Below are 288,358 nucleotides of genomic sequence, written 5' to 3'. Positions count from 1 at the left end.
AGTTTTTAAGAGATTCCAAGAGATTTTTTCTTTATAAGGAAGCATTTATTTTCATTTGCCTTACACACACACACACACACACACACACACACACACACACACATTATATAATGCAAACTTTGCTTTACTATATTCAAAAGTACATTATTTCACTTATTCTATAACTTATAAATGAATAGTTTGGGTCCAACTGAACAACAGCCAGCTAGAAAACTTTCACCCAACCCCCCCCACACTTTACTTCCAAACAATGCTGGCACACTATTTCAAATACAGACACGTCCTGAGATCTCCAATACTACTCCTATAAATCCACCCTCCAACACGAATCTCATGAATATACTGAAATATACTACTATTGAAAACTTGAATATTGAGGTAAATTTATCTGTCAAAAAATATTAACTCATGGTTATAAAGTGTCTGTGAGATCGATTCCAACAAGCCTGGCTGAAGGTCAGTTGTGCAAGCTCATGCACTCCACGCCTAGAAGACTTTGATCTTTTACTTGCCTTAAATTATCAGGATCATTTTGAGTTTCAGTTAGTAAACCTGGTCATTACTGCTGGTTGTTGTAATGAAAGTTCTCTATCTATCTATCTATCTATCTACATATACATATAAATATATAAATATATATATATATATATATATATATATATATACATATATATACACACACACATATATATATATATATATATATATATATATATATATATATATATACAGTGTCTTGCCCCTTTAAAGTCATCAGAGTCATCAGATATTTTGTGCTGTTATATTTTATTTCAAAAGACAAAAACACAGGCCCAAGTGAAAGTCATATTGGTTTTATGAATAAAGTATTATGCTTACAAGGTGCACCAGTCAACAATATCAAAAGCTCTGCATACACTTGGCTTATATGGGAGGGTGGCTAAAACAAAGTCATTCCTGAAGAAAAACGCATCAATGTACATCTGGAGTTTGCCAACCTACCCCTACAGTCAATGTTACAAACCTAAAAATGCAAAGTGCAAAATCCTGAATAATTCTTCATTTTACTTTCAGAGTTCTACTTTACCTGTAGTTATGTCATGGTTTATGCCTGCTACAGAGATTTCTGCATTGCTGACTGGGTTGTTGTTCTCATCGTAGACCATTCCTTTAATGCCATGATGTACCTGGGGGCAATGAAACAACAGTTTTACATTCCTTTATAAGTGTGTTGTTTGTCTTCTATGCCTTCCAAGCAGGTGGCAAAATCTAAGAGTCTCCATCTATTTCTTGTTATGCACCAGAAAAGGCACTGAACAGTGTTACACTGACTTTGACCGAAGCACACAACTTCTATATCCATTCCACACTAAAAGCACCCAGGGACAGGTTGATTACACACTAATGCAACAGTATACTCCTTGGTCCTTTTTCTGCCCCTCTCTCCATCTTCACTAGAATACTGGGCCCTTTATTACCTCTTACATTATGAATACAATACACTTTCACCATGTGCATGCTTGGCTCAGAAGGAGAGCTTGAACTTTTAAGCATTTCAGTGGAGCCAGATGGGGCCCAGAGCTGAGCTGTGTGAGAAGGGAAGCTCACCTGTTCCAGGTAGGACACCAGAGCCTCCCTGTTGGCTAGCCACTCTCTGGCTAGAGCACTGGCTGGAGGGAACTTAGCACAGCTCAGCTCCAAAGTGATCTCAAAACAGTTAGTATAGAGGTAGTTAAAGTCCTGCATGCCTGCAAACACAGGTTATAAAAAGCTAATGTTAAAACACATAATACATAGCAACATAACAAACAGTGCAACACTATGTATACAGAAGATTGTGTCTATTAACAAACCATTATGCTGCTAGGTTGTGGTGATTTAAACATTTTAATGAGGATTGAAACAGAATAGTTTTAGCTATTGCACCATATAATCAGAGAAGTGCATCCACTGACCCTTTGATAGAGAGTACCAGTTGGCTCCATTAGTAATCCCCTCCTCAAAGTAGTCTCCGCAGTTCCAGCCTTTATGCATCCAACTGTGAGCATAGGAGTAGACCTTTGCCAACTATGTACACACAAAGACAGACCCAAATAATTTATTTATAATACATTTTATATTATGACATTACACATTATACATTATAATACATCATTTTGTCACTGATGAATATTTTGAAGAAAGCAAGGAGTCAAACCTTTTAAAAACTTTTTAAAGGCACCAAATTTTGTACCAGTACTACTTTTCCGAAAAGAGTCTGATGTACCACGTAAAGTCCATATATGGAATCTATATCTGTGCTTTTTTTTAATAATATAAGTTACTGGGTCTGGGCTTAATACAGACCAGAAATATCCATGCTATATTAAGATTAATACCACCTATATTAGAGAAATAAAAATGTGTTTTCCATTAACATCAATTGTTATTCTTTCCAAAAACTCGCTATATCAAAAACTGTTACAAATGAACATACAGCCTGTTGGAATAAAACTCTTCAATTCATCATAGTTACGATGTCACAACCATTAAGATATTTACATATGGCCGCCCAGGTTAGCCATCCATTAATTGTGAAGTGATAAGGAGTGTTGTTACTGTAGGGAGTCTGTATTGGGGGCTATTGGAGTGGAACATGTGGGTAAAAATGTCTCTGCGACCTTCCAAAGGATCCTGATGTCTGAATGGCTGAAGTATGTTTTTTACAACAATCCTGTGGATTTCAGTTCGAACCTAAAAGCTTGTTCTATACATTTCAGCCACGACTGCATTTTTGAATGAGGCAGTCAGAGCAGAGGTCATTTACATCAGTAACAAAAGCAGACTGTTTAATTTTAAGATATGAACAGAGACTGGTCTTGTAAAAATGAATTATGACTGGTTTGGGTGCATAAAACCACTCAAATATTCTAAGTAGATCAGGGGAAAAATACAAGAAAAACACTAGAAAAAATGGAGAACATGGCCTCATAACACATTTTCCTTTCATTTTAATCATTACTTACTTTTTTGAAAATCTTGTCGTCTGGGGTGGCTGAATATGTAGGCTTCCCTCTAATACGGGCCTCGCGGGATTTATCAAAGGGGTAGTTGGCCACCACTGCGCCTCCATGCAGGTTTGCTGATAGAACAAAGTTATAGTTCTGCATCCATTTAATGACTGCCAGAGTTTCTGGTTCAACCTATAGGAGCCAAGAACATTAGAGGTACAACGTGTCACAAAAAAATGAAGAACCAACACAAGACTTTACTTAACACATAACATTTTTGGAACCCTATAAGATAAACCATCTCACACATGCCGCCATGGACAGAAAGCATGAAGTATGTCAGTGGAATGTTCTCTCAGACGCTTTATCTGGGAGATCTAACATGGCGTGATACATCCCAGTGGAGCAGTAGGGAAAATAAATCCTGGGCTGTCTTTTTATTGCTTTGGTTCAGATCAGTCTGGCAGGCCAGCTTGTTGTCCTTGGAGACGGCTGCTGGGATGCTGACCCAGTCCGAGAGCTAATATTTATTATGTATGGATCTATATATATAGACATGCTCCTTTGTGACCTCGGCTGTCAGTAGAGAGTTGGGTTTCATTCTTCTGATATACACAGATGTTTTCCTGCCCAGAGGAGTGCAGAGCCCACAGAGGGGGGCTAGTCCCGCACCACGTGATGTGTGAGTGAAAGCTTTTGGAGCTATGCGGCAATGCTAGGAACGTGCCACTCTCCTCCAGCTGTGTTTCTCTCTGTCCCAAGAGACAACGGCCAGCCAATGGACATATTAGTGCTGGCGGGTATTAATAAAATCCAATATCACAATATTTTCCAAATATACCACGGTACCACAGTATCAGGTGATTTTTAATATTATTATTTTGCAAGTCCTTATAAAGGGCCAAGATTTCCCAGCAGGGACAGGCTTCCATTCCTCACTCCTGTACCTTGAAGAGAAATCCCAACGATTTTTAAAAATTTCTGCAAAATTAAACCATTAAGATGTTAATAAAGGTAACAAAGGTAAAGATGTTAATAAAGTCATTCAGAATGGTTTGATGTGAAATGCTCTATTCTAGAGAAATTTACAGTCAGAATCTTATCACAGTGTTGGTGACAAGAACCAGATGTCCAAAGGGTTTAATGCCTCTAAAAGCTTCAACAGCAAGAGGTAATACATGCTTACAAATACTGCCAGATGTCTAAAATATTGTTTTACTAAATCTTTATTTAGATTTAGATTAAAACTAAAACCTATTTATGTTCAATACATTCCTGGCTGAGAGGTACACAAAGGGTGTTGTAAGGCAAAATCATATCTAAAAAAGAATATTTTACTACTATCAACATTATGTATCAAAACTCAGAAGACACATATAGGATCACTGATGGTTTTGGATAATAAATAAAATGGCTATTTTTGTTTTAGCAACAACCCAAACCCTGCTTGCTATCAACATCACTGAGAAGAAATCTTAGAAGTTTCTCTACAATGAACCATTTCACTTCAAACCACACTAAATTACTTTGTTTATATCCTAATTATTTACTTATGCAGAAATGTTGAACAGTTGGTGGAATTCCTCTTTAAGAATAAATCATTGCATTGTTTTTCTGTAATGACTGTTTAATTACAGTATAATAACCATATAATAAGTCTTAGGGTTTAATAAGCCTGTCATTTAAGGGAGAAAGTTAATGGACCCATGCTTCTTGAGTGTTCTATACTACAAATAACAAATACTTACTAGCCTGACATGGTTTGTTTTGATTAGACGGTTTTGTTCTGACTTTCACCTCTTTAAATTACTTCTAAGGGAACCTTACACAGTACTGTAAATATTAACCAAACTAAATTTGTAGACAGGAAACATACAATTTATTTGGATGTATGCTTAACAGATTGCTTGAAAACGAGTGCCCTGTTTCTCTGATCATGAAGCTGAGCTGCTGCTGGCTTGAGTTTTACATGCTGCATAGATACATGGGATACCTTCTGGTTTCCAATCCCTCTGTGCTTCGATATTGACCTCAATGCCAAATGCCTTCATAGTGAGTACATCCACCCACTAGCCAGTGCATAAAGTTAAATGGAACAGCACCCCATTCTGAGAACTCTGAATGATCTCACTTAAAAAAGTCTCCTTTCACAGGCCAGTGTCTGCTTACTTAAACTAACGTGGTGAAAGGTGGATCTGTCAGTGCTTGACAGAGGCCAGACCAGCAGCGTGACACCAGGGATGCTTATCTAGTAACTGATGGAGGGCTTATACAGTTTGCTCTCTGACTTTGTAGTGGAAAAACAAAAATATTTTGAAGTATAATGCGGGGCCTAGTGCATGTTTTAGTTAAATTCATGCCAAATGTTGTGACTTACCTATAAGATCTATGGAAGCTTGGCACAGATATGAGAGAGAAATAAAAACAAAATGCCACACTGAGTTTTGCTAGCATGCTCTTGCGGTTTTGGAGTGAAAATTTGGAAAAGTTTTCTCTAAAACCATATTGGGTGACCCATAGCTTACATACTACTCTGATGTTATCCTGACATCCATAGCATAACAAGTCTGAAACACTGGTAAAAGGTCTTGCTTAGTTTTTTCCCCCCACAGACAAAGCTAAATGTATATTTTCCACAGTTCTGTCTACCCTTCATGTCACAGCTGTCCCTCTATACTGCCCACCTGTAGTTCCCATTTGTCTGGCAGAGGCAGGTGGTGGTTTTTGCCGTTGTTCTTCTCATAGTAGTACATGAGGCCATTCAGGTCTGGGAAATTGCGATTGAGGTCAACATCTCTGGAATTCCCACGGCCCACAAGGTAGCCATTGAATTCTGGACCCTGGAAGCACAACAATAAAGATGTTTAAACCATATATATATAATAATTGCACACTTATCTACTATTATCATCATATCCATCAGTATAATTTTGATTTTGCATTTGAGACCTAAACCTTGAGCCAGACCTTCTTTTTGAGTCTGTGTGTGTGGCATTAATATGTAAAGACATATGATGTGGACTGAAAAACTCCTGTGGAGTCTGATGCTATGCCTCTGACTTTTAAATTACTATTTCAGACTTCACAAGGTGACTCATAGCAGTGAACACACACCGTATTTAAGCATGTTTTTTTCTCTCCTGATTCAGTAATGCTACAAACAGAAAACAAAAAAATAAATCTTCCGTAGTGCAGCTTTAACTAAAGATTAGTAAGAGGGGTTGAGAGTCAGTCATGGCATTTCATTTGGACTCCTATCCTACTCTGCACTAATCACTTTAAACTGACACTTTAAATGGAACTTCTATCAAACACTTCTATCACATATTGCACATATTTTGTAGAGACTTTGGCACAGATGACTTCTACTCATCAGACACTCTCATAAAGCTGAAGGCTTGATAGATGGACAGTGATATCCAATGTGATGTATTAAGGAACACCTCAGTCTGTGAGATGTCAGCAGGTAAACATTCTTGCTGCCATGTCAAAACCATGTATCTCCATTTTTTCAATGTTTATTTTTTCCAATTTGAGCACAGCAGCTGCCCTTTACAGTGTGTGAACATTTCATGATGAATGTACCAAGAGATGCTCAAAAATGACTTATGTTAAAAGTTAAGAACATTTTTACCTTCTCCTGTAAAGTTACTATTTTGGAGGTACATGTTTTTTGATAGCGACAATGTGTGATATTACAGCTGTTTTGTTGCTGATGTGCTTTCCTAGGCTTTGATTCGGAGTGTGAAAGAAACTGAGCTGGAGGTCTGGTGCAGATGGAGTAGTTACTCTGGGGACGGCTCCAGCAGCCCAGCCAGACGGATGATAATAGAGTGTTAGGGGCCAGACTTTTGCACATACAGTATGATTAGTGTCAGAGAGGGTGTGAAAGTACGCCTTAGTGTGTGTAGTCTTGCACGGAATGGGTGGTGAGTGTCTGCACTGTATATATAAGCAGAAACATTGTGTTTGTGTATGACAGAGGGGAGGGATGTCTGAATGTTCATAAATGTTTTTCGTCTAGTGTTTTATATTTGGGTGTGTTATTTTTGGCTGTTATATTTAGTCCCAAAATAGAAAAATACAGTCTTGCTGGGACCTAACTGAGCTGATAATACAGGGGATATAACAGGGCAAATGGAAGGCTCGCAAAACACCTAGTAGAAAGCACTGTCTGTGTGTGTTTATATCCAAAAGCGATATGGGGTTGTGCTCAATTCATATTTCAGTATGAGTTCTTGCTTATAAACTTATATAAGCAGTTCAGTGAGCACAGTGGTGTTTCACAAAGCAGTATTTCTCATTTAGCCAGATAATTTACACCCTGTCCAATATTAGAAGAGGAAAGGGCCTTTCCTATTGAGGAACGCTTACTGTGTTGTCTTCCCTATTTAGTTGTGGCCAATTCTAGCCACTAGCTATGTCTTTCCCATCACATCAAACTACCAAGATGGAAAGTTGAAGGTTAGCATGTGCTTCCTCTGAGTCACGTGAAGCACTGCCACATCTTTTCCAACTGCTACTAATGCAACGTCATTTGTCAGCTCAGAGGGGAACACTAACTGTGAGTTCTGTCACATAAGCTAACAGGCTGGCACTGTTCTAAATGATGGCAGGAGATGGAGGGCCACCCTACCCACTCAGACTCCTGGCCATGGATGGCTGGGGGTGGTACTCGCAATTTCCTGACTATCTCTCCTGAAAAATGAGCCAGTAAGGCTGTAATACCTGCCTGGCTGCCACCTCATATCCATCTGGGTTCATTGAGGGCAGGATGTGGATGCGTGTGTTGTGGATGAGGCTGGTTATCCGCTGGTTGCCTGCAATGTACTCCTCACACAGGAACTTGCACAAGTAGATGAGAAGCTCTCGTCCCAGCACTTCATTACCGTGCATGTTCCCCACGTACTTGAACTCCGGTTCCACTGGAAAACACACATCAATTGAACAAGGTCAGGATGTCAGGAGGGCATATGGTCATGTCCGCCAAGAGCGCATAAAGTGCACAGGCAGCAGATTAAGCATTTCTTCACAGTGGAAACACTTAGGGAAGCTTTTGCTTTACTAATTGCAGTAAAAATGCTGTTTTTTCTGCTATTGCTGCAGGTTTTCAGTGATGCTGAGCCTTTTTCATCAGAGTTCCAGCAATATTTCACCATCAGAGTTTGTGGCGTGTGACTATGCATCATGATACTTGTGAATGGAAACACAACTCAAAGCTGACTTCTTTCTTGTACAAAACCCCTTCAGTGTAAAACACCTACTGTTTCCGCCTGACTATGACTTTAAGATGAGCCAATCTGACATGTGAGAGATTTCATTTCACTCCTTTAGTGAAATGATCAGGTCCAGTGAGAGGTAAATCTCATTAGCAGTGTGAATGAGCCAGGCGGCTGTAAAACACATAGTGATTGGATTACTGGAAGTGTGACAACACTTCAGAAGGTGACTGATGAAGTGCTGTGGTGGAGAGATGGAGCGATTTAACATATCTAAAGAGCCAATCTCTCTCTCTCTCTCTCTCTCACTCTCTCTCAAAAATGATGGAAGGAAAATATAATACTATGTTCTCATGATGAATTAAGTCACAATGCATATCATGAGCATCAGTACTTCTAAAACACTGAACAACTGTATGTATCATTAAAAGATGGTTCTAGGCCAATTACAGAGGGCCAGTAAACAATAATAAATAATAACAATACTACTGCATGGTAACAAGTAGCTGATTAAATGTAAACGATTAGATGCTATCATCTTATTTTATTCATTTATTTTTGCCAACTGACCTTTCCTCTTATTCCTTCATATATATTAAAACTAAAAATTAAAAATTTTCACAGGCATTTTTAAAAGTGTCACTACTGTTTTGCTGGTTCATTTCGCCTGTGCAAAACTCAGAAACATATTTTGTGTTATAAAATGTCTTCAAGGTCTGTGGTGTTCTATTTTTGCCATATTGTGCACCCTTCACCATCACCATCCACGCATACACAAACACACTCTTTAATATAAGCGACATACTGGTCGGAAACTAAAGAGTGGATGCATAGCTGCCCTTGCCCTGTTCCTGTTTTTGTGCTCTTTCACCTCTTTGTGGAACATGCATACATCCTCCAATTCTACTGAAGGAAGCCCCTACATCAGCAAAAAGCCCGCCCGGCTCAGGCCAGCACCACTCACACAATACTCGTGCCCAACGTGTCTTTTGTCAGCTGAAACTGCCGAGTCAAAAAGCATCTCCTGTGCTTATAGCCAAGCTGTCCTCAAAGTCAGACCACGTGAGAGAGACACTGCCGTCCACCCTTTGACAGTAGAGGAGTGATGGCTCTTTGGAGGTGTATTCAGCACGGATCATGTTTGATGAACATGATTCATGTGCTTTTCACAAACAGACTGTTTCTACGTAACATGTAGTCCGTTTACCTTTGCTGTTGACAGAACACTGATACTCTTTCCAGTAAATGGGAAACACAGGGTCAGTGTTCCTGAATCAGCAACCTGAATCTGCACTCACTGATACATCAGGGACTGACCGAATTAGATTACATGGCAGCTTCAAAAGTAATTAGGCAAGAAATGGCCTGCTTAGTGCGGTCATCTGTGCCCGCTTATTGCTAATCTTCATTAGAAGGAGATTATCTTGTAAAATGTAATCTTCAGTACATGATTACGTTATCTTAAACTATTAAAGTCAGACATTTCTTCATTATTTTTCTCCAGAGGTGGATAAAGATCAGTTACATATGCTCAGTTACATTAATTTGTTTTTTTTTTTAAATGATAGTCTTACTTCTGCTCCAGTATATTTGTGAGTTAATAATCTGCTCTTTACTTAGATGTATTTTAGTCTTTAACATTTAGTTAATAATTCCCTCTTTGTGTTTAATTTTATTATGTTACAGTATCTGTATCGCTTTGTGATGTGTTGCACACAGGGATGGGCAAAATATTTTGAAAAAGTAGTGATTGCAGTATATAAAAAAGTAACATATTCAGAATATATTTAGAATACACATTGATAATGTACATGGAAAAACCTATTTTTTATTTTATTTAATTCACACTGTTCCTCACTGCTGCTGGTTGGCAGTTTTCTTCATGTATTTTTTCTGCTTATATGTTTCTTGAACAATTTGGTTATTCAAATAAATACAAAAATGATTACAAAGTTCTCAAAATTAATTTGACTCTTATCGTCTGCTTCAGTCCACTGCTGCTTCCATAGTTCCACTACCCTTTCATGACCTTAGCCAAAACTTCACCATATCCCAAAAACAAAATCTTGCAAAACTGACTACAAAGTGAGTAGTTGTGTGATTTTCACTTAAAGGCATGTATGTAACTTGCCACAAAACACAAGTCCAGCACAGACCAAAGCTAAGCTTATCACTCATGAACATGTTTACTACTGAGAAGGCTGTTCATTTAGTCATCCCTCAAAAGAGTTTAGTAACACTTAATATCTCATCACATTGATTTATCCATCCACTCAGGCTTTAGCAGGAACTTCAGTGTTTGTAAAGAAGCCATTTTTGAGTTCTTTTTGAGACTAAGTCTATCTATGCTTATATAAGTTAATAAACAAGCAATAATAATGTTTCTTTTAAAGATGGAATATAAATATATGTTAAATTTAGCAGGTGAATATTTCCAGTTCCTAAATTTATTCCTAAATGTATGTAAAACTGCCCTTACAAAATGTAACTTGGACTGAATACAGATACCTAATTTATCTATTCTGAATACATAGTCCAAATACTTGTATTCCGTTACATCTCAACCCTGGTTACATTTCTAACTTTCGATGTGTTTCATTTTATTTAGAGAGAAATTGCATCAGAAAGAGAAAAATAGTACCTAATAGCACCTAACTTCACTTTCTATGCAGATAAATGCTGGATGTACTAAGACCTTCCAATGCAACTCAGTCATACATTTTAGGGAAAAGTACTTTCATTATTTAATTTAAGTAACAATATGTTTACTTCTCACTGCTTTCAATAAGTACAGTAAGTTGTTTGTAGAAGTAGACAGTTTCATCTTGATAACTTAAACCGTTGGGTTGCATCGTCTGGCCAGGACGTGTATGACCTGCCAACTCTCCATTAAAAATCGATGCTCTGCCAGAAGCATTCCCAAAAAAAGTGATGAAAGGTTTTTTTTTCTTAAAAAAAAAACTGGAATACCTGCAACCATGCAACTGAGATTACCAAAGCTCGCCCAAAGAATGCTCTGGCAACCGTACAGCGTCAGCAATAATTTCCCCTCAATATTCTTGGATCTTAAGAAGGACCATAAAGCTTGAATATGACATTTCAGCACTTTAGGACTTTAGCACAGCACCACTACAGCATGAAGGGACTGCGCTGAAGGTTTGCAAGTAGAGGAACTCACATGCTTCGTGGATGCCAGGGTTGTCGCTGAACTCCAGGACATAGAGGTGGCGTCCCTCCACGCTGCGGCCAATGCTGTAGATGCGGGTGATGTAGGGGCACTGGCTCTGCACGGAGAACAGAGCGCGCACCATCTCCTCGTAGCCGTGGTGCTGGAAGTCATCAGCAGCCCAGGCCTGCTGAGCCCAAAGCCCCAGGAGCAGAGCCCCAGACCAAAGCAGAGAGCTGCAGGACAGCATGCTTCACCTTCAGTTCCACAAACACACCACTGCTTCCCTCTCTCGCTCGCTCACTCACTCACTCTTTCAGGCTCAGTCCTGCTCGCTCTCTCACTGTGTTTGCCTCACTCTACTCTGTCTCCTCCCTCACACTCACACACAGGAGAAAGTAAAGGCAGGCCCTCCCTCTCTCTTTCCCTCCCTCCGTCCCTCCCTCTCTCTCTCTCCCTCTCTCTCTCTTCCGCTTCATCATGTATGTGACAGTTACTTTACTGGCATGGCAAATGTACCATAATGTGTGAGTAACAGAAGTAGCCTGTTGTGAGTACGTGCAATCAGTGGTCAGATTGTAAAAATGTTCAAGGAGGACAGTGGGTTCAAATGACATGAGCAGGGGAGGCAGAGTTACTATACATTTTTACTTTTGTTGCACTGGAAAACAAAAAAATCTCTTGTCGAACACTTTAGAATACCCTTTTTTAACCCCTTCTCACATTAGCCATAAAATGCCATTTCCACATGTTTTGAGGGCTTCTCATTTAAGCTAAACATTTTTTTCTTCAGCAACATTGATGGAAATGTGTGATTTACAAAACTGGAAGCAAAAGGGTTTTTTTTTCATAGGTGAGCAAGCAAGTCAATATTTACAAAAGTGTTCTTAGTTTGTTTAAATGTTATAGTTCTTTTTGTGACAATTGTACACAATTTTTTGATATCGAGGACTTCCACCCCTCCCCTTTCACCCCTCATTGCTAGCCAGCAGCTCAACACAAAGCTGACAATGTCCTCACTAATCTAGAAAAGCTATGATTATATTATTTAAAAATATCCAAGTTGATTTCTGAGGAATGGCCATGGGGAGTCTGCAGAAAGAGGGTACAGGACAAACTATGAACTTATTTTTTAATTCTTTGGTCATTACACATTACGTGTTTATAAGACTCCATAATCTGATATTGAAATGGGGGTGGAAATGAGAGAATGGCAGTTTTACAAAGGGTGATTTTATTGTTTTCTCTGTGCAACACCTCTCTCTCTCTCTCTCTCTCTCTCTCTCTCAAATTCACTGTGTGAAAATACTATGACAAAATGGAACAACAGACATGGACCATACATTTTTAACTATATACATTATATTGCAAACCCATGTAGGCCTAACACTAGAATGTGCCAACGCACTGTCCATGAATCTGAAGCAAATTTTCTGAGGCAGTACTTTAGTCAACACTCCTCATTACTGACCACTCTCACTCACTTTCCTCCACCGACACCAAACTCTTAGAAACCTGATGAACAGCTGAACTGAGAGGGGCAATAAGAAGCATGAGAGAGAGAGAGAGAAAGAGAGAAAGAGAGAGAGAGAAAGAGAGAGTGGGCACTTGTGTCACCCCCTCTTCCTATCTCCCCTTCAACACTGGTTCATTCATTAACTCTTGAGTAAACACACAGGGAGGCCCAGAGGTTAGGCTGTCTGCAGGGCCTTCTGGGAAAGCAGCCTGTGGAGGGACTCCGGGAGAGAGCGCTGAGATTTCTCCAGGACTGCCCCCCCCATCCATACACACACTGTCCTTCACCCCCAGAAGCTGCTGCCAATCACTCAGACAGTTTAAGAGCTGAAGCTGTCAGTCAGGATGAAAGTGTGTGTGTTTTCAGTACAGACTGCTTTACCTGGACCAGAGTATCGGCACTGGTTCTGAGTTAGCACTGTATGCAGTAGTAGGGCTGCCTAATCTAGACAGAATTTCAGATTGTGATTCTACTGCTTCGTACTGCGAATAATATATTTAATAATATGTTAAAACACACTAAACTCTTCATTGGAACCACTGATGTAACACCATTAACCTATTCATGTTCAGCCACTACATGTAGGACAACAAGGACAAATGATAAAGAACTTCTGATCTAAAGTGATTAAACTGGTTAAAATGTAGTATTGACTAAATAAGCAAATTTATTATCATAAATTAAGTGATAAAAACTCACTTTCGAGCTATATGGCTTGATCAATTCAAGAATTTTTTGTTGCATCATGCAGCAATGTGTTGGAGTGTTTTTACTGAATTTTAAGAAAGCTTATTTGTTTGCTGCAGCTTTCTTTATATCAGTATTTAAAAGGCCTATATTCTTAGAATGATTATTGTATACTTATTATAATAAATTGCACTAGCATTGTATTTGTAATAAGTATCTCTATTTTTCACTTATTATTTTTCAACATCATTTGAGCACAGCAATTCACCTTCATTATGTGGAAATGTTATGATAAATGGACCGATAGAAATGCTCGAAAATGGCTTGTGATAAAATGTCTTTACATTGACTTTCATTACAAGAAAATAATGTGTTTGTCTTCTCCTGTAAGGTTGCCATTTCAGAGATACTTGTAATTTTTTTTTTTTGGACAGTGATGATTCATTAATATATTAGACGTTAATACAGTATAGTAAAGTATAGTATAGTACTGCACTCTACTATATGCATGGTGAACAGTTCTTCAGATTGATACAGAATGGGTTGTATATGAACATTCTCCATCAATCTGAAGAACTATTTCACCATGCAAAGAGCCATTTATGCATGGTGCTATATAGAACTCATGTTTTTATACAGAACCATTACTTATACTAAAGAACCCTTGAAGAACCATCTTTTTTAAGTGTATACTGATACATACCAAAATATTGCGCAGCTCTGTCCAATAGTGGCGTCAGCCCAGTAAATGCCTTTCACACACTTTTCTTGTCCTATAACTGGGGTGGCCACTGACACCAAAGAGCGTCTTTGTAGCATTAAAACAATATTATTTTTACTGTAATGCAAGTTTTACCTTCATTTTTTGTGGGTCTAATTCACCCATCACTGCTAAGCATGATTTGCATGTGTACGCTTTCATGCCCAAATAGAGCATTAGTAATTCTGATAGAAGTGAGAAACTGCCAGAGGAGAAGGGTGTGAGTGAGGTGTGATGTGAGTGCCATGTGTTTCAGGGTGTGATCAGGCTGTTCTGAAGGCCAGTGTAACTCAGATGAAGCAGCATAAATCATGCTTGGAGTGAAAGACAACATTGGCATCAGACTTCCATTTCTATATGCTGCGTTTCTTTATGGTCTATAAATATTTTTACAATAATTTGGTCATAGTAATAGGTGATGTTTATCACAGTAATATGACATATGCAGTATGCTTTATTACTGTTTAAATATGGCTTTTAAAAATAATATGTTACAAAATATATCATATTAAACTACACTAAATGGGCTGGAGGGTGTGCTGAGAGGGAAACCAAAGAGACTGCCCCATTCTTAACTGAAATCAGTCACGTCCCATCTGAGAACACCTATTAGCACCCAGCTCTTCATTTGCCACACGTTTCCAATTATCTCAACTATTTAAACTTCAATCAAAGCAAACGTTCATCACAGCGTCTTGCCATTTCCATTGTGCACATTTCTGAGCGTTTTCCCGTTTATGTGTTTCCCTGGTGGGTTTTTTTATACTCTGCCTGTTTCACTGACTATAATTTTGAATTTGCGTGTGATTGTCTTATTTAAAAAAAAACCTCCCATCTCTTACATCTCACACCAAACACACCAAGTGCTACACAGGCCATGCAGTCACAAACTCCTCATTTCTTTAGACTATGACCATAGATTTTGGATGAAGTTCACATATTTGCTTTGGAACTTTCTAAAGAGGGTATGAGTAGCAGATTTCTATTACATGGGTCTCAGAACAAAATCAATGTAGTATTTAGCCTCAAATCTGAATGCCGTCCCTCTGTCAGCTTAGCAGTTTAGACAGTGCAAGGCTGCCATCTAGTGCAGGAATTGTGCTATGTCTCAGAATAGAAAAAGGAAAAAAGATTCAGTAAAAGAAAATAAGTGTTCTGTGCAGCACACTGGATAATAACACAAGTGTTATTTAAAACATACATTTATTTTTTTAAATGAAATAAAGCATATTGCCACTGCCAAAAAAAAAACAAACAAAAAAGAATCTCAATTTGCATTTTTGAAAAATAGTTGTTTTTTTTTTCAAAGGCTAAATTTGCCAGGACAGCACATAGTTAAAATCTACTCAATCTATTTTAAAAAGTCCAGTTAAAAATTCAGTTAAAAACTCTCTCAGCACCAACGAGAGGACGTTTCAGAGTAAGGAAGATGTTTCAGACAGTATGAAGCTCTGCAGTTTGCAATCTAGTTGATATTTATTTTCTCCAAAACTTTTGCCCTTTCCCAATTTCTTCTATTTTTGCATATTTGTCACATTTGAATGTTTCAGATCATCAAAGTACTTAATCTTACTTAAAATTAGACAAAATAACCCAAATAAACACAAAATGCCGTTTTTAAATGATGATTTCATTTACTGAAGGAAAAGTGCTGTTCAACCAGTTTACCAAATTCAGTTGACTATTGAATTTAATTTCACTAGCATGATTACTGCTAGATCTGTTAAATCTAAACATCACTTAAAGAGAACCTGTCTGGCAAAGTGAAGCAGGTTAGAAAGTCTCAAAAAGCAGCACATGATGCCACGTTCTGAAGAGATTCAAATACAGATGCGAAACAAAGTCTCTGGAAAGGGTTACAAAGCTATTGCTGAGGCTCTGGGACTCCAGCAAACCACAGTGAGAGCTATTATCCACAAATGGAGAAAATGTGGAACAGTGGTAAACCTTCCCAGGAGTGGCCAGCCTACCAAAATTTCACCAAAAGCGCATCAGTTACACAATAAGAAAGACACTGGGCCAAAATGGCATCCAAGGAAGAGTTGCAGGGCGCAAACCACTGCACAGGCTCGTCTCACATTTGCTGAAAACATCTAGATGACCCCCAAGACTTTTTGAATAATATTCTGTGGGCTGATGAGTCAAAAGTGGACCTTTTTGGAGGACATGGATCCCGTTACATCTGGTGTAAAGCTAACACCGCATTCCACCACAAAAAACATGGTGGACCTGAAAGACTTGTCATAATTGATGGAACCATGACTTTGTGCTTTCTATCAGAAAAACCTGAAGGAGAATGTCCTCCTGTCAGTTTGTGACCTAAAGCTCAAGCCAGTTGGGTTATGCAGCAGGACAATGATCTGAAGCACACAAGCAAGTCCACCTCTGAATGGCTCAAAAGAAACAAAATAAAGGTTTTGTAGTGGTCGAGTCAAAGTCCTGACTTGAACCCCATTGACATGCTGTGGCAAAACCCTATATGAGCAGTTCATGCTCGAAAACCCTCCAATGTTGCTGAATTAAAACATTTCTGCAAAGAAGCACGGGCAGAAATTTCTCCACAGCCAAGTAAAAGATTCTTTGCAAGTTATTGCAAATTTACTTGTTTAGGTTTCTGTGTGATTGTCTGTTTTTTTTAAATTAATAACTTTTACTTAATGGCCATTTTGATCGGAATTCATTAAATGAAGGCTCTCTGCATTTTCTACAGTACAGTGAAACAAAAAAAGTAACGGCCACTAAAAATTTATTATGTAACAAGTGTTTATTAATTAACATGTGGATGGAAATATATGTCAGTTACAATTTGTTCATAAGAATTTCTAGAAGTGCCAATGAGACTAAAAGTTTGCATGGAATGTAGAGTGAATGAATTGTTAGTGTCATCATTTTAACGTGATTAATGTAAACGCAGGTTATTTGCACATCCTGGGTTTTTGAAAGTACTGCCATACTGATGTTATTGCAGTACACCCCATCTCCACATGCTTAGCGCTTTGAGTGCAGTAACTTATTAGTAAGCGCTATAATTATTGTATGAAACTAGGTTTGAAACTAGGAATGAAAGTACAGACTGTACTTTCAGTAAAGACTGCTAGCTATATTAATATTCTCATTACGGAAGAGGTAGCCCCTGTTCCTTTGTAATATGAATTGTTTATCTATGACTACAACTAAATTTTGCAGCTTTCTATAAACGCACAGTTGGAGGGTGGATTTGTCACACTTCATGCTTCTTGGAGCAGAATGACACACTTAAAAAGGAACTGATACAGTTGTATTCGTAACGGAAACAGACAAACATCAGTAACAGAACAGTCAGCAAAAAAAATCAGCTTACAGAAGGTACTGTGGCGCTTATGAAAATATAAAAATATTAAAAAAAAACACTATGAAAATATGAAATTTAAGCAGACCTCTTCTCACTTAAGAGAATATGAATAGTACACAAATGTCAAGACACAGTGTGTTGACAATTAGACTGGTCTCTCTTGTTAATAGGTAATTTATTAGTGTTAATTACAATATGAAAAAAAAAAACAATCTGATGACACATTTCTTCTTTACCCTTCTCACTGCCAGGGGTGGAAAAATACTGAAAAACTATACTTAAGTGAAAGTATGAGGACTGTGTCAAAATAAAAGTAGAAGTATAGAAAAATTATAAAAAATATAAAAATAAAAAATATACGTGAATGTCAGCATGTGAAAAGCATCTGTATACATAATCAAGTACTAAGCAAATGGTTTGAAAGGAAAATACACCAATTTTTCAAAATTGCTGTATAATTAATCGTTAATATGTTAACAAAATCATTCAGAGTGGTTTGATGTGAAATGGTACACTTTAGAGAAACTTACAGACTCAGATTTCTTTACAGCGGTGATGACGGGAACCAGGGGTTGAGATGTCTACAGCGCACATATAACCATTTTATTTGCATCCAAAATGACCAGTGTCTTCTGGGTTTTTATATGTAATGTTGAAAATGCTAAAATAAAGGTAAATCTGAATAAAAAACAAGGTCTGTTCACCACTGAGTCGACATCAGGAGATCGCAGGTTCGATCCCCGGTGACGCTACAGGTGGGTAGGATGGCCCTTCCTCACCCCCATCACTCAGTGCGACGCTAGCCAGCACAGCCGTCTGTTAGCTGATGTAACATAACTGGTGGTTAGTCTTCTCCAAGCACATTCAGGCGTTCAATGAGGCTGCGTTAACGGCATTTCGAAAGGATGCGGTCACTGGCTTCACATGACTCGGAATAAACACACGCCCTAAATCTATTTGCCTCGAGAACCTATCGAATATCTACGTGAATGCGACAACAAAATGGCACAGATAGACCTTATTTAACCATTTAAGCTTTGTATGAAAACATAAGAAGATATTGGTGAATGAGGCCCATTTGTTTTGATCTCAAAAGCACAAAAGCTCAGCTTCTCTTTCAAGTTACCTTCCGCTACGTCTGTTCAGGAATTCACGCGTTGGTCGTGCGCGGAATGATACCACATATTGCGCTGAGGCAAAAAGTGGTTCCGGTTACTTACCGACTGTTCATTGTTGCTGATAGGCTTTTGTTTTTATAGAGTAAAGTAAGTACATACTGTGTTCTAAATCACTGCAGCGTATCTGTGCGGAACAAATTAAGACTTGTTTTTAGCCGGTTGAGAGACGTTTTTGGGCATGTATTTACGGAAATGGGTTTGGTGACAATCCAACATTAGTGTTTGTTAGCAGTGTTAGCCTAGCGTCTCCCGCTGTAATCTAACCGTTAGAGAAGCAGACCTCAGGTCAACTGTCTTGGCTGGTCGACTGCTTCTGATGTAAGTGATAAGTCGAGTGAATTTGACTTTTTTGCCAAATTATTCCTTTAACTGCATTATGTGTAAATTGTGTGGTTCCTGTCAGTACCAGTCTAGCGTCCGCGTAGAAGAAGAAGACGGGAGACTTGTAGCGCGTTTATCGATCGTTCTCTTGTTTACATCCAGGATTAGGACAGGTCAGCAACAGCCACACACGCCTCGTACATGGTACATGCTAAACCCCACCAACCAGCCCAACAGACCATTGCAAAGCAAATTATATATATATATATACACACACACACCCCAAACCCACAACAACAACAACTGTGTACGTGTTTAAGTCTCTCACTGCTGTTCCGTTAGAGGCGCTAGCCGGACGCTACATTAAATTTATCTAGAATGGAGCATTTTAAATCAAACCCATCTAAACTTCTCTGAATTGTTTACATCTTAATGACTCAATTATGCAGACATTTTGAAAAATCTGCGAATTCCTATTTAACACATGAAAAGTCAGTCATTTTTTATAACATGATTGTTATAATGATTGATTATAACGTAATTATTAATACTAATGCAAATTGACATGATTATCAATACTAATAATCACATGATTAATAATACTAATGCAAATTGATACAAAATGTATACTTTTGCTATACTATTGTTAAGTATAGTAAAACAAATGCAGTCACTGGGTGTTTCCACCTCTGCTTATTACCGTTCCCTCCTTGACAGGTCCTCCTCATTTGACTGTCATGTACAGTAGGTGAGAAGATGAGCATTCCTTCTTATTTTGCTTGAATTTTACTGCTGCACCATTTAAGGTGGAATGAAAAATTCAAATAAGAAGCTTTTGAATAAGTTTTGTGACATGCTCATCAAGGAGAAGGACATTCCTAATGCTGTGAAGTTGCGTCTGAAAAGATGGAGCTTGTACTTTGTAGCAGTCAAAGTTCTCTGTTTTCTTCACAGGCAAATCCAGTTTGTTGAAACATCTTCAAAAAAAAAAAGCATCTTCAAAAAAAAAAAAGAAGAGGAAGAAGCACCAGATGTAGACCTAAAAGAAACCACAGAGGAGTCATTCTTATGTCCTATAAAGGTAGGCTTAGCTTAGCCTAAAGGCATTCATATATTTACTGAACAGTGAACATCATACCTTCTAGGCATGTGGTCACATGTGCCGCATTATTCCGTGCATAACCTAAACACACAATACAAAAATGAAAAACGTGTTAAAAAGAAGAATGAAAATGCATCAAAAAGCCTGCTTTAAGAAGCCTTTAACATATGAGTGACAAGTGAAATGTTTGTGTGTGTAAACTTTACCGAGGTTTGTAAACTCTCTGATGCAGTCCAAACCTAGAACGGGATTAAATATTCGGCTGTTTTACTGAATTATTATGCATAGTATTAAGAAAAATGCAAGACCAGAACACTTGACTCACTTTCTTGATCTTGAGCGCATCTTCTATTCTCTGAAAAATGAAAATACGCAAATACACTTTTTCAGCAGTGTGTTGACAGAAGTGGTTTATTTTCTGTGTTTGAAGTCTTTGAGCACTTACATACTATGTAGACAATGTTTGTCACCTACCAAGAGAGACTTTTGAAAACTCTTGATCTGTTTTCATGCACGTCATATCAGCATCAGACCATTTGATGCAAGTCTGTCCGTTTTTTTTCTCGATGTTACAGTAGCTGGTTGAGTGACCGATCGCACATTCTTCTCCATGCATTTTGTTGAAGCATGAGATTTGGTCCTCCGTGTTATTCAGCATCTTCACTTTGAGTTTGCAGCTTTCTGACGAACCTACAGACAGCAGTTCACTATAGTAAATCAGTTTGCTGTATAATGAGGCCAAACATTTCAAATACTAAGACAGGGGTTCTCAAACATCTGTATGGCAACAAACTTTTGATAAGGTCATTGGAGAGGAAAAAAAAGAAAAGCAGTGCTTGCTTGCTTAATAATCTACAGACTGTCTGTAATGGAAGGCTCTATTATCCATATATGACAGTTGTCCAGTGGCATAACTAGGATATTATGCCCATCCCCCACCCCACCCCACTAACGAAAATGACTTCCAGTGAATAAAAAAAGTGCCAAAATAATTTGCTTGTTTATGCGCTCTTGTTGTTTTTCAAACCAGCTGATGCTCAAGACATGATGTTTCATCCACTAGCATTTCATGTTTACTTAAATGTTTACATTAGACTACCTATTTAAAATTTTAAAATGATAGATAATGTATCAAGTTGCAGGTTGTGAAGGACCAGCTTTAATTTGGTTACTATGGATGAGCTACATTATAAATAAGGAGATAAACAGACTGTCTATGTAGAGCTGATGGAAGCTAACTGGTGAAGTGTGTGGTTAAAAATGGAATCTTTCTGTGAGTAATGGGTGTATAATTGTGTTAGTATTCAAATGAGGGAGCTAGTTAAGATGTTAGGGGACTTGGTCGCTGGGTGACCCCCCCGCCCCCCTTCCGTGATTGCCCCTGATGTGCCCCCAGTATCTACGCTACTGCAGTTGTTATCTTACAATCCTAACAATGAAAGAGTTGTCACAGTTTCACAATCTTGGCTCCACCCCTTCCCAGTCTCGTCCCATGTCAACATTGTCTTCGTCTGCCCGACCTTGGATTAGTTTATTAGACTGACATCCGCAATACATTTTTAACTCGTTGTCTCAAATATGTGTCCAGGCGGCAAATTGTGCACGCAAGGAGAATATACATGGAAAAAAAGCAGCGGCCAGAAACCGCTGAGCTGACATCTGCCTGGAAAATCATAGACATGTGCACCTGGGTGGACTAAATGGATTAGACCACTGTTGAGTTTGATTAACAACAGAAGGTCATTCGACTTGTATCTTTTTTTAAGGTAAGGAGGGAGAAGCTGGGACTAAGGAGGAGACAGGTGAGGGCGGAGCCAGGAATGGGAAACTGTGACAGGTCTTTAAAGGGTTCTTTAGAGCAAGGTCATAGAAAAACAACTTTTGGTTCCCTAAAGTCCTAAAGGAATGCTCCAGCATTTTACAGCCTAACCTCTGCTGCACCTGTAGCCCATCTCTGTAGCACATAATGTTATCATGGACAATAATTTAAAGGTTTTTACTGTACTTAGGAAAAGAACTTAAGGAGCAGCATGTTTCATGTCAACAAGTATACTAAAAGTTCACAGACCTCAGTTTGAGAACAACTGCTTTAATAAAGCTTGAAGGTAAAAAGTACATTACCGATTTGGAAAACGCTGGTACAAAGCAGGAGAAAGGCTAACCCAAGGACAATCTCTGGCATCTGAAACAGCAACAGAAATTTGATGTCTTCTATTCATTTAGGCAAATACCATTGAAAATGTATTTTTCTTGAGCTCTAAATCTAGGGGGACAGTGGCCGTCTTGCAGTGTCTGTTATATGTTATTACTGATCAACATGGCTAACATTGACTGAGTTTGCTGACGCATAGTTCAATCTTACTAAGCCAAGCTCATCAGCTGGCAGCTCTGCCCTGGCCCTGTCTGGGATTTATGTCTGCATGCATGTTTCGAGTGGTTATCAAATCTTGTTCCTCATTTTGTAGTCGATATATTTCTGCAATGTCAGTTTCTTTGCTTACTTTGTTTCCAGGTTATCTGAGGAAAAGCCCTCAAGTTACAGACTTTGTAGTCTTTACATAAAACTAGCATATAGGCTTGAATCATTTGGACTATTTATGGCATACCATGTTTTTGCTGCCAAAGAAAAGCAGCTGCAGTAGAACAGGACACACTGGAGCATTATTCAGTGCTTCCTTTCCAACTGAATGAGATGGAAAGCACAGCAAGTACAGCAGCAAAGCCTCATGCTGAACAGCACTGTGGCATGCAGAAGCACCTGGTGTGGGAAAATTGTGTGGGCAAAAACAACCTCTAGCAAGTTCCTACCTCTGGAAGCAATGGCAGCTCAAGATCCGCTTGGGCAGAGTTGAGGATGTGTTTTCAATATCAGAGAGCTTCACACAAGCATGTGGACACCATGCACAACACAACATCGACTGCAGTGGTGTAAAGCTGCTATATGGGTCGTCAGAGTGGTCTCTAGAGACGAACTCCCTGCGGTCTAACAGACATTAAGACCTCTGCTTCCGCTGATATGATGACAGTGTCTAACCGCGAAAGGCCCTTGTCTCAGTCCCAAAACAGATGTGATAAAAAGTTGTTCTTATTGAAACACATTTGTGTGTGCACTTAAGGACAACATATTGTTACTAGTAACACAGCTAGCGTGTTATTAGGGCTGTCACGATCATAACATTCTGTCATTTTGTTCAGTACATTAATGTTTCATAATTTCAGAGCCTATATGTTTTGCCTATATATGTTTTGAGTCTTCCATCATCCCGAATTCTCATTTGCGCACATGTCCCTCGGTTTCATTTGTTACGAGTGGTTTAGTTATAATACACAACACAGATGCGTTGTGCATGCACACACATCAGGATTAGGTGGACATCGTTATTCTTTTCCTTACGTTTAGCTCGAAATCAAATGAGTTAACAATAACAAAGACTCATTATGTATTTAGCCAGCAAAATGAAGTACACTATATTGCCAAAAATATTCACTCACCCATCCAAATCACTTCCATGGCCATAGGTCTATAAAACCAAGCACCTAGGCATGCAGACTGCCTCTACAAACATTTGTAAAAGAATGGGTCGCTCTCAGGAGCTCAGTGAATTCCAGCGTGGTACCGTGATGCCAACTGTGCAACAAGTCCAGTCATGAAATTTTCTCGCTACTAAATATTCCACAGTCAACTGTCAGTGGTATTATGACAAAGTGGAAGTGATTGGGAACGACCGCAACTCAGCCATGAAGTGGTAGGCCACGTAAAATGACAGAGCAGGGTCAGCGGATGCTGAAGCACATAGTGCGCAGAGGTCGCCAACTTTCTGCAGAGTCAATCGCTACAGCCCTCCAAATTTCATTCCAATGGATGAGTCTGGGTTTGGCGGTTAACAGGAGAATGGTACTTGTCTGATTGCATTGTACGAAGTGTAAAGTTTGGTGGAGGGGGGATTATGGTGTGGGGTTGTTTTTCAGGAGTTGGGCTCGGCCCCTTAGTTCAGCTGAAAGGAACTCTCAATGCTTCAGCAGACCAAGAGATTTTGGACAATTTCATGCTCCCAACTTTGTGGGAACAGTTCAGGGATGGCCACTTCCTGTTCCAACATGACTGTGCACCAGTGCACAAAGCAAGGTCCATAAAGACACGGATGAGCGAGTTTGGTGTGGAAGAAATTGACTGGCCTGACCTCAACCCGATAGAAAACTTTTGGGATGAATTAGAGCGGAGACTGCGAGCCAGGCCTTCTCGTGCAACATCAGGGTTTGACCTCACAAATGCGCTTCTGGAAGAATGGTCAAAAATTCCCGTAAACACACTCCTAAACCTTGTGGAAAGCCTTCCCAGGAGAGTTGAAGCTGTTATAGCTGCAAAGGGTGGGCCGACATCATATTAAACCCTATGGATTAAGAATGGGATGTCACTCAAGTTCATATGCATGTGAACGCAGTCGAGCGAATACTTTTGGCAATATAGTAATATAGTGATTTGAATCCTGTCCAATTCACAATGTCAGTACCTTTTGACAGTTTTACAGTATTTAGGAGAGGGATGTAATGAGTCAGTTCTCAACTTTGAGTACCCAGTACAGAAAAGACTGTATAAAATGAAAATCAGTGAGTTTGTTTAGCAGACCAAGCGGTGACTCACAGTCAAGAAGTTTGAGGACTTTCTGGTGGGGCATTTCCGGGGACAGCTTCAGCCAGGGACAGGCCACCAAAAACGGGACTGTCCCTGGAAAACGGGGATGTTTCAAGAATCGAGCATAAAGTGTCCAAAAGGGCAGATTAGCCCCCTAACATTCTAGCTATGTTTGTGTACTTAGTAGCTAACACTGTTTTACGCATACAATATTTTTAGTTACACAGAATTATAGGTAGAGTTAAACAAAGCTCAATGTTCTTCACAAGAGTGAAAAAAATAAGCAAAAACACTAATTCTGCTAGCATGCATACAGCAAACGTTAGAATTAGCTACATAACTACCAAAGAAACAGGCATAACTCAGGGCTGTCCTCTGAACATGTTAGAGCACCAAGTTAGAAAATTTTTTTCATAAGCTCCATGATGTATCAATGAATGCATTTCCTGCTTTCTTTTTATTTACATTTATTAGCCTCAACCCAGCACACCCAATTCACATTTTATGCTGCAGTATAAAATCACAGTAGAAAATGACTGCAGTCAGCTTTAATAAATGGGATCATTTCAAATAACTTTGATTGGGTGATTATATAATTCTTGTGACAGGCCTACTTCTTATTGAAAGCAGCATGTTCAGATTTTTACCACAAGCATGTCACTTCACAATCTGTGACGCATGTACTTGTGGCCTGACACAAAGTGTTAACACAGAGTAGCTACAAAGAGTGTACTTTGTAGCTACTTTTCCAAAATTTGTAGCTAGCTACAATTTAGCTACTTTTCCAGAAAAAGTAGTTGCTACTTTTTAGCTACTTTTTGAAAAGTAGTGCACAACTTTTTAGCTACTTTCAAAAGTGTGATTGTAAGAATGTTTGTGAATCTGTGAATGAGTTTAAGTGTAACCAACAATCAGATTTACACAACCAAAGGCGTGATATCGAACAAAACTTTAGACTAAGTAAAGGCAAAGTCAATCATTCCAGGTTTTTCCTTACAAAAATCAACAAAAATAACCGAATACAAACCAAACAACTTTGTGCAAAGCATTGTCAACTGTTGAAATAAAACTGCTCCAATTTCAACATTTCAGCAAGATACAGACATGACATTCAGAGTCCTTTGATAAACTTCAGCAACACTTTAGCCTCAAAACTCTCATCAGTGACCCAGACTCTGTTTGGGATGAGAATCAGGCCTGAATAATCTCTCCACCGCTGCAGAGCTGTTGCGGCTCCACAGCAGAACTAGATTTTTAGGTAAAATAACAATACTGTAAAATCGTTATAACACAGTTCAAACACAGTTTTCACAATAAATGGTCTTAAACGCTGGAGTTAATGCATAACTGCTAATTCACCAACCTTTAACGCTAAAGACTGATGCGCAGACTGCTGGTCACACAGCAACGCAGATAACGAAATGGTAAAGAGAAAGATTTAAGATGAACATTGATAATTTGAAGATGAATGGATTTGCATTTATAATCACTCAGCTGGTTTCCTGATACGTTTAATCTGCAACAACTCACACCGCTGAAGTCTCTTTCGAATTGTCCTGTTCCACCTTAAATGGAACGCAGCAGTACAATCTGGTGCCTCAAGCACCATTTAATGTGGAATGGGACAATTCAAACTGGAAGCAGGAGAACGAGAAGCAACTTCAGCCTCGTAAAAAGTTGAACGTCGAGACATATTTTACAAGAAACCCGCGGAGAAGTTTCCTGAGATGTGAGAAAAGCGGCTACAGCTGAGCTAAAGGTTAAACCAGAGCAAAGTAAGTATTTAAGTTTTAGCCTGTACTAGCACATCAGCACATACTGAGACATACTTACCGCCATGATGGTAAAACGGACATAAAATGTTGTGGCTCCCAAGGTGGTTTGATTTTTGTTAAAAGGACAAAATGGCTCTTCTTAATATTTCGGTTGCTGAAATATTAGTCCCCTGAGCTAAGCGTACTAGTAAGGGGTGATCAGCGCGTGACCGTTAGCTTGAACTGTCCGTGGCTCAGTCATTACTGCACAGTCGCCACCAGCCCAGTTAACCACCACGCTCTATGGTTCAGATTTTGCGTGGATTGTCTGAAGCCTGCAGCAAAACTGTAGCTACATTTCATAAAACTGTAGCGGCTACAGCAATTAGCTACAAAAATTTGTAGCTAACTATAAAAAGTAACACGCTACTTAGCTACTCCCCCATCCCTGCCCAGGGGTCCTAATATCATCCACAGATCTTTTTAATAAGAGTTTCAGATTTTAATTTGATGGCAGGGTGAGCAATTCTGGTCCTGGAAGGTCAGTGACCTTTTTTTGCTCATTATTCTGCTTTAATTCAGAAACAGTAGGCGTGTTTGCACGCACTTAATAATCTGATCATTATCAGATGTCAGCAGTGATCAGATTATTCAAATGGTTATGTAATCGGCATTCTCTGATTTCTTAGATTGGTTTAAGGCATAGAAATCCACTAAAGAAATCCGATAAAGAGAGCTGGATTTTAGCTCAGTAATGAGTTTACTCATACTCTGTTTTCTTTCGTTTTTCTCAGTCTGTGCATGTGCGGAAATAGACTGCTGTCCTGGAAATAGATAACAGTGTAAAACACAGCACCCGCAAAACAGCAACAAAGCACTTCTGGAGCAACTCTGAACACAATTACATGCATGATGAATTTCAATATTCTGTTCTTCATCTTCTAGATTATATATATATATTTTAGCTAAAATGACCCAATATTTTTTTTAAAAAGGTGCAGCATGACGTTTGAGTTTTACATATCGTTTCAACCTCTAGATGAATATATGAAATTAAGAGGCGGCAGCTCCATCAGAGGCCAGACAGGTGAGAAGATTTTGCTGGTTCAAACAGAAAATTTGAATTAAATGATCTTTCATTAAGGCTTGAGATCTTGTTAAGCTGAATTTAACAACAAAAAAAAAACTGTTACACAGGCATTAAGAGAGGGAGAGTCAGAAGCTGAAGTAGACAGAGTCAGAAGACTGAGAAGACTGGAGAAGGTCTGATGGAGGTTAATGATCAAGAAGTGATTGGGAGTTGTTTAAGCTGTCAGTTAAAATGAATACTGAATTTGTATAAATGTTATTCCTTTAAAATATCCTCATTTGTGAGACTAAATAAAGTTTTAATTGAGAAATTTAATATTTGTGCTGTCACTGTGACCACGTGACTATTTTGTCACCTAGATTATTAAACCTATAAGCACGACTACAGAACAAAATCACACTCTTTCTGGTGGTTCCAGCTGACACTGTACTGACCTATAATCTGTCAATTTGAATGACGTATTTAGGACCTGATTATCTAAGAGAGAAGAGATACCATTGCTTGATTTCAGTACCTTTACTTGATCTGTGCCTGTTGTAAGTTGATGGATATAGTATTTAAATCATAGTATAACTGTGCCTAATACAAACTATGAATAGATAGATCTCCCAGTGCCAACTAGACCAAATGGTCAAGTCAAGTCAAATTCATTTATATAGCACCTTTTACAACAGATGTTGTCACAAAGCAGTTTTACAGAGAATAAGGGGGAAATAGTCATGATTTTAAATTACTTTTACACCTATTTGTTATTCTAAAAGTTCATGAGGAACAAATAAAGTGGTAGACAAAGAAAGACATAGCAGGAAAAGATGAAAAACCACAAGCCCAGCTTTAATTACACCTGCCGCAACTTGAAAAACAATGCATGCATATACAAAATTTAAATCGTTTTCTGCATTCATCACTAACCTTGCTGCGAGGGCCATGCCAATTTTTTTACTTCCGGGAGTCCTGTAAATATGCTCTGGAGAAACTTTTCCTAGCTTTAAGGTTCCGGATGTTTCAATGTTAACCATGAATTCCTTTTATGCAACTGATGATTAATAAAGATATGTAGGATATTACCAGCCTGAGTAGAACACGCACAAGACTTTGAATAAATATTTTTTGTAATTCCTTGGAATTACATATTCACAAATGTAAACTAACAGTTGTTTACTGATCATCTCTGAAAACCTCCCCTGTCAGCTTCTGACTTTCATTGACTCCTGACGTATTATCAGGTGACTTTGAGGAAATCTTGTGACAGAAAAACAACGCACCTAGCTGATAAACATCAAGGCAGCCGAAATGCATCAGTCATAGGTTTTTTTTTTCAGCCACCATTCTTTTTTTTCACAATCTAGCAGAACCACTGTTGCATCAGATCAAATCAACCACAAAACTAAGAGAGCATACATCGTAGCGTGACCCATTTCATTTTTCATTTTCCATCAATGCAGCAAAACTTCAAGGATGCCAAACACAGATAAAACACTGCTCTGTTAATCACATTCCAGAAAAGGAACATTACCAAGCCCAGAGAATACTTTAATGCCCGTGGGAACTGACTTCATCTCAGTTCCTTTAGTCCCTGAAGCAGCTAATCTGTGAACCAGTAGCAGCAGTTTCTGTTCCAATCGGTGCATTAATATGATTGCAACATTTATATATCCAAGTGCCATGCAAAGCTGTACCCTCAGGCAGCATTCAGTAACAAACTACACTCAAAAAGATTTTATCCTAGACTAAAATTACTCACCGTCAAATCGCTCACCGTGTTTGCTGGCTTTCGGCTGTGTCAGAGGAAGAGTGAGAAATGACTGCTAATAAAAGAATGAGACAAATGCCCTTCTTCGCTCCACCCATCCATCCACTCCCCACCCACTCTCAGAGAGGGGAAGAGGGTACAATGTTGCACGAGCAGCCTGAAAAAGTAGTGTATGTACAGGTCAGACATGGGTGGTAACAAGTTAAGTTTGCTCAGTTATGTGTACTTGAGTAAACTTTCCTGAGTATTTTCAGATATTTTTACCTTTACTCAAGTATATTTTATATTTTCTTTTTATTCTTTTATTCAGTCATTAACATTTAGTTACCAATTTTAATTCATTGTGTTGGCAACAACACCTGTACTGCTTTGTGATTGCTTTTGACTGAATTTTGAGGTTTTTTTATTTCATTTAATTGCATTTTACTTCATGCCAAAAGTACCTCAGAAAGTGAAGAATAGGGCCTAACAAACTTCATTTGCTCTGCTGATGGATGCTGGATGTGAGAGGTTCTACTACAGTTCTATGAGTTACTCAGTACTTAGTCAGCTATTAGGCCTGGTACTTCTAGTTTTTTTGGAAAATGTACTTTTATTTCTTCTTGAGTCATTACTTTCTGAAGTAACAATATTTTCACTTACATATAGGTTTGTGTTGCTCTGTCTGTACATCTGGTACTTGTTGCCTCTCTGTGCAGGGAAACAATATGTCACAGTTTAAAAAATATTGAAAAGTATAGAATTTTAAATGGTAAAATTCCCCTCAGTGGGGGCCTTTGGTCCTAGGGGGATTTACAAGTCATCCTCGTGCATTGGTAATAAATGAACAAATACACAATAAACAAAAAACAATAATAATAAACAAAACTACAGCCTAAGAGGCCCCATTTAAAGTGTGCATAAAGTCAGAGTGAAAAAACAGAGAATCAGTCTGGATACAAGAAATTTCCTGCAACGTAATCTGAAGAATCAAGGTCTGAAACTTACATTCAGTAAAAAATAATTACTAAATAAAAGTTGTTTTAACATCACTGTTGGACAGCGTGTAATAATCTGATAGTAACAAGTGAAAAAACATGTTTACAGTATGTTGGTAGAAGTAAGACGGACATGATGTGTGTGTTGATGTGTTTTTTGATGTGTAAAGGTAAAATTGGCTCTCATCTGGTCGTACTGGGGACGCATTTTAATGAAAAACTTTTGAATGTTTGCCATACTTTGTTTGGGATTCTTACAGGATGTCGACTGATTTTATATTTAGACTGACCTGTACATTTTTAGACATGCAATCAGGCATTTTGATCTAAAGCATGAACATGGCAGCATAAATCATCATAAGACTTACTTGTTGACTCAATTTTTCTTTTTCAGATGTTCCCATATTACCAACTACTCTGCCTTGCCTTTAAACAAACATGTTTTGTTTGCATTGTGCTGTCTAAAGATGAGTTAGAGCTGCCAGATTCATGGAGGTTTTCCCACCAGTTTGGGCTTGTTTGTAAATGCAGTCGCGGGTGAAAACTTGAAGGCGGGGGGGGGTTGCAGGTTGGGCTGGCTGAATGATTGCAGATAGTGGAACATGAAAATGAATCACTGAATGAGTGTATTATCTCGGTTTGATGAGCTGGAAACCTGAAGACAGACAAGCAAGAACAGTGGACTACAGCTGAGAGAGCGAGAGTGAGAGAGCGAGAGTGAGAGAGCGAGAGGGAAAACAAAGCTCAGTTGTAAAGGAGGTCTAAGGGTGTAATGACATCTAGCAGCAGAAGCTGTAAAGTAGCCTAAACCCATGCTCAAGAAAAGAGTTGTTACTTTGAAATAATGTCCTCAGTAAAGTGAGTTCTTTTTTTTTAAAAAATTAAGCTCAAAAAGGTACATACCTTTTCACATTAGTTTCCTTTTATAGTAAACTATTTCATACAACACTGTGCAAAGTTTTAGACAGCCATGAAAACTTGCATTAAGAGTATTTTGCCTGTTATGAACATGTTGGTTAAAAGAATAGTTAGAAGAACTTTGTTTCTGACTTCTCTCTGCACTCCACCTATTGCATGGATTTGTTAAACTGATTTGATAAACTAGGGCTGATTCTCAAGTGACTCCCTACTCACTATGTAGAGCACTATGTGAATTATAAGATTGTAGCTATTTCACATAAATAGTGTCATATATGTCCAGTAGGGAATTGTGTTCATATAGCTGAATCCCAAAAGGCTATTTGTTAGACGTATTATGCACTACACTACACTACATATTATGCACTTATTATTTTAAGACCTGCGTTGTGCATTATGTAGGGAGTAATGAGCCATTGGAGAATCATTCTAAGTATTAGATGGTAACTGTAAATACTGGCCTTCCTCAAGGACAGATTTGGAAGTGTATAACAAGCTGACACACAAAATCACAATGCATTATTTATTTTTGTTTTTGTGTTTATTGTGTGTTTTTTTTTTATAAATACTCACTGCCCATTTATATAGAGGTTTGCAGAGTACTATATATACGCATTATACCGCCTGTTTCCTTTGCAGTTGAATACTTAAAATTTTTGACTAGTTTTAGCTTCTGTTGGGCAAGGACTGGAGATTTTTGTTGGACATGGCAACCCCAATTTGAGGTTTACATCACCAGCGAATCCAAACCAAATAATTTTGTTTTTGGCATTTGAAATGGGTAGAAAACAACATCCAGTCTGTCGGGCTCTCGGGTGTCCCTCAGGAACATCTGACCACATGTGGAGCTACACATGCAAAATATACGCACACAGGAAAAAATGATTAAAGAGCTAAAACTTCAAGGTAAGGACAGATTGCTAAATTTGATAAGGTGATTTAAGGACTAAGAAAATAACATATGAGATTGGTCCATTAAAAAAAGAATGGTAGGTCAAGCTTACAGAATGAACTGTCCTTAGCTGGTGTAAAAAAATGAAGACTGGTTATTTCATCACCGTTCTTGCAGTAATACTGTCTGTATCCCCATCTTCAGTTTTCGCAGTGAGAAAAAATAATTTTGTCCCCATGTCAGATTACCATGGAAATCCATGGAAAAGCAAAGAGAACAGCCAATCAGAACAGAAGTCATTTATCATATATCAGTCTTAAAGGCACCGTGACAAAAAAACAGCCTGATTAATTCCAACAGAAAAAGAGATGTTGGAAAACTGTCATGAATTTTGGTACAGAAAGCCACACAAACATTATGAGCGGACATCAAAGAAAAATATAAAATACATAAAAAAAATGTAGGACATTGGCCCTTGAATTCAGTGAAACTTAAAAGTACAAAAGCAGACCTGGTCAGTTTCCTGACTATGGCAACAGTGGTAAGTCTTGTTTAATGCATTTAATCACATTCCTGACAGAGACTACTCTGGCGTACCACCACCTGCCAGTGTCTGGCAAACAAGTCACTTCTGGGAATGGGTTATGCTAATTGCTGACAACGGTGTTTCCCCGGAATGTGGAACTGTGCACGTGCTTCCTCTCGTGTTGATTTTCCCCCTCAGTGTGTGTTTCTAAGTGTCTCCATGGTAATAAGATGTTGTGCAGTATGGCAAACAATAGCCTAGATATGACGTACAACCTGCTCTCTAGTATAAAAACAAGTCTGCATTAAAAACTGAAGATCTGTCTGACCTTTTCTGACTACATTTGTGCTTTAATATAAAGTCCTGCTGAAATATCTTCACAAGTAAATGAAATACTGAAAAATAAGAATCTTGACAACTCACCTAGGCCAAAAATCAGTCAAGCAAACATTTCAAATTAAAATCAAACAACCTTACAAAATTTCAAAACTTATTGTACATTACATAATTGTAATATTACAATAAACTAAAATAATATACTGATAATATTAAATTAGCGTTAAACTAAACTAATATTTAAATTAACATAAATGCATTGTTTGCCATGTTAGATATAAAAAAAGCATATAACCTTACAGTAATAGTAATTTAACTTTAAAATTGCTAAGAAGTGATAAGTCCGAGATTGTGTTTTCAGATGGTGACCTCTGGTGTGTGGTGGTTTGTTAGGTGAGTGCTGCTATCTTCTGCAGGACAGCTGACTGACTGTGAAAGGTGAAGGTTTGCTGTACTATCCCAGTCCAGAGAAACGGTGCACGCTTTCCACTTTAAAACCTACACAGCGGGAGAAGCACTGAGTTAGCTCCAAAGGAAGGCTGGGAATGAAACAAGAAAAGCTTAACAAATGTCAGGTTAAATAACTAATAACAGATAAACAATGGATAGCATAGTAGCCAATAGTGTAAAGGTGTGAGCTGGGTGACTGAAATTTTACAGCATTATTATTCGGAGGCATCCACTGGCTTGGAAGTTACATAAAGTATGATTTCCTGTTTGAAACTCTTCCCTACCCTAGCTAGTCTCTCTTCTCTGTGAGCTTTTTTGCAATTAAATTTGTACATATATCCACCCGGCACTTCAGCACAGCCCATTCACACTGACATTACAAAGTGTTTTTCAGCCAGAGCTGCTTTTTGTATGGGGCACAATACATGACAGCCAATCAGAACAGAGTTCGCTTACATATCAGTCTTAACGACACAGTAATTAAAACAGACTGTTTAATTCTTAGTTATAAAGTGAGGCTGGACAATTGTCATGTAAAAATAAACCACAATTGTTAGTTAGCACGTAAAACACAAATATCATTAGTGCACCTCAGGGGAAAAATAAATAAAATACAAGAAAATGTATGGTAGAGACTCTTTAACATTTGGGAAAAAGCGGTTCTATTAAATAAGTATTTACAATTTGATGTCATTAAAGGTAATTAAAAACAACCACTTTGCACACATATGTCTTACTGAACACAGTCAACATTCATGCTACGTACTTGTTTCATTTCCATTGTGATATCTAGGGAAAGAAATCAGATTTTTTATGAAGCACATGCACACAATATCGTGTTTTTTTTCTTAAAACTATAATATATAAACTATATATAACTAAAGCTACTGTGCCAGGCTTTAATCTCTCACCAATCCACTGAGAAACAGGCATTAATGGACCATCTACAGACACTCCTTCCAGCAGCTCAGTCAAGCCTATGATCTCTTCAGGGTCATCAACAAACATCTCCTCCGGCTCATCGACACACAGCTCAGTCTCATCTGAGTTAGCCGAGGCTGCACCTGAGAGGAGAATGAGAACAGGGAAAAAATAATAGTTAAAACCATAGCAGCCCAGACACTGAGGTTTCGCTTTGAGTTTGGTTTCTCAAGAAAGGCAGTGACATTGTACCTAAATGTGTCATCCAGCATGGAATTACCACCTGACAGCTCAGAAATTTTGTCACTCACGAAACTCACGTTTATCACTGGCAGGAAATAAAGTTGCTCATTTCCAAATTCCTGTAGTACATAAAGCATAAACTGACTTAAGCTTCCTGCCCTCTGTAAACTGTGAATCATAACTCATTCTGGAGATTATTATAGTTATAGGATTTAGTAATGAAGTTGAACCCATCCTCTACAAGGAACAAACCCCAATATGGCATTTTTCTGCAATACCATAGCTTTTGCACAGGCCACATTTTGTGGTTAATTTTTTCCCAACATGTTAAATTCAGCAAATAAACAGTAATTGTGCCTTAAAATCTGCAGAAGCATGTTCTCTGTACTTTTTTGTATTGCATATCTGAGTTGTTTATATGGTCATTGAGATATTTTCTCTAATTAGTTTCTGTTTTTAGGCCAGAAGCGTGTTTGCAAGATGAGGGAAGAAAACCTGCACTACATATGCATATGTGTGTGTGTGGTTCAGCGACCTCCACCCTGAGGGTGAGGCAGGAACGGTTATACCACAGCGTACCTGTCACATGTTAAAATGTGAAACTGGTGGTGTTGGTGACTTACGTGTCATGTTTTTGCCCTGTTACTGAGTCATTAACTGAAAACGGCCAGGATGACATCCAGGACACGTCATTCCCAATAACTGATATGTTTTCTGTAGATCCATGACATTTCCAGTCATGTGAATGTGTGTACCTGCTTTCTTGCGGTTTCCTTTACTGGAAATACCCCACAGCTGGTTCTCACTGGTGCTTGAGACAGGCTCTGCAAGTTTAGCTTGGAGTTGCCTGGCTTTGTCCAGGTGGAATTTCATTGGCGGAAGCTCGTCCTCACTGTCCTCTGTGTCTAGATTAGTTTTGTCTCTGATATACACTTCTCTGTAGTGTCTTACCCCTGAACACAGAAAACCAGAGTGGCACAGTTATACATTATACATTGATATACAGTGTGAATCAAAAGTTGAATGTAAAGCCTGTATTTTTTAGAAGAACAAAAGATACAGCAGTTCCCAAGTCCAGTCCTAGAATTCCCCTGTGTTGCATATTTCTGTGTGGGATGGAGAAAGAATAAACATAAAAGGGAAAGAGAAAGAGAGCATGAGAAAGAAGGAAAGAGTGAAAGAAAGAAGTAACAGTGAGGGGAAAAAATAAGACTAAAAGAAGAAGAGCCAGAGCCAGAGGCTGAATTTTGATCATATGAATGGGAAGGGGCTGTGTGCGTGTGGCCCTTGACGCTCTGAGTGCTGATGTTGGCTGAGCGTGTGCAAATGTGTTGGCACTGACCTGCTTTGCTCTTGGACAGCTGCAGCTCTTTGACTGGGAGCTTTGTGTTGAGGTGTAAGCGATGACTGTTGCTCATGTGCTTTAGCAGGTGTTGAGAGTGAAGAGTAGAGCGAGTGTACAACACCAGCTTTGACCCAGCCAGAACATCTGACCTGATCTCAAACCTTCTTCCCTGTTAACACCGGAAAATGAGCTTCACTTTATATCATCACTGACCAAAAGTAACTGATTACATTCGCTTTAGTTACTACTTTCTGATTAGATTAGAATTATCAGTGGGAATACTACACCTGGAAGGTAATGTGATCTATGCTTGACCAGACAAATTCATATAAAAGCTGCTGTTCACCACTGACCATCTGGAGATAAAGTAAAACCAGCAATAAACACAAATAGTCTGAACACTTGACATCAACAAGATTTGAATGGAAATAAATAGAGATAACAACGTTTCTTATTTCTCAGAGCATAAAAATACAGGGAAAAGAACCCATATAAATAGTAATGATATTTGAAAGCTAACCTTCATAGGGATTTCATGACACAAACGTAAGGACTTGAAAAACAATTATAATATAATAACAATAATCATATTTAATAAGCAGTACTTCACTATTTATGAACAGCTTTTGTCAGTATTCACTTTTATGATGGAGTTAGCACTGTAGCGACATAAGGACCTTATACTGAAATGATGCATATTTGTTCCATTTATAACACTGTTATATAGGCTGTATGGGTCTTATAAAGGCAAATGCAATCAGCTTTATAATTATTGGACCCTTGGTAAACATTGAGCAAAAAATTGCTCAACCTGAAATCTGAAAATGTGACATAAATTTCACCTTAATCTAATAAGTTAAAAAATTGAATGAAATAAATAATCAAATAAAAATACTTATAATTAAAAATGATAGGGGCTCCCGAGATTGTGACATGAGGGTTTTTGTTATCTTGGAACAGAAGTTTATTTACATTAAAGGTGGATTTCTCTCATATCTTCAGTGTGAGATTCAGCTAATTAACCACGAAGACTTTCTGATCTTTTCTTTCTGTCTTTACCAAGGGTGCCAATAATTATGATGCTTACTATATAATTTCCACAATGTAAAATCCAATTTTTTGTGTTAAGTCTACCTGAGGGCACTGGTGAACTCCTTTTCCTTTCCCTTAAAGTGAATTTAGTAAGTAGACTTAAAATCTTAAGTCTGAGATTTTAACTGAAATGAAAGTCTTCATACATGTATTCACTTTTATACGACTTTAGTTTGAGGGCATCTTTCAAAGCCATTCTTAACTAGGCCTCTGCCTTATAAGTTCCATTGTTTGGGAATTATCTTTCATAACAGCGCTATAAATGAAACAACTGCCAGTCAAATAAGGTGTTACCAATGTTCATTCCTTATAGAGAGCAGATGTCACCTTACCTTATACACATGCAGACCACTCAAAGTTAGGCCCATTAACAGACTGGCTTTTTGTTCCTTTTTTCCCTGGAAAAGAGGAGGGAAGGATGAGGAGGAGGGGGGGGGGCATGTTTGTAAGATGGAAAGTAACAGACATAGTCACTCTTAAAAAAAAATTGTGCAGAGTAGAATCAGCATATGCAGGCTTGATTACCTCAACATAAAATGCAATTGCAATTAATCACTTAATGACAACATACAAAATGTTAAAAAGTACTTTTTGTCATCTGCTTGGCCTGACCTTGTTCATGGTGTAGAAGATAACAGGTACATCACTCATTTTACATGCTTCCTGGATGAAGAGCAGCACAGCATCACACACACACACTCCCCGCAGCTCTCTGTGCAGGGCAGGAATGTGTTGCACAACATAGTCATGTCCACGCTTTGTCAAAATCTGAGTGACAGAGGTGTATGTAGTTATCATCCATATAACACTCCTCATGTAGTATTACATAGTAAATATAGTATTACTCATATAGTATTATTATTATTAGTAGTAGCTATTATTGTTACTGTTGTTGACAGTGGTGCACTACAGCGTGAGATGAGTTTTGAGTTATTTTTGTTATCATACCTCTGCATTACTGACATTGCCTTCACATCATTTGCATTTACCCCACTTATCTACATTATTACTTTTATTTGCATTCTTATACGTATGTACTGCTGATATTGCGCTGGCAGTCTTGCTAATTTGTACATACATCATTTTATATACACACAAGGATCAATTTACCGAATTGGTTCAAAATCAGAATTGAAAACACATTTCAGATGTTTAGCTGACTTTAACTTTAGACTAAAATCTTTTTGCTTTGAGTGACTCTACATTTTAATTTATTTTATTAAAACAAATTAAACATTCCATTTTATCACTAACAAAACAATCATAACTACACTACTGAAACTTCACCAAATGTTTTGGTAGTAATAATGTTAACTCATTTTGAGCATAATTCAAAAATGCTACCCTGTTCATGACTAGCAAACACAGCTTTGCACAGCTGTACACATCATATTATCATCATATTATTTTACATTAAAACATGAAAAGTTTACTTAATTGCATATGTGTTTTGGTAGTGACAATTCTTAAGGTTACACACTGATTTTGAGACTTTGGGACAAATTTACTTTAAAACAGTAGGATTTAGGTGCTCACCATGTGGCCATGAGGGACAGGGATGCAGTCTCACTACCTGCTCTTAAATGCAGGGGTGTGGCTAGAATAAGGCTCCGTCCATGGAGTAAACCTCTGTGTTTTGGTAATGACATGAAAACGTGGGACAGCAAGTAACTCATGATAAATTTAAATCTAAAGAAATAAAAAAGTTCTTTAAAGGAAAAAACAAAGAAAAAATACAAAAGTTAAGTTTAAGTTTAATTGTGATTTAAGTGTAAATTTATGGGACACCTTCCAATAGAAAGTAATTAATGCCTTGAGTTTAAACAGATCATAACATTATCTTTGTAAATATTTAAGATCTAAATTTTATTTTTTATTTATTTATTTATTTTACTTTGGGGCTGCAGTTTGAACTAATTTGGTAGAATTGTCCAGATATTGTCACTGTTGTATCATTATTTTTGAGGAGGGTTCTTTTTTAAACACCATTTAAAGCTGTGTGAACATTTTATGATGAATAGTTCATCATATTCTTCAGTAAAGTCACTGTTTCAGCAAGGTTTTAAATACTATGTTGCAGTACAGTACTGTGCTCTGATGTCTGTATATGCATGTATATATGCTTAGTACATACTTATATAGTACTGTGCAAAAGTCAGAGACCACTCCGCATTCATTACATTTTTAATCTAAAGAGCCATTAAGTATGAATTATTTTTTCTTCAAATGCTTTCAGTTTTTTCGAGGAAATCTGCAGGGAAAATATTTCACATTGCCAAAGTTTAGTCTTAGAAGTTGGTTGCATTTTCTGCTTCTCACAATCCAAATAATCCAAACACATTCAGTGATGTTGAGGTCTGGACTCTGGGGTGGTCAGTCCATTGTTCTAAGAACACCAATAGTTTCTTTGTTTGATTTGCAAAAGTTCTTTTTTGTCTGTTTCCTGTATTCAGTTACAGCTTCTTGACAGCTACACATCCTTTCAGACTCATAGTGTTGTGTTGTCTTCTCACAGTGGAAGCATGGACAGAAACACCTGTGGATTTTATCATATCTGAAGCAAAAGTGGAGCTTGATTTTCTCCTCTCTCTCAAAGATGAAAGCTTTAAGTGCTTTTTATCTGATGGTGACAGTAACACCAGCTTTGGAAACTTCTGTTCTTTCACTTACTGTCCTTGGACTTTCCTCTTCCCTATTCAAGTGGATTACCTTATATCCAATTTCTATACAAATACATCTTTGAGAAATGAATAACTGGCCATTAGGACTAGAAATTAAATGATTGCAGGTTTATCTCTGAGTTTTGCTACATACTATGTGATATATTGTTATTTTTATACTATTCTTTTACTATTTGTTTGCTGTACACGTACGATGACAATAAAACTATCAATTTATTTATTCACACATGCAAACTACAGCCCACCCAAGGAGGAAAGTAGTCATGTGGACTGAAGTAAGATCCTTGCCCCTCTCTCCAGTCTCCCAGGTCAGCCTGTAATGCGTATGCAGCCAGCTGGAAATACAGGCCCTCCTGCCAGTAACACCGCGACCTTAAGACTTGCCCCTTCAGTTCAGCATAGTACAGACTGCGCACCTTCTCCTCTCTGAGCTCAGGAAGTAAGAGAAAGAAACAGGGCTTATGGAATGGAAAACTGATGTTGATAAACAAAAATAAAGAAAGTGATATTACCTACAAAATCTTTTTCGTAGGTAAAGATTTCTCTTAGAAGAACAAAAGTTCACCTACTCAATGAGTCGACCATTTCCTACGTAGTACTGTACTTTCAGATGTAGGACTGTTCTCTCCTGCCGATACAAGTAAAACTGTGCTTATTGCTGTGATGCAAAAATATGTGTTGTTATATTATAAAAGTGCTGAGCTTTTAGTCACCTTTGGCATTACCTCTAATGTGTTGTGCTTCCATGTTTTAGGAAAGTATGTGCTTAGTTTCGTCTCCAGGTCCAGGAACATGTGGTCATTATCTGAGCCAAAATCATTTACATGTACATCATGAGACAAGTCATTACCACATTTCTATTCATGAGTATTTATGCATTTAGAGTATATAAAAAAGCATCCAGACTGTGCTTTGATGAACTCTCAAGTATAGTGCCAGTTCTCTCTTTGGGAGGAGGACAGTCATTAAGTGGATGTTTTTTTTGGAGCACATCCCACTGTGATTAAACAGTGAGTGGCTTACTCAGCAGATACTCCTCACACTCACCGTTCTCTAGACACAGGCCAAAGAGATTGAGTTGTTTAATGCCAAGTTGCTGAGATAGCTGGTTGATTATGTCGTGCCCCCTGCTTTTCAACTGTAGAACACACACACACATTTTTTTATACAGTATACATATACATATTGCAAAAGGAGGAGGGAAGTAAAAGGAAAAGAAATGGAAAAAACTGGGTTTTCCAGAACTGGAAAGACCTGGCAAGCCACCAAAACGCTCACCATCAGATAAACAGTACTTTCAGATCTGAAAAAAAATCCACACCACACCCATCCTTCCACTGTGAGAAGACAACTTAAAGCTGGAGTTTAAAGAATGTGTGGCTGTCAAAAAGCTGCTACTGAGAAAAGAAAATAGACAAAATAGATGAAAGCATGCAAATCAAACAAATAAGCTGCTGATGTTCTTAGAACAATGAACTGACCACCTCCAGACCTTAACATTACTGAATGTGTTTGTGTTTACTTGGATCATGAGAAGCAGAAAATACAACCAACTTCTAACACTGAACTTTGCAGGTGCAGAAAAATATCCGTAATAATTCTGTAATAAAGCCAAAGGATGGACAGAGAATGTAGATGTTATATTTAGATGTTGAGGTATTTGTGTAATTTTCTGTTAAAGACCCAGAGCCTAAATCTGTGTTTCCTTTCTAATTAGGTAACATTAACATTCTCCTTGCAGGCAAACAGTAAACATGTACCAAGTTTACCCTTTGAATTATGTTCCAATGACCAATAAATGACCAGTATATTTCACCATATTTCTCTCCTCTTGATGTAAACTGGGCATCTTGGGTAACATTGCCATAAGTAAGTAAGTAATTCCTGACCAATCACAAGGCTGATGTCTCATGCCCTGCCCACACAAAACAGTTTGAGTCAGAGAAACTTAGCAAGCTAAAGCTAATCCAGCATAAACAAAAGCTTGAAAGCTAGACCACCTGTCTCTGACTACCTGTCGCTCAAGTGTTGGATAGAGAGCTGTCAATCAAGCTGCTCATTAGCCACTCCCACACAGTTCTCAGATAGGTCTGATCAGCAGTTTTTAAACTGTGTTTTATTATTTTTATATCTTGAATTCTATATTTAAGCTTTGCTGGATGCTTAATATAACACTTAAATTAAGTATCATACAAATAATACATTTTAATATTTTACTCTGTGTTTCCTGAGTCTTGCATCAAGCATCAAGAAAAAAAAGCAGCAAACATATATATATATATATATATATATATATATATATATGTATACACACACACACACACATATATATATATATATATATATATATACATATACATATGTTTACTGTTTTTTTTATGCTGAAAAATGAATAACCTGCAGTTACTGGTTACTTTTACAGTACATTAAATAAAAGCTGATATCTGCTTATGTATAGAACTGTGGATTTTAAAAAAGGCAAGAACATTTTGTTGGTCATAACATTGTAGGTTAGCCCTATATTTCTCTGGTTTTGTATGAAAACAAACACATGCACATGCAAAAAGAGATGCAAAACATTTTATCTACACTGTATCTTTATCTCCTGAGTAGCTGTAAAATACATACATACATACAAAAAAACATACATATATATAGCCCCGACGTAGGAGCCACAGGCTCTTTCCAAAAACATGAAGCTTTAAGTCCATTATTACATTATATGTGTTAACTCACCCCCACAGTGATGTCGAGTTGTTTCTTGTCAGGTAAAACCACATGGACCACTCTGGTCTGATCGGTCATGCTGGCCGTGGCAGTAACGTGTTGCGTTCCTCTGGAATTAGAATGCCTGTCTCTTCAGCTGTGTTGTTTTATAAGGTCTCTCACTCCCTGCATTTCTCATCTCTCTCTCCTTCTCCCTCTCCCTGCTCTTCACCATCCTCCCTAAAATAACACCCACTCACATGCAGATGACAGAATCTATGTAGGTAGGTCAGGATACAGAAACCTCTGTGTTACATTACTTATGCAAAATGTGGATATGCAAAAGAGAAACAAAAAATAGCTAGTCATTCGCATGTGTACGCTAAACAAACACTCCAGGTATTTATTTTACTGCACATTATAAATCTACCGCACTTACTTTGTGGCCTCCAGCACTCACAGGGCACCTTATTATTTCATGAGAAATGACAGTGAGGTTGATCTCTGTCCCTAAATAAACACGAATACTAAGGCGACTGCTAAAACCACTGAAACTATGACCAAATGCCAGGCTTTAACAGTACAACACACTGATATGTTAAGGGTATATCGATTTTTTATCGATTTACAGATTTTCGGGTTAAGAGTCAGTTAAATTTTTGAAATTGAATCTGTTAAAAATGTCTTGATTCTGCAGAGCTCTATTTATATATTACATAAATCGGTTTGGCTCAGAATATTGTACAATTTATTGTAAAGTAGCACATCCCGATGCAGAATAGTGATCTTGTGATAAATCGGTGCAACTGAGCTATAAACATTACAAAACTGCCTCATACAAAATCTCACATAACCTGTCTCCAACAGGTTTGGGGGTGACATGGTACAAAGTAACATGTTACATTGATGGGATTACTTTGTCCTGTAATAAATAATAGGTTATGAGTGACTGTGCTACCTGTTACTGCTGACTGAGCAGCTCCAATTCTGAATATTTCTGCTGGTTCCCAGGTTTTCAAATAGTATCAGCCGTTCAGTCATTTAATAAAGTATAATTAGCTGTCTTATTCAAAAGCAGGGAAAGGGACATGCCTTTTAAATGAGGTATCTTTTGATTGGCTGTTTCTTTCAATTGAGGATAAATAAAAGCGCTGAAAGGTATGTAGTGTTTTCTAGGCCTGTGTTGAGTCCTCTTAGGCTGCATAGGATCCGCCTGTGATGTTGTGCAAAGCGGAAAGGAGTGAAGAGGGTCTTTAAGGGGGGTGTTATAAGCAGGAAGTTTAACACTACACAGTAAATGTACAGATGGAAGAAAGTCTTTCAAGTTTTCTTACTCTGCTCATGTAAGCAACATAAACTGCACTGTGTAATAATCCAGCTGAAATTTGTACAGACCTAGCTTGTGCTTATGCCACATCCAATCAGTTATCAGAACTTTGACATGCATTTTAGTGACTGTTATTGAGAGGAGGCTGTTGTCCTGCCCATCTGTAGTTTGTCACTGACGTAATAGATGACCGTTTGGGCCTAACACAGAATATGTTGTCTACTGTACATGGCATCACTGACTGTACATAGTTCTGTGAGAGTAGAAAATTGAAATGGCATGTGATCTGTTCAGCATAGCATATGAGCAAGTTTTTAAAAGATGTGTATAACATTATACTTGCAATGAATTATTGCCATTCATTTGCCTTTCTGATTGCATTGGATCATGGATCCTATCATACACAACCCATTAAAAAGTTAATACTCTGACAACATTGATGTGTTTGTGCATGCTCTGTGAGTGATAGAAATAAGATACACATATAAATCAAATTATTTAATGAATTTTATTTAAAGTGAGGGCAGCACAGTGGTGCTGTCACCTCACAGCAAGAAGGGCCTGGGTTTGATTCCCCGGCCAGGCGACCAGGGTCCTTTCTGTGGAGTTTGCATGTTTTTCTTGTGTCTGTGTGGGTTTCCTCCCACAGTCCAAAGACATGCGGTCAGGCCAATTGGACATGCTAAATTACCCCTAGGTGTGTGTCTGCCTTGTGATGGACTAGCGACCTGTCCTGGGTGTATCCTGCCTTCTGCCCAAAGACTGCTGGGATAGACTCCAACTCCCCCCGCGACCCAGAAAGATAAGCTTTTTAGAAAGTGTGTGTGTGTATTTAAACTGAAGGTAGTTTCTTTGTCTATGAGTTTCATAGATGTTTGACATGGATACTAAAAATGTAAAAAGACGTAAAAAGACTTTGGTTTACCTTATCGGGGATAAAATTTACTTGTCTAGAAGCTTATTCTGGTATCGGTAAAAAGCTGTATTGTAGCGTTCTGCTACTGACTGCGCTGCTGCGCAAGCATGGGAGGTGGTCGGGAGACGCTGCGCTCAGGGTAGGAGAGACATATATTGTGTAGTTGTTGTTGTTAGCTTAATGATGTGCATGTGTTGTGTTATTCTGTACTGGGCTGTGGGTCAGTCAGTGTGCTGCCAGTATCTGCAGTGAAGGGGAAGCTCATGGCTAGAGGTGGCCTGCCTTTGTCTCAGCCATTTCAGCAGTGCTGAGTGACTGTTGTCCCTTGGTGGCTGTTCAATAAGAGTGTTTGCCTTCAAAGCACATGGTTTCCCGCATTTTACTTTGCGCCGACACCACAGTATTATTTTGTATTATGATTAAAAGAAAACAGAGAATTGCAAATGTTTCGCAAACTTACTGTCTGAGCGTTTGTGGCCGCTTCCCTTAGTCATTTGCCTTCTGCTCATGTCGTACCATAGAGGCGGGTTTTTGTACAGGCATGATACCCACCCGCAGCATAGAGCATGAACTCATATAGGTATAATTTACATGGTATTAACCCTTGTGTAGTGTTCGGGTCTGTGGGACGCATTTTCAATGTTTACCAAAATAAAAAATGATGTGATGAATTATTATTTTAACTCCAGATTCATTGGTCTTTGCTCATTTTCTGTGAAGAACATATAACACATACAGTGACTTCACACTGTATGTGAGGGTGGACAACATGGACAGGCTGCTGACTGGCTACAGCTGCTAAAGGAAAACCCTATGCTGACCACTTGTGATATTTTAAACATCTGGTATTTTTACATAAATTGTTACGGCTGTATTGATTAAAAAAATATATACATATACGGTGGGTCCACCAAACCACTGAGTAACAAAAACATGAACACCACACAAGAGTTAATGTAGTATATCACATCACCCGATGGTAACTTGTCACGAGGCGCAGGCCTATCGTTTTCCTTTGTAGCTACCTATTAGTTGGTAAAGATTTAAATGGACTTCAGAGAGTAAGCAGATTACTCACTACTTTCAAGAAAAAAGTGAATTCATCCCATTACAGTTCGAAAGAAGTAGCAATTTGTAATGATTACATTTTAGAATAACTACTCCAATCTCTGAACTCTCTCATCTGATCTCTAACCACCCAAAATTTAAATATCACCATGTCACCAAAGCACAATCATATGTGCAAAATGTGTGCTGAATCTGACAGTACATGTCAACTACGTTACTGTTATGTATTTTCATATTTCAGGGGAGAGACCTTTGGAGGAGACCAAGGAGAGTATCAGTCATACACTTTTAAAATTTAATTCACTGTTTTCAACATTCATATTTTTAAAACTATCAAAATTTTCATGCCTTCAGAATTTACAGAAGATAACACAACTCAAATATGCATATCTGTATAAAAAAGACAGATGTATCATCATTTGTTAATCTATGGTTAATTTATTTTACTAACAAAGTTACCAGTGCTTGAAAACATTGTTTTACAGACACATAAAACATGAAGACACAGCAAGTAACCAGAGCTGGTGAGGGTCTGTATTTAGAGCATGAGCTTATTTCCTTAATACCAGTTTGACTCAGAAAAGTAAAATGGGCATGAACTCCAGGGAGGACACTGCTGTATGTTACACAGAGAGTTCCTGATTAATAATGGTTGTGAAGAATATTCAAGTTTAAAAGCTGTTCTCTTCACCCCATATTCCAAGGTTACACAATGTTTACAAGCAGTATGCTATGGCATGTTCTTAAAGGGGCTGGAGTTATGTGAGCTTGTTTTTATCACAGTAAAGTAACTGCCATATTTAAAACAGCACTATACACATTTACAGTTTAACATATTGAATTGCTTGAATGCACAGACCTTGGATGTCTTGTGTGGTTACAGCACAGGGCTGACGCTTCTATCTGTTCTTAACCACCGCCCACACAGCATAAGCTGAGGGTGGGAACGGCATGTGATTGCAAGACGATTTGTGCTTATTCAGGAAACTTTTCACATCTATTATTTCCCCCCCTGGCTCAACAATGACCTTTTGGCAATGTATGATGACTGCTGTGCCAAGTCATACTGAAATTTATCTGTTTTACAAAAAAGACTTTGTATTGCCTTTAAGGACATCCATTTGATTCACAGTCATTTGAGAGTCAGCTTTAGAGCACTGCTGAACTCAGCAAGCAAGCAATGGACTAACAAACCTCACTGTTTACCTAAGCAGCATATAAAAAGCATGCCTAAACACTAGGAGCATAACAACCATGCACTAGCTGTGCTTCAGCAATACATTCTATTACAATAGACTTTCCCAGGTAACCAACAAGTTTACAGATGAAAACAGATCACGTGCATATGGTGCTTACATAAGCTTAAAGAGACATGCCCAGGGACATGTCCCTCCAGACACCTACTTTCTGTCAAGCCATTCTCAGTTACCAGTGCCAGGAATCACAATCAGTAAACAAAGAAAAAATAAACAGTAGTGCACTATCCAGTAAGTCATTTCTCTATAACAATAACAAAAGCGGGGGGAAAAAAAGACAAAAATAAATAAATAAATAAAAATAATAATTCACAGGACTCATTCAATTGTGCTATGTGCCAGCATCTTAATTTATTTAAGTGGTAGGCCTGTGCCAGCAGCAGCATATTCTCATTCGGGTAACGGTGGAAAATAACTACGTAAACAGAAAAACTCGGACTTAAGGGGGTCGGAAGCAGGGGGTAATTTGAGACAGGCCCCAACACTGAAGCAGGCACAGAAGCAAGCACAGCGATGGCGTCTGAGTTAAAGTATAATTGTCAAATTAAAGAGCATAATAAAAGCACAGCTCATGAACTGGGAGTCTGGCACGTTCAGTGTTCAAGCGTCATGCCCAAAAAAATCTAATATGCTAGTCTAAATAGGCCTAGAGCTTAATTTAAAGAAAATAATCACTTTTAAATCACATCAGAAAATCACAATTTGTTCATCCCTAGGTTTTGTAGTAAGCTGTCATCTTTAAATTGGACACGAAAACGCCATTAATCTAGTCCGAAAGAAAAGAACTGGCAGTAAAATGGTTTTTACCATCACTGGAGGCTGTTACTGCCATAACCCGGTTATCAGTCACCAGACACAGGCCTATTCTATTGTATGTGGAGGTCCAGAAAAAAGTCTATCATAGTAAATTAAAACCCAAATTACACAAGACAACAAAACTAAGCGTACTAAAATAGAACAAGCGGCAAAAACACATTTGCTATGTTTTAGCATTTTCATACACTTCAAGCTCCACTGTAAATACAATAAAAATGAATTATCACAGGAAAAGGCTTACACTAAGCAGATGGTGTGCAACATGCATTTAGCAGTTAGCTTAATTTAATTGTTTAATCAAGAAGACCATTTTCCTTTTGTACCATGATCAACTGGCTATTCAGTATTGGTGTTTTGTTTTTCTGTGGCGGGTAAAAAGCATAAATATCATACTCAGGGATTCTATACATTAATTGCACTGTAATGCACACGGAGAGCTCAAAAAAAAGAAAAAATGTAAAATGCAAAAAGGAGCCCAAGATATCATGTTTTTGCTCCCAGAAATATTTCCATATGGTAAAATCACCCCACTACAGTGGTCAATTACAGTAGTGTGTTCAAAAATCAGCCTGAGAACTAATAATTTCCTAAAAGAAAGGTTTGCTGAATTTTAAAGGACATGCATTTTTTACAGTAATGGCATGCTTTCAGTCACCACAGTCCAATGCCTGAGGTGTAAATTATTCCACAACACACAGCTTTATTTTAACAGAATTACTTTAAAAAATACCTGTAAAGAGAGATTCACTAAGGGATAATAAAAACGGACCTTTTTTTTTACCTATTCAACAAACATGCATCAATTCCTGAATTATAACCACTGTATTTCCTTTTACAAAAGACTAGCTTTTGTGACACAGAATGCAAAATTAGAATAAAAATGAGGAAATCCCCACAATTTCAGCAATGTCCATGATTAGGTGCAAACTGTGTCCTCTGGCCATTTCTCTGTACATTCTGCTACTGCTGTTATAGAACAAGGTAATAGTTGAGGCTCTTTTTTGAGTTAATATTTCTTTACATCTAGTACAATTACACAACAAAAGGTTTCAGATACACTTTTCTACACACATTCTCTCCAAAAGCGCTGGAGAATTAAATGCCCTTATAAATGCCACAATGTGATTTCCTACACTGGCTGACTTCCGTATAATATACTGGTTTAAACTGAAGGCAACCTGTATGCATAATTAGTCACATTCATGTACTCATCCATGCTTAAACAGAAACTAAGCAGAGCCATGAGAATGTAACAATTAAAAAGGCAAACTAAAACTTAAGGCAAAAGACAAACAAACCAGACAACATGAAGAATATATATCAGCTGTCTGAATGGAGGTCTCTTGCAATACAATTGGAATCAGTGTGCTAGCTGCATATCTGTACTCTAGCATGTGTGGGAAAGGATGAAGAAGGGCAAGGCGGGCTCAGTCCAGACCTAGTTGTTTTGCTGAAGGCACTTCTAGGTAAAGCTTTCCATAGAGTAGCACCTTTGACTGTTGTGAGTAGGCAGGAGAAGCCCTTGAGTGAGACAGAGGGGTTAGTATGATGGCCCTACCGCGGGCTCACAGCAGGCTGAAGCCTAGGATGTACTGCAAGAGCTTGTTCCTGTTGGCCTGAGGTTGGAACGTAGCACTCAGCTCAAGACGACACACCCCATCCTCATAGCGCTCCTTCAGCACCTGTTAACCACAAATATCAACACAGATTTCAGTCTCATCTTGTCTCCAGTGACATCATCAGACATGCTCATTTGGTAAATGAGGGTATACAGCATAAAAAGTGACTTACCCCCAGCTCTTTAAACGTTTTCACTGTATTTTTAACGAGGTAGTGTGTAGCACTTTCTCCTAAGCAATGGAAAAAAAAAGAAAGTTAGAAGAAAGTGATGAAAAAATTGAGAACAAATAGACACCTGCGAGACACTCAGCCATTTTATCAGGTACGTCTACCACATAGGTGCACTTTGTATGTGAACAATGACTGACTATAGCCCATCTGTTGCACAATTTGTCAGCCACCATCTACCCCACAGGTTTCAAGGCTCGTCCTGGAGTCTTCCCTGCTCCCAGCACACCCACTTCAAGTCATGAAAGGCTTGTTAATGAGCTCATCTGTTGGATCAGGTGTGCTGTGAGCCAGGAAAACAGGGTTGGGAACAACTGCTCTACCCCATCCATCAATAGAAGAGGACCACTGCTCATTATTTCCTCACTGGTAGTCTCAGCACAGCACTATGTACACCTACTGAAATACCCACACTGCTGGCACACCTTGTAGTTTGGGGTGTTAAATTCTTGGAGGGCATTACCGGAGGTGAACACCCTGCTGTATGTATGGAGTTACAGACTATAGCTCTTATAGCATCTTTGTCCATGCAGAATTTGTGTTCCAGGGCGTTCGGACACCTTAATTGTCCTAATTGTCAGACGCACTGCATCTTATGCTCAAAAAGAAGCAGAACACGCTTCTTAGGGGTGGGTTAACGCATTTTACTGAGAAGTAGGTAGATATAGACAACACTTTGAGAGAATGTGAAAGATAGATGATAAACAATTCAAAACTGACATACGTAACATAAAAAACTGACATACAGTACTGTGCAAAAGGCACCTAAGCACATTGTTTAAAACCATTTATCTGGGGAATAAGTGTTTTTGCTTGTAAACAACACCATGTATCATTAGAATATGCAAATAAACATAAATACAGTAAAAATTAACAAGAATTTCTTATATTTAAGAAAGTAGTTGATATCTTGTGAGGCAGTCTGAAGAACAAGGCTTGGTTCCAGATTTCTCCTAGTCCCCAATCACATATTTGATGATTAACATAATATGAAGATGTTACCCTAAATACTGATTGGTGTGGATGACGTACATCTGGATGGATTTTTCTTAAATGTTTTAAAAATGCAAAGTGCACAGCGCAGACTACAGGCATGCTTTTTAGTTAAGGTGCACGTGGCTCCATAGACAACAAAAAGAAGGGCACCTAAGAGTTTGAAAAGGTGCCATATAAAAGGCCACTTAGTCATCATCTAGCCCTTTCCATTGATCATCTCGTCTCTTTCCACTGGTGGATTGTGAAGAATGTGACTGATAATTTGTGCAGCAACAGAGGCTACAGTCACACAGCTAAAATGATTCAGATTATTAAGGTATTTAAAGGGAATACAACACCAAAGGAATGAATCCAAGGTGATGAAGACTGACCGTAGGCTGCCACTCCTTTTTCTGTGCGCGTGAGCAGGAATTTGAAGAGCTTCTGAGTGTACTCTCTTTCTGCCATGGGTGAGAGTAGGCTGTGCACAAAGATGGCCGCCCCGCTGTAAGCCTCCATCACAGGGCTGAGCACTCGCTGCAGAAAGGTGAAGAACTCCTGGTGCTCAGGTGATGAGCTCACCTGCATCATCATACATATTATTACTGAAATATGACAATGAATACTGTCAACAATCTCAAAAAGCATATTAACCTGATGTACAACGCCCATCAAAAGTATAAAAACACCTAGCTTTTCTAAATGTTCTTAATAAATAAAAAATATGAGAATAAAAATCTACAAATCAAGCGTCTCTGAAAAATTCAATAGACACTAAGATGTCTCCAAACTTTTGATAGGCAGTGCAGACTATGCAACACCTTTGCCTTAGTTTTAACGCTGTAAGAGATAATGACTGAAAGCACAGAGCAAAATCGAAACAATGAAAAAAATAAAAAATGTACCAAAAAAATCACCATGTTGCTATCGCAACAACACATACTACAAAACACCTCTATGCTTGCTTTGTAAGAACAAGAATGGCTCGGAGACTATGAGTAAGTGAGCCTACACAACACGTGACAGGACTACTTCCTATTCCTGCTGACAAACACCTGCAAAGCACTCTACTGAGTAATGGAAAATTACTTGAAATAGGGTATAGTGTTACAAAGCACAAAAGTCATAGGATTCACAGTGTGGTCATTCTTAAGGGGATGTTTTAAAGGGGAATTCCACAGATTTCTCTGAATATCTGCATAATTAAACTGTTGCAATGTAAATGCCATTCAGTGGTTTCATGTGAAATGCACTGTTCGAAAGAATCTTAGAGTGAGAATGTTCACAGTGGTGGTGATACAAACCAGATGTCTAAAAAGTTGAATGCTTTTAAAAGCCATCTCAAGAAAGTTATTACATGAACTGGTTATGAATAAGTTGTCTTACATCTGAGACATTGTTTTACAGTAGTTTTTAGAAGATTTGGGTCTAAAACATATTTATAAAATTCACTGATTGTGAAGAGGTACATACAGGGCATTGTAAAGGAAAATAGCACCCAAAGAAACTTCCTAAGATTTACAACTATCTTACCAACATTACATATAAAAACTTAAAAGACACATGTAGATTTACTGGTTGTTTTGGATAGTAAATAAAATGGTTACATTTGTGTTGTAAACATCACAGCCTCTGGTTCTTATCACCATCACTGTAAAGATTGGTTATTTTCTCGACAACGCACCATTTCACGTCAAACCACTCTGAATTAATTTAACATCACAGAAAAATTATTTGAGCTCAAATTTTGATCAATCAGTGGAGTTCTTTATGAAGGAATGTTAAACATTCAAATATTCAAGTTCTCTAACATAAGAGAGGCTTGCTATGGTTTACCTTCAGATAGCGGTCCCTCTGCTCCTCTCCAAAGTCACTGTCCTCGTCCTCTTCGTCGCTTCTCCAGGACAAGGGCTCGGGGAACTTCTTAGGCCATGGTTCCTCTGTGGGGCTCAGCTCCTCCTGGTCCTCCTGAACACAACACCATGCAGCTGGATGTGAAGAACTGCCCATATTTAGGCTTGTTGTTAATGTTTGCCATAAGTGGGCTACATATTACAGATATAAGGTATGGATAAATTCACTAAAACAGTTTTTCTATTACTCTGTCATTCACAAAATTCACATATATCGCCAGCACTGTGCCACTGTGCATGGAACATGCCCCCCCCGGTGGCCAAAACCAAATATTGCTGAGACTAAACTTCACATGCAAATACAATAAGTTACTTTTAAAATTCATATGATAACGCTAAATAATAATAACATTAGATATCTGTAGGTTTTTCATCAGCAATCCATGTTGGTAATGGTCCAATAATATTTGTGCACTGGGACTTCAGCAGCAAACTACAAAACCATGGATTTGAACCATTCTTTTTTTAACCTAAACATGAATCATTTTGCAAAAAGTGACTCCATTTCTCCTTTTATTATTCTGAATGGTTATTCTGAATGTAAACATATCACAAGCAAATTGGTGCAAAAAGTAAAAACAGTACCTAGGAGGAGTTGGGGCTGTGTGTGCTAGCTCACTGAAGAATCTAAAATATTTTATGGTTCTGATTCATTTAACACTTTCCTTGAATGATTCCCTAACTACTGGACAGAAATTATAAACTGCTGAGTCACAGTTAACATTATGATTTTTTCTTTGTTTACAGCTCAGTGTGCATGCTTATTACATAAGCCTCTAAAGAGCAAAAAATTACTTTTCACCAAAAAGTCAAGAAAGAGATTTAAATCCAGACACACAGCAAAGAAGACTCACTTCAGCCACAATCAGCACGCCATACTGTATCAGTCTGGTCACAGCATCTTGGAAAACCTGGTAGACTGTCTGACACGGCTTTAAACAGAAGAGATGAAGCGTTTATATCAGCAGGCCATGACTAGCAAATATATATGCATGTACAAAAAATGAAAGCTTGCACTAGCTTTACTACAGTCATGTCTAGCCGGTCATTAAATTTGATGCGTCCTTTAACCACTAGACAATCAGCTGATGCACCATAATTCTACTGTGTGCTAGCTCATAAACGTTCAAGTTTAGCCATGAAAGCAGTTGCATTAAAAGATTTGTCTATTAACAGTAAATCTACCATTAGATTTACAGTCTACTGTAAATGATTGGGCACACTTGACTGAATGCAAGCTTTTTACAATCTGAAAGATATTTTCTTCTTAATGCTTATATGCTTGCAATGTGTCTCTTATGTTCTATGTTGTCTATTAACTTATTTCCAAAGCAAACATTTAAAAAACAATTAATCCTCCCAAATAAGTATACAGTTGTATGCACAAGTTTGGGTGCCCCTGGTCAAAATACATGTTTTCTTGATTTACTAAGTGAAAATAAGTCAACATATCCTCTACAGGGATCACACTTCTGCACATTTTAGTGCGCAATTACTGTTTATTTGCAGAACATGTGGGGGAAAAAAATAAAACATAAAATGTGGTACAAAAATGACCAATACCAATTATTAAACAGCAAATAAATATATTTTGCACTAAAATATGCAGAAAAAAGTTTGATCCCCTTTGAGGATGTTATGACATATTTTCACATAGAAAATCAAAAAGATAAGGGTGTTCAAACTTTTGAACTTCTGTATTTTGAGCTTCAAGATAGTTCAAAAAGTCAATCCTCATGGAGCTGCTTGAGGGAATGCTACAAGTGTACACAGCTATTTCAAGGATGGCTATACTTAAAAATCTAAAATACTGAATAGTTCTGATTCATTTAACACTTTAAACAATGCACAATTCTCTAACTATTGTTCCATAGTTTTCATTCTTCACTATTATTCTAAAATGTGGAAAATAGTAAAAATAAGGAAACGCTTGTTTTGGAACATCCAAACTTTTGACTAGAGATGCAGATTTATGTCATTGCAAGGTATTTGAGGTTCACAGAAGCTTTACAAAGGGGGATGTATGTGGTGTGTGTATATAGTGTGTTATGCTGCACTTTTGCAGTGCAGGACTCACTATGGCAACAAGCACTTCATTGGAGAGGAAGTGGGAAAGGCCTGCTGCTCTGAGGATGAGTCTCTCCTGGCTGAGCAGATTGGAGGAGGAGCCAAGTTCACCCTCACATGTCTCTGCAGTCTGCTCCCTTAGCAAGGCCAGAGTGCTACACGCTAAAAACACAGACACAAACACCATTAACATCATTCGCTGTCTCTCAAACACACTGTCCATGTCTGGTTATGGTTAACTATGCTCTTACTACTATGACTATTCATTAGTTATGATGATAACAGCATGATTAATCATCACCACACAGTCATTTGTTCAGTTTGTGCTGCATATGACTATTAGAATTAGGGTATAAAATAGAGCTAGGGTTCAAAAATGCTTGCTATGTATCGATCTGAAAGCGATTCAACTGCGTCAATTTTGTAATTTTTTTATGTGGAAATTGATTTTCAAAGATGAACACAGATGAGCCAAAGCATCATGACCACTCAAAGACTCATCTAATAACAAGAGTGCATGTCAAAGTCTGGGATTTATTAGACAGTAAGCAAACTGCCAGTTCTCGTAGTCGATCTGTAGGATGTACGAGGAATGGGCAGGTGAGAAGACCTTTGACAAGGTCCAAATGGACTAAATCATTATGGCCAGATGACTTGGTTGAAGCATTGCCAAAACAGCAAGGCCTGAGGGGTGCCTCCGGTCAGCAGTGGTGAGTACCTACCAATAGCAGTCCGAAGAGGGACAAACCAAGAACTGTCGAAAGGGTTAACAAAGCCTATTCCATCTGATTCAAACTGACAGAAAGGCTACTGTGGCACGAGTCACAGACATGTTTAATGATGGTTACAAGAGTAATGTGTCACAACACTGTGCATCGCATCCTGCTGCGTGCGGGGGTGGGTCCGGGCATCAGTTTGACACGTTCCACAAGTTATTCCTCGATGGCAGTGGCCTCCTTCAGCAGGATTATGCACCCTGCCACAAAGCACACATTGTTCACAAATGGTTTGAGAAACATGACAAAGAGTTCAAGGTGTTGCCATGGCCTCCAAGCTCCCAAATCTGAATCCTATCAAGCATCTGTGGGATGTGCTGGAACAAGTCTGATCTGCAGCGGCTTCATCTCGCAACTTACAGGACCTAAAGGATCTGCTTCTAATGTCTTGGTGCCAGATACCACAGGGCACTTTTAGAGGTCTTGTAGAGACTATGCCTCGGTGGGTCCGAGCTGTTTTGGCATACCGACAGCATATTAGGTCATAATGTTGCGGCTCATCAGTGTATATGCTCACTACAATTTTTTGTTGTTTTCAAACGTAACAACTGGCTCCTAGAGCAAGGAAAAAGCTTGATGTATTGTTTTTATTGTCCATTTTTCGCTACCTTTTAAATAGTTCCTCCAATCAGGTTTGCATTCAATACATTTTTAATAAAATCAGAATAACAGCACAATAATCAAATGACTAATCATGGTACTGTGAACTGTCTTCTAAAGAATTGAGGTTAGAGGTTTACATCCTTTAACACAAAAACAGAATGACTAACTGAACAGACATCTGAACAAACAAGTTTAGGAGAGTACCTATGATGGCGTCAGCAATGAAGACATGGAAAAGGCCATTGCTGTAGAAGTTGAGCTCGAAGAGTGCGGGTACGGTGTTGTTGGGAGTGATGATGAACTCTGTGTTTCTGTTAGTGCTTGTCACATTCACACAGTTGCCCAGGAGGTTGAGTGCATGCATCACCACATCCTCGGAGTTCCCCGAGAAACCCAGGTCGAAGTCTCGTGACAGGATCTCCTCCTTCATGTTGAAGAAGTCCTCCACCAGCTTGGACAGCAGCACACCCTGTACGGCCAAGGAAGGTGCATTATTGGATTTGTACTACAGTCATCCAAACTATAAAAGTTGTACAATAGAAGAACATAAGAAGAGGCTGTGGTTTAGACACTTTTGGCAACTTAATGCTCACCTTTCTGTGTTTGTACAGCAGGAGGCAGGCCACAATGTGAGTAGACATGATTGCTGAGGACTTGCTCGCAGCTGTGACAGAGCAAAACAGAATGGTCAGCCTTTTCTTATTATATCAGAATGCTCCTAAAATGGATGCATCATTTTTATACACTTTTATAAATCATAGTGTCTTTGTGTTTAAAGATAATACATAAGGTGTTTTTCCACTGCAGAGGTTCTGGAACCTTTAGCACCAGAAAACTGAAATTTATATTTAAATCTGTAATACATTATTCAAAAAATTTTCAAATAATACCTTTGAATGTATAGGACTACAGGCTATCGTACACTGGATGCCACTAGAGAAAATGATGCCCCTCAGCATCTCACTGTTACCGTCAATATTAAACCCAGACTCCACATATTAAGGCTTGAAATTTAGATCGAGAAATGCAATCAATCTAAAGTCAGTCTAAACAGACAAATGCTAATCGTCTGTTTTTACTTCACTTAACGTTAATGTTACTAGCCTAGTCATATTTCACCTTTAAGCCTGGAAACAGTGAGTTTCTGAAGAGTTAGTTAGCAGACAACAAATTTAGTGAATTTAACAAGTTATGTTGAAAGTTTTTTCTATTAAACCTACTTGAGTGTGCTCTCTGCAGATGAAACCAAAAAGTTAGTACACTACTGTTCTAGGTGAAGATGAAGTCACCAAGCACTATTACAATGAGTTTGTTAAGGTACTGTTTTACGTCAGCCAATAAGTTTAGCTAGCAAGTAAGACGGCTAATTACCCAAATTAAATGTTTTTACATTGGTCACGGTTATTGTGATTGTTCCAGCTGTCTCAAGTAGAGAAGTAGGTAGCAAATGAACAAGCACTAGAACCTTAAGTTCCACTGGTTCCTGTTTGTGTCAGTTCCTGTGTTTAAATGTGCAATGGAAAAAGAACCTTTGTGTTACTTTTAAAATCATTAGTGTGTTATTTAAAGCGTTGTTCTAATTACAAAATCTGTGACTGAGATATGCTGTGCTATAGTAGCTTGATAGTAAATGTTTTAAAATTGTGAGCACAAATTTACAAAGTGTTGTAAATTGTAATCTTTGGAAGTGTACCCTTGTTTTTATTAAAGACACAATTAAGTTATCTGCATTAAGATGGTGAGGGTGAGGAACTAAAAGAACATCTTTAGAATTTCAACTAAAAGCGGCACAAAAGCCATCTCAGCATTTAGATACATGGCAGATATATGGCAAGTGCAGAGAAACCAGGTTCATGTCAAGTTTATAAGTCAAGTATATTAAACATTTACAAGCAAGCTGCAATTCCACTCCTCTCCATATCCATTGACCTGTTGTCCTTAAAAAAGCACCACCAACAGAGTGCATTCAACTTAGCGGAGCATGATTGGCTGAGAAAAACACGCCACCAGAGTGAGGACTGCATAACCAATAGTAACCTCTAAAGGCTGTCAGTCATTTAGCATTCAGGCAGGCTGATTCAGAAACAGAACACATTGCCTGACTGTAGCGTGATAAGGAATGCAGACTGCAGGAGAGGTGGCTTTAAATAAAGCTTTAAAGTATTATTGTGTTCTTACTGAAGAGAACATGCTTGGCCAGGTTAGAAATAACCTGTCTCCTCCAGGGCTCATCGGACATCTCTCTGGAATCTGGGTGCTCCTCTTCCTCTTCGTTAAACAGTGGCTGATCTGGCCTATTGCATGAAAAATACCTCTCACAATCAGGTAAAAGTACAACAAGCTAACTGTATCAGAGAAAGTATAGTACTGTTCAAAAGTTCATACACCTACTTAAAGAAGAATTTTCTCTAGATTACCATGCTTCACATAATAATGAACACAGTAAAACATCCAGAATGCCTTGTGCTTGATCAAATCTTATGTAAGATAACTTCTCAATAAATGACTACAAAAACATCATTTCAGTGTATTATTTTGTAGTATTTATAATTTAATAATTTCTCGGTGTTCCCACAAAACTTGGAATCTTGAACAAAATATCTTGAAATACCTTCTGGTGTCCAGCTTATAGTATTTTAATCCACAGCGTACAAGTTATTGTATACAATAGCAACAATCATTAATATGATAAGTGATTCCCGAACGTTTGAACAATACCATATATTTGTCAATCAAATTGACCGAAATCTCCAAGATTATGAAAAACATCCATTCAATCAGTGTGTTTAAAGTATTCACTGGTACTATAAGTGGCTGAAGTGTGTACCTTGCTGCGATGATGGTGGGGATGAGGATTTGCTCCAGAGTGAGAGGGGCTGGGAGATGCCGACAGCGCTGTGTGTCCAGGTACTCCTGAGACAGAGGGAAAGGACAGCTTGGTCTCAGTGAGGTACATTTTTGCAGCCCAGGAGGTCTGTTAAGGGCCTCTCAGCTGTGCCACAGGAGAGAGAAATTACGTGCTCCTGACCTTGAGGGAGAAAGGCTGAGTGAAGTCCACTCGCACACAGCCGTAATTCTTCCGCAGCATTCTGAACACACCACAGGCAACTCCCCAGAGGCTCTCATTCTTCTTAGGCTTACCCTGGACAGAGCAGAGAAAGCACAGACATTTTGTTGGTCACTTATCTAAAGCAATATATAAGGGAGAGGGGAGAGAAGGGGTAACAGGTTGCTAGGAGGGCTGTGACTATCAATTATATTAGTGAGCGAGTAATTTGTGTATATTATATTTTTTATGTTTTTTTTTTTTAAAAAGGCCAACTTCAACTTTAAAAAAAATCCAAAATAGTTAATTAAAAAAGACAAAAAAACCTACACAAAGGTTCTTTGAGTATTCATGCTCAATATTCAATATTCACTTTCTTGACTAAAGAACCCTTGAAGAACCATCTTTAAGAGTGTAGTCTCTAACAACACAAGATGCTCGTTCAATGGTTAATGGGCTAGTTCACTTGTTTCTTCTTGTGTTAAAGGAACACTCCAGACAGACTAGGAAAATCCCCTTCAGATGATACATCAAAGAAAGGAAGTGCTGAAAATGTTGTGTGCATGCACACATTCACGCTGCCTTTTGTGTGTTTACATGTGTTTTTTTCCTGTTAGCTGTCGAATGCAGAGAAAAGCCAGACAGCAAACATTACTGCTCAGAAGCTGGAAAACACATTTCAAACAGATTGCCCCAAAAAAGTCCCCCAAAGCAGCTGTAGTTGTTGGCCAGAGTATCCCTTTAAGTTAGAGCAGTTCTATGACTCTTACCAGCTGCTCACTGTTGTAATTGCCCTCAATGATGCGGTCATAGGAGATGCCTACAGGCACGATGAGCACATCTGGGATGCTGCCTGCACACATTGCATCCACCACGATGGAGAGCATGCCTGCCCTTGCTGGAGACGGTTTCCCACTGCGTGAACGTGTGCCCTCCAGATAAACCTCCAAAAACTGCTGCTGCCGCAACAACTCTTCTGTGTACTGGAAAATAAAGCAGCAGCAGCAGAAGGGTGACCACAAATTCACTGAGCTCAATCACTACTTAACTTACACAAAAGAGCCGTAACAAAAAAAACAAAAAAACATTGTTACCATATATATACGTACAGGAAAACCATCACCTCAGAGACAAATTTCAAGACTTGTGATTATCTGATACAAATAAATTAAAATTATAACTATTTAAAGAATGCATATCATGTAAAATGCAATTGTGCTCACATTTTTAAAATGAAAAAGTTATGTTGTATGCAAACATTGTTAAGTTTCAAAATATAATATTCACTCTGCAGTCCATACACTCCATATTTGGAAACTTAAAAAAAAACAGTACACAGTACAAGTGTAAAAACAGCTTGTTTTGAATTCACTGTCACTGCAAGGTAAAAAAAAAGCAACATTTTTACATATATAATGTTTAATTCTAAGGCATGAAGAGAGGTTGAAAAATAAAAATGAATTATGACTGCTTTTGGTACATAAAACCACACACGTTATAACCGGACCTCAGACGAAAAAACAACAAAAATGAAAAACGAAAAGGATATGGGCCCTTTAAAAATCATAACCTATGAATACCTAAGAATAACGACAACCTTCAAAAGTTTTTGCTTGTCCTTGCATAAGAAAGGCAATCGGATAAGGCTGGAACCTTTCTTACTGATGCTGAACAAACATAAGGTGTTGATCTCATCCTGCAAAGCATATGAATGTTTTAACTGCTTTATTTAGTAATTAAATTTCACTTTAATTTAAACACTACAGCATCATTAAAACATGCGTCTGTCATGTGTCATTTTTGCCTGCCTCTCTCTTTCTCAGTTTTAAAATTCTTTTCATCGTGTATTACAGTATCTCAAGATCCTTGTAGCTCTCTGCTCTTCACATAGTGCATGGTCCCAGGCATGAATAACTCCTATTTCAACTGTGCAATAGACTACAAATGCTCTAAAAGGAGAAAGGAACTGGACACCTGGTCAGTTCTCCTACACAAACAGTCACTGTGGGTGATTTGTGCTCAAAGGAGACACAGATTTTACATTCATCTGCCCACACAGTACTACATGGACAAAGTGCAAATGCAAAAAGAGACCATATTTTGGCACACCAGCAGCTGCGTGAGTCTATATTTAACTACTTATTTACTTTTTGACTAAAATTGCAACACCAAATGTAAATGCTTCTATTTGTAATTACCGAATGTAACAGAGATCTGTACAGGACATCTTTCTTTCCATCAGGGGCCTTGTCCAGCTTACGGCGAATGAAGAATCCTCCCAGTTTACGAATCAGTGTGCTAAAGGGCAACAGTTGGCAGAGTATAAAAAATGTACACAAACACAAAAGTACAATGAGGCACTGTTACGCGCATATGTTGTCAGAAATGATACAAAGCCCTTTACCTGAAGATGGGGATGTTGAGGTTGTTGCCAGCAGCGATGTGTGGGGCTTTGATGTTGTGACAGAAGAGGATGAAGGTGATGAGAAGGTAGTCGATGTGAGACTTATGGACAGGGAGGAAGACCAGTGGAGCATTGTGCTGAAACAAAGCAAATAATCCAAAATGTTTACCTGCACAAATTGATTTTATATATATATATATATATATATATATATATATATATACATACATACATACATACACATACACACACACAGTGCACTCTGGGGAAGATTTAATGTACTGCGCCTTCGCAATCCACATTTTGCCTTTAAAAACTGGCTGTTGCGATTTACTAAACAAATCGCAACACTGACTTTACAAAATGTACTAAACTGACTTTTGCTTCCCTGCATATGCACTTATAGGAGCTTCCTTTTCAATGCACAAAATACTGTGAGAAGATTATTATAATGAAGCACCTACTCCCATTCACCAAGACTTACATTACTGACTGAATTATTTAACGCCTGTGAAAAGCTTGTCTTCTTTATGATGCTAACATGGATGCCATTAGTTGTGCTTATAGAAAGTTTTTTAAATTCATTTTTAAAATTTTGATAGGAAAAAACACTTGTAAAGGACTGCCATGTCACATTAAGCATAATGTGATATAGGAAATAATAATAAAAAAACATATAGAAAAAGAATGTTTTAAACTAGTATTTCATAAAACTTTGGGTAGATTGTACAGCACTATCAAAGAGCAGCTTTTGCCTAAATGATGTGACAGTTTTGCCAATTTCAGGCCAGCTGAAAATGAATGTTTCAAAATAGAAAGTCAAAATCATTTATTTTCTCTAATTTCTGATTTTTTGTGTAAAATTAAAATCTTATTTTCTCAAAATAATTATTATGTTGAAATAATCACTTTCTCAATGAGTAATAACTCATGACATTGTCATTATTTTGAATTCCTAAGTCAAAATCTTGAGAAAGTAACTACTTATTTTGACCTAATGAGTCAAATAAAAAATTTTTTTTCCTAGCTAGCAGTAACAGCGTTCATACAAAAAGCATGTGAGCCAAAAACATGTTTATGTTGCGCTGGTCATATATTAATTACAAAGTTGTACCTGTCTTCATTTTCAGGGAAGTTTGTAGTACATAACCCGCTAAACTGGCCACCCATACCAGCGCAACGTGTCAGGTGACTGTTGATTATTAGTGCCTCTTAGTAAATCTACCCCTTTGTGTGTGAAAGTATGGCAAATAAGGATAGTAAGGAACCCAATGTGACATTCATGTCAGATCAGATATCATTTCTCAAACATTTTTGTGAAGGTCAGATTAGGATTAAATTTCCCATTTGGGTTTCTCATAATCTATTTCCTGCCTACAGTTTCTACCAACAGTCTGCGTTCACCCCTACTTTAGTTTGTCTCTCTACTTTATTCTTCCTGCCTACTTTTATGACCTTACTCTAGAGATATGGTAGTACAGTGTTTGGAAAGCTGCTAATTCTATTCTATAAGACTATTCTATTACAGTTTGTATATGGCTGATCTAACGACACTGATCACTACAAGGTAACAAGTCAGTCATGATCATTAGTAATGTGGAGTTTGATTTAATTTGGTTGGCAATGCTTGAGATTTAATTCTGTTGGGATACAGTTGGGTTCAAATTCAAAAGTGGGTGTGTTTCTCGAGTTGGCACGAACCTGGGCTATACGTTCAGGCTCTGTCCAATATTTCACGCCTGATTAAAGGTATAACTTGAAAGTAATAGCAAACTTCAGAGATAGAGATTTCACCTCAGTGGCAGCTTTCTTCACCATCTCCAACTGCCCTTTATGGATCTGAATGCTCCAGAAGAAACCATTAAACAGTTTCAACAACGTCCATCCTGTCAACCTATAACAGACAATACACGTGAAGTTTTTTATAGTAAGCCCACGAACCTGACAAAGAGCATGGAAGAGGGTTTAGAGCTTTTTATTACAAATAAAACACAAACCTGATGAGGCTAGGGGAGATATTGGCCACCATTTCCTGTAGCAAGCTTCTGGCCTTCCGTGTCACTTTACTGAGAGCCTTCTGGTGTGTTCCAGCCTCCTGGTCTTCAGCACGGGCCTCTGACACCACCTCCTCTATAGCACTCTGCACTCTGTGAGAAGAACACAACAAACCCACTAACTCTCACTCGCTCTTTCACACCTATGTGATTAAACTTATGTGATTTGACAATTTTAACACTGCAATGTTAAAAGCTCCATACAATGTTATTTTTGCACCAAAAAGGAGATCTGCAGTTTTGCCAGGTAAGGGTGAGGGTGGCATTAACTGTGCAAAAGAAGCCATCCATTAGTCAGACAGAGATAAAACTAAAACTAACCATTAATGGAGGGCTTCTGAACAGCACCAAATACAAATATGAGCTTGAGATGGAAAGAATACACAAACACAAATGCAAGTTTTCTTGCACAGGTTAGTTTTCAAACACAGAATTTTTTAATGTATTTTTTTGTTATTTTGTTATTTATTTCTTTATTTTCTCATATTTCTAATTGGCCCAATTTGAAAAAAATTACTTGTCTAATTAGTGGCCTAATTTATTAAATTCAAGAGTATGAATATGTCTCGTTTTAATCAGTGTTTTTTTTTTTTTTTAATAAAAAGACTGAACAATGATTCAGAAAAATTAATACTGTCCGACCCTAAACTTTTTAAATAAATAAATGTGCCAAAAGAAGTTCTTTGAGCGATGCCATTAAAAAAAAAACAGCTTCTATGAAGAACTTAATATAAATGTTCTATACCAATTTAAGGGCTCTTCCTAGAACCTTTACAGTAAGTGGAGGTTCTTTAAACTTTAAAATGTTCTTCTCAGTTCTCCGCAGCTGATTAGTGGCTGTATGTGGGTGTGTATACAGGTGAATGTTTTTTTTTTGTCTTCCTTTTTATGTTTCTGAATGAGCTCCACACTTAAATTCCAATGTATGTTTTTTAATACTTACAAATGGCAATCAGGTAGAATTGAACTGAAGCATCCACTGAAAGGTACTTTAGGCATCTCAATTCTTCTATGGCATCACGCAAATAACCCTTTTTGGCGGCTTTATTATTTTTTTTTCTAGGTTGTACACATCATATGTGAACCCTATGTATGTTCCTACTTGCTGCTGTTGAGGACATTGTCCACCACGTTTCGAGCGAACATGTCCTTGCGGACATCTCTCTCCAGGACAAAGAGAACGTAACTGAGCCTCCGTGCCAGCCAGCCTCTATGTCTGCAAGCAAACACAAACACATGCATTCATTATAGTATATGTACTTCAGAGAAAAACAAACACCAGAATTTAACATGCAGGCATGTTTCTCCACAAGCCACAGGTCTAGGAGCTTTAATATAGACATATTTGTAACCTATAATAAAGCCAACTGTGCCCACATCTCAATAGCCCCTGGTGCAGATAATCAAATTTACCCTTTATAATTTCTTTAAGCATGAAAGGCAGGAAGAACCAGCTTAGTCCACTTCTGTCATTGGTCACCGGATCTGAGCTTGTGGTATCCGCTGACAAACAACCTTAAAAATTCATGCCACTGGTTTCCACTCCTTCACCTCACTGATTTCAACCTGACTCCCATGCATAGCCCCAGAGTGGGGCAGTCACTATTCTATTAAAGGTTAGATGTCATTGTGTGCATACTTGTAAGGAGCTTGGGTAATAAGCCTGCAAGAAGGATTAAGGAGTTTACTACAGGTGTATGCCTGACAAGCAGAGCTGGACAATATGACAATGTTTATCGTTATTGTGACAAATTCCATTAAACTGTCACAGTATGCTTTTCTGGGCATATTGTGAATATCGTCAGTACTTACAAACAGTTTCCAACTGCGTGTTTGATTTAAAGAGAGCATAATTAACCCTGCAATTAATCCTGGAATTATCACAACACAGTGTGTGAAATGTTGAATACAGATAGAATGGATTGACAGTTTTTGGTATTTTAAATGCGTCACTTCTTCGTCTGTTACAGCTTATCAGATGTCAGAAAAACTGTCATATCGACCACCTTTACTGACAAGGACTCTTGGAATGAGAATTACAGGTCTGTGTTTACCTTGTGTGTGTCTCATTGATGTAAATCACATTGCGGAGTCCTAACGAGGGGATGCTAGAGTTGAAAAGCCGCTCCTGAAAGATAATAAACAAGACAAGGAAACAAAACATAACTAGTTGTCAGCTAGCACAGAAAAAACTTCCTTATATTCATCTTATTTTTAAAAAAAGTTGTCAAAAGGTACAACAAGCAATATTTTGCAAGTCCCTGGATGATACCTAATCACATGGCAGACAATTAAGTGTTCTTTTAATTGTATATAAAGTATACTGCCATTTGTGATTAGTTCTTAATATTGCTCAAAGTAATAAAAACTCTTGGCACTGAACATATATAGCGTGTGTACTTTTACCTGCATTAAGTGATCCTCTACACTGTCAAAGCGGTATTGGCGTCACTCAACAATACTGTTTTCTGAGTTCTAGAGATATCGATAGATGACAAAATCTCAATCTTAATCTTACTTAACTGTAATACAGATCATTTGCTGGGTGCAACAGACTGTTTTCAAAGAACAGTTTAAATTACATAAAAACTAAATAAATGTTTCCTTTTTTGAAATGTGTTTTTTTTTTATCTGGATCAAAACCTTTGGTCTAATTTGCTGAGAAGCAGAGCAAAACAACAGACAAACTGCTGCAAGCTATATCAGATTTATAAGACATTCTTTTTACCAGTACTCAGGAAGAATGGTTTCACTGACTTTACCAATGCAAACGCAAATAACATCTGACACCATGATTTTGCAAGATATTTGAAACATATCATGATACGGAATCACTCAGTTCTACTTTTCCCAAGCACACAAAAGGCCTAAGTTAACCGACCTGACTCTGTGGTGTGCATGAGTGACAGCACCTCCCGACAAACGGCCGTTTCCTGTTCAGCAGACCATCCTTCCATGTGTTTGTCACGGAGCGTAGGACAGAAGGGCTAAAGCTTCGATCCTGACAGAGCAGACACAGAAATATTAATCTGTAGTGTATTTATCAATATCCAAAAAATCTACGTTTTATAAGGTAAATGCACACAGACAAAATTCACACAGCATTTTTACCCCCTAATCTAACTCAGCCTGTTCTACTTTCTCAGGCAATTTAACTTGCTTAGACCTTTTTAAGAAGCATCTCCTACCTGCATCCCATGTGTTTGTTTACATTAACTTACTCTATCCTGATGTAAAGTTTTACTTTCAACCTATAGTACTAATTTCTTAATGTCAAGCCTGTTATGAGGGCAATTACTGCACAAATCGTTATGTCTGTGCAGATGATCTTCTGTAAACAGTAATATAAACTAGACAAAACTCCATCTGCTTTGAAATTAAATGCTAAAGAAATGCTAACGTAGTACAATTAGTAAGTTTTTAAAGGAAGAGCTTGGTAGACAATTTACAGAGTTTTTCCCCCTTACCCCAAGCACAGTCAATCATTCACAACATGTTTGATGTCTGAAGTTTGCTTCTTTAATTTTGCACTGGAGCTAATGTAAGTCTAAGGCTAATGTAACAAACAAGTAATGTTAGCATCGATATCATAACACACTTCGTCGAAACCTCATTGTGTTGATAAATAAAAATCTCATATAGACGTTATGTGGTTTCTGCCAGTGTATGAGAGGCTGTTAAGATGGACAAGTACAATCCATAGCTCACAGCAGTAGTAGGCATAATTTTGTCTGTACTGTAATTTATTTTTATGGATTACACATACAGCGTTAGAACCACAAGCAAGTCTGCGATTACTTGGAGCAACACTATATAAGGTTTTGAAGACCTCTCTGGAGGAAATGTTCTTCTGCACATTGCGTGCAATTACATATTTTGTAACACTGGTGGTGCTTCGGACCCCCTCCCCAAGCGGATGAATGAGTGTGTTGAAAGAGTACATCATATCTTAGGAAGATGTAAGGGAATTATCCACTACTGTCATTATTTCTGAATCAGTATAATGCTGATTTTGCATTTCAGGCCTAAACATTGAGTCAGACTTGCTTTTTGAGCTTGTGTGGATGACGTTAATATGTCAAAATTACCTTTTAAATTAGTATTTTAAGCTTTACAAGATGACAGCAGTGCCAGGACAACATATTTTAGCATTTTTTTTTCTTCTGACTCAGTAATGATACTACTGTCAACTTTAACAAAAACATCTTACACAGAACAGCTTTAACTCAACCTGGTTTGAGATGAAAATATGATGATTAAGGCATGTAGTTTGCACAGTACTACTTGGCAAGATAAATATTTTAATTTCTTGTTAACTACATTAGCATTGTGGCTCCAGTACAAAATTAAAGAAGCAAACTTTGGACCCCAAACATGACTTGGTTATCAACCACACTTGGGGAGAAGGGAAAATTTTGTTTTTTTAATGGTTAAAATGGTTAAAAGCAGGAAACATACATTTAACAAAAAAACTACATGTAGCCTCAATAACTAAATATAATATCATTTTTTCCGTATTTACTGTGTCTACACTTTAGCTTTATTACAGCTTCCATTCTTTTCAAGAGCCTTACATCAGCAGGGATATATTTCTACACATTCATTTATATTTGCCATCCTGGCTATAGTTCTCACTTACCTGCTCCTCACAGGGATGCTTCAGGCGATCCACACTGTTGGCTAGCAGCACACCGTCCTGGCCCCAGAGTGCCATGCTGACATCCATCCCCTCTCCTTCAGACCCCACAAACACTATAAACCTGCAAGATAAACACACACAAAAGGACGAGTCAAAGCTGCTCAAGGCCCCGACAGCACTCCCTGCTGCAGGTCATATATATGAGCCGTGTGATATAGGACCCCGACAGAGCAGCATTTCTCTCTGCTAGAGGAATATGCTGAACATTGCAGAAGAGTGAAGAATGCTCTGCTTAATCAGCCTAATTCTATCAGCTTAACTGTCAATGAAGAACAAAAATGCTGCCTTTCCTGTTACCACTGGTCTCTCCAGATTATTCACCAGACCTGCGCAGGTGCTTTAAGGCAAGTTATCTGTGGCAACAGAAATATCAGAAGATTATTATAAGATAACAGACAGGAAATAGATGGTCTAAAACGATATCACAAAATATTCTAATATCACCGTTAATTTTATTACAATATATCCTGTTGCGCGCATTACACTGAGAAACTACAGTACTGTGCAAGTTAAAGACCACACTTCATTTATTTAATTTGCATTCAGAATGGCCACTGGCATCAGGAAAAGAGCAGGAAATGTACAATTAACAGAAAATTACACAGTAGCCTCAATAACTGAACACTATATACATTTTTCTGTATTTAGTGTGTGTTCTCTTTACTTTTATTACAGTTTCCATTCTTTTCAAGAGCCTTAGTTCAGCAAGGATATTGTTCCACAGCTCCAAACTTCAAGTTTTAAGTACTGTTTTGGTGGCCTACCAGGTCTCGCATGGTTTTTAGGACTCCCATTTCTCTATATCTTCTATTAATTTTTTGATCAGTTTTGGAAAATCTTGTTTTTTCCACATTTTTCCTTTGACTTTCCCCTTCCTCATGCAACTGGATTATCTTTTATGTAATCTCTCCAAGAATATCTTGTTCTTGATGTTCGTTTTGATTGGAAATTAAATAAATACAGAGTGGCCTCTGACTTTTGTGCAGTACTTTTGTGCAGTGTGTATAATACTGTTTACACTGATTAAAAGTGATATAAGAAAAATGGTTTTAACCAGTAACTTTGAACTTAACCTGCCAATAAGTGTTCAAGCAGGTTAGTAACAGACTTACATGAGTTGTGGAACTGGGGGTAATTCAACACTGAAAAACTAACCTACATTTAAGCTACAAGCCTACGTTTACAACAGAATACTCCAGATCGCGTGAATTTGATTTGTGATCATTTTCATTTGAGAAGTCCCAAAAAAAGAAAACATGAAAATTTTAGATAGAGTACTACAAAAATTACCTGAAGTCCACTAATAGAGTTGTCACCTCTCGGCTAGGTCAAGAAAACAGTGAGCCAAGTTGAGAGCATAATGGATTTGGAACATGACCCTGGCTGAGAGACAGCCTCACTACAGTCCAGCTGCAAATGATTCAGGCAGTACACGTGCAGTAGAGGTAATGCCTTCTCCTCTTACCTCTCTGCCACTATCATAACGTCCTGGATGACCCTCAGCTACACGATCCCCTATGCTGATTCGCTAACCTATGGGTGAGAGTCTCCACTCCCTGGTGTTGGGTTATAGGGCTAAAACCTTTAGCCTACACCAGATCACACCAGACCCTGAATAAACCAGCTGCCCAATGAAAGTGGTGGGAGTGGAACCAAAGGGGACGGGGGCAGAAACAGAGAGTACACTCATGTCCACTCAAATGGATATTTATAGAAGTCATGTGGGAGAGAAAAGATTCAGCAAATGCAGGACTACGCAGGATAGCCTGTGCCCAATTTTTTTTTTTTTTTAATTATTTGTATTTACCTACCAGCTCATTAGTCGGTACAGGTTAATATAGCAAATTCAGTTTTGATACAAAGTACCCCAAATTACCTAAAAAAAAATACAAAAATGTATGTATGTGAATGTATGGCAAAATAATAAGGGATATTATATGTGATGTAAAGTACACATTGACATATTTGACAGAAAAGACCCTGTCAACTATCAAATTACCATTTTACATTCCTTTTTATCACTGATACTTTGGCCAATAATTCACAGCACAGGTGCAGCCTGGTCTTCAAGAGAGAGGACACTAACAGAGCCATAGAGCAGGACCTGCTCTAATGCACCATAATGATATGATGAGACCAGTATGTTTAGTATTCTTCAATTACAAAAATACAGATATATAAAGTATATTGATTCAAATGATACAGATTTTGGCAACTACACAGTAGTAGTTGTAAGTATGTATTTGACTTGCATTAGAAATACTGACTACAAGGACTTTCTTTTATTCAGTACCACTGACCATGAAAGGATAACTTTAAAATTGACAAATGTTTAGGAATAACTTGTGTTACCTGTTTTTGTGTTGATCTGTTTTCATTTTATTTAGAAAGAACACAGTGGAAAGATTCCGCATCTGTGACAAGACCTCAGCTTGGTTAGAGTACAAATTTCGGTTCCTACTTTCAGAACACATTCTGCACAAGCATAACATGTGGTGATGTCTTTCAACTTCTCTCTGGGGTTATGCTAGTGTAGCCTCTTCATACCCACACAAAAGAACTGCCAAATCATAAGGAGAGGAACGTCCACAGTAAGAACAGTGACCGGCTGTTTGTTCACAATATGAGCTGCACTAGGTGAGGAAGACACAGATTATGAGCTCTAATCTTCATGACACAGTGAGTCATTCGCTGCTATATAGACTCTAAAACATGAAGGGCTGAACAGTCTGGCATCAGGCCTGAATATGCTAATAAACACACAATTACAATCAATGACAAGATATACTTACAGATATTTCCCATGAGTGAACTCTCAAAAGTGAGGGAGGACTTCAATATGCAATTACTGGAAAAAAAAAGTAATCACATGCATCTGACAGCTCCTGGGTGACTATGATATAATTAAGACCAGACTACTGCATATCCTAATTAAAGTGGAACTAGGTCACAGAAAATGTAATAATCTCTTCCACGATTGAACAACGACTTGGACCAAGATGCAGAGCAAATGCTGAGTGAGGCTGGAGAGAGTTGCACACTCTGTCACATCACAGAGCCTGAACCAAAGTTCAATGAACTCCTGAAGCGCGCCTACATTGTCTGATGTGTTTTCTGCCAATGGCTGACCAGCACACTGATGAGATGAAAAGAGGGGGGGGGCAAAAATGTTTTTGGGATCTGGCTCAGTGTCAGTGGCTGCAGTAAAGAAGACTGAGAGGACAGCCAGCATGATTAATGGCCAGAATGTACTCGGACAGCAACTTTAATCAGGTTGACCAACAGGAACACAGGGCTTGAGCTCTGGTGACATGAAAACATCATTCTGCATCTACCTAGTTAACCTGAGACAGAGCTTCAGTCCTTTGGGAAGCCTAAACATGGCCTCAGCATCATGCATACTTATCCCTCTCCTCCTTAGCAACCCACATAAACTAAGCAACCAACAGCTTTCTACTCAGGAGAGAGTTACACCACTGAAAAACCACAGGACTTTTCCTAGAAGAGTGGGCTTGTACAGGGATGTGTCTTTACAACCACATGCAGTGTAAGCCTTTGTTTGATGGCTGACAAACATAATCTACTGCTCAGGCCAAATCCTCTAGCATAGTGGGCCAGTGGGCTAATCCGTCCAGCAATCTGCTCATGTCAGGACCGTTTGTAGGTTGAATAAAGTCTGATGAAGTCCTGGATTTATAATGAAACCGTTACTACTAGAGATCACACCAATCTGATATCTAGTTTCAATATCAGATGGTACCAGCAGTTTGCTGAATTTAAATCGGTGGACCGAAAAATATCCAATCCATTTCTGTATGAAACCAAGCCTGAAATATCACAGAATTGCTTGCAGCGCAACATAACGTAAAGTGAAATAAAACAGGTTATGTGATAGCAATAGCAACATGTAATGTAAGGTTAACATAAGAACAATAAGTAGTAAGCTAACAAATTATTAAACTAGAATTACAACTTTATTTATTTATTTTATACTTGAAAGCTGTATTTCTTGTACTTGCCTTGTCTACCTACTACAACAATGACAACAATGTGCTTGACAGTATCAAGGCAAGTTAACCCACTAATGCCTGGAGATGAAATTTTAAACTTCCTTTGATTGAGTTGTTAATAAATTCAATCAGAGTGGCTTGGTGAGAAACTTGCCAAGTTATAATTGTTCACATGAGATATGTATGAGGACTTTAATGCCTCTGAAAGCTCCCTCACATAAAGTTATTACATGAAATGGCCATGAATACTCTGCCTGATGTCAGACATGTTGTTTTACGACACTTGTGATAAACCTTTGGCTTGAAATGTATTTTAATCCATTTATTTTAATCCACTCATGGTGAAGGGATACATACAGGGTGTTATAAAGCAAAATTGTCACTAAAGAAATGTATTTTCACATTTCTGACTATTTTACCATCCTTGGCATTACAGATCTAAACTCAGAAGACACGTGTAGGTTCGCTGGTGGTTTTGGATAGTAACGTTAAATAAAATGGATATTTGTGTTGTAGCCATCCGGACCCCTGGTTTCTATCAGCACCACTGTAAACAAATCTGAGTCTGTGTTAAGTTTCTTTACAGTGAACCGTTTCACATCAAACCACTCTGAATGAATCAAGGACTGAAGTATCGAGAAATACTGAAACATTTTTAGTCACTCTGTTTGTGAAAAAACTAGCTAACCTACGTAAAATAGGCTACAGTCAGATGCTCGCTTACAGTAACGTTATCTATACAAGAAATCATCACTTTAGACCAGAACAAGTTCTTTGGCATTTTTTCATAACCAGTCTTAAATCTACTTGTTAGACATGAAGGGGCTAAACACACGACAACCCGCAGTTAACAACTAAAGACTCTCAGCACAATAAATATTGAGGTTATACCTTATGCCTGCTTTTAAAATGCTCAAACAAGTTAGCCTGCTAACAGATAACGGTGATAGAGGTTAGCTTACCGGTAAACCGTTAAAAAGCCTCTTCACTCGGCTTAGCTAGTTTTCATTCTGCACGAAAATATGCTAAAGTTAGTGCTTAAAACAAACGGACATCCGCGTTCACGTTTCTTCTTCTGTACCGCTGTCAGGCAGTCATTTCTCACAGCTAATGTTAGCTGCTTAGCTAACGTTAGCTAGCCAGCTCCGATGAACGACGGTGATGCTGGCATGTTTTGCTACCGGCAAGACGCGACTAGTGGAAGATAAGAACACCGGCAGGCTTACGGAGCCATTTCCAGTAAACTAACGTTAAAGACTTATTTAACGTTAAATCATCCCTCAGTCTGCTCACATACATGAATGAAATCTCTTTCAAATGTTAGTTTATTTAGATGCAGCCTGGATCTTGGTCAGTGTGTCAGCGGATGGATGTTGAGCTCATGCAATAGTGAAAGCACATGGGCGTCCACACTGAGCATAGTGAAGAGGAAAAGCACATCTAGCTAATGCTATCAGAGTAGACTGCCGTATTAAGACATGACTACGAAGGCCGAAACTGACCTAGCCTGTCTTCACCGCGGACCAGAACACCAACTAATGTTAGCTAACCTAGCTCACTACAAGATGTAACTACGTGGCTTGTTGGTTGCTAAAACCACTAGCCTGCCAGCCTGTGTACAGCAAGCTAACCAGAACGAACAATTAATGTATGAAACCAAGTGAAAAACAGTGTTTACCGTGAAAAATGCCTCCTGCGGCTAACATCTCTGTTCAAGTAGCTAGTGCCGTCTTCTGTTGTTCTCGTCCTTGAGCCTGCCACCCTACAGTTCACAGCCCCCTGTGCACTTTTTCCGGCTGTGCGCCCACACAGACAGGATGACCTCGTGTCCGAAGTGTTCAAAGTGACCACTAGAGGTCACCATTTCATGCTGTGTAAGTTAATGTACGCTGGTCCGCGTTCAACTCGTCATGCCGTTTGTTGAAGGCCATTTTATCTTGCTAACAATGGGCTTCATTCATCAATGTCTTCTTATGTTTTTTCTTAAATTTGTCCTTGAGAAAGGTCCTAAGAAAAAGTCATGACGTGTTCTTAAACCGCAGAATTTTTCACACCTTTGTGCTCTTGAGTGTGTTTAGATTCTGTCTCTAAGAACAACTTCCAAATAGGAAAACATTGGTGAATGTCGGAATCTTCGTAAAAATTGTCTAAGAAGAAATTTCTTCTTAAGAACGGTTGGTGAATGAGACACAGTGTCTCCCCTTTCTGCTGTCCTTTTTCCCCTTCAGCTCATTTGGGATTGGGAAACTGACCCGTACAACAGGCTCTCAGGTATGTAGTCTCGATGTCATTCGAGAAACAATTGACATGTTTGAGTTGATGACGCATAACACCACAAATCTTAAGCCTAATTTAAACAATTTATGTTGAACACCTTGTCTAACGTGTTAATAACTGTAATCCCCATTCCAACCACATTCCAACATAGTGCAGGTATTGTTTTAGATGTTGTCATGGAAAAAATATGCAGCTTTGCTCAAAATTAAAACAAAGCTTGAAACACCAGGTTTTTTTTATAAGGCACAATTTCTTTTTTATTAAAGATCAAGGCTTCACAAAATACAAGCGTTAATCTTGAGTTGGCCCAGGCAGCAACTAAAAAAATACAGTAAAAAATCAAACCCTATTCATACTGATCTGGAGTGCCCACCCCCATTACCTCATCTCACCTCATCTATTTTACTGTCACATGCAACTCTGACTACTGAGTTCTATTATAATAGTAACAATTTTGTACCTTTTACATACACTTTGTTTCTTCAGTTACCCTTGGCCTTCTGTGACAAACACCTTTGTATTTCTCCTGAAAGTGCCATGTCATCTTTCATCAGCCATTTCAGTTCTATTCATCCATATATCATTATATAAAATAATAATTACTGGCCTTAGTTCATTACATTTGATTACCATTATCCATAAGTTGAAACACACTTGGCTATGCTCTTGATTACATCATATCACATCAATCAACATATTCCTCTTTTTCATTTTTTATTGATTTAGTACAAAACAAGTTAGAATCTATTGATTGTCTTTTAATTGTGACTAAACAGGTTATTTCTAATTGTGACTGAACTAGGACGTGTTAAAACATATGTTTTGTACATGAAATGGGTAAAAAATACAGTTATGGTCCAAACTATGTTTCTCTGTGTATGTGGTGCACAGGCCAGGATTAAACCTAGGTTTCTGTGTGTGTGTGTGTGTGTGTGTGTGTGTGTGTGTGTGCAGGCCAAGGCTCCTAAACAATGGTCAAGTTGGCCCTATCATAGTTACAATCCAAGTTCAAGATGGTACTGAGCAGTGTTTCTCAGGTCTGGTCACCACATAATCAGGGTCACACAGGTACACACAAAGGGAGAGCTGCCCAGAGTGAGCCATACAGCATAAGGAAGGTAAGTAAATGTGGGATGAAAGTGGAATTCACATCTCATAACGCTTTCCTTCTTTGTGCTTTGTTTCCAATATTGTGCCAAGTTATAATAAAACATCGAGAATAAATTGTATTTCAAAACAGGATGGTCCAATCTCAGGGCAGATGACCTATAAAATAATTATTGTAAACAAGTTATTACAGTATATTATTTATCATAAGTTGTTGCTGTTCCCAAAGAACCTGAAATATTAGATCAAACTTAACATACCTTCTGGTGTCTAGCTTACAGTTTTTTTAAAGATATTATCAAATAAAATAACAGCAATTATTAATGTGACAAGTGATTTCAAACTTTTGAATGGTGTTGTGTTCTCTGCCCACATGCAGCAGGAGGTTGTGGGTACTGTAGTAATTTGAGAACCTTTGGGGTGTGAAACTGACAGTATAGTGTAGTACATACTACTGCAACATACAACTGCATCAGAGTAAAATAATCTAATCCACTGTAATTTCATGCAGATGAAATCTGATCTTAAAGACACTGTCATAATCTTAAAAAGATTTTATTAAGCAGTACTCTTTCTGTCAGCAATGATGACCCATTCATCTATCTTGAGAATTTGCCCAGAGCCAAAGTGCTGCAGCTTCATAAGTTCACTGAAATAAATTTATAGTATTTTTTTTAAACACTACATTTTGGCAGATCCTTAGGATACTTAGTTAGAATAACATCAAAAAAATCTGTGATTTTTTTTGGGCATTATGCACAGATAGCCTAATGACAGTAATTCAGTCAGATCCAAATTAATTACACACCCACAAAACATTGCGGTATTACGTAACATGTTGAAAGCTCATGGCAGTCTGAAGATCTGGAAGGCTCTCAATCTTAGTCTTGATGCATGCTGTAATGTTAGCTCTCCCTGAGCTCAAGGGCTTAGAGTTGATTTGTATCTACCATAGTTTTCTCCCAGGCAGTGAACTCTAATGCATCCCAGTGGTTCTCTCTATTCTCATGCTAATGCCTTTCTGAGTACCTGTAAGAGCACTCTTCGCTATACTTAATTGTATCGTGGAGGATATCTGCGCCCAAGTTATCTTTACAAAGCTATCATTTTACATCAGCAGTGCGGGTCATCATTAGCCAGGGTTAAGGGTTGCACATGTTGATCCAGCAGAAACCTATGGAGCGGTAAATAAACTAAGAAATATTTTCAAGATTCACAGGTTCAATTGTGTGCAAAAGTCAGAGCCAAATTACATATTTTGTAGATTTCTTTTAAATGAAAAAAAGCAAGAACAATTTCTGCTGCAACATATTTTTTGTAAATGTTACTCTGTTTATATTTGATTATATTTGAACTCAAAAAATGAAACAAATAGTAATTGTGGCATGTGTAAAAGTTTGGACACCCTTCCAGTTGTAAATTATCAGAACTTAATTAACTGATTAGATTTGTTGGACTCTTTTGGGCCGGTTAGGCAGGTGAAAAATTGTCATTAGGAATTATCAACTGATGACAATTCCAGACCGTAATAAATTCTTTGACTCTTCAAACTTTGTGCTAACACTCAACAACCATGGGCCTCTCTCAGCAGCTTCCGAGGACCTGAAAATGAAGCTAACTGATGTCTACAAAGCACAGCAAGGCTATAAAAAGATACCAAAGTGCTTCCAGCTCACAATTTCCACTGTCTGAAATGCCATTAAGGAATAGCAGTTAAGAGACACTTTGGAATTCAAGACAAAAACTGGTAGATCAAGAGAACTCTCAGATAGAACTGTTAATAAGCTGGCCAGAAATGAAACGCAAAACCCCACAACAGCAAAGGACCTGCAGGAAGGTTAACCTGACACAGGACTGGTGCATTGTTCTACTGTGCAGCATTGCTTACACAAACATGATCTGGAAGAGTAATCAGAAGAACACTTCACCTGCAACCACATCACAACATCTGTAGTATGCAAAACAACACCTAGATGCTTTTTGGAAAATAGTGCTGTGGATTGATGATGTAAAGATGGACCTCTGTGGCCACAATCACCACATGTATGTTTGGAGAAAAAAGAAGCAGCATTTGATGAAAAGAACACTGTCTGTTAAGCAGGGGCGTGGTTCTATTATGCTTTGGGGTTCTATGCAAGCCAGTGGCACAGATACCATTGCACAGATAGATAGAAGAATGGATTCCACTATCAGTCAGCAAATTCTGGAAGCAAATATGACACAGTCAAGAAACTACAGCTAAAAAAAGACTGGATTTACAAAAATGGGGGGGTGATTATTAAGTACTGACTTAGTAGGGTGTTCAGACTTTTGACATTCTAGTTGCTCTACCTGTACAATATTTAAATGGCCTACATTTCTTACATTTTGCCTTTATTGTTTTTTCTTAGATCCACTCATGATACCTGTGTGGTTTTGGAATTAAACAGGCTTTTTATTGCTGTCCCTTTAAGACTGACATATGTAATCTCTAATCTGATTGGCTCTGTGTTGTGTCTCATTCAACAATACAGTCAGGACTAAAATGCTCCTTATAACTCCATTGTGAATGGGCAGAGCTAAACTGCTACTGAGTAGGTAGACATATGTAAATATGTTGATTTTTGTGACATTACAAAAATAATGAATTCAAAACGGGATGCTTTTGCCCTTTGTTTCTATATATGGACTGGAGAGTGAATGGTGTATTTTGAAACTCTCTTTATCAAATTCTCTTACTTTTAAAAGTGTCCGGTTACAGTTCAGGTTTCAAAAACTTTCTTTTTTACACTTCCTAAGGGTGTTTGTGTACATGCAAGTGCATTAGTAATGTCACCAGAGTTTTCTGAAGATTGATTGCTTCAAGTAGAATGTAGTTCATGTGAGTACTTTTACGTATACTTTTATCCTAAATGTAATTTAGATTAAATTACAAATGTAATTTTATCTGGAGCTGCCTTAAACCAATGAGATCATAGTTATCCATGTGACTAAACAGCTGATAGATCTACTGTATTCATTAAGCCTGCACATAGTGAAAAGGGTAAGTGAGGATACTATTCTGTCCACAAATGCACCAGAGACTAACAGGCTGTAGATAAATGGTGCTTCTCTCACAGTGCCTGCACTCTTCAGAGGCTGAAACACAATCTCTGTGAATGGCACATCTCTATCATGTCAGGCTCTTGTCTTGTCTACTCATTGACTCCAGTCTTCTTGTCTTATCAGCACCTATATCTAAATGTGCCATCCATACATTCGTAAGGCTTAAACTTCTTTGTTTTTGAAATCTAACTGATCTGGGCCTAGTTTCCCTAAAAGTGACATAGCATGAGGATCATTGTTGAACAGTGGAGGCAGCACCACTTCAAAATAACAGTTAAGTCAACCTTAAAGGGGAATTCCACAGATTTCTGCATTTTTAATTTAGAGATGTAAACAAAGTCATTCAGAGTGGTTTGTTGTGAAAAGGTTCATTGTAGAGAAACACAGTGACTCTGGTTTCTTTTCAGTGGTAGTGATAGGATGTAGTGATGGTGATGTCTACAACATAAATATAGCCATTTTATTTACTGTCCAAAATGACCAGAGGGTTTTCATATGTAATGCTGATAATGGTAAAACAGACGTAAATCTATTTTTCCTTACAACACGCTGCATATACGTTTCCGTTCTGCATGTGTTTCAAAAATATGTTTATGCCTACAGCTTATCTCAACTTTTTAGGCAACATATTCACAGCCATTTAATGTAATAACTTCCTGTAAGGTACCTTTCATAGGCATTAAACACTTGTTCCTATCACCAGCACTGCAAATAATTCTGACAGGGTAGATTTCTCTAGAACAGAGAATCAGTCAATAGTTAACAGTCTTGACAGTTGAGTTCTACAAAAATTTGTGGAATTTGCTGTTAAAACTAAGATACTATTGGGAAACAAAGTTTTAGAGCTCATATCTAAGAATAATAATCTCTTGTAGGGAGAAAGAAACCACACTTGTTTAGTTGATATACTGTGCAAGTCAGAGACTAGCCTTAATTCAGTTTATTACAAGTAATTTTTTTTCAAGACATATTTCTGACTGTCCCCATCAGAAAAACAACACTTAAAGCTTTCATCTTTGAAAAAGAAAATCAAGCTCCACTGTTGCCTCAGATCTGAAAAAATCCACCACTGTTTCTGTCTAACCATCCACTGTGAGAAGACAACTCAACACTATGTATCTGAAAGGATGTGTAGCTGTCAAGAAGCCATTACTGAGAAAAAAACAGAAAAAAGAAAATTTGCCCAGACCTCAGCATCATTAAATGTGTCCTGATTATGACAAGGAGAAAATGTAATCAACTTCTAACACTGGAAGTATAGAAAAATATCTCTGCAGATTTCTAAAATCTGATTTTATATTTAGTTGCTGAGGCTTCTGAGTACTACCCTTAAAACCCTTACCCTACTGTTAAATATATGTTTTCTGCTTTTTTCCCTGACACTTCCCTTTCTTTCCTGTACTTAATGGCCATTTTGACTTGAAATTAAATAAATTAAGGGTGGTCTTTGACATTTGCTCAGTATTGTAGAGAAGTACTTTTATCTCTCCATGTCCGCCATTGAAGGACAAAGATAGTATTGTCATCGTAGGTCTATTTAGCTCAATGTTACTTAGTCCAGCTCATCTCTTGGAGATAAAAACCCATGAGATTTCTGATAGAGCCCTTGTAATGCCTTCAGTAATTACCCACATCCTTCTTTTCTCCAAAGCTGAATAAGAGTGACCTTGATGACACTGCAGCCCTTAAATTCCATGGTACAACACCAGAGCGGGTGGGATGCATTAGATAACTGCTAAGAGTGCTAGCGCACCTGTTCCTCAACCTGACTGAAGGCCATTATGTAGCAAAGCAGTGAACAGTAGTGTGAACAATACCCACCCTCACTCTCCCTTACCTTTGAAACACAAGTTCATTGCTTAGGCCTTATAGGAATGAAACAAGCAACGACTTCTGCAAATGATGTTCAGTGAATAACTTAGATTTGAACAGCTGTGCTGAGGTGGTACTGTTTTTCCATGAAAAAAGGGAGTATGGAGGATATGCTGCTGTTTAAATGCTGAGAAAATGGCCTTCCCTTGAGACACTGTTAATTTAAAAGTCAATGTCTGGCAAGCACAGAAAGCTTTTGTGCTGTGCTTCACAATGCTATCACCAAATGGCCTCGTCGAACTGGCAAACAGGGGAGTTGGGGGGGTTAGGGCCTGCCTGAAGAAATATAAAACGGCCCCTCTGCCGAAATAGATGAACTCCACCTGAAACCTGTGCTCAGTCACCAGTAACCGGCCACTGCACTGAGACGATGACCATCTGGTAAATAACCAAGCAAAACTCCAGCACTGGTACTGTACTCTTCATTTTTTTCCTTTATTATTTTATGTAGTATGCTGTAACACTTGTAACCATAGCTTATGTGTTTTTGTGAATGGTAATGCTAGTGAAAACGATAAACAACAAGTTTGTGAACTTCAGTATGCTATCTTACACAGAAATCTTTCATTTCAAAAAGTGACCTGTTCAAATATTCAAATTTCTCATTTCTAATCAAAACAGTGTTTCCCCTGCAGTGTAGGAAATGGCTGCTGTTGCTGCTTTCTTCTTTCTTCTCCCAGTCTCATGGGCCTGTGCTCCTCAAAAAGCTGGTAGTTATTAGACCATCAACACCTTTTTCCTTTAAACCAGTTGTAAGATTACGCTACCATTAATCTTCATGAAATTTTGGACATGCTATATTTTTTTTCAGATTATGTTATGGTTTCCTGTTTTCCAAACGCCATCATTGCAAATGTGCCCGAGTGCCCATACGGGTGGGAGATAGGGCAGTTGTCTCTGGGTGGTGTGTGCTATACGGGGATTAACACTCCTGGCTTCTACCGCTTTACAATCCCCGACCTCACGCCCAAGAACCACTCATACTGTGGGACAATGTCTGAGGTAAGAATTTTCAGTAGTTATTCAATAGCTCTCATCTAAAAGGCTATCTTCTGAGGTACTAAACACATACAGTTAAAGTCTCAGCTCTCTTGGTGCATGATGTAAATGAACACAAATCAGTTGTCCATTGTCACTTTTCTCTGACTAGTATGTTGGAGGCAAAGATCCAAAATACATCTTCTACAACTCTATAGTCTCCAACGACTCCTCGCTCACAGTGCGCAACCAGCCAGTAAACTACACCTTCAGCTGCACATACAAGGCGGCTTACTTGGTCAACAATGCAGTCTTCAGCCAAAGGTAGACCCTGTTACTTTGACTACACAATTCAGTAGCAGTAGATATTAGAATGCATTCTGACCAATGACTTGCAGCCTTTTTACTAAACCCTCTGTTTCTTCCAGAGTGGCAACAGTTTATGTCAACAACGGGAGTTTAGGTTCTTTTAAGTCTCAGTTGTCTATGAACGTGTTCACAGTGAGTACTGCGACTTTTCTTGATAAATGTTGGTATTTCAAAAGTGTCCAAAGAAGAGATCAATGGTGAAGAGCGTACAGAGACAAAAGTGCTATGGTAAAATTCTGTATTGTGGCATTCAGTGTTGCACCACCATTATTACTAGGGCCCATACTTTTACATTTTTCTACTAATGAGATTTTTGTGGTTTTATATACCAAAACAGTCATAATAAATTTTTACATGACCGTTTCCAACCTTTCTTAATCTTTTATAATTATACTGGCTGTTTTTGTTACTATGCCTTTAAGACCTTTATCCTGTATTGTACCGCATTCAAATATACAGGATGGCCAAACTGCTTGTATCCCATTCAAATAGCAGTTTGGATGAAACACTCTTTGTAACTTCAAGGTGAATGGGTGGAGCTAACCCAATGTATGCTGTATATGTAAATATGTTGTTTTTTTTGGTGACATCACAAAAACAGTGGATTCAAAATGAGTTGTTTTGCAGCTTAGTTTCCATATATGGACTGTATGGGCTGTATATGTTTTGAATATCCAACAGTGGTTACATACTACATCAAGTTGTTTCATTAAAAAGGTTTTTTAATGATACAGGCCCTTTAATACTTTACTGTGGGGCAAAGTTAACAGGTTAACTAATATTGTATATGAAAGGCTGCTTCAAAGAGTGAGATAAAACATGAAATCCTGCTTGTGGACTTGTTTTTCATGTAAATTTCTATTCCTCTGTATGATTAATAGAACTCAAAGTTCCTATATGCTAAAGATGCTCCATATGTGATTGATACATCAGAAATTGGCTCGGAGGTTTTTATTGGCATTGAGGCAAAAGGATTGAGTAACAGGTATGTCATCATCCCATTATCAGTTGCATATAGCACATGAAACTTTTTTTTATTTACTACACAGAACAAACAGAACCAAAGTCTCCATGTCTTTCCATAGGTTTAAGGTGGTCATAACAAATTGCTGGGCAACACCTACTCCATATTCAACAGACAAGAAGAGATGGAGTTTAATTGTCAATAGGTAAGGTGATTTTAATCCACACACTGCTCTGCAGTTCTGATGTAAAAAGTGAATTTGTCAGTACTGAATGCTGTATATTTTGTCTTCTTTGATCACAGCTGCTCATCAGACAATACAGTGACCATATTTGAGAATGCCAAAGACAGTCGCTCCATGTTCAAGTTCAATTCGTTTCGCTTCCAACGACTAGAGAAGGTGTCCACAGTCTGGCTTCACTGCGAGGTTCAAGTGTGTGATGGTGAAAAGCTCTTCTGTCAGCCGGTAAGCATGAGAGTGCTCTTGTAATGATTTTACAACTACAGAAGCACTGTTTTCCAGCAGTAAGGCCTTTAAGACTCCATTATTTAATTCCCCTAAAGACTCCCTGTACTTTGAGGAGTGCCAAATTGGAACCAGATCCAAGTGGAGGCATTTTGACGACGGAGTTTCAAATCAAAGGTAGCGATTGTTTCTGATATTGCGTATCTGCATTTTTATTGCTGTGTGTTGACTGACCGTTCTTAAATCTGGTTGTGTGCAGCTCAACACTCTTCAAGTTATACACCTCTTGCAGGTAAATCTTTGTTACTTGAAGCAATGTAGCTACTGGTTATTAGAGTTCTATTCTATACCTGTGGTGCACTCATGGTAATACTTTATCCTGCTACTTAACATTAACATAACCATGCCATAAACATGTCAGGGCAGATGTCATATGCTGTCATGAGTCATCATGACAGATTTTTTTCAGTTAGATAACCGTGTCATGTTACTGTTACTGTTAATTGTTATGACAGATGTTATAATGTTCGATGTCATAACAGCTATCTAGGGTACATAGCAAAAATTGCATGTTACATAAGCTGTCATGACATCAAACATCATAACATATGTTATGACAATTACTGGTAATGTAACATGATGCTGTTTTATTACTGGACATAACCTGTCAGGACAACTGATGACAGTTGATGTTAATTGTATGCTTATATTAATGTTAAGTAGCACATTTGTTATAAATTCAGCCAAACATAATAAATATAAAATTGTTACATTTTTACACATATATTATTGCTGTCATATCTAAATATCTTTTTGTTTTAAACACCCCTTGAAAACACCAGCTGCTTACTGCATTATGTGAACATCTCATCATGAATGCACTAATAGAAATGCTCCATATTTATTCTGAATATATATATATATATGTATGTATGTACACACACACACTGCTTTTCGCATTTCAGTGATGTCTTCATCTGTTAAACAAATGTTTCATGTGTGCTCTTGGAGACTGAATTTGACCAGTGTTTTTTGTTTTTCTCATTTCACAGGCACATTTTTATGCATGGTGTGTATTTTTTTGCTAAATGCAGTTTTAGGTTATGCCAGTTTGTAAAAGATGGTTAGTGTGGGTGGGTATAAAAAAAAATAAAAAAATTAAAAACCCCACAAAAAGCTCAAAACACACTCACACACACATACACACACACACACACACACACACACACACACACACACACACACACACACACACACACACACACACAGAACAGCCATACAAGGGTCTCAGGGAGTGTAACACACATTCCTCCTAGACATGTGCTTACATCTTGAAATATTTCTCTTTTATTTAGCACCCTTGTACACTTGTACCAGAGCAGTGAAACTAGTTACACAGATAAAGGCAGTAGCATCGGAGGCATGGACTGTAAGAAAAATACATCCTGCTTTGTTTTTGTTGGAAATAATGTGTAAAGATATTTGTGACTTCAGTAAAAATTACATACAACTGTTTTGTGTTTTGTTACTGTCTGTTTGTTTATCAAAATTTGTTGTAACTCAAGCATAAAAAAATCGAGGTAGCTCCTCAGTTTGGTCTCTAGATGTCAGGAACAGTCAGCGTGTGAATGCCAGGCATTTTACCCACAGTGTGAGTTCTCTGTGTTCTTCCTCTCTCTTTACACTCTGGATCAGTTGTAGTTTGATTTGGTTTATTTGTCTCCTGCTGAAACATTATTAAATAAGAACATAGAAATGTCAGTAAAACCTTAGAAATATGGTTTCCCCATCAAATATTTTTTGCATGAAGTTGCATGCTGTTATTCTTAAACACTTGGTGAGAATAACTTGTTAAAAGTTCACATTATTAACAAAACTGATTGTAATTGATATTTTGACAAAATACTTATTATTACTGCGAATACTATTTTTAATTATGCTGGTATATTTACACTAAATGTATCTACTGGTGTGTTTTTACTGGTTAGCAGTGCATTAATAGCATAGAAAATTAGCAAACGGGAGTACAATTGGTAGCAGCAATTTATAACATTACATGCCCCAAAAAGTAAAACAAAAAGTTTAATCTTCATGAAAGGCATCAGATTTCATGCTGAAAAAGTTAGTAGGAAGTCAGTGCTGTTAATCAAATGAACAGGTCAGTCTGGACCTGAGCGCAACACAAAGGTTCATGGTTCAAGGTCACACGTACAGTTTTTTGCAGAGTTTGCAAACTTCTCGCCCTAAACTAAAGTCATGTCCTGAATTAGCAGAGCTGAATGTGAATCCACCGATCCTGCTTCAAAAACTTGCTTCTCCTTTGTTGGTACAGTACAATGAGCATGTCAGCGTGTATCAGAACTCTCCAAAGGAGATGAGCACATCCTTACCTCTGCTGCTGGTTCTGGACATGCTTCTGCATCATAGTGCTGCGGCGTAAGAGGAAACTTCAGACCTACTTTACTGTTCAACCAGAACGTCTTCTGAAGCCCTTTTCCCTTGTGAGAACATTTACAAAGAGCAAAATTCAGAGACGCATCAAAAAAATACAATTCAAATACCTCAGAAAAAAGAACAGCAATAATGAAGTATATACCTTCAACTCAATCTCTCCCCTCTCCTCAAGTTCAAAAGAGCCAATCTTCAAGAGGATATCAGCGGTGCTCTGAGAGATATGAATCCTCAGTGCTGCAAGCAAATCAGAATTCATCATTAAACAAAGCGCACTCATATATACTTGATTTAAACATGTCCACAGTGAGTTTTAGCACTGTCTACAAACCAAGCTGTAATAAAGGTTTGACTGAAGTGCTTACGCAAACTGCTGCTTTCCATCCTGGAAGCAGTATTCACTGTGTCTCCAAACAAGCAGTAGCGGGGCATTGTAGTGCCCACCACCCCGGCAACCACTGGACCTGTTGGTGGGGGTGGACAATGTCAGCTGCATGTCCGAGAAAACAAATAATGACTGTAAAGAATTACTTTAAAATGATGGTTAGGCCAAAAATAAAATGTACTTCAGTTTCCCCCTTCTGGAGCAAGTGTACAATGACTTAGGCCTGCAGTTTGCACAGTGCTAAACTGGTGGCTTTCAGGCTCCGGTCCTTCACTGCAAAAAATGGTATCTTGGCAAGTAAAATCTAGGCAATAAATCTAATATTTCTCATGTTAAGATTGTTGTAAGCTTATTATGCTGTAATTTAACTTTAACTATTTTACTTAAGTAGAGGAGAAGTATACATGTATACAAGTATACAACACTCTGCAAAGAAGCGTAACTTCAGACACCAAACATGTCTTGGATGATTTACTACATTTAGTGTTAGAGGAAATTTGTGTAAACTTGAGTTTTGGCTGAACCATCACTTTAAGAAGCGTGTTTATAGCTTATATACTCGTTTATAGCTTATATACTTATGTAATACCAGAGTTGATCCCAATCCGCAGAGCCAGCTTCTCATTGGGCAGGTGTCTGATTTTGAATCTTTTAATGGCACTGAGGAAATGGAGGGCCATAATGGAGATGTCCTCTGCATGTCGGGTGCCATTGGCTAAGGGCAGTCCACTTGCAACCATATATGCATCTCCTATAGTTTCCACCTTACACAATAGACAATTCCCATATTATCACTGTGGTGTGACCATTATAAAGTAAGCATGCAGTATACTATGCCATGCTGCTTTGCTTTTATAACTGAGCACACATTCTGTACCAAAACTCAGTGTAATAACATGGCTAAAATGGCCCAAGGGCCTTATAAATCATCTCATATGTTCCTGTGTACAGCCAACCTTATAAACATCATAGAGTTTGATGATTTCGTCAAACAGGCTGTAGAGGTCATTGAGGACTGTCACCACCTCCAGGGCTGAGCTGATTGCACACATGGTGGTGAAGCCCACAATGTCAGAGAAAAAGATGGTCACTATGTCGTAACTCCTGGGCTCCACTGACTTCCCTGCCATTAGCTGCTCAGCTATGTATCTGTTTGGAATAATAAATTTAGATACAATTGTAGCAATTATGCAAAAAACAGACTTTATATGTATATCTTATTGCTATTTTGTTCATATCTGTATTACCTGGGCAGCATACTAGAGAGAAGTTTATCTGCTCTGGCCTTTTCTACAGTGAGCTGAGTGGTCCGCTCCTCTACCACTTCCTCTAGGTGATTGGCATATTTCTCGAGCTTGTTCACCATGTTGTCCAAGATGTTAGCATGGCTAAAAATTGATATATATATATATATATATTTTTTTTTAAAAAGCATCCACTAATATAGAAAATTAATTATTGAACAGTTTTATAATTACTTAAAGGGGAATTCCTTTTTCAAAATTGCTAAAAATTTAAGATGTAAACAAAGTAATTCAGAGTGGTTTGATGTGGAGTGCTCTCTTCTAGAGAGTCAGAATTGTACACAGTGATGCTGATAGGAACCAAACAGCTGAGATGTTTAATGTCTCTAAAAGCTCCCTTACACAAATTTATTACACAGTATGGTTATGAATACACTGTCTGATGCCTGAGACATTGTTTTATGCTGGTTTTGAGATAAGCTTCTAGTCTGAAACATGTATTTTTAAATTCCATTCATTGAGAGGTACATGCAGGTCATTCTAAGGTAAAATGGTCACCAATGAAAACAGATTTTTACTTTTTTACCATGATTTTGCCATTTTCAATATTGCATGTATGAATGTAAGTTGACTGTTTGTTTTTTGTATAGTAAATAAAATGTTAATATTTGTGTTGTAGACATTGTGACCTCAGGTTCCTATCCCCACCACTGTAAAGAAATCGGAGTCAGTAATAACGCTGCGAATGACTCTGATTGATTACATCTCAGGGACTGAATTATGCAGAAAAATCAGTGGAATTCCCCTTTAATGGCTGCTAGTAATCTAGTAGTAATTATTTGTCATATCAAAACCTCATTGTTTCTTTCTTCAAACAATAACACTAGCTGCGCTTCACATTGTGTGAACCTTCCATGACAAATGGACCAATAGAAACAGTCCTAAATTGCTTATAATAAAATTGTTACATAAAGTTACGTCATACTTTTCCTTCCCCTATATCGTTTCTGTTTCAGAGATGTAATGTTTTGTTATGACAGCTGAGACTGTTTTGTGCATTGAAGAAGAATGAATGAGTGATGTATGTCACATTTGTGACTCTGAGGCGGTACCTGTCAGGGCTGATGTCTCGTAGGCCTCTCCTGATGGAGCTGAAAGGGGGTCTTTGGTCTGGGTTTTCACTCCAGCAGGCAGTCAGCAGGGTAACTAGAGCTTCATCACACATCTGAGCTGACAGAGTTGGTCTGAGGGGCTCACCTGCTACAGGGGTCCTCAGCTGCTTGATGATTTCTGAATACCATAAATATAACAGACAGCAATTCAGTATTCAGTATCAGTATCAGTCTAGAGCTTTTATTGTTGGTTTGCTATACATTCTATTTACATTACACATGGTTTTATTTCTTAAATTTCATTATTTCATTTCATGGTAGTTACTTAAATACACATTTAATTACATAGTAAGTTACATAATTAATTACATGCACATTTTGATGGACTTTTGTTGTTCATTTTCATGACAAAAATATGACAGAATGTAAAGGTGGGAGCCTTTTGTTTCGATGTGAAATATCTGACACTTTATTTTAGAAATGGAGATTGATTCATATAAAATTGCTACATGATTTTGCTATTGCTATTGACAACTGAGACTCCTGAAGGTTCTGTTTCTTAGGTGAAATTGCACTTATTAACAGAAGCAGTAATACCACTTATTATATGCATCCAGAAATAAGCCCTTACCTTTTGGTTCCAGCTGTATGTCATGATAAGGGCCCACCTCTGTACTGTAAATCAGCTCTCGCATAATTATAGCAAAGCTGAACACGTCTCCTTTTTGAGTGCCATTGAATGGAAGGCAAACTTCCCTCAGAAGCTCTGGAGCAATCCAGTACATCTCTGCAATTGAGAGAAACTTTAAAGACTTAACCTTTATAGACTTTGAACATTCACTGGATGGATGTTCCATTAGGCCTTCTTACTTTTACCATCAAATAATGACAGCATGAACTAAAACATTCACGATGAAAAGTTATTAGAAAGTATGAACCTTCATATTTGGGGTTCTCAAGAGGGATTAGTCTGTGCTGGGTCCCATGTTTGAACTCCCAGAGGCCGAAGCCTGAGAGTTTGATCTGCAGCCGACTGTCCACGAGACACGTGGTTGGCTTCAGATTGCCATGAGATTTCAGACTGCTCCTGTGTATGTACTCCATACCCTTCACAAAGAACACAGCAAAGTAGAATTCAGGTAGGTGTGGTCCATCTACCAAGAAGAACCACTTTGGGTCTTAAAATAAAGAACCTCTTTCCTATACTGCAAAAAATGGTATCTTGTCAAGTGTTATTATCTTAAAGCTAGTTGATATAGCTAATATTTCTCATTTTGAGATTGTTGTAAGCTTATTATAAGTTTATTTAACTTATTTCTAGACATTTTCACTTGTTTTAAGTCAATTTACTATGTGAAATTGTCTCACTGTATTGGCAGATGGTCTTGCTTATAATGCTCTGCCAATATAGTAAGATCCTTTCGCTTACTAAAATCACTTAAAACAAGGGAAAAATGTCTAGAAATTTTTTAAAGTTTAAATAAGTCTACAACAATCTCAAAATGAGATAACACTTGACAAGACACCTTTTTGCAGTGTAGAACCACACATTCAGGCCAAAATCTGTTAAGGGATCTTTATCTTTTAGAGTGCACTGAAAGTCAGAGGTTTTACTCACACTGACAATGTCGTAGGCAAATGACAGTTTAAACATCCAGTCCAGCTCAATTTCACTGTTCCTGAGAACGTCCTGGCATCGACAAAGCAAAAAACTTCATTCATTAGGAGGTATTGGGTTACATTAAGTGCAGGATAGAGGCCAGGTGATGTGAACTGTTTACCTTTAAGCTACCTTTCTTGCAGTACTGTATGACAATGCAGATGTTGGGGGGTTCATTACACACCCCGAAAAACTGCACCAAGTTCTCATGTTTCAGCTCCTTCATCTGTAAGCACATTAGAGACACAAAGCTATTAACAATATGGTGGGGGCTTTTTATAAAAACAAGCCATTTAAAATGAGATACCACCAGTATCTATACAAATCTTAAAGGGTAATTCTCTTTTTTTTATTTCAAAATTTCTGTATAATTCAATTGTTAAGATGTAAACAGTCACTGGGTCTCTCCTCTGGGGAGACACTACATGGACTCTCCCATCTGGGATTGGCCCACTCCAGGTCCAGCTCCTTTATATCTCCGCCCTTTCACACCTGCAGCTAGTTTTTTGGATAAGTGCACATCTTTCACTTTGGGATGCCAGGTAGTGAAATCTTATGTATTTTGCAGTTCTAAACTATAAAACTATTTCCATTGCCTAGCTGTGGTTTATTTAGCTTCAAGCTCTCTATCTTATCATTTCTGATCATTTCTTCTGTTTTTTGGTTCGACTCTGCTTCAACCCAAGTGCTTGTTCAATGACTGTTGTTTTGAACTGTGACAGTGACTCTTGGAAGTGACCAATAAACAAGACTCTGTACGTTCAAAAACAACAAAACAAAAAAGTGCAGAACCGCAAACCATGCACAAAAGACTTCACAACCTGGCATCCTAAAGTGAGAGATATAAATGTGCATTAATGAGTCTGTAAAGTAGCTGCAAGTGTGATTGATAATAAAAGAGCAGAGACAGGGAGCAGCTGGAACTGGAGTGGACCAATCCCAGATGGAAGAGTCCATGTGTTGTCTCCCTAGAGGGGGACACTGTGACATAAACAAAGTCATTCAGAGTGGTTTGATGTAAAATGTTCCTTTCCAGAGAAACTTACACATCCAGAATTGTTCACAATGGTGGTGATAAGAACCAGACATCCAAAGTGTTTAACACATCTGAAAACTACCTCACAGACAGAAGTTACATTAAATATTTACAAATATTCTGCTTGGGACATTGTTTTATGATAGGTTTCCGAAAAGCTTTTGGCCTATAACAATTCTAATATACAGGCTGGGAGGAGAGGTACATACAAGCTGTTGAAAAGCAAAGAAAAAACTTTGCTTTGTTGATTTGTTTGTTTTCGGATGCACTATTTTACCATTATCAACATTACATATTAAAACCCAGGAGACACTTGTAGGTGCACTGGTTGTTTTAGACAGTAAATAAAATGCCTAAATTTGAGCTGTGGACATCATGACCCTTGGCTCCCATCACCATCGTTGTAAAGAAAATCAGCAAGTTCCTCTACAGTGCACCATTTTACATCAAAACACTCTGTACTTTGTTTTTTAAATTAAAAAAAAAAAATTCCCTTTTAAGTTGTTGTTACCATATTTAACTCAGAAATGAGCGATGACTTCTTGAGGTCACGTGGAAGCTGATTCTTCAGGTATTTGATACCTACATGATTTCCCTTACATATAAACAATTTGAAGAGGTTAGTTTAGGATTAATGCACTTGCCAACTATTTCAGTGTTAAAATGTCATGTTGTGACATCATTAACCTGTGAAGTAGGCTCTTTGACCATTTGTACCTGGAGCAGACCGATTGTGGTGTAGATGGCCTCTTTGCCGTTTGTGTCCTTTAAACCATAGCTGTTGGTGGAGAGGATGGTCTGAGAGCCACCGCTTCCACTTTTACTGGGAGTTGTACTTATTGACAACGGCTGCCCTCCCTTTAAAACAAACAACAGTTACATGGAAATAATGTCTATATCAAATTGATCTGCATGTTTCAATAGGGGCGCATCATATATATATATATATATATATATATATATATGATTTGTAACTGATTCTGATGTCTTTACAGCCAAATTGACCAGTAACTAAGAATAGATTTTTATTAGTCCATGTTTTCTTTCAAGCAACAGGAAAAAAAATGTTACTGATGTTAAATACACAGGCTGGTGGGTTGGCTAGACTTAATGCATGTAAGGATGTGCACAGAAAACATGGGATACTCTTCTAACACGGTTCTTAAAGCCTATAAGACTATTTCAGATAAGTTCTTCCACATTTACTTTTATTATCTGAAGTAGCAATAGGCAACAGCTGTCATTTTTGGTGAACTATAGCTACACTATTCAAATGCAGTGCACAGCTGGCTGAAATTTTTAAGTAATACTGGCTTTGATTAAAGTAAATTATCTGATTGCCACGCATTTGTTAGGACCGAATACAGTTATATGCCGTTGATGTTCTGAATGAAAATAAGTTAACATAAGCTTTACAGAAAGCAAACTAAAATATGGCATTTTTTTCAGTGCACAATTTCTATTTATTTGCTTAGATTATTAGTTTAACATATTGGAAAGAAGGAAAACTTGTACATGTAAATGTACCAAAACTTTTGAACAGTTCATCAGTTGCCCCCCCCCCCCATTTTTTTGTTCAATTCAGCAAATAAACAGTAAATATACATTAAAATGTGCAGAAGTGTGTTCACTGTGGAGACTTATTTTCACTTAGAAAATCAACAAATACAATTTGACCAGATGCACCCAAACTTCTGGTTTAGATCATGCAACCTCAGTTTTAATATGTGTGTGGTCTGTTTATCCTGCCTTAGGCTCTTTGAGGATAGTGATATCACTGTAGTTGATGAGCCACCAGTTGTTGTCCTCTAGTCTGTTCTGCAGACGGATCTTCTGCACAGTCAGCAGAGTGATGAAGATCAGTGCTGCCACTCCAATCAGTGGCACCGCCACCAGCAGAACAACCATGTATATCTCTGAGTCAACAGGGACGAAACACAGTGAAATCATATAGAGTTGCAGCATTCGTACTGCATTACTAGTGTCAAATGTAGAACACAATTAAAATTCATTTTAAATAACCCAGCCATCTTATTTCAAATGAAGTTTACCATTGTTTAGCCATTCACAAAGTTCATTGTCAAAGCCACACTCTGGGTTATCTGTTGGAAGTTTCCCTGTTGGCCAGACCACATTGGAAAACCTCTGTGTTGTTCTGCCAAAAAACACACACAAAATAAATGCTTTTACATTTGATGTTGAGGACTGAATATCAACCACAATGGACAGAAAGTGTTTGACTTACTTGACCGTTTTTGTATGACTGTCGAAATTAAGAACAGGCACAAACTTCACCACATTGTCACTTTTTTGCAAGTCATATACAGAATAATCCATATTCCTGTCGCCATATTCATCAAAGTGAACTAGACCCGAGGCTCCTGAAGAGAACATAACATTTATTATTTAAATATGTATTCATATATCATTACTGCCCAAAGAAAAACAAGTATCTCCAAAATGATAACTTTGCAGAAGAGGGCAAAAACGTCTTTAACTTTCAATGTAAGTTATTACAAAGAGATTTTGTTGTAATTGATTTTGGGGTGTTTCTCTTGATCCAATCATCAAGAAATTTTCACACAATGTAAAGAAGAACTGCAGTGTTAAAATAACATGGAAAAATAAATATTGTCAAAAATTGAGATACATGTTTTTCTTTGGACAGTGATGACATTTGATTAAGAGACCTGTATCTTTTTGGAAATAAAGGAGTTTCTTGTAGTATATAAACACTGTAAAAGTTTCAAAACGTACAGTCCAAAAAAATTAGATAATAAGTGGACCTCAAAGAAATGATACAGTACAAGAAAAATGTAGCATATGGGCCCTTTAATGAATCATTATAAATTATTGCCTATTATTATGTTCCTACATTACAGTGTGATTTCACTAAAAACATAATAATTAAAAAACTGGTAGTGTCCAAAAAATGGAACATAGAGATGTGTTCATGAGTTGTATTAGCTTGAATGTAGAATGGAAGTTACCATAGAACCTGATGCTGTTTTTGTCTCTGAGCTTCTTGAGAAGCTCTCGTCCATTCCGAGGGTTTTGGCCATCTTTGAGAACCTCTTTAAGGCCCATGGCATATAGCAGGACTGCATCATGCAGATAGCTAGCATAAGGGCTTACCTGTAACATCAATCACACATGAGCATTGCCTCTGCTTTGAGTACAATACCGTCCAGTAAAACAAAGACCTCTACTGAGAAGCATGTGTTCTCACCTCTCTGTCTGAAGAAAGATTGCTGTAAAAAGGAGCCCCTTTCAGCCTCTCATAAACACGTTCAAAGAAGTCATAGTAATCATATCCTTCATAGGACTTCTCTGCAATTACAAACACCATGTCGAAGGCTTTCAGTGCTGTTTGGTTGTTGTCGCTGACTGCACATTTCCACAGGTTATCCTAATAGAAGAAAGAAATGTGAAGCGTTAGAATAAACTTTGAAATAATTATTTTTTCACTCCATTATTTACAACATTTTTTAACAATAATACCACACATTAAAGGGCCCATGAATTGTCCTCACTTTCTTGAAATAAGAGTTTGACGTAGTATGTAAACAATGTTAAAGTTTCAAAATGTACTGTTTGTTCAGTCCATATAGCCCATACATGCATTTAGATTCACTGTCACACCCATTGACACTGAAGTTATAAAGAGTGCTTCAGCCTGGATTGCTTTTAGAATAAGGCACAGTAAAGGGCAGCCAATAAGAACTGAGGTCATTTACATATATCAGTCTTTAAGGCGCAGTAACAAATTCTATGGGTTAAAGAGACGTTGGAAAATGGTCATGTAAAAATAAATTATGAGTGTTTATGGTATACAAACCCACACTAATTATAAGTGGACATCAGGGAAAAAAATAAAAAGTCGATGTATGTAAAGTGTAGGATATGAGCCCTTAAACCATATAGATTGTGACTTCATGCCACTGGCTTATTCCTAACTTCACTATCATTATCACTATATGACTACATGTAACTTATGTAGTGTAACATGTTCAACATGCCATGATCCTTAAAAGCTATCAGTCTGACAGTGGCTTTAAACTTAGATACGGAAGATGCAGACCTGCCAACCTTGGGAAAATATTTTGCATATCATTTAAAAAAAATTAAAAACAGAACAGGTTGCCAGATATTCAAAGCTTGGATCAATATATATTCATATGATGATTCATTTTCATTTTCAAACCATCTTCCGCAGCTGCAGTTCATTTAGAACATTGGCCAAGCAGAAAACACTCCCCGCGATTTCCACCTGCACTGTTGTTTTGCGGGCTCTTGAAATGATTGACATTACGCATTTGTTATTGTACCCAGCCTATGATTCTTTTTTGTTTTTTATGAGGCTAGACACTGCTGCCTCTTGCTGTTAGATTTGATAGATGTTAGATGGTTTAATTCACAGTCGTCACCACCTTTTTGTGTACTTTAGAGTGACAAATCGTAACAGCGTACTTTGCTGTCAAAATGCATACCTGTTACACAAAATGCATAAAGGTTGGCAGGTCTGAAGATGATTGATAGAATTCTCTCTGGATTTATCAATATCTGAATGAATATGTCTTATTACTTCAATCTGTCTGATGTGAATTGTGTACATCACAAAAAGCAGATGTTTATACTCTACAAAAGGTAAGTCTCTATTTCATCAGTTAATTAAAAGATTAGTCTTTTAAGGGTTATTGAAAATATAAGGATTGAAAATAGCAAAATGAGCATCTTTAAGCAGTGCACAAATAGAGATTTACCTTGTTTGACTTTTTTGCAGGTTACTCACCACATTGCCACTGACCTCAAACTGCTGTACCAGAAGAAAAACATACTCTCCGTTCATCAGCCCCTGCCGCTCAGCCTCTATCACCAGCTTAGTGGAATCCTCAGCGTTACTTAACACTATGATGACTGGAGGGGAGACAGATATTTGAGGTACATAAGCATCTCATAGAAATAATATATAACACATATCAACACCAGGGATTGTGATCTGTCATGAAATCTCAAATTTTACAATTGTTTGATTTGATTATTCTCAGTTTAGATGTAGTTTGAATACACTGAACACACATTTGTAAGAATTATAGTGGAACTATACTAGAGCACACCAACATAAAATGGTATCTTGGGAAGTGAAATTATCTTAAATCTACTTGATATATCTAATATGTCTCAATTTGAAATTGTTGTCAGCTTATTACATGATTTAACTTATTTCTATATGTTTCTTACTTCTTGTAAGTTTTTTGAAGTGAAACCATCTTTTTCTTTTGTTTGTTTCCAGCAAATTTCTTAAAACACGTTACATATATATTATGATTTCATTTAATGAAATGACTTAAAACAAGTCTAGTTAAATAATCTTAAAACAAGTTAAATAATCTTATAAGCGTACAACAGTTTCAAATGGAGATATATTAAATATATAGAGTAGATTTAAGATAATTTCACTCGCCAAGATACCATTTTTTGCAGTGCATCACAAATGCAGACAAAATGTATGAAGTTTGTTATATGAACATAGTGTTACTCATGTGCAAAACCCTTGTCGTTTTATTTTTTTGCATAATTTGAAAACTCCAGTTACTTTTGGCATTGTATTCAAATGTCATTTCATTGTATTCAAATTTGCATGGACCAATAGAAATGCTATAAAGCTGACAATACAAAATATTGTTACATTAACTTCCATTACAAGTTAAGAAGGTTTTCCCTTCTCCTATAAAGTTCCCATATTGGAGATACGAGGTTTTGTTCTAACAGCGACAATATTTATTATACAGATATAATTACAGTGGTGCAGTAGGTCAGCATTTGACACGTTACACAGTTGTAAAAGGTTCACTTTTTGAGGCCACTGATATCGCAACAGTTGTGTAAAATCTCTGACTCATTTACAGAAAAAAAAATTCTGCACCATTCATTGATGTGAAAGTGGACACACCATAAGGGCACAAGGGCAATACATATATTGTCATCACTCAGGTTTGAGCTACTAGAGAGCAAATTCCACTACACTGGCTAAAGCCCAGAATTGTTTATGTACAAGAACACTTAGTACAATTAGTGCTTTAGTGTACCTACCTCTTGCAACCTTGGAGATGTGATGCAGGTTCCTGTGAATGAGTTGAGGGTCACCCGAATCAAACCTGATGCTAGCGGTCACAGTTACCTTCGCTTGGAGTTGCTGTTCCACAGATTTCCAAAGAGCATCCACTTTGTCCCATGTGTTGGAGTCCGCACCTCCTCCAATGATGCCAACATACTTCCACCCGAAGAACTCCAGCGTCTTAACCAAAATTTCTCCCACTCTCTTAAGAGGAGGCACGACTTTAATATAACTATCATAAACACGAACATTGTCCATTTTGGGTGTCTGTCCCACAAAGCCAAACATTGGGATGTTCCATGTGGATGCAATGAGGCCGGTGACCTACAGCACATCAATACAACATGACATTATCTGGGCATTCAACATGGACAATATGACTAAAATCTCAAACATCTTAATATGGTCACACAGAAACGTACCTCTGCCTCCTCAGGACAAGGTGGCCCAAAGAGCGCTGATATATTGTCCTTCCACATTTGGTCTATGAAAGCTCCAAGTGAAACCTTTGCATTACAGTCAGTGTCCACATACACAAAGTCAAGAGTATAATTTTCAATGAACGATGGATTCGAGTTGACTTTGTCTATGGCGATCTGTATGGCAGAGCCCAGTTTCAGCACACTGAATGGATATGAAGCGTTCCAAGGGGCCTGGAACCCTATCAGCAACTTATTTGTGCTTGTTTGGCTGTAAGCAACGTTGGTAAGAGTGTAAAATGAAAGAAATATCAACGCCCACCATACTGTGTTCTCAGCTGCTCTGCAGTCTAACGCACCTTTCATCTTATCTGTGCAAATCCCAATTAGATCACATGTGAAATATCGAGGGAGATTTAAACGGCTTTGTGGATGACGTAGTGCCGTTTTCTTCTTTTTCCTCAGGGAAATTAATTTTAATCAAGCTTCTGGCTGTTCGCACTTGTTGAACCTGTAAATTACTGTATTTTGTTTTAGTCAGCATGACAGAAATGTCACTTCATAAGCCAAATGTCCCAACAAAGACATTTTTGGGATCCTTTTGGGTCTATTGGAGTAGACAGCCATGTAGTTCTTATTGTCTTATTGTGTTCATTAATGCTTGCTTTAATAAAGCCTGCCAGTGTTTTACATGCTAGTCATTGAACATCATCAAACACTGCAGAAGGCATGGAGAACAATAGTGGGCATCAACATGGTTACTGCCTGACTGGTATATTATATGGTGATATGTGTAATTCGTTGTATCAAAACCATCTATCTCAGTACATGAGAGGGGTTTAGCTAGAACTTTTAGAATGAGGTGGCCAGGTAAGAATAGCAGTACTGTATTAAAATGACAAAAAAGTGATGCGTTGTTTTTTCTTGTACATAAATCTGTCCATCATTTCCACATGAATAAAATATTACATCAACAAAGCTACTGCTGAAAGCAAACTAAAAGACAAAACTGTGTTAATGTATTTTATTAATTGAGGAGGAAATTATTTATTTAAATCAAGTATATTAAATGCATTACTTTCCTTAGTACACAATATTAACACATGTATTCAACTGTAAAAAGTTAGTTAGCATAAAAAATGACTATGACTAATAACCTATTTCATAATGTAGCTTGCAGAGCAGCACCTCTGAAGGGATCCAGTGCACATTCACGCACCTGTTTACTGAGCGAATTGGCCTATAACATGACCTATAATGATAATTGGCCTATAATATTGCAAACAATAATTAACAAGACATGCTAATTTTTAAGTGCAGCGTCATTAGACTCTTAGAACTGATTGGTAACTCTACTGATGGCAGATTTTCACAATAAGGCGTAATTAATGCTTTATTGGTTATGGTTGGCTGATGGTGATTGATTGTCTCACTTTCCATAATTTTGGTGACCAGAGAGCCATACTTCATGATAGGGTGGCTGCGGCCACCTCTGACCACCCCACCAATATAGTCAGCTTTGTCATTTAAACCTCCTGGCAAAGGGCATATCCCTTCTGCGGTATGTGCTCCTGCAGTTCTGAACAGTGCAGTTTCAGAAATTCCACCCCTAAATAAAACTAAATTAATGAACATTATAGCAGTTCTCTTAATTCAGCAACTACATTTGATCATGTGCTGAAGCTTTTGTAGTTTTCTTTATCACACCTATTAAATCTTTGTTATGCTTAGATAATACTTTGATTGGAAAACCACTTGTCAGTCAGTTTAGTCCTTCTCAAGTCTGTGCGGATCCCTTAATGTGGATTAATATGTCATAACCTCACTAGGCATTTGTGTTCAGACTTGGCGTCGGCGTTCAAAGGTCAGAAAGCAGCGCGGCCCAGATTTCTGAAACTACATTCTGCATCCTGTGTACATACATAATGCGTTTTGTCTCATATAACAGATCAGTCTGATAATGAAAAGCAAATGATGGAAGTTTTTAATACAAACGTCAAGGCGGCCTTGTTTTGAACCTGTGTTCTGTCTTTCAACTTTGACCCATTGAGGACTACAATGGACAACATCCATCCTGCGGCAATATCAGAAACATGGGCTGTGACTCTTCCACTCTTTCTTTCCATACCACCTTTTATCAGCCACAGATTACAAATCGTCCAAAGGTGCTTGCAGCTTATCGGCTTCCTCAGCCTTCATTACGTTCAAATGTCAAAGTTCAGCTGAGGCGTCCATCCTGAAGAGCTGTGATAATGATGCAGAGAGCAAGAGAAGCGAGTGGTGCGTCCACAAGGTCATGCTCTGCCGTACCTGCCTGCTGCTGAAACGTGTTAATGATGGAAGATGAGTGGCTCTCTGGCTCAGGTGCTGCTCTCTTGTTAGCAGCTGTCTCTGATTTTCTGCTGACTGATGGCTGTGTTTTTCAGCAAAGCTGTGAACGATGTGCTGAATCATCAAACACAAGACAGCAAGTCATCTGTGTGAAAATAATAATCAGACACCATCTTTGGAGTGCACTAGAGCACGTCTCTAGGATTGTGTGGCACAAGTGAACATCCTATTAGTGCTGTATAATACTTAATCATGCCTCACACTTCCATTCAATCAAGTAGAGCAGAGTCAGTATACATGGAGTTTATTATCTGTCCATGCTCCGCCCACAGATCAGTTTTGGATAAGCTTTACAGAATGCTGGAAAATTCAACCTAATAAGTATTGTTTGAAGTTCAGATTTGCTACATAATGTTGAGTTAATAGTGTAAAATGCTACGTTAGCGAGCTGAACTATGCTGTTGTAGCTTGTAGCTCATCAAATTTAGGCCACACTGCTAACACTAGCTAAGGAACACAATTAAAAATGAATAATATTATGTTTAATATGCATGCAAGACTTCTGTCATCTGAAATAAAGCATGTTAATAAACTGTGTGCTAGAATTTCAGTGACACTTTATTTTGAGTGGTCCTTTTTGGTTGAAACAAACACTCAACGGACTCTCAGTAACATGTCCAAAACATATGAGGGCTAGGATTAGGTTTTAGGTTGAGGTTAAGGTTAGGGTTGGGATTAGGGCCAGGGTTAGGGTTAGGTTTTGGGGAAGGTTGGGTAAGGTTAGGTTTTGTGTAATGGAAGTAACATATTAACAACACATCTATTTAATGTAAGTAATGTATAAACAGAACATCTACAAGATATTTACCTTAATGTATTCACATACTGCACTGCTGCTTCTTCATTAATATGTTGTTGATGTGTTACTAACAATCTGTTAAGAGTTTATTAATCATCTACAAAGGACCACTCCAAATAAAGTGTTACCCAAAAGGATGCATTTGTCAACTGCAGTTAATGTTAATGTCTTTATTCATTGATTTTTAACGTGCATTTAAAGTATAGGTTTGACTTCAGAAGACCTCAGACTTTACTGGACTTTAAAAAAACGTAACTAAACTAAAATGAACAAAAACAATGAATTGTTTTTCTAGTAATTGAGGAGCATGTCTTCAACAATAGGGGTGTTACCATCACCAGTGGCAAAGTCAGCTGACTCCATGCCAGTGCACCCTCTGGCTTCGTGGGATATTCAGCTGATTTTTAGATAAGTGTACTCACTAAGCGGGTACAAGGCCAAAGCTAAAGAATGAATGCTGGGATATTTTTATTTGAACTCTGAAACATTCGGCCAGGTCAAATGCACAATACAGTGTCAAATTGACCTGCAAAAACAAACCTCTAGATTAAGCTCTCTCTCTCTCTCTCTCTCTTGCATTTACATTGATAGCTTTTTTAGTTGTTCTCATAAGAATATAAGTACGTTTTTCATGCTGGACATAAATGCACACTTATGCCAGACAACTATTGCAACATCCCTAATCCTCATTGTTTTATTGAAACATCACTGTTCTGTGTTTATATCCATACTCATTTTTATTATCAGGCAATAGATAGCAGCCATGGTTCAAAGGTCTTCTGGGTGCTGTGAGCTATTTTATGGGACCTGTACACATACCTTCCTCAGTCTTCCTGTGTGACATTACTGTTCAGGAGACTCTCTCTGTGAGCTGTTGTTTCCAGCTGCATTACCTGAGGGACAGTAGACTGCGAGACACACAGGTACTGGAGTAGACCTATAGCTCACACTGTAGTATTATGTTTAACATTAGCATTATAATATCGCAATAAGACTGATTAACTGGTGGTGCCCCCTTCTCCATGTGGTGAGGTGCCATGTTTGCCATGCTGGGCATCAGTAACAAGGTCAGGGTCAATGCTGAGTCAATAAGGTAGATAAGGTAACTTGCACTAACTGTTTAAGGAAGGTTTTGAGAACTTTACTGGAGAATTTTAGTGTTGCACACGATTGGCTGTATTATACTGGAATTGAATGGAGTGAACAGGAGTTGTTTGTTGAATCGCTATCAAGCAGAAAAAAATCAGTTAGTTCTTCAAAGGTTCTTTAGTGAGGACAATGGTTCTGTACAGAACTATGAACACTCAAAGCATAATTTGCATGCTTAAATGGTTCTTTGCATGGTGAAATGGTTCTTCCGTTTGATGGAGAACCAAAAAGGCTTCTTCTATTGTTACAATGTTAAGCTTGTGACAAGAACCCTTTTAGGTGCTATACAGAACCATTTTTGAAAATGTTCTATATAGAACTTTATATAACAAATTCTACATGCAAAGAATCATTTAAGCAGACAATGGTTCTAAATAGAACCATTTTCTTTTACTAAAGAACCCTTAAAGGGCCATCTTTTTTAAGAATGTAGGAAAGCACCGAAATGTGTGGTGCAGGGGAACTTAATGTCTAGGGACCAGATCCATTAGAGTGAATTAAATCTTACATCTTTTTTCTCTTGTTCTTTTTTTTTTTTACCTTTTCATTAAAGAACACATCTAAGAATGTGCTATTCATGAAACTATAAAATATATTCTAAAATATGTTCTTGTTGCAGTTCTAGACTGAGTTTTAAAAGCTACCTACTTTATTTACTAGAAATCAGGATTTTTATAAAACAATGTTTTTTAAATCAGCAGAAAGTACAGAGTTGTCTGTATTTCTGTCTAAACGGTTACGTTAATGGTTGTCATTAAGATACCAAAATCTTTTTCCCAACAGGAAACAAGGTCAATGGTTTTGACTCAGAAACTGCTGGAGTTGGTAGTTGGGTTAGCTTGTTAACTATAGCAAACAAAGTTGTACTGCTTAGGAACCTGTGGTTAATGTGGATGTATTACATACATCACTACTCTTCTACCACTTCCAGTTCTGTTTACTGGAGCCATTTGAATGTTTCATCGCTTTTCTCTTCCAGTTTGATGTTCAAATATATATATAGAACGCTGAAAACTCAAAGAACCCTTTGCATGATTAAATGGTTCTTTGCGTGGTTAAATGGTTCTTCACGTTGATGGAGAATGTGCTGTAGATCGTTCTATATAGAACCTTTTTGAAAAGGGTAACAACGGAAGAACCATCAACAGCACATTCTCCATCAATCTGAAGAACTATTTCATAAGGCAAAGAACCCTTTAATCATGCAAAGGGTTCTTTAGTGTTCATTGTTTCTACACAGAACCATTTTCTTTACTAAAGAACCCTTGAAGAGCAAACTTTTTTCAGTGTAGTATACCATTATGAATAGTATGTTAAAACTAGTAGCAACGTCATCATTAGACGCCATTCATTAGTTTAGTATGTTTAGTTTAGTAGTATGCAGCTAAATATAAGCTGTCATAAGTATTTACATTATGTATGTATTGTTCTTCTCTCAGTTGTTGGCAAATACCTGCAGAAACAGTACATTTGTGAATGCAGATTTTGTCCTACCAGCCTAGATGTGAGGGATCTTAATGCTATGTGCTTTAGTAAGTCCTCACGTTGGCACTGCTTTGGCAGACGTTAAGTCCACTTGATAATTAAATCGAACCACAGCACTACATCAATTGATCTAAACTCTGAGCACAGTTACCCTTCAAGATCAGAATGATTGTGCAGCTTATTAGTATCTTTACTTTTTGTGTCGTTAAATCAGAACCTAATGGAAAGCAATTAAAAGCACTGAAATGCTTTATTCTGTAGTTTATGTATCCTAAACTGAATTGAATACTTGTCTAAAGTGTAAACTGAATAGAGTAAATTCTGACAATTACTATGATTTACAGGACCCTACAAAAGTGTTGTAGAATACTTCAAGACAGAACTACAGAAATAATGCAGACATGAGATTATTACAAAGTGTTTTACAGCACTATAGAAATCTTATAGCATTACATATGGGTCTGTTTCATGGGCTGTATGAGCTCTGTGTTGCTGTCATTACAGCATATTATGACAGATATAGATTAGCTATAATTACTCTAACCATGAACTTTCTATACACATATCAGTGTGAACACAATTACATGAAAGCACTTGTCTCTGAAATTATTATAACATATTATATAGTTTTCATAATAGAAAGTTTCTATCTTATATATTGTACTGTTTTGCCCCAACAGGTCTGACAGCATGGACCTCTTGTTTGCATTTCTTTTCTCTCCTCTGCCAACCCCGGCGCTGGTGTTCTTGTTTTCACTGGGTGCAGCCGCCTTGATTTATGTCAACACCAGGCCAAAGCCCCTGAGGCCACCTGTAGACCTTAACAGGCAGACTGTGGGCATTGCGGTGAGAGTGCTCCTCCTGTATTGTAGACACTACAAACATATCACAGTGGCACACAAACAAAACAGGTTGACATGACACCAGATAGACTGTCATAAATTGAATTGTTATTATAATTAAAAAACTAATACCAATTCCATTTATGACAGTCAACATGATTGGTAAACAATGTATTTGCTTACTCAGTCAGCTTGTGCTGATGACATTGATTTGCAGGGTGGAGCCAGAAAAGGTGGCTATGTGAAAGATGACAACTTGATATCCTATTTACATGAGGATGCTAAAACTCTGTATGAGGTTTTCCAGAGGGGATTACATGTCTCAGGTAGGAGGCCTCCAAGCTCTTATAACTAGTTTATAATAATAATATAATGTACACCAACCAGCCTCTTTATTAAATTCACCTACTTGTTTCTACACTCTTTGTCCATTTTGTTAGGTCCACTTACCGTTTAGGTGCACTTTGTTGATCTGCAAGCACAGACTGTCATCCATCTTTTTGTCTGCATAATTTGTTAGTTCCTTTTTTACTTTGTTCTTCAATGATCAGGACCCCCACAAGACTTCTGTGTCCACTTACTATCCAGTCTATTAGACACTCCAACCTTCTTGGTCTACCTTGTAGATGTAAAGTCAGAGACAGTAGCTCATCTGTTGCAGCACAGTTTGTGTTGGTCATCCTCTAGTCCTTCATCAGTGGTCACAGGGCACTGTCCACAGGACACTGTTGGCTGGATTTATTTGGTGGGTGGACTATTCTCAGTCCAGCAGTGACACTGAGGTACTTAAAACTCCAGCAGCACTGCTGTGTCTGATCCACTCGTACCAGCACAACACACACTAACACACCACCACCATGTCAGTGTCACTACAGTGCTGAGAATGACCCATGACTCGAATAATATCTGCTTTGTGGGGGTTCTTCATTGAAGAACAGGGTGAAAGGGGCTAACAAAGTATGCAGAGAAACAGATGGACTACAGTCTGTAATTGAAGGACTACAAAGTGCCCCTATATGGTACACAGACCTGATTAAATGGATAAAATACTGCTTTGTGATTGGTCACACCTGTCACATTTGAGGTTGATCAGTTTATTTTCATCTAAGAACGCATCAAAAGGAGAATGACTGCACCTAACAAACTTGCCAGATGTACTTGGAAGTTTCTCTGGATTTTTACAACTTTCTTAGTAAAATATGTATTTTTTTTATCTGGTACATGGAAAGGTACTCATTCTTCTACCTGAGCCACTGTTTATAACTTTTGCATGCGTATGAGTTTAGGCTCACCACCCATCACTACCCTGAGACGTTGCGTGTTCAGGTCTCCTTTGGGTTTACTCACATCTTGCAATGTCTATTTACTCTAATCTCAGTTCAAACATCAACAGCTGTCTCACATAATCAGTAATATGTGCTGTGCAGGAAATGGACCATGCTTGGGGTACAGAAAAGCTGGGAAGCCATATCAGTGGCTGAAATACAAACAGGTATTTATGTCAGTTGTATTCAGCAGATGGGCAGGAGAGGCCATGGTATAAGCAGGTATCTCCATTTCAGTGCTGTGCTCTGGTTTTCGCAGGTTTCAGACAGGGCTGAGTATCTGGGCTCTGGGCTGCTCCACAGAGGCCTGAAACCTTCACCAGATTCCTTCATTGGCATCTTTGCTCAGAACCGACCAGAGGTGATTGTCCAAATGATCCAGCCACTGATTTACATTCTATCACTTACCAAAGATGCTGACTTTCAGCCAGCCCCCAAATATTCTTTCCTTACCCCAAATACAATGGCTCAGCCAAAATGTTTGGTGTCTGAAGTTTGCCTTCAACCACATCAGGTTGTTAAGTAACCTCAAGTAGATTTGCTTATGTGGTTTCTGACACTATATGACAATCTGTTGTTTTTAAAAATGGACAAAAGTACACAACAACCATCTTGAGGTCCATACTGTCCATTTCTGTTATTTGGGGTAGTGTGTGTAAATTTGTGTAAATGTATATTTTGATCACTTTAACCAGTTCTTTTAGACAGTGGTAAAAGATTCTGTTTTGTATGCTGACTAACTCTACTTTTGTGCATGCAGTGGATTATCTCCGAACTGGCCTGCTATACCTATTCCATGGTGGCTGTTCCACTGTATGACACACTGGGTCCCGAGGCTCTGGTATTCATCATTAACAGAGGTAATTACACCTGCTTACCTCTCAGCTTCATTAGAGGTGTTCACTGGAACAGATTTAGGTATGGAACAGATTTAACACCTAACTAAGTTCCCTTGAGGTTTAATCCCCATTCACCCTGAATTATTACAGATTATAGATTAGCTGTTGTATGCTCTGCTTCTTGCATGTTTCTTTCACAAGAATAAGTAAAGTGCTGCATTAAAGTGTCTCATTCCTCCCCATCTATGAATGCATTGCTATCTCTCAGCAAAAGAATAGCAGTTCCACAAATTGCAACCCCATCAGGATTTACAATCACCTACTTATCACTGCTGTCGGAGCAAAACCTTGTGTCTCCATTTTTGTCGTTTTTCAGTTTTTGGCAGAATTTGAAAATTTCTGTTGTCCTTTTCATTGTTTGTAAGTTTCATGATAAATGGACCGAAAGAAATGGCCCAAAATGACTTGGAAAAATGTCTGGTTCCATTGACTTTTATTATAACTAAAGTAAGTTTTTTCCTTCTCCTGTAAAGTTAGCATTTTGGAGATATGAGGTTTTGTCTCAACAGCAGCGTTATGCTATTTCTTTTACTATAAGAGAATATATTACTCTTCTATTACCACCAGCCCTTTTTATCATTATTTTTCTAAGTACCATAACATTACTGCTTCCACCTTTCTGCAACACATTACCTGATGTATTAAAGAGCTAGTACTGTGAGAAAGGCCCCAATTATCTTCTCTCTCTGTTTTACAGCAAACATATCTACAGTACTTTGTGACAAGCAGAACAAAGCAGAGATGCTCCTCACTAACTGTGAGAAAAGCCTTACACCTGTACTCAAAACTATCATCATTATGGACCCATTTGATGCTGCTGTAGCAGAGAGAGCCTCCAAATGTGGAGTAGAGGTCTTGAGTCTAAAGGATGTGGAGGTACACTTAGACAGCATTTGTTGTTATGTTGAGATTTCAACTGTTTTTAATTGTTTGGAAACAATTATCTACAAATTACACTAAAATAAAAGGATGTTTTTTATGTTTTTAGGCTCTAGGGAAAGATAATCTTCACAAACCAGTGGTGAGTCATTTAATCAACTGCCTTCTTGTCAGCAATAAGCAGACAGTATTGTTTGTTTTGCAATAAAATTTAACTGAACGTGATTATTTTCATGTTTAATTAGATTTTCATGTATTTTTATGATTATCTATATATCTCTAGCCACCAAAGCCAGAAGATTTGAGTATTGTGTGCTTTACCAGTGGAACTACTGGTAAGTGCACCTCATTTCCAATGACAGAATTACATATATCACAGTATGACAGCTGTGAAGGCCATTTGGATTGCCTCACTTGTTTCTACTGGTCAACAACAGCTTTTTGTTCCAGTTTCTTTTTCACTTTTGTTTTACTCAGTTGTGAATTTGTAATTGAAACAATTACCAGTAGTTTCAAAATACTGTTTTTCATCCTCCATTTTAGGTGATCCAAAGGGCGCCATGTTAACTCATGAAAATGTAGTCGCAGACGCTGCCAGTTTTGTTAAAAGCTTTGAGGTACAGAATATTATTGCGGGGGCTGAGAGCATCAGTGTTGTAATTGTTATTAGTGAAAGTAATTCATGGAAAAACTTAGTAACAATGATGAATATTTGACTCATGTTTTCTCAGTGTGCCTTCTCACCACTACCCACCGATGTGTCCATCTCCTTTCTGCCACTGGCCCACATGTTTGAGAGAGTTGTACAGGTAGAGATTTTGCTTGTTAACACATTTACATATATCCATCAATTCTCTAGTCTTTTCTCATTGTAGTTGTAGTTATTTTTGTTTCGGCTCAGACTTCTCTTTGGTAGCCAATCATCACAGTTGGAGCAAAGCTATGTATCTCCAAAAAAGGAACTTTATGGGCGAAGGAAAACACATTCTTAACTTTAAGCTAAAGTAACAAGATTTCATAACTATTTCTATAGATCTGTTTGACATGAAATGTTGACAAACTGTAAATAACAGCTGGTGTTCTCAAGTTATGTAACAAAATATGATCTTAAAGGGCTCATTTCATGCACTCTTAGAAAAAAAGGTACTAAACTGTCACTGGGGCAGTACCCCTCTGGTCACTGGGGTGGTACCCTCAAGGGCACATCTCTGTACCTTTAGTGAGGGAATATAATTGTACCATAACGCACTGAAATTATTTTTTTTCTAAGTTGTATTGACTCCACACACCCCGTCTCATCTCCGGGCTTTTTATTTTATTGTTCTGTTTTAAAGCGTTAGGTTATGAAAAGTTCTTTAAAATAAACTTATTTAACTTATTTAATAAACTTATTTAAGGTACACAGTTGGACCTTAAAACCACTGTTGTACTTTTGAGGGTACAATTACATTATTTGTACCTTCATAAATGAAAAAGGTACCTGCACAGTACCTTTACTTCTAACAGTGTGGAAACGTGAGAATTTTCCTCACTTCTTTGAAATGAAGAGTTTGATTTGGTGTGTAAACATTGTTAAAATTTCAAAATGTACTATTCACTCCCCAGTACATACAGTCCGTGTATGGAAACTACGCTGATTTCACTGTTTTTGTAATATCACAAAAACTAGCGTACTTATGTAGATACGTCTATTCAGCCTACAGCAGTTTAGCTCTGCCCATTCACACTGAGAGTTTCAGTCCAAGTTGCATTTTGAACCAAGCACAATACAAGACAGCCAGTCAGAACAGAGGTAATTTACACATCACTACTGTCGGACAAAACCTTACATCTCCATTTTTGACATTTTTTAGTTTAGTAATTTGAAAATACCTGTTGTCCTTTACATTGTATGTAAGCTTCATGATGAATGGACCAAAAGAAATGGCCCAAAAGTCTGATTACTTTGACTTACATTAAAAGTAAAGTATGTTTTTTCCTTTTCCTGTAAAGTTATCATTTTATAAATACAAGGTTTTGTTCTGACAGCAGCGATATGTCAGTCTTAAAGGCACAGTAACAAAAAGTGATAAAGAGAGGTCGGAACATGTTCATGTAAAAATTAGTTATGACTAGTTTCATCGCATAAATTCACACAAATGTAATAAGTAGACCTCAGGGGGAAAGTAACATAGAAGAAAAATTTGTGATATGGGCTCTTTAATGGCACAGTAAGAAAAAGAGTGGAAAAAGATCATGTGAAATGATGACTGTTTTTCACACATAAACCCAAACAAGCTTGATAAACGGCCCTCAGGGGAAAAAAATGGGCCATTTAATCTATGTCTGAGACACAGGCACTAAATGCCTTTCTGTTTGTTGAGCTCATAGATAATGCCATGGTGGTGCACTATCTCTGAGTCATGCTGAAGTCAGATTTGTTTTTGTCTGCCAGACGGTGTTGTATGGTGCAGGGGGAAGAGTGGGCTTTTTCCAGGGTGATATCAGACTGCTTCCTGATGACATGAAAACCTTGCAGCCCACGGTTTTCCCAGTGGTTCCACGTCTTCTCAATCGTGTGTATGACCGGGTAAAAACACTTTTGTCCTCACTTTAGCCTCTTTCTCATGTCTGTGTAAACGCACAAACTGGATTATGTGGTAGGAAAAAGTCACCCTTTGTGCTGTTTGAGCCTCTCACATGACAGCTGGAACTTTAGATTAGTGTTATAAGAATTGGATTTTGTCTTCTCTTCCCATTTTGTCTGCAGCAAAATGTTCTTTATCCTATACAGGCCTTTCCTTGTTAAGCCCTACCTCTCCTCTCATCCCTTCAGGTTCAGAGTGGGGCCCAGACTCCATTCAAGAAGTGGCTGCTGAACTTCGCCATTGAAAGGAAACATGCGGAGGTGAAGCAGGGCATCATACGAAACGACAGCATATGGGACAAGTTCATCTTCCACAAAGTGCAGGTATCCCCATCTAGCCAGAACATTCAGCTGGCTTCAGTTTCCCTCTGAGAGGAATAGAGGGAGAACAGTAGAAAGAAAAGGAAGCTTTGAGATGGTAATGAAGGTGTGCTTAGTGACTTGCTGCGCTCCTGGGGGGGACGGTGCTTCAGTGTTTGTATTCCTCTCTTTGCAGGAGTCTCTGGGGGGGCGTGTACGGGTGATGGTGACGGGTGCCGCTCCAATCTCTCCCTCGGTGCTCAGCTTCCTCAGGGCGTGCCTCGGGTGCCAGGTACAAAAATCCTCCTCAGTCTTGCGGCTGTCTGGGAAAAGCTGGCACAAACCCCTGAATTCTGCCTCAAGTGCAACATCTCAGGCTGTGTTAAGGCCCTATTGTTACTAAGTAATACAGAATATACTTATACATTAAAATTAATGACTGAACTGCAGTACCTGAGCCCAGTCAAGAAGTAGTTACTGGAGGTAGTAGAGGTACACAAGTTCCTTACTAAAGTAAAAATACAAAAATATGAACTCTTAAATGTATTTAAACTATAAACATAGATCCATTAAAATGTATTTATAATGCACTTTTTAAAATTGTGTATTCTGAGTTGAACATCAGTCTGTCCAAAAAGGAATAACACATGAGACAGAAGCATTTTTAGTGTACTGAAAGTGTTAGAAAGGGTTAGAAAGAAAACACAGATTTAGCCCCCTGGGCTTTAAGTAATTTAACCTTTAGGAACCTTTATCTTTGTTTTCTTTCTAATTTGATTAATCTTGCTCATGCGGGTACACAGTACACAAGTACAGAATACGCCCTGTGAATATAATGGGTGATATATTTTGCCGAAATTCTCCTTTCATTGAAAATTGGGCAGTCCTACACCTGGGTCGCATTTATGTAAGCAGCATCCTCACCAAAGACAAGGCTTATGGTTTGTCCTGCCCACACATGGCTCCCCCATGGTCTCTTTCTCTCTGTTCAAGTCAGAGAAACTTACAGAGAGAATGCTAACAATAAGCAAACCTAGTTAACCTAGCAAGCATAACTTGGAGGTAGGCTATCTGTCTGCCTGACACTGGCCTGATCATTTGTTCGTCCATCTGTCTATCCATTTTTAGGTAGTTTAACCAGCAATGCCAGTGTTTTTTCAAACTTTACACCCTTGGTCAAATTACATGCTTTGTTGATTGTGAAAATAAGTTAGCAAATCCTCTATAGGGAACAAACAGTGGAACAAAAAGAGTGGAAAAGGTCATGTAAATTACATTTAATATGTTAAATTCAGCAAGTAAACAGTAATTGTGCATTAAAATTTGTAGAAGTGTGTTCTCCATTGAGCATATCGCTGCTGTCTGAACAAAAACTTGTATGTCCAAAATGATAACTTTACAGTAGAAGGAAAAAACATACAGTGGAACCAGACTTTTTTCCAAGTCATTTTGGGCCATTTCTCTTGGTACATTCATCAGTTTACACATAATGTAAAAGACAACAGGCATTTTCAAATTATGTCAAAAACTGTAAAATGGAGATACAAGGTTTTGTTCTGCCACAGCGATATGTTGATTTATTTTCACTTTCAATTCAATGAAACATGTCATTTGACCTGGGGTGCCCACACAACAATCAATTATAGTATCATACAGACATTTTTGATATTTTACTGTGTGTTCACTGAGACTGGGAAGAAAAGAAACTTATATAAAATCACATTTCAAAAATCTATAGATTATAGCGTAATGAATTTGCTTTTAAACATAACGTGTACAAAGTTATTCTCCTCTGGTAGTTACTATGACTGCTGTAGAGGCTGTTGGTAAGATAAGACAGATGAGAACTTATCTCATGGTAACTCAGTGACCCTACAATGATCAATGACCCTGGCCTCATTTTCAGATATTTGAGGCGTATGGCCAAACAGAGTGCACTGCTGGTTGCACCATCTCCCTGCCTGGTGACTGGACTACTGGTATGTGTCCATAGTTAAATTACTTTGCCTTTACAGTATCATATGCATACTTGATACTCAGGCTATCCTCAGATGACCTCCACCTTTGTATATGCTTTGTATAATACTGTCATGTGCTCTGTTATGTTTAGGACATGTTGGTGTGCCTGTTCCATGTAATGTGGTGAAACTAGTAGATGTTGAGGAGATGAATTATTTTGCATCCAACGATGAAGGAGAGGTAACCTGAAAAGCAGAGCTATTTTCAAAGGACCGTATAATGATTGGTCTTTGAGGGTCATTTATGATAATTCGTGCCTTAGGTATGTATAAAAGGGAAGAATGTCTTCATTGGCTATCTAAATGACCCAGAGAGGACTGCAGAGGCTCTTGACCAAGACGGGTGGCTTCATACGGGTGACATCGGCAAATGGCTCCCGGTACGACTCCTCTCTTAGAATGAGTCATTAACTCTCTCTAGGAAGTAATTAAATCAAAGGTAGTTATATGTGTTGCTCTTTTATTCTCCTAACTAATGAGCAAGTCCCTCTGGTTCATGTGGGCTGTTATGTTAGGAATGACCCAAAAGTGCACTCTTCAGTGCATACTTTTAGTTGATTCTTCAGTATTTATGTCTAAAGTTTGCTTCCTGCATGTTTAATTTATTTAAATGTATTAATTACATGTTTACTTTGTTTGCGCTGTTTGTTAGAGTGGGGTTTTGAAGATTATTGACAGGAAGAAGAACATCTTCAAATTGGCCCAGGGCGAGTACATTGCTCCTGAAAAGATTGAAAACGTCTATGTTCGGAGTGCATTAGTTGCACAAGTGTTTGTTCATGGGGACAGTTTGCAGGTAGGTAACATCTCTTCAATTCTCACTACAGTAATACTTCAAATTCTGTGTAATGATGTATTAGACAGTTCAGCACATAGTGGATGTGTAATCTCTGTTCTGTGGTCAGTCTTGCTTAGTGTGCATAGTGGTGCCGGACCCTGAAGTGCTGCCTGGCTTTGCTGAGAAGCTTGGAGTTACGGGTACAATGGAGGATCTATGTAAAAACGAGGTCTGTATTTTTGCTTTTCAAACAAATAATAATAACAATAATAATAATAATAATGACATCAACAATAATATGCTGATACATAGCTTAGCTATTGGCCGATTGATTTCCATACAGTGTTGCAGTTTTGCTAAGGAAATCAATACTACTTACCGCCCCCAACACCCCCGCCCCCGCGGTCACCTAAGACATTTTAGTGGGTTTATGCACCACAAACAGTAATAATTTTTTTTTACATCACAATTTAAAGTATCCCAGTCAAATTACATATTTTGTTCATTTTATAGGTGAAAGTAAGTTAAAGCATCCTCTACATAGAAAACACTCTAATGTGGCATTTTTCTACACATTCTAGTGCACAATTTCTATTTTGCTGAGTTTAACATATTTATAACAGCAAAACATAAAATAGAAAATGTGCCATAACTTATGCATAAATGTGATCTCTGTGGAGAGTGTTAACTTATTTTCACTTCAATCAACAAATCATGTCATTTGACTAGGGGTGCTCAAACTGTATGTAAATGTATTGGTTTTCATGACATCACAAAATTAATGGACTAAAAAAGGTAATTTTTGCAGCTTAGTTTATATACTTGGACTATATGGTCTGAGGAGGGATGTTTACATATGTTAAACCAAAAAATATATATTTCCATGAGATGGCCCCCTTAATGTAACTCATTCTCTAAAGCATACATGATGTTATAGAAGGTGAAACCAGACTGCTTTCTGTCTTTACAGAAAATTAAAAAAGCCATCATCTCTGACCTCATCAAGCTGGGACGTGAAGCAGGTCTCAAATCATTTGAACAAGTAAGAATCATTTATGGGTCTGAGAAATATTTGATAAGGGTAGTGATTTTTTAGCCTAAAGGTATGCAAATATAAGATAAACACACACACAGACCAAAAGAAAAAAAAAACATTACTAATATTGTTGACTGTTCTTTCTCACTAAGGTAAAGGACCTGCATCTACACCCTGAACAGTTCACTGTAGAGAATGGCTTTCTGACTCCAACTCTGAAAGCCAAAAGAGCTGAGCTCAGCAAATTCTTCAAACACCAGATTGACAGTCTCTACGCTAACATGCAGTGATGTGTTCAAGAAGACCACAGGACACTGGATTAAGTTCCTGTGACCTGCTGACCTCTGAGAAAAGGGGACTTGTACTCCATTAACTGTGCAGATCTTAAGCACAAGCTATAGATTTCAGTACTTGCCTCTGATGACAGAGATAAAGTATATGCTTTGTACACACATATACACCAACTGGGAAAGCTTGGATGTGTCCTCCAGAGTTTCACTTAACAACTTGGACATATATATAATATAGCTTGTATTTCGACATATTATGCACTGAACTGGGTATATTATTTTCATTGTTGTTTTATATGAAAACAAAAAAATAGACAAACAAGCAGTTATTGTACAGAGCAGAATTGTTTACTTCTTTTGTGAGGTTGACATCAGTTTTACAAAAATAATTAAAAATAAAATTAAGGTATTTTTCTGTACAAAGAATACAGAGAAATTGCATGACTAAGAACTTGTTACAACCGGCAAAGGCATTGCATAAACAGTGTGGACAAAAAAGAGAGAGAAAAGAGAAAGAAAGAGAGAGAGAGTGAGAGAAAGAGAGAGAGATAGAAAACAACAAATTCAAGTAAACATTCGCTCAAGTCCTAAAAACCTGCCCCAAATCACCAACTTATGAAAAATGACAGTTTCCCTCCTCAACATGTTTCATTTATTAACTTGTCTTTGGAGATGTTACAGAGGTACACAAGTTCACTTAAGGAAGCGGAATTTGCTGGTTTAAAGAGTTATTTGCTTTACTATCTGGTGATGCAAACTAAGACTGCCCTTAAAATGCTTCAGTTAGAAGGCAGACATTGCTGGAATGCTCCTATATTTGCATTTCTACTTCCTGTAACATGAGTATCTCAGGCATCAGCCATCAACAGAAATACAAGAAGGTACCCAGTCAGTAAATCAGACCACAGAAGTTCCATACACAAGCTGACCAGTACAGTAAAGTAAATTACTGCTTTATTTGTCTTTCTTTTCTTCACCTGCCGATGTGTTGTTTGCCGAGTCATAGAGACACTTTTCCACACATCGCCGTGGAAACCATCCTCTCACACGAACCCCAGCTAAAAGAGCAGAGGAAAAAGGAACAGACACTTTTAGTAGGTGACATATGTAAACAGTCCACTGTAGCCAATATTTGAAGGGGAGTTCCACAAGTTTTTGTAATTTCTGCATAATGAAATCATTAAGATGTAAACAAAGTGATTCACAGCAGACTGATGTGAAATGCTCCGTTTTAAAGAAACTTGGCATGTCAGATTTGTTCACAGTGGTGGTGACAGGGCATTGTAAAGCAAAATAGTCCCCACAGGAAAGTTCTTTTTTGGATTGGATTTACAACTATATTACCATCATAAACACTAAATGATGTTATAATAAACTCCTGATGCAGTTTGACTGGTCATTTTTGGATAGCAAATGAAATGGCTATCTTTGCAGTGTATTCATCCCAAGCCCTGGGTACCTATGACCTCCATTATTAAGAACATCTGAGTCAGTAAGTTCCTCAACAATTAACGATTTTCACATCAAATCATTCTGAATCTCTTTATTTACATTTCAATGACTGGATTAAGCAGAAATAAAAAAAAGTTGGAAATTAATGTTTAAAATTTCACTGTGGCATTGACTAATGACTACCTTTAGTCTGTTCCTCATCCAAAACTTTGTCCCCATACATCCACCACCTGATGTGTAAAAAAAAAACATAACTTATATCAATTCTTCTTTGTTGAATAATTTAAATAGGTCAAATACAGTATTTTCAGTAAGCTGGGAACGACTCACTTCGTTCCTCTTGTGGCGAAGATGGTCTCCCCTTTGCTTAGTTGGATCCTGGGTTCCTCTGTACAAGGCGTCCTAAGAAATGTGTTAAACCCCTTTCTCAGCGGGCAGCAGGCCCCGTTATAGTCCTCTACAACTCTGTACTGGACCTAAGGAACACAAGACAGTTTGGTTTTATGTTCATTTTATGCCACTGCTGCCCTCTTGTGTCCAAGAGACATCATGACAATTACTCACGCTTCTCACACGCTTGTCTGCTTTTTGCTTTAGCTGCTCAATCTGAAAAAGAGAAAACAAATACGACAATTATTTGACTTGAACACAACAAATACATTATCATTGTACAGTGTGAGATGCCAAACACAAACACGTACAGTTAGAGTATGCTGGTGGCACTTCTCATTAACAGGCCACTCAATGCCATCTCCCTCTGGGGTTCCAGACCAGGTGAACACCTGCTTAAAGTTCTCCCACCGACTGCCCAAATCATACGGAAAGATGAACTCCTCTCCAGTTTGGTAGTACTGGATTCTGTCTTTGGCCTGAAAGAAACATTGAGGCTTCTAAGTGGTAAAGAGGACAGTGCTAAGACAACACATAATGCAATTCACCAAATCATGTGTTAAATATTATAGAGGCCGACTCTATTACCACGCAGTTTGTATAGAGATAACGTAAACCGTTACTGATTTTCAGAAAGCTTATGAAGCTGTAGTGGTATTTGCAAACATCTACCAAAGCACCACTTCTACATGCAGTAAATGCTAATTATGCTAGGAACTTAAATATATGAAGAGCCTATAAAACTCTCTAAGTATATGCTGAACATACTGATATACAGAAGTAGGACAAGGATGTTGTATTCAACAAAATGGTAAAGAAGCTCACCTTCTCCTCGATCCATATTTCAATTGAGGTTTTGTTTCGCATAATTACTTTAATCTAAAAGAAAGAACATACAACAACATTTATCTCTCTACGTGGCATAGGTTCACTGTCTTATTGGAGGAATTTTGTTGTTTTAACAATGTTTATATATTTTAGCCAGTTCCATTTGTTGTTAGTCCCTGCTGTCCCTATTGTGCAAGACATTTAACATGCTTGGTGGACAACGATAACTACCGGATTCTGTCTGTTATTAATTTTTTTATCCTCCTCTTTTATGTTAATTTTAAAGTACTCATCAAACAACTTGGAAGCAAAAGCCAACAATTCACATAAATGGCTAAAAAACACAAAAGAGTGTTTAGCTTTATGTTTATTGATGAATGTGAAATACCAAAAACGGTGATGGAAACAGATTTTTCGGTTAAGTGATGACGTAGCGGGAACACAGAGCCATGAAAAGCTGACAGAAGGCTGCCAAAACTGCTTTACCAAAGGCTTAAAAACGTTTTGACTCCCTCTATGCACTAGGGGTGGGCCTTATGGCAAAAATATCATATCACGATGCTTAAAGACATTTTTCATGATGCTGAATATGTATCACTATATTTTCACACACAAACACAATACACTAGTAGTGCCACATCTGAAAACAGCTCACTAGTTTACATACTGTACTAGTTTACATACTGCACTAAATCCAAACAAACAGCACTAAACATAACACTAAATAACATCAGCACTAAATAATATCATGATAATAGAATTTATCAAAATAATGATAAAATATCATTATACTGGCCACCTCTTCCACACACGGTGAGCGAAACTCTTGCCGTATGCCCTGATGTTATCTTCAAGAATTTGATTTAACTGATTAATTTATTTGACTTGAATACAATGAATACATTAACACTTCAACTGCGAAACCCTGGTTATGTGGCCTAGCAGATGCACAGATTATCAGTGTATTACTTCTACTAATAGAGGAAACTTGCCATCTCATGACAACATGGCCAGTGGTACACTCACGAAACCCCTGTGCAAAGCTGACCTAGGGAAAGCTAAAAAGAGTAGCTAAAATTGTGCTTTACCTGTATGAAAAACAGCATGCCCACAGCAATAGTGGTGCCAAGGGCCAGTCCCAAGGCAAAAAGGGTGGCTGCAAAAGATGCCACGCTGAATGGCATTATAGGATGGTGGATGCGTCGTGCAGCACTCATGTCTATCTTCACTGAGCTCCAACCGAAAGAGATCTGCAACAGAGGCACAGAGGACAATGCAGTTCTGTAAGAATCTGGGAGACCACCTGACTTGGATATAATTACATTAACAGGTTTTAATAACACCTGGTTTTAATCTTGGCAATCTGCTTCGGGAGTTAAAAGTGAAAATTGTAGCAAATACAATAAACCTAATAAATTACAGATAAATAGATAAAAGACTGACCCTGTCATACAACTGGGTGTACATGGTCATGATGAAGATGAAAGCAGCGTGCATGCATCCCAATGGGGCCAGGAGGAGGAAAGTAGTGAAGTAGGCATGATTCAGATGTCCACAGCAGTTGTTGATCCAGGGGCAGTGGTGGTCCATCTTCATCACACACCTGAGGGAGAGGAGCAGTTTTGTTTAATTAATGTGTTAATACAAGCAACAGCTATTATATGGCTCTTAACAAAATACAAACATGAAATCTTTGATGTAAGTACAGTTAGTAAAACCACATTGAAGGGAATGCTACCTGTTACACTTTCTGCAGTGGTGAGACCTTGGAGCTTTATAACCTTGACACACTCTACAGAACTGTAAGTACATTGTGTCTTGTTGATTTTCCTGTTAGAGAGAATAAATCACATGACCAACATGCAGCTATATTATACCAAACAGACGTCAGTTATTTACATTAAGTTAGGGAATAAAGCAGGATTCAGTATTCTCTCTAAAAACCCTTCAAAACACTGCTATTTACCGGTTTCCACCCTAAAGGAATATATCCAGGACCCACAAACATGGCGTTGAAGTAGTTGTAGAGAATAAGGACTGTCCAGTTGATGAGCATAATAAAGTTAATGCTGCCACCTGTGGTGTCCAAGGGCCAGTACCAGATAATGGAGTCCAGTATGGCCATGGAAGAGCACACAGCAATGACAGTAAGTGCAATGATTGGACCCCAGTGACAAAGCCGCCTAACCTCATGGAGGTTTTCAAATACAATAATGGCCGACAGAATGTTCATTGTGTACTGAGTGTGTTTCTTCAATTTATTCAAGTTCCTTGAAGTGATAAATGAAATGGTTAGATGTGCTGTCTCTCTCTAACGGAATGAATTAACGATGAGGAGGACAAAAGATGTATTTTCTGTCTTCTTCGAAACATCCAGAGATCAGCTGTTTCATGAGTCACAGAAGCCGTTTGTGTCTTAGAGTAAGCAGCTCTTCTAGGGTGTGGCATTCTTTCTCTCTGGTCACCCGGTAGCTCTATTCTCGAGCTGGAAGCAAATCATCCATCTAAGGAAGGGAGCAGAGGAGAAAATGATGACAACTATCCAGGATGTAAAGCAGCTTTAAAGGCTAAAAGTGGAGGCCTTGAAACTCCACCCATTTTTCAAAATCTCTGCATAATTAAACTTTTGACAAAATAATTCAGAGTGGTTTGATGTAAAATGCATTGCACAGAAATTCATGGACTCTGATTTGTTTACAGTGGTGGTGACAGGAATCAGGGGTCACAATGTTTACAACACAACTAATGCCATTTTATTTACTCTATTTACATTTTATTATCCTACATGTTCTGTAAACCTTTTTAAGGTTTGTAGACATAATGATAATTATGGCAAAACTGTTCTAAATCTGAAAAAAAAAAAAATCTTTGGGCACTATTTTGCATGTACCCCTCTGCCCTGTATTTAAAATATATATATTTTAGGCCAACAGCTTATTCCAAAACTATTGTAAAACAATGAATTGGGTATATTCATGAACATTTCTTATCATAGTTTTATGTGAGGGAGATTTTATAGGCATTATATGCTTTAGATGTCTGGTTTCTATCACCACCACTGTGAACAATTCTGACTCAGTAATTTTCTCTGGAATGGCGCTTCTCACATTAAACAACTCTGAATGACTTAGTTTACCTCTTAAACATATAATTATGCAAGAATTGTAAATAAATCTGAGGAACTCCCCTTTAACAGAATAAGCAGTTGTTCAACAGTTGAAGTGAATTGCTTTTTTGCTGGACTGCCTGTTAGTTTATGCCTGTAAATCACAATTAAATCCCTTCAGTAAATTGTTACATTGTTTTTTAAGTTCTTGTTTTCTGTATAAGACGCTACGAGCCGTGTCCCATGTTGCTGACGGTTATCCAGCTTCTAATAAAGATCCTTTGACATTAATTCCAACACCCTTATCAGCTGACTTATGATCTGTCATGCTTTAACTAAAACTGCAGTGTACGGTGCAGACACTGTTTACAATCCTGCGGCCATTATAACAATAATATACACTTAGTCCTACAATGGACGCAGAGCAAAACTCGCGTCTTATCCAAACTGAAATTGAAAACATAGCTAGGCTAGCTACGGAGCTATTCGTACCAAAACAGCGGGTTTAGCAAGCAAGCTAAGCTACCAGGCTACGTAAAGTCATGTAGAAGAGGGGTCACTCACCACTTCACAGTTCTGCCCGTTCAAGACTGTATAAATACTGTAATGCGCACCATACAGCATATTGAAAGGGTAATTACGTGTATACAGCTAGTGAATAGCTGTCTGTGCAGTTAACGACCGCAACCTTAAGAGCTTTTCTTTCCTTACACCCACCTCGATACTTCCTTCTGTTTTTCTTCTTGTCCTCCTCTCGCACTGAGCGGTGCTCTCTCCACTCATCTGCCCTCCCAGTTCATGTATGGACAGACTGAGAAGTACCACGAGATAACTGGAAGACTAAACTAGCTAATCATTGGGTTTAATGTCATTTTCAGCACCCTTGGTCAAAAACGTTCATGTAAAATAATAAAGATTCATTGAAACTGTTGCTGCTTCTAGTCAGAACCAATAAAGTAGCGGCGTGATGTTTTCGGCGAAACTCGATTGGGGTAACACAGCCAGGAAGTGACGGCGACGTCAATAACAACATTTGATGCAGTAAGAGAGACGCGCTCCCTGTTTTAACACCTTTAAAACTCACAGCTTACAACGATGTCGTCGGATTTCGAAGCCTACGAGCAGGAGTTTGGCACTCTTACCGCGGAAATCACCAACAAAATCGGCAGAATACCCAAACTGGGTGGCGGTGAGTAGCTAAGCTGCTGTGGAGAAGGCTGTGAAGTGGGCTAGCGTGAATGAGCTAGCAGCCGGCTAAAGGCTCAGAGAGCTGGACACACAGACACAGGGACAGACGGGCACAGGCTGAGTAGCAGTCTGTAAGAGAAACTGTAAACCAGGCTCTGACTTCAGAGGAAAGGAGATACATCTAATACTGGAAGTGTCAAAAGGCTAAAGAGTTTCACTGTTTGGCCAAGTCAGAGTTGTCTGTAAGGGTAGTCTTCCAGCTCACTGAACTGTCTAAAGGGTCTGGAAGTGGTGGGTTAAGGCGACTGGACTCGTGGTGAAGTCTTGAGTTTCGACACTCATCCGAGGAGGTGAATTAATTCAAACATATCCAGTCGTGCGTCCTTCTGGAAATAGGCTAAACTCAACAGTGATATGATCCTGTTGATCCTGTGATTCTGACTCTCCTGTGTTACTCGTGTCTTGTCAGGTAACCTGATCTATATGTCAAAAAGTTTGTTACACACCTGCTCTTCCAGCATTGTTTCTGAAATCAAGGACATTAATAGACTAGTTGTCGTTCCTTAGCTGCATTAACAGCCTCTACTCTTCTAGGAAGGATTTACACTATATGTTAGGATATTGCTGCAAGGATTTGATTACATTCAGCCTCAGTAGTATTGATGAGGTTCATGCACTGATTTAGGATGATTATTTCTGTTTCACAATTGTTGGGTAATTTGCTACAGCAAGGCTCCCATAATTTTATGATTTCTGTGACATAATAAACCCCAAAACAGAACTAAAGACCAAGATTTTGAATTTCACATCAAAACTCATTTCAGCAATACAAGCACACAAAATAAGTGGATTTAAAAGAAGATGAAAAAGCAAATCTCACAATAAAATTAGACTGGGCTAAGGCTTAGTGAGTAGAGAAGTGGTTTTAATGAAATGAGAATGTCAGTCGTTGAATATGGAGTCTATTCCCCATATACACTCCATACATGGAGAATATATGGTTACCAATGAGTTTGGTAACTCTCTATTAAAGGTAATAAACAGTTTTAAGCAACTCTCCTGTTATGTTAAGATGGATTAAGACTGGAGATTTAGCCCATTTTAATAACCCTTCAAACAGATACATGTGCTACAATGATGCTTGTAATAGTATTAGTTTTACACTTTGTGTGATTTGGATTTCATACTGTCCAAATTGGACAGTTAACTTATAAAATATAATTTGTTACTGAGCCTTTTCAGAGGCTCAAACTAACAGTCAGAACAGATTACCTTTTTTAGTAGTTAGAGATCTATTCAAAATATAAAAATCGGTTAAAAATAATAGATACGTTTGTTGTTCATTGTTGACAAAATCATTTGCAGAAGGTGTTGTGTTGACAGTTACAGACATCATTTGTTAATCTTATTGTGATATTGGCTTTTGTACTGATATTGCAGAAGACTGCACTGTGCAGATGAGCCTATAACATTTTGTTTTTGTGTGTGTGGATCTTGTTTTGATCAAGCTGATTTCCCTTCATAGCTAGGGTTCACTCGTGTATAGTATATAATACACTATATGGTCAACAGTATGTGGGCACCTGACCATCGCAACTGTATGAACTTGTTAGACATCTCATTCCGAAACCTTGGGCATTAATACTGAGTCGCCTCCCATTTGTGAATCTAACAGTCTCCATTCGTCTGGGAAGGCTTTCCACAAGATTTTAGAGTGTGTCTGTGGAATTTGTGCCCATTCACTCAAAAGAGATTTTGTGAGGTCAGGCACTGATGTTGGAAGAGAAGTCCTGGGTTGCAGTCCACATTCCAGTTCATCCCAAAGGTTTTCAGTGGAGTCCAACTTGTCAAACCATGGAGCTTGCTTTGTGCACAGGGGTACAGTCATGCAGGAACAGGAAAGGGCCTTCCTCACACTGTTGCCATGATGTTGGATTTGTTTAATTGTATAATTGGTCGACTGCATTGGGGCTGAGCTGTTGTTGCTACTCAGTGCTACCATGTCACAATAATAGCACTTACTGTTGACTGGGACAGATCTAACTGGGCAGAAAATTCGCAAACTGACTTGTGGCAAAGATGGCATTCGATGACAGTGCCACTTTTAAAGACCCTGAGCTCTTCATTACAGCCGATTCTTCTGTCAGTGTTTGTCTATGGAGACTGCATTGCTATGTGCTTGATTTTAGACACCTGTTAGCAGTAGGTGTGGCTGAAACACTTGAACTCAATATAAAGTGTATATTATACATAAGAAATTATTTTCAGATGATATCATTTATTCCGAAGCGCATCACAATGTCAATAGAAAGAAATCTAGCCATAATATGATATCCTGTCCACATTGTACATCCATTGGAGGCCTCATAGTTCCCTATGTTAGTCCTACGCACACAAAGCTTAAGAAAAATGTGAAATTGGCCCCGATTTTGATATAGTACTGTTAAATGGGCAGTAGAATAAAATAATTGGAACATTGTTGTAATGTCTAAAAATCAATAATAAGCCCTAGTTTTTTCATTTCATTTATTTCTCCCTAAATGTAGGATCAAATGTATGTTTCATATCAGATTACAAGTAGATGCGCGCACTGTCCATGCAGAAATATAATGGTATCAATATGCAGATGGCCAATTAAAAAAATGTTATATTGTGTGACAATATGAATGTAGATAATTGTTTATTTAGATAAACTGTGAGTTTTTAATTCTAAAGACTTTCTTAACTAAGATTTCTTAATTCAGGCTGGTTTTAATTTGTGCTGCTTTTCATCAAGGGTGATATTATCTGTTTAATAGTTGCATTGAAAGACACAATACTAAATGATTCTAAAACATTAATGTCTGAGTAACATTTTGTCATTCAGCCTTTTTCGTGTTTTAATTTACAGCCAGCGCTTCCATTTCCTAGAACTCTATTGAGAATGAGAAATAAAAAAATACATTTTGTTATGCTGTCACAGAATAACAGCAAAAACATCTTTAGTCTAGATATTTATGGTTTATGTGGCTGTGTGAACCTGTGATGTCATAGCTCTCACATATTGGAATGGTATAGTGCATTTACACAAATGCTTACCTCATGGTTAACAAAGAGTTAAGTAAAGCATGTTGTGCACAACCACAAACATATCCACTCAGCTGGAACTGACCTAATTAATTCATTGTGCTATCAGATGGTCAGCACATAATGCACGCCTGATTAGTGAGGGACTGGCGTGTACACTTGCTTCACACACTGCTAAATATCCTTTGATTTATTAGAGTACTAAGTAGTGATATTTATTTAGTGATTATTAATTTATAACTATGGCAGTGCTTTATTATTTGTGCCAAATTATGGAAAATCTAAAAAAGCTTTTTAACCTCTCAGCTTTAAGTATTTATGTGTAACATTTTCTGTTACCAACTGTAGCTAAGTATTTACATTTTGACATAGAAACATTCAGCTGAACTTTATTTTATTTTTACGTGGTGCAGTTAATGCTGGGAGATATTATATATACTGGTTCACCATGATAGTGATGCATCATGATACTGCTTTAAGTATCATGATAAGTGATATTTTAGTGATATAGATGGGTCATAACACAATGATGTCTCTGTTGTCAAGTAGTTTGGTTTTATTTTTTCATTCCCTTTTGTGCACGGTATCACAGATACCCTGACAGTTAACTACAGTATATGTCATTTACTGGGTGCTTAGATTATTTGCAAAAGTCATGTGTTGATATTAAAATTTTATAACAATTACAAAACCTTTTGTCACAATTTTTAAATATTGTTACGATAACCTCAGAACAAGTTTATAAGATATTAGAAGTACAGACATGCAGTGTTGTGAATGTCATTTTTAATAGCGGTATGTTGGTGGTTATAAATTTTGGGGATTTTTGTCTTTTGAAAAAAATGTTCACTGATAGCTTATGGTGTAATTGCATAACAGTCTTCTCTTGTTTCTGGAAAGCTGTTTTTGACAGTCTGAAAAGAGAATTACAGCATTTTGTTTTAAAGTTTTGGTATAATTCAGTAAATAATTTATTCCAAACACTCAAAGCTATTGTAAAGCAGTGACTCAGGAATCAGACAGCGTATTCATAACCATTTCATGGAATAACTTTTTGTGAGGAGCTTTCAGAGGCATTAAACTCTTCAGATGTCTGGTTCCTATCACCACCACTGTGAACAGTTCTGATTCTGAGTTTGTGCAGAACTGAGCATTTTGCATCAGTCCACTCTGAATGACTTTGTTTACATCTTAACGATTTAATTATGCAGAGATTTTGTAAAATCCATGGAATTCTCCTTTACTGGGCTTCAAAGCATGGAATTTAAATATAACAGCGTATTAAGAGACTGTGAAACCAGTGCTACTGTGTGTGTCTAAAAAGCCTCTGGTGAAACTGCAACTTGTTGACTAAATTGTATTGATGGTATTTTAGATTGTCCATGACAATATCTTGTGTGTTGAATATCACAGTATACCTTATTACACATGTCTGTTTTTGAAAGAACAGTTCACAATACACAAAAACGAAATAATAAGTATGTTTAATTTTTGTAAATATGTTTGGGTTTGGTTGTGTCTCTGCTAAAATGTCAGTCTTTGATTCATTTTACTGCATTTTTAAACCTATGCAAATAAATGTTATGTTCCTCTGTAATGTTAATCTAAGTGATTCTAGTTAGAATTGTGAGCATCAACAGATATATACAGGGAAAATATTTGTCCATCCCTATTGAAAATCCCTTCGTTCAGTATGTGTAGCTTACATAAAATTAGATCTAACCCAATTTTGATGAATGATATTCAGATGGTGTTGCTAACTTGTTATTGTTGTACATGGACATAACAGATGGGTGCGTTAATCATTAAATCTACTTGAGATTCTTGCCTGTTAACCACAAGAAAACAGCCCTGATTCTGATAATTTACGTCTGATTTGCATGGTTTGCTATAGAATATTGCTATGAGATGCTCCATCTCAGTGCATCCTTCGTTTGCTTGTATTCTACCTTGTTTCTCATTATTTCTCTTGTGCATTCAAGAGAATAAGAATGTGCAACATGTTAAATTGTTAAAGCCTGAATTGCTCCTTCAGAGCTTGGCAGAAAAGGCAGCTTGCACCCAGCGCGGCCCACCACCAGCTGGTAAATGTGTAAATAAGCCCAGTGAGTATGAACAAAGCCGTAAGCCGAGAATGCTCATCAGTGATGGCCAGGCCTCTTCAGCTTTGCCAGAAGACTTCTGCTCTAAGAATTTAAATCTCTATTGTACGCAAAAGAACTAGTTTTTCTCTTTTCCCCTCTAGGTGCTCGTATTTGTTTGCAAGCCTCAGAATGGTCTGCTGACAATGGCATCAGCAAAGGTCTTCTTTTGTTGCTGTTATTGCAGTGCACAATGTCATATTATGTACAGACACTGATAAAGGAAGAGACTGGACAGATTAATTGTCCTTGGCCAGTTGTGTTCGAGGCAGCTTCATTCATTCACATGAGAATCAGTAGTGTGGTTTTGTTTTTTGTTATGTGCAGCACAAACTCAGAGCTTTAAATAAGAATTGGAGGCGAATGTGAGCTCTTGTTCCATTAAACTTAGATGTGTATTTTTTTTTATTTAACGGTAACCCCAGAACAAAAATGTCTGTCAATCATATGCCATAAAAAATTGACAAGAGATGCAACGATATATCTTGGTGAGAAAAATATAACTTTACGACTTACAGTGGTCTGTCCATGGACCTCCTGGCCTGTTGCTAGCACCCAGCACACTTGCAATAGAGCCATGCATATTTCAGCCTGCCCTATGTTGGCCCTATACAGAACAGCCTTTGTTTGCTTACCTCACAAAGAATAGCCTCTGGCTGTTTACTGTGTTGGCTGTGAGGTTATACCCAGGTTTAAAAAATGAATTGATGTCCAGCAAAAGAAGGGTTCGTTTTTGCTTCATGTGTAGTGACAGACCTTGCTTTGATACTAGTTAATGGTTTCTTTGTGCTTTGTGTTTTGTGGCAGTGGGAGGTATAGATGTGTGTTCTTGTGTTGATTAGTACTCTTCTGCTATTATTATTATTATTATTATTACTATTATTATTATTATTATTATTGGTGATAGTAGCCGTAGTTTTGTGGTTAGAGTCACATTTATTGTAGTAAGGAGTTATACATAGGTTGGGGAAGAATTTATTGATATCCAAAAGAAGGGAAGTGTACTAACAAACCCAACTTTGATTAGACAAATAGTGCTCTTCTCTATTATTTTTATATTTTTTATTATTAGGGATGCACTGATGTGGCAATTGTGAGCCAATATATAGGTACTACATTTATTTAATTGTGAGTCAAAGTGGACATTTAGGCCAAGGCATTCAGTTTTCAGTCTCAGAAAAAAGCAGAACTGATACAGTACTGTGCAAAAGTTTAAACCTAAATTTGCTTTAAATTCTTACACATTAATATCTTAAAACCATTACTCTTGGTGTTTTTGCCAGTAAATACGCTGCATATTATTAGCATAAATACAAATAAACATAAATACAGTAAAAAAAAACTGAGCTTGTTTGAAGAACAATATTTTATTCCACGTTTCTCTTAAATACCGCCAGCCATTACATACATTTGTGGAATTCCATCACAAGCACATTTGATTAAATGTAAAGTACTGATTAAGCAAACCAGGTATTGGGTGATGACTACAGTTAATACTGGGCTGCCATGAGGTGAGGTTTGTAAATGGTTAAATGAACACATTGACATAAATATTTTTCCATGCAAATAAACGCTTGCTGCCCAGATAATTTTCTCATGTGCCTTCAATTTTTGAACAGTACTGTATATTTAACTATACAAAAGCATCAGCAGCTAAATACAGCTTTTTCCAGTATATAGTTTATCCACCTTTTGCCTTTATAACAACTTCCACTCTTGCTTTCAGTTTTCAAAGAAATCTGCAAAGATGTTTTTCCACACCTCCAAAGTTCAATCTTAAAAGTCATCATGAATTTTCTCTTCTCACAGGCCAAGTAATCCTAAACACTGGTTTTGAGGTCTAGGCTCTGAGGTGGTCAGTCCATTGTTCTAAGAACACCAGCAGCTTCTTTGTTTGATGTGCAAAATGTCTTTGTTTTAGTGAATTGCTTTTTCTTAGTAAGGGCTTCATGTCAGCTATACATCCTTTCAGATAGTGTTGAGTGTTTTCACAGTGGAAGGATGGACAGAAACACCTGTGGATTTTTTCAGATCTGCAGCAAGAGTGGAGTTTGATTTTCTCCCAAAAATAAGTGCTGTTTATTCGATAGTGATAGTTTTGGTGGTCAACCAGGTGTTGCACTCTTGTTAGGCCAATGCCTGTCCAGCATGTTTCCTGCCTTCCACTCAGTGAGCACTAGGACAGGCTACAGCACCCCCGCAGCCCAGGAGGATAAGCAGCTTAGATAGTGTGTGTGTATGTCTGTGTCTGTGTGTGTGTCTGCCAGTGTTGATACATAAATGTGTAAAATTCAGAAATTGGCCTAGATAGCATGGATTAGCATTACAGAAATGTAGCATTATGCAATTAAATGAATAAACTGTTGACATCTTAGAATGGTAGCCCAGCATCGCCTAAATGTTCTGCAATAAATATATTATCAAATAATGGCCTTTTTTAAATTATCTACCGGTACCAATAAATTGCTGAAATCATTGTGCATCACTTTAACATTAAGTTCATGTTTGTTTACTTTCAGCTCGGCTTCTGCATTCACTGAAAAACACATTACTATGTATGGTTATGGATTTTAAGTTAAATGAATATCAATGACTTAAAGTATATCTGTGGAGATCACATTTATTGTACTTGAACATCTTTGGCCTGAATCTCACCAGAGGCAGTGGGTGAAAACCAGAACAACCTCATTTTACTCATTCTGAGTGGGTGGCACACAAGTAGAGTTTGGTGGAACTGACATCTCCCTCCTCTTTGAGTTGGCATGAGCTGTCTCTGTGCTCCTCCACAAACTAACAAAGACGTTTACACGTGGAGAAATAGGAGACATCAAATGCGGATCTCTCTGCGATGTGAATGCGTAAATATATCTTCAAATGCAGGCTTGTGTGTGCGTTTATTTATTTATTTTTTCCCCTTTGGTGCGGGGGAGTAGGGCTCTTGTCATAAAGCGCAGCTCTTCCATCAACTGATCAATATGTTTTCTGCTTCTTCCCTTTCAGAGGAGAAGACGCAGCTGGTTCTAAATGTCGACAAACAGCTTGAAGAAGTCAGAGAGTTGGTAGGTCTTTGATCAGTAATTTCCACTCTCCACATTTTCTAAATAATGAATTTGGAAAAAAAAATTCCCCCTGCATAAACAACACCTGTAATGTCGGTGGTGACACGAGACACTCTTCATGTGGCTGAAGGCTGCTCCGTGCTAACAGTGTGATCACATCCTCATAATGCGCTTTTAACTGACACCGCATGACACATTTCACGCCACTGCTGGAGGAAGGCGCCGTGTCAGGTGCCGAAAGCAAGGATGTGCAGTACATGTAAATTGCTCCTGTGCTTGTTCCGTCATGTCATGTTGATTGGACATTGTAAATCAGCTGGGCCCTTTGCGTGTTTTGCTTTCTCATGTGACACGGACGCATGTCGTAGCTGTCAGTGAGAAGCCACACCAGAGGCTTTAATGAAGCAGCACCTCCTAATGTCACCACATCTGCAGTAGGACTCGGCTTTCCACCGTTTCGAGAACTTTCTCCAACAATCAGAAATAATGAACTGATAAACTTTGCATGTTTCAGGAAGAATTTGTTGGTAGGATCGCAATTGTCTTCCCAGAAATTCTTATCTTGTCTTTTCGCATAACATCTTCAGTGGACTCTTCATTATCTGCCAGTAGGGCTTGTTTGTGAAGAAAAGTGAAATGGTTCAATGACAGTATTTAAAAGGTGGTTTCATGGAGAAATTTAGAAGATGCTGCTTCATTAAGGCCTGTGGTGGCAGTACTCACAGACAGCTATGATGTGCGTCCGTGTCAAATTAGAAATCGCACACAAAAAGCAAAGCTGGAGGAAGACTAAATAAGGCACTAGTAAATGAAGTAGGTGGTTGATTGACCAGTTAAAAGAAACAAATCTGATTAATGTGCCTAGTTGGAGCAGATGGACCTGGAGGTTCGAGAGATTCCTGTCCAGAGCAGAGGAATGTACAACAGCCGCTTGAAGAGCTACAAACAGGAGATGGAGAAGCTGGAGAAGGACTTTGTGAGTAAAACTCTCCTCTACTCCTACACTACATACAGGTTTCACTTTGTGTACACAAACACTCAGACACATAACCCCCCCTCTCTAAAAAAAAATGTATTCCTCACTTTCCAAAAACACATAAAATCTTTGAAGGTCAGTAGCATGTCCACTGAGGTTAATTCTGAGTTTGTTTTTAAAGCTTTGCTGGTCCCGAGGAGCCTGGGCCTATGCTCCTTCTCGATGTCCTTGTTTAGTTATTCATAAATCTTACCTGCCCGTCTAAAACCCACCCCACACACATCAAACCTTAATGAAGGGCTTGCCCTCTGAAGCCACTTTTTTTGCTTGTTTTACATCACTGTGTTGCTTCGTGGTTATTTACTGTTGGTCATGTTCAGAACTATATCTTTTTTCTTTGAGGTGCTCAGCCTGTTTCTCTGAGCCTTATTAAAGTGCAGTAGTTTGTGTACTGCAAAAGAGAAGCACTCTTGTCCAGCGTTCTTGATGCAAGACCTTGTCTGCAATTCTTCCTGCAAAATGTAAAACCATAAAACCTATTACTTTGAATTCTCTTTAAATATCCAGGTTACTTTTAATGCCTTTGAATGCCATATTGTGTTTTTTTTTTTGTTTTAAAGACCGTTGTGCCATCTGTGGAAATGTGAGAAATTAATCTCCTCTCTCTGAAATTCAAAATCCCACATTAAGTCTCAGCACGAACCACTTTTCCTTCTTCATCTAAATCCCGCTTTCAAACTCAGCACCTGTATCTAATTCAAGGTGCGCTTGATATCAATTACCAGATGGCAGCGGCGTCAACAAAGATTCCAAAAGGCGTGAAATAAATGAGAAGATTTAAGAAAAGGATCTTTTGCCAATGATCTGATGCTGCGCTGCTGAGGCTGATGGCTTAGATCACAGTGGAGATCTCTCTTCTCAGAGAGGCCTCGCATTCCTCACCATGGGCATTTAATTGGCTGATGATTAATCTTTAGCTTCTCCTGCTTGACTGTTGCCTGGTTAATTATCATGCAATTAACACCTGCTGTGCAGGGGTTTTGCACCACATTCATCTTTTGCATTCCTTCAGCATTCATTCCTTTTTTTCTTTCCCTCCCTGCAAGCTAAGCTTACATGTTGATTATTGTCTTCCTTTTAAACCTTCAAATATTTGCAATGTAATGCGGATATGTGATGTGCCCTTTTAACTTAAATGTAAATATATCTGCTTGATTAAGAAGTTTGTAGCTTAAAGAGAATACTTTGGATACTATATATGTGGACCATAATAAAATATATAAAATGCTAAACTAAGCAAATATATAATAATTGTGCGCTGACATTTGCAGAGAAATTACGTTGTTCTCTCATTGTACAGGATGTGTTAACTTATTTTCACTTAGAATATTAGCAAAACATGTAATTTGACGAGGGGTCTTTTGCATAACACTGTATTACATATAATCCAAGAAACAGACTGTGATGTCCTTTAAAATCTCTCCTTTAAAGTGATTCATTTTTGTGTACAATAGTTTATTTAGCTCTTTTTTTTCCGATTTATGACAGCAGCAGTTTGTCAAACGTCGTGCTCTGTTTCAGGTTTTAGAATGACATAATAATTGGCCTGATTTAAGTCGGCTTTTGTTCCTTCAGAGTTTAAGTTTCTGTACATTTTGAAAGACAGATCCCCCTGAAGCTTCTGTTGGTAGCAAGGCCTACCAACTTGTCCTAAAGCTGAGAGATTCAGCTGGGTTCTCAGAAGTGCCAAATGCTTTAGCGTGGATGGCTTATCCTCTCTGCCACGCAGTGTGAGCACACGCGCACACTTCTAAGAGGTGTCATGAAAAAGGCCATCACTTCTTTTTTTCCGAAAAAAAGAGGAGTCTTTGTTGTGCTTCCACGGGAAATCAAGGCCCTGTCCTGGCCTTCCCCTCTTCTGGCCTCCCTGGAGCTTCTCCCCCTTTACCCCCCGCTCACATCCAGTCGTTCACCCGCAGTTTGAAGTCTTCCTGCCATCGTACTCACCAGATTCGGCCTCCTGTTCGGCAGCAGACGGGGACTGGCTGACCCAACAACTCTGCCATTTTTTTGGGGAGAAAAGAGAGACATATATCAGAGGCACATCCCGAAGGTATGTTTGCTTCATGATGGCTTCATTTTGATAATGGGGGCAGAGGGTCTGAAAGCCAGAAGCCCCTGTGGAGGCCATATATTAGCAGAAAGAAGAGAGTTTTGGTGAGACAAAAACACACAGGGAAAAAAAAGCCAAAGCTGATTTGTCTTTGATTGGCCACACTACATGTCATTGGGTTCAGGAACCAGAATGACATGCCTCTTAGCAATGCCTTTGATCTGGCAGAAGAGCACCGTAATAGAGGCATAATTTAATGAAGCCAATTGGGTAAACACACAGCATATCTTCAAAGGAACTGACAAAGTTTCTCCACCTCTGAGATCCCTTGTATGGCCACAGTGTCATTCACGTGTACTAGTCTGCCAGTGTGACGAGGGTGTGCAGGTAGATTCTGAGCTTAAACATAAAATTATTAACAGTTATTAAGTATTGATGAATTGTAGACGATCGACCATCAAGGATGATGGCAAATATCAGTAAATAAACACTTCAAAGGTTAATGCAAAGATTTTGTGGCAGGACATCTGTAAATGTAGGTCATATAAGTATGTATCTAAAAGCATTCCTTTTTTGTAGCTGATCTAGAGTAACCTTCTCACCAGAAGAGGCTGCACCATACCTTCAGCATTTTCATGAAATGGATGGGCATCCACATCTAATCGATCAGATTAAAATGAGCTCTATAAATTTTCACTGTATTATGTCCACATACATGCCACTGTCCACAATGGTTCCCTGTGGTGTTTTTTATTTCCCATCACCAGTAGATGGCGACATTGCTCCATGCATCTCTCAAAGTTGCGCGTCAGTGTTGATGCTTATAGGCATTTTCTGATCAGAAGAGTCTCTCCTGGATGCAGCTAGACCTGCCGCTCTATCAGCACAGCGCTGATTCTCTTTGACCTCCTCACTTTGAGAAAGGCAAAATTAGAGCCAAAAAATGGCCCGCATATCCCGAGGACCAAGGTGTGTGTGTGCTTGCTTGAAGGGAAGAACAAAGCTTACAGACAGAGCTGTTGGTGAACAGGTGAATGTTTGCGTTCAGTGGTTCTCATTGTGTTCTCAAGCCCCTGCTCTTTAAAAGACCTCTAAACTTTTAAGCTTTGCCCCCCCAGCATTCTCAGGTGTTATCTCTGGCCAGACATCTAACTGTAGCTGTTGTCTGTCATTACAGTGAGCTCCTATATGGGAATGGGCTCATCACACGCGTTAAGAGTGAAAGAGTTTGAAATGATTTTCTACTCGATGATATAACCTTTTGGCATTACACTGCCAGGGATTAAGAGGATTGAGATATAATGAGTAGTTTCACTGTTTAATTAGGTAGTATTTACATAAAAATGCTGTTGAAGTACTAACTGTTACATTGCGTCTGGCATGTAGATGGTAATGAAACTGTATTAACAGTGATCCTGTTAATACATCAATCCATCATGTAAACACACAGTGCAGTGTGTACAGAGGAATATGCATTTTCCTACTCTTTATTTAGAATGAATAATGCACTGGTAATTACAGTGACATACACAAGAGAGATAACTGTGTTCAGCCACCAGATTTTATAAGAAGATCTGTGTGCTCTTATGGATTGTGGGTGCATAGCCATGTGCTTCCATTGCCCCCTTTTAACCGATAAACACCTCCAGTCTTGCAGACTTTCAGTTTTTGCCACGGGAGATTATTGATGCCTTTCCAAACACATTTATTGAATCAGCCATCCTTGAAACATTGTACACAGTTTATTCACATTATGTCGAGCTGGCTAAATTAAAAATTCATTTTTCTGTGCATTTATATAATGTTAGTGTTGCCCATTTACAAATGACCTTCAAGTGAAAATATGGAAATGTTAAACTAAACCAATATTCATAAGTCTGAATGAAAAAGCATTGAGTATGATGCTTCAAAAAGAAGGCTAATTTGCATGCCCTTGTCAAACCAATTTTGTTTTTCTTTAGTAAAATTGTATTGGTACTTTTGATACTTACAATATATATGTATATTTTTTGGGACAAAATAGCTTCTTTAAAAATGTGTGGCTATTTCAATGTCAAGAGCCAGAAATCCTTGTAGTTATCGCTCTCAAAAGAAATTGACAGCTCTTACTTGATGTAATCGTTCATTTTTGTACACAGAATGACTGTCTGTGGGGATTTATACCTGATATTTTTGTATTGTATTAAGTTTATCAGAATAAAGTGAATAAAATCTATTTTATCTTCAAGATACAACAACAAAAGGAAGCAGTCTCAGATGATCATATTCTGTAACAGTAAAATGTCAAATTTAGTAGTAGTATCATTGGGTGTAATATCAATTTATTGTCCACATGAAGTGAATATATTTAAAAAAAAAAAAATCTAAATATACACTACATTTCAAAAGTTTGGAATCACTTGTCATACCAATAATAGACTAATGCATAACAAATGCTGTTATTTCATTCAGCAAGGACTCATATAATGAGAATGAAATACTGTAAGCTAGACACCAGAAGATATTTTAAGATATTTTAATATTAAGTATCTAGGGAAAACTATTTTTTATAGTGATTTTTTGATGAGTTATCTGCTGGAGATCACCACGTTTCAAATACAAGGAGTTCTAAATGTTATTATATTTGGCACGTTATTACATTCTACATTTATTTTAACTTCATTCTCAGTGTTATACAAACTTGTCAATGGTTATGGGTCATCTATAGCTTTGCTCGTCATTTTGGACCCATGTAGTATATCTTCACTGTTCACAGATTCCTACAAATTAGTTGACACCTATAAAGTTGTAATAACATTATAATAGAATCATTTAATGTGTATCTGCAACAAAATTGTTTATTTATTATTGAACACAGTAATTCCAAACTTTTGAATGGTACCTACCATCACCATTTCACCATTTTGCACCTTAAACCTAGTTTTATAGAAAGCACAGCATATATGGAGCGAAATCTATTAGATTTAAAACGTTTTCTGTGTTTTATGATCCTCAAATAATGCTTAATAACAGGATACATTTTATAAGTGCTTCATGAGTTTCCTTTTGTTCTGCTATGGACAAAGTAACCTCATTGTTATTCATGGAGCCTAATTTTCTAATGTTTTGGTAATGGTTGGTGCTCAAGGACTGAAGAGGATTCACTAGAACTTTTTAAAAGTTCCAGTTCCTCTTGGGACTTATTGAAAAAGCAGCTGAACATAGGTTTTGTAATTAACTTGATGAAATCCCAAGTTCTGACAGAAGTTTTTGCTTCTCATAAAAAGTTGTTCACTTTTAATCATTGTTACTGATGATAACGTGCTTCTGATTTTAAGACTTGCAGCAATTTTTAGAGCACTATATTTAGTTATATGCTCAGCATGTTTTTGCGAACTGAGGCTTTTGAGGCTCCGAAAATCAAAACCCAAAACTTGTCTCTAAGATTCCTTGTTATGCAGCTCAAGTCATCTATTACAGCAACTTCTACAAAGCAGAGGCACGACATACATATATGAGCTGGATGTTGGACTCGTTTAATCGTCTTAGATTAGAACCAAACATGGATCCTGAAAAATGAGGATTGTTCTGGCACTGTTTACACCACTAAGGAGGCAACACAGATTTAAGTCTAATTGTCCTCTGGAGTTTAACAAGCTGTCTATCCTGCTAAAATCCAATAACACTCTCCGATTACAAACCTTGTGCATTTATTATGGAAATCCCTGGAATTGATGGTTCTTTCGCAGAGGGGGAAGCGTTTTAAGAGAAGAATGAATCAATCTTTTGAATGTGTCTTTTATTGGGGAGTTGTTTTAGCCTGAGGATCTTGTGGATTGGTGGAGGAAAGCTGTGTTTTGATAGCCAGAGATGGGATTGTGTGGCTTTGCGAGATCAGCTCTGTGGCGCATGGTGTAATCGCAGTGATGGGAGGATGATGAGGTGAAGGACTGTGTCACTCGGAGGAGAAAATCAAGCCTCCATGGCTGGAAATGAGGAGATGTTGCACTTTAATAAGAAGGGGAAGCTTCCTCTGAGCCAGCGAGCCAGCATCCTTTTGAAATACAATGTTATGGCATTTTCAAATATATACATTTTATTCTGAAGATGAGTGTATCCATATGCAATATGTGTGTGTGTGTGTGTGTGTGTATATATGTGTGTATATATATATATATATATATATATATACACATCAGATGTATGTCAGATGTGTGTGAGGACATGTTTTGTGTTGATTTGCAGGCTAAGTTATCGTTCTGTACTGAAGTGTATGTATATAAAACTGTGCCAAAGTCTCTGGTGAAACGAGATGTAAAGCTAGTTGTCAGGGCAGGAAGTGTTTATTTGCTCAGAAAAACACTCATATTTAATAAATTCAAATGACATCAATATAATAAGTAGTCATTTTATGTTTGTCAGTGTGTTTGTTTAATCACTGCCAAACCTCTCCTTATGGTAGCCCAGTACTAATTGTAGTGATCATCCAATAACTCCTACAGTTAATCAGTGCTTCATTATTTTACATTAGATGTGCTGATGATGGAATTTATGCCCATACAATTGCAGGGAATGTCATAGAGACATCTTGAACCAAACTTTGTTCTTCATACTAGCTCATAACTTCTAAACAACTTTTTGAAAATAGGAAAATCTTGTTGTATTTATGTTTATTTGCATTTCTTCTAATGATGTATGAAGGTTTAACACATCCAGTACAGGGACAAGTATAAATATTGCATTTTTCTGCAGATTTCTTTGTAGTGATTTAACACATTAGACAAAATTTTATATATATATATATATATATATATATATATATATATATATATATATATATATATATATATATATATATATGAACAACTGCAAACTATATCTTGGCAGTGAGTTAACATTTTAACATTTTAATAAGAAATACAAATAAATATCCTGACTTCTCCCTGATGACATATTGACAACAGACACAGCCATTTAACAAAACACAGATTTGTTAAATTCCATCCATAATAATAATTACTCAGTTTTTGTTAACATATATTAAGCAGTCAAAGCAGTGTTTGTAACGCAATATTTTTGACAGACTGAAATATTTACAGTACATATAACCACTGTATGTGACTAGATGAATAATTTTCCGTTTATCTACATTATGTAGAGTTTCTGTGTAGAGTTTCTCTGTGACACTGATCACTGATCTGCAGGGCAGGCTTCATTGTTTAGGACAGTGGTGTGTGCACATAGGGCTGTGTGTGTGCTTGCGTGTGTATGTGTGAGAGTGAGGGAGACAGGAGGCAGGAGAATCAGACGGAACGGAGCTGTCTCCTCTCTTGGCCTATTCCTACCAACCGCAGAAACTGGAAGTGACATGTGACACCGCTAGAAAGTGATAAATTGACATCTGGGACAAAAAAACGTGACAAAAAAATGTGATTTGCCATACTGGCTTAACTATGAAAAATCATGAAGTATTTATGAAATGCATTATGAATCATTGGTTATTTTTTTTGGCTCCTCTTTTTTTTTCTTTTTTTTTTAAAAAAAAAAAGCACATCCCGACGAGAGCAAGAAAACCTAGACATCCCCGGCTGCTTTGACATCAACTGGCTCTTTCCCCTTTTAGTGCAATATATTTACAGGGTAGTTGAAATCTGCAAATTATTTCAAAGTTTCCCCACTCGAGGGGCGTTTATTTTCCTCTGACTTAAGTGTCTCTAATGAGGGGCATGTAGAAGGATGAGAGAGTTCTTTTGCCTGTCTCTGAGACCGTTTTGGCTGGAAATCTGCTGGTTTTAAAGCCTGTGGTGGAAATGTACTATGGTCTTGATCAAAATCATATGCTACAACACACAGCAAATATTTGTTTGTTTTTCAGCAAAAGGGTTGGCCACCTTAGGGAGAGGGAAAAAAAAAGACAGACATTGACAGGAAGACCAGCCAGCAAGGTCGTTCATTCCTCAATGCAGGCTTTTTCTGTCTTCTATCTTGGTGAACTTAGCATGTGCAGTGTCTGATTCTTCAGAATCTGCCTTCAGTTTCTTTTTTTTGTTTTGTTTTTATTTATTTATTTTTGTCCTCACAGAAAGAGCATTTGTCGGTTCTGTAGTGAAAACCCTTTGACTTTTGGCTCTGAGCTGGTTGCTATTGATTTAATTACATTAGCCTACAACAGTTTTTTTTCTCCCCATCCCAGTTAGATTTGCATCATTTCAGTTGTCTCTGACCTCTCTTAATTTAAGAGAAAGCTCGTAATAATGCTATGATACATTTCATAGCATTTATTAGCCTTTTATGATTTTCAATGTGCCAGACATTCATTTGAAGTAGCAGGTAAATCCACTTTTTGAAGCAGTTTATAAGAGGGTGATGAAAGCATGCATTCGATCCCTTCCAAATGAGTTCCTCATATGTCCTACACAGGGAGAAAGTCTGCATACCCCCTTAGGGTGCAACTGTCTTGCTTGTTTTTAACCTTCAGAAAGAGTCATGCTGTGAAGTGTGGATGAAGTTAAGTTCAGTTTTCTGTACAAGGCCTTTGCCTAAATCTCATTTGAATCTCCTGCACAATAGGAAGTAGAGCAGTATGCATGAATATATAGCATTAATGATGTAGTTAAGCCACTATGCCTGTTTAGCATTCGTATGCTAATGACCTGCCTATTCAGCCTAGACAATGGCTAGACTAGAGAAAGCCTCAGTAATACGCTATTTAGCGTATCCATACGTACCCAGACATTTGCACACAATAATAAGGGCAGATATCTCTATGACTAGCAATATGTATTCTTAGATGAAACACTTGGAATAGACATCAAACAGTGAATGTAACATGAATCAAGGTCAGTAGAGGAGCCATTGCCAAAGCTAAGAAAGAGTTAAAAGTGAGTTCTTTTTTTTTTTTTTTATTGTTTCCAAAAGAGAAATAGAGAGAGATGTTGAGAGAAAGGCATGGGGGAGACGTAGAGAAAAAAGTGCTTTTCTGTGGAAGGTTCAGTGAACCATATGTAGGTAGCCACAGGCTAATGGGCGATTGGTCCCTCGCTCGCCAGGTATCCTGTGCCTCAGAAATCCCTCCTCCATTTCCTCTAATCTCACCTTTTCTCTGGCGCTGACCCAGGGAGGCCCGTTTTATTCCCCACTGCACGCCAGAGGAGAGGTGCTGTGATGGGAGCAGGCCTGGCCCTGCCTGCTCTGGCAGGCTCCCTCCCCACCGGCTCTTCTCTATTGATTTCTGCACCGCTGCCTAGCTGGGGTCTGATCTGCCAGCGCCCGCACCGGCCCCTCTCCCGGCCCAGCATTAATGTGCAGGAGAGAACGGCATCGAGAGAAAGGGGGAGAGAGAGAAAACGGCCTTTGATTTTTCATTAGAAATGCTTCCATATTTTAATATCGAGTTTAATCGGCTCTTATGCCTTAAAGAAATAACCATTCACAGCGACTCCCCGGCCTTCAAAAAGTATATGCTGCTTCTTCAATCACAGATGGTTGAATTTGTTCTTTTGTTGGGAGTTCAGTCGCGATCGTTTTTCTGCCTGTTTCACTCGCCCTCTCACGATGGGAGCAGGGTCATTAGGCTCATTGACTGCTCTTGGTTTATAAACAGTAAAAACAACATTTAACAGAAAAATCAAATCTACATAGAACTAATATTTATATAAAACAGGTTCGCATATTCCTTATAGGCTGGATTTGTGTATAATTGTATTAAATATTTTGCTTGACTCGTTAATCTGTTATTTATTACTTATTATTTGTGTTTTGTTTGTTATATGTATATGTGTTTGTGTGTGTGCGTGTGTATGTATATATATATATATATATATATATATATATATATATATATATATATATATATATATATGCATACAAATTAATTTGTACATTTTAGTTACATATGTGTATATATACATACGTATATAGAAGTATGTGTGTATATATGTATGTATGTGTAACTATACATATGTATATACATATCTGTGTGTATGTATATGTATTTATATATATATATATATATATATATATATATATATATATATATATATATATATATATGTATATAATCCTAATAATAGACATGTATGTATGTATGTATGTATATACATACATGTATGTGTGTATTAAAAGTTCATTCATACAACTTCTGCTTTTAATTCAGATCTACAAAAGAGTTATTATGTAATAATGTGTGTTTAATTTGTCGTTTGAATGTATTTAATCTGTCGTTTGAGTGCACTTTGTTACATTTGCAGCCCAGTGTATCTGTTGTGTTAATTTACTATCCAGTGTGTGCTTTGCTTTTCAGTCTTTGTAAGAATTTCAGTTTTGTGTCGTTGTGAAACACAATGCTTTTACGCATTAAAGCCACAAACCACTAACCTGTGTGCTAATGAGAGGCCCCATGCTGCTATCTGATGCCTCTGTTCTTCGCTGTTCCTGTAATTTTATTAAGTGACTAACACAAATGTCATGTCTACACGTAAACACAGGTTTTTGGCTGTCTATCTCACATACCCACACATTCTCTCTGATGATAGATTGAATGGGTTCGGAGATAGCAAAGACAAAAAGAACGCCCAAAAAGACCCTCCTGCGATAATTGCTGTTTGGTCCCTTTATCTGATATTTTATCAAACAGAGAAAAAAAAATACATTTAATTGAGCAACATCCTTCAATATGTTTGCACTTGGTATAAAAGATATTGGAGGAAAACATTTGTTTGTCTGTGTGTGTGTGTGTGTGTGTGTGTGTGTGTGTGTGTGTGTGTGTGTGTGTGTGAGCGTGTGAGCGTGTGTGTGTGTGTGAGTGTGCGCTTACACGCTGTTCTTTTTGCTTGTGGAGAATGTTAGCCCCCTGCTAGGATGAGATGCATTATTTAAGACTCTGTTGTGATAGTGCAGCCTGCTCGAAAAGGTCTTTGCTTTCTTTAACCACCACAGCACTTTGCCCCAGCTCATCCCTTCTTATGCCACTAGCACTGACTCTGAAGCAACCATGCACCAGATGTTACACATTATAGAGAATACTACCCAAAACAAAGTTCATTTTGAGTTTTAAAACCTTATCATATCAACTCTCATTTAATTCTGAGAGAAGCGAGGAGTGGAAATGAGTGTCGTTCACAGTGATTATTTTTGATACCAGTCATAGGTGCATGGAGAGTGTTTATTTTCTTTTTTTTCCACACTTGAAGTGCTAATTCCTCTTAAACATTTTCAGGAGATTATTAGTGGGAGAAGGAATAGGTTAAATGGCAATTTGAGGCAGACACATTGCGTTTGACAAAAGTCCATTAAGTCAAAATCAGAACTGGCCAGACATTTCCCACTGGTGAGAAATACTTAATGAAACACACTTTGTAAATTAAATATCATTAATTACTCTTCACGGTTTGCCACCAGCCGTGTGCGCGGGGTAAAAAAATAAAGAGCAGAGAAGTGGAGGGAAAGCGTTCGCAGAGTCACTTCAGGGCCTCTCATTAAACTCTGCCCGTGGGTATTTTTACGCCTTTAACAGCCAGTCTAATGAACTGTTTACTTTTGCAGACGACGAGGTGCCATTATTATTTGCGCGTCCTTGTGTGGCTTTTTGCTGTCAGTGTAAAGAGAGGGTGAGAAAAGAAGAAAATTGGGTTGATTTGCAGTGAATATGATTTTTAATTATTCATACCATTGGAGGAAACTAACTTTGAGTATTTTTTTGTTTTTATTTTAAGTTTATTTGTTTTTTGCTTAGAAATGTTCATACTTTATCCTGAAAGGTGAGGTGCTATAAATTTCACTCTCAATCCTTAAGTGAATCTTATGTTAATTTTTTTTTCATCTGAGAGTGAGTGTGTGTATGTGTATGTATGTATATATATATATATATATATATATATATATATATATATATATATATATATATATATAGTGTGTTTAATATGTATAAATAATTGTATATATGTTTATTGTTTTAAATTTGGGGTAAAATAAAAAAAAAAAGATTTTATTAGTATAATTTCATTTATTTTAAAAATTAGTCCCATATTTATACTCACATATAATTTATTCATCATAGACATTTTTTTTATTTATATATTTTTTCATCTTTTAGATGTGCAGACAATATGGAATCATTTGCATATCCAATAAAAAATGTTTGCATGCATAATCAGTTTGATGGCTTGAGCAGGTTCTTGTGCCTTGAATTTCATGTCAACAGAGAGTAACGTGTGTTTTTTTGACAGGACACAAGAACCTTCGTCTCTGGTTTGACGAGATGTGTCTGTTATAAAAGGCAGACAGACCACTTTGCATAAACTTAAGATGGATCTTTGTACTTCTTCTTGTGCTTCCGGGAATAGAAGCAAATTCTCACCCAAGATTAAAAAAAATGACAAAAGAAAGACCTTTCAAACAGATTAAAAAAAAGAAAAATCCTTTCTTTTCTCTAGCAATAAGGTATCTGTGAAAGTGCTCATTCTTTTTAGATTACAAAGCCTCTTCACTTGGTTTCATGTTGTTTTTGTACAGTTTTTTTAATTTGAGTGGTCCCAGCTTTACCATGCTATAAGTAACATAAGGAAGTTTAAATCAATTGATTTTTACTAAGAGCTTCGCTTATTATTGGTCTTTTTTTAGTAATGTCTTTCACAAAATCTGAACCTGCAGTGATTTTAGGTCATTCCTGCCCATTATTAAATATAAAATGTCCCATCATCCACAGACACTAAAGCACCTAATAATGGTGCTCCGTCTGAACTAAAAGATGTGCAAGTCAGGAAAAAAAATATTCTAATGCTGTTTAAGTTGGTCTAGTGTAGAGCACTAATCAAAGTATTTCCAAGGGTTAAGCAGTCAATATTGCCTAGCTGCCTTGCTGTAGTGTTAGATGAAGAGGGGGAGTAATCAGCACAAGGCTTGTTTTACTGCAGGGGGAGTTTTGAAATGGTGTAAACGGGTTGGGAGAGACATCGCTCTTTGTTTCAGTCACTGGCTTTCCCCCTCCATGACTTAAAGCTGCATTTGCCATTCTTTTTGTGAGCGCACCACTCAAAGGTTACATTGCCAAAGTGGTTGATGCTCTCAGCTACAACAAACAGCTATTTAGAAAAAGCAGAATGAAACAAAATAGCACGGCGGGTTTGAAGAAGATGTCAGTGTATGTATTCAAATGAAGTCCTCTCCAAGGCTTCAAGTTTCAATTACCAGCGAGCCTGCATTCCCCAAAGTTACTCCGCCGTTCTTTAAGATGAAACTCAGCTAAAATGGAACATGTGGGTGTTTTTCTTTTCCTCTAGCGGAAGACACACTTTGTTTTTTTTTTTTTCCTGGTGTGTCAGTGTGGCTTTGGTGTGTGTCTCTCCTTAGGATAGATGATTAACAATTACTGATCAAGAAAAAGAACACACCTCTATTGCTTCATAATGATGTGACAAATACATATATTTCTTATTCATTTCATCTGGTTAACAGTAAAGTCTCAGCTGAATCTCATCTTTTTTTCAGCGTCATTTTTCTAATGTCTCCCACTATATAGACACTGCTTATGCCTTTATTGTTGGCCTTAAGGCAATATTTTTCTTCAGTAAAGTAAAAGGCTTGGGGTGAAATTAATAGATATAGCCACACAAATGTAGATATGATTTGAGTTTGCCTCTAAAATTGTTTTCTATGTTTGTTTTTATTGATTAGGATTTTAAAATATGTTAGCAGTTATTTAAACATTGAAAAGTGAATAACGAATATGTGCATATTGAGAAAATCATAGGAGAATATTATTCAATTGGGTAGTAAACATTCATGCACTAAAAAAAACACAAATATTACAATAAGTACAAATAATATTAATACAATTATGGTGATTTTATGTATGTCAGTGTTCACTTTACTATTTGCAAACCACTCCTTGTGACACCCCAGTATTATTTGTATATATCACCCAATATCTTGCTAATCAGTGCTTCATTAAATTAAATCAGGTGTGCTGGTGTTGGATTTGAGCAGATCTGTGCGATGACTGGGGGTCCTAGGTAAAGTCTTCAACCGAATCTGCATTCTTTAAACCAGCTCACAACATCTCAGCAAAAGATTATTGTTGCTTTTTACAATATAATTTTTTGTTTTTATTCTAATGTTATTTAATGTTGTACATGCATGAACATATTACTGCTGTGATAAATGGTTTTAAACTATATGCTCAGGTGCCCTGTGTGTATATTATGTACAATAAGGAATATAGAAAGAAATGTTGTAGTTTTGTGTCGTAAAATAATCATTCTGGCTGTTTTTTTTATTATTTTTTGGCTGTATCTTTTCTCTTTTCTCTGTAAACGGGTGCCTCAGTGTGCACCTTTCTTCAGTTTGTCCACCTGGAGAGTGGCAGCACGCCGGAGTGGTGAACAGAGCAAGGGAAAGAGGGCTTAGTAAACACTATTTATTTCTTACCGCCACTGTGTGTTTAGTTTGGAGGGTATTTGAAGAGGTTGGCTGTGTTTGTAAACACACCATACACAGCTTGTGCTCTTTCAGAATTGAAGGTGGCACACTCTGAAGTGTGTGTGTGTGTGTGTGTGTGTGAGTGTGTGTGAGTGTGTGTGTGTGTGTGTGTGTGTGTGTATGGGTGTGCCTGGTTTCTTTTCTTGTTTGGTTGGTTTTTTGGACATGGCGTTCTCCTTTCTCCACCGGTGTAGCGGACGAGACCAGCAGAGAGCGCCCAAAATCTGATGGCACGCCAATCGCGTCAACCTGGTTGATGAATTATTCTCTGTCTAGCTCCTCGGCTGTGCATTATCACAGGGCCTGCCAGAGTACAGGGCTGACAGCAGTGACAGCCCCCAGAACAGATTTCCTTCTGACAACTGATACTTTTCTAATACACTCCCTGCCTTCGCCTCCTCCGACGCTTCACCATTCTTCACTTTTTATTTATTTAAGTGGAAGGGGGGCTTTTTCCATTATTTCCGTGGTTCGGATTCACTCGAACCGGAATGGCTACACGGACCCATAAGCGCACACGCGCTCTAGCGCACTCAGTGCATCATAAGCATAGCTCTAGCACTCGGCAGGTATAAGCATTTGTTTCATCTGTCGATCCATTAGGGGGCCCTCGTGCTTCAGAAATGTATGTTATTTTTCAAGGCAACTGAACTAAAGCTTGTTTTTCTTTCTTTTTTTCCCTCCTTCCCCGCTTCTTCTTCCTCTTTTCCTCCCCTTGGTCTTCCTCCTTTCTCTTTCTCTCTATCTCTTTCTCTCCCCCCCATTGCAGAAAAGGTCACGTATTGCCTACAGTGATGAGGTGCGGAACGAGCTCCTCGGGGATGATGGCAGTTCCTCTGAGAGTCAGGTAGGGCGCTAATCAGGAGCTTTGGGCTCCCAGTGTGGGTGGCTGCTCGGGGTGAAGGCGGGTCAGGGCCGCAAGGGGCCGTGAGGGGGCCCTCTCCCAGAACCCTCTATGCTATTGGCACCAAGTCATGCGGAAGCAACACTGTTTAATGCAAAGCTGGCCGGTCCTGAATGGGCTCCAGGCTCTGGCCATCGTCTGGCCAGCACCAGATTGGGGCAAATTCCCCCTTTCTCCCAGCTGTTCCCCATCCGTCCAAGTGCTTATCTTTCTAAAGATGACCCCCCCTCCCAAAAAAAAAGGAGAAAATCTTCAGCTGCTTTCACAGTCTTTTAAACACACGAGGTGGTGGAACCACACAGACTCAGGGACTCAAGAATACAATGCATTTTAGATGTTATGGGAAAACAAGCATTTCTACCATTTTTTAACTATAAAAATGCCTGTTTTACCATCTGAGGACCTTTCAGACAGTTTTAAACACTGTCTCACATGTATATAAATTAAAATGTTAGTTGATATTGATAAACAATTTCTTCTTAAACTGGATGATGTGTACAACTTAGTCAGAACCAAAATGACATCAGAGCAGTAATAAAAAAAAAGATAAAAAGATCAAAAATAGGATTGATTCATTCATATCTAAAAGAAAAAAAGAAGCACATCTTAAACCCATCTTAATTGCTAAAAATGTGTCACGCGCTCTTAAAAACATGATTGTTCTGAATTATCTCTGAAGTACTGCATCAAAATAAAAATAATAACAACTGTAAAAATGGGCATTTTAAGACTTGAGAGACACTCTGTCTCACCTACACAGCTGCTTTTAGACTGCCAACAACAATGTCCTTTGAATAATTATATTGCATTTTAATTATCCTGCTAACTTTGGTGAAGAAGCCACATGTCGCGCGCGCACACACACACTCTTGCACGCACCTTCTCACTGTGTTTCTGTGGGTATGTTGTGAAAGTACAGTGAGATCGTAGGCAGCTGAGCTGAGCTAAATAAAGTTTTCTCTTTTGTTTTTGATTTCCTCCTTATTACCATTTCAATTATGACCCTTGCACCGCACATCTTACAAACATATGTATGGTTAGCCTAGATGCATAATTGATATGCATATTACCTCCAAATTAGTGCCACAAAAACAGTGAGTGTGACATTTTATATGGAAGTTGAGGGTAGATGTGCTGCCAAAGCTGTCATATTGTAGACAGTGATGGTTCTTATCAAATTACTGTCAAAGGAACACAATATTAGAACTCACTTCCCCTTTCTGCCATATTTTCTCATCCTCATTTAAAATCCAGCTCATGATGAGCTTGGTTATTTGAATTATTATTCAAGAATTTAGTCAGTGTTGCTTTCTTTTATCAATTGTGATTATGTTACAGAGTGGAGAACACAATGGCTCATTTAATATCCATTTTCAAGATTTATACTTTGTTCGTTTTAGTTGGCAAAGACTAGATAGTTATTTGAAAGGATTATATTTCAGCTCATTAATTACTCACTCTGTTTTGTTTAATGAGAACTACTCTCCAGACAATGTTTAAAAAATTAATATACACTTAAAAAGTTCACAGATCCTGAAATAAAGTTTAGAGAAGATTTGTTGTTTTAACTTAGAAAAGTAAAGTGGCTTCATTAAAATCACAAATGCAGTCAGGTTGCTAGGCTTTTCAAGTTAAAAAACAAACCATTTGGCATATTGTTTGTTATATTTTGCATTTTTTTATATGTTCAAATTTTTGGATCCTGGCACCTGTACTAGCAATACATACAACAAACCCTCAGTTTGACTCATTTAACAAGTGAACCTCCAGCCAAAGAACACAAAAACACAAGAGTGGCCAAGCGAAGAGTGCCAGAACTATAAGAAATGAAAATCTAGACACTGCTAATAAAATGAAGTACATCCAAAGTGTCAGAAAACTGTTGCATTTGACAGCTCTGTGTTAAACCCCTTTGTTTCTGTTGTTTGTTTCTGCTGGGGCATTTTCCCTGTCCTCTTTAATAAAAAAAAATCAGAATCTGAGAGAGCCGTGGTAATGAGGAGCACACATTTGTCTGTTTGCTAAACAAAGAACTGTTATTTGATTCCATATTTACTAATCAAGGATATACATTTTAATTGCTGACATATAGAGTGATAGCTAAGCACTTCCATTTACATATTCTGGCCATTAACAAAGGCAAAATAAATAGGAAGTAGGGGATGAAGCCTCCTCCCCCATCCTTTCCCAGGTGCCGTATTTACTTAATTTCCATTTTAAAAACTTGGGGAGATAACACAAGACTTGGTCGTGCTGTGAGTGGAGTGCTCGGAACTTCAGGGTTTTAATCGAGCAAGACGGGAGAGATAGAGCGCAGGGGAAGAGATGAGTTGGTGGGGGTGCAGGGGCAAGTCGGTCAATTTAATTCCTGACGATCTGAAAGAGGTCAGGATCATTTCATATAGCCCTGGCTGAGCAGATCATTACCAGTCACAAATCTGTTCGTTACATGGCAAGGATTTATAGCTAAGTAAATAGGGAGTCGTTATAAGTTCTGAAAATGGCGTGTTGGCCCTGCGATAATGGCTAAAGAACGGTTTAATAGAGTTCGGCATTTATTCGTTATCTGTATGCGGACAGAGACAGAATTGGCGCTATCACTTTTTTTTCTTTCTTTCTTTAAATAATGTGGTGGTCTACCATTGCACTTTTTTTTCGTGTTCCTCCCCCCTCCCGCCCTTACCACCCAAAACACACTTTACCACACACACGTACTTGTGCGAGCGCACACACATTTTTTCGCTCATGAACACTCTGTGGAATAGTTTCGATTTCAGTCACAGCAGCTTGGCCACAAGAGATTGTGCTGGTTTGAGCCGGCATGGACCAGATTTTCCAGGCTACAAAGGAAGCAGATTACCACTTGTATCGAATTGTGTATTGAACAAAAAAAAATCTTTGTTTGAAAATCTGCTGATTATCATAACAGAAAAATTGCAGCAGTGCAATTTTAAATAACTGGCTCGCAAAACACCGAGATGGAGATTCGAAGTGTAATTATACCATTTTGTATTACTCTGTGTTTGTTTACGCCTTTTTTTTCCTGGCGAGCTAAAGGTAGTGAATAAAAAAATTCAGGTAATGCTTAAAAAAAAGGAATGTTAAAGAAACAAAACACGAATAGAACAGCACCAAGCTTAAAAATCTCCCATGTAGCGGCTGCAAATCCTCAATGAAGGCTCACAATCGCCCAAGCAGCACAAATAAGATTGAACAAGTTTTGTTTGCTCATCATTGAGATCAGCGAGAGCGCGTTGAGTTAGCAACGGCTAAGGGCTGGCTCGCGTAAACTTAAATAGACGCATCTGTAGTGTGATTTTAAACTTTCGCCCACTGAACAATGTGGCAACTTGGGATCATGACCTTAAAAATAAAACACAGTCAGGCTCTGTAATATGGCTTTTCCTTACCATGAGAAAAAGAGGGCAAGAGATTTTTTTTGTATGTGTGTGCATCTACGTTGTTGCCCTCCCTGGTAGATTAAAATATTCCAAAAAGAACATATTTCTTTTAGTGCCCATTTGTACATAAAATCAAATAACATTACCATTTTATTGTAAGAAACCATTTTTTAAAATGGCAAATAAGTAAAATGAATATAGCCTCTAATATATTTTCATTTTATACATACCTATAGTTAAAAGTATGTAAATACATATATATAATAAATAGATATTAAAATATTATGTTTAATAAAATGTAAATAAAATTCTAAAATTCAGATATTACTTTTTTTTTATAATGTAATGCATTATTCACATCCAGCCTTTTCTCCTCTACTGTGATTATTCTATTTTAAGCTGTTTTATCCATTAGCTTTCTCCTCCTTCTTTATGTGCTAAAGGTAATTTGGGAGATCAAAACATAGAATCCCAGTTTTACTGACATGCTTCATAATAGCTCCTTAATGTTTCTGAGCTGCAGTCTTGGCTTTGTTGTCAGTCGACAGCATGCATGAGGAAGCGCTTCAGCGCAGCGGAGACTGCCGTCCTTGCCGACTGCGGCCACACCAGCGCAGTTTAACATCAATCCCATAGACCTCGCCTTTTTAGTCTGGAATCAAGTTTATAATTTATGATCCAAGTCCTCCTGCCTCTTTTCTGATACGATAGCAAATGATTTAAAAATAGAAAAATTCAGAATGACCAGCGCCCACAAAGAGAGATGAGAGGGGTCTAATAATGGCCCAGAGCCTCCCCTTAGATCTGCTAACCTTTAATCTCTCACAAGAAATGGAGATTAAAAAAAATCACCTGCAACGTCTGACAAATTAAGAAACTTGTCCTTCCCCTCTGCTGAACATGTTGTGCGTTCATCATAAGCGTGGCTCCCTCTCTACCAAGGACACTTATTCTATTGTGAAGAGCTTGTTGTGGAGGGATCCTTTAAGTGTTGACAAAAGTTAAATTGTGTTAGTCCTCTCTCAGTGTCTGTGCAGATACTGTGTGGACTGTACAGGGGTACTGAGCATGTATTACACTGTGATTAATTTATAATTCTCTTTCATCAAACATGAATCAGATCAAATTGTCCAAGAGTAATAAGGTCCCATGCATATGTATAGGTATGTGTAGGTATCTATATGTACATGTGTATATGTGTATTTATGTATATGTGTATGTATATGTTCACAAAGTGGTGATACAGAGCTAACGTACTATAGACTGAATACATCTCTACTACTGCAATAGTACATGATTGACAGTGTGTCAGAAGTAATTGGCCATAATGAAAAAAGGTACACTGCATGGAATAAAGTGTTATCGAAGCGAGTATAGAGGTATAATTCCTGTAGTGCTCCAGTTAAAGGGCCTAGATGCTCAAAGCCTGTCTCTGTACTGTACCCAGTCTGTATTTCCCACTGTACTGTGTGAAATTCTGTTTTTTTTTCCTTGTGCCATATCGAGTGCTGTGATGTGACTGTTTCCCCCCTCCCTTTCCTTGATGATGATAGTTTAGACGCTGAGAGTAGAGAAATCCATTCCCACTCTCTTTGTTTAATGTGACAGCGCGAGAACTTGATCTTTGTTTGTTCAAAAAAGTCGGCACGAGTCTCGTGTTTAGCTTCGTTTAATGTGTTTGTCTGTGATTTCTAAATGCTAAACATGCAAACAGATAAATCGTCAAGGTTAATTCTGTACCCAGCCGCATGACTGATCTGCTTCCTGCCATGTCTCTCCTTTTTATCTATCTCTCTTTCCCTCCCTCCCTCCCTCTCTCTCTCTCTCTCTCTCTCTCTGTTTCTCTTTCCTTTCTCCCTCTGTTTCCGTGCATTCATGTGGCAGTTGATAAAGTTGCGTGAAGAGGTAAGCGCTTCTCTTGCTTCCTGTTTTTACTCCTCTTGTTTCTCCCGAATCTCCCACTTATTTTCCTCCTTTCAGTCCAATTGAAGAAGGTAGTGATCTGATTTTTACCATTCACTTTTGAATGGAAGTCATTGAGCCTGAGCTGTGTGTTGCTCAGTATGAGGAATTAAATCAAAGCCATCTTGCCGTGCATCTTAAAAGTAATGTTTAATCAACCTGTCAAAACACTTCCCAAATATGAAACTAGGAGAGGGGTGGAGGCATGAGCTTGACAGGCCTTTAGTCTGGGATCCTGCTCATGACGACTGACTGCCTTTACCACTCCACTGTTGTGTCATTTAGCTTCCACTTTCTTATAATGCTGACTATAATCTAGTATGTTCATCGTACCTGGCCCGTTTACTGCTACTTAAATCTGACACTTTTTCAGCATCTGTTTTGTAACCCACATCTGTTAATTATTCTATAGCATGCACATCATTTTAAATCATCAAAGTTATTTAATAGCCAGATACCAGAAACTGACCTTTATACATTAATAAAATGAAGCTGATCAAATGGGGTTTTGAAGCAATTATTCTTTAAAAAAAAAAAGAAAAAAAAAAAGGTGGTTCTTACAGAGTTTTTAGTAAAGGCACTGGTTATACCGTCATGTGAAAAAGTCAGAAATATGTTCATTTATTTTATTTCCAGTCAAAACAGCTGTAAAAGTATTCATTTTTCAGGAGATTAAAATAGAATGGGATTCCTAACAACTGAACAATTAAATGTATTGTGATTACATCGATCACAGAAATGCAACCAACTTCTAAGACTGAACTGTGAAGCTATGGAAAAATATCCCTGCAGATTTCTTTAAAAAATCAAAAGCAAGTGTCCTGAAAGGATTTTCTGTGTAATTTTCTGTTAAATCCATGTTTTTTACTTTTCCTGATGCTGAAAAATGAATAATTTGGACATAATGGCCGTGTTGACTTCTGACCATGACAACTCAAGAGAACCAACTGAATCAGTAAATGGTTCTTTAAATGACCATTTTGGAAAACCTGTTTGTTGTTTTAAAGTACCTTTCAAAAATTGTTTTGTATAGAACCAAAAAGGACTCTGTGATTGTTCCATGTGATAGAACCCTTTCTTTTTTTGGTACTATATAGAAACAGTGTTGAGCTTTTGAGTTTAAGAGCATACCATAGAAAAAGCACTTTTGGTTCCCTAAACAACATTTTAGTTGGTAGATCTTTGAAGAGCTAAATATGTAAGTGAGCTGTGAGAGTGTGAATAACTTTTTTAAAATCTAAAGAACCTTTATGTAATGTAAAGGTTCTACACCAATTAATACTTTGTTCTAGAATCTGAAGTACAAGACAAAACCATCTAGAAACTTGTATTTTTGAAGGTATGTGGTTGGCATTTCCGGTTGTATAAATCTTTGACGTGAAGCAGTGAATCTACTTTTGTATATTCACTATTGGAATGTTGTAAATGTATCACTGGCTAGTAAATGGCTTTGATCTTTAAAACAGCACAGCAGATCACAATAAATGTATCTCAATTAATGATGGCAATATTAGTGCCGCTATATGGAACAGCCTCATTTTCCCCATTCAGCTTATTCTCATACAATAGTATGTTTTTTGTAAGAGATAAGGGACCGATTTAAAAAGTCTTTCATTGCATTAATCTAACTTGGTTAGGACGCGCATTACGGCAAAAAAGGACTGCCATCAGAATCCGTGTGTGTGTGTGAGAGAGCTTATTTGGACTTGGGATTCCCCTATTCATAGACACATGCAGCTTTACACAGGCTACGATATCTAAAGATCTCCATTCACAAAGGCAGCTTGTCGTCTTCCATACTTTGCGACGGAGTGGATGGCGCATCCCGTCCCTCCCAGCCCTCATAAAAGTGTTTAGCTAGCGATTGCTTATCTTCAGAGATTGCAGTGTTTATGATGCAAATTTACTGATCCCTCGACTCTATTAAAAATGCATAAGGTATTAAAGAAAACGTATTTTATTTGTCAGAACTGAACCATATCTGACCACTATTGAAACAGTAGAATGTTAAATGGTCCACATTATGGAAAAATATTACTTTCTTAAATTTCTTTCTTGTTGAAGTTTAAAAGCATCCCATTTACTCTCCAGTTTATTCAGTGCATATATGGAAACAAAGTTGCTAAAGCAGCCCGTTTTTAATTTGTTTTGTGATGTCATAAAAAATACACATTTGCGTACATCCACCTATTCAGACTATAACAATTTAGCTCCTCCCATTCACGCTGAAGTTATAAGGAGTGTTTCAGCCTGGGCTGCTTATTGTGAATGAGGCACAATACAAGTCATTTTCATATGTCAGTCTTAAAGACATAGTAACAAAAACAGCCTGTTTAATTTTATACATCAAGAGATGTTAGAAAACGGTCATGCAAAAATGAAATGTGTCTTTTTTATTTGGTGCATAAAACCACACATGTTATAAGTGAACCTCAAGGGAATAAAAGATACAGGAAGAATAAAGAATATAGGCCCTTTAAAACACCTGTTTTAGATTCAGTTAAATTTTCTTTAGAGCTGTCAGTCTTAAAGGCATAGTATGGCAAAAGGCAAATGGTCATGTAAAAATTAAATGTGGCTCTTTCTTGGTGCATAAAACCACACACATTATAAGTGAACCTCAGGGGAAAAACAGATACAGGAAGAATATAGGATATAGGCCCTTTAAAACCTGTTTTAGATTCAGTTGCATTCTCTTCAGAGAATCCAACTGCATCCAGTTCCAGGATATTGTGTAGCTAACTTTAAACTATACCCAAATTAGTGAAGTAAAGCACGAACACATCTAAGCAGCATGTTGGGTGAGTAAACCTTACACATGAATTTGAACAGTACTTCTGTTTTGGAGAATCTCTGTAGGCTATGTGGACTTTTTTGTTTTTGGTTTGTTTTTGTGTGTATGTGTTAGACAGTTAGTGAGCTAGCGAGCCTCTGTTTATATATATTTGTGTGTGTGTGTGTGTGTGTGTGTGTGTGTGTGTGTTTGTATGTGTGTGAGTGAGCATGCAAGCCTGTGTATTTGTGTGTCTGTTTTTGGCTATGTCTTCTGTAGGATTGTTTAGTTCTGCTTTCCAGAGCTGAATAATCCCATCTCTACAAAAGCCACTCCATCCTCCTGCATTCATAATTTAGAGCCCCTCACAATTCTCCAGACTTTGCTATCCTTGACTTGTGTTTTTCTGTATTTCTGTATTTTTTGTGTGTTTGTCTGCTTTCTCTCACATGACCACACAAAATGGGTTTGAGTATAGATCGGCCTTGGGTCAGAAGACACCTTCAGTCTTCTTGCATATGTCCCCACATTGAAGTGCCCTATTAAATTGGGTTTGATTTTTTTTTTCTCTCCCCTGCACATTTCACCTAGCTCTCCTTTTCTTCCTATTTTCCTGAATTTTCATCAAAAGGCTGCATAGCTTATATACACTTAGCCCGCTTTTAAAAACCATACTTTTTCCTCAGCTGGAAAACATGTTTAAATATTTAGCAGCCATATTCACAGCTGTTTGACACTTGTAATTCCTCGTCTTACAAGTCCCAAACAAACCGTGAAAAAGATCACATAGTCAGCCTGAATCACAGCTGTCATCATTATTCACTTTGACTCTCCCCTCTTATTGAAATAATAAGGAATCATCTGAACTTTTGAAAATTGTGATAGTAAGCGTCTGTGTTTGATATTGAAAAAAGGGGGGAGAGAAGGGAAGAGAATTCTTTTGAGCAGCGGCTGCATTGTTCCTGGGTCCCTGTTAATAACTCGCAACTGAAGTGCGATTCTTGGTGAAAAAGAGAAACAAAACAAGAGCAAAAAAATAAAAGAAAGGGAAAAAAAATCACATTTATAGTTTCTTAGAAGGTCTTTGTAGAAAATGTAGGTGTCAGATAAAAAGGCATAAATGCATAAGCAGAAATGGGAAGGGGCGCACACAGACACGTTCACAGACACACCAATATTTATCATGTGCTCTTTAAAAGGAGCTTCTGTTGAACTCCATAAGACCAAAAAAGAGAGACGATTTTGCTGACAGCCCGGTGCTCTCTAAGCGAGTAAATCAGAAAAGCATTTTTTCTTTATTCAGGTCAGTTGTCTGGGTATGTGGTTGAGTGATAAGTATCCGATTCTTTTTTTTATTATTAATATGTATTTTTTTTTGGCTCTGCATGTTGTGTAATTAAAAGTCTTCCTGTCCTGTTGGTGCTCTGCTAACCTCTATGATTTCTTGTATGCACTCCGGAATAGCTCGGAGCCAGGACCTGCCACTTTCACACGTTATGAGTTACGACATTGCTGATGTCTACAGGACATGTTAATGTAGAGAGAGAGCACACTGAGACTCTAGTCCCTCCTCTTTTTCTTTTTTCTACACTTCCAGGTAGTCTTGGATTTTCTTTTCTTTGGGCGTTTTGAAGGGAAGTACCTGCTTCCAAATATACTGTCGTCACTCCATCCGTGTGGCCACCTTCACCCTTACCTCCGTTGCTGAATGCTTCGAGCCTGAGTGCGTAATTCTAATGACCCCCCCCCCACAATGGAAAGCATCATTCCCCCCAGCCCCAAAACCCCTCTACCTCGCCTGGAAAAGACAGAGAGAAAGCCAGAGAGAGGAGAGAGAGAGGGAATGAACGAGAGAGTAGGAGAGAGAGAGAGAGAGAGGGAGAGAGAAAGAAATTCAAGGAAAAGCTTTGAAGTGGCTTTTCAGCGCGTGAGTCTGCTGGCCGTCTCCCCAAGACGTGTCACCTTTGCCGAGAGGGAATAGGGAAATCACGTTTCGAATGGTAATGATAACATACTAATCACTTGAGCTCTTTGAAGACGGGGGCGCAAGCGACTCTGTCAGTATCCCCGGCTGCCTCGTGCTCCCAGGCACACACAGGCACATCCATGGTCTAGGTGTATTAGCTTAAGCGTTGCATGTCAATACGTCCCCTCCATCTCTGCTGATCCAGAGGGGCTCATTAGGCAGAGCTGGCTCCCTTTTCCCCATGCGCGCACACCACCCCCAATCTTTCTCCTGCTTTCTCTTCCCCTCTCTCTCTCCCTCTCTCTCTCTCTCCCTCTCTCCCTCTTTTATTCCCTCTCTCTCCTTCTCACTCTCAATCTCTCTCTCTCCCGTTCTCCCTCTTTCTCGTTCGCCCTTCCTCCCTCTCACCCTCTTTCTCCTTTCTCCAGCTACTACTGTCATACCCCCCTCCCTTAAACTATTTAAAAAAAAAAAAAAGTATTTCTGCAATTTTAAATGACATCTGTCAACCGAAGGGAGGAGAAGAAAAAAAAAAGTTCAGAGCGAGTTTTTTTCTTTTTTTTTTTTTCCTCCACCCTCTCTCCCTTCTCTCTGATTGTCAGACTTTGAAAAGTGGAATGTCGTCTATTTTTCATTTCATTTCCTCGGAGTGATTAGCTGGTACATATTTTGACAGCTTAACTAGAACTGGAGCTTCTTTTTAGCCTTTCTTCTTTCACTTTCTGTAAACAGGACTAAACATTAGCACTGTTTTTTGGAAGGGCAGGCCAATATGTATTCCGAGGATAAAACAAGGGTTTGTTGGTATGATATGCTATGGACAATATTGTTTCTGTCTGCGGTGAGGCGTAGAGATCTTTTTTGTTTCTGAAAGATTGTAAGAGGCACTTCTGTGGAAGGATAGATGTGTTTGGTAACAAGCTGGAATTTTTTGCAAATGTGTTTTTTCCCCACTTACCTACAGTAGGGTTTATTTTGATTGCATTTTCTGCAGTCTACTTTGTATGCTATTAAATAGTAATGCACTCCAACACCTCTTTAGGTATCAACACATTTCAGTAGGACTAAGGTTGCATATGAGGTGAATGAAATATTAAACGCTATTTCAATCATATAAATGTTGTCCTCTGAGTACGCTATTAACAGTCTATCTTGACCATGGTTTTAATGTCACATTTATGACCATGGGCTTGAAGATCTATACCCTTGCCCAGGGTGCATAGGGCTTTGAAATAAGATCAAGTCAAGCTGCTTTCCTTCAAAAGTTTAAACGCCTTGTCTTTTTGCATTATTTACGGTGTTTTTATCTTTCATTTGGGTCCTATGAATTACTCAACATGTTTGGTGGAAAGTGAGCGGGAGTCAGGCTTTATAAAATGGGGTTAAGCATCATAAACTAACTCTGGCTTTGTGACCTTAATGCCAGGGCCGCCTACTACTACTGTTTGCAATTCCCTTTATTTACTGTATGCTGTGTGGTCCAAACTCTGAGAAGTCCCTGCTGGATTTAGCAGATGTTAGATCTTTTAGAGAGTGTACAATTCCATGCCTCAAGTGCCAGGATTAGGAGATATGTTTGCACATGAGAAGGTTTACCGAGGCACCCCAAATGTGTGCAACATACGGAAATTAGCTAATCTGAAACTGCAAGTGCTAATTTATTACAGCTCAATTAGCCTTTCCTCCCATGCTAAACTTTGCCCCAGTGCTCAGTGTGAGGTAATGAGATCCTGTAACGATGAACACCTACAGAACAAAGCTACGAACCTCAATTAAAAAAGAGAAAGGTGTTTGCTCGGTACCTCATCCTTTTTAGCATTTAATTCAGCCATAGATTCAGCCCAATTTGTAATGTAAAAAGCTGTCTGTAATGCAATTCTGTCCAATTCTTGATGTAAATGTGAGCGACTGACATGCATTCATAGCAAAGCATGCTTATCATGCGTCGACAATGTGGTGAAACGTCTGTCTAAATTGTCTGCTAGCTCTTTCAGTCGCTCTCCTTCTCTCATTGTGTTCTCTTTTTGCTTGGTTTGTTTCAGAGAGCACATCTGTTGGACAACACAGAGAGGCTGGAAAGGTCATCTCGGAGACTGGAGGCTGGCTACCAGATAGCTGTGGAAACTGGTAGGCATTGAGGGTAGGGGGGGTGAGCGACAGCAAATTGTCTGGCTCGCATGCGTGTTAGAGAAGGGAAAAAAAGGCCTTGACGACTGGTGACATTTTCAGGAGCACATCAAAGGCAGGCGAGGGAGAGAGAGGTGTAGAGAGGAAGAAGAGCAGGAGCTGCACGTTAGGTGCACACAAAAAAACACAGCCTTATTTTCCATGCACCCATCCATGGATGTGTGCACGAGAGGGAGAGCGAGTGATAGAGTTTTTATTATGGCTCGAAAAGATGTTGGGGAGGGGGAGGAGTATACAGAAATAAACAACGTCAGTGTTCCTTAACGATTTCACGGTTTCATAAAACAAAACAAAGACCGGGATCTTTTAATAAACCAGTTTCTAAATAAAACATCCTCAACACCATCTGAATCATATGCCTATCTTAGGGTTAGGTTTCATCTTTAAATATAAGAAAATGAGCTCATTTAGATCTGAAATAGATTAAATCTGTAGGCATATTTTTTCCTTCCCCCCCTCATGCTGACTGTCACCGTGTTATTGAGGCAGAGTGTATTCCTTGGAGACGTATCAAAGCTCCTTCTTCAAGAAGCAACTGGCTTTCTTTGGCTTCCGCTGTAGTTTTGAAAAGTTTGTTAATTTACACTATAATGGCAGAGTGGCTCATGTGCGACATCGACAGAGTTAATAATTCAAGCCGAGAAAGGGTTGCACAGACCACGGGCGTTTGATGTTTCATGAGCAGAACTCACAAATTCATAAATACAATCTGCATCCCCTGCTTAAAAATTTAGTTTCATTTGTTTCAGATCGTCCCATGCTCGTGCAGGATGATTTTTCTTTCCCCCCTTCTCTTTTTCTCTTGCCTTGCATAATATTTTGGCTTTTTCAGTGCACGATGCGAAGGCCCTTTGTTCTGCTCCTATTCAGTCTTTTACTTTTGTGCGTCTGTTTGAGTCTCCGCCGGCCGACTGGTCCGTACCAAAGCGGTGGACCGCACGCTTCACTAGCAGTATCAGATCTCCTGTGTGGGGCTCCTTCCCCTTTAAAGGACTGCTTCTGTGTCCTCGCGACCCGTAGGGTCCTGTGTCTGCTCTGCCCTTGCTGTGTGTGCTGCGAGCACTGAACAATGCGTGTTTGCCCAGCCCTGCTCTGTGCTAACCGCAGCATAGTGGAGCAGTGGCGGCCCAGCCTGTGAAGAGCCGCTAATCCCCGACCTTCTCACCCTGACGCTCAAACCCGGAGCCCCCCACACACACACCTGCTGCTCTCTGAAGCTCAGCTGCAGGTACCCCCCAAAACCAAAATCGGATCGACGCAAGGCAGGCTGAGACAGCAGAGAGGTGAGCAGAACAAACGTGCTCCATCCAGCACAAAGACGACGCATACAGGGCACTGTGTGCGGTCAAATAGTGGTGGAGTCTTTGTACAGGGAGTAAGACTGACCCTCTGCCTCTGTGGCTCACAGTGGAGACTGAGCCTCCTGAAGGATTGTGTTAACTAGGGTCTGACCCTAGTTAACACAATCCTTCTATCTTGGTCATAAAAAACAATTTTAGGGAGTGAAAGATTCAAACTGATACTGAGCTAATTATCTGATATAATTTAATATGATCAACAATTAAGCAAATTAGCTTTAGTCATAGTCAAACAGTATAGTAAGAAGTGTAGAATGTGTAGTAGGGAGTGAATCAGACTTGACAGTTCACAAAAAAACAAGCATGTGCTTGTTTTTTGCTTATTGTCAAAGCTGATTCACTTGATCAAACTCAAATACACAGCTGAAACTCACCAATACATGATGTAAACATAAAACCAGGCACTTACAAATAACCTTAGAACTTAAAATTTTTCTTTAAAACAGGTAAGCTACATAGCTCTCACAGTATTGAGGTTATTGTTGACTGAACATTGGAAGGCTGCAGATTTCTTTAAAACTATAATAAAGTCTCTCGGAAAGAGCAGAAGCTGTAATAAAGGCAAAGGGTGGACACACCAAATACTGAAAAATCTGATATTATTTTAATTGTTCAGGCTTCTGTGTCATTTTCTGTTAAATATGTTTTCAGATTTTTTTTCTTATGCCAAAAATGAGCAACTCTTACATAATGGCTGTTTGACTGGAAATTAAATGAAAGAAAAAATGGCCTATGACTATCACACAGTACTGCAACTATGAAACCAGATGTTTCATGTTAGAACATTGTTATATATAACCAATAGCATTTTATCACAAACATTTTTAAACAGAACATTTGTCAACATTATCTGTGATGTCTGCCGAAAATAGGGGATCCATAGTATTGGTTGATTTTATTTTATTAACGATATCAATCAGTCACTAGTGTTAATGCACATACAACAGAACGACTCAAACCTACTTCTAGATTTATTTTTGTTCTGCTTCTACAGTCTCCATATCTTTATATACGGGTTAGATTATATGCAAACAGTATCTCTGTTGGCTTTGGTATTTGTCCGACAGTTTTGCTGGTTAATGGTTAAAAGGATAAGTGTGTGTCAAATGAGTTCAACTACAGTGAACATTTCCTCAGGATTTCTGTTAAAAACATCTCAGTATATACATATGATATAAGCAATTATGTCTCAGAAATATGTACTCTTGGCCTTGTGTTGTGAGCATTTAGACCTTAGAGCAGTCAAAAAGTGAACATGATCTGATGAGTTGTCTTCTGCTCTTTTTAAGAAAGCTAAAAACGAGCCTGCCTTCAGCTGTTCAGTATGATAGTGGGTCAGGTCTTGAAGAATGGTCCACTTTTCTTGTAGAAATTATTCAAAGCACTTAAAACAGCATTCCAGTAAGGGCTGAGGCTAGTGCACCCTGAAGACACCCCAGCTCCTTATTATTGATTTAATTACACATTGTGTGGTGTTTAAAATACATTTTCTACTATGTGCATGTTTTATGTACAAGTATAAGAAAAAGCACTTTGAATTCTTACAAGCGTGTGGTTGGTCTGTCAATAATGTAAATGATGATAAGCCAACACTGTAAATTTTGTACACCAGCTTTTATCAACTATTGCCAAATTACTATCTATTAAAACAAAATATTTAAGGTTTTCTTTTGTATCTTTACTGCCCCTGATTTTTTTTTATAAAAACAGTGCTTGAATCAAGCTTTATTGAGTGCTCCTAAACAGTGCCAGTAAGCAGGCTCTGTGAGAGTGTGTTTATGATGGTGATAAAGGAGTGGTGGGGGGTGTGGGGGGGTATTTTTGGTGTGTTAAGTCCAACTGTGGTGTGTCAGGAGCTCTCCAGGCCCTTTGAGAAATATTGAGAGTGCACTCTGGACATGCAGAGCTATTTACCACACTGTTTGTCTCATAAATAAAGTATGGGATGTCATTAGGAGAGGGCACCCACTTTAAAGCAGTCTCAACCGGAGGCGAAGCGCTCTAAAGTGAGACTGGAGCCACGGAGGAAGGAATGAAGTAGCCAATTTAAAGGCATTTAAATCAGAGATGTCCCAGAGCCTATAAGCACCAAATGAACTCTAATCAAAGAAGTGCTTTGGCTGTTTGTGCAAGGAAAGGATTGACCAGTCACTTGCAATTGAGAAACCTTAGGCTGAGCGATAAGGAAAAGATATAATATCATGATACTTGAGATTTTCATGAGACACCATCAGTATCACAATGTTTATTTTTATGTTTGCAAACAGGCTGTAAGGTACAAAATGCTCCAGTAAAACAGCGGAGCTGTGCTAAGAGAAACTATACATGTAACATTTTCTATCATTTGCAAAAATAAACTATTTACAAAGGAACAGGCAGAAAAAGACAGTAAATGAATAAAGGACTGACATCTACTATGCAGTTTCTGCAGTTACTAGACACTTGTTTTTGGTGTTTAAAGACTCTGTAATTGTCTAAATCTGTTTTGGTTGTTTTGTTATTTTCTTTAATAATGTATGCATTTCTAGATGTAAAAGCTGATTGGCTAACCTGCGTTCTAAGCCATTGTGAAATATTTGATATATGCACATTAATGAACACGGACATTAACTGAATTCTGTATTATCCGAGGGCCTGAAAGCTATATATTCATAATTTTGTGGCCAAAAACTTTATAAAATTATTGGAATACATAATAATGGGCTACTGAAAGTTGTATATTCTAAAGTTCTGAAGTTATATTTACCACTCATTTCTGTGCCAAGTTAAAATGTTCATATGCCATGACCAGGGCTAGCTTTCAGTGTACCACAGTAGACATTCACCAAGTCTTTCTCTATAATTTTGCGCACTCATCTGTGATTTCTTCACATTGCTGTGCATCGCACTGTCTCTTGGAGAGCATGGATGAAGTTAGGGATGGGTCAGAATCTTTGCATAGTCATGAAAGTGTAAAAAATTAATTTTAAAATTAATTAAAAATTAAATGTTAAGATAGGATTTTTATATCGTCGCTGTCCAAATAAAAACAAGTATCTCCAAAATAGTATGTTTACAGGAGAGAGCGAAAACACTCTTACCTTTGAATGTAAGTTAAAGTAAAGATGTTTTATTCCAAGTGATTTTGGAGCATTTCTATTTGACCAATCATCATGAAATTCACACACACCATAAAGGATAGCTGGTGTGTTGAAATGATGTAGAAAAATAAAAATTGACAAAAATGGAGATACATTTTTTTCTTTGGACAGTGATGATATGCAAATTAGCCTCTTCTCTAATGCTCTACATTCTCATGATTAACTATGAGATGTCTGAGCTCTGTACTCCACCAGAGGGAAGTGAAGAGACTCTTTGGTCAGAAGACGCTCCATGCCATGCTAGCAAGAGGGTCTCTGGCATTGAGTAGTGAACAGTAGAAAGCGAACCTATAGCACATCAGAAGTGTTGCCGAAAAGCACCGATAAGCAAGAAGTTCCAGCTCATTTTACACTCTTCTTGTACAGATATTTAATGGAGTAAAACTATTTTTAGCTGGTGCTTTATATTTTTAGTGGGCTTGTCCAGCAGTGTACTCCAGTGCCTGTTGTGCCCTCATGCTAACAAGTCAAAAATTACAAAATATTCAAATATCTGTTGTTTATTAGAGATTAATAAAATTAAATAAACCCTAACTGATCGCATTGGTCGAACAGTATTTTACTTGTCCATTTATGGTTAGTCACTTACACCCCTAAACTGTAATATTTCAAAGTAGTCAAGTGAAATTCTTACACTGAGCTCAGAGTTTAAATTGCATATTTGGAGAAGCATCTGAGGTTTAAAGTAATTTAAATGAAGAATTGTATAAATTGTAGTACGAGTTCACTAATGAGATTGAGTTGTTTGAGTGGACAGACACTAATGGCTGAAGTAAGCAGAAGGTGACAGAGGGATGGTTAAGGTTGGCGGTGGCCCGTGAGGAGGGCACTGCTGGCCTTTGAGCATGAAGCTGCAGCAGTGTCGGCTCTGGATCGATGGGGCAAAATGAAACCAGCTCATTAGGGATTGATTTCAGCAGTGTTTAGATAAGCAGAGAGGGTCGGGCCCCGGCCCCTGGGGCCCTCGCTGGGGCCCAAAGTTCACGCAGAGCCAGGTAGAGAGCAGCTCCACAGGCCATCAACTTTATTAGCACCCAGATAAGCTGATTAGGCCTTGTCAATCAAAGGTGCCAATGACTCAATCGAGAGCCCCTTTCTTTCTTTCTGTCGCTCTCGCTCGCTTTCTCTGTAATAAATCATTGAAGCGACCAACAAAGCAGCAGCCATGGCGGCTAAGCTAAGCAGCCCTGCAGTTGTCACCAAGGCAGACGTGAGGACCCTGTGATGATGTGACGAGTATATTAAAGAGTACATCAATTTGTTTTAGAGCGGTTTGATTTTTTTCTGCTGGTATTAAAAGAGCGAGTGGTGGGGGGGGGGCGGGCGGCGGCGTCATCAGTGAGGGTTTCACGGAAAAGCCGAGTGTGTCGGGTTGGAAATAAATAAAGAAATAAATGATGGAATGAAGAAATAAATAATTATATTTTGTAAACATAAAAAAAAAAATTGCTGCTCCCTTTTGATGCCGAGCGTGGCTTTGAGACTTGCTGTGTCAGTCCATGGGTGCTGGAGTGCCCCAGTAACATACACGCACTTGTCCCTGTCTCTCCACATCTCTCTCTCTCTCCCTCTCTCTCCCTCTTTCTCCCTCTCTCTCCCTCTCTCTCTCTCTCTCTCTCTCTCCTCACTGTATTGCTGTCTTTCTTTTTCTTTAAGATTTAATGTAAACAGTGAGCAGTAAGCTCTGATATTGGAAAACAGTTAGATTTGATGCATCTTACAAGTTGTTTTAATGAACTTCTATTTAAACTGTATGTTTGGCCATAGCTAACTTTGTGATACTTCTTTTCTGCTTATAAAAATGAGTATATTCAAACTTTTGATAATGCTTAATTACTTTCTAAGACATAGTGTAGTGAATAATTTCCTCTTTCGTGCAAGTATTTTAGATCAAAGCTAATAATAATCTATCTACCTATTTATTTAAGGTATAAGTGTCTTACTTGTGCTTTGTGTAAATTATCAGAGCTCAAATAAATGTTAGTTATTAGTTTGTTTGTTTTTTTTGTAAGAATTATTAAGGAGTGTAGAATCTGTGTAAATAGGTTTGACATTAGCCAAGTCAATGCATTAAAATTCATTTACTCATTTATTTTGTATCAAAAAGATGTTTTTTTACAAACATTTTACATTTTGCATTTATGGTTTTCATTATTTGATTTAAGTGCCGTCCTCTATCTGTGTCATTATTTCATAATGATTTATAGTATAGACTTTTTTTTTGTTTTTAATGTTTCAGCACAAAGGCATCTTTAATGAGGACAATTTGGTGAAGTAGATTTCCTCAAGGTATAGCATAGAAAATAACTTGGGGGTTTGTAGTTTGATGAAATCTGAATGCTGTATTGTGTTTCAAAAAGAATATGACGTTATTTGATAATTGTTTGATTCATGGAGCTGAGCCATGAGAGTTTGAATATTTTAAAGCCTGAGTTTGAGTTAGGCAGAGAGGAAGATCCAGCAAGAATAGACTTTCTTGGGGAAATGTTTGTCTTATTCTTTGTAATGAGGGCATTTTTTCATAATAAATGTAGTTTTAGTTTCCATGTTGCTTGAATAAGGTGGCTTTGGAGTTTGCACATGCACTTCAGACAGGTTTATATTGTCTCGTGTTTGTATTTGTCATATATGTAGACAGGCTGTTAAAAGTTATACATTTTGGCAGCTTGTGAAATGAAGAAATGTAGAATGTATGTTTGTGTGTGTGTGTGTGTGTGTGTGTGTGTGTGTGTGTGTGTACACGAGTGATATAACGTTTTCTACTCTGTAAATCTACCCACGGGTGAGCTGTTTATCGCCAAACCCCCCGGCAGATGAAAGGCGAGGCAATAATGATTTTCTTCTCCCCTAATCGGGCCTTGTCAGCGAGGCGTCTTATCGTGGAGAGGAAAATGACACCGATCCTATCGACGGGCCCAGAGTCCGAGTCCGTGGCGTTCCCCCCCAATCACGCCGGACCCGGCCTTGCCGTATCTAGCGCCGCCACAAACGGCAGGCGACGCTTTTTTCATCTGGACTTCAAAAACGGGGCTCGTCATTAAAATTGCACCCGCGTTCGGCTGCAGGGATCAGCCGCTCTGGAGCGAAAATGGGATGTGGGAGAGGAGGCTCGCTAAATGTGCTAATTCTGTCCTCACATGTTTACGGCTTAATTTTAATCGGTTTGAGCGAGGAAGGGGAGGAGGACGAAGGGGAGGGGAGCGCAAGAAAAAGCCTCGCATTGCAATAAATCGCCATTATCTTTGACACCGAAGGACTCAGCTGTTCCAAGGATTTGGGGGTCCGCTGGCAACAGTGTTATATTGAGACGCACACAAAAAAAAGTGTTTACGCTTGAACTGTGGTAGCTAAGGTGCAGTCTGTGGTTTTAGCCCGCCCAGACAAAAGGCGAAACTTGCACAATGGCAAGCCAGCACACAGCCTCTTAATGCAAGAGCAGAACCAACATACTCAAGTAGCCTGGATGTGTGTTGTTGTTGTTGTTGTTGTCTGACTGTGTATCTCTGGGATTTCAGATAGCAGCAAAGCAGGTGTTGGCTAGTTGGGACATTGTTCTCACAATATTAGGCCAGGTTAAGTGGGATCATTCGACGGCAAATCCTTGACAGCATTTTAGAAGATACAGAATCACTTTTAGCGTGTGACGCAGAAAAACGTAAGCTTCCTGCCCGTCTTATTCGACAAGTCTAACTGATATTTCCTTCAAACAGAAGAAGGGAATGAGTTGGCCTAAAACAGTATTTGTATTCCTTTATATATTGCTAAGTATCAATGAAATGTTTTGTGGAAGAGAAGAAAAATTTGCTTATGGGAACAGCCTTGCTGATTAGGTGCAATGCATAAGAAGTGTTACCATCTTACTAATTGGGCTAGCACTAGGCAAACAGGGAAGATGCACAGAAGGAGGAGTGCAAAAACAGCAGCGGATAAAAGATTCTTATGCCGCTTTTATCATTCTAGGCTGAGGGGAGGGAACATTTTGGCAACTGAATATTGTTAAGCGTAGATATTACACACAATAAAGTGTCTCTATGAAGATGAAGCTTATTGTCAATTGCTGTACATGGTTTTCTACACTTATGTATTCACAGTATAATTTACAAGCAAGTTTATTTTTTTTTATTTTGGCTCAACCTTATACAGCAACTCTGCAGCTGAATAAACCTAGCTGATGTTTTTCTGAAGGCATTTGAATAATTAAATGGTGAGGTTATAGCTAAACTATTAAAACCTGTTTTATTTATGTTTATATGCATGTTAAAAAGTTAATATAAGCTGAAGTGCAAAACATATTAACGTTACGAAATTTAAGTTAATTTATACTTATAATCAAAACGGCTTGTAAATAAACTTATATAATAATATAATAATAAATCTTTCTGTCCGTATCTTGTTGCTGCCATAAAAGACCTTGCAATCATAAATGGAATCTTTTAATGTAACTTAAAAAAACTTGAAAGGTTTGCTTTTCTAAATTTCTATTGGTCACCATGAAATATTCACACAATGGAAACATAAGCTTGCATTTTGCAATGGTGTAAAAAAACTGAAAAAAGAACTAATGAATAAAACACAAAATTAAAAAACAGTAAAAATGTATTTTAAAATTAAGGTTTTATTATGAAAGCAATGGTATGTCTTGTGTAGTATCTGTGTGTTTCCTGTGCAACATAAATATGTTTATACATACACACATGAACAGACACCCCCTGCCAACCACCCACCCACACAGTGTTTCATTGACCTTTGATTGACACAGAGGAGGCGCGAGAGCGGATGCCTGAGATGGATTGCGTTAAATAAAACTGTTTTGGAAGGAAATGGAAGACAAAAGTGAGTTCTCTGGACCCCCATGGGCGCTTCTTCATCGGCCGCTTTAAAGAGCTGGCACATCTGAGGCACTGCCATATCAAGAGAGAAAGAGAGAGAGAGAGAGAGAGAGAAATGAAGTAAAGGGAAAAGTAGAGGTGGGGGCTTGGGGGAAGTGCTGCTACCTTGTCACTGCGGGACGAGGATCATAAACATTAATTGTGTGATGGGAGTGACATAGTGATGACAGAAGAGTGATGGCAGTTAAAAAGCAGTCCTAATTCACTGAGGATTCTCGGGGACTTGGGTGGCTGAGATTTGGAGAGCAGCAGCTAGTCAGACTGAGTCCTACAAAAGCAGTCAGAGACAAAGGGCCAGCATTCAGAGTTCATTTATTGCGTCATCGCTTACACTCTTCTTACTCGTACTACTTCTTTTTTTTGGTAAAGATGGAAGGAGGAGGACATTAATATGCATATAAAAAATTTCAGAGCTAAATATCGTACAGGAGATGTGGCCCACTTTAATATTAAATGCATAATCTTATTTTTAGGCTAGGCTAATTGTATTGCATCTTAAATTGTAGCATGATGTCAGAATAAATTAAATGTAAACATTTTTAATGCAAACGTTTTATATATATATGTATATATATATATATATATATAGTATATACAAAATGTTTAAATGTTAAATATATATAAATTTAATTTTCATATGTATTCTTTTGATTGCGTGCAAATCACAAAGATTTTACAGTAATAAATAAATAATTCAACTTAAATATATTTAGAATTATTTAGAATTTGTATTATAAAAAAAACAGTGCGTTCTTCTTTCAACCATTTCATTTATGCTTCTTGAGTGTCTCTCATTTTGAATGGCTGTCAACCTCATACCTGTCAACCTGTCAACCTGATTTTCACCTTTTGTCGGACATTAGAGTCATTAGACCCCGTTTTATTAACCATAGATGTCCAAGTGAGGTTGCTGCTATTCTTTAAATGAAATACGGGCCAATATGTGGGTGTTCCTTGAGCGCTTGGCCACCCTCGGGTTGCAGCGGGGTAGAATAAAGGGCATCATTAGTGCTGTCCGTCTGTCCCCTCAGCGGCCGCTTGTGTCGTGTCGCCCCTCAAAGTAGCTTCCTCTTTTGCGGGCCGCGCCCCGGGCCGGGGCGGCCGCGGGCTCAGGACGCCCGCCGAACATGAAACGGCCCACCCGAGCTGTCAGCTGGGGGCTCCATCTGTCAGTCAGTGGGACAGCTTCACTTTTGTCTGGAGGGGAGGGGCGGGTGGCAGGACCGGGTCTACTGCATGCCCCGTTTCATGGAGCAAATAGTGCTTAGCGAATGTAGTGAGCCATGGAGCAGTATTTAACTTAAATACTCCCTCACTTCTTACATGCGTGGCGTTGACCCATTGGAACTGAGACGTGTCTTAATTATATGGCTACTAAGTATTGCTCTGCAGTCTCCATGGCTTTAAAATTACTCGTAATTGTAGTAATTGACTTTTTCAAAATTAGGCCAAAATTGCTATACAGCCTCCATTCGTTTTATTTTAATTTAAACTTCACAAGCCCTCCTGTCTCTCTGCCTGTGGACACTGATCTATATTCCATGTTGAGTAAACGCTCAGAAGTTTTGGTGTCCTTTGTTGTAACCTTGGAGGTTTAGATAGTTTGACTGCCATATAAATGAACGTGCCTCTTGACGGGAGATGATGGAGGTGCAGTCTGCAGAGTGACACATAGGCTGCGCCCTTGAGCCACCGTAAAGATGGAGCCCTGTGTGGCTCTCTCTCTCTCTCTCCGTCTATCCACACTGGAGGTCTCCACCACTCACTCCTCACCGCTAAAGTCTTTGGATGATTCTCCTGGAGTGGAAAGTTCCTAAAAAGGCGAGATTTGCTTACAACCTTCAGATAGTCTTTGAGTTTTTCTTTATCTATTACAGTTCCAGTCTATGCGTGTAGTTGTGCACACAAGGATGGTGTATATACTTGCTCAGATGATTGTTGGTTTGAATTAGCTTCCTCTCAAACATACCTAAAAATCTGCATTTCTTTGACAATTTAATCAGGTTTATCAAATACCTGTACATTGTTCAGAAAGTTTTCTAGGCATTTATGTGAATTTGTATTCCCTTTGTATTCTTCAGGAAGGCCTTGTCCACTTTAGAAAATAAGAATCAAATTCAGCTAGAGAACTAATGTTCAAGGTTAATCCTGATTGAATGCTTTCCTATTAAAAAACTGATTCTCAGTCACAGAGCTGGTCTGAAGTGGTTGGACTGCCTTGACTCCATTTCATGATCATAAAAACCGAACCAAAGAAAACATGTTCTGTTAGACTTGAGGTTTTTGTGCATACAGGCCCTTTTTTTTGACTTGTTATTGTTGAATTATTGGTGTAACCTCCACTTTTACAATAAAATCCCCTTGAATGGATTTGGAATTCAGCTTGATCTGATGGAAGCGTAATTCTTTTGTATTTCATCAGCAGTAGAATTTCTTTAAACGCAGAAGACAGCCAGTTAAAGTGCCCTCCATCCTTTCTTCCTCTGTTCAAATAATTTACCCGACTGTTTTGTTATATCCAAAACATGTTACAACATAGACTATTCTGTTTTCCTCCATACAGACTCTTCTAAATGTTCATTATATATCTCAGAACTTAACTGAGCCCGTTGTAGTTTTATTATGTCACTCTTTAATTTATAACTTTTTTAATTATTTTGATTGCTTTGCATGTTAGTTTCAGCAGTTTGCTTTTTCTCTCTGTTTCTACCTCTGTATTTCTGAAACGTCTACCATTTCCACTTCTAGAGGCTTATGTTGTTGCATTTGCACAGTATCTTAGTTTCTTTTTTAATGAGCTCCTAATGAAAGACAGACTGGAGAGGAAAGTCATTTAAATTGCTCTGTGCATAATGCTTTATGCATAATTCCGTCGGTAATTGTGTAGAAATTAAATGTTGTTGAAACAGCATTGCAGGTGGAAGATAAGTGAGAATCGGAGCCATTTATGTTTGTTTAGTGGGAGAATAATTGTGTTCTAGAGTCCTTTTTCATCCAGTGAAGGGTCCTTGCAGGGTGTGTAAATATACACACGCCACACACACATTCCCATGAACTCTCACAAAAGGATGCGTGATTATGATCGTAATGTAAGCTCCTGCAGATAAAGGTGTTGTGGTGAAAAATAAATATTAATGGTGTTTTACTAAGTAAGATATCCTATATTTAATTTATGTATTCAGGAATGTTTTTCCCCAGTGTTCCACTGAAGCTACGCTAGATTTCTATAGGTGTTTGTCCAATTTCACTATGCTCATGAAGTTAACTCAGAAAGCACCCTATATACCATCTGCTGAAATGCACTCATATTTATATACATATGGACAAAAACATTCTGCTAAACATGTTAAATACTAACAACTCCTTTCCTTTCAGTTCTTTAAACAAACTTTACAGATACTCAGTACTGTAATTTTTAAAACAAACACTAATGAACATGCTTTGCCTTTAGTCCCTAAAGCGATTAGCATTGCCTCTGTTTAAGATGTGGTTCTCGGTGAACTCACTTCCAAAGAAGGAGCAAGAAAAGACTGTAACAGCATCAATTAAATGTTCAGTACCTTCACAAAAAAAAGCGTCACAAGGGGTTCTTTGTGTGATGCCATAAGAGTACCACTTTTGGTTCCCTGAAGAACCATGTTTAAAAAAAAAAGATTTGTGAGTGAAGAAGTTTTAAAAGTTTAAAGAACCTTCACATAATATAAAGGTTTGCTATCAATTTAAGGGCTCTTCCTAGAACATTTACATTATGGAGAAACAAAATGTTTCTTCACATTCTCGCATCTCATTTACAAAAATGGTTCTCTAAAGATCCATTCATTGAAAAGTGTTTTAGTGGTTCCTTAAGGGGTTTTCTAAGGGGATCAGACAAAGAACCCTTTTTGGAAACTTTATTTGTAAGTGTGTTCGATACTGATTCCTGATCAATACTTTTTAAATACTTTTTTTCGAGTCAAAACAATATAATTATATGCAAGAACATATCCCCATATGTGAAATATATATGGGACACAGACATTTTTGATACTTGATAAATATTGAAGTAGTTTGATTGGTACCATAAAAGTATTACATTTCTATAAATGAATGTTTGAAGAGACTGTGGCAATCCTGGACCACCTGGATTTATTTGGGCCAAATATTGGTGTGTCCGTGTAGGCATGGAGTGTCCAGGAGGAGCGCAGTGAACAGAAGGTGCCTCTTCAGAACTCACACCTGAGCCCCTGCCATTCTCTGTCTCTCTCTCTCTCGTGCTCTCTCTCTGCGGTCCTGCCCTGTCCTACTTTACTCTGGCCCATACTGCCCTTTGATTTGTGCTACTTTGCTAGCCACAGATCATCGGCACACTTCACACACACTGTTTCCCTCACAGCATCGCATGTTTATGCAGATACATTTCACAAACGGCTATCTAGTAAATGGTCAGTTGATCAGTCATTTTCTGCTAATTTAAAATCCTTGTGGTAGTCTTGTTTCCTGCTTAACCTGTGAGTTGACGTTCCTGCAATACACTTACCCTTCTAAACTTTTCTTGTTTACCCAAAGTCAGGTTCATTTCTTGATGCAACTTTTCTTTGTGTGGTGTTTGAAGATGCTTAGCATGATGAAAGTTAGGGAAACAGCTGTCTACCTTTTCTCCAAAAGCAGAAAACTAGTTATTCCCTTTGTGTGCTGTATTTAAAATTTCATAAGTGCTGATATTTTGTTTCACTAATAATCCCAAAATGTCAGAATCCACTGTATTTTTTGGAGAAACCTCAACTTTGTGGTCATCTTAAGATAAAATGAATCTTAAGATGAAATTCCTAGCATGTCAGAATGTCAAAAGCAATTCCAAATACAACACATTGGAAACATCCAAGTGGTTTGATTCATCTGTATGCAAAGGTTAATTGATTTGCCCTGTAACAATTATTACATAATCACCTGATCACAATTATTTGAGCTGATCAGTTATTTTCATCAATAAAAATATTTTCATTTTCTCAATAAAGATGAACTACACTGATTTTTTTTTTTTTCAAAAATGTTTGCATAGTTTGATGGTTGAGATCTAAACAAAGTTATTCAGTTGTTTGATGTGAAATGGTTCTTTGTAGAGAAACTTTCTGACTCTTTCCAGTGGAGATGTTAGAAACCAGGAGCTGTGATGTCTACAACACAAATGTAGTCATTCTATTTACTATCCAAAACCGCCAGTGAATCTACACGTCTTCTTGAGTTTTTATATGTAATGTTTATAAAGGTAAAATAGTGGTAATTCTGAAACAGTAGGTTTTCTTTGGGGAATATTTTACCTTACAACAATCTCTAAAAAATTAAAGGATATTTTAAGGATAAAATGTTTTAGGCCAAAACCTTCTCCTAACTATTGTAACACAATGCCTCGGAACTTAGGCAGTGTATTTAAAACCATTTCATGTCATAACTTTTTTGAGGGAGCTTTTATACGCATAAACTGCTTCAGACTTCTGGTTCCTTTCACCACTAATTTGAATCATTCTGGCTCAGCAAGTTTCTCTAGAATGAAGGATTTCACAGTAAACCTCTCTGAATGACGTTGGTTATGTTTTAAAGATTAATTATGCACACATTTTAAAAAATAAGTGAAATTCCCCTTTAAGGTGCTGCATTACATTACTTTAGTATAGCTTAAGTCATTAGAAAACTGTCACAATTGACCCAGAATAAAGTTGATTGTACGGAACACTTTTACAGGTATAATCACTCTATGTAAGCCACTATTTGTAGTTTGTAAAAGAAAATTTCAGATTCCAGTGAGTAGTTCTGCAAGTTTAGAAGAGGTTCATGACTGATCCAAGCTGAAATATCTGTTCAGGGCCTTACAAATGTTGCTGCTTTGGTCAGTGCTTGGCACATTTGCCATTAGTTCTTAACACATTTTTTGGTATCACTTTACTGTAGGGTACTGTTCAGAAAGCTACACAACACATACATAAGCTTGTCATGACATAACCCTACATAAAGATTTCTAAATGCTTATTCCATTAGGCATCATTTGCTCCGAGGGGTCAATCAGAGTTAGCTAATGTAGCCTTTATAACAGATTAGAATAAGCATTTATAAACATTTATGTAGAGTTATGTTACTTGTCATGACAAGCTTATGTGTCATGTAGGAACAGTACCCTACAGTAAAGTTTTACCCATTTTTTCTGAAGGCACTTGAGTTTCATGTAGTTGTAGTAGTAATCTAACACGTATTAGGGAAAAAATTCTAATTCCAAATTAAAATTCTAAATTTTAAATCAAATTAGTAACATACTAATGTTTATGCTTATATTCTTTTAAAATGATGGTGGGAAAAAAGCACTGTGTGAGGAAAGTAACTGTGGCTCTTTAATAAAGGGCACACCACAAGGGCTAACTAATTTCTCTCTCAATCTGAAACACTGTATTAGTCCATGTCATTAAGATGGCCACTATAGTAATTAGTGAATTGCTTTGAGTGGGGCTGGGTAGGTTGGGAGAGTGAGTGAGGGGTCCGGGATGAAAAAAATCAGAAGAAAAGACGGTGTGTTTTATACTCTGATGGAGGTTACATTTTCTGTGACAACTGGACCACAGTAATCAAAACGTGTTAATAATCCCTTCAAAGGGATGGCGGAGCATCAGTGGTGCCTCAGTGAGTCTCAATCCCCCTGTTAGCAGCAGCACAGACTGCTCCACCCACTCCAGCCTGCCTGCTTCAGCCTCAATTACAGCCACTGCTGCAGGAGCAAGGGCCTGGCCATGCCCCCAGCACACACACACTCACCAATTTGCTTGTATATGCAGGCAAACACAGGGGGATAGACTTTATAAAACACAGGTGATCTAGGGGTGGGCAAAATGGGCCAACATATAGAGTACCATGCAAAATCAGAGACCTCATTTCATTTATTCAATTTCCAGTCATTCATTTTTCAGAATACATTTCTGAGATGATTGGATATGTATGAGAAGACTGAACTTTGCAGATTTCCTTGAAAAACTGAAAGAAAGACTTCCGAAAAGAATAGAAGCTGCAATGCTGCAATTGCTGTGTAGTTGCTGTTTCATTGTTGAGGCTTCTGTGTATTTTTCTGTTAAATGTTTGAAGAGTTTCATATGTATATGGATCATTCTACCGAACTGGTTCAAAGTCAGAGCAGAAAACACATTTCAGACTTTTGACTTGGACTTTAAACTACCCCTTTGCTTTGAGTGACCCTATATTTTAATGATGTATGTTTTATTAAAATGATTGAGCATTCCATTTTGTCACTTTCAAAGCAACCATAACACTACCGAACTTTACCAAATGTTAGTGACTGTTTTGGTAGTGACAGTATTGCCTCATTTTGAGCATAACTCAAAAAAGCTAGCCAATGACTGGCAAACACAGCTTTAAACCATTGTACACATATAAAATCATTATATTTTTCAATAAAACACATAAAAGTTGCAAATGGGGGCAGGGATGCAATTTCACTTCCTGCTCTAAACGGTATAGTACTAATGTATTTAATGTATTTAATTTAATGTGAAAAACATTATTTGTGTTATTTCTCTTATTAATTAAGTTATTAATTATAATATACCATTGATATTTCTTTTATGTGTAAAACCAATTCCCAAAAATGTATATCACGAAAAAAACAATTGAAAATACTCTTATGCATTTTGGAACAAAACCCTTCATATGTTTTCTGCTTTTTCTCTTTTGCACAATACTGTACTATTACAGTTTCTTGACTACAGTTTCACAGTACATTATATACAGGGTGTCCCAAAAAAATTAACATCATTTAAGATGTGAATATCTGAGTAACTACATGTCCTGGGCAAACGAAATTAAATAGGCTTCATGTTGAACAATACAAGATTTTTTTTTATCAAAATTCGAACAAGAAATTCAGAGGGATGTAGATTTTATAACCGATTTCACAAAGCTTCACAAATGTAATATCTTCCGATACTGGTGGTCATCCAGATCCCTTTGCCCTGCACAGACAGCCTTCCTCTTTGAATTTTTTGTGCCATGTCCAAATCTGCTTTCCAGTTGGTGCATTTTTATTGAATTTTCTCGAAAATGCACGCTGCACACTCTGGTTTGACTGTGTTCGAGCTAACAAACAAAATGCCTTTTCATTTCTAGTGAACGCCATCCGTCAACCTGAAAAAAAAAAACATTAAAAATTAAACTTGGTTAGTTTTTACACATTTTGTTAAATTTGAGGTCATTTGAGGGAGAATTGGCTGTGCCACATTGAAATACTATGCACTGGTTATTTTTGTTTACAGACTCTTATGGTTTTTTTTTTATGAGGTATAGTTGTTCAGTGTTCTAAAAGTATTGATACCCACAGTCAGAGGTGGATAGAGTAGCCTAAATCAGTACTCAAGTAAAAGTATTGATATTTGGGTAAAATAATGATGCAAATAAAGGTAAAAGTGCCTTCAAATCAAACAACTTGGGGAAAAAATTAAAAAACTACTTTAAAAAAGTGTCAAAATCTGCTTAGGTACTGAGTAATGTATAGAACTGCATGGAATGTCTTAGTCCATCCGGTGTCTATGAGCACAAGATACTCAGCAGAGTACAAATGCATCAATATTTTACTTAAGTACTTGCACTTGAGTAAATGTAACTGGTTACTACCCACCTCTCCCTGCAATATACCAAGAAACACATTTTGATGTAATTTATCATGTTAACATACCATAATATTGGCCGTCCCTATCATATATGTATTACCCCTCACCGCTGGCCTGCAACATTAGTCACTCCACTGGCCCTTGTCCTCTAGCCTACAGCTTTGTATTCTCTCGGGATCTAGTAAATAGATTTTGGCGAGGCTCTTTTAGCTTTTGTGTATCTATCCAGACTGAACCCTTTTTTAACAGGCTGCGCTGAAGCCATGTTTGTGGATTAGAGAGATACGCTCTGTAAACATCCTAACAGATTTGGGAATGGTCTGAGCAACTTGTGGAGGTAATACTTTAATCTCATCAGATGTCCCTCTGTAACACGCGCTACCTCCTTCCCCCTGCTGGTTCTGAATCTGGAGTGGACTGGGACGAGTTTATAAGAGGAGAGCAGAGGAGAGGCTGCATAGAGAATGTTTTAGTCATAGCAGTTTCACAGTAGTTGGGGTAATAAACGTCACTCACTGATCCCTGTGAACACCCCTCTCTCTCCCTCTGTCTCTCTCTCTCTTTCCCCATCTAACTGCCGATATGCAGCCCATTAGCGAGAGAGAGCAGGGAGAGACCTAAGGTGGCCCTGAGGCTTGGAAACCGAGCAGGGGCTCATAATCACAACTCCTCATCCATGGCAGCGCGAAAACACTTGCACGTCTTCTCAGACCCGTCTCCCAAATCAGCCTCGGCACACCGGCGGCTTTCATGCACTTTTTGACTGATTACTGTCTTTGTAGTCGCGAGCATGTGAGGTGTACCTCTCAGGCTAATTAGGAATGAGTGGTGTTTCCTACAGTGGGGCTGCAGCTGGAGCTGTAAGTTAAGCAAGGGGCGGTAGAGGCTAGAGGTGAGTCTGTTAAATATACATGGGTGCGGGTGAAAGGCCACGTCTAATCTGACCCGCGATCAGCTCGGCGGTCTTCTCTCGGGACCTCTGTGTCTGCAGCGAAGCGCAGGACAGGAGATGCTCAATAATGTAAAAGAAGTGTTCAATTAAGACCTGTCCTTTCTGCCATCTTGTTCTTAGCTGTCCAAGATTAGGCCCCATCTTATGTATGAGTAAATGTAGGTTAGTTATCTTTGGAAGTCTCTGCCAAATCGTGTGTTACGTGTGAAAACAAGTCTGGAATCAGATCCATATACAGTATGTGTGTGTGTTTGTGTTGTTAGTATGTTTCTGAGCAGTGCTTGTTGCGTGGCTAGCGCCTCTCCGCATCCCTCTGAAAGCTAGCTGTGAGCACTGGAGGACTCATTGACTTTCTAATGATCACTGGTCAGCCTGTGCAAGTGCCAGGGGTTTAGCCCATCCGCACTGCTCAGATATCGACTCGAGCCCTGGCCCCCTCCTTTCACTCTGGCCTGCCGGCTCTGTGTCAAAATCCATTACCACCGCCGCAACGCTACATGCAAGGGAGCAAAAAAGAGAGTTTTTCCATTCTTCTTCTCATTCTTCTTCTTCTCGTTCTTCTTCCTGATCTTCCTTCTCCATCCACCTCCCTCACTTTTGTCAGAAAGCACTGCTAACCTCTGGCAGAGGATCATCCGGTTCCAGAGCAGTGGATGACATATCGATCCGTCTCCCTTTTGGGCCAAGTTTGCGCTACTTCTTCTGTTCCTGGTCCCACACATTTCCACTAGGACTGCCCTCAGTGCTGCCCTGACCCACTACTTTCCACTGTCTATGTAAATATCCCTTTTAGACATCATTTAATCTTTCCCCACTTCAATTGCACATATTCCGCCTAGTAGTACTACTGCATGTGTAAGTATATGAGAGTCAATGGTTATCGTCTCCCAAGACATTTGTGGTAGACTTTTTTATTTTGTTTTGTTTTATTTTCCGTTTGCTCTCCTGGAAAAGAACTGAAATGAATTAATGTCAGTGAATATATTGCATCATATATAGTGGTGCATATTAAGCACAAAACTATTGTATCTGTCCCGCTGAACCTGCTGATGTCTCCTTGAAGCGATGTGCCCAAGGGAGGCACAAGGCCGCATTGGTGTACTCCAGAGACAAGCCTCTCTCTCTCTCTGCCTCATCTCTGCTCCTGCTGATGTTGATGATGATGATGGCTAAGCTAAGCCCAGGTTGTCTCTAGAGAGGCCTGTCTGAGAGGAGTCTGGTCAAATGCAGCGACAGAAGGCAATACACTGACACTTGTCACAAACACACCTCGCAACAAGCTCCGCTCTGAATGACACAACTAATTATTTTTTTATTTATTTGAATAATGGGGCACGAGAGGCAAACAAAAACAAATAACAAAATGACAACCATACCAAAAGCACCTCGGGGCACATGCCAACACATCACTGCGGTGACACTTTCCTCCCCCCTCTCATGACGGTTTCTGTCTCGACAGGTACTGTATCACAGACACGCACACAAACAGGGCTTATCCCGCACACACTGGTGCCCAAAGCCTCGGGCTCTTGAGATGGCAGGAGTGGCGTGATTGTGTTTCTCTGTTTATCTGTGATCTCTGCTTACCAGACAAGCAGGACCTAGAGCTAAGCCCAATCAGAGGCCATGCAGGAGCGTACGGTCCATGCTGTGGGAATGTGCTGGGGCCATGCTGCGCCAGGAGTGGATGGCTTGGCAGCTGGAAAATGCTCAGATAGGATAACGTGGATTCTGAAACGGGACGTACAGTTGCTTGTTAGTTTATCCAGACCTAACAGACCTAAATAACAATGAGTGTTTTTTTTTTTGGTTACAGTTGGGACTTAATGACGAAAAGGCCAGTCAACCTAGTATAAGTATATTGTACTTTAACTTTGTTTTTTTTTTCTTTGCGTATCTCCTCCCCCTTCCCTTACTTTAGTGAATATCCATTCACTGGGCACCACTCCTCAAAACCAAGCATTAATACCAAAAACTCAAAAAAGTCTTTGTTTAGTATTCTCAAAAGTGGATCAGAGGCCAGATGGGTAACGCATTGTGACAGAGGTGATGTCTAAATTAATCATTCATGCTCTCTCACATGGCTGTGCGCTAAAATATTAATGCTTGAATAAATTTGATTCGGGGCCTGTGATTAGAGGGTTGCCCGGCACGCGCATGTTTATTTATGCCCTGGAGAGCAGCCGTGAGGGTCACTCTCATCCACCACATTCTCCTAATCCTCACATATGCTTCAACGCGCTGCACATATATATATATATATATATATATATATATATATATATATATATATATATATATATATATATATATATGCGTGTGTATATATATATATATACATGTGTGTGTTTGTGTTCGTTTGTGTGGTGAGGAGACATGCTATACATTATACATTATAAGTCATACAGTAGAACATCATGGAAATATTGAATATGAATAATGTTGGAGGTGTTTTTTTTTTTTTTATGATTCTTTTTCCCCCCTCATTAAACCCTGGTACAGTCCTCCATCCTCTAGAGGGTGATAGTGGTACCTTTTTGTCAGAGCGATGCATGAAAGTGAATGCACATACTAATATTTTCTAATTCTTCAGAGGGGCTTTTATGAGCTAAACTAAATAACCTGCTCTAAATAACCTGACTTAGATATTTCTGTCTTCTTCTTTGCTCACAACATAGAATATTGGCAATATATGTACAGATATACACACTTTACCAGACTTTTCTATTTCTCTTTTAAGGTGTTGTTGCCTCTCTTTTTCTGTAGTAAGTGTGCATTGTGGGTGTCTGGTGTGGTGTTGGCAAAGTGTGTGGAGTGATGGAAATGTGTCGAGTTTTGCTTCAGGGCCTCTTGCTGTAATGGACCGATAGTACACACCAGTGTCACTGATAACAATCAGGTGTTTGTGTACAATACTAGCATGTCAGGGCTGCTCACTCGCTCTCTCTCTATATATATATCTCTCTATATCTCTCTTTTTCCTCTCTCCATTAAATATGAATTTAGTACCAAATTATTCTTTGTTCCTAAATACTTATGGGTTAGGTGTCATACTCTTGGAGTCTAGGAGTTTCTATAATTTTGCATAAATCACTTATAAAACATAATCTGCATTTACATTATAATAAGAAATATAGACAGTTTTGTTCAACAAATGACATGGGTATGTGACAGATATGAAACCTCACTCTTTTTTAATTAGCCTGGTCTGCCACACCCAGCAAGTGTAGACAGTGACTGCATATTTTCATTCAGTTACTTAATTTCACCCGTTGTTTACATATCCTTACGTAACAGTGACATTCTAAAATTAAATTTCTGTTATCTGGGCTGCATTAATGCTTGTATGATGATTCTCAGCAGAGCGAAAGGAGCTGTCAAGCAGGCTGGAAGTAGTGCTTGTAATAAACAAAAGGTTGATTAAAGTTACAGAGTCTAGATATTACCACTACATTAAGTGCTAAGTGGTTATCTGAATCATGTTTTTTTTTAACATGCCAGCGGTGAAGCATGGTGGAGGAAGTATAATAGTATGAAAATGGTCAAGGCCAATGGATTCCAAATTCTCAAGGCCAGAGCACCTGGTTAATATAAAATTCAAGAGGTTATGTGACATGACAGTGATACAAAACACAAAAGTAAACTTAGAGTGCCTCAAATAAAGATGACATGACCTCAGCCCTATGGAAATGATGTGGTGTAATATGAAACAGCAAGACTTCCCAAATACATAGATGAAGCAAGACAGTTTTGCATAGATCTGTGGGCCAGAGTACCTGTTAACCGTTCCACAGTGCTGCTGCAGAAAGACTTTGGGTGTGGCTACTGGCAAAAAAGGGGGTTCCTCTAGTTACTAACAATGATGTAGACATACATCAGTACGCTTGATTGTTTATTTCAGGTCTTCATTATAAATATCTCTGTCCAAAATGTTGTGTCTGTTGTTCTGTAAATCTTTATTCATCACTATTGTTACCATCATGTTTTTTGGTTTCCTAAAGAACCAACTCTAACCCAACTCACAATACATAGTTGTAGAAAAAATATGGACTGCCTGTGGGTCTCTGGGGACCGCTTTGGGAACCACTGATATATAGAACCTTGGCAAAACAAATGCCTAAATATTATATACCAGGCCTTTCTACATAGAACCCTTTTTGTTGAGCGTGTACTATGATCAACCTGTAATGTGTTTTCTATTGCTGTGTGTTATTCTTGAAAGATAGAAGCTGTTATTGTAAAGCCATTAGACATTCTCTATAAGAGTGTGAGCTAAATGCTTCATTGAGATGACATACCCGTCGCTGCTGTTTTAAGCACTGTCAAAAGTATCTACAAACAGCAGGAACACCTTGTGTGGCTGAGGGATGAGGGTGCTGCCGATTGTATGGAGTGGAACTGTAGGCTCTACCTGGCTGTCGTTGGCCCATTCCGGCTTGAGTGGCAGACACAGCAATGCGCTGGACAGACAGGTCATTTTTCAGTGTCAGAATTCCGTGCTATGCCCGGCACTGGATCTGTCACACACCCCACCCCATCCAATACACACACTCATCCACCACTTATTCATTAAGCCAGTTTTAGCATATGCTTTCCAAGAGTAGAGCAGTTACCCTCCCCTGCTCTGCTCTTGCCACTCATAGCTTTATGGTCTCGTGGTGCTTTTTGTGTATGATTGTGAGGTGTCAGCAGAGAGTGATTGTCTTTCACTTATCTCACTGTCAGTTCTGTAACCACCAGCCATTTCCAACTGTGTCTTTTAACCAAAGACCATTTTTGCAAGCACTTTGTATCCTCTCTCTACAGATTTCTCTTTTTCCCAGTCTTCCATGAAAGGGTGTAACAATTTCGATACAGTATTGAAATATATATTAAAAAAAAGAACGTTCAAAGCAGTGTATCAAAACTTAAAGCGATATTGCTGAAATGCGTTACACTCTCTTCCAATGGTCTCTCGTTTTCCATATTTTGTAGATCAAAGATTGTTAAAATGAGGCATCTGGGTGCATTCTATCAGAGTAAAGTGGAAGGAGCTTATACTATGCATGTACCCACTTTCAAATGTCTGGACTTTTTTTTCTGACTTATAAATTGTAGCAGTTGCGAGTTTAAGCTAAAGTTTTCAGAGGGCTGGTTCAGCAGACATTGAAAAAGTTTGATAATTCTAATTTGTTTGCTAAAGTCTGTGCTTCAGAGTTTTGTGACATTGTTTTTCTTTTAGTTCAGTTGATTTCACATTAATGATTAAGTGCACCAAAGTACCCATGGACGTTCACTGATTCCTTGGAAATTTTTTTTTGGATACAAATTTTACCTCTTTCACCTCTTAGTGCCGAATAAACTACAGTTTTTTCAAATTTGTTTTAACTTTCATTAGTCTACCCTACTAAATATAAATTTATGTCCATCCCCAAAATATATTCCTTAAAAATTGTGTAATTCTAGGCCAGTATATCACATGAAAATTGAGCCAAATAATATCTAGATGTAATGTGAGTAACAAAAATAAACCTTACTCGATCTTGACTTCTTTACAGTGTATTGGTTTAATTATGCCTGAATTTGAAATTAACCAATCTCTGATGCCTGACACCACACATCGAAAATAATTTATTTTATATATTTTTTCAACAAGACCCATTGCCAAAATCAAATGCTTCACTATTGCTCATCTGCCATTATTGTCAGAAGCTCTTGCTACAAGAACAAAATGAACATCTGTAAAGAGTCAAATGCAGATTATGTGGACAGTACAACGCTGATGTGCTGCTAGATGAAGAGAAAAACATGCTCTGATGTTGAATTCCCTCGTTTTTCATCATTGTAAAATAACAGTGTTCTCACCAGCTGTGAATTGAAGCGCAGTTCACTTGGAAGTGGTTCAAGACATGAGATTTTTGGCGACCCATGGTTCAGTTGTTTGGTGCAGACCCGAGTACAGGTTGAGTGTTTACGGCTGTTAAAATGAACTAAAGAAAAAGTTTGATTGGTCTGCTACACACAGGGCAGGTGTGAAAGCACTTTAACACTATGCTCAAATAGAATAGTTTTCACTGAGTTTTTAAACCAGTCATTGTAGTATATAAATAGAGTTCTGTGGAATTGGGACATTTTAAAAGCATAAAATACAATAAAGTGAATCTAATCTTGACCTGAGAATAAAAAAAAATTGAACATAAAAATATGTGTATCATTACACCCATCCTCCACGTGTATCTGTTGCTATTTTTATCCTATTATTTGTCTTTTTTCCCCCCTTCTCCTTTCCCCTCTCTCCTCATTTTTCCCAGTCATGCGACAGAAGGCAGCATGCTTGGTCCAGCCTGTGGTACCTCGGTATTTTAATCTGGGCTATTTGTAAATGACAGCGCAGGGGGCTCTGACAGGTGCTAATCGCTGACAGAAAAAGTAGCCGAGGAATGCTTTCCCTCTGGCTCTGGTCCAGGACTACCTGCTTAGGGCCCAGGCACCCTCTGTCCTTTTTCTCTCTCTCTCTCTCTCTCTCTCTCTCTCTCTCTCTCTCTATCTCTCTATCTCTCTTTTTCTCTCCCTCTCTCCACCCAACCTGAGGACAGTTGTTGATATTAGCGGGTGAAAAGGCCCACCTCTGTCATGCTTGCTATTGTCAACACTTCTGAGCATAGTGGGCGTCTGTATAGAGGGCATTGAGGAGGGGATTGAGGCCAAGCTTGCTGACAGCACCACAGACCTGGCTGGCCTGGGCTGAGGGCCAGGACAGGGGTGGGATTGGGGTCCCCTTGGCCCCTGTGTTCTTACAACCATGTTCTGTTTTAACGGCTGTTGTTTCATTATGCTGATTGCTCTTCTTCTAAATGATAGGAGAAGCTAATGAAGCTCCCAAAAGGAAAGAGAATAGCAAAATTGATATGATGAAACACATATATAACAGCAAAACAATACATCTGTTTTAAGATTTGTCATGATTTTTGATTCTGAGGTCAAGTTTCTGTGCAGTTTTTTTTATATTTAATTTCTTAATTCTTCAACTCTCTAATTATATACTACACAGATTGGTTTGGCTTATAAAACTCCAAATTAGCATGTATTTGTGCAGAATAGTGATTTTGTAAAACATTTATAAAATAGTAATATAAAATGAGATGATAATAAGCTTTTATAGCTTCTTTTACACACATAGTCACTGTCTGAACAAAACCTTGTATCTCCAAAATATTGCCTTTACAGAAGAAGGAAAATACAATTTTAGCTTGTAATGGAAGTCGACATATCCATATTTTTTTGACCATTTCTATTGGTCGATTCATCATTTATTTTTAACACAGTGGAAAGGGATTTTTCAAGTTAGGCAAAAAATTACGACATGACAAAAATGGAGATACGAGGTTTTTGCATGATAATAATATGAAGGTATAATGCATCTCAAGGAGTATCATAGACAAAAATAATATAAAAATAAAACCATACAAACACATTAAGGCAACAGTAATGTTGTAAAGTGCCAAGAAATAAGAAATAATAATATAAAGGTAAAAAGGAAGTTGAAATAAAAAAGTAAAATCGGTCATAGTAATAGAAAAAAAAACAGAAAAGAAAAAGAAAAAATAGTACCAATAATAACAAAAGTGAATAACAACCAGGAATTTATGAAAAACAAAATTTGTTAAAAATGTCTTTAGCTCCCTCTTAAAATGATGCGCTAATGCTTTCTGTCTAATCTCAGTTGGTAGGTCTTTCCATTTTTTGTGCATTATCACAAAAAGTTGCATCACCACATCTTCTCTCGTTGACTTCTGGTATGTTAAGCAGGCCTACAGTACTGGATCTTGAAGAAACATTCTGAGTATACAAAGACAGACCATCCAAGATGTTCCATGGTACTAATCCATTTAATGCTTTGAAAAACAATAACAGTACTTAAAAATCTATCCTAGAAGAGACCGGAGGCCAGTGCAATGATGCCAGATTTAGTGTGACGTGTTCTGTTTTCGTGTGTTCCTGTTAAAACCTTAGCTGCAGCATTCTGAACAAGCTGGGGCTTCTCAGTCACCTTTTTTTGTATAAAATATACAGAAATTGAATAGGTTGCAAATGAAGATGATCCTCACATGAGACTGGGGTGTACTGGCAGTACAGATTTAAAATTTGATACACTGTTTCAAACACTTGTTTTTTGACACTATATAGAAATCGTTACTCCCTTACTAAATGTCCAGTCTGTGTCCTTAATGAGTGTAGTCTCGTGTTGGTAGGTCTGGAAAACACTTGTGCTGTGCCAGATCTGGTGCTTCGAGTGTTTGCTCTCTAACCTGCACTCCACTGAGAGGGCATGCCAGCTGAATACACCTTTGTGGCATGTGGCATTTGTGCTGGTCTTAGTTTGCAGGAGGAGCGCTCTGCGGGGGTGTGATCACTGGGCCCCTGCCAGCCTGCAGAGGCAACATTAGTTCAGGCCCAGCCGGGCAGGACGGTGTGCCTTTCCAGGTGGAGCGTGTTCTCTGGACTTTGGCCCCTGGCACTGCTGAGGTGGAAGCGCCAGGAGCTGCTGCAGCTGTGGGAGTGGCACTGGGGCCCTCTCCTCCTCAAAGCCCTCCGCATGTCCCGACTGGGCTCATTAAACCCCGACTTCAGCTTCATTTAATCCATTTTTTATATCTTAGGAGGAAAAAAATTCCACCGTGATCTTAAATCTCTGCTAATTTAAGCTTTGGAGGAAGATGGGAGGAAAAACCTTGATGTTTTGTATGACATCTGAGATTGAAATTAGTGTAGTGGACAGAGTGTCCGGGTCTAGCTGACTTGACCAAATGAGCTTTCCCCACTTCTGCCGTCAGTGTTGCTCCTCCACTCTAGGCCTGGTGGGAGAATTATTAGTTTTTGCCTTAATGCAAACAAGGATAATAACATGGCTTCCACCAGCCCCTTTAATTATGCAGCTCAGTAGTTGTGCTGTGGGAAAGTTTAATTTGTAGTACCAGCCTTGATGCATGGGATCTCATGCAGCTTGTTGCTCCCTCTGTTCCTCTTAAGAGTAGACATGAGGACGGTAGCTGATGCTGTGGAATTGCAGGGAGCCTGCAGAATGGAACATCATTTATTTCACATTAGTAATGCCTGTATGGACATCCGGCCTACCAGAAATGAAAGGAAGAACACCATTTCACTTGTGTCAGATCTCCAGACGAACTCGATTCTCGACTCGATTCCAGCAAAAATGTTTCTCACTTTCTGTTTCAGTCTCTCTCTTCCTGTTGTGTATCTTCTTAAAGGGCCCACAGTTTGCTTGTATTTTATGTTTTCTCCCAAACTTTTTTTTGTAGTTTTATGTAGCAAAAAAACGTTTGTGATTTATATGTCCATTTCCAACCCCCTTCATCTCTTAAAAAAGACAAAAAAGTTTGTGTTACTGTGTCTTTAAGACATATGCAAGTAAGCTTACCTACAAATCAGTCCAACCTACAATGCACTGAACAAACAAAAAAGACAAAAAAATTCACTTGGATGTTTATTTATTGCTTTCGGAGGCTACGCAGTTATACATTTACTGTCTACTCTACTGCACCAATAACTATTTCTGTTACAGAGTGTGTTTGTAGTAACAGCACACCTTATTGCTTCAGTTGTGAATGAGCGGGGCTGTATTGCTGTAGGCTGAATGCAAAGTCTCAGGTAAATATGTTCATGCTTGTGACATCACAACCATGATGATTTTAAAATAGACTGTTATTGCCACTTTATTTTCATATGTGGACCCTATGGACATTTAGGACTTACTGATGTTCATGTAGTGTATGAAAAAATTGAACAATTTAGCCTCCCATGACATAGATCTTTTAAGGCCCCAGTTATCTGAGCTGCAGGGCTAGTGTTGCTACCGAAGCTGCTTGGTGCATGAGGGAGGCACAGAGTGTCCTCATGCCACACTTGCATGAGAAGGATGTGGAGGAATTTTTAAGCAGCACGTCCTCGGCCTCGTTAGCCCGGCTGGCATCTCCTGACAGGGGCGGGCTGTGCTCCTGGGGTTAGGCTACCATGCTAGGCCAGGCCAAGACACGGTGCCACCCTTGCCGTGCCCCCACTCACTACCCTCCTGCCCTGGGCACTGCACCATAGCGAGCAGGGGGCTGTCACGCGTCAGCCCCAATTAACGTCACGCACATGCATGAGCACGTACACTCCCACCACTTCCAGTGCTTTCTCTAATCCTCACGCATTACCTACTCCTAGCTGCTGTTATTCACACTTCTTCTGTGTGTATTTGCAGTTGGTAAGTGTTCTGACTGAAGGGGCTCTGTTTTGTGAGGTAGCTGTTACTGAAGATACTCAGATACTAAGATACTGAAATGTTGCCATGTGATTCTTTTTTGTTTTCGGAACTTCTTTAAGGTCTTCTCCATCTCTCTAGAGCGGTCCCTTAAAATCGATACCCAAAGATCAGTGTTCTATAAACCTTGAAAACCATTATGAGAAAGTGAGAGCTGCTTTTCTTTAGAGATGGCACAATACCACATCCTTTTACAGATACCGATATTGAGAGTACTGGCAGATATGGATACAATCCAATTTTTTTCTTTAAAAACTAGGGGAAAGTGAAGCACAAGCTAGTGTGGGGTAAAATGTAAGATGGTTAGTTTTTGTAGTTAAACAGCTTCAAGTAGAACATGTTTGTCATGTTTTTTCATTCTCATCTGCACATTTTCACAGCAATCAGACAGCTATTTCTCAAGATTCACCCTGAAAACTGTTTTTCATTGCAAGTGTTTTTTGACTATGGGGTTTGGTTAGTTGTCACACAGTGTTATAACTAACCTTCCCAAAGTAAATAATAAGAGAAGTCCAAACTCCCATTGTAATGCCAAAAGAAAGAGAAAACAGGGCCTCACTGGCAAACTTTTGCTTCATATCTCTCTAAATTGAAAACAGATGGAGAAGATTGCAAGTCAAAGGACTCTGGATTAAACATGAACTTTTAAAGAAATTTTACAAATTTATACTCAAGGAAGATAAAGCTTTAAGAGTCATGTGCCTTAATAGTTTTGTTGGGTGGCTTTGGCAGCCCCCTTTTACTCTTCTTATTGTATATTTGAGTGTGGCGCCTGCCTAGCCATGTCTGGCAGAGGAGCAGTGTGTGGTGTTGGTGGGCTGCTGGTTGGTGGCCGAGGTTGCTGACAGGCGGGCCTTTGTCAGCCACTGTTCTAGGCAGCTTGTGATCCTGGTACTGCGCTCTGTTTGTGAGGCTACTCTCAGTCCATAAACAGCACAGTATCGTTAACAGCAGTGCCTTTGTCCTCCACAGGCACACAGCTGTTCACCCTCACTGATCTGTGTGTGTTGGTGTGTTTGCTTGCAGTGCAGTCCTCATAGCTCATGGCTGTTTCACTCAATACATATATTGTAATGCTGTAGTGTATTAAATAACCTAGAAGCAGCTTTTTTGTTGTTTGTTTTTCTAAAACTAACAAATAATGGAAACTCATTGTCAACAGTTAGCATCATGCAAAGTGCATGCCTAAATCATCATAAACTTGCCTTAAACCATGTTGAGTTATTAAGTAATTATTCTAATGTGGTTGGCACTATATGGTACCGTTTAGATGGGATTAGTTTTACATGAGGAGTTGGGGTAATGTCATTATTACTAGAGTATGTCAGTGACTTTAGTCCCACCTGAATCTTTTATTTCAGTGATTTGTTTTATGGACTGCACAAGAGATGGACAATAAGACAATATTGTGTTGTGATAAATTTTGTTATTGTAATACACAAAATGCTTTTCTGAGCATTTCATGCCATACTTAAAGAACACTGTCTATCTGCATATTTCATTAAAAAAGGCAAGCTAGTCATGTTTATTCGGATTTAGTGTAGCATAATATGGCTTTAACATTGAATAAAAGTAATTGTGGCCAGATATTAATGTATTGTGTCTCTGTGTCAAAATATAGTGATGCATATCATGTATTGTGAAAATGTCTGTAAGTATTGTAAAATGATTTTTTGCCATATTACCCACACCTATACTGTACACTCAGTGTCAGTAAAGATTCCAGACGCTTTTACTTGTCTGTAGAAGTAACCCCAGGTTATGTTAATCCACTGCTAATTGCTGTGTTTGTAAATATTCCATTCCTTCCTGTGCAAAAGATTTTGAACAAACATTTGATTTTATGCGGCAATGTTGGCTGCTGGCTGTTCCAAGCAATAGACAGCACTAATGACACATTGCATTGGATTAAGAGAGCTGGGTAGATAGTTAAAGTAAAAGGAATTCTAATTAAATATTTGGACATGTTTTGTGCTTGTGCTGCATGTTGAACTTTTTGTAGGTTTGACAGCAGTGTATAAATCGAGTAGCCACTCTTGTCTCTGAGTTTTTTTTTTCCCCAAAATATAATTAGAATTAAATATTTGGACATGTTTTGTGCTTGTGTGCAGTCAAATGTACTGCTTGTTGAACTTTTTTAGGTTTGGCACCAGTGCATAAATCAAGGAGCCACTTCTGTCTCTGAGCTTTTTATCCAAAATCAAATCTGATACCTTTTTGTCATAAACATTACAGACGTCCTGTGATAAAATTACCCCACCTCCCTGTGTAAAACAAATCCTGTTTGAATAATATTTAATATATACTGTTTTCCAATAAATGAACAAAAGTATGTTGTATAGATAAAACAGTATCAGCAGCAGTCTTCAAGCTTGAATTTTGTCTGAATATTGTCTGTTTTTATGGGCTTTTCAGAAACCATATAAACAAGTTTGAGAGTAAGGTTTACTTATCATCTTGATGCAGTTTGGGGCAAAATAGAGAAGCTAACTTGAGACACCAAAAGTGACTTAGCTGATCAGCTAGAATTGAGGTAAGAGAAATTCTGTAAATCTGATTTTTTTGTCGATAGAAATTTAGCAGATGACCAGCACTAATCGGTGGGTCAAAACCTGCTTTAAAATATAAGTTCCTGAATGGTCCTTGGCTTAGATATGAGTCTTGGTCCTTTGATTGGTATGGAACCAGTGTGGTTCTTCTAAAGCATCACTCCAGAGAATCCTTTATTTTCAAGTGCAGAGCTTCTGTATCCATCAGTTTAATGCAAAGAGAGCAGTAACCCAAAAACATCGGCAGTGGTGCGCTCCTCAAGCATGTGTAATATTATACCACCCTTTCCGGGATTGCAAATATGCCAGAAAGGACACATTTTTATGTAAAACCTTTCCAAGGAGACCAGAAGCAGTTTTTTAATAACTTCTTAAATATGAGTGCCTTATAGCAGTTGGGTGTCTGTTTTTTTCATGTTAGAGTGTAGAGTTAGTGATCAGTAGTGTCTCTGCGTGTTCATTGCTTGGCTGGCCTTCTCAGTGACTTGCCTGTGTTAGAGTTGTGAAAGCAGCAGGCCGCGGGGGTTCCAGATGAATCCATCGCTTCTCTGACTGTCACTCACGCTGGGGTCACATTCCATCATGCTGACTAGAGAGAGCCTCCGTCTGTGTGTGTGTACGTACGCGCTCGCAAATGTGTGTGTGTGTGTGTGTGTGTGGCAACAGGCTGCTGTGTGCAGAGGCCACCTCATCGCACTCCTCCTGCCCACTGATCTAAACAACATTAAGGAGAGGTGGGCTCAGTGAGATGGCATGTATTATTCATGCAAGAGGAAAAGGTATCCGGGTTATGTTATTACCCGCGCCGCGCTCTCCGCGCTTTGGTAGCGTCGGCCCTGCCGCTGTATTCCAGCCACCCGTGGGGAGTTGCTCCTAAATAAAAACCAGCGACCAACTCCAACTCGACCGCCGCCACCAGCCAACTTCAAAAAGCACAAGCAAATTATTTTGTTCAACTGCGATCATGACAATGTGTAACACTCTGTAATAGATTAAAAGCGCAAGTGGGGGGAAAGGAAAAAAAAGCAAAGAAAAGGAACAAGACAAAAGAGGAAGAAAGCAGACAGGGGGATTTGAAAAGGACAGCCACGGAGTTGACAATTGAGTTATAATATCATGTCCTTTATGAATAATTAATTTGATGGCACAGAGCTCTCAGAAGTTAGATTAAATTAGTTCTGCTATGTCTAAAAAGTTAGCTATGCTTCATTAGTGGATGAGATGGCAGCGGGGTTGGTTAGGGTGCCGAGGCTGCTGTGGTTCATTCAGGAGTGCTGAGGTGATTCTTGTCTTACTGCCGATGATTACATGCCGACTTTCATTCTGTGTGCTAGATAGTCATTTCATTGCTGGCTCTGCTATTTAACTACATATAAAAACCAATCAGGTCGCTCTCCAAGCTGATGGCCGTGTTGCATTATTGTACTCTTGTAAGACACAAAGGAATCACTTGTTTCTGAAGACCTTTACATTTAAGCCACAGAAAGGAATGCTATGTACTAGTGACAGTATGGCTCATATTGAAGGCTATTTGAATCACATACAGACAAAATAAAGATTTTCATGACCTTTCAACCCCCCCACCCCACTCTTTTCTTTCTTCTGAATGTCTTACAGTAGTACTATTGAAGTAAGAATCTGAGGAATGTAAACGTATACATTCTTAGACTGGTATATAATGGATGGATGCTACACCTCTACTAAATGTCGTAGCATAATCACACAGGAGTCATTGTGCTAAGTAGCCGGTTACTTCTTACTTGCAATATTGTCCTTTATTTCATTCATGTCATTAAATAGGCAGCTCATTTAAGAATTAAAAATACCAGTCTGGCCAGTTTAAAGGGCAAATACTGTTATGTTGCAGCCTTGGCTAATAGACAGTGTTGGAAATGGGCTAGTGTGTGTCATGTGTTCGTTTAACTCACACAGTGTGAACTTCAAGTTTAAAAAGGTTTGGCTGGTTCTGATTCCTTTATAGCCAAATTAGCATCAGCCATAGAAGGTAAGTACGTTGGTAGATTTGTGGATCAGTGGGTGGATGAACAGAAGGAGGGAGGAATAGACAGACAAGCCATGCACACGATAACATTTACATTGATAAAATGAGAATATATCACTGCCATCAGAACAAAACGACAAAACCTCCATTTTTGTCGTTTTTCAGTTTTTCACATAATTTGAGAAGGTCTGTTGCCCTTTACATTGTGTGTAAAGTTCATAAAGAACGGACCAATAGAAATGGCCAACATATAATTGGAAAAAGGTCTGGTTTCATTGACTTACATTAAAAGCAAAGTATCCTCCTTCTGTGAAGTTAGCCTTTTGGAGATACAAGGTTTTGTTCCAACAGCAGCAATATTCAAAATATTAAGCACAAAGTGCTCATGTTCTCAGACAGCAGTTTTCTTTGTCTAGAATTCCTCTTGGTTGCCTTCTGTCCATTTTAAAGAATTTTGAAGACAAAACACTTGCGGTTCTGCTGCTTCATCTTCCTCATGTGGACTCCTGTTCAGCTTTATCTCGACAGTTTGACTTCACGCATCATTTGAGATTGAATTATTGTGCTTCATTCAGGAAACATCAGTGTCATCAGGACATAATTAAGGAGCATGAGGTACTGTCCACTGAGATAACAAGTGAGGCAGATTTTCTGTGTGTTTCTCATTCACAGGCCTGACAGATTATTTCTCCAGGAAGATAAAACATCTAGTTCAGTTATATGCAAAAGTGTGGGCGCCCATAGTCAAATGACGTTTTATTGATTTTCTAAATGAAAATAAGTTAACACCTCCTCTACAGGGAACACATTTCTGCATATTTTAATGCAAAAGTACTGTTTATTTGCCTAACATATTGGGGAAAACAAAACATAAAATGTGGCCTGTGCAAAAGTTATGACACACGTTTTTTTTTCCAACGTGTAAAATTCAGCAAATAAACAGAAATTTTGCATTAAAATTTGGAGGAAAGTTCCATATTTGAGTTTATTCCCTGATGGATGTGTCAGCTTATTTTTACTTTGAAAATCAGCAAAACATGTAATTTGATCAGGGGTGTTCAAACCTTTGCATGTGGTTGCACTTAGACATCAGATAGAACTGAACGTTGGAAAATAATATTATCCAGCAGGAAATTAGGAATCTTCTAAGCACTATTGATACATGTAAAAAAAAAAAAAGTTCTTTCAGAGCTTATATAAAGTTAACAAAGAAAAGTAAGTTATCTTTTTCAGCACATCTTTAGGCTTTGGAAAAGAACTGAATGTTTAGCCCTTTTTTAAGGATGCAATTCAGCATCTTGACTTTAGGTGTCCTTCTAACCTGTTCTCCTCGGATGCTGAACACAAGCACACACACTCTGAAGTGTATTGGTGCTCACAGTGCTGATGCTATGTTGTGTGTTTTCACACTAGCTGCTGACAATAATCTCTCTTCATCAGGCTGGCCGTGGTCATTGTTAAATGAGGCGCATGATGCGTTTCTCTTTTGTGAGCTCCCTCCATGCCTCATCTCCCCCCTATAATAGTGTTATTATTTGGCTTTCACTAGAGATGGGAAGTGTGTTGGTATTAACCCAAAGAAAGAGACAAACTTGTGTTGTGAGTAGGCACAAAGCCACAGTGTTCTGGCAGACATAAGCCCTGCTCCTGTTTGCCATTGAAAAAATGTGGCGGACACCTTAGAATAAAACAACAATATAGAAAAGAAGGAGAACAACAAGAACAGCAGCAAGACGGAACAAAAAAGGAATGTTGCTGTCCCAGAGCGACCAAGGTCATCTATGGAGAGTTAGAACATGATGGAGTCAGAACTGTAGAGTTGTGTCTAGTGTTGCACAATATATTGTTTGTTAATCGTTATCACAGTATTGTTCTCACAGAAGACTGCAATATGCAAATGAGCCCTCTGACCTCTAATTACAGAATTGTTTATTGTGTTCCTTGAGCATCCTGAACAATCGCAGATGTTTGACATGATCCAACAAACAGAAATCATTTTAGTAAAATGATACAGGCCAATCTTTCTTTCTTTACTTACATGCTTTCTGTTATGATTTTGAGAAAATCCCAGACTGAAAAAACCCAGATTTCTTAAGAGCTTATAAGTTCTAGAAGTTGTGATTTTTGAGGTTTATTTCATTAGAGGGCAGTGTGGCAGGCATTCAAAAAGTTCTACTAGAGAAATTATATTGATCCGAGTCAAACCAGTGTATCGCCATTTGTCCAATAAAATAAAAAAAAAACAGCATCTCCAACATAGTAACTTTTACAGGAGAATGTAAAAACAATCTTAACCTTTAATACAAGTTAATGTGAAAAGATAATATTAATCCAAAGCTTTTTTGGATTTAATAGGTCTAATCGTCATGATTTTTTAATGCAATGTAAAGGAAAGTTGCTATGTTCAAATGATGGAGAAAAGCAATAATCAGAAAAAACTGAGCTACTTGTATTTATTTATTTGTTTATTTGGACAGTGATGATATGTAGTTTATAATTAGAGCTTACTGTGATTAGAATCAAGACACTTGTAATACACAAAATATTAAAAATCAAATGTAATCTTGATCTCAAAATCAATTATCAAACCTGAAAATATGTACATCATCATGACCCTAGTGTATGTGCATGTTTGCTCTGCAACACTAACACACAAACATATGAAACCAGGGCATGTATTTAGACACTTTTTTCATATTGAATTGAATCATGTTTTGTATTTTGTGTATTGTTACACCTCAGCTGCAACGGAGATATTTAGCAGTAGAATCACAATATGCTCCTTTGTCCATTATCATGCAGCCCTAGCTGTGTGAAAGGCTTGTTCCAGTGTTTGGTCTTTGTGCTCTTGACTTTTATTCTATGTATACAGTGTAAACTGGACCAGTAAGAAAACTCCACCTAAAATCCTCATTTACATCTATGTTGTTTAATTATGTTTGTCATGTCTGTAAAGCTCTTATTACATTTTTAAGACTTCAAAATTGTAATGACTTCTTTTCTGCTAGAGGGGCCTCCTTTTTGCCCCCTGCTCTATTTTGGCTGATTAGTAAACACGTTCAACCAGACCATTTTCCCAGTGTTAGGAGACAAATACTTGGCTCATGAGTATTAATGAATTCAAAGTTGGAGTTGGGAGAATCTTTAAGTGTTGGAAACTGTCAGAATCTGTCAGTGCTACGACTCTCTAACAGCACAGTGTAGCACTGCGCCGCTTGCTTCCCATTCACACTCATGTTTGATGTCTTGCTTTCACGCCCTCCGTTTCCGCTTTAACTAAATTACCGCAGACAGTCCTATTTCCCCGGAGAATGTTTGTTTGTTTTGAGAGTATACATATTTTACATATCATTGGCACGCCACTGATGCATTTAGCAAGATATAAATGGAGAGAGGAATAATTTTTGCTGATTTTTCACTCATTTTGACTGGATTAGGATTGCCTTTGTGAGCAGTAATGAGAGTACTAGCTGGAAATGTCTGTTTATTTAGTTTATTTATTTTTTATGATGAAGACGTTTATTGGTTTTTTAAAAAACAGCAATCACACTGGATATTGCAGCAAGTCTCTCAACACTCAGATTAGTCCATACTCTAAGGGTTTGACTACCTGCTCCCAGGAGCAGTTCATGTACAGCAGTAGTCAAGAAAATTTGTTGTAAATGGATGTGTTCAGTATCATACTGAATTAGTCCTTCTCACAGATCTGATACATTGTGTAAACCTAGTTTTTTAGTCAGTTGAACTATTTATATATTGAGCCATGCTGAGGGGCACTTGCTAGTGTAGTTTGGATTATTGTCCCGCTACATAACCCAACTGCGCTTGAGCTTTAGGTCATGAACTGACGGGCAGACGTGGTCCTTCAGGATTTTCTGATATAGAGTAGACTTCATGATTCCAAAGCAAAACAACCCCAGACCATCAAACTACCACCACCATGTTTGACTGTTGGCATGGTGCTTTTATGGTGGAATGTGCTGTTAGCTTTACGCTAGACATAACGGTACCCTTGTCCTCCAAAAAAGTGTTTGTTTGTTTTTTTTTTTACTATTTGAGTATGATGCTTAGATGTGTAGTGAAGTAGTTTGGTCAAAATATCTCATATTAATGGTTGGTTGTTTTTAAAGAACAAAATATAAAATCAGTATTTATAAGTTTCAGTTAGGTTCGATACAGTGTCTCTTGATTCAGTACAGCGAAGTCAGATGTGCCTGATAATGTGCTGTAATGTTTGTGATTTAAGTTTCAATATTCTGAACATTAAATATAAAAAAAGAGGCTCTAGAATGCCACATTCAGATGGTTTTCTTAGTGCCCCAATCTAGTGTGCTTACCACAAGCTAACACACTAGCTACAATACAGAGATAGAATATGACATAATGATACACAGGGTTGGGATGCAACAGAATACAGGTATCGAGAATGTGTAATGTGGGAGCAGCAGTGGACTGAAGCAGGCGAGGGGAGGGCAGAAAAAAAGTTGAGAGTTTCACAACTTCATTCAAATGATAAGCAATTTGTTCATGACACATTAGCAGAAAAATTATATGAAGAAAGCTGACAACCAGTAACAGTGAGGAACAGTGTGAGTTAAATAAAAGACAGCAGAGTTTTTCCCATGTGCCTTATTAAGTGTAGTCTATGTGTATTCTAAATGTATTCTGAATATGTTTCTTTTTTTATGCATTATAATGGAACACGCTACTGAATACATTTAGGACAGTATATTCAGGATTCAGCCATCGATACCTTTTCAAGCTATCCTGCTCAACACTGTTGATACAGTACTATATGTTGTGTTGTTACACCCCTGCACATTAGACTTCTGGTAATATGCAAGGAGGATTGTCTTTTTGTGCTCTGCTCATGTCTAATATGTTAGTGGTCCTGCACCCTGTTCAGCTTGAGACATTTAATAAAGTTCACTACAGACAATAAAGTGGTAGCAAGAACGGCTTTTATTAGTGTGTTTAAATACCTGCATTAATTATTTCTGTTTGTAGACACGTAACATGAGACGACTCTCCAGGTTTTGTTCAGGACACTCTGCTCCTATTGTTCTTTGTTATGGAGGGCTGGAGGAAGAGGGGTGCTTAAACAAAACTCAAATTAGTGCATTAGTTTGGCTATTAAGAAAGGGAAAAAGCAACACTACAATCAGTAGGTGTTGAAATGTGCTAAAGTCTCATTGAGATTTCAGAGGGGGCCGCTGTCAAAACATGCAAATGAGGGTGATGGCGCGTCCGTTTTTGACAAACATAATTAAGGTATTTCAATTTGGAGTCCTACAACACACAGGACTGCAGGGTTCCCCCAGGTCTTCGCTAATTGTGAAGATAGCTTTTAAGCTCTGAATGCTTTTTCTTTTTTTTTTTTTGTTCATGTCTTATTGGATAATGAACTGTTAAGAAGTGTTAGATCTCTGCTTCGTCTGTGGTTGAGGTTTTTTAGGAGATAGGCAGGGAAGAACAGCCTGAGGTGTGGTGTTGTACAGATAATTAAAAGGCAAAATTTGTGTTTGGCGCTTTGATCTGCCTGTCAACTTTCTGATTAGAGATCCTAAAGCCTTTAATCAACAGTAATGGGATTATTAACGTTCCTAAACTGTTTAAAAGACGGCAGAGGAACGTCAAGTTTTTCCTCCAGTCTAGTGCACTGGAGCGCGCTACTTTCTGCGGCGTGTGAAGTTACTCGGAGTCTGGGAAATGATGTGCAGCGTGTGATTAGGAGGAACTGAGCTGATTTTAAGAGCAGACCTCCCCCTTAGCTGTCTGCCTTGTATTCCCCTATTCTCTGTGTCTCTCTCTCTCTCTTTCTCTCTCTCTCTTTTCAGCAAAAAGAGGGATTTTTATCAGCTCCAAGATTGCTGCAGTTTGATTTCATTGGTTGCCATTCTTGAGCCCAGTTGTATATGTGTGTATGAATTACAGCACAGAGGAGTGTATTCTGTATTCATGTTGTATTTGATAAGGCCTCTTTTCATCTGAGTCCGTGACATTGTCAGCTAAAGAATGCCGACTGCGGGCAAGAAGTATTCTGATGTGATCCTGTTGGGTGACAAAGAAGCGTGGAGCGTTTTTATTTTTTGTGTATGTGTGACATGCGAAGTAGATGCAGTTGTGTTTTGTTTCTCTCTTTTGATTGCCATGCTTGTACACAGTCAAAGAAGAATCATAGTTTGGACAGACCAACATGGAGTATCTCTTTTCTGTTCACAGTAGGGAAAAAAAAGTGCATAGAAAAATGTAGCGACATGTGCATCAATATTAATATATTCGGTTGACAGTGTATGCAGGTTTTAATTGCGCTTGGTCACGTTTGATGCACATTTCCTATCAGCACAGCCCTAATCTGCAAGCACAAATCATTTATTTTACGGATAGGTATTAAATTAATGAATGTGGTCTGTTTGATTGGGGGGATGGATTGACCAGCACGGGTACAGTAGATGTATGGTTGTCCAGCGGCCCATGGAAGGCCCCGGCCGTTTAATGAGGAACCTGAAACCACTGGTGTACATGTACATTTGTAAGTTAGGCAATCACAGCCAGCTCTGAAGTCTATTAGTTTTCATTTGGTTGCCTCAGTAATGCTGGTTGATTAAGTCCTCGCAGTTTACAGAAAACCTCCTTCACTGCTGGGCCTTGGGTTTTACCTTTTGGATTGTATTTAATGCTTATTTCTGTCTGTTGAGTTACATATTTCAGCCAAAGTGAAAGTTTATTTTAGTGTCAGATCCAAGTGTTTGACAGAAATGAAACAGGCTTTCCTGAGGGTAACAGTGTTTCATGAGACATGGACAATAATCAAACAATAGCAAGTAGAGATATAGAGATGTCTTCAGTGCTTAGAAGAAGAGTACTGCGATAATTCTGTAGCTGCGGAAAACAAAGTCATGAAGCAAGAGCTCTAAAAGATGGTGAAATGGAGCGTTTCACTGTCCTTGCTCACCACATTTTCAGAAAAAACTGTCTAAATGGTCTAGTGTCTTTGAAAATTTCACTGAATTCATTGAAGGAATCATAATGTTATCTAGTAAATACAGTTCTAATTCAACACACAAGAAAGGCATGAAATTAACTTAAATCTCATGTATTAGCAAGTCTGGCAAACTGATGTACTAGTTGAACAGCAGGCTATGGCAGCAGGAAGCAACAATTCACAGAACAGCATGTTTTTTTTTCCAGCCCCCATAGCCATCTCTGCAAGTGTCTTGCTTGAAGGGGTTGAGGGTAATGTTGAAGCAAACATTAAACAGTGCCAATATTAGGGTTAATACTGAGATGTCAAACATCACCTTGTATTTCTGTGACAATAACTTTAGGAGATGGAAAAAAATTCTTAACTCTAATCTAAAGTAACAAGATTTTTTCCAAGTAATTTAGGACCATTTCTGTTGGTCAGCTTGTCATGGAAAGTTCACATAATGTGAAGTATTAAAAAAAAAATAATAATAATTATTTGAATATAATTTATATATATATATATATATATATATATATATATATATATATATATATATATATATATATATATATATATATATATATAAAATGAATAATGTTTATTGTTGTATATTAATTATAACAGCATCATACTAAACTGTGCAAAGATACCACCAAATTAAAGTCTAAGTTAAACACATTAAGATGGATTGGAAAGTTTTTGAAATAGTTTATTATGAGTTCAGAAAGAGGATTGAAGACTGATGAGAAGTTTAATGGCTAGATAGTAGAAACTGTCATTTTTGAGACTAGTACTCAGTCAAATGTTCTAGAACTGTTGGTTTGTGGTGAAGAGGTCTTAGCTGGTGTGTGTAGGGACTGTGATGATACTGTGCTCTTTTACTGCAGTGTTTCTTTTGGATGTTGGAGATGAGGGAGAGTGGTAACCTATGTGCAAGGCCAGTTTTACCTGTGTAGAAGCTGTGAAGGATTTTTAATGGTAGGTTAGATTTTTCATAGATAGTTTCCTCCGGAAGTGGATTCACTGTTGTTTCACTGTTGTTTCACTGTTGTTCCACCACCTTTTACCAAGAAGGTATAGTCTGTAGACCAAATGAGATCTTTCAAAATGTAAAGTCTCAAGTACTTCAAGAAGCTGAAGCTAAACTTGAAAAGCAGTTCTTTGGTTTTGTCAGCGTTCCGGGTTCTTATCCACAGCAGCCAGAAAGCTAATTATTCCTGATGAGTCAACAGCTCCACAGCAACAGTGTCATTAGCTTTCTTGATGACTGTGTTGATGTGTGACCACATAGCCGGTGAAAAGGGAGTAGCGAAGGGTATCAAGTCCTTAGAGTCTCCAGTTTTGTGATTGACTCTGGATGAATGTCCTGAGTAAGCTGTTCCAAAAAGAGAAAAGCAAATTCTCACCTTTTAAGTCTTCTTATATACATGGCCTTACTATCACTGTTCTGTCCAAGAATAAATTGCGATTTTCTTAAAGAACTTTTTAAGGTGCCAGTACTTCTCCTGGAGAGCTGCTCACCTGCAGAGTTTATATCCAACACATCTGAGCAACCAAGCCAATCAAAAGTGGTAGATGTGTTAAGCCAAGGTTGGAGGTAAACTTTGCAGAAGGGTAGATCACCTTGGGCCTGTTGCACCAGCTGTACTTAAGTTCTAACATAGCTTAGTTATAATGTAAGCATTCACTTCAGGATTATACATTACTAAATCAAAACAGGTTACACCACAAAAACTAGCTTTTACATTGAGCTTAGTGGTTATTAGATATTTACACCTCCCTCCAAGCAGGTGTAAGTGTTAGGGAAACCAACAGAAACCACATAGACAACACAAAGAACGCCAAAAACATGACCTGACTTTTTTGGATAAGATAATTAAGCTAAAAAACTCTAAATGCTATATGAAGTTATGTTACTTAAAGGTCTCATCATGACCCAGTTTTTAACTTTCAGCTCCAAACATGAAGCTACAACCCTAGCTCCAGTTCATAGAGACTCTGCATATCCCCTAGAATGAAACAGGCTGTTTTTGTAACTGTGCCTTTAGGACTGATCTATGTAAATGAGCTCTGGTCTGATTGGTTAATCTGTATCGTGCCTTATTGAAAAAGCACTGAGTGTGAATTTAGTGAACTTTAGTGTGAATGGATGGGGCTGAACCACTGTTGACTGAATAAGTGCATATGTGTAAATGAGTTGGTTCTTGTGACATGACAGAATGAGTTCAAAACATGCTGTGTTTGTAGCGTAGTTTCCATATATGGACTAGATGGAACAGTGTACATTTTGGAAATTTAGCAGTTTTTACATGTTACTTTGGGCTCCTTTATTAAAAAATGAAAAGTGTGAGAAATTAGATTTTTCGATTATACGGGCAGTTTAGTTAAATTTAGTTAAAGGATAGTTTGAAACCAACAGTGCTCAGTGTGCGGTGAATTAGTTTCACCAAATCAGTCTCGTGTTGTTATCTGTGTATCTGTGTTTGGATTTGAGTTTTGGATGTTTACGCTTGTTTTTCATTTACCCATGTACTTTGCTTTGTGAGTGATTTATTACAGTCAGAGTAGCTCTTTAGCATGCGGCCTCCTCTCATCCGTCCTCATTGAGGGCCCGACTGAGGAGCAGCTCTGTTCCATCAATAGCAGTGTGCTTATTACCAGTGCAGCTAGGGGGCTGGGGGGAACTAAAAGGAGAGGGCAGCAGCGTTCATTTTCTCCCTCCTTCCTCCTGCTTAAACAAATGGTTCTATTACAGTGCGCTCTCCTGCCGCCATGGTCATTCATACCCATTAAACCTGTGTCTTATCACCCATAAGAGAGCCTCACATCTCCACATCCACCAATTGTCAGTAATCAGGCCTTTAAAGGAGCGGGCGAGCAGTGCTGTGTGTGTGTTGAGAGGGGCGGAGAGGGAGAGAGAGGATGATGAATGGGGAAAGTTGAGTGACTAGCTAATAAAGATTTGTCTTAATCAAAAGTGATTTGTCAGAACAGGAGTGTGGCTGGGTCAGGGCTCAGGCGATGAATAAAACAGTGTGGCCAGCCAGTGAAGAAAGCCCGAAGAAATGAGGCCTGATTACCCACCGTTTTTACTCGTGCGCACACACAGGCCTCTGTCCTCTCTGTCTTTTCTCTCTTTTTATCTCTCTCTTATTCTCTCGTTTCCTAACTCTGTCTTGCTGTCTCCCACTGTCTCATGGTATTCTCAAGTTCTTCCTAAATCTTTTCCTTGGTTTCTGTCTTTATCTGCATCTTGTCCTTAGGTTTTGTATTTGTGTTGGTGTTGCTTTCGACCCAATGTTTTGACTGAGGCGGACCTAGTTGCTGAATGTAATGTAACTTATTGATGATTCGATAGCAATTAGTTGGCAATTTGCTAGCGATGTCCCAATCTGATCCTGGATGGGGTATTTTAATGGATTAGGTATCGGCTACAATAAAAGTGATCCAATTGTTGTGTTTGTTTTTTTTTGTTTTTTTTGAGCTCTGTTTGCCCCTCGTGTTCACAGAGGTGCAATAAACATGCATTACCCACAGTCTGTGGCTGCGAGGCACATTTTCAGTTGTTAACATAGCAGTGCAGTGGCTCCAATGTGGAGCAATTTTAAAGTGGGATATGAAAATGTGTGGTTTGAATTAGTCGCTTTTCGTCTAAATATGGGCATGTTAAAGTCTGCCATTTACCGTGAGCAACAATACCATGTTAAAAACGTCTACATATTTTCACTTGTGAGTCTCGACTGGTTAAAAACAAAACTATCACATTTTTTGCTTTGTTCAATCACTGTGTTTTGTAAATGATAATTCGGGCTTGATGAAAGTAACTGTTATCAAGAGCTACATCAATGGAACTAGCCATTTAAAAGCTGTATTTGAATAAGGGGTGTACAGTCACAAAGGCATAGCAACAGCACACAAGTAAAAGCCTGCGCTACTGCTTCGAAGGACCAAATTTTTTTAATGTCAAAAAAAAAAAATGGCATTAATTGCTTAACATGTTATTAACATGCTAACTTTGACAGCACAAGTTATTTCACAGAAATAGTTGGGGAAAAAGATAGGCCAGTCTAGAATGGCACATTATGCACATTGTGAAAAGAAAAAAAATAAATAAAAAATTAAGCAAAGTGATTTTGCTGTGGTGTTAATTAGCATTACTTACCTCAGTTATGTGGCTGCATTATATGAAGGTCAGACCCATGCAAGCCAGTACTCAACATTGATGTACATATTCTGATATCTTGTTGTTGTCTCTTGAAGTAAGAAACAGAGCCTTATAGACAATCTCACTTATATGCATTTTTAACACATTGTGTTTAAATCTTTCCCAGTAAAGTAATTTGGAATCTTTGCAAAGCTATGTTATTACTCATATATATTGGTTGGCATTTTTGCAAAAGTAATCGATAGTACTATTTTGAAGCTTACTCAAGATTGTGCAGTTACTTGTGGGATTTTGGGTTTAGAAAACAAGATTATTTTGATTTCAAAATAATTGATGGATTACTTGATTGCTAATATAATCGTGTGTTCTCTGACTTTTGTTGTTGTTTTTAAAACACACTAATCAAAGTGTCATGAGCATTCTGTGAACAGACAGAGGAATAGCTGACCAAAAAAGACAAAGGTGTATGTGTGTATATGTGTGTGTGTGTGTGTGTGTGTGTGTGTGTGTGTGTGTGTGTGTGTGTGAGGAGCAGGCTACTGTCAGGCCTACCTTGACTCTTCCCTTGGGCACTTTTGCTCTCGTTTGGCTGTCTGTGGATTGTGTCCAGCTCGAAGTTTGTGTGGTAACCTTCAAAAAGTGTCTGCAGCTCTATAATAAAGAGCAGACAGAGCCTGGGAGTGAGCCTGTGTCAGGGCTTGTACCCTTTCAGCTCCGGGGACTGAGAGAGGGCTTCATACAACTCAGAGAGGACTCACACTCAAACAGCTGCTGTAAAATTGATGATGTGTCCAATTATACGTGTCCACTGAGGGGGGATGGACGGACGGATGGAGGGATGAGGCAACAGAGAGAGGTGGCGGCTAGCTCTTCCCCGGTGTGTCTCTCTCCCTGCTGCCACCGGCTGGCAGGAAAAGAGGGATGAAAATGAGTGACATTCAGACCTCCAGGATGTCCAGAGTGATTTGATCCGTCTGCAGGCAAAAGACTCAAAAGGCAGAAGGACCTGGCCAGCCGCACTGACAGTGAAGTGAACAGAAAGATACGCGGACTGTCCAACAACTGGGCAGATAGGAAAACGGGGGACGAGGCAGAGGGAAAATGAAATGAAAGATGCATGAGTTTACTAGGCATGGAGAAAAAGCTAGGGGTGAAAGATTAATAGGTGACCAATATATTATTCAGCCCATAAATAGAATTTTCATTTATTATATATTATTTTAGGTCTGATATTGGAATTACATCCAGTAATTATAATCAAAAACTTATGCGTTTTAACCAGTCTTATGCTCTCTGGACTTTTTTATTATGGATTATATATTGTTAGAAAAAAGGGATACCGTACAGCTACTATGTAAATATGCAGTCAGATTCTGTGCATTTTAAAGGTACGCTACATTCACTTTCCTGGAGAAAGGTGCATATTTGTCCCTTTTCATAACCTAAGTTAAAATAAAAATAAATAAATTAAAAAGCCTGGAGTGCAGACAGGTGTATGGAGTCAACAAAGCTTAAAAATGTAATTGCAACACAATATGGTACAATTATGTTCTCTAACTAAAGGTTACTGATGTAATCTTGAGGATATTTAGGAGAAATTCACCTCTTTAACTGTCTTCCATTATGAGAGTATTAGAGGCTTTATTCTGAGATTTCAGTATCTGACTCAATATCCATTTGTAATAAAATATAGATCTTTAGGTGTGAGCGTAGGCCTCCTCTCTAAGTGCTGGTCAGTAAGCAGATTAAGAGCCTGAATTAAAAACAGCCCATCGGTAATGATGCTGCTGTTATAGATTTGAGTAATAGGCTTGTTAAATGGACCTTAGGGATGAGGATCTTTAGCGAGAGCAAGGCTGTGGAAAAGCTTAGCGTTAAGGTCATTTAAATTGTTAATAGGGCCTTAAACGGGAGAGGAATATTTTATATCATTATGAGCAACAAGTCATGATTGTGGGCACTGTTTTTCTTTTTTTTTTCTTTTCTCTCCCCCACTTCTCTTTCTTTTTTCTCAGCTGTTCTCAGAGTTCAGGAAATGTCACAGTCTTCATTTAATTGTGTGATGATTAATTAGCAGTTCATTAAATATGTCTAAGCTTAAAAAAACCCTGCATGTATGAAGAACGTTTCCAGAGTAGCTTGTACTGAGGTTTTATTTTTGCTGTTGGTTGTCATTTATGCTGTTTTTTTCAGTGTAGTGTTGCGGACTTGATCACATTGCTAGGGATTAGCAGATTTGATAGAATTCAGTATCACAATATTTTCTGGTATTTGATTATATTTAAGTTTGCGTTAATTTAGTGATTAGAGATGCAACTGTATGGTGGAGTAGTGGGCTGATGCCAATATCCAGTATGTCTCATGTACATATCTGCTGATCCATATTAAATCCATATTTAAATTTGTTCACTCTAGAGGATACGTTAACTTATTTTCACTTAGAACATCAGCAGCATGTAATTTGACCAGAGTTGTTTGAACATTTGCATCTAACTATAATGCTTGTTATCAGTAAGCAGTCAGTGTTGACATAAAAAGATACCAGTGTCATGCTGTGACACCAATAGTCCATATATATGATATATTGCCATGCACTACCTTTGTGTTATGTTTATATTAACTGGCATATGATTGGAGTTGCGTTCAGTTTGCGCTGGACAGTGTGCCATGCACTAGAAGCTCTGATGGCCACAGGCTTGGATGGGGGTGAAGGAGGGGAGACAGGGCTTGCTGTGCTCAGCAGCAGGAAGAGAAGGATCTCAAGGCTCTCGAGCAGCAGGAAGGAAAGGGAAGTCATCTCTCATCCTCCTCCTCAAAGTCTGTGTTTGTTTTTCTCCAGCCAAACTCAGCGTCTGCCTGCCTGTGCTGCTCGGACTCCACCAGTTCACATTACTCAGGGGGGGTTAATAGAGAGAGATGGATACAGTGAAACATATAGACTCCCAGAAACAGATAAGCTGAGGAACAGAGCCATAGAGAGCCAGAGAACACTGGTTGCAAAGTGGCAGATCGGTGCTGCTCCTCTCTCCCATGGGAGGCGGTGTGTACACAGCTAATTGTCCAGTGGGGAGCGGGCTGGCGAGGGGGGGTGGTGTACTTAATGGGAACATCAATTTGTCGTCCTTTAACTGTTGGAAATATTTATGTTTTAAGCTCTGTGCTGGGGAGACTGGAGCAGGAGTCATTAAAGTGTTTTACAGTGTTTTACTGCGGTGTACGGATTGCTTTCATACCATACATTTCGTATGTACACTCATAAAGAAGCTTGCTGTTCTCAGCCCAGTAAATACACTTGTTTTTAATGTTGTGTGTTCAGTTATGTAGATTTGTGTAGCTTGTGATGCTTCAGAATGGTTATTAGGGGTGAGCAGTGTTAAGAAATGTTACGTCATAATCATTGTGAAATATGTCATGAGTATATCAAGGCTTTAGTCAGTACTTCTAGAACGCTGAACATCCAGTATTGTGTGCATCATAAAACAGACTTATTTATACCAATTATAGAGAGTCTCTAAACAACAAAATTGGCACAAGAATTTTACCACATTATGCAAGCCTTTTTGGATTGGTTTGGAAAGATTGAGGAAAATAGAAGTTTGATTCATGATTGCAGTTAATCAAGTAGGTCCAATTTCATACCACACAGCAAGCAATAGTGAAACAAAGATTTAAAAAACTTCCTCATAAATAACCTTATTTCTTGTTATTACATTCTATTACATTCTTATTTCTTGTTACATGTCCATTAATAAATGCTACCATTTGAGTTATTAACAATTTGGAAACATACAAATATTTGATAATTGTTTTTGAATTATAGAAACCTGTTTACCATTACCATTGTTAGCCATAACCATTGTTATCAATGTTAATCATTTGGTTATTTGATAATTATAACACGTAGCTGTTAAGTTATACAGCTTGAAATATTAACTTTTGTTTAATTGAATCCTTACAAATAAACATTGTGAATACTAAACATTGTGAATACTTTGCAATTGTGTATTTCAAGTTTGATTAATTATTATTATACAGTCAGACTCAGTGTTATAACGTCTATCACAGTTGTGATTGTTCACATGTTCATGTCTGCTAGTAGTATAAGAGAAATGTGGAAGTATAATCTCATTAAAATATCAATAATAAACTCTAAGTATTAAATATAGCAAATATGGTACCTCTATATGTATTATTTACTATCTTTTGTAGTGCTTTGTTGCAGAGAGCATGTTTCTGAGGTGCATGGTTGTAGTAAATGGCTAGGGTGATGTGACCAATTGCATTATTCACATTAAAGGGTTCAGAAGAAATTAAGACGATCTATTTAATTTATATTTTTCACTTCAGTAGAAAGCACATTAATATACTCAACTACATTTTGATCACAATTGTGACCAGTTGACCAATAGGATAAACTGGTTAATGTCCATATTCATATTGCATTTCTTGATTATACATTGAAACTGCTTTGTTAACTTTGTTCCTTTTTTCTGATTTATTTTTAATAATTTCAGTTCTTTCATTATTGTGAGCCGTTACTCCCATGAGTGTGAACAATTGCAGTTAAAGGTTGCTTAAGAGTGCCTGACCCTGAAAAAGGAACCTTGACTCTCTCTCTATATCACGGTCAGCAGAGAGAACCTGTTAATCAGTAGCAGCTCCAATTTTTAAGTGCTCAAAGACATTGTAGACTAGCCCAGCAATCAGTGCTCTCTGCTCTGCTTCCGCTTTCTTGTATTTTGTATTTTGTGCTGTCGCTGTATGTTTCCTTATTTTTTAGGACCACGCTGACAGAATTATTTCATTTGTGCCTCGTCTCCTTAAGCCGTTGATCTCATCCATCATCTGTAAAGACGTTTGAACTGGACTGTCTTTTTCTTCATGCTTCTGGCTATCAGAGAGAATGCTGCATTGTTTCCAGCCTTGGGGATCACGCTCATTTGTTTTAAGACTGATAGCAGCTCTTAATTTTCTTTACAGAAGATTTCCGCCACTCTGTCGCGGCTGTTTGTCTGCGCCTTGTTGGCTGGCTGCTGTTATGATGGTTATTAATATCACTCCTCACTCTTTTAATCTGCCCTATCGGTCACATATCTGTCTGACTGCTCTATCTAATCTGGGTATCCTTCAATCTGTCTCCACTCTGATTAGAAATTAATGAAGGTGGAGATACATTTGCTGCGTGGCTACGGGCCTTCAATTCGACGGCGTGTTTGCCCTCTCTCTCTCTCTTTCTCTCTTTGTCTCTCTCCCTCTCTCTCTCCCTCCCTCTATACTGTGAGGGAGTGCTGAGCTGCCAGATGCAGCCCATTTCGCGGTGTTCCCTGAACAGGCGCGCAGCATGCCGGCTCTTTGAATGCTGCACCTGTGTAATGTAATCCAGCCATGAGTGCGTTGTTTACTCACGATTGTTTGGTGCATTTGAAAGGCTCGCTTTGATCCATGCAAAGATTCCTCACTTCTGTTTTTTTTCCTCCTCCCATCCAAACTGCTAATGTGGTGTCTACTTGTAGCAGGAGTGTTTTTGGACGATGAGGAGGAGGGGGAGGAGGACAGGAGGGGAATTTTTTTTTCTTTCTTTTCTTTTTTTTTGTTTATTGTTTTCTGTGACCCATGGGACGCGCGCATGACAGTGACCATTGACGAGCTTGTCATATGCCTTGTTGTGGATGTTCTCTAAGTGTGTGTAAATGGGTTTAGATTGGTGACAGATGAGCAGCATTTAGAAGGAAGCTGTTTCCTGAATATTGCATGCGCTGATTAGGCTCAAACGCACGATGCATGCTGGGACATGTTGGAAGTTTAAAAGTGCAGTGTTGGTGTGCAGTGAGTCTCAAGTTTTCAGTGTAGTTTTAGTTGGAGATCCCCAGGCATCTTGGCTCAGGGTTCTAATTAGGCTCCCTTCACTGCCCTTGAAGCACATCACAGCTAGAACTTTCACTTACCAGCTCCAGCACATGAAACAGATGTTAACAAGTAGAAATACAACATCTGCCTGGCAATCCCAGTTGAGTTTCGCTGACAGAATGCCTTTGGTTAAGATGTGAATGTGAGTGGTAGGAAATTGATGGTGTGCTGAGGCCTCTGTGCCCAACAGAAGAGTCGAGACTATAGTCCTGTGCCAATTTTTCCAGAAAGCATATATGTCTTGGCTATGGTCAATTCCCAGTGTAGTCTTATGATGCATTGAAAAGCTATTGATCTAGGAGGTTAAAGTTTGCAACAATATATGTAGCATCTGCTGAATTAAGATTATGAACAACCAGTGTAGTTCAGTTAGAATTATGTGCGCAAGATTTATCCGAGGCTTATTTGTTTGATGAATTGAAAAATTAAATGAATGTGGTCCGGTGATTTCATATGGAATTACAGCTAATAATTACAACCAATATCTTACTGTCTACTGACTTGTTGTGCTCACATATGCCCTGCAGCATGTGTAGTCACTATGGTGTGCATTTTCATTCTAGCCACTGAAATGGATGGCATAGTGGATAACATGTAGAAGATTAGAGGTTGTATTCCCAGTCCAGGCAGGAATACCACTGCTATACCAACAAATGTGTTCACACGCACATATTGCCATAAAAAGAGCCCCTGGACAAGACTCCTAATGCTACTTTCACTATTGTAAGTTGCTTCATATTAGAATGACTGTTAAATATGTTTGTCTGATTTAGTTATACCATGGCTATGTAAAATGTTACAAATGATCTATCGTTTTAACTGATACACTTTATATATGGATTGTTCTTGTTTTCCACTGAGATATGGAATTATTGGTTATTAGTATCAATATCAGCCACAACAGGTGTTACCAGGTATCATTTTGGGCCTGATTGATATACTTTAAACAGATGTGCCAGTGGGGAACCCAGTCTAAGACACTCATTATTAAACTATATGTCAGCAATGCAATGATTAATCTGAACCCAAAATACTATTATGCTTAGAATAACAAAAATAAAATGATAAAAACTAACAAATGAATAAATAAATAATTAAAAATGAACTTAATGAAAAGAAACACAAACTGAAACCACAAACATTACATGTAGACACTACTATAACATTAAAATATATAATATGAATATAAAAATACATTTACTAATATTATTGGATAGTAAAATTATTAGCTTCTTCAAATCTGTGTAGTTGTCCGCCACAAAATTTTCATATCAGTCATGTATTAATATCATCATCGGCCCAGAAATTCCATATTAGTGCATCTCTAGTTTGAGTGCTAAACATTTTTGTTGGCCCATGCCCAAATAACTAAAAGACATAAGACCTTTTATATTACTGGGAGGGGAGAGGGAGCTCGCTATCCTTATCTCCAGATGAAAACATCATCTTAGGCTATGTGGACTCCTGTACTGTACTGTACTGCTGAACATTTAGTTTTATTGGATGTAACATTCAGGGACCAGTCAGTGAATTGCATTTCAACATAAAGAGGAATAGGTGTGGTGGCCAGCTATATTAACACCAGCTCCGGTTCTCATATGCTGTCTTCCTATTGTTTTCTTTTACAGAGCAAATAGGACAAGAGATTCTATCCAACTTGCACAGCGACCGTGAGAAGATCCAGAGATCCAGAGACCGGGTGAGTTTGTACTCATACACACATGCTTTTCCTTCAGCTCATCCTGTCTATTGTAAACAAACCAAATCTAGCCCAGGAATTGCATGTGATTGCAAGTAGCTGGCACAATCAGAAGCTAACTTGTTAGGACATGAAGCACTGCAGATCACTTGCTTGCTAAGAGAGCAAGAGTGCTCTCAAGTGCAGGCAGTTATCACCAGTTCATGCCCTACCCATGATCTCAGCCTGCCTCTCTCTCTCTCGTTCTGCATTAGCATAGCCATGGCAGTGGACGGATTGATTAAATGTACAGCACAGATAAAAGGGCGTTTGATAGGGAGCATCGTGCTAATAAGACGTCTTTGTAGTTAGCCTGTCCCATGCAGTGAAGTCATGCATGATGTAAGACTGTCTAAATGGTCATAGAAATACCACACCACCACAAAGTGGTCTTCACACACCAAGCATAACAACGGTTTGTTCTTGCATGTTCCATTCAAAGGCATTCAGTCTCTAGCCACACGTGTTGGTTCATGATGAAGGAATATCACGAGTCAGTTGCTTCATTGTAAGCTAAACATACATGATGCGGGCTGCACAATATAATAATTGCTAATCATCATCACAATTTTGGCTTTGGAATATGCTTATGAGCCACTAACCAGTCGCTGAATAATGATGATGATTGTGTGATGTACAGTTGTATAGATGAATCAAGACATTCAGATAAAAGTTGTTTTTTTTTTTTGGTCGGAATACTGAATAATAAATCACATTGCTTCAAGGATTTAGTGGTGTTTTTAGTGTACCGTACTGGGCAAAAGTCAGACACCACCCTTCATTTATTTGGTTTACAGTCAAAACAGCCATTACAAGGTCTTCATTTTTAGAAGTTATTTCTGAGGAGATAAGATATAAGGAAAATAAGTAAATAAACAGGAGTTTCTAAAACTGAAGTTATAAAGATGAGACTCCTAACAAGCTTGCAAGACTATCAAAACTGTAATCATCAGATAAAAAGCACTTAAGACTTTCATTTTTGAGAGAGAGGAGAAAATTAAGCTCCACTTTTACTTCAGACAAAAGTCCAAAGGTGTTTCTCTCCATGCTTCCACTGTGAGAAGACTTCTCAACACTATGGGTCTGAAAGGATGTAAAGAAAGAAGTGCGCAGGTAAACGCCTTTGGATTTGCTCAACAAAACAATTTGGTTTCATTCAAAACTTGAAAATCTGCACAACAATACGTTTCCCTCTCAGAACTCATACGTGCAAAACACTTTTTCACTGAAAACTGGAAAACCTCAATCATGCTCTTCACCTTCAAAACTCGCACGATACGCACACATTTCTGCTCTCAGCTCCGCAGCGCGCGTTCAACTTTCACATCTCCTCACTGTAAAATGTCTGAACGTTGGTGCCAAAACTCCAGCCAATCAGAGCTGTGGAGGGGCGGTTCCTGTCAGCGCACCAATCATGGCGTCTTTTCTTAAGCAGCTTTATGCCAGTTGGTCAAGGTACGTTCGTGGCTGTGGTATTGAGTCGGCTAGTGTGCTTGTCAAACTGCACGGCATCAGTATTGTTTTTTGATGACGCCACTATAGAAGATAAATATACAGGATTAACAAGATGAGCCTATGAAGACAAGCGCTATAGGAGAGTTCAGTAGAATACTGCTAAACACTGTTAGCTACAGTCAAAGAAACCTTGCTAACGTCAGCTTAGTTGATTAATGTTAAGCTATTTGAAGTTAGCTACTGTTAAGCCTCTGGCAGGAAACAAATGGCCGAGCTACCAATGTTAGATGAATATGTTATTATTTATGACAGAGTATTACTGATAAATCATTTCTATTCATTTGCTACAAGAAAGCTAGAAACCATCTAGCTAATGTCTAGGCTACAAGCACACTAGCCAACTCAATACCACAGCCACGAACGTACCTTGACAAATTGGCATGAAGCTGCTTAAGAAAAGACGCCATGACATTGTTTTGACAGGAAATTAAATAAATGATAGCTGGTCTCTGACTTTTACACAGCTCCTTATGACAAGGCTTATTGCAATAAGATAGCAAAATAATTGCAAAATGGCATGTTGTCCATATCGTGCAGCCCTAATGCATACACATACTATCACATCCACATGGTTATTACCCACTTGTGCAGGGTTTGGAGAGGTGTCTTCATTCCTCTGAAAATAGTGCTGTGGGACATGCTAACTGGCTGACATTTAAGCTGCACTAGGCTGTAAATCAGAAACTGTGTCTGAGAAATGCTCAGTGCTCAGATTTGGCATGGAGCTAAGTTAAGCTTTGGCTAACACTGTAATAATCTCCAGGAGCACCAGGGTACTTTCAGAGTCTTCTGCCATTCCACAGAATATCTATCAGCACCACTGTCAGCCAATTCTGCCGCCTCCAATTCTTTCTATAACTTTCTTGCGTTTCCTCATTCTCTCTCCCTATGTCTCAATTTTCCGCATTTGCCATTTCTTTTTTTTTCCTCCCTCCTACTTCACATTTTCACACTCTTCCTCACCCTTGTTCTTTCCATTTGGGAGTGTTGTGTCCCAACCTCCACCCCCCCCCACCCCCAGGTAGAGGGAGCTCAGTCAGGGGCCTTTCTGATGGCTCCTTATGAGGGATGCTTAAAGATCACAACATGGCAGTTGGGCTGCCAGCCCATTTCAAAGGAAATAAAACATTTCCTTTCAAAGGTCTGCTGTCTGTGGAGAATAGCCCTCCTTTCCCTGGAGCCTCCACTGGCCTCTCACACTTTAAAGGCATTTTGCTGGGCAAAAAAAAGCAAGGGGGGGAAAAAGAAAAGAAAAACAAGATGTGAAGACATTGGATGTAAAGGGCTGTAAACTGCTCTTTGCATAAGAGACAGGAGATCAGAGAGATTTTGGAGGATCTCTTAACTACCTGCTGACGCTCCTCCACACATACTCACACATAAACACAGGCCCAGGAGATGAACAAGTCTTGCATGGTTTTAAAATCTAGTAATTTTTAGGGACAACTCAACAGTCTCCCTCCTCTAGATTGTGATTATAATGCATACTGTATGTATTTTGTGTGGTTGAGAGGTTTTGATTTTTTTTTCTCTTGAATATGAGATAACTAGGGAACAAGAGCTTTCCATACTTACAGTATTATAGTGTTATCTTACACTGAATATTTAAAGAGCCTGTACTTACTCTTTATATTTTTTCCCATAAGGTCCACTTATGCTATTGTGTAGCATTATGCACCAAAAAAGAGTCATAATTTATTTTTACATGAACATTTTTCAACCACTCTTCATCCCTTAGAATTCAACAGACTATTTTTGCTACTGTACGTTTAAGACTGATATATGTAAATGACCTCTGTTCTGATTGGCTGCCCTATATCTTACCTCGTTCAAAAAGTAGTCCAGGCTGAAATATCTTTAGTGTGAATAGGCGGAGCTGTTTTTGGCTGAAAAGATGGAGATACAGTAATGCGCAACAGACTTAGACAACCAAGAAAACTATATTTAAAAAGCTGTTTATCTGAGCAGTGTGAGTGTATTTGGTCAGAAAAACACTAATATTAGAATAAATACAAATATCAGTATTACGTAAAATATGTTAATGTTTGTTAACGTATGTTAATGTTTTCGCTTAACCATTTCCAAAGCTCTCTTCATGGCAGCCCAGTATAATTTCTAGTCATCATCCAGTTTCTTCTTTGGCCAATCAGTGCTTCATGAAATTTCACAATTTCTATATATTTGCTGAGTTTAACATATTGGAAAAATAAAATATAACTTGTGCCATAACTTTTACTCAGGTCACATTTAATCTTTTATTTTTTTAGCAAATTAACAGTAACTGTGGTTTAAATGTGCATGACACTGTTGTTGGAAGAAAACCTCGTATCTCCAAAATGGCAACTGTACAGGAAAAGGAAAGAAAAACCTACTTTTCTTTTAATGTAAGTTAATGGAACCAGACTTTTTTCCAAGTAATTTTGGGCTGTTTCGTTTAGTCCACAGCACATTGGTTTACACACAATGCAAAGGGCAACAGGCATTTTCAAATTATGCCAAAAACTGAAAATAGACAAAAATGGAGATACAAGGTTTTCTTCTGACAGCGGCGATACGTGTGTTGGAGAATTTGATTATTTTCACTTAGAAAATCAACAAAATGTGTAATTTCACCAGGGGCATCCAAAATTTTGCATATAACTTTGTATATATGTAGGTCAAACTATTTTAAAAACAAACTTTTTTCCATGAAATGGGCTCTTTAACTATCATTTACTATGTTGTATTGGTACACTCTTTAGTTAGTTTAGAACTTTTATGTGTGTCCTCAATTTTTGGACAGATTCACCATGTTTTTCAGAATGAGCACAGTAATGACCATGTGACAGAGAGAGAGAGAGAAAGAGAGAAAGTGTTTTGGGAAAAGCTAGAGGAACTCTCATGGGATGGATCCATCGTTGAGAGATACATCAGGCGGCTCTCAGGCTGCTGCTGGTGCCAGAACCCAAACCCGCCCAAAACCACATCTGTCTCTGAGCCTGGCCACCAACACACACACCACACACACACACACTCACACAAAACACAGTGCAGCACAGTGCAGCCTGCTTTCCAGAGAGTGACAGTAAAGCAGAGAGGCACCCTGCTGAGCATGGGGAGAGAAAAGGCCTTTAGCAGGGAGGGCCTCCTGCAGCACATATCTGACTACAACCAGAATTCACTGACTTCTCTTCCAGAGCAACGTCAGCATTCCTAAATACACACATACGCTCTCATACGCATGTCTCGAGAGAAATGGCTGTCTCGCTCCCATCTCCCTCAGAGAGTCACATAAAGTACTGAGAGAATGAAAAAAAAAACATCTTTTGACAGCGAGCGAGGGAAAAAAATGAAACAGCAAAATGAAAAAGAATTCACAACTGGATATAAGGAAGATGCTTCAGCATCTATTAATATGCCAAACACAAGTTATAATCAGTCTTTTGTGTTGTAATTCTTATACTTTCCAAACATGATCCTTCTGTCTTTTTGCCTTGCTTTGCAGCCCATGCATGTGATTACAATGTGATGTGATGCGATCTCTCATATATTTTTTTTTCCTCTTTCTAGCTGAGAGAGACGGATGCTAACCTGGGCAAAAGCTCACGTATCCTGACCGGCATGCTGAGAAGGTAAGAGGAAGGTAGGGACCCTGTTTCTGCTGCTCCTCTGTAGATGCCTGAACTACTGCTCATGTACAAACCAGTGCATGAGCACGCCACTCACACACACAAACACACACACACACACCCCATGTGAAACTGCTTGAATGTGTGGAAAGAAATGCAGTTTAAGGTAAAAAGAAAACAGCACCCGGGTGCAGGCGATTTTTAAGTTTTGTCCAGAATCTGTTAACTATAAACATCACGCTTGTTTCTTAAAGAGCACAGATCATGGAAAATCACATTTTAGTTATAAAAAAATTTTGACCTACTATATAAACATTGTAAAAGTTTCAATATGAACCATTCACTTCCCAGTCCATACAGTCCATATATGCAAAACCAAGTTGCAAAACAGTACAATAACAGTTTAAACCAAGTTTATAATTGCTTGTTTAGCAGTTTAGCCCTGCCCATTCATGCTGAAGTTATGAGGAGTGTTTCAGCGCCAGACTGCTTTTTGAATGAAGCACATTGCAGGGCAGCCAATCAGAACTGATCTCAATTACATATATCATTTCTAAAGGCACAGTAACAAAAACAGCCTGTTTAATTCTGAGGGATAGACAGAGGTTGTAAAATAGTCAGGTGAAAATGAAATATGAGTGACTTTAGTACATAAAACCACACAAACTTTATAAACAGAACTTGAGGAAAAACAAAAATAGTAGAAAAAAGTATGTGCCATTTAAAAGTATTATGTACATATCCATATACATATCCATAAAGTACATAGTACTTTTAAATGGCACATATGCCATTTAAAAGTATTATATACTTCTAAAAGTAAATGTACTGCATGTGCACTATATTATTGATTACCAGACAATTTACCTGTACTTAGAAAAGAACAGAAAATCTGTTGACTCGAGGGTATTTATCAGGAGAGTCAGGTTGAGATGATACTTGTGTGCCAAATTGTTCCTATATAGTTTTCATACAGTCCTTTAAAGCTGAACTAGTGTACTCTGTGATAGGCAACAGTTAGTACTTAACCACCTGCTCACAACTATTTAAGTCGATCACATTTATTATCTACACTTGTTAGAATTATATGTTTACGTCACAACAAACAAAATTGTGAATTGTGTTTTTTCAGTTGGGTTAAAACAAATAAATGTAAATTAAAGAACACAAAAAATGCTTTTATTGAGACACTCCATGAGTCTTATGAAAAACAACTACTGAATGGTGCTTTAGAGGGCAATGATTAGTAATATTTGTTTATTTGAGGTCAAGCTGTGTTTTTGCCATTAGTGTGAGGTTACTAAATACTGACAGCTAGGAAGCATTATAGCTTTGCAGTGTTTTTACCTGGTTGAGTCTGTCCATAAGGTGTTTAGAGATGTGTTGTTGACATTAATGTTAAGGATAGATATAAGTCTAATTGTAGTTTGACATTTTTGTAAGAAACAGCTGTCATGAATGGAAGTTGTGGAAAATGTGCTGGAAAATAGTGTATAGTGTAGTGGGTAACACTTCTGCCTTCTACACTGTAGACTAGGGTTCAATCCCCACCTGGGTAAGCACACTACACTATACCAATAAGAGTCCTTGGGCAAGACTTCTAACACTACCTTCACCTACCTGTGTAAAAAAAACGCTCCAATTGTAAGTCGCTCTGGATAAGAGCATCTGCTAAATGCCGTAAATGTAAATGTAAAATCCTGGAAAAATCCAGACAAATGATTTCCTAATAAGAACCATGTTGAAGTGTATTTTGAGTGAACAGTGGTTTCTGTTCTAAGTGGAAATGCATCAAGATTGCGGTAGATGGAGATGCGGGTGAAGAACATTGGACTATTCCCTTAATGTCCCAGTCTGACTGTGTGAAGTGTCCACTTTTAAAGATTCCTAAAACTACACATTTCCTGGTTAAAGAGAATTTTTCAGATAATCAAGGCAATGTACACATTCTCCTTCTTTTTTCCTTCACTTATATACGTAGAGAGACAGCCATATGCTACCTTTTCCATCTCTCTCTTTATCTCTCTCTGTCTCTCTCTCTCTCTCTCTCACACACAGTCTCTCTCTCGCTCTGTCTCTCTCACACACACACACACACACACACACACACACACACACAAGCAAACACGCTCACACAGAATTTACTTTAACGTCTGTCACATCTCCATTTTATAAAGTGCCTTTGCGCCTCTCCCTGAACCGTGACGACAAGGTTTTGTTTCTTTTTTTCTTTTTTGATTAAGAGTAATATGTAAATGACACCAGCTAAATTTAAAATCCTGGGGCCAGGAAGGAAGTGCCAATTGAAATAGATGCTTCAGTGGCTGTAGACAATCAGGACAGGGTGTGGAGAGAGAGGGAGAGAGAGAGAGAGAGAGAGGGAGGTTGTCGGGGACGTAGACTGTAACCAGTATTTCTGCATATGTCTCCATTTTGTCAAGTCTCATTAGAGGGGCCGCGGCTGCCTGGTGTCACAGGAGCTGTCCAGAAATCATTCATCATCCCCCCCCCGACCCTACCCGACTCCCTCCCCACCCTCCACCACCCCTCCCCTGCCTCCCTCCATCGCCGCCCCGCCGCTAAGTAAATAACACGCACTTATTTCAATATTATCATATTAATGTTAAAGTTCAGCTGTCACCTAATGGGAAGACTTAATCAGACGTAGCATTTAAGAAATGTAGTGGGTGCAGCGCGCCTGCCGGCTCGGGGCCCTGCTCAAATCAGGATTTATGAGCTTTTTCACCGCCCGCCGCCATGCCCGTGCCTCTCTGACTTTCTGCATGACGGCCCTGCACTCCTCCCTTCCTATCCCAGCCTGGCTGCTGAGACCCCCCTGTGCTCTTGAAAGCAGGCAAATAAAGCCCATCTCCAACATTAAAACCGCATGGCATCTCAAAGTCATCTGGAACCAGAGAAATCTGGAATGAGAAACAAAACACAAACACTTTTTTTCTTCTCTACACTGCTGTGCTTCTTGTCTTTTGCTATATCCATTTCCACCTGCCAAGTTCTTTTAATTGCACATTTCTTAAGTGTCTGGAAATTTGATTAATATTTTTTTGTTGTGTTTTTTTTCACCAAATTTGTCACTTGCCTTATAACTTGTATAGAGTGTTGTATAGACTGGTGTAATTCAGAAGAGCAGCATGTGAAGGTGGTATTTTTTTGTGGGTTATATGTGAAAATGAGTTAGCAGGCGAGCCAAAATCTAGCACTACTGCAAACCTAAAGGAACACTCCAGTATTTTTCAGCCTAATCTTTGCATCTGTAGTGTACGGTCAGTTACCTTGGACAGTAAATTTGAAGTTTCTCAGTAAAGCCTTGTAAAAACCTTGACTCCAAAAACACTTAAATTGAGTTTACATTTGTAATTTGGTTCCCTTGGACCAGAACAAAGCAGTAGATTATACTTTTTTGGATTTTAGTCCTGGTTCTCTTTACGTTCACACTGAATTAAGTCATATTCAAGCTGGATTAGTTTTACCAGAGAAAGTCCAGTAATGTAATCTATGCCTGATTTGACTGACTGATTGTATATGGGATAAAGGATCTCTGTAATTTCGCCAAATTACCCCAGAGAGCCCAGATCAAAACGTTATCACATGGATGTTCATGATGATGCACAGATGCCATGATTCTGAGCTGTTAAGTGTCATTTACTCTGGCATTATTACATAGCGGATGTTTGCGATTTTGTACTGGGTTAAAATCACGAATCTCCTCGGTAATCACTCAAATTGCATTGTCTCCCCATGTAAAACTAATCCAGCTCAAATAGGGCTATAATTGACATTGAAGATGTAATCAAAAGTCTTATGGACAAACGTCACAGCTGATTCAGCAGATTTTTTGATATACATTTAGCGACAGTAGCTGGGATAATATCCAAATTATATCCATGATATCTGAATCGTGCTGCACTGTGGCTTGAGTAAGCTTATAGGTATGTATGTATGTATTGTGATATTCAGTAAGGCACAAGATGCTGCACATAGTTTTCCCATGATGTGGAGTGAAATCACTGTGAAAACACATGGCCTCTGGTTTCTTACTGCTTTCATAACACATTGAAAATGTGACACTATATGATATAATCAATACGTGCCAGTTGATGTGTATATCAAGTATTTTAGAACAAAACCGAAACTGTGTGTACCTATTTAGAGCTCATAAGGAGATGATAAACACATGCACATGTAAAAATGTGTCAAAAGCATCAGGGATTTGTCTGTTGCAGGAAGAAAAGAAGGTCTACAGAGAGAAAATGTTTATTTTGAGTTTTATCTATATAGACATCTTTACTCCATATTGGGTTCATATTTCATATGAACCGCACCAGAGTTCATTTGGAAATGAACCCAGATTCACCTTCTCAGATGGTTTCAGTCTGCTTATTTAATGTGCGTGAGGGTTCGAATGACAGTGTTCTCATATGTTCTAATGAACCTCACTAACAAAGCAATTGCACCATTTTAATTAAACAAAATGTGCCGAGTGTGAACACGGCATTATAATAGATGACAGCGGGCAGGTGAGCCCATTGCCTGTGTTGGTCATATGCTACGGATGTGGCGTGTAGAGGCAAGGTTGAACAAAATAAACTGAAATATTTAGCACAGATGTTCTGAAGAGCCTGCACTACCACAAAGCCCCCCCCCACACACGTATACACTCACTCACTCACACACTCAGTTTGTGTTTGTCATGGTGAGTTGAGAGAGTCACTGCTGTGTACTGAGGAAAGGCACATTAACGTGCTGTGATAAATATTGTTGTAAGTTGGAGCCAGAGAGGGCCACTCAGCTCCACATGTTTATGGCAGTGAAGAGCCGTGTGTGGGTGAGCAGCACCCCAACCAGCACGCTACTCTTTTTATAGCTCACTAAAGGGCCATTAGTGAACTGCATGCATGCATGAATTCCTCCATGGGGTTAAAGGTAGTCAAGAGGTTGTGACATGTGTTGTGCGTACAGCGGCATGCGCCTGTTGTCTTTACCCATCTCATAGGATCAGAATCCTCAGTTTAGAACACAGTGCTATCAAACGTAGAGTCTGTATCCCAAAAGGCTTCAAGGTTTAATACAGGCACAACCCAAATACTCTGCCACTAATAGGGTGGCCCCCAATCAAAGTCAGCCATGCCAGCAGGGGGAAAAAGCAGAGCTCCTTTTTTGCTCTTCTTCCTTTTCCCCCCTTCTCTCTCTCTCTCTCACTTCCGATCACACGGCCGGCTGTTTTGGGCTATGGGAGACACCCCCCTGCTCACTGTAAATTATTCATTTGAGCATCAGAACTCCTGAGGGTTTTAATTATATTGTCATGGTCATAGTCATCTCATTAACTTTTAATGCTAATGCCTGCTTTAAGAAATCATAATATCATTAAAGAATAATCATATCAATTAAAACATTTGCCTTGATGGTAGATTGTTTAATGCCCGTGTGCTTGATTCAATCAAGGCCTCAAAAGCAGTCAGACTAGGCTAGAGGAGGCTGTGCTGTTTGTGTGACTTTGTGCAGGACAAAGTAATTGATGACTCTACAATCAAGAAGGAAGGGGTGAAATACACTCTGGACCCAGATTAAGCCTTGGACTACATTACACTGGCAGTGGGGATTCTGTATTGAAAGCATTGATAGTGTGGTTCTTAGCTTGATTAACTTCCAGAAAATGTCCCTGTGAGTTTGAAGAAGTTTGGCAGCTTACTTACTTTAAGGTAGCTTCTGTGGGCACATGTAGATCATTCCTCTAACTACGAATAGAAATTTTAACCTTCACCGAAATGCCCCATTTTTCAACAAAAAGTGCCACATAAGGTTCTTTGCTTCCCTAAGGAACCATGTTTGTAAAAGAGATTTAAAGAACCTTCACATTATGTAAAGGTTCTGTACCGATTTAAGGGATCTTCTACATTAGGGCTCACAAACTGCCATTGTAGCCTGCAAGCTGGTAGTCTGAGACCCCTGATGTAAAGATAGTATGAAACCTTAACTTGGCCACATCCAGCCCACTTCATATGGCTTGGGGCAGGGATTGCAATGCCTAATATAGTAATAAAAAAATAGCCATTTGATTTACTATTTGGGTGAAGTGAAAGGTTTAATAGAATACATTGTAGGCCAAAACTATTTCTCAAAGCTATCATGAAACGATGTCTCAGGCTTCAGGCAAGTTATTCATAACCATTTCATCTAATAACTTCCTGAGGTGTAGGTTTTAGAGGCATCAAACTCTTTAGACATCTGTCAACATTATTGTGATCCATTGTGACCTGGTATGTTTGTCTAGAGTGGAGCATTTCACGTCAAACCACTATAAATGACTTGGTTTACATCCTAATGATTTAATTACAAGGAAATTTTGAGCAACCAATGGAATTCCCCTTTAGCTATAACTATGTGTTATCTTTTTATTTGAAATTTGTCCACATACACTTCACATGCTTTATTTGAATACCTGATTAATGCCTATCCTAGGCTTGTCATTCAGTTGACTTATTATTCAGCAACCACTATGAATTATTCAGTAACTACTATGAACTATTGTGCAAGTTGTAACAAGTGTAACTGTGAGTGTCAGGAACTGAACTGTGGCCACATATGGCTCCATACAGTTTAAGGAGTTAACTAAACAAATAGCAAGATCAGTTTGGATATCTGTATATTTGAATTACCACACCCACCCTAGCTCTGACTAATCATCTGTATCTAGTATGTCTGTTGAGCTCCTCGTCACCACACAGAGATTCTACCTGTCTTTTTACGTCATATGGTTTCATCCAAGAAATTTTGTGAGATATATAAAATGGCAGCAGTGTTAAATGTGTGTCCAGGCTGATGGTTGAGGGAAAGAGAGAGAGAGAGGTAGTGCCGTGGCAGCAACAGCGGGCTCAGTGCCCAGCTCCCAGCCTCTGCTCTGACCGGCGGGGGATCCAGCCAGGCCAGGCCAGCCTGATACCGCATGCAGGTGGTCGAGTCCGTCGCCAGCCAGATCAAAAAGTCAAACCCCTGGGTGGACCTCCCTTTGAAATGGGAATGGGGCAGAGATATCAGACAGAAAACATAAGCAAGCCCCGCACCGCAAAAGAGCTCCATATTCATGCTCTGGCTTACAGCAGCCAGGCCACAGTCTTCAGAGAAAGCCCACAGTTGAACTGGACACTGATTAAGAGATCAGCCCCTGTGCGTGTCTGAGTATGTCTCGGTGTGTCTCAGCGTATGTCTGTGTGTGTCTCTGTGTGTATTTGTGTGGATGTGCTCAGAGCCTTTGTCATTGTCATTTCATCAACCAAAACTGGACACATCTTTGATTAAAAATATATATTTTATACACAATAATAAATTATGTAATATGTGTATATTATGTACAATAATAGTTTATGTGATGTGTGTATATTATATACAATAATAACTTATGTAGTTATGAACGAGACTTGAAAAGATGTTTTTAAGCATGTTATTCAGAATGTCAAGTATTTTGGTAAGTTTTTAAATGGTAACAAGAAATTATTAAATCATAATATACTGTAATTAGTTATTTAATATCATTTGCCTTGTGATTTGAACACTTCCTATTAGCTATATTCTGCATATTAATTTTTGACAGCTTTCTGATCTAATCTAAACCTCTGTGTATCATTATGGTACGTCTTAGTTGTCTCTAAAATGTCTTTTTTGTGATCTTTTTTAACATTTATTTTCTGTTAGTAAACAGCACTTTGTCACAGTATTACAGAACTGAAGCAAAACAAAACCAACCCCTCGCCCTCCCCTTAGAGTCGTTTTGTATGTTCATCAGCTACCAAATAAGCCAGGATAGAAGGACACTATTTATCGTTATTGTGATACATTTAGCTATGTTGTGCCACAATAACATTTTCTGAGTATGTCATGGATATTGCTAGTACTACATGTTTTCAGTACTAAGGTAGGACATAATTCATTCTGTTTAAGTGAATTTATTGCCAAACAGAATGTTTAATCATTGAATATTATTTGGGTCGATGGTATTTTGTAAATACCACCGACCCAAAACTTTATTAAACATACTCTACGTACGTAAGACCCCGGTTTGTTTGAACAGAGGGCTGATAACTATGATTATACAACCAAAATAGTTGACGAAATGACTGGAATATATACTGATGGGCTACTGTAAGAAAAGTTCTAAACTTATATTTGCCTCACATTAGTCGCCCAATTTAAAGTGGATGTTTGCTTTTAATATAGTATGTCACTGTTTTGTTGTTGTCCTCTCAAAAAGTGATCCCCCCGTCGCTATTTGTAGCTGCACGCTTCATTTTTTAGGAGGCCTGTCTAGCAGAGCAATGCACACTGTTCAAAAACATTCCTCAACTTCAGTGATAAACCCTCCTATTCAAAATGGAACTGTTGTTTATTGCGTGAAATAAAATAAAAGTAACATGTTTTTAACTGATTGGTCAATAATTACCAGTTAATCATCAGTTTATGGCTCTTGTATCAACAAAATGTCTTGAAATACTGTGAAATTATGTTTTTGTCATAACGCCCACCTCTACTACCGCATTGGATGTGTATAAACTTTTGAATGGTGTTTCCAAACTTTTGAGCAGCAATGAAAGCTTCATAAATATTTAGTAAATATTTAGTTGACATTCGGTGAACCATCGCAAGACTTCTTAGCGCAGATAATTCTGCTGCCCATCTATTCCATCATCAGTGCTCTGACCATGTGAGTGATGGTACTGATGAGTGTGATGCTGCTGTCAGTAGTGAGTGTGACTGTCACTCTGCTCTGTTCTGATTTCGCTCACCTTTTGTTATGTGAATAATGCGAGCTGGGCTGTGATAACAGAGCTGGGTGGGGGTGGTGGGGGTTTAGAGGAGATGGGCCTGTTTGAAAACTCGAGTGTGGCTGTGTTCTCATGTTTGCCAGTCCCATTAAACAGACATTTGCAAACAATGTCAGGAGGAAGGAGATCAAAGAGCGCACCCCAGAAAAGCGTGGGCTGTGGGGGAGCTCTGATGTCCTGAAGTCTCCAAATTTAGACTTCCACACTATTGGCTCGCACTCTTTCTCCCAGCCTGGAATATTAACTATCTGATATGTAGGTCATATAATTAATGGAATTCAGGAGCAGCAGTGGGCTTTGCGTGGGGATGCAAATAGAGGGAGTCTTGGGGGCCCTCTTGAAGTCTTGTTGTGAAGTCGAACAAAAAGATTTGATATTATTTTTAATTGGAGCTGAAAGATATAACAAATTATAGTTCAGCGTGTGTTTTTTCCCCTCCACTCTTTCTCTCTTTTTATTCTTTTATTTATTTGGTTTCTCCCTCTTTCTGAGAAGCAAGGGGAAAAGCCTCGTTAGCATGCCAGAGCCAAGGGAGCGAGGAGTCTGGCTGGGTGGAGGAGTGATGGGGGCAAGGCTTTACGTCTCCCACGCGCACACATGCGCGCACACACACACATACACATACACACACACACACATAGCTTTCCTTTCTAGAATCCTTTTAGAAGTGAAATCTGTTCTGAAACTGCAGTGATTATCACATTTTGTATAGGCTGAATAATATTACTCAAAAAGGTGATTCCAAACATATTAGCTGTGACTGCAAACTTTTAAACAGTATTGTGTGACTCTTCTATCCATATAAAGTATACAGTCACAGGTAAAAGTTTGGGCACAAACAAAACTTGTTTTGTTGATTTTCAAAGTGAAATTATGTACACATCATCAGTAGAGAACACACTTCTGCACATTTTAATGCAGAGATACTGTTTATTTGCTGAATTTAATATATTAGGTATAAAATAATGCACAAAATGTGGCCTGTGCAAAAGTTATGCCCAATTTACATTTTGTGTTTTTTTCCAGTATGTTACACTCAGCAAATAAAAAGAAATTGTGTGCTAAAATTTGCAGAAAAATACCATATTTAAGCCTATAGAGAATCAAGAAAACATGTCATTTTACCAGGGGGGTTCCACATTTTGTTTGGTGCTATTCTTCTCTTTTCGATGCACTCTTTGTCTGAAATTAAATGCTGAACCTCAAACTTCAGAGGTGTTGCAAAGCAGTACAAATGCTGCTACAAACATAATGAAAAGAACACAGAAAAGGAATTAGTAATTAAATATTATTGACTAAAATATAAACGCGTAATAGCAGTTACTTTCTACCCACTTCTGGTAGTACAGGCCTAAATCCTCTGAACACCTGCTTTAATGGATAATTCTTATAAACACAAAATAACTAAAAGCAAATGTTTTGTTTGATGTACTCATACACATGATTTTCATTGTGAATAATAGTAAAGGTCAGTTAAAACAGGCAAGACTGGTGGAATGACATACTTTATGTTGTGGCTTACTCACTCTGTTGGCAGTCGTTAGGGAAGTGTGAACATGCTAAAAGTACGGCTCCAGCACAGGCCTTAAATTCTTTTTAGGCCTTGAACTCTCTTTTTCTCCCTTTACCATCATGAAACAGCTGAGGTCAGATTTCGGAATGGTCTGGAGCCGTTGTTTTGCTGTTTGTTTACATGAATAGGGGGGTGACGTCAGGGAGTTGTGTTCTTCAGCCTCACTGAACTCGTACAAGCGAGGGGTCCAGCAAGCCAGAGAGCAGAGTTTGGATTCGTTTCCATTGGCAGCTGTCTCCAGGGCTCCAGACCGCTCCCGGTGGATGTCCCTTTCCCAGCATTCCTCTGATCTCGTCTATGAGCGGCTGTGGGGAGCTCCATGTTCTACATTTGTACTCTCCCCCATCTCCGTCTCTACATTTATTCAGCATGGCTGATAGCCTTTTGACTTCGTTTTCCTCTGAGGCTCCATGTCACATGTTCCTTTGCTCTTTGTGACCTTTTTATGAGCTTTAAAATACACAGTCTTGGCGGATGATTCAGAGCAACACGAGTCACGACTCTGTCCTGATGGCTTTGTTACAGAAGCGATTTTCAGTGCCAGATTAGTGCTTTGCTGTATTGCACTGCACATAATGTAATGCAGGTCCACCAAGAGGCCTACAGAAGAATGACAATCCATTATGACTGAAGCTTACTTTTTGAAATTTCTCCAATACTTTGACCAAATGCTGTGTGTGTATGTGTGTGTTTAAATGTATGTATATCTGTGTAGAAGTACAGTAGAAGTACAGTAGCCTGAAAAAGTGTGTGTATGTGTGTGTGTGTGTATATATATATATATATATATATATATATATATATATATATATATATATATATATATATATAAATATATACAGTCATGTGACAAAAATTAGGACACCCCATTCAATACTTAATTCTTTATTAAGAATTATGGACGTCAATATTTGATCTTTCAAACAATATCTATAGATAAAGGTGATGTAAATGCATCTTCTCTGTAAAAACAGTGAAAATTTGACTTCATCATTTATTTAACAACAAAATGACAAAAGATGCCACTTCCTACTGAGGAAAAAATTAGGACACCCAGTGCCTCCAAATAGCTGGTATTTCCCCCTTTGGCTGAAATAACCTAAATTAGACGTTTCCTATCTATTCCTAACTATCTATCAGTCTCGACTATCGACTGGCACAAGGTTTTTCCTACTCCTCCATTCTTTCAGCTGTGTGATGTTTGAGGTGTTTCTTGCATGCACAACCCGTTTCAAATCACCCGATGGCATTACAATAGGATTAAGATCCGGACATTGGCTTGACCGTTCCAGAATTCTCCATTTCTTTCTTTTCAGCCATTTCTTTGTGTGTTTACTGGAATGTTTTGGGTCATTGTCATGTTGCATGGTCCACCCTTGCTTCAGCTTCAGTTTTTGGACAGATGATCTCACATTTTCCTCAAGCACCCTCTGATACGATAAAGAATTCATAGTGGATTCTATAGTGGATTTTATAGTGGATTTTATAGTGGATTCTATGGCAGAATCTATGGTGGATTCTATGGTGGATTCTATGGTGGATTCTATGGTGGATTCTATAATGAGCTTGCTAGGCCCTGCTGCAGCAAAGCAGCCCCAAACCATGACATTTTCACCTCCGCGCTTCACAGTTGGTATCAAGTTCTTGTGCTGAAACACTATGTTTGGTTTGCACCAAATGTCTTCTGTTACTGTGCCCAAATAATACAACTTTGGATTAATCTGCCCAAAGTATGCTGTTCCAGAAGTCCTGGCCTTTGTCTTAATGTTCTCTGGCAAACTTCAGTTTTGCCTTGATGTTTTTTTGTTAACTGCACGTGTTTCCTCCTCACACACCTCTCATGAAAATCATACCTGTGCAGTGTCTTTCTGATGGTAGATGCATGTACTTTGGCATCAACTGTGGCAAGAGCTACCTATAGGTCCCATGATGACATTTTTAGGATTGTTGGAGCCTTCTTTTTGCATTGTGTGGTCTGCTCCTGAGCCGAACTTGCTAGGATGGCGTAACCTGGCTATGTTGGCCGTTGTTTTAAATGTTCTCCACTTGTAAATTATTTTCTGGACGGATGGCTAATTTCTAGTTGTTTTTAAAACATCTTGTTAAACTTCTTCCCAGATTCATATGCATGTGCATGCAACCTTCTTTCTGAAGACCTCAGAAAACTCTTTGGATCTTGCCATTGTGATACCACTCACTTCAACCATTAAGAGCAAACCAAATTAAATGTCTGAGGTTTAAAAATGACAGTCTCCTCCAAAATCCTCTCTAAAAATTTTCGAATCATTTGCAACTGATGTGGTGCACCTGATTATAATTTTAGGCATTTTAAGTAGTAATAAATGTGGGGGTGTCTTAGGTTATGTGTTTTTCGGGAGATATTACTGATGAGGTTAGATGTAGGAATAATCCACTTACATACGAAAGTAGAACGTCAAGGAAAATAAGTGGAAAAACAGACTTTTCCAAAACTGGAGCCCAAAAATGATTTAAAGATACAGCGAAAATGGGACTTCTAGTTGTGCAAGACTTGGTAGACCATCAAAACTGTCACCATCAGATAAAAGGCACTTAAAGCTTTCATCTTCTAGAGAAAATCAAGCCCCACTCTTGCTTCAGCTCTGAAAAAAAGGTGTTTCTGTTCATTCTTCCACTGTGAGAAGACAACTCAACACTATGGATCTGAAAGGATGTGCAGCTGACAAGAAGCTGGAAAGGAAAGAAGAAAATTTGCAAATCAAACAAAGAGGCTGTTTTTCTCGGAACAATGAACTGTCCACTCCAGAGTCCAGATTTTAACATAACTGAATGTATTTAAGATTACTTGAAAAACAGAAAATGCAACCAACTTCTAAGACTGAACTTCTGAGGTGTGGAAAAATATCCCTGTAACTTTCTTTGAAAAACTAAAAGCAAGCTTAAGAAAAATGGAAGCTGTTGCAAAGATAAAGAATGGACACACTAAATGCTTAAAATGTTAATATTGTTTTTAGATGTTGAAGTATCTGCTAAATGTGTGTTCTGTTTTTTTTTTTCTGATGCTGAAAAAAGAACTTGTACTTAATGGCTTTTTTGACTGGAAGTTAAATAAATGAAGGATGGTCTCTGACACTTTCACAGTACTGTATGAACAGGTGCATCTCCAGTTTCTTGTATGCTCCAAGCTGCCCAGGCTTTTTAGACTCTGGAGTGTTTGGTGCTTTTTGGAATGCGGCGCGTCAGGTTTATTTTAGACAGCAGAAATGCAGAGCGTCTAGTGTGTCACAACATTTCATTCAGAGCGTCTGGAGCAGACGCACACCACTAATCAGCTGTCTCCAAAGCAGTCAGTGCACTCCTGAACTCTGACCTTTGCCAGACCCCACTATTTTTGCTCATAACTACCTTCTGTATAGACAAGATCATGAGTGAAAGTATCATTAGCTTTTCGATGTATGATACATATTTAGCATTTAGTCAGCTATTGGACCTCACAGGTGTTATGAGCAGCTTTTCTTGTGTGCTGTTCTAATGCTAGTCAGTCAGATGTTAGATAATAAGACTGGATGGCCCCATATAGTGTGTGGATATTAGAGTGTCTATATGTGTATATGAGATCTGTACAGTTTCATGAGTTTCTGAGGGTGTGTGTGTGTGTGTGTGTGTGTGTGTGTGTGTGGCAGGCTGCTGGGCTGTTGACAGGCCTCTGGATGAGCCCCTGTGGCACACACGCCTCAGCCTCATTACCTGCTGCTGAGAGCCACACAGATAATGGTGACACCTAAACCGTGTGTGTCTTTCCCACTCCTATTAGTGTGTGCTGAGCGCCCGCTTTGGAGAAAGGCTTACGTGCACACACACACGCATTCACACACACACAAGCGTGCACACAAACAAGCCTGTGCTTCAGAGGAAGCCAGCTCCTGACAGGGGAAAAGTGCTGCGCTTGTAGATTAGGAATGCAGTGGTCTGAAGGAAAAAGGCGAAACTCTACACTGCCATATCTCTCCCTTACTCCATTGCCCTTAGTAATATTTATACTACCGCCTCCATTTCACTTCTGCTTAAAAGCAAATTTTATGATTAAAATGGCTGCAGATGCCTCAAATCTGGCCCATTCTCTGCCTATAGTGATGCATTTTATTTCCAATTTGTAAAACTGTAACTGTTTCAGTATGGTATCGAGGTCACTTATGAACTCTAGTGGTTGCAATTTTCCTTGTATTGTTAGAGGCCTGGTACAGCCAAACCAATCCCAAATCTGTTTAGTATGTAAATAGGAGGCATATACTGAAATTTTTTGGCCAAAATTGGTCAAATGTGAAGTTGACAATCACATCAAATATGTTAAGTCTAAAACTGAAGGTTGAAAAAAAAGTTTAAATAGGTTTGCAGGGAAGTATCACAGTCTAACACTTAACAAATAATTGTAGTAGTTATGAAAATGCAAAATAATGATTAAAAATGCTGCGTTCCCTTCGCTTTCTTTAGTCAGCACCAACATGTTCAAACAATTTGAGCAGTAACTGATCAACAGAGTAGAACAGTGTACTCGGCCGTGTAGAACTGTTTCCCAATTTCTGTGGGAGACATCAGACAAACAGTTTATAATCATTGCTCATGCCAAGTATCAAGACTCTCAAGAACTTCTCAAACGGCACCTGAAGCCACAGTTCTTGAAATGACGAACAGATTTACAAATACGGTCCCAAAGTGCTAAGAATAACTAAAAGACTATTGTCAAAGATGTTGGATTTCATGGGCACTTACACACTATAGTACTGCACCTGCATACTGCAGTAATTTTAGTAATTTTATGTGAACTGTTATTATTTATTGTTAGCTTTTTTTGGTTCCTGGTTCTGTTTTTTGGCCCAGCATGTCATGTATTTCAGTTTCGGGCAAGAATCAAGTCATTTTTAGCGCAAACTATCAACTCTGATTTTGACCTTAGAATCGAACCTGAAAATATAGTTACCCCTTACCAGTTTGTTGACTTTGCCAGTAATGCAACTAGGTCTTTCTTATATAGAAAAAAGATCAAGTGTCCTGTTTGGTCTTTGTCTCGTCGTGTCTCTCTCACTTTTTCCAGTGTTTTAACTCAGCAGGGTCACTCAGCATGTGACATTGAGGTGGCAGTGCAGTCGTCCTCGCCTGCTCTGTCCCGGTGAAGGTGCTTCTCGACAGGACGTTAGCGGCGCTGCTTTGAGATCACTGGCTGCCTCCTTCTTGAAGTGGCTGCTGTGTCACTCCAAGGGCAGCATGGCGTTTGATCTGGAGTCGGGCAGCTGTCGCCACACAGAGCCCTGTGATTCACCAGCAGGAGGAAAGAGAGAGAGAGAGAGAGAAAGAGAAACATGCACCTTCAAAAAAAAAAAAAAGAAAAAAAGAAAAAACTTCCCCCTAACTTTTGATTGACAGCAGGGAAGGATCTCGTCATGACGGGTGTGGATGTGGCCTTCTATAGTGTCTCCTGTTCTTACGACACAGGAGCAAAGCAGAGTCTGAGCAAAAGCATGACCTAAATCAATTCCTGGAGATGAGTGTAGCTCTCACACACACACATACACACAAATATAGATGGAAATAGAGAAATACGGTGATCACATTTGCTGTCTGGTGTAGTGAAAAACAGATCAGATGAAGTCAGTAGTGAGTTATGCCTTTGTCAAAATTGAAAGTCAAACTGGCAACAAATAATTCCGGCAAGCCGAAAGAGAATCCACAGTCAGTGTGCTTAAAGGGGCCAGGTATGCAGACAGGACAATTCTCTTTTTCGCTGAATTTATTTGTTCCATTTACAGGTGAATTCCTGTTTCTCCTGCAGACTTTTTTTTTTTTTAAATATAAAAGTAGAAAGCTGTTGAAAGCTCTGTATGTGTGCATGTCTTTGTGTGCTGTATGATAACTCATTCAGAGCAGGCCTATTCAGACTGGGGGTGAGCTCGGGCATCCGTCAAGACGGGAAATAATGAGGCGACGGCATGGAGCATCTCTCCCCTCGCCCGGCCTCTCTCTCTCTCTCTCTCTGTCTCTTTCCCTTTCGCTCGCTCTCTCTTTCTCTCACTGTCTCTCTCTCCTTCCACCCCATTAACAAGCCATTTAAATAGATAATAGGAACTTCTTCTGGAAATTTTGAAGCAATTAGAACCTATCGCACTGTTCTTCCCCGCCTGTCAGTAATTTCAGTGTGCCATTGTATGCCGCATGGCCTGGGCTGCATGGCATGGGCGGCTGCCTGAGGAATGCATAGCCATCACAGGCCTGCATCTGGAGAAACAGGAAAAGAAAAAGAGAGAGAGAGGCTATTCTTTTCCTATTAATGCTACCAAGGCCTGCCAGTCTGCCATCTCTCCACTCCCTCCCCACGTTGTTGTTGTGTTTTGTGTGATGCTGCATCGTCCTGCATTCTCTTGCTCGGTCCTAGGCTCTGGCTGCACTTTGGAGGACGCAGTGAGTCACACCATTGTTCAGAGTCTTGCTACAATGCATTGAAACCTAATATATTGTAGAGTCCCAGTAAGATACACTGCAAAACAGGACATTAAGAGCGTGCATAGCTGTACATGATGTGTAGCTTAAACATCATGAATGCAGAATGAATGACTGGGAAGCACAAGTATGTAGATGCAGCTGTTCGTGACAGTTTGTGATATTCATCCAGTGTTTCTTCTGAAATTAAGGGTATTCATAGGAAGTGTGTCCCCCTTCGCTGCAGTTACAGCCTCAACTCTTCTGGGAAAGCATTACACTAGATATTGGAATGCTACTGTGAAGATTTGCTGGCGTCCATCTTTAGTGAGGTCAGTTACTGATATTTGATTAGGTATGGATGATGAACAGAACTCCCCTCATCTTGAAGGTATTGGATGGAGCTCCATCACTCCAGAGAACACACTTCCACAACCTAATGCTGGGGGGCTTTATAGCTATCTTGCTGAAGTTTGGCAGTAGATGTGGGGACCTTACACTCATGGCATTGCTTTCCTGTGGAGATTATACAAGCTGTGTATGCACAGTGAAATGCCTGAGTCAGCAACGTGTGCCATGTAGAACTGTTGGTGGAAAAGAACTTCACTGAACTCAATCACTGAACTTGCTTTGTCCCAAGCTTGTTGACAGCTCCAGTGTTTTACTACACCTTTTAAACCCTATACCTCACAAGCATAGATCAGGCAGGCAGTTCTGCGTGCAGTTTGCATGATTAGTTACAGACAAACTAAATTAATTAATTAATTTCAGAAGCAGCATCTTTGATTTGATTATCTGTCAAAAGAGCCATTAAGTGTGATTTACTCATTTTTATATGTCAGGAAAAAAACGGAAACATGTATTTAACAGAAAATGACTAAATTTAATCACATTTTTCTCTCTCTTTGTCTGAATTATAGCTTTCATTCTTTTTGGGAATCTTACTTTTAGTTTTTCAAAGAAATCTACAGAGATTTTTTCCCAAAGTTAAATCTTAGAAGTATTTTCTACTTCTTACAATCCAAATAATCCCAAACACATTCATTGATGTTGAGATCTGGACTCTGGGGTGGTCAACTCATTGTTCTGAGATCACCATCAGGTTCTTTGTTTGATTTGCAAGTTGTCTTCTTTCTTAGAATTGAGTTGTCTTCTCAAAGTGGAGTCAGTGGAGGTTTGATTTTCTCCTCTCTCCGTAAGATTAAAGCTGCAAGTACTGTTTATCTCATGGTGACAGTTGTGGTGGTCTACCAGGTCTTGCACGGTCATTAGGACTTCCATTATCTTTGCAGCTTGAAGTCATTTTTTTTTCAACTCCAGTTTTGGATACTTCGTTTTTTCCAGTAGTTTTTTTTTTTTTACTTTCCCTTTCCGTATTCAAGTGGATAATCTATCCGATCAGAAATAAAGATTGCAGGTGCATATTGTGTCCACATCAAGGACATTCTGCACTGCGTATACACATGTAGATTCATCTAGCCCTGAGTGTGGAGAAACATGGGCTTTCGCACTGTGTTGTGTTTAGAGCAGGTTGAATCATTAAGCTCTCTCGGCTTACTCCTGTTGAAGTCTCATGGATCTGTTCTTGGATGGTTGTACTTGCCTGAAATATTTACAAGAGATGAAAAGTGTTTTTTTTTTTATCTTTTCGCTCTGTAGATCATTGTTAAGAGTCTCTCCGTAAAACTAGAAGAATTGCATGTGTTTGTGCATGCTTGTATGTGTTTGTGTGTGGATTTGACATGATGAGTCTCTTGTACTGTCAGTGGAATGAAAGACCCCCTTTATCACAACAGAAGGACAATGAAAGCTGAAGAAAAAGCTGGAAAACTGGAGAGTTGAGCAGCGTGGCACTGAGGGGCCAGGGCTATTCTCATTTAGGGCTGGGGGTGCTGTGGACATTAGAGTAGCTCTATTAAATGACTTCTTAGATGAAGCAGATAACCTTGGGAGTTGTGAACAAACAGTGCCAGTGTTTTGGACTGTGGAGTAGCCAGGACATTCACAAAGCTTCTGCCACTCACCCGTTCTCTCCCATGCTGTGCTGCAAGGTTTCCACACTGAACCTCCAGAGAGGGAAGGGCAGAATGTTCCAGCAGGTTTTAGTCATCCTTTAGATAGATGAACCCCTACAATTCTTCAAACATTTCTGCTGTTTTAGGGAAGTACTGCCAAAAATGATAGTTTAAAACTGACTGAGCTGAATTGGATTGAGTTAAAGGGTGCACTAATTAAGAACTTTACAGACGTTTGCAGTGTCTGCCATTGTTTTTAATGATTGAAGATGAACATCTTGCAAGCCTTTTCCATTTGGTCAGTGCACTCGAGGCATATGTAAAGAACAGACTACACAAGCACATTAATCAGTTTCTGAAGAATTAAACAAGAACTGTGTTTTTGTGGGATTTGTGAAAAGCCACTACAGAGACTTGCATATGTACATTAATAAACATTGATTAGTTTTGGTCATTAAATATGTAAAAATGCTTTAAAAGTGATTTGTGTTGCATCTGTCTGAAGGTGGCAGTTCAGTTTTTCAATTTCAAGATGTTATAATTGATTATAATCAATTGATATAATATTTAATAAAGCATATGTCCACTTTTTTGGACATTCTCTATTCTCAAATGGACAAATCTAAAAAGTTTGATTTATTGTGTTTATTGTCTGTATTCCTGCTTAAGAAAATGCCATATTGTCTGTTTTATTGTTGAAAAAATTGTGGCCAATTGTGAGCCAAAGTAGGCTTGTGAGGATGTTTGATTTGGCCCACCTGAAAGTAACCCTAACCTCACCCCCTCACCCAATGCGAAAACAAACATCCTTCTATTATCATAAATAACTTATTTAATTCTTATTTTCCTTTTAGATGTTGCACTTAAACCCTGTTTAACTTATTTTTCAAGTAATTCTACATCATCTGAAAATAATCAGATGCCGAAATAAAATTTAGCATTGAATAATTTCCTAAAGAATCATAAATGAACAGAAACGTAGATTTGCCAGTTGCCATTTACCACAGATTTGAAACAGCCTTAGTAAAATTCAAACATATCACAATTTGACAGAGGATTAATCATTATACTTCTCAGGAATTTGCTTAAATTGCTTTAAAACCTGTCTGGAGACTTTTTAGAGATAGAATGTAGCACTTCTTTTTTCTGACAGTAAATCACTCTAAACGATTTTTGACCCTACTTGGCACGGTCAGCGCTGTTTCTGAAGGTGATAAATGTGCAGTCACAATGACAAACTCACCATGGGTTTATCCACCTTTAGCTTCCTGAACGTGTGCAATGCTTTGGCAGATATGGTTGCTGTACGAGCAAAGAATGAAACATTCTTAACTTGCAGTGAAGTGAATGTACACTCTTAAAAAATGGTTCTTTAAGGATTCCTTAGTAAAGAAGATGGAAAAGGTTCTACATAGCACTCAAAAAGGTTCTTCTATTGTTACGATGTCAAGCTTTTCAAAAAGGTTCTATATGGAACCATCTGCAGCACATTCTAAATCAATCTGAAGAACTTTTTCATGATGCAAAGAACCCTTTAATTATGCAAAGGGTTCTTGGAGTGTTTGTGGTTCTTTATAGAACCATTTTCTTTACCAAAGAACCCTTGAAGAACCATGTTTTTAAGAGTGTAACAGGTTTTTTTCTAATTTTGGACCTTTTTTAGCGGTACTGAAATTGGTACATGAAATTTTAACACCACACATGGGGTACCTGGAGTTTTCAAATGATGCAAAAAAGAGGAAAAACAACAAAAATGGAGATACAAGGTTTTTGCATGACAGCAACAATATGTTTCATAGATGAATTTTACACTGCCCTCTCTTGCCATTAGGGGTGCAAATCCCACTTAAATATTTCACCTTTAAAATGATTTGGTGTTTTAACTTAAGGCAGATGGGTAACTTACTTTTCTGGGACAAAACAATACTTTTATGGATGGAGCTATAATGTGGACTTTCTTGAGGACCAGTTTGAGAACCATTGGTATAGGTTTGCATGTGTAAATATGTTAGGGTGGAATGGCAAACAAAATAATATCACAGTACTTTTCACAATATTGTGTTGATTTGAAGTTTGATCAATGAAACAGATACAGTGCAGCAGTCATATGATTTCAAAAACACCATCAAAAATTAATTACAATATTTTTTTTTCCTATACATACCAGGCGGCACAAAGTCCCGGTTAAACAGGCCTAATTGTGTTCTCTTTTAAATTAAACATATTGCTGTCCTGATAATGAGCATGACATGCTTAGAAAAGCTTGTTGTAATGTTATTTATCAGGATAACAATAAAATATCATCATATTGCCCTTCACTAGAACCTGTTAATAAACTTATAGCTCTCTAAGTGGGGCTCACTGATAAAGCGGTGCATTGTGACTGTCTGGTAGAGAACGAAGCAAATGGAGCAGATGAGTCAAGGCAAGGGTGACTGTACAGAACTGTTAAGCTCTATTTTCTCCTTTTCTCTCTAGCAGAACCTCACAGCTGCTCCTTATCCCTCCTTTTTACTTCACAAATCTCTTATCCCCCACCTCTAATGTCACTTTCTCTCTCTCCAAACACAAACTTTCATGTGTCCCTCTTTGTCTCATTGTCTTTCATGCTCCCCCTGCCCTCCTCCCCTTTTTCCTCATTTGTCCAATTAATGTTTAATGTTTTTTTGTCTTTAAATTAACAAGTGACTTGATAGAATGCTCAATGTCACCAGGTGACAGGCTCTGTCGGTGTGTGTGCGTGTGTTTGCGCAAGCACACGCTGAAGGCCCTGAGGCAAATGAAGACTTCATATCTCACCTCATATGCTCATTAAGGCTGCTGTTGTGCTTTTGTTCCAGAATTATCCAATGGCAACTAGAAGAAAGGCTTCCCTGTCTTTGACTGACAGTGGAGGACTCTTGTAAGTTAGCTTTGTCTAGTAAACTCTGTTTCCAACCCCCCCCCACCCCCCACCTTGGAAGAAACAAAAGCAAGGTTGCATTGTCTAATTGAGGCGTAGATTGGAGCACGTCCTTAAACTCTTCAGTGGACAGGCTCTAATTGAACGTGCATCTGATTTAGTTTCGGCTATAGCTGTTGTAAACTACAGAAATCCTTTGCCCTTTACAGATCAAGCTTTGGTATTGCATGGCCAACATACATACAGTGCTGACAGCTTCAAGTACACAAGGGCTATTATAAACACAATAAATACAGATCCTTTGTGTTCTACGAGAGAGCTGAACTGAGGCCAGAGATGTTCAATGCAAGTTGTATGACTAAGTCATATCATGGACAAAGGGTCTTCTTCTGAATGTATTTGCCTTTTTATACAATTGCAATTATAAATAGATGCAAACTAAAATTTGCCTTTCCCTTGCAAGAATGAGAAAGGTGCTACAAGTTTATAAGCGGAAGATAGACAGAGGAATTGTGTTGTGACAGTGTCAGATATGGGTCAAGGTTCTCAGGGATTTCTCTTTCTGTGCTGAGGTTACTTCTAAATGGCTTTCTCATTGGATGTTTTGTTGCTCCGCAAATTGCCTGAGCATGACCGCTGAGAAAAATGTCCTCCATTTGAGAAAAGACTATTGGATTATGGAGATGCGGTCCACCAAACACTTAATTCTTTATGCTTTGGTCTCTTGTTCAGGCAGCTGGCAATATAAGCATCGTTTTGTTTGTTTTCAGCCACTAGGGAAAATAAAACTTGTCTTAGCCTTTTCGCCTTCACCCACCTCTTCAACTTCTTTCAGTATTTCTTTCACTCACATATGGTTTTAATTTTGATATCAGCAGCTTGCTGAATGCTGTTCATGCTGATATAGCACAGGAATGGCTTGCTCGCAGACTTGCAACACCAAGGACTGGGTGAAGTTGTCATAACAACTTAAAGTTTTAACTTATTTTGAATACTAAGAAACCTCTGTATACTCAAATTGAAGCTACATTTAGCATTCTAAGCAAACAAAAGAAAATTGTGCTGATTATATCAAGTAACATAATGGCTTTATAATTTTTCCACACTTCCAAAGTTCAGTCTTTTCTGGACTACTTTTGCATTTTCTTCTTCTCATGATATTGCACATTCAACATGGAACACCTTTAAAAATACCTCTGACTCGTATCATAAATATTGGAAAAAAAATGTCTGATTTCAATAATTATCGTTATAGTTTCATCACCCAGACTTAGTTTGAACCCCAGCGACTGGGTTGCTGTCCAGCCCAGAGCAGGTCCTCCATGTGGAATGTGCTGTGGTATGCGCTGATCCTGAGTCAGTGGTAATTAGAGGCCCAGTGCGCTGGCGCAGGCTAATGACAGGTCTGTGGCCTGTTTGGCTTTTGTTTGTTTGGAGTGCAGTACTCCACAGTTGGGGTGTGTGCCCAGCTGGCACTGGATGCTGGCCCTCGGCCGCCTGTCTGGGTCCGGGTGCTACAGCAGGCTCCGGGCCAGCTGGATCACGGGCTCCAGTCTCATCCGCCGCTGCACTTCTCCTCCTCTGCCCCGCCTGGACCCTGGAACACGTTCCGCTGGCCGCCAGAGACGCCTGCGTTTGTTAGCACCTCCAGGGTCAACAGCACCCTGTCGCTACCTGTCTCATAACAGCTCACTCAGACAGCAGCACTAAGCTTCGAAACTGAATAGCTACCTCCACCCTATCTTCTCTTTTCTGTTATTAAAGGGTACAGATTTTGTGAATTTTTCTCTGAAGTCCATCTAGAACATTTGTGTTGTTGTGTGTACCAAAAACTCTTAGTAATTCATTTTTGCACTACCATTTTCCAAAGTCCCTTCATTCCTACATTAATTAAAAAAATCTATTCTTGTCTATGTTACTATCCCTTTATAACTGATGTATTACCAAATTCTGATTGGCTAGCTGTGGTCATATATAAATATGTTCATTTAACATCACAACCATATTGAATCCAAAACTATTTTTGCAGCTGTGTCTCATATATTAAATGTAAATGTTATGTTTTGAAACATAACCATGTTCACATGTTCAGTGTTCATAAAAGCAAGGAACATTTCCATGATATGGGCCCTTTAATTGAATGCTGCCTTCAAGTAGAGAGAATTTTTACCTCTTTAAACAGACCTTTGGGTTTGTGTTAGAGCACCATCATGTCTAAGTTAATATATTGATTTACTTACATGGCTAGATTCTGTAATTATGGGATGACCCGGACTTTTTTCTTCTTCTCTGTGAATGTAAAGTTCCTTTTTTCCCTCTTGTTAAGAAAGCTCTCATGAGGCCGTGGAACACAAAACGACACTTAGCTGGCCCTGGCACTCATTCCATTCTTGGAGTGGTATTTTGATGATTCATCTTTCTTACAAACACTGGCAATGTGAGAGCACATAAATAGGAGTAAAGGAGCTTTTATTCTCTGGCTGAACCAATTTAGTTTAACTGAGTTATCACTCACAATGGGCTGTGAAAGAGCTGTTTTGGAGCTCATGTGGCATGTTCTTATTGACTCTAGGAGCTGAGGTCATGCAGGCCCTCTACTCCATTCCCTCTTACCTCCTAAACTTAGAATAATAACCTGCACTTGGCTTCAGACGCACACACACACACACACACACACACACACCTCTTCCTCCTCTGATACATTCTCCAAGGGGCAGGCTTCATTCACAATAACTCTGTAATTAAATATCCTTAGACATTCAGATGCCACCACAACTCTCTCACATCTCAAAAGTGTATGAATGACCTTAGGGGTGTGTGTATGTGTGTGCGAATGTGTGAGTGTGTGTGCGCGTGTGTGGGTGTATGTTTGTTTTTAAATATTTTCAGGACAGAAGTGTTGTGACTTTGTAGAACAACCATTGGGGAAACATATGTACATAATATGTGTGTACGTAAATATAATGCTGTGCAAACGTCAGAGACCTTAATGTATTTCATTTCTAGTCTCAACTGCCATAAAGTTCAAGTTATTCATTTTTTGTCAAGAAATATTTCTGAGGAGATTATATATATAAGGTAATCGAGTCCAAAAAATTATTAAAGGATACAGAGAAAATGGGACTTCTAACAACCCTCCAAGACCTACCAGACCACCAAAACTGTCCCATTGTTTCTGTCTATTCTTCCACTGTGAGAAGACAACCCAGTGCTGTGGATCTGAAAGGATGTGTAGCTGTCAAGGAGCACTTACTAAGAAAAGGAAATGGACAAAAAGTAGAAAAGAGGCTGCTGGAGTTCCTTGAACAACTGACTAGTCCAGATCTTAGCATCACTGAATGTGTTTTGGACTACTTTGATCATGAGAAGCAGAAAGACTGAACTTTGAACTGTGGAAAAGAAGAAGTTCAGAGAAGACTGAACTTTGAACTGTGGAAAAACATCTCTGTAGATTTCTTTGAAAAACTGAAAACAAGTCTCCTGAAAAGAATGGAAGCTGTAATAAAGACAAAGTGTGGACATAGTAAATACTATGTTCTGCTTTTTCCTAATGTTTCTAAACAAATGAGTTGTACTTAATGGCCAGTTTGGACTGGAAATCAAATAAATGAACAGTGGTCTCTGACTTTTGCACGGTGCTGTATATGTGTGTATACCTGTATCCTGATATGGTACAAAAACAAGTGTGTGTGTGGGTGTGCGCTCATTTTTTTGGTTCCCACAACAGAGAAAACAATGTAAAAAATGCATCTTTCTCAATGACTAAAAGAGCTAAAGAGTTTTTTTTGGCTGCTGAGTTTAGGATTGGTTACTATAGTGAATATTTAAGTGTAGGTCTAGCCGTATTTAGCTACAGTGATGCATAAGCCAGTAGTAACCTCATAACGAGAGTAATACAATTATGTGTGTCTGTGAGAAATCTTTCTTAGCAGTGTGCATGTGTGCAGAAAACTCTGTGTGTTCTGAACAGTAATCCAAATCCCCACGTTGGATCCAACAGTCTCTGGTGACCGGGTCAGTTCGTTTGTGTATTTCTTTGTTTGTTTGGTTACAGCGGTGCTTCCTGTCTGTTCGCCAGGCCTCAGGAAGAGCCAGCAGCAATGGCGCCAGGGCTAACATTGTCACGATGTTAGGAGATGTTGTGAGAAGGTTGGCGTGTTGGCCTGGCAGGCCCGTGTCACTTTCCCAGCCTGTTTGCTGACTGGGTTCAAATCCCAAACCTCAGCTGACCTGAGTACATACCTGCGGATCACACGCATGTGAGTGCGCAGAGGCCGGAGCCAGCCGCGGCGCTGCTCTATCACTGCTTATCCTCTGTGAAGATGTATGTCTGCTGGACAGGCAGATACAGAGAGGCTTCTGTGCCTCTGTGTTAAAGCTGCCTGGCTAGCATGGCCTTTATTTAATAAGACATAGATGCATAGCGTCCTGTCTAAAAACTACCCTGTGGTTGAGCTTTTCAGGACAGGCTTTGCATAAACCATCTTAAACACTGCTTTCCTTTCACAAATCTTTAATTATAGCTTTTGGTAGAGCATGAGGCACAGAGTAAATGCAAGGCACCCCAAGAACAAACAGTATAATGTCAATATCCCAAAGCTGAGAAATGTTGGCCCTCTGCTCTGGATATCTGAAGTGGAATGTATGGATTTCTATGTAAACAAAGTTTAGCGAAGTCTTGGAAGAGTATTTATGTATCATCTTGTAATGTTAACTTGACTCTAGCCCTATACACACACCAGGGGGCCTCTAAGAAACCCCCCTTGCACATCTCAGTCAGCAGACCACTGGGAAATGGATGTGCTTTTTATTCTATGAGTGTCGTCTCTCCTTCAACTCGGCTAAACGTTTTCTGCAGGAAGAGACCCTGACCCTGGACTTTGTGTTTGGAAAAAGAGAAAAAGACTGGGTTGTATCGTCTCCTAAGATTAAACCTAAACTAAACTTAATACATGCAGTGCTGTAATCCCCCTTTCACCTGTTCAGCACCCTGATAGATGCTCCTCTTTGACCGTGCATCTTGTCCACAGGGAACTGACCCCAATTACGAGCATAAATCACTACATCTCTTGCCCACTTAAGAGGTCCATTCGTTCGCACTGTGGAATGTGGCCCCTCTATTCTTCTGCATCTGTGCTCTGTAAGCAGCGTCACACTTTGTTTGCTTCAAGGTTTCTATTCAATCGAGGCATCCACTACACTTCATCTTGAGTTGTTTTCCTGCTTTAAGCTTTGTTTGTTTTGTTTAGTTGAGGCTCCTTGTGGAGCTTCTCCTGCCAGGGCCAGCTTCTCTCCTGGTCTGAATAGGCTTCATCTAGCAGTGCTGGGGATGCAGGTCTGGACTGAGCTGGCCTGTGTTTTCGTCCTCTCAACAGGCCCTTTGTGCTGACCCTTCCTGCCAGACCAGTACAAAAGGGACAGTGAGGGCCAGGGCAGTGCCGAGCCCTGCCATGGAGAGAGAGACCCCCGCCCTTGCTCACCATAAAATGCCCAAAGACATGTGCCATTGTTTTTGTTTGTTTCACTCGTTCTGCAACAAATGGTTCTGATTTATCAGCCTGTCTTGTTTTTCATTCAAAAGAATGAGTCATTTCTCTTTCACAACCTCCTTCTGTGTATCCTCTCTCTTCTCTAGGTTTTAATGATGTTTATGGTTTATTGCTCGCTGGCCTTCTTAACTCATCATATTATAAAACCAGGGACTCCTTACCTGGTCGTCCTTAGTTTTTTGTCACATGACGCATGCTCAGTTCAACTCAAGTATTCAGTTCCTTCAGAACAAAAGTCTGTCATTTTCCAGCATAATGGTATCAACAACACCGGAGTCCTTAAACTGAGGTAAACCAACGTTATTTCCCCACTCTGCTGATGATAGTAACCCACAGAGAGGCTTTTGCTGGCCTACAAAGTCATTATTGTTTACACAAGGCCGCAGGCCGAGCTAATGAGTGAACGTTCCGCTGTTTCAGTTGACTGCTGTTGCTGATTGGAGTTGAAGGGCCAGAGGAGCAGTTTGGGACTGGGAAGGATTTTATATTAGCATTTAAAGCTGTAAGAAATGTCTGCTCTCCTGCTGTCATGCTCTTAAATCAGGTACATGCCTCATGATTGTTTTGCCTGCTCTAAAGACTGCAAATTACCCAGCAGTAATTGATCCATGCCAAAGACGGCTGGAAGTGAAGGCTCTGTTTTTCAGGAACTGAGTCTGACCTATTCTACAGGCTTTAAAACCTTGAAAACCTTTTTAAAGGTCATATTGATGTAGCCTTAGAATGTACACTAAATGTCCAAGTGTCCAGACACCCATTTTAATTAGGGATTTAATTTTAAATTATTTAATTAGTTTCTTGAAGGTGCACCCATTGGTGACACAGGTGTTCGATTACACACACAACTTGTATACTCCCCGCAGCAAAGCACTGCAAATAGAATCAGATGCTCTGGAGGTCACCAGGCCTAATGCGAAGTGTCAGGTAGAGAGGTATAAAGCGCTCTAGAAATGGGCTATGGAGCAGTGGAACTGTGTTCTCTGGAGTGATGGAGCTCCATCCAATACCTTTCAGATGAGTTGGAGTGGCATTTGTGATTGAGAAATAATCATTCAACATAAGTGCCTGACCTCACTAATGTTTTTGTGGTTGAATGCAATCAAATCTTCACTGTAGTGTTCCAACATCTAGTGTAAGGCCTTCCCAGATAAGTAGAAGCAGTTAGTGCAGCAAAAGGAGGACAAGCTCCCTATTAATACCCTTGATTTCAGAAGAAACGTTGGATGAGCAGGCTTTTACACATTTTTGGACATAGAGTGTATTTGAAAATATTGGTAAAATTCTTATGAAGCTGGCCGTATGTTGTGGTTATGTAGGTTAACTTAGTCAAACTGCTGTATTTAGCTCCGAATGTGGTGCAATGTCTCGCGTCTTGACTATGCTTTTGCATCTAGATTGTCCAGCCAATGTGGGGTGCTTAGGCAATGCTGGGTGCCCTTTTAGCTGGCCAAGTGAGTGAATGGGTATTGAGCTGTTATCCTGCAAGCCCCTGCATCCAGACCTGAGTACTTCCTCTCCATCCTGCTGAATAACATGCCCCCCCCCCCTTTTCTAATGGTAAACGCTAACATCCAGGACTGGATCAATGGTGCTTCCCTTTGATGTGCCTAAACGCATTATAACAGCCGCGTTTTAATTGGCCAGGAGAGGCACGGATCAATACACGGTGTAATTGGCTGACACACGATGGGTGTGAGACTTTATTATCATTAATATTTAGACATGATGTGGGAGGACCTGGGTAAGGTTAAATGTACATCAGCGGCAAGTGCCTTTGATCTGGAAGATAAGCAGATCGATCTGAGCGCAAAGAGGTCAGAGAGATGGGATGGAGAGCGTGCGGCCCTATTTTTATTGGATTTCAGGGGAAGTTTCGACTTGGCGAGTGATGGCCAAAAGGTCCCTCTCTGCTTCTATCTTTTCCCATCATTACAATGAGGAAGAACATTATTAATTAATAAACTTATATTAAAGGGTAAATATTGTTAAAATTCAAGCCACTCTTCTTACAGTATATAAATGGAAACAAAGCTGCAAAAATGACCTGTTTTGAAATTTCAGTTGCGATTACACAACCCTGAGCTTATTTTCATATGATAATTCATTCAGCCTTGAAAATGGGCATGTGAAGATGAGTGTTTTGGCTATGTAAAACTACCCACATAAGTGGACGTATAGTGGTAAAAAATAAATTGCAAGATAAATGTTGAATGAGCCCACAACACTATATACTATACAAGGAACTGTTTAATACAGTATGTAAACACTGTAAAAATTTCAAAACACACCATACTATATGGTCCACATTTTGGAAATTAAGCTGCAAAAACAAGTCTTCTTGAATTCCTTGTTTTTGTGATATCACAAAATAAAAGTCAACTTATTCAGCCTGCAGCATTATATCCCCACCCATTCACACTATAGTTATAAAGAGTGGACTAATTTTTGAATGAGGCACAATACAGAGCAGTCAATCAGAACAGAGATCATTTACATATATCAGACCTAAAGGCAGAGTAACAAAAACATCTTTAATTCTAAAGGATTAAGAGAGGTTGAAAAATATTCATACACCACTGTTTTTGGGTCCTTTAAGTGCTCTTTGTTGGTCATTTGTCTTTTAATGCTGTTCTTGAGCATTGTCCATCTTATGAATGATGTAAGTAGTAGCTTGAAATAGTGTAGCAGCTCACTGAGCTTGGGCAGAGTGTGTCAGGTGCGTAACTCAATGACCCGGCAGGGTATTCTCTGACCTGAGCTCAGCTATGGCTTTGTGTAGCTCCTTTGTCTGTCCTGTGTAAGGGGATCTGTGGGAGGAGAGAGCAGGGGCTTAAGCTGGAGCTGGGGTGGCAGGGCCATGGGCACCAGCGTCATCGGATCTCTTAGTCGCTGGTTGCAAGATGGCTTCTGGCCGGACTCTCCCTGTCTAGGAGTTCAGCCCTAGGGGCTGATGGGGGCTCAGGCGCACGGCCCTGTCTATCTGTCTGCCCCGCCCCGTGTGACATTCCCACAGGACTGATACCTTAATCATTGTACTTAGTATGACAAAGATCGCTAACGGGTGGAACAATGGCCACACTCTCAGCTTTCCCGACTCTGACCCACTGCCTAACATGACCCTCAATACAGCCCCCAGATTCAGGTCAGGCAAAGCTGCAACACATTGTGCTTATTTACCTCCAGTTCTACCTGCACACAGGTTTGTCACGTGAAGGCCAAATCATTCAGAAAGCAATTCTGAAGCATATATATATATATATATATATATATATATATGGACCAGATACATTTGTATTTTCATCTCTATTTTAATCCTTCAACTCTGCTAGACACACACCATACGTCCATCGATAGCTGTCTGTCACACTGCGTTTTTTGTGTTCTTTCACTTTCAAGTACGTAAAACAAAAATCCATAGAGATCCATTTAAATTACACACTCCTGCCTTCTATTATGTTTTGAACTATTTTTGAAATCAAAATCTGCTGCTAGCTTATAATCTCATTGCCCAGTAGTTACACAGTAACTACTGCACTGTACAGTGTCTGTGCTGTCATAATGATAACTAGGGCTTTTACCTAACACCAACGGGGTGAACATTATTGTGACTGTGATTATTGCTTCTGTTTGTGCTGTAAAACTTTAAAATGTAACTGGCCAAAGTCATAATAAGGAAGCTCCAACTATGTGTGTCACTTTCTATATGCATTTTTATTAAACATTAAAGTGAAATTCCACTGATTTTTCAATTTAATGGTTAAGATGTAAATGAAGTCATGTGATGTGAAATGAGTCAGAATTTTTCACAGTTGTGAGAGGAACCAGATGTCTGAAGAGTTCAATGCTTCTAAAAGCTACATCACAGAAAGAGCACTTTTTTTCCTAGCTCATCACAGTTTTACTATTATCAACATAACAAATAAAACTAAGGTTCACTGGTCATTTTAGACAGTAAAAAATGGCTACATTTCAGTTGTAGACGTTTTGACCCCTGATTCCTATCACCACCATTTTAAGGAAATCAGACTCTCTACAATGCAGAATTTTTCATCAAACCACTCTGAATTACTCTGAATGACTGAAAGAATGATTGAATTAAGTAGGAATTCAGTGGAATTCCAATTTAAACATGCAGTACACACTTAAAAAGATCTCCAATAATGTATTCATAATGTTGAGGAATCTCTAAGAGCTCCTCCCTGAAACTGAATTGGATTCAGGGTGTATTGGACAAAAAGTTGTTTTACGAATGTCATGTTTGGTGTGAATTTCAAGTGTAGGCCCACATACATGTGCTTTAAATCTGTTGTGCCCCTCTGTAGAGAGGAAGTAAGATTGCAAACCTTAGCATTATGTCTTCAGGCCTCACCCTTCATTAGATAGATGTCAGAGCTTTGACTGGGCCACTGCAGGTCAATCTCCTTTTTGTTTTTGAGCCACTGTAATGTTGCTTTGACTTCATGCTTGGAGTTATTCTGCTGAGAGAAGACCTTTCTCATTAGCTTCAGTTTCTTAGCATACGCTTTTGGATGTGATCCAGTGCATAACATCATGCTCAATGCAGCCACCAGATTTAGGTCATACCAGGCTACGACACTCTGGACATATTTACCTCCTATGCGTAACTTGACATGTAAGGTATATACAATATCCATAGGCCGCTTCCTGTAGAGAGAAAGTAAGATAGCAAACCTGGGGATTAGACTTTCAGGCTACACCCTCCATCTCCAACGCAGGGGTTGTACATAAAAGCATAATGAATAGAACTAAATGGATTGCATGCCGGCTCCTGTTTTATCTCCCTTTATGGCGGCCTGACACAAGTCGGCCCTGTCTTTGAAACGGCCTTGGAGACTATCAGACGTGACTCCCAGCTGACAGAGAGAGAGCGAGAGAGAGGCAGCCTGAAAAGCATGTCAGAGGAACGTTTGATCGTAGCCTGGAAACAAGCTGTCAATAGTAGCCAAGATTAACCTAGCCCGCTAAACATATATCCACACATGCTATTCAGGAGAGATATATCAGCCTTCATTCTCTTAAAGAGCATTATTTATCAGTATGAAACTTTAAAAACATTTTTTCCTGTACTCCACTGCGCTGTATTACAGAGCCTTCACCTCTGTCCTGATGTCTACAAAGCTACAGGTACCATGTTGTTGGAAACAGTATGTCTAAATGAAGGACAGTGCAGCCAGTGGGGCTGAGAGAACAGGTCAGTACAGGTCGGGATCCATCTCCCTCGGCCAAAATGTGCATTTCGTTTCTTGCTTTTGAGACAACTGTTTCATTAACATGGATTTTACTGACAGTTGTCCCACTCAGTGGACCCTAAACGTTCTTTGAAGGAGACAGTAAACAAAACTGCATTTTTTCATCATTTATCATCTTGCCACTTTGAAAATACGCTGAAAAATTGTGAATTATGACGTCTCTGATGTTTTGTTGTCTACCCCTTTTACGAAACAGTGATTCTACAAGCTGTTAGGACTTCATTATTATTTTTTTAAAGATCTTTAAAGTCATAGTCAGAATTTCTTTGAAAGTGGAGTTGAAATATTTAGATTTATTATGAATTACATTTTTAAATAAAAAAAACTTACTTTTTTACAGAAATTCTGTTTTAGTCCATAGGCAGAGCCCTGCATTTTAGAGCAGGAAGTGAGACTGCATCCCTGTCCCTCACCTCGACATGATGAGCAGTTAGGTCCTATTGTTTTGAAGTAAAGGTGTCCCAAAACCTGGAAATCAGTATGTGACCTTAAGAATTGTCATTACTAAGACATACGTTTTCTGCGAATAAGTAAACTTTGTGTTTTAATGAAAAAATATGACTTTGTGTGTACAGCTGTTTAAAGCTGTGGTTGCTACTGATGCACTGGCGAGGGTTTTTGAGTTGCTCAAAATTAGTTCAAATTGTCAGCCCAAATTATTCACTACCAAAACATTTAGAAAAGTTAGGATTCCATTTTGTCGCTAACAAAACAATGTTCGATCATTTGTTATAATAAAATAAACACAGTTAAGGCAAAAGATCATTCAAAACAAAAAGATTTTAGTCTAAAATCCAAGTCAAAAGACTGAAATTTGGTTTGAACTCTGACTTTGAACCAGTTTGGTAGATATATGTATGCATGTGTGTTTATATATATATATACATAAATACATACATATATACACACTTATTTGTTACTTTGTATACCTGCATATTGCAAGGTGTGTTTGTGTGTGCACGTCTACAAATGTGTGTATGTGAATCTGCTCGTCTTGCTATCCTTGTGAGGACTACATGTCCTCAAAATGATGGGACAGCATGACATTTTTGTTCAAGTGAGCGTGTGTTGTTTTCACCACAAATTATATATTTTTTTGTAAATACTAAAAAATGCCTTTTGGACACTGAGGTAAGGTTTAGCGTTAGGAGTAATATTATTTGGCTACAGTAAAACAAATATCAATAGAAATCAATGGAAGTCCTCACTAGTAATGTAAGACAAACGTATGTATGTGTGTGTGTGGTAGAAGAAGATAAGGGGAAGATGAAGAGCATCTCTGAGAGTGCTCACACAGCCACACACACAGCTCCATCTGTTCCTGTGTTTTAATTGTTGTGGAAGTGTGGAAGTGAAGACAGGAAGAGCGGCTCGATTGTACTCATCCTCTCTCTGCGAGTTATTTCCGTAACATTAAAAGAGAACTGGCAGAAGCGGCCAGATTATTGCTATGTAAATAATCTTACTTGGCTGCAGTCCCTGCTAATGAATGTCATTTACTTTTAAAAACTAGGATTAATTAACGCCCAGCGACCCCCCCACAATTCCCCCCACAGGGAATAAGTCTCAATTAGGAGGAGGATGGCTGTTAATATTTGTGTTTAAATTGCATATATGTGCATATGCGTACATATGCTTCGCTGACATGGAAAATAACCTTGCAATTAATTATGTTTCTAATTTAATGTTGGGCTCAGAAAGAGCTGTTTTATTGAAAGTGTAAGATTCTCAGTGCTTTTCTCTGAGCGTTACGTGTCTCGGGAAAGATACTCCTGTCTTGAGAGCAGGAGAAAGGCGCAAAAAAAAGTCTTTCGTTGCCTGCCCCTGCCTTTTCAAAATAAAGCCAGAAAAACAAACAAGGGCCTCAAATTAGATTTCCCAAAACACAACATTCCCTCTCATTAAGCGGGCTGCTGCGGCCAGGAGCTGAAATAGCTGGGCCAGCGCTGAGTGCTGAGTGCTGCCTTCTCTCGGTGTGCCATGTTCCCCTCAGCAGCCATCTTAACTACAGTCTTTAACTAAACGAGCAGTCGCCCGTTTAGGCCAAGAACTGCAGCTCCTGCGCTCCTTTTTTCCCCTTCAGTTTTTTCTCCTCTCGCACTCCAATGCTTTTCCATGTGAATTTCTTTCATTTTGCTTTTGATGAAAAAGCAGCTTGCCCTCCTATCAAACTTTTATTCTTGCTTTCCTTGTTCTGTGTGTGGGCAGTGATGAGCTGAGGCACTTAACCTGAATAAAAGAGCAGAGGAGGATGAGGGTGATTTTAGTAGACAGAATATGTGTGTGTGCGTGTGTGTGTTTGAGGTGCTTTGATTTGCTCCAGGTTTGAAACCCTGCTTACCTTTTCACTATCACAGAAAGGATCTCCCCTAAACCCACTGGAGCTACACTGTGTTTCTCTCATTTTGCTCTCTCTTTGTAACTCCTCGTGTGTCTGCTTTGGCTGGTTAGATGAAACAAAAAACCCAATGTTCGCGCCAGTGATTGCTGTCACTCAGTGACTTGGATTTGAAGTCATTTAGATGACCTCATGTCGTCTAGACTGGCACTCATCTTGCTACAGTCAGGCGTTGTTGGGAGGGCAGATTCATGAAAGATGATAGAAGATGACAGCGATAATTAAATAAAGCAATATGCCACAAGAGGATGCCTGTTACAGTGTTTTTACCACAGTTAGGGGGTGTAGTTAGACACAGTGAGAAGCTCATTGCTTGTATAAAACAGCAGTAAAATACAGGATGATAAAATACATCAGTGTTCAATAAGTCATCATTTATTGTCAATAATAAATAATTACAAGTTAAAATAGTAACTAGTCACCATAAATTATTATTCTACCAAGCTATTCAGTTTGTTAACAGTAGGCTATGTTTGCCAAGCAAAATAACTTTGCACATTTATACAGAATTCAGTATTGAGTGTTTCACAGCTATGCAGAAGTTTGAACACGCTCTGTCAAATTACACGTTTTGTTGATTTTCTAAGTGATAATAAATAAATAAATAAATAGATTTATAGATTATAACATGAAAAAGTTTAGATCTAAAATATTAAATAGGCCATAATATCATTACCAGTAATTGTGCATTGAAACATGCAACAGTGTGTTCTCTTTAAAACAACAAAACGTTATTTGACCAGCGTTGCCCTAACTTTTTAAATTATAGCAGTTTTTTTTAACGTAATTTTCATCCTCTGTCATGTGATACTTCAAAGAATGAAGGCTAGCAAGTGCTTCTTCCAAAACATGTGAAGATAGCCACTGCATCTTTTTGAACTGTTGCTAAAGCAGCGTCGCTGTTCAGCGCGCTTGGAGGAGAACACCTACTGTTACTTCAACCAACAGACACCTGCATTGTCTAGCACTATGCTGATTGATGTGGGGGAGGATTTTAAAACCGAAACTAGCTTGTTTTAGAATTTTGTTAATGATTTAGCAAAGGTGAGTTTGATTGTATAAAGACTGTTGTCTGTTGTGTAGCTGTACAGTTGAGTGACAGTAGCACTGATAATTGATCTGTGCATCCACTCTATTCATGTTTCAAGTTTTATGACAAGATTCTGCTTTTCTTAGCCTACTTTATAGTTCAAAATGAACAAGGCCAACACTAATGCGTGGTGTGTGTGTGTGTCAGCAGCATGTAAATGATGGGCTATCTTTTTAGGTTAGCCTTGGAGGAATTGAAACAATCACTCTGAAAACATAGAGAGTATCTTTTTTTTTTTTAAACGTCACCTGTAACTTTATCCTCTCAACCTCAACTCTTCAGGTTTATCAGGTTTTTTAGTGCAATGTTGGCAATGTGTTGGGTTTCACTTTGTATTTAGTACCATCATGAAGTATTTCTCCAGCACACACAAACAAGCATGCACCAATGCACAAACACACACGCAGTCAAATGCTGTTAAGAAGCCCACGCAATGTAAAGAGGCCTTGATAAAGGCAGCTATTTGGGTTATTAAAAAGCTGTGCAGTGATCACAGGAGTGTGTGTATCTGCCGGCGGTGGCTGAGTGTGTGTTGTAGCTGGCAGGCTATGGGTGTCGGGGCATGGAGGTGCAGGGCCAGAGGTGTACAGTATTAAGTAAGCTGTGCTTGGGCAGTCAGGTGGCTCTGGCTGCAGGCCAGAGAGGTAATTTTCTCCTCAGTGCAGGGCTGTGGAACTGGGCACAGAGAGAGAGGGAGAGAGGGAGAAAGACAGGGTTAGCTTATAGTCTGCCTGCCTGTCTGTGCATTCTGCCTCTCGCCACATACCAGGGGCACCATTTCCCGCCCGGAGACAGACAAGGCCCGGAGAATCTGATTGGCCCGCTGCCAGAACGCACTCACAAAGGCTCCTTTGACTGCAGGTCAGTTGGTTAACCAAGCAATGGAGGGGGAAAGAAACTCTCTCAGCCACTCAGCGCTCCCTTTTCTTCCTCTTCTCCTTCTTCTGTGCTCTCAGAGCCTCCTCACTAAAGGAAACATCCTTCTGTCTGGCGGAGAGCATGAAGTTTGTTTCATCTGCTAATTCTTTAGTGCATTAGTGGATTGAACATAGCACTGTAGGGGCAGGCAATATGTTACTGTTATCATGGTAAATACCATTACTATGTGTTTTTCTGAGTCTGTCATGAGTGTCATCAGTACATATGCAACATGGACTGACTGTATCATAAAAAGACAGATTTAGACCAGTTGCAAAGAGGCTACAAACAGCAGCAACCAGTGTATAATAGTTGTATGAACTGTATAGACACAATTGGCTGTTTGGATGTCAGACTAGGTTTGTACCAACTGATATCTGTTGCACGCTACGATAGCGACAATTATCAGGATTTGGTCAGTTGCATTCTTATTCTATCTGCATATTTTAAAAACATATTTGGACATTCAAAGTGTATTAAAGGGGGATTTTTCTGCATAGTTAAATGGTAAAGACGTCAAGAAAGTCCTTCAGAATGGTTTGCTATGGAATGCTTTGTTTTAGAGAAACTTGAGTGAGAATTGTTCATGGTGATGTTGATAGGAACCAGACATCCAAAGAGTTTAATGCATTTAAAAGCCACATCACAGAAAGCTAATACACGAAATGGTTATGAATCAGTTAACTGATGCCTGAAACATTGTTTTATGATAGTTTTAAGAAAAGATTTTTGTCTAAAACATTTTTTAAAAGCCATTCATGAAAGAGTGGTGTAAGCAAGGTAAGGCAAAATAATCCACATAGACAACTTGTGCTTTCAGATTTAGTGCAGTTTTAACAGTTGCAGCACTGCATATAAAAACTCAAGACATGTAGGTTTTGTTAAAAATATATTTAAAAAAAAATAAAGAAAATCGCCTTTATTTGTGTTATAGACATCTTGACCCTAAGTTCGTATCACCATCACTGTAAAGAAATATGAGTCAGTACGTTCGTCTGCAATGAACCATTTCACATCTAACCACTCTGATTGACTGTTTATATCTCAGCAACAGAATTATGCAAATATTTTGAAAAAAAACATCTGTGGCATTCCCCTATACGTTCATTGTGATGAGAAAAAATGTCAAAGCAAGTGGAATTTATTTTAAACAGAATGTTTAAAGACTGTCATTTTCCTTTTGTCAACATTTTCTTTTAAAGGCAGCTGACGTGTTTCAAATTGTTATCATGTGAGCAGCTTCTCTCAGACTGTTGCTGCTGTCGGAACAAAATTTTGTAATTTTGTCATAATTTGAAAGTAGCTGTTGTCATTTACATTGTGTTTAAATTTCATGATAAAAGACCCAAAAGAAGTGACCCAAAATGACTTAGGGAAAAAAGCCTGGTTACATTGACTTACATTAAAAGTAGAGTCTATTTTGTCATTCTCCTGTAAACTTGTAATTTTGGAGGTACGAAGTTTTGTTCCGACAACAGCTATACATATATACACACTCACACACACATGTGTGTGTGTGTGTGTATATATATATATATATATATATATATATATATATATATATATATATATAGCAGCAAATCATCATACAAGCAGTTGTAAGTGAACACCAGTGATCTGATCTGTCTGTGTGTATGTTTTTCTTATTTGTGCTGGAAGTGGGTGTGTACTTTTCTGCGATGCTGAGATAGTTTAAAGGAGAAGTTTGTGATCATGTTTGGCAGGGCAGAGTTGACTGTGTTGCGGTGCTGATGGTATCATGTAGTCCTTTGTTTACATTAATGCTGTGCAGTGTTTAAGCAGCGGCGCTCTGGAGGCTGAAGCAGCTGATCTACTGTAAAACACAGCAGCTTAACACAGCTCACTGTCTAAAGAGCACAGAGCTACAGTACTGTAGGAGAGCCCTCCCTCATTCATTCACTCCCTCTCTTTCCCTCTCCTTTGCTTTTTTCTCGCTCATACTCTGTCAATTCTCTTTTCTCTTTTTCTCTTTCTCCTTCCTTTTTCTCTCTTTTCCTGTATCTCTCCCCCTCTGTCCCTTTGTCTCTTCCTTTTTTCCCTTTCCCCTTTCACTTTCTCTCTCTTTCTCTCTCTCTCTCTCTCTCTCTCTCTCTCTCTCTGTGTCTTTCTCACTCTTTCTCTCCACTTTATTCTCACTTTATGCTCATACTCGTTGGTCTTTTCTCTTTCTTTTTTCCATGGTCTCTCCTTCTCTCTCTCTCTCTCTCTCTCTCTCTTTCTATCTATCTCTGTATTAGTAAGTCTGCAGCGTACTCAGTCTCTCTCTCCCCAGTGTAAAAGGCACTTTGCATATGAGTGATGTTTAAATGCTGCATTGTTAAGTTGCGCTGCTTTAGCCCCTGTGTGACCCAGGAGCTGCAGGCTGGTTTGATCACTGAGCAGGAGTTCTAATGTGCTCTAACAGCATTACTTTAGCCAGAAGAAGAGGCCAGATTGGAGAGAATGGGCCCGCAGGCCTCATAGCTGTGAGGGAGTGATTAGAATGGTAAAGGGTCAGTGTGGCTTTGGAAACTGATGATGCTGCACTTTATGAAACACTGTATGGACATGAGTAAAGATGGGTCATCAGTATCATCTATCCATATGTGTGTGCGTGTGTGTGTGTGTGAGTGAGTGCATGAGTCCATATGTGTGTGCGTGGGCGCATGTGTGAGTGAGTGCATGAGTGTTTGTGAGAGATGCTCTGAGGCTGCATCATTCTATGGGACTCCACTTAAGATGACACAAATCAGAGAAGACCTAATAATTCTGTGGAAATAGGAAAAATACATGTCTGTAATGTTTACTTCATTTTTATTTAATAGAATCATCATGCTTGTTGTACTTTAAATTGTGTAAGTACTGTAGTAATACACCTGGATACACTTTGTTGGAAACAAAAGGGTTAAATTCCTAAAATGCCCAACAGAAAATAATCCAATCAAGGATTTTTTTTTCCTTTCGGTACCCGGGTAGATATAGTCAAGCGAGCTCTCCTGTTGGGACTTAAGTAGCTGAACTGAAGGCCTATTATGTCAGGTCAGCCACTAGCTAAATAATTAGGAACTGACAGTGGAATCAACCACTTTTCGATTTCCAAAGGGTGAGAGAAAACACATCACTCCAGGCCTTCTGGAAGTCCCAGATATGTCATGTTCATCTACACTTACGTTAGCTTAGCACTGCATACTACTAGAGTCCCACACAGGTGCTAGCAGAAACTAGCATTATCGTGTAGGTTGTTTATGCTCTGAACTGATGGTCTGACTTTAATAGTCCCAGTTCACCACTGCTGTTCGCACTTGGTACTAACGTCCGTCTTGATGATCTGATCATGATTGGACATCGAGTCGGAAAGGCGTTTCCACCAGACTTCCAGAATTCTGTGCATATCTCAGCAGGCTCCATGAAGTGACGGAGGTAACCGTGTGACTTCAAGTAGACCCAATCACAGTCAAGGAGAGGTCTCAGAACAAACAACGCTGTGATCAGGAGTTCTGTTCAGCAAGCTGCGCACAAAACACTGTATGAATTCACACCAACACGTCATTTTGGCCAAAACGATGTTTTGCTTTCGTTTTTTTCTGAAGTACACTACTGACTTAAAGTAGAGCCCCTCCCTGGCTGAGCGTGTGCTGTGGGGAAACAGATGTGTGGAGAGAGGAAAGTGCCCATGTTAAGCTAAAGCATCCCCGACAGCAGGGCACTGAGAAAACGACAGGAAAAAAGAGAGCGAAGTGGAACAACAACAACAGCACAAACGAGGCTGAAGCGAGTGTGTTTGTTTCAGAGAGGAGGTGCTGAAGTGAGCGACCGTCTGTGTCACAGCCCTCCAACTCCACTCTCTCTCTCTATTGCTATCTCTCTCTTTCTCTTTCTTCGCTCCCATCTCTCCTAGAGAAACATAAAACACATTGAGATTCTACTACCCTTACCCCTTCTCTTCCTTCGCTGTCTGAATACACACTCCAGCTCCTTGCTGCAGCAGTAAGCGGGGGGAAGAAACCCTACTGCTTGACTTTGGTATAAATTATTGATTGTCTTTCCCTTATGAATTTTCCATAGTGTCCCTCAGACTGGGTATGATATTGTGCATGTATGGTGCTAGAGAGAGCTCTTCTATCACAGAGAGGACTTGCTTAAGCTCAAGGAATACGAGACCACAAACACTGCCAGTGGACTCATCTCTCATCCCCTGTTAGCGGCCTTTCAGAGCTGGCGCGTTTGAATATGCCTCTCATGCATGAATTACTTTGTTCTCTCCAGAGGGAGAGAGATTTCACTCACGCGCTGTTCTGCTTATTATGTATTTTTTTACAAATATGGATTGACACCCTCTTTCACATCAGTGATGAAGTCTCAGAGCAGCGAAGGTGCCCTGTGACCTCTCTGACCTGATCGAGGCACCAGAAAGGAAAAGTGCGTCTGATGCCCGTCCCCATCCCCATCTCTCTCTCTCCCTCTCTCTGTTTCTCTCTCTTTCTCACTCTCTTTCTGTACTGCTCCATCCTTTTTTGTCTTTCAATCTCTCTTTCCCATTCTCTTTCGCTCTGTCTCTCTCTCTCTTTCTCCACTCCCTTTTCTTTCTGTGTCCAACTTTCACTCTCTCTGTGTCTCTTTCTCCTTCTCTTTCTATCTCTCTGTGTCTCTCTCTCGCACTCTCTCTCTGTCCGTCTCTCACTCTCCCTCTGTATCTCTCTCTCTCTCTCTTACACATTGCTCAGGACAAACCATAAGTGAACAACAGTCTTCAGTTATTTCACACCATTTATTTTACACAGCTTTCAGTGTGCTTATAGGACCCCCTCAACTCCCTCAGTTTTATCTCTCTCTCTCTCTTCTCTCTCTCTGCCTCTGTCTCTCTCTCCCTCTCGTACGCTCTTTTGTGGAATAGATTTTCTGGAGTTTTCTCCAGCCTGACCCTGAGAGGCTTCAGGGCCTGATTAGTCAGATTCTGCGCTCAGTCTATTGATCCGAGCCTCCAGGGCAATAACCAAATGGAGCCGGAGCAACAAGTCAATAACGCGGTTATTGCAACAAACCGCCTGCGTTTCAGTCACTGCTGCAGCGGAGTGCAGTGAGTAATCATGAGTGAATTAGTGTCACTCAAAACCCTCTAACACCTGCACCCAACCATTCATTTATCCATCCATGCCTACTGTGGCCTGATATGAAAATTTTGTGACCAGGGCTGATTTAAGGGAGTAAGAACTCAGGAAAATTTTAGAGCTGAGGTTTTTATTTTATATTCCAATATTCTTCATTCAACAGTGCGTTATGTACCAATATGATGTTAGTTTTCAGCTGTGAATAGTCAAATATCATGGTTAGCTCTCAGTTGTCACATTTATTAAGCCCAAATAAACAACAAAATGTCAGTTTTAAAAAATATATTTACATATTTTACATTATACATTAGGGATGCACCAATCCTGAATTATTGTGCCTGTTTTTTTTGCAGCCTTATTGTCTGATTGTTTTTGCTGAGTTTTATTAGCTGTTTTTTGAAGCTCGCACCACATTTTATTTATTGTTAGCCAAAATTAATAAAACATTATTTGTTCTTAATGGGCCTTAATTTGCTTATTTAAATAACATGAATCAAATAAAGTGCTAATCAGAAGTAGAAGTTAACTGGCTATGTAGAACAATAACTCTTTAATAATTATGCCACAACATTTTAGTGCAGGTGTAGCAACAGCATGAAAATATAGCGTACTTCATTCAATTATAGTGCACTTACCTGCCTCACGTTATTTATATCATAAAAATGCAACACAGATCTGCCAAAATAATAACAATTAATTGGCCAGGTTTAATTTTGTGTTTTGAGTGAAAACCTGCCGATTCAGATCTTGGTCAATTCCAATTGTTCATCTCCAGTATACATATTGTAGCACTGGGGCGGAGTTTACCACAACGTTTTGAGGTTTTGATGCCTGTTAAATACCTTTAAGTTGTATTATTTTTCCTTCATAGAAAAAAATTGTCATTATTCTCATTCTAAAGGTTAAAGGTTTTGACACGGGAATTTTTCTGTCCAGGAGACTTCAGTATCTGCTGATATTATTGATCAACTGATACATCAGTCATGCTCTAATCCGTACACCTCTGTCTCTCTCTCTCCCATAACTCATTCTGGAGCCATGTTTCTGCAATGTAGGATTCAGCAGTGGAATTGGTGTGAAGAGGAGGCTTGAAGGGTCTGCAATTTTAATGGAGTGGCATGGATTATTTAGAATGACTAAAACCTCCCTTGTAGTGTCAAGTCGAGGGATGTAGAATGACATTATCCTTTCTTTAGTTCTGCTGTGGGACCGTGTGGAGAAAAGAAAGTTTCTTAAGAATATGCGGCGAAGAGACAGATGTTGAAATAAAAGGAGTGGACAGGTAGAATGGGCTCGGCCGAGAGGAGAGGGAGAGAGACAGGTCCCCAGATGAGATACTATGACCAGAGGGCATTTTTATTTCTTCATTTATCACTTTCATATTTTACATGTGGTAAACAGGCTGCGGTGTTCAGTTTATTGTCCGTCATTCTGCCACCAAGTTCAAGTTCCCTGCATGATTGACAGCTCCTAACTGCCCTCAGAACATATCGCTGGATAATTAGGACTCAATAACAGGTAAACAAGTGAGAGGATAAGAGAGAGAGACACGCTGCCATCCTCTCAGCGTGATGGCAGAAGTCAAGGTCTCTATTTCCTCCTTTAAGTGTGTTTTTTCTCCCTCTCCATTATGGTGTCCTCTATTCAAACCATTGAAATTGCCTAGGGAAAGATCTCTCGCCATCGCTCTTTTTCTTTTCTCTCCCTCTCTTTTTTCTCTTTTTCTGCTCATTTTCCCCTCTTTCTTCCTCTCTCTCTCTGTTTTTCCTCTTGCTTTTCCTCTTTTCTCTCCCCTTTTTCTCTTTCTTTTTGTTTGCTCTTCCTTTCTCTTTCTCTATTTTTCCTTGTCTTTTTTTATTCTCTCCCCTCCCTCTCTCTCTTTCTGTCTGTATCTCTCTTTCCTTTTCTTTTTACTTCTGTCTTTCTCCTTCTCCATCTCTCTTTTTTCACTTGCTTTCTCTCTTTCTACCGCTCTTCCTTTGTTTTTGTTTTTCTTTCTATTCTTCTGTTTGTATTTCTTCTCTCAACCCTCTCTTTCTTATCTATGTGTCTCTGTCTCTCCCTCTCTCTTTTTTCTTTTTCTCCCTGTCTGCCTTTCTCTGCCTCTTTTTATTTATCTCTCTGGCTGTCTCTCTTTCTCTTGCTTTTTCTTTCTCTCTTTCCCTCTTTCTCTCTTTTCCTTCCTTCTCTTTTCTGTCTTGTCCTTTCTCTCTTCCTCTAATCTTTCTGTCCCTGTCTGTCAGATCCTTTTTGTTACTTGTTTTTTCCACTTCTTTCAATTTTTCTTCCTTCCTCTTTCCTTTTCTCTCTCTTCCCTGCATCTCCTTTTCTTCCTTCCCTCTCTCTCTTTTTCTCCCCTTCTCCCCCCTCTCTAGTTTGCTGTTGTTCTCCCCTTCTTCACCTCTTTTTTTCTCTCCTTCCTTTCTCGTTTTCCCTTTCTTTTTTCCTTTTCTCTCTTGTATCTCTCTCTCTCTCTCTCTCTCTCTCTCTCTCTCTCTCTCTCTTCCCCTCCCTCTCTCTGTTATCTCAGTGTTTTAAGAGTGAGCTCATTAAGCAGGGTTTGTTGTTGCTCAGGTGCCAGTCTGTGTGTGGTGAGTTGTTGAGGACAGTCAGTGAGTTTCAGATTGACTCTCCTCTCTGTGACTCCGCTGCTTTACCGGGGCAAGGACAGCCAGGGCATTGTGCCCATTAAGTGCTTTTTTTCATTTCTGTTTGAGGGCTTGTTGCTTGGGGAGACAGCTCTGAAACGTTCCCTCTCTCGCACAGAGAACACTGCTGTGATTACTCACTGCCACCTGATTCATGCAGCCCATTCTCCTCATATTTGCCCAAATTATGAATGCGGCTCTACGGTCAGGCTGCAGGTTCATACCCTGATTATGTGACTTTACAATGTACAAATCTCCGGCTTCTGTACGTCGCCACTGTGGCTCTTTGAAGTGGCTTCTCATTGAAGGCATTAGTGGCAGTCAAATCAGCTGCAGTTTCAGAGCAAGGCCACGACACATAGCCGCTGGAGAGTCTTTTCTGTGTCCTGCTCGAGTCTGTATCTTATTTTCTGTTCATAAACAGTCTTTCTTATGACTGCAAAGAATCTAGCCCAAGTAGAGATGAAGTTATTGCACTCGTTTCACACAAGTATAAAGGCCCTTTGGACAAAACAGTTAGGGATTCAGATGGAATTCTGTGTGTTATTGATATGAACAGCAGCGTGTGTGTGTGTATGCGCGTGTGTGTGCGCGCACGTGTGTGTGTGAGACCTGCCTGCCTGCTCCAGCTGAGGACATGAACAGGCCGTAACAGTAGAAACAGGATACAGGAGCAGCCCTCTGAGGGAATTGACTCAAACATTTACAGACCTTTCCTAACAGGGAAATAAACACAATCATTTAATAAAAGGAACACAGACATAAACAAACAGCTGATTCTTACCTCTGTGCTCTGGAGTCCTGGGCTTTAGCTGCTTTTCTTATGCAGAATGAGCTGTGCTCCGGCAGAGACATTGCTTTGGCAGAGAGCTAAGCCAAATATGATGGCATAAAGCAATTATGTAAAGTTTGCTGTGTATCAAGAGCTTGGAAGATGCTGGGAAGAAGTTGGAGGATAGAAGAACTTTTCATCAGTTTTGTTACGAGTTACTGACCCCAGCGAGACAGAACTTCTTATAGAATTTCTATAAAAGACATTTTTTTGCAGAGGATCAAATATGTACATATATGGTAATGCTTTGTTTGGCTAAATACACAGGGACTTCATAATACATTAATAAGCGTTGAGTGATGTAAAGCAATACATATGTATTAATGAACAGCTTATGCCAGTAATTGCAAGATGACATTAAGTGTTTTATATAGTAAATGGCATCAACTTAAGGGGTCTTAAATTAAAATGACAGACATGTGTTCCATTTATAACACTGTAATGGAGCTTAATTCCAAGTAATGGTGCTTAAAAGGCAGAGACTTAATTAAAAACACCATATCAATTCTTTATATTTCTGCTTGAGTCAAAGTACAAAAATATTAAAGTACATAATCACACAAGTCTTCACTGTTCATCACCATATAATATAACCTAATAACTGGAACTCTATTACCCAGAAATGCTGCTTCATAAATATGTTACAAATAGAACAAATATCCTTCACTTTAGCTTAAGGCCTCTTATGTAAATATGTAATTTACTTATGTCTTATGTCATCTTCTAGGTACTGGCATAAACTGTTTTAAATAGTATTGATTTATAAATGTTATTCAGTGCTTGTGCTTGTATAATGAAGGCTTTATGTAAGTAGCCATCAACTAAAGTGTTACTGTATATTTTTAAGCCCTGGTTTGGAAATAACTGCATTTTCCTCTATCATGTTTATTAATTTAAGTATTTATTAGATTTTCCACCAAAATGGTCCCAGAGCATTTGAAAAGGGAAAATGAAATCTCCAAGTTTTCCTCTCTCTCTCACTCTCTCTCTCTCTCCACCCCCCTCTATATAACCAGATTGTATGACTGAAACACAACACTGAGACATCATAAACTACTGCCCCAGGTCTGGCCTACTAGTCGCAAAGCATCCAAGCTGAACTTTACTGTTTTTTTCCCTCACTCTCCTCCCTCTGAAAGCTAGCAGCCAGCACACACAGCTGATTTATGAGTCCTAATGAGATTTCAATACTGAACAAACAATAAAAATTTATGTGTATCATAGTTTTCGAGGCCTATGGTTCCATGGTTAGTGTTACACCCTTTTCAACAAGGCTGGAAATACAATCCCCAGCTGCTCCGCCCATGGAATGTGGCCATTTTTCTTTTGCGTATGTGTGTTGGAAATCTTAGCAGAGTGCCCAAATTGTGAGAAAGTAATTTATCTCACTCGTATAAATGATATTGTAGTCTCAGTAAACCTGGAGCAATGCACACGGCTCTCTTTACACATCTTCATGGTGCCTCACGCACACACTCACACTCAGGTAAAGGAACGGGTTCTAGAACAGGTTTTGTCATGACAGTGTATCATCATGGACAAATATACTCAGGAACACAACAAAATAGTAGTGATGCATGTTAGTACTTTTGGAAACCGGAGTCTGGTGGGTTTTCTCGCTCAGTGTGGCCCAGAAGTGACTGTTTAAGCAGGAAAGGCCATTTGATTCAAATGTAAAATGACCAACTAAAAGTTGTTTTTGTGTGATATGTAGAACAGGAGATTGGCCCAAAGGTGCTACAAGACAAACAGACCCTTGTGAAACAAAGTGGTATAGCTCTGGACAAACATGTGAGGATATCTTGGTTACTGTTTACTAAATGATTTGATGAAAACTCTTGAATAACTTTTATAGACCTCAACGTTGATCGGTGCAGTATATACATCTCCAGTGTCACAATGTTGTAACAGTGTGCAGAGATGGCAGCCGCTTCTTGCTGGTGACTAGCTAGTAATTAGCTTGATAAGGGTTTGTTTCTTTGCTCAGAAGTGTGTGCACACAGCAGTACAGATAGCCGATCAGAGTGGAAAATACTTGAGTAATTGCACTTCATTACTAATAATTTGGATGATGCGCGCTGTCTCATAACAACAAAACTATGCTAATTTGTCGTTATAAGAGGACTAGTATAGACGATAAGTCACTGCACCACACAGCACCAAACAAAGAAAACCTAAAATTCACTCAAGTATATTTTTGGCTTCTTACTTACACCTTTAATTGAGTAGCCATATTTTCATATAAGTACAATTTCTTTGCACTTTTTACACCCAAGTCAGAGTGTAACTGACTACATTCCGTTAGTTGTGGCCATCTTAGCGTACGATAAGTATTAGATGATCCATGTACCTCTCTGGGTAGAGGATCTTAAGCTGTGACTAGTTCGGCATTGGTGGAGTACAGAAAAATTTAACCAGTCAGGTCACTGAAAGGAAGGGAAATCTCTCCAAACAAAGCAGAAGTCTCCAGCCTCAAACACCCACCGCCCCCCATCCCCGTGTACTCTGCAGGGTTCATTGACAAGTTCTGTAAAGAAAGAAGAAACTGTACAGCACTGTGTGTGCAAAGCTCTTATTTCTGCTCTAGCTTCAAATCCTCTTGTTATTTCCCAGAGAGCAGCTACACGGCAGTTGTGTGAAAGCAGATCCAGGCTGGACGTGGAGTGGCTCAGGGAGTGGTTTGTTTTGTTCTGAAGTTTTCAGCACTGAGTGCAGGTAAAGCAGGATTAACACACCTATGCTGACTGCTGCTGCACATTTCAGCCATAACATGGACTCCAGACATAATATTTACTGCACTCTGATTGGCTGCAGAGGAACACAGGCCTACCCACTCTGAGAGAGAGAGAGAGAGAGAGAGAGAGAGAGAGAGAGAGAGAGAGAGAGAGAGAGAGAGAGAGAGAGAGAGAGAGAGAGAGAGAGAGCTCTTCAGGTGCATATAGGCTCTCTCCCTGCTTTTAACATCAGAGAGAGAGAGAGCAAGTGAGAGATAGAGAGGTGGGAGGAAAGTAGCATAGAGAAGGGCAAGAAAAGAGCAAGGGAGGGGGAATACAGAAGGAACGAGAGAGAGAAAAATCAAGAGACTGGCATAGGCAGAAAGAAGGAAAGAACAAGTGAGGGAGACTGGCAAAAGTAGAAAGAGGAAAAGAGAGAGAGAGAAAGAGAGAGAGAGAGAGAGAGAAAGTGCTAGTGTGTTGGCAGGCAGCCAGCGAGGGGAGTGATCTGTGGATATAGAAAAATAAGAGAAAAATCAGAATGCCACCCGGACATCACTCCAGGACAACACAACTACAGCTGCCAGAATGCGCTGCAGGCAAAAGTTCTTGAACATTCCAAAAAGTGTTGCAAACAAGGTGTTTCTCCCTCTATTTTCACACTCGCCTTCTTTTCTTTCTCAACAGCCCCTCTTTCACCCCCCCAACCCAACAGCCGCCTTTTCTCCCTACCTCGTTCCTCCAGTAGGGGTCTAAATCCCAGTCTAGTCTGCTAGTCAGATTGTTAGCTGTGTAATAAAAAATGCATGAGTGTGTAGAGCAGTGATCTTGGTCCTGCGTGTGTGTGTTTTTGTGTTTGTGTGTGTGTGTACATGTACAAACATGAGACTCGTAAAGAGGAGGGCTGCCCGACATATAGACTGCTGCACGTGTGCAAGACATCATTTGCTTCTGCTTCCCCTCCTACATCTTTTGCTTTAATATAAATGCAGCACATGTTGATTTGCCACACGTAGACTGTGTAGGAGTTTGTGTCCACAAAAATGCATATACATTTATATCTGTATATAAAGCCAGATTCTGTTATGTTCTGTTCTATTCTTTATTTTATGTATCATTATGTTGACCATTTTTTACCCCTTAAATTTCAACTTAATTCAGTTATTGACTCAATCAGACTTGATCAGTAACTGGGTCAATTACATGGTGTGCCTTTTTATGGGTCCATTATTTTCAGATTAAGTAAATGAAAACAAATAATTTAGTTATACAATCAAATCAAAGAAGATCAGTGACTTTCATAGTGCAATGCCAAAAATTGTCACACGTCAGGTGGTGTGAGCCCAGAAAGCTAATATGTTTTTATTATTGTTATAATGTTTATTTATTGAAAAAAATAAAAAGATGTATGTAGAAACTTGAGTTTAAGGATAGTTTATACACGTGCCCAAATACAATATTCATATTAACAATATTGTTATTACTGTGTGGCTGCACCACCATTTTAAGAGTGGTAAAATTTATGACCCTCTTTGAAAATTCACTTATCATTATTATTATTATTAGTAGTAGTAGTAGTATTAATACATTTGAATAGATTCTTGCAGATAGAAAAATCCACATCCTTTTTAGTAGGAATTTTTAAGATTATCATTTTGGAAGCCTAATTTGTCATTGATTGAATTGACTGCTAATGTTTTGTCTAAAATTTCTGGGCGATATGGCAAAAATAACATTGTGATACTTCATCACTTTTATGATACTCAATATGTATCATGTAGAGGCGGCGCCGATCCTATGCCAAGTGTCAGGCCAATATCATCAAAAGTAGCACACGCTGTGTGATGTGATGTTAGCTGTGTATTTCTTCGTCTGGGGTGACAGTGTTTGTCCAAAAATGAAAGTCCACTTTTAGATGCCTATCTTAAGTGCTTCGGTTAAAAATAGCTCATTTTAAAGCTTCATGGTTTTTAAAGAAAAAATATCAGATTGGTATCAATATCAGCTATTTTCTTTTTGAGTTTTGTGAACTAGTTGAGAGACAAAATTCACCAGCAGTGTTTTAGAAAGGGTTACATAGGTAAATGAGTATGATCACCCCAAGACCTCTCATTCTACAAAAAAATGAACTAAAGAAGGACCCGGGGGGAAAGAAATCGAATAATTCGCAAAAATATATTAATATAATATAAGATTATATAATATAAGCGGCTACTTGTTACTATGCAGTTTACTGTTAATTTAGTCTGGTGCTTCTTTCTTTTTTTTGATGCATGCAGTTGTTCATTGTTCTTAGCGATGTACATAAATGTACTGTGTGTGTACTGTGATGTAATTTATCACAATATCATGGTTTTTTGCCCACACCTAGTAACTGCTGTAAAAGTAATATGCAGTTATGAGGGTGTTGAGCTGAAGTCAAGCCCACATACAGGCCCTCAGAGTTTAAGGGGTTAATTTGCCAATCTTTTTCTGTGTCATATATAAGGAGCAGTAGCTCTTTGATTAGCATTAGATCCCTTTCACTCAGCCCCCAGAGTGCTACCGTTATGATAAGAGTTATGTAGCGGTGTCTAAGGCCAGCTCAGCTGCCCCATAATCAAACTAATAAACCCTATTTAACTGGCCTGTTACACACTTCAGCCCTTTAAAACACAGCTATGGAAAATGTTGGGCAGAGAGAGAGAGTGTGTGTGTGTGTGTGCACGTGGTAAAGTATGCTCTGAAGGGCATAAGCACTGTTTCTCTTTAGGGAATTACATGGTGTCAAGTGCTTTTAAGTAAATAACATGCAATTAAAGGGCACTTTTTTTTAAACGTTACCCCTGGCAGTCTTTGGGAGGTGTGTGTGTGTGTGAGTACATAACTGTGTGTGTCTGGGTTTGTCTGTGTGTTTCTGTGTGTTTGGGTTTAATCAAATTTTCTGTCTGAGCCCAACCCGACCCGACACACAGCATCGCGTTTCGAGTCCAAATTCGACTGAAGCCCAACAAAATGATCTCCTGACCCAAACCACATCAGTGTTTTGAGCTCAAAAACCTTAAATCTATAATGACCCAAACTGGCCCATTATCACTTAAAGTGTAGGAAAAACTGATGTTTCTAATGATAGTTTTGGTTATATTACAGTGTAATGACAGAAAAAAGCCGTCACTAGATCATAAAAAATAAAATCTAAAATAATGATAATAAATAATCGTCTGTCCAAAATGAAATGTATTCTTTAAGCAATGCTTTAGAACAATAGTGCCTCATTCACCAATATCAAAGACCTTTTTGGTGTTTGCACCTTTGTGCTTTTGAGTGTGTGTAGATTCTGTTCTTACCTAAGAATTAATCCCAAATAAAAATACATTGGTGAATGTCAGAATCATCGGGAAAACTGTGTAAGTGGGTTTTAAGAAGAAAAGTTTTCGTAAGAATGGTTGGTGAATGAGGCTCAATATTCCAAACTTTTTTAGTCTGGATAAACTTTGCATAATGTGCTGTTCTCACACTGTGTAGTGTTTATATAGCGAGATGTTAGCCTTCACCTGTTTGATGCTAAATCTCTATTTCTGTACGTAGAACATATTACGTATAACATATTGAACATACATAAAAAATATTTTTGGCATAACAAATTAAACACCTTTTTGGCTGTACTGAACTGTACTTCCCTGAATCAGTTTCTGCACATTTCCTCACAAACTGGGCCTCGTAGACCTCAGTGCTAAATTCTGTCAGCACGAATAGGTGACTCTAGCATGCCAGATTAAAAGTAAAAAAAGTAGGGAGGAGACACCTGTTAGCCCGTTAGCCCAGTGGCTAGCGCACCGTCACCTTTCCCTGGTGCGCTGGTGGATCCATCACAGTAATGCTACAGTACTCAGGCTCTGTAAAGTCTTGGTTGATTTGGTTTAGTTGAAACAAACCCTGTATTGATTGCTCTGTTAGTGCAGTTTGTTAGAACAAGTGAGAACACAGCCATCCAGACGTTGGTGCGCACCATATAAGCAAACTGAGACTGAATTTTGAGGTCAGTCTTGGTCCGCTTGACAAATAAACTCAGGTGCGGTTCATTTGAAATGCAAAATGGACCAAAGTTGTCTAAACAGACCAAACATAAAATAAAACATTGTCTCTTCTCAAGCTTTCCTTGATACTTGCAACAGACTCATTTCCAACACTGTTTTGACTGAATCTGTGATTGTAGAGTGAACATAGAGTTTCAGGATTTGAATCTCGACATTATGTAAAAGCAGTAAGATACCCAAGGACGTGTTTACAATGATTTCATCCTGCTTCACATCATGGGAAAACCGGGAAAAAAACAGGGGTATCAAACTCAACTACTAAAAGGGCAGTATGAAAAATCTTAACAAATCTGTGGGCCAGATGTTTTTATTTCATTTTCAATGGCAACATTTTGCCATGACCCGAGCATTGTTTATTCACAATATGCCAAACTGCAACAGCAAAATAGGCACTAAATACTTATTCAAAAATAATTCTAACTAAAAATAAATTGTTTTAGGTAGTTTTTTTAAAATTGCTTATTTGATTTGAACTAGACACCAGGCATCTTTTCTTTTTGTGTAACCACTGGTCCATAGATTGTTGTTGGGGAAAGGGGTTCAGTGCATGCTGAGGACTGTAGTGCATCTCAGGGTGAAACGGGCTAATAATAGTAGAAAATTAAGATCGTTTCACATGCAGCAAAGGACTGTGTCGCAGGCCTGACTTGGCCCGCGGGCCTTGTGTTTGACACATGAGCTCTAGAATATCACAAAAAAAAAAAAACACCCCCAAAGTGGTTCTATGACATCACTCAGACAATGCTTTGTGGCATCTTTTTTTATAACGAGAGTACAGCATGATTCACAGAGTTCTTTAAATATTATTCCAGTTATTATTACCAAATGTACATTATAAGATCTGCCCAATCAATTGTGAAATTTGTCCTGATGACTTTTCTTTACATGATTAGTTTCAGTGTCAAATATGTCAATGTGTGAATGCTAAGCAAACCAGAACTAAAAGACAATAATGTATCTTCTGCTTTCTTCCAGAAGTACAAATGTAAACCCACCCTAAGAGGCTCAAAGCGAACTGTTTCTTCTTGTGTTGTTTTACACTGTGTAAGGCACTTGTGAGCTCAGTGCAAGTGTGTGTGTGCGAAGCGTCAGTGGCTAAGGCTTGTAAAGGCTGCTTTGACACGGCCGTGTGTAGAGAGCGGTAGAGAGAGCCTGATAAAACATTTATCTTTGTTAGTTTGTGATCACACGCTCAAACGCAGGAGCAGTTCCGGCCCCCCAACTTTTTACAGCACACACAGAGCACGATGTCCATCAGTCAGACCATTAGTGAACACATTGATCGTGCCGACACTGTTCTCTCTCTCTTTCTCTCCTCCCCCCTTCTATCTTTCCCCTTTGCTCCAGAGCTGTGGAGTCCCTGGCTTGAGGAAAATACAGAGCAGGTCAGACAGCGATTGATTTTTGTTTTATTGGCCTAGACCAGAAGAAAAAAAACTGTTCATGGCCCTTTGCAGAGCAGTAGGTATATATGTGTGCATGTTTCAGAGCAGTAGGTATATAGTTTGTGCCCAGTAGGCTTGGTGCGGTTGGTGGGGGTGGGGGGGTGCAGGGGTATTATTGGTGAATGAATGGTGTTGGCTTGGGGGAGCCCCCCCCTCCTGCACTGTAGAGGTGTATCACTGTCCTCATTAAAGCTGCTAATAAGCAGAACTGAGAGAAAGAGAGAACGAGAGAGAAACACTGAGAGAGAGAGAGGGGGGGAAAAAAGATTTTAAATTTTAATAACACGAGTACGATTTTGTAAATCTTTCCTGACAGAAAAGTCCTCATTATTTTCATCTGTCTCCAAGGAAGCTCTCCTGCACCTCCTCCCCTGATAAACGGACTTTTCCTGCTCTCTCCCCCTCTCTCTCTCTCTCTCTCTCTCTCTCTCTCTCGCTCGCTCTCTCGTTCTCTCTCTCTCTCTCTCTCTTTTTGAGGTTAGGGCAATGTTCTTAACCCATTGACTCAGTATAATTTTGGCTGCTGCTTTTGGAAGGAGTTATTTTGGCGAGAGCGGCACTGACACACTTGTCTGCCATTGCGGTTCACTGTGCCTGGCTTCATGTAGGACGTGTAACGTACCTCCTCATGCTCAGTGAAAGTATGTGTGTGTGCATGTGTATGCTCATGTGTGCTGGTGTGTGTGTGTGAGAAGTGTGTAAGGATCTCCCTGAGCTGTGAGCTGTGACAGCGCGAGCAGTTTTCCCCCCAACCCTCTGTCATGTGTCAGACGGAGAGGATGGATGCGGTTTGATGGCTTCTGCTTTTGCTCTGTTCTTTTCTGGCCATGGCTCAGCACAGGATAGAGCCTCCATCAGACTCTAGACACCACCAGGCCCTTCCAGCTTCACCATCCCACCATCTACCTCTACCTCTCTTATCTGCTGCAGGGGGTGTGAACTTCTGACCTCACAGCAATTCTGTTAAATTACAATTCTTTAGGAAGTGATTCAGTTGATTAAATTGTGATTCTTTAGGATTTTATTCACATGGTCTGGGTATCGAAATTCTATGTTTTTATGGTACCGACTGAATTACTTTAGTACTTCCGAATGGTCAGCCTGGGGGTCCGTGAGCCACTCAGCAAGCTCGTTCTAATGTCTAGACAGCTGATTTGCTGTCTTAATTACATTCCGAATTCGGATAATTTGTCTGCAATCCTTTGTGGTCAGTCAGACCATTGTGGTCACTTTCAGCACCTCACGCATTTCTGATTTAAGCCACACCAACTTTCGGTTTGTAGTTAAAAAGAAGGTATTGAAAAAAAGTATTGTTCAGAAATTGATATCAAGGTTAAGGTGGCTATATTAGTATCGATATTGAAAAAATTAACACTATTAAATGTTCAAATTTCACTACAGCGATTCTGATTCTTTTTGAAAATGATCCTGTGGATAATAACCTCAAGTTTCACCACAATTTGATTTTTTTTTTCTTTCAAAACTAATGTTGAGCTGTACTGAAACTGAATACACAAACATGATTGGTGGACCTTTTTACACAGTATGAAATACAGGCAACAGCAATACACTATGCATTTTTGGGAGGGATTTTCTTCATGTTTCAAAACAACCTCAGAGTTTTATTTTGGACAAAATATGACTCCATACTTGGAATAATATTATAATGAATTATAGTTGTTTTAGAATTAATGCAGTTGAATTGCTGCCTTAAGATCAATCCATTACAGTGCATCAGTGCAATTTTATACCTCTGCTCATTCTCTCTCACTGCTGCTTTTATTCAAAATGCACTGGAGGTCCGAGCATAGAGCAGCTCTGAGCTGTTCACATGTGGATAGCCACGTCCACTCTGTAGTGGCAGGATTGAAAGCCACTGACACAGGGTCATTATGGATAGAATGTATATGTGTGTGTAACCAAAGAGCTCCTCTGCTCTCCTTAAATAACCGAGCTCTCCACCAAAGTTAAGTGTGAGTGTGCTGTACGCTGCGCAGGCTGGGATGTTAAACAGTTAAAGAGAGGGAAACGTGGCTAGAGTGAGTGATGAGTGGCCCCCGAGCGCCTGGGGCCTCTCCTCCCCCCCTTTCAGTGCCCTGTCACACAAACCCCACCAAAACCAGATTCATCTACATTACTGTTGGCAGCCCCTACAGTTCAAACGCCCAGCTTCTACTAGCACTGAAACAGCCACGTGTAGGGGAGAAAAAAACACACACGCCTCTCAGTTGCACTGTGATGCTGTGTGGCCCAAGCGGTCCAGTCCTGTACACACTACCTCTCAAAAGTTTGAACTCGCTCATCATATTAATAATTAGTAATTTTATACAATAAGTTCCACAATGATATTGTAATTTAGACACCAGAAGGTGTTTTAATTATTTTGGAAACAACAAAGTTATTTAATTATACACTAGATACTATGATTATCTATTTATGATCATTTTCTGTGAAGTTATCTGCCTTCAGATTTGATCACCACTTCTGAAATATAAGGCATTCTGAATATTAATTTTATATGTCAATTTTAAAATCATCTTCAGTGCCATTCATCATTCTGGACACATCTAACATCTCTTAATTTTTACAGCTAATTTAAAGTTTCCTATGAATTATTTGCTCCTTTCAAACATGCTTGATCATTTTATACATTTCTCTGTAACCAAGTTAGTTTTATACTATTGAAAACATTGAATTCAAACTTTGGAACAATAATGTACTTGCACTTCTATTTCAGCCCTGATGGAAGAATGAAGCGCTCAACTTCACTTTTACATGTTTGTGATCAATATAGGTTATTAATGTTGTCAATAGATCTTAAAGGGGAATTCCAATGTTAACAAAGTCATTCAGAGTGGTAATGTTGATGATTGAAATAGTGGAACATAAAAAAATGTCCTGCATTTAACTCTCCACCATGAACGTATTTTTCAAAAATATATGTTTGAGGCCAAAAATTTTAGAGACATTTAACTCTTTGGATATCTGGCTTTTCATTCCAGCATTGGGCGCCCACAGCCTTCTTAACATAACGTTCACCCTGGTCTCTCTGCAGGATGAATGTATGTGTGTGTGTGTGTGCGCGCTAGTGTGTGTGTGTGTGTGTGTGTGCATGTGTTTAAGTGTCTGTAAATAATGAATGTTTGTTAAAGAGACATGGGGGAGAACTGGCCTTGCTAAACAAGTTTAATTATTTGATTTGATTAATGTCCTCTGCTATGTACATGCTTGGAATTATGCAGTCCTGGCAACAAATGAGAGAAAGCCTTTACACTGTTCAGAGCTCTCACTTAAAGCCAATGCATACTCACTAACCTTCCGCTCTATTAGCCTAAACTTTCTTATATACTCTTATGTATTGTAGCCAACTTGTAAATGCTCCTATAGTTGGGGCTCACTCAAGGACAACATTTTTTGGCAGTCATAAAATCTACAGTGGTAGCAACAGTGATGTTGATAGTAGCCTTGACTAGACTTGAGATCCATTACAGGTGTAAAGTTAAGTGTGATTGTTATTCCGTTACTTATTATTTACCAGAGAGCATGCTTGTCTTTGAGCATAAGAGAAGAGCCCAGCTGATAGACATTGTGTGTGTGATAAAGTCATCTGATTTCAAAGGGCCTGTATCATGGAAAACTACCACTTTTTAAAATACAGGATATTGAAGTAATTTGTAAACATTGTAAACATTGTAAACAGTTTTAAAATGTACCGTTCACTCCCAACACCATACAGTCCATATAGAAACTAAGCTTATAAAAACAGCCTGTTTTGAATGAATTGTTTCTGCAATGTCGCAAGTACCAACTCATTTGCATACATCCACCTATTTAGCCTACAGCAGTTTAGCTCCACCCATTCACAGTTATAAGGAGTTTTCTAGCATGGACTTCTTTTTGAATGAGGCACAATACAGGGCAGCCAATCAGAACAGAGTTCATTTATCTTATATTAGACTAAAAAACACAGTAATAAAATCAGCCCGTTTAGTTCTAAGGACTAAAGAGAGGTAAGAAATGTTCATGTAAAACAGAATTATACAAGAAAGATGTAGGATATGGGTATTGGCAACCCTGATAAAACACCTGAACAGGTAAATTTTAACACACGACATCACCATAGACATGTATCATACATCCAAACCTAACTTGTAGCGTTAGAATAATGTTATAACACATACAGACAAAAAAGTATGGTGAAAAACAAGAAGAAGAACTGCTTAACAGAATCCAACAAAACCTGTAAAACTCACCTTACAAAAAATACACCCCTTGCTGTTTTTTGTAATTGGAAATTCAATGTCAGCATTGGTATGGGCGCGAATATTCATATTGATGAGGAGCCTAGTAGAGAGGGCCTTTTCACTGGTCTTTGGACAAACGTTTTGTGGATGCTATTACTAAATGCAGTTGCAGAAGTGCAGGGTGTGTGTGTGTGTGTGAGTGTGTGTGTGTGTGTGTGTGTGTGTGTGTATGGGGCAGGACGAGGTGCTGCTCGGCTGCAGTGGTGATGAATGGGGAGGGTGGGGGTTATTCATCTCCTGTTTGGTGCAGTGGACACTGGCCCTGCTCTCTCCACATGTCAGCACATGGGATAATTCTGTCATTTATCAGGAGTGACGGGGGCACAAGCCACCACTAGAGACCCACCCAGGGGTCCCACCCGTTTGTCTTCCCCTTTCTCGGTCCCACACCACTTTTTTTTTGCTACTTGTATCTATCTTTTTTAAAGTTGGACTAAATGACAACAGAAAATCTGGAATGACGTTTTATGGAAATTTTAATCGGTAATTCACAGTTTTTAGCTATGAGGCACTTTTTCCATTTTACTTTAGAATACGTTTTAAATGCTTATGTGAGGAAATTTTGTGTCAGACTTTGAACTTGTGGGGTCAGGGACATTTCTCAGTAGCACTATTGGCACATATAGTATATATAAAGCACATTTGTGCTTTTTTTGTTTTTGGAGGCAATTAATGACGTCTTCATGAGAGATTTTTCTGCCAGAAAATACATACATTCTCGTGGGGCCAGTACTTATGGCCTCTGCAACTGCTTATATCGCTCTTAGCAAGAAATGGCCCATTTGCTGGGTTATTGGGCAGGTCACAAGGATAAGTGTTGTGTTTGTTTGTTTGTTTGTTTTGAGTTAGGTCAGGGTAAGTTTAGGGATAGATTTAGGCTTCCCACTGTCTAGTTTATGCACAAAAGTCTCATGGACTGTTAAAGTATGTGTCTGTGTCTGTGTCTGTGTGTGTGTGTGTGTGTGTGTGTGTGTGTGTGTTTTCCTGCAAGAGAGCTATTTGATTAAAGACAAATTTTAAAAAGATAAATAGTCATGACTTTAATATATGGAGATCTAATGGTTTATCATAATCATAGAATTAATTGCGTTGGTCACATTGCATGTTAGCTCTGAAGATGTTTAAATGAAGAATAGTTCTGTTTGAATTAACACGTTCTCTCTATGTGTCTGTGTGTGTATACGCAGGATCATTCAGAATCGGATCCTGGTCTTCATCCTGGGCGCAATCATCCTCCTCACCATCGTCCTGGCCATCTATTTCAATCTGCGAGGGCACTGATCTCCACTGACTGGTCCTGTGTGTGTGCGTGCGTGTGTGATTAATAGCGACAAAAGCGGGCTGGAGTAATTAGGACAAATTGTTCACATGAATCATTCCTGGTGGGCAGTGACAGGTGATCTCCTCTGCTCTCTCTCTCCCAGAGCAGAGCTAAACCTGAGTCTGCTCTCTTCCCCATTTATGTTTATACTGCTAGGACTCTAATCTTCCAGCCTTTTTGCATGGCATCTCCCTATAGACTGACCATTTGCAGGTGTCTGAACAATAAGACAGAGGTGGAAGAAATAACACCAAGTCTTTCTTTATTTTGACCTGCTGTTTTATTATATATATTTTTTATCTTTAATTCATAATTCATGTTCAAATTCCGTCTCTATATATGTGTGTATGTGCACAAGCATGTGTATCTATATAATCCCAGCTGGCCTCTACCCTCTCCTGGGTGTGTGACGTGTGCAAAAAGGGCCTTGGTCAGGCCCCCAGTGCAGTAGCACTTAGCACACGGTGCAGAATCACACACTACACACGGCCCAAAGGTCAATGCCTTTAGCAGCAGACACACACACGCCTCTCTCAGTTGCGCTTCATCCAGGATTAGTAGCTTCTCACGCTGTTCGTCTAAGGTCAATAAAGGCCTTGCGTGTGTTCAGGCAAACCAGCAGGACCACTTTTAAACCTATGGCCACTCATAGCTTTACTAATGATGTACGGCATAATCATTTGTTATAGCGCACACACAGTGTACTAATGAGGATTGTTATCTGTATTTATTTCATGTTGATGGTTACTGTATTGATGTGTTTTCCCTCTTTCAGTTAATATGAAATTGATTTTAGCGATACTGAAGACTGTATTATTTCTCTCTAATATAAAAAACACCATATTTCTCTGGCAGTTTTGATGTTTATTTGTCATTTTTATTTTTAGGACCAACCCTTAATGGGGAATAACACTGATTCTTCAAAAAGTCATTCAGAGTGGTTTGATATGAAATAGTTAATCATAGAAACACTTACTGACTCCACTTGCTTTACAGTGGTGGTGATAGAATCCAGGGGTAACAACGTCTGCAACACAAATATTGCCATTTTATTTACTCTTCAAAACAACCAGTGAACCTACGTGTAAGTAATGTTATGTGATGTTAATAGCAATAAAATAGTTGCAAATCTGAAGAAAAGAACAGACCATTTCACATCAGACTAACCTGAGTGACTTTGTTTACATCTTATCCTTTCAATTACATAGAAATGTTGGAAAGTCAGTGAAATTCTACTTTAAATGAGTAATGATGAAAGAGATTAATAATGTTTAACACGTTATTTAAAGGCTACCTACATATGAGCATTGAGTAGCATATTTGTAGAGCAGTACTTGAACATTTATAGCTTGTGCCAGCATTCTAAAGTTGACATAAGATGTTTTATGAAGTAAATTACATAACATTGACATAATGGGCCTTAAACTAAAGTGACAAACATCTGTTCTGTTTATAACACTGTTATGAAGCATCGTTTCCAAGTAATTGAACTTAAAACGCAAAGGCCTAATTATAAATTCCAGATATTAGTTATGCATATTTTTACCTGTACAATTTCTGTGCACTGTGTAGCTGCAGACATGTACAACTAACTCTGTTTGTTAAGTCTACAGCTGCATGTCTCCTTAATAGAACTTCATCAAAATAGCATAACTGTAAAAACTCAAAGTACTTAAGTACATTTGGAAAATTTTCTGCTTTTGTACTCAAGTAGAAATACTGACAGAGTAATATTTTACTAAGTGTATTTCTACTTTCACTCAACTGAAGCTACAGAGTTTTGTCTGTAGCTTGATAAAACATGTCATCTTGCAAATTCTGACAGTTGTTTATAAATACCTAAGGATTGTTTCATAGAAGTTATTCAATACTTAGGCATGTTATGACATGAATAGCCTTCAAATAAAGTGTTGGCTAATATTTATTCACCTGCAAATGGATTAGTGTACTACATGATGGTGTTATCCGTCTACTGATATTGCAGATTGTTTTGATGTGTATGTGTAGGAGTGTGAGGAGGGTCACATGCACATGTTCTACACTGTGTTCTCTGTATGTTCAGGATATGGTGCAGGCTCAGAAATCAGAGGTGCTGCAGGTGTATGTAGGTCACATATACTGTGTTCACATTTAACAAAATCACACATACACAGTGCACACCTATTCACACTGTATTCATTATTCCTGCATGACACACATTCTGTCTGTCTGTCTGTCTATCTGTCTGTCTCTCTCTTGCTCGCTCACTCCCACACACACACACACACACTCGCTCCTCCTCTGGCTGAGGTCCTGATGGACAGACAGACAGACAGAGGGCATTTGGTATTCTGTTTCAGGCCGGGTGGATTGTCTTATTTTGGAAGCAGCGTGGTGGGGGGCTTTCTCTGCCTCCGCTTCACAGTTCTGGCTTCAAAGCACCAAATTAATGGCCAACAAAATAGTGTGTCTCTGTCCGTCCCATGTGGGGCCAACCCGTCGAGAGTTATCATTAAGTTGAGGAATAAATGAACAAGGAAAAAAAAAGAGGGAACGAGAGAGAGAGGAAGGAGGATGAGGAGGGGCGAAATCCTGCCAGTTTGACAAACCTCATCAGATAATGACCTCAGTGATTGAGTTTTTGGGGCTTTGCGTCTGCACCTTCTGCGTTTGTGATTACCATGCCAACAGTTTGTCCCTTTTTGTCCTCTTCTAGAATTATCAGTACATTTAGCTTATTTTCATACGTGGGTGCATATGGATTAGAGCATGCTTAGCTTCCATACCTGTATGTGTGAACGCTGCTGTGACTGTATTTTGCTTGCTATGTATGTGTGCTGACTCTGTGTCGGTGTGTGTCTTACTAACTCTGTGTGTGTGCGCACATTTCGCTGACTGTGTGTGTGTCTTTGTGTTTCTCTCCCTCTCTCTCTCTCTCACTCTCTCTCTCTCTCTCTCCCTCTCTCCCTCTCTCTCTCTCGCGCAGCCTGTCAGATCCTTTCAGTAGTGTGTGGCTGGTGGAAGGCAGCGTGGCTGCGGCTCTATTTGAAGTTGTAATGGTGTCAAAAAGTCAGAACTGACTGACAGCCGTCAGTCCCACTGGGGCTCATTAAATCATAACAACTTGACAAGGAAATAATTGAGCACTGGCGACAAGTTGGGCCCCGTTTAGATGTTTTTATTTTCTTTCATTATTAGTTCTGGCTATTATGTTCATTAAGAAATTGCATTAAACAACTGTTGGGGGTGCTAATGATTTGTTTATATCCCCTTTTTTATTATTTAAACATTAGCCGTGTCATGTGATACCTTGGCAGGCTGGCGGTATCATCTGCTGCATCTATTTTTTTCCCCCCTTCACCTTTTTCTCTCTCTTTCTCTTTCTCTCTCTCTCTTGCACCCTTTTTATCCCTCTCTCTTTTTTTTCTCCCTCTCTCTCTCCCTCCCTCCCTATCCTGCTTGCTCACTCCTGCTCTCTCTCTCTCTCTCTCTTTCTCTCTCTCTCTCCCTCTCTCTCTCTCTCTCTCTCTCTCTCTCTGTGTCTCTTTAAGCAGCAGGGCCTTTGGAATATGAAATAGATTATTCATTAGCCCTCCTCTCTATGCCTGATTTGGTTGCGTGTAGTGTCTTCTATGGAAGAAGGATGAAAACATGTCACAAATAGGTTATATCTTATTCCAAGGGGCAACAATAGCTGCAGGTACAGAGCGACTTTAATATTTCATCGAGCTTGACGATAGCCACCGAGGTGGCTTCAGCTAGAAGGCCCCCTTAGCCAGCCGAGAGAGGGACACTGATTAGCTCGGGAGCATAGCACCACAGCCTATAAGAGTGATGGACACCTACAGTGGAGCTGTGATCACGGTGGGCACCCACCCACTCTATGTCCACAGCTATCTATGGCAAGATTTATCACAGTTAGTTTAGTTTTCATCAAACATAAAAGAGCACACACGGACAAATTACAGTACTTTACTGTATGTCGTTAATAATGACACATAGGGCATTGGAAAGGCTTCTTTTTATTTATTATTTATCGGTTTAAGTTTTAAAGCACCCCCCTGACCTGCATCATATCAGTGCTGTAAAACATGTGTGTTGGGCTGATTGTTAAAAGTGTGTGTGTGTGTGTGTGTGTGTGTGTGTGCGCGCATGTGTGTCTGTTGGTTCCAGCCTTCAGAAGACGTTTGCAAATGGATAAACACTCCCAACAGCATGAACGCAATGGGTGGTCCATGTTTTATCTATAGAGCAATCTCGCTCATGTCGCTCTCCCTATACAAAAAATGTCCACGTCCCCATACTCACTCATGAAGACGTGGCTCAGACAGTGCCGATGAGTACAACCCCGTGTGTGTACGTGTGTGTGTGTGTGTGTGTGTGTGTGTGTGTGTGTGGACTCCTGTGGTGAGTGGCAGCATAAGGAGATATGTCTTCTCTTTACAAGCACAGATGAAGTACAGTGGCCTGTTTTATTATTTCCTATCCAAACTGTTGTGTATAAATGTGTGCAAATGCACATGATGTAGGGGTGGGCGATATGATGAAAATATTGATGATGCACCAATGTGGGAGTTGTGGGCCGATGCCAGTGTCCAATATTTTTTACACACAAATCTGCTGATGTTGATACACATTTGTGAAATATGGATTGTTCTACCAATTTGGTTCAAAGTCAGAGTTTAAAACACATTTATGACATTTAGCTGGCTTAAAGTAATATATTGACCCTATACCTTAATTGTGTTTAATAAATCAGATCATTGAAGATTCCATTTTGTTACTACCAAAACAGTCATAATGCTGCTGAAACTTCACCAAATGTTTCAGTAGTGACTGTGTTTGTAGTGACAGTTCTAGCTAATTTTGAGCAGAATTAAAAAACGCTAGCCAGCACTCGACTAGAAAACATGGCTTTGAACAGTTAAAATCGTAATGTTTTTTATTAAAATAAAAAAAAAGTGTAACTAAGAAAATATGTTTCTCAGTATGTGCACAAAATATGTGTTTTGGTAGAGACACACAGCTTTAGGTCACCTTTACTTTAAAACAATAGGAGCTGCTCACCATGTGGACATGAGGGACAGGGATACAGTCTCACTTCCTGCTCTAAAATGCAGGGGTGTGACTAAAATAAGACTCCACCTATGGACTAAAAATCTTTTGTTTCAGTAGTGACATGAAAATGTGAGGTGACATATTTTTAACACTGAATTCATAATAAATCTAAAACTTTCAAATTCACTTAAAAAATAAAGATGAAAAAAAATAAATAAATAACAGAGTGTGAGTATTATTTCGACAAGTTGAAATTTAGGGGTTAGGGCTTGAGACAGCCACCACCCGCTAGAAAAAACCTTATAAATGATGATTTTGTATATTTTTTTAAGCTTATTACTATCTCAGTTAATGGCTTGGATTGAAACAGATCATAATATAATCCTAGCAGATGTCTAAGGTCTGAATACTTTTTTTTTATAGTTGTTTTTGAGTAGAATGGTTCACATATAAATTGAGACATTGAAATAAACCATGATTGCAAACGCAGCGAACTGAATAAAATACAGGCATTTTAGTACAGTTGCCCAGCGTTGCCTAAACCTTCTGCTCTTCCACAGTACAATAAATAATCAAATATTGTTTTGAAGTGTTGGTCAAAACTAAACATCTGTCCTTTGCAGATGTAAAGCATCATATGCATCTTATGGACCTTGCTTGTAACTCACATTTAGCAAGCTGAAGGTTATCCACAAGAGGATGCTATTGGGATTTTGCTGCTTTACATCAGTGGCACTGTGTGTCCTTGTTTTTTAAGCAGTTGTCTGTGAAGGTTTATATGATTCTGATACCATCGCGCATCCCTAAAAATATACATCATGATACACAGTGCGTAAAATAATGTGTTTTTCTGAGGTTTGATGAGTTAGAACAGAAAAGGCACCAGTGGTGTGACATTTAAAAAATACTATCAACAACTGTGAATACAGTGATTTTTTTTTTTTACAGTTTACATACTGTGCTGTAGTAAGTACAGTTAAACAGGCCTAATTATGCTGTCCTTGTAATGAAATATGCAGTGTCAATGTTCCTTAAAGACCGACCGTTTCCAGGTTATACTCAGAAAAGAATATTGTGATGTAATTTATTAAGATACAATAAAATTTCGTCATCTTGCCCACCCCAAACATGACACTGTCCTAACTATTTTTTGATTACTGAATGAGGTTGACCTGAAATAGATAATGCTTTCTCCTGCTGTGTCCCTTGTATAGTAAATCAGTTTGAGCCATGGATCTGACATTGTGTTTGCTGTGATCACGTGCCTAGTGTAATATTGTGTGCACGTGTGTGTGTGTGTGTGTGTGTCTGTGTCTGTGTACGCGTGCATTGGCATCTGGCCACAGGCTTCCTACTGATCAGATCCATCTTTCTCTATTAGTGTGACTACTGTTCTGATTCTTTCTTTGCTTTTGTTTCTCAGTGACTTTTATGGATTGTGATCTGTGTAGATGTGCTGAGTGCTTGTCTGGTTGTAACACAGTCATTAAAATCAGTATTGCATTTCAACACCACCGCGTGTTTTTTCGCCGCTTATTAGGCCTGCCGTTTAGCTGTATTGTGTCATGTCAAGCGCACATCTCCGTGTTGTGCCTTTTGAACTCGTATTGCAGGTTGGCGCTTCTAAAAGCGGTGGATCGGGAGGAAGGAGCACAAACACAGTGCCGTTTACGCTTTTTAACCCGCAGCTACAACCGCAGTCAAACACCAGCCGTGCGCTTTTCACTCACTCCCTTTGTCTCCTGTACCCCACTGTGCCGCTGGAGTGTGTGAGTGTGGGTGTGTGTGAGAGTGTGTGTGTGTGTGTGTGTGTGTAGGCACTCCACTGCTGCACAGTGAACAAAGAGGCAAGACTGACCCATATCTCACACTCTAAACACACTGTTCATTTCCAGGCACTTTTTGCCCTTCTACCTCACTGACCTGCTCTACCTCACTAATATACCACTGTAGTGCTCTTACTCTTATCCCTCTAAATTGGTAACTATATAGAAGATAAAAACTTTCTGAACTTTAATGTACAGTACTGTGCAAAAGCCAGGAACTACACTTTTATTTTATTTCCAGTCAAAAGAGCCTTTTCGTACAAGTTATTCAGTTATTCAAGAAAAGAGCAGAATAATTATTGAAAAATCTCTCAATAGGAAAGTCCAACATCATTTCTCTGCCAGTTCATAGTGCACTGTTAGAAATAAAGATACTGTGCAGGTACGTTTTTCGTTCATCAAGGTACAAACAATGTAAATGTACCTCAAAGGTACAGCAGTGGTTTTAAGGTCCAATTGTGAACATTAAATGAGTCTTTCCCAGGTGAAAAGTACGTATTTGTACCTTTTCATAACCTTTTCATCATTCATTTTTCAGGTGATATTTATGTGGGTTTGATATAAGATCTACTTGGGTGAAGATGGGCAAAGTCAAGGAAAATAAGTGAAAATAAATGATCAGCACAGTCATATTTGTGGACACGATGCAGAAATTTCTCATGTGGCTTATTGTGCCACCATGCCTGTAAAATACAATTACAGGGAAATACTGTGAGCCTTGATGTTACGGGTTTGATGTTTTAGCTTTTATGTCTACATTTAAGGGGACCACTATCTATCACGCTCTTGTAAATGAAGTTTATCGCTTATAGTAGAATACAGCAACAAGTGGCTAATGCAAGTAGGAAACAGCGTCCTGCTACACTATAAACAACAGTGCAATAAACCTTCATAGCAAGTACCGTGAACAAATTTAGAGAAGCTTAAATAACTTGCTTGCTCTGAGTTTTGGCTGGGACTTCATGTGAGGCAGAGGAATGAGAGTAGCTGACGTATTCATATTGCTAACTCTGATTGGTTCTTTGGCAAATCTGATGTCACCTTCGCTGAATTTAGTCCCACCAACTTAAATCGAACTGAAGAAAACAGCAGAATAATTAATGAAAAATCCCTCAATAGGAAAGTCCAACGTCATTTTTTTCTCTGCCAGTTCATGGTGCACTGTTAGAAATAAAGATGCTGTGCAGGTCCGTTTTTCGTTCATCACGGTACAAACAATGTAAATGTACCTCAAGGGTACAGCAGGGGTTTTAAGGTCCAATTGTGAACATTAAATGAGTTTTTCCTAGGTGAAAAGTGCGTATTTGTACCTTTTCATAACCAAATGTTTTAAAACACAACAATAAAATTAAAAGCCTGGAGATTAGATGGGGTGTGTGAAGTCCAATTTACAATTTAGAAAATATCATTTCAGTGGATTATGATACAATTATATTCTCTGACTAAAGGTACTGAGATGCACCCTTGAGGGTACCACCTCAGTGACAGTTTTGTATCTTTATTTCTGAGAATGAAAAAACACCACAAAAATAGTTTAGTTTATAGTTTTTTAATAGTTAAAATACAATCATGAAAATGAGTGGACAGGGGCTTTAATTGCTGTTTTTAAATGAATTAAATGCAGGGTACTGTACATTAATGTAAAACGTTATTCCAAGTCCAGTTAGACCATTTCTGTTGCTCCATTTACACAATGTTAAGGGCTGCCATTATCAAATGGTGCTAAAAAATAAACAAAAAAGTTTATTTACTTAAAAAAAGTTACTATATGTAGATATGACTGCAATGCACAAAGCATCCATGCACACACCATATTACTGTGGTCTTAAGCATTTTACATTAACTTACAGGTTGTCCATCTGTGCAGTAATGAGCGAGGCTGGAAAACAGATTAGTAGTTGGAGAAGTGAAGAAGAGCTAGACGGATCGATCAGCTCAGGTGATGAACACCTTGGCCTGACTGGTGAGATATATGGCATAATTTACTTTGCATATGGTGTCTTACCAGACAAGATTCTAAATTTCCAACTGGGAGGCATCAGTGGAAAATCGCTGCCTTCAAAAGGCGGCCTGCCATTCATGTTCCCCGTAGCAGGAGATCTGAGCGCGCGGTGATAACCCACGACATCTCTCTGGAAAACGGGAGTCAATCAGCTTTGATGGAGCACATCCTCCATGACAGGCTACTGAAGAGCGCGCTAATGAACTGGGGGGGGCTTCGCTTAGCACGTCCGCATGGAGATGGGGGTCTTTGGCGGGTGGGGGGGGGTTGCGCTGGATTGTGAATATAGTATGCATGATGGTCCTCCATAAACAACAGGCTGCGTAAAAGCCTCTAACACCAAGCTTGAGTGTGTGTGTTTCATTGTCTCGCGCCATGCCTGGAAAAAGGGCACATCACTACCCCCCAACCCTTGATTTGCCCCCACCTCTATCTTCCAGTCACCCTCTGCGTTACCTCCTTCTTAGATGAGGGACTAGATTAAATATTCATGAGCATACATCCAATGGCAACACTGGTCTGGCGTTCTTTCTCTCAGGGCAGGAAATGGAGGTGGGGTGGTGGGGTAGGAGGGTGTTTGGGGGGGGGGGTTGTCCCTGCAGGTTGGCATACAGGGTCAATTTAACGGATGGTTCAAAGGTTACAAAATCCCTATGATGTCCTGTTACTCTCCTTTAGTGTACCTGCCTATGAAGGGACAAAATGGACTTGGATGTAAAAAATGTATTTATTAATTAATTAAATATTAAAAATTTGAGTCAGGCAGGAGTAAAGTATATTTTACAGAATAAAAAAACAAACAGTTTGAGCTTCACTGGCTCCTTAGTTTTGTTGAATTTCTGCAAAACACATCATCCTTCCAGACCTACACACACACCCCATCTTACTCATCTTGAGCTTCCACAGCTTTTGCTAGCAAGTTTATATTTTAAAGATGGCACTGACAGACTGCTCTGAGAGAGATGTATGATATTGGCAACAAAATTCACAACTTTTGTTCATTTCAAGGATTGTTGAAGGCCCAGGTGAATTGAGAGGAGGTATTGATTTTCCTTTTCCCATGCAGTGACTCTGGGATTACCGATTTTCTCATTTATTTTTAAAGACAGCTCGTGAGGGTTTTTTTCCTCTCCCTTTTCTCTTTTCAGTACCGACTCTTTTCTTTCCTCTTTTTTTTCCTAACAGCAATTGTACCCATTTTCTTCCCATATCAGAAACCCTCCTTGACCCTGAAAATTGTAATTCCGCTATAGATCACAGCTGCTGAATATTAGCTTTTTTTCAAAAGCAGTTAAATAAAATATGTTCAAATCGCTGCGTCCCAAAGGACGGGGCAGAAATTCTTATCAGGGAAGTGAGGAAGGAGGGATGAGGTACAGGAAGAGAAAGAAGGAGGAGTTGTCCTGCTCTGAGAGAACACGGATCGTCTGGAACACCTGCTCCAAGCCTACAGACCGACAGAGGAGAAAAATGTTCGTATTACTGTGATACTCTAAAGCCAGAAAGAAGAAACAGAGAAAAGAAGATAAATAATAGTTGGAGAGACGATAGCACTCTTAATGGGACAAAGTACTAATTGGTTTGGTAATGATAGTGCCATTGAATTTTCAGCCATCACTGATCTTCTAAAATCCCAAATGTAAGCCTCAGCTAAAAGAGACAAAAACCCTTTAAACATGATAAATGAAATAACTTAAAGCAGCCTAATTAAGTCTCAAGACAAATGAAAAAAAGCCTCTCTCAGTGGTTCATTATACAGCAGTTTTAGTTTTTAAAGGCGTAGTGCAACACTTTTCCTGAAAATGCATTGTTTCCAGTTTAGAGAATTTTGGTGTGTTGTTTTTTGTGTTTTACTGTTTTGTTTTGTTTGTTTGTTTTGTTTTGGGACGTGTGTGCTTCTAAAGTATTGCTCAAAAATGATCTCCCTAAGCTTCAACAGGGCATAGACAACATCCAGTTTTGGGCTTAAACTGGATTTGTATGAGTGGAGAACATAGAAATAATGTTCTTTTTTTATACAAGTTTAAAAAGTTTATCATATGTAATTATTGTGCACCTTTCTATTAGTGTGTAAACTATGAATGACTGTATTAACATATCAAAAAGGTTTAATGTAAAATTCTTATTTATCTGTTAGCGTTCTGCAAAATATGGTGTAATTATCTGAAATCTAGTAGATATGTGTAAGATTTCTCATTTTGAGTTTGTTGTAAGCATATTATAAAATTATGAACTTATTTCTAGACATTTTTACTTGTTTTAAGTCATTCTAGTAAGTGAAATTCTCAATATATTGACATAATTTTCCTTGTTATATATGAAATATATCAGAAACAAGCAATATTATGTCAACATATCTCTAACCTTAGATATATAGAGTTATAATGTACATCTATAGAAACTAAGCTGCAAAAACAGCCTGTTTTGAATTCATTGTTTTTGTGATGTCACAAAAAACAATGTGTTTGCATACATTTTCCTTTTCGGCCTATAGCAGTTTAGCTCCGCCCATTCACACTGAAGTTATAAGGAATGAACTGCTTTATAAACTAGGCACAATACAGGGCAGCCAATCGGAGGTTGTTTTTATATATCATTCTAAAAGGCAGAGTAACAACAACAGTTGTGATTTTAGGGAATAAAGAGAGATTGGAAAATGTAATTGATATTAAGATGCAAAAATGAATTATGACTTCTGGGTTCAAAAATCTCACACATTATAAGTGGACCTCAGGAGAGAAATAAAAGAAAAGAAAAATGTAGGATGAGGGGCCTCTAAGTGAGCGCACAGCAGTAAAGTAGACTCACATGACTTGCATGTGTTCTGTTCTTTATCTAGCTGTTTGATAAGAATGTGAATTAACTAGTACATCCATTGAATAACATTGTGTGACTGCATTGGCTGTATATTAGAGTTTCTTAAAGCGACTTTGCTGTCACGTTTGATGCCCTACGGAAGCGTATGGGAAGGAATCTTTCCACTTTATCTTATTCTAGGAGCACACATTTAAAAATAAAAAACTGAGGAACAAATGTTTTGGAGGAAAAATATTGGACTGTCTTTTCTAGGTGGGCCCCTCCAACAGAAAACCACATACTAGCCATTTCACCTTTTTTTGGTTACCAGTTATTTTGTACAACCTTTTATATTAAAAATAAAAAACAAATTATGCTTTATCTACACTTTTATTTTAAATATGGGGCATCAAACAATGCCTTACATGATTTTCACAAAGAATGTCACATCTGCTGTTTTTTTAATTGCCAGGGCTCAGTTGTTGCTGCGAATAAGCTCCACTTCATTTCCTCTTACATACAAAATATAAAGAATGAGCTTAATTCTAAAACTGTGGTATGTTTTGGTCTGTCACAATTATTACATAATCACCTGATTGCAATTATCTGACCTGATCACAGTTATTTTCCAAAGCCATTAACTTTCACAGTCATGTGTTTACATCACAACAAACAGAATGAGAATTGGGTGTTTTTAAGTTGAGACAAAAATGTAAATAAATGAAAGTAGAAAACACATTTTTTAAGACACATCATGGACTTTTCACAACAAAACCCCTGACTTTCTGCTGTAACAACTGTGGAGAACAGTGGTGAGTAATGTTTGTTTATTTGAGCACAA

At 38.7% G+C, this 288,358-nt stretch overlaps 8 protein-coding genes across 18 annotated transcripts in view; 3 read left to right on the top strand and 5 right to left on the bottom strand.

The window, feature by feature from the left end:
• Window positions 1–11,741, bottom strand: part of cpn1 (carboxypeptidase N, polypeptide 1) — a 13,932-nt gene extending 2,191 nt beyond the window's left edge. Inside the window, exons 1-7 of the mRNA XM_036572690.1 lie at window positions 11,367–11,741; window positions 7,698–7,894; window positions 5,654–5,809; window positions 2,985–3,161; window positions 1,935–2,046; window positions 1,588–1,727; window positions 1,067–1,166 (exon numbers count right to left, since the gene is read on the bottom strand). Coding sequence (XP_036428583.1) covers window positions 1,067–1,166; window positions 1,588–1,727; window positions 1,935–2,046; window positions 2,985–3,161; window positions 5,654–5,809; window positions 7,698–7,894; window positions 11,367–11,604 — 1,120 coding nt within the window. The 5' untranslated portion in view covers window positions 11,605–11,741. The remainder of the gene's footprint in view (window positions 1–1,066; window positions 1,167–1,587; window positions 1,728–1,934; window positions 2,047–2,984; window positions 3,162–5,653; window positions 5,810–7,697; window positions 7,895–11,366) is intronic.
• A 7,657-nt stretch (window positions 11,742–19,398) lies between these two features.
• On the bottom strand, window positions 19,399–43,033 carry LOC118809401 (FERM domain-containing protein 6). 4 transcript variants are annotated; one of them, XM_036572686.1, is made up of 21 exons: window positions 42,597–43,033; window positions 40,908–40,998; window positions 40,574–40,665; window positions 40,430–40,488; window positions 40,106–40,286; window positions 37,792–37,947; window positions 37,512–37,577; window positions 36,375–36,443; window positions 36,085–36,256; window positions 35,498–35,695; window positions 34,490–34,642; window positions 34,345–34,367; window positions 33,498–33,626; window positions 30,122–30,169; window positions 29,486–29,636; window positions 22,371–22,431; window positions 20,724–20,939; window positions 20,575–20,604; window positions 20,456–20,488; window positions 20,286–20,330; window positions 19,399–20,186 (listed from the first exon to the last, which is right to left on the bottom strand). In XM_036572686.1, exons 1-15 carry the CDS (start codon window positions 42,663–42,665, stop codon window positions 29,535–29,537), a joined length of 1,608 nt encoding a protein of 535 aa, XP_036428579.1. In that variant the 5' UTR covers window positions 42,666–43,033; the 3' UTR covers window positions 19,399–20,186; window positions 20,286–20,330; window positions 20,456–20,488; window positions 20,575–20,604; window positions 20,724–20,939; window positions 22,371–22,431; window positions 29,486–29,534. The 4 variants fall into 4 exon arrangements, with proteins under 4 accessions (XP_036428579.1, XP_036428578.1, XP_036428582.1 ...); XM_036572685.1 differs by having other exon boundaries at window positions 29,471–29,636; window positions 42,597–43,032; XM_036572689.1 differs by having other exon boundaries at window positions 29,471–29,636; window positions 40,586–40,665; window positions 42,597–43,032.
• A 3,262-nt stretch (window positions 43,034–46,295) lies between these two features.
• Window positions 46,296–74,169, bottom strand: gpam (glycerol-3-phosphate acyltransferase, mitochondrial). Of its 5 annotated transcripts, XM_036572682.1 has the most exons (23): window positions 71,127–71,406; window positions 69,625–70,894; window positions 68,625–68,687; window positions 68,275–68,395; window positions 66,517–66,636; window positions 65,690–65,763; window positions 64,738–64,851; window positions 63,579–63,728; window positions 63,376–63,475; window positions 61,582–61,718; window positions 61,376–61,475; window positions 59,948–60,160; window positions 59,160–59,273; window positions 58,959–59,044; window positions 58,310–58,425; window positions 56,725–56,795; window positions 56,336–56,600; window positions 54,763–54,914; window positions 53,540–53,617; window positions 52,609–52,740; window positions 51,165–51,354; window positions 49,741–49,799; window positions 46,296–49,631 (listed from the first exon to the last, which is right to left on the bottom strand). In XM_036572682.1, exons 4-23 carry the CDS (start codon window positions 68,359–68,361, stop codon window positions 49,515–49,517), a joined length of 2,475 nt encoding a protein of 824 aa, XP_036428575.1. In that variant the 5' UTR covers window positions 68,362–68,395; window positions 68,625–68,687; window positions 69,625–70,894; window positions 71,127–71,406; the 3' UTR covers window positions 46,296–49,514. The 5 variants fall into 5 exon arrangements, with proteins under 5 accessions (XP_036428575.1, XP_036428576.1, XP_036428577.1 ...); XM_036572683.1 differs by lacking the exon at window positions 68,625–68,687; XM_036572684.1 differs by lacking the exon at window positions 69,625–70,894.
• A 6,838-nt stretch (window positions 74,170–81,007) lies between these two features.
• On the top strand, window positions 81,008–84,610 carry tectb (tectorin beta). Of its 2 annotated transcripts, none has more exons than XM_036571723.1 (11): window positions 81,008–81,094; window positions 81,320–81,394; window positions 81,496–81,686; window positions 81,835–81,986; window positions 82,091–82,163; window positions 82,913–83,016; window positions 83,117–83,200; window positions 83,299–83,461; window positions 83,560–83,638; window positions 83,721–83,753; window positions 84,514–84,610. In XM_036571723.1, the coding sequence occupies exons 2-11, from the start codon at window positions 81,328–81,330 to the stop codon at window positions 84,576–84,578; spliced, it is 1,011 nt and encodes a 336-aa protein (XP_036427616.1). In that variant the 5' UTR covers window positions 81,008–81,094; window positions 81,320–81,327; the 3' UTR covers window positions 84,579–84,610. The 2 variants fall into 2 exon arrangements, with proteins under 2 accessions (XP_036427616.1, XP_036427615.1); XM_036571722.1 differs by having other exon boundaries at window positions 82,061–82,163.
• Window positions 84,611–85,061: 451 nt separating this feature from the next.
• Window positions 85,062–98,252, bottom strand: gucy2g (guanylate cyclase 2g). The gene is made up of 22 exons (XM_036571721.1): window positions 97,890–98,252; window positions 97,443–97,791; window positions 96,142–96,266; window positions 94,579–94,758; window positions 94,340–94,484; window positions 93,595–93,730; window positions 93,401–93,504; window positions 93,099–93,265; window positions 92,037–92,207; window positions 91,861–91,944; window positions 90,435–90,539; window positions 90,272–90,343; window positions 89,592–89,760; window positions 89,285–89,440; window positions 88,654–88,831; window positions 87,545–87,685; window positions 87,254–87,446; window positions 86,887–87,061; window positions 86,278–86,376; window positions 86,058–86,149; window positions 85,852–85,959; window positions 85,062–85,187 (listed from the first exon to the last, which is right to left on the bottom strand). The coding sequence occupies exons 1-22, from the start codon at window positions 98,250–98,252 to the stop codon at window positions 85,062–85,064; spliced, it is 3,438 nt and encodes a 1,145-aa protein (XP_036427614.1).
• A 3,630-nt stretch (window positions 98,253–101,882) lies between these two features.
• Window positions 101,883–115,122, top strand: acsl5 (acyl-CoA synthetase long chain family member 5). The gene is made up of 21 exons (XM_036572675.1): window positions 101,883–101,999; window positions 104,391–104,556; window positions 104,770–104,878; window positions 105,980–106,044; window positions 106,137–106,238; window positions 106,638–106,737; window positions 107,474–107,652; window positions 107,765–107,797; window positions 107,939–107,990; window positions 108,199–108,272; window positions 108,387–108,464; window positions 110,090–110,224; window positions 110,471–110,605; window positions 110,778–110,873; window positions 112,488–112,560; window positions 112,692–112,780; window positions 112,863–112,979; window positions 113,252–113,395; window positions 113,505–113,606; window positions 114,348–114,419; window positions 114,566–115,122. Exons 2-21 carry the CDS (start codon window positions 104,401–104,403, stop codon window positions 114,701–114,703), a joined length of 2,049 nt encoding a protein of 682 aa, XP_036428568.1. The 5' UTR covers window positions 101,883–101,999; window positions 104,391–104,400; the 3' UTR covers window positions 114,704–115,122.
• On the bottom strand, window positions 115,036–121,381 carry zdhhc6 (zinc finger DHHC-type palmitoyltransferase 6). 2 transcript variants are annotated; one of them, XM_036572677.1, is made up of 11 exons: window positions 121,197–121,381; window positions 119,340–119,877; window positions 119,112–119,203; window positions 118,817–118,976; window positions 118,462–118,623; window positions 117,371–117,424; window positions 116,857–117,024; window positions 116,720–116,761; window positions 116,486–116,631; window positions 116,339–116,385; window positions 115,036–115,761 (listed from the first exon to the last, which is right to left on the bottom strand). In XM_036572677.1, the coding sequence occupies exons 2-11, from the start codon at window positions 119,604–119,606 to the stop codon at window positions 115,658–115,660; spliced, it is 1,242 nt and encodes a 413-aa protein (XP_036428570.1). In that variant the 5' UTR covers window positions 119,607–119,877; window positions 121,197–121,381; the 3' UTR covers window positions 115,036–115,657. The 2 variants fall into 2 exon arrangements, with proteins under 2 accessions (XP_036428570.1, XP_036428569.1); XM_036572676.1 differs by having other exon boundaries at window positions 121,044–121,334.
• Window positions 121,382–121,464: 83 nt separating this feature from the next.
• Window positions 121,465–276,710, top strand: vti1a (vesicle transport through interaction with t-SNAREs 1A). 2 transcript variants are annotated; one of them, XM_036572678.1, is made up of 8 exons: window positions 121,465–121,668; window positions 129,875–129,933; window positions 130,799–130,909; window positions 146,248–146,325; window positions 158,527–158,611; window positions 211,174–211,244; window positions 216,348–216,409; window positions 275,723–276,710. In XM_036572678.1, exons 1-8 carry the CDS (start codon window positions 121,575–121,577, stop codon window positions 275,814–275,816), a joined length of 654 nt encoding a protein of 217 aa, XP_036428571.1. In that variant the 5' UTR covers window positions 121,465–121,574; the 3' UTR covers window positions 275,817–276,710. The 2 variants fall into 2 exon arrangements, with proteins under 2 accessions (XP_036428571.1, XP_036428572.1); XM_036572679.1 differs by having other exon boundaries at window positions 216,348–216,420.
• The last annotated feature ends 11,648 nt before the right edge of the window (window positions 276,711–288,358 follow it).

This window comes from Colossoma macropomum, unplaced genomic scaffold (assembly GCF_904425465.1).
Source record: "Colossoma macropomum unplaced genomic scaffold, Colossoma_macropomum, whole genome shotgun sequence".
In the NCBI taxonomy this organism is placed as follows: Eukaryota; Metazoa; Chordata; class Actinopteri; order Characiformes; family Serrasalmidae; genus Colossoma; species Colossoma macropomum.
The sequence above is the reverse complement of the archived record's forward strand: the minus strand, read 5'-3'. Positions and strand labels throughout refer to the sequence as shown.

Coding starts and splice junctions, on each gene's coding strand:
- LOC118809401 (XM_036572687.1), bottom strand. CDS start 42,665: ATGACCGATCAGACCAGAGTGGTCCATGTGGTTTTACCTGACAAGAAA. Junction 36,444..37,511: donor GTGGTCTGCATGTGTATAAG/GTAAGGTGACAT, acceptor CTTTATCTCCAG/ATGGTCAGTGGTGAACAGCA. Junction 29,637..30,121: donor AGAGCAACACAAACCTATAT/GTAAGTGAAAAT, acceptor CTACTTTTTCAG/GCTGCTCGTGCAACATTGTA.
- gpam (XM_036572680.1), bottom strand. CDS start 68,361: ATGGATGTCAGCATGGCACTCTGGGGCCAGGACGGTGTGCTGCTAGCC. Junction 54,915..56,335: donor CATTGCTGACGCCATCATAG/GTACTCTCCTAA, acceptor CTGTGTTTTTAG/CGTGTAGCACTCTGGCCTTG. Junction 53,618..54,762: donor ATGAAGTGCTTGTTGCCATA/GTGAGTCCTGCA, acceptor TTCTGTTTAAAG/CCGTGTCAGACAGTCTACCA.
- tectb (XM_036571722.1), top strand. CDS start 81,328: ATGGCTGCTGTTGCTGCTTTCTTCTTTCTTCTCCCAGTCTCATGGGCC. Junction 81,687..81,834: donor ACTGTGGGACAATGTCTGAG/GTAAGAATTTTC, acceptor TTCTCTGACTAG/TATGTTGGAGGCAAAGATCC. Junction 82,164..82,912: donor TGTCTATGAACGTGTTCACA/GTGAGTACTGCG, acceptor TATGATTAATAG/AACTCAAAGTTCCTATATGC.
- gucy2g (XM_036571721.1), bottom strand. CDS start 98,252: ATGAAAGGTGCGTTAGACTGCAGAGCAGCTGAGAACACAGTATGGTGG. Junction 92,208..93,098: donor CTATCCTCAAAGAGCCTAAG/GCAGGATAAACA, acceptor TTTGTTTTAAAG/GGAGGGCAGCCGTTGTCAAT. Junction 90,540..91,860: donor TCATTTCTGAGTTAAATATG/GTAACAACAACT, acceptor ATGTGCTTACAG/ATGAAGGAGCTGAAACATGA.
- acsl5 (XM_036572675.1), top strand. CDS start 104,401: ATGGACCTCTTGTTTGCATTTCTTTTCTCTCCTCTGCCAACCCCGGCG. Junction 104,879..105,979: donor GAGGGGATTACATGTCTCAG/GTAGGAGGCCTC, acceptor TGTGCTGTGCAG/GAAATGGACCATGCTTGGGG. Junction 110,225..110,470: donor TCAATCGTGTGTATGACCGG/GTAAAAACACTT, acceptor TCATCCCTTCAG/GTTCAGAGTGGGGCCCAGAC.
- zdhhc6 (XM_036572677.1), bottom strand. CDS start 119,606: ATGAACATTCTGTCGGCCATTATTGTATTTGAAAACCTCCATGAGGTT. Junction 119,204..119,339: donor TTCCTTTAGGGTGGAAACCG/GTAAATAGCAGT, acceptor TCTCTCTAACAG/GAAAATCAACAAGACACAAT. Junction 116,762..116,856: donor GCCACCAGCATACTCTAACT/GTACGTGTTTGT, acceptor TCTCTTTTTCAG/ATTGAGCAGCTAAAGCAAAA.
- vti1a (XM_036572678.1), top strand. CDS start 121,575: ATGTCGTCGGATTTCGAAGCCTACGAGCAGGAGTTTGGCACTCTTACC. Junction 121,669..129,874: donor AATACCCAAACTGGGTGGCG/GTGAGTAGCTAA, acceptor CTTCCCTTTCAG/AGGAGAAGACGCAGCTGGTT. Junction 216,410..275,722: donor CTGACCGGCATGCTGAGAAG/GTAAGAGGAAGG, acceptor GTGTATACGCAG/GATCATTCAGAATCGGATCC.